The 288358-nt window shown below is 39.4% G+C and overlaps 3 protein-coding genes and 1 long non-coding RNA gene across 14 annotated transcripts; 1 reads left to right on the top strand and 3 right to left on the bottom strand.

Annotated features, from left to right (window-relative positions):
* Positions 1-101190: 101190 nt before the first annotated feature.
* FBXO5 (F-box protein 5) lies at positions 101191-112337 on the bottom strand. Of its 3 annotated transcripts, none has more exons than XM_006080198.4 (5): positions 112206-112337; positions 105684-106401; positions 103751-103841; positions 102802-102984; positions 101191-102101 (listed from the first exon to the last, which is right to left on the bottom strand). In XM_006080198.4, exons 1-5 carry the CDS (start codon positions 112306-112308, stop codon positions 101850-101852), a joined length of 1347 nt encoding a protein of 448 aa, XP_006080260.1. In that variant the 5' UTR covers positions 112309-112337; the 3' UTR covers positions 101191-101849. The 3 variants fall into 3 exon arrangements, with proteins under 3 accessions (XP_006080260.1, XP_006080262.1, XP_044780005.1); XM_044924070.2 differs by having other exon boundaries at positions 102079-102719; positions 102751-102984; XM_006080200.4 differs by lacking the exon at positions 102802-102984.
* Positions 112338-126961: 14624 nt separating this feature from the next.
* Positions 126962-139472, bottom strand: MTRF1L (mitochondrial translation release factor 1 like). Of its 7 annotated transcripts, XM_044924066.2 has the most exons (9): positions 139125-139252; positions 136220-136268; positions 135564-135643; positions 135245-135289; positions 133532-133715; positions 132778-132941; positions 129671-129788; positions 128426-128562; positions 127251-127623 (listed from the first exon to the last, which is right to left on the bottom strand). In XM_044924066.2, exons 4-9 carry the CDS (start codon positions 135269-135271, stop codon positions 127423-127425), a joined length of 831 nt encoding a protein of 276 aa, XP_044780001.2. In that variant the 5' UTR covers positions 135272-135289; positions 135564-135643; positions 136220-136268; positions 139125-139252; the 3' UTR covers positions 127251-127422. The 7 variants fall into 7 exon arrangements, with proteins under 7 accessions (XP_006080259.2, XP_044780001.2, XP_006080257.2 ...); XM_006080197.4 differs by lacking the exons at positions 127251-127623; positions 136220-136268 and adding an exon at positions 126962-127132 and having other exon boundaries at positions 139125-139472; XM_006080195.4 differs by lacking the exon at positions 136220-136268 and having other exon boundaries at positions 139125-139465.
* A 70-nt stretch (positions 139473-139542) lies between these two features.
* LOC123327647 lies at positions 139543-140625 on the top strand. The gene is made up of 2 exons (XR_006542282.2): positions 139543-139653; positions 139759-140625. It is a non-coding gene; the product is annotated as an uncharacterized LOC123327647 (long non-coding RNA).
* Positions 140626-141261: 636 nt separating this feature from the next.
* RGS17 (regulator of G protein signaling 17) lies at positions 141262-249734 on the bottom strand. 3 transcript variants are annotated; one of them, XM_006080193.4, is made up of 5 exons: positions 249577-249734; positions 178498-178641; positions 160105-160194; positions 157736-157970; positions 141262-148090 (listed from the first exon to the last, which is right to left on the bottom strand). In XM_006080193.4, exons 2-5 carry the CDS (start codon positions 178614-178616, stop codon positions 147902-147904), a joined length of 633 nt encoding a protein of 210 aa, XP_006080255.1. In that variant the 5' UTR covers positions 178617-178641; positions 249577-249734; the 3' UTR covers positions 141262-147901. The 3 variants fall into 3 exon arrangements, with proteins under 3 accessions (XP_006080255.1, XP_044780004.1, XP_044780003.1); XM_044924069.2 differs by lacking the exon at positions 249577-249734 and adding an exon at positions 192401-192816 and having other exon boundaries at positions 160105-160182; XM_044924068.2 differs by lacking the exon at positions 249577-249734 and adding an exon at positions 192401-192737.
* Positions 249735-288358: the final 38624 nt, after the last annotated feature.

Below are 288358 nucleotides of genomic sequence, written 5' to 3'. Positions count from 1 at the left end.
ATACAATTAAATAATTCTGATGAAACCAATCACAGAGATCTGGGCTATGACATTTACTTCATCATTTAATTATATACAGAAAGAAACATTAATAGAATAAGTTAAGATTTTAATCAAACAAATATGCAAATATGGAAAACATTGCTCACATTCCCCAGCATGCTCCATCTTTATTTTTGCCTCTGTCTTTGCTTTTGTCATTTCTCTACTGATAACCTGGAAATATTTTCCCATATCTGTTCCATTATACAAATTACAAAATCTTACTTTCTAACATAATTTTAAAAAATTTTCTGAAGTCAGTAACCTGAGACACTTGACTTTTAAAAAATTTTTTAATTTATTTTAATTGGAAGATAATTAGTTTACAATATTGTGATGTTTTTTGCCATACATCAACATGAATCCGCCATAGGTAGACATGTGTCTCCCCCATCCTGAATTGCTCCTCCCACTTCTGTCTCCACCCTATCCCTCTGGGTTGTTCCAGAGCATTGGCTTTGGGTGTCCCACTTCATACAACTTGCATTGGTCATCTGTTTTACATATGGTAATGTACATGTTTCAGTGCTATTTTCCCAAATCACTTGACTTTTGACTTTATCTTTTTTTTCTCTAGTAGTTTCATTCACATGTCTTCTATTTCTAAATAGTTGCTAAGCATCTGAAGGGTAAGAACCATGAAGGAATAGTCCACAATCCTTTCTCTTTATTATACATACAAAGAAACTGGAGCCCAGAAAACTTAAATTCATTCAATTTACTTATTCAGTAAATGTTTGAGCATTCGTGCTGTGCCTGACACTTTGCTAAGTGCTAGATATACAATGCAGAGTGATAACTAACAGCAGTCCTGTTGCCATGGCTTCAGTCAAGTGGAGGGATTCAGCCACTCATCAAATGATCACTTAAAAGGTGAAATTTATGGGGGAGAATGGATACATGTATATGAATGGCTGGGTCACTTTGCTATGCACCTGAAACTATCATAACATTGTTAATTGGCTATATTTCAATATAAAATAAAAAGTTTACATAAAGAAGTGAAATTATAGATATGATAAGCCTCCTGAGGAGAGGTGTGTGAAAGCGTGGCTGTCACTCAGTCGTGTCCAAATCTTTGTAACCCCATGGACTATATACTCTGTGGAATTCTCCAGGCCAGAATACTGGAGTGGGTACACTTTCCCTTCTCCAAAGGATCTTCCCAATCCAGGGATTGAACCCAGGTCTCCCACATTGCAGGTGGATTCTTTACCAGCTGAGCCACAAGGGAAGCCCAAGAATACTGGAGTGGGTAGCCTATCCCTTCTGTGGATCTTCCCAACCTGAATCAAACTGGGGTCTCGTGCACTGCAGGCAGATTCTTTACCAACTGAGCTATCAGGGAAGCCTGAGGAGAGGTGTAAGGTTATATGAAAAGATATAACCAGGGCAATGATCATTTCATAGGTTCTATCATCAGTTAGAGCATAAATCATAGCACAGATCTACTTCATAGAACCATTCCCTAGATTGTCCACTGTATTGTGTGTGTTAGAGAAATTTCTCCTAACCAGTTGATTGATCTGCTGTCCAGGTGATCTAGTGTTGAAAATATCAGCTGTATATAAATCTGAAGACTGAGGCCAGTTGTCACTCTAGCCATGGTTTCATATGACTGCTTTTCTGCACTCTTGAAACCAGTTCTGAGCAAACCTGTAGAAGCTGTCATTTACACTGAATTTTGCCAGCATGGCACAGGTCAGTTAATCAGACCCCTAGCTGCTGTGTTCTGTGACTAAGCTTTTAACACTGGGACTTCAGAGTCAGCCAAAACATGCTTAACTGTCACCTTTTGCTTGAAATTGCAATTGAACATCACAGCTACATGGATTTTTAGGGTACACAGGAATATTTCAAGTGTTGAGAAGATCCCTCTTAAGGCAGCATGTCCCATGTTTAGTGAGTTCTTTAGAATGGTAAAGATTTTTTACTGGGGTGGGGAGAATACTGGTTTAAGGTATACGTACATCCTGAGAATTAAAACTCGGTACCATTTGCTAATTGGTATTGAATACCCACTCCAGTATTCTTGCCTGGAGAATCCCACGGTCAGAGAAGCCTGGGGGGCTGTAGTGCATGGGTTCGCAGAGAGTCGAACATGACTGAGTGACTAACACCTATTCTACTACACTGAGATACATGACCACAATAATGGAAATGTGATGCAAAATACATGCATACACATGTATATGATAGTCCAGGTTTCCATCTTGTCAGTGATGGTGTACTTGACAATGTCAATTCACAGGAAAAAATATCCAAAGTTTGCTCTGTGTATTAAAATATCTATTTAAAAATAGTTAGAAACAGCCACCAAACACCTGTAAGCATATGTGCTTATGCAAGCAGTTCTCTTTGGTCTGGAAAATATTCAAGCTACTGCTCTGTTTCATAAGTAACAGCAATTTGTGACAATCATGGAACGCTGGGTATCATCAACTTGCATTGTTATCTGCAGCACAATTTAATGAGCAAGCCTTAGTTTGATTACGGGCCAGTGCCTGCTACCTTAACTGCTCTCTTCCAGTTTGAGGACTAAATTTTATCTCATCATGTTAATATATTTGAGAAAATACCTAAACATTCTCAAGTGTTTTGCTTGCCATATTATACCTTCCCATCAAGAAAATCATATTACAGTGCTTGACGTCAGCTTAAAAATGTTCTCAAATGAGTTAAATAACAATTTCTGGACATAATAATACCTTGACTTCATTTTGGATATGATTTCTAATCTACAGTGTTGTTTATATCAAGTGAATATGAGACTGTATTGATGACTATGATTTCAAAATACTTTGTAGGTTTTTCTGCGGTGTGTGTATGTATACATGTATGTGTGAGCGATGTTTCAGAAGAGCGGTTATACTTAGAAATTAAGCTTTTATCAGATATATCAGTTCAGTTCAGTTCAATTGCTCAGTCCTATCTGATACTGTGACCTCATGGACAGCAGCAACACAGGCCTCCCTGTCCATCACCAACTCCCAGAGTTCATTCAAACTCATGTCCACTGAGTTGGTGATGCCATCCAACCATCTCACCCTCTGTCATCCCCTTCTCCTCCTGCCCTCAATCTTTCCCAGCATCAGGGTCTTTTCAAACGAGTCAGCTCTTCCCATCAGGTGGCCAAAGTATTGGAGTTTCAGCTTCAGCATCTGCCCTTCCAAGGAATATTTAGGACTGATTTCCTGTAGGATGGACTACTTGAATCTCCTTGCAGTCCAAGGAACTCTCAAGAGTCTTCTCCAACACCAAGTTCAAAGGCATCAATTCTTCAGTGCTCAGCTTTCTTTATAGTCCAACTCCATACATGACTACTGGAAAAACCATAGCTTTGACTAGATGGACTTTTGTTGGCAAAGTAATGTTTCTGCTTTTTAATATTCTGTCTAGGTTGAAGGCAGGAGGAAAAAGGGATAACAGATGGTTGGATGGCATCACTGACTCAATGGACTTGAGTTTGAGTAAACTCTGGGAGTTGGTGATGGACAGGGGCCTGGCGTGCTGCAGTCCATGGGGTTGCAAAGAGTCGGACCCAACTGAGCAACTGAGGTTGGTCAAAACTTTTCTTCCAAGGAGCAAGTGTCTTTTAATTTCATGGCTGCAGTCACCATCTGCAGTGATTTTGGAACCTCAAAACATAAAGTCTCCCACTATTTCCACTGTTTCCCCATCTATTTGCCATGAAGTGATGGGATTGGATGCCATGATCTTAGTTTTTTGAATGTTGAGTTTTAAGCCAACTTTTTCACTCTCCTCTTTCACTTTCATCAAGAGGCTCTTCAGTTCCTCTTCACTTTCTGCCATAAGGGTGGTGTCATCTGTATATCTGAGGTGATTGATATTTCTCCCGGCAATCTTGATTCCAGCTTGTGCTTCTTCCAGCCCAGCGTTTCTCATGATGTACTCTGCATATAAGTTAAATAAGCAGGGTGACAATATACAGCTTGACGTACTCCTTTCCCAATTTGGAACCAGTCTGTTGTTCCCTGTACAGTTCTAACTGTTGCTTCCTGACCTACATATAGATTTCTCAACAGGCAGGTCAGGTGGTCTGGTATTCCCATCTCTTTCAGAATTTTCCAGTTTGTTGTGGTCCACACAGTCAAAGGCTTTAGCATAGTCAATAAAGCAGAAATAGAGGTTTTTCTGGAACTCTTGTTTTTTTGATGATCCGGCAGATGTTGGCAATTTGATATCTGGTTCCTTTGCCTTTTCTAAATCCAGCTTGAACATCTGGAAGTTCACAGTTCATGTATTGTTGAAGCCTGGCTTGGAGAATTTTGAGCATTACTTTACTAGCAAGTAGGATGAGTGCAATTGTGCGATAGTTTGAGCATTCTTTGGCATTGCCTTTCTTTGGGATTGGAATGAAAACTGACCTTTTCCAGTCCCATGGCCACTGCTGAGTTTTCCAAATTTGCTGGCGTATTGCATGCAACACTTTCACAACATCATCTGTTAGGATTTGAAATAGCTCAAATGGAATTCCATCACCTCCACTAGCTTTGTTTATAGTGATGCTTCGTAAGGCCCACTTGGCTTCACATTCCAGGATGTCTGGCTCTAGGAGAGTGATCACACCATCGTGATTATCTGCCACCTCTTCTTAATATCTTCTGCTTCCATTAGGTGCATCCCATTCCTGTCCTTCCTTGTGGCCATCTTTGCATGAAATGTTCCCTTGGTATCTTTAATTTTCTTGAAGAGATCTCTAGTCTTTCCCATTCTATTGGTTTGGTTTAGTCACTAAGTCGTGTCCGACTCTTGTGACCCCATGGACTATAGCCTTCCAGGCTCCTCTGTCCATGGGATTCTCCAGGCAAGAATACTGAAGTGGGTTGCCATTTCCTTCTCCAGTTCCCATTCTATTGATTTCCTCTATTTCTTTGCATTGATCCCTGAGGAAGGCTTTCTTATCTCTCCTTGCTATTCTTTGGAACTCTGCATTCAAATGGGTATATCTTTCCTTTTCTCCTTTGCCCTTCACTTCTCTTCTATTCACAGCTATTTGTAAGTCCTCCTCAGACAACCATTTTGCCTTTTTGCATTTCTTTTCTTTGGGGATGGTCCTGATCCCTGTCTCCTGTACAATGTCACAAACCTCATTCCATAGCTCTTCAGGCAGTCTGTCTATCAGATCTAATCCCTTGAATCTATTTCTCACTTTCACTGTATAATTGTAAGGGATTTGATTTAGGTCATACCTAAATGGTCTAGTGGTTTTCCCTTCTTTCTTCAATTTAAGTCTGAATTTGGCAATAAGGAGGTCATGGTCTGTACCACAGTCAGCTCCTGGTCTTTTCTTTTTTGCTGACTGTATAGACCTTTTCCATCTTCGGCTGCAAAGAATATAATCAATCTGATTCTGGTATTGACCATCTGGTGATGTCCATGTGTAGAGTCTTCTCCTGTGTTGTTGGAGAAGAGGGTGTTTGCTATGACCAGTGCATTCTCTTGGCAGGACTCTATTAGCCTTTGCCCTGCTTCATTCTGTACCCCAAGGCCAAATTTGCCTGTTACTCCAGGTATCTCTTGACTCCCTACTTTTGATTCCAGTCCCCTATTATGAAAAGGACATCTCTTTTGGGTGTTAGTTCTAGAAGGTCTTGTAGGTCTTCATAGAACCATTCAACTTCAGCTTCTTCAGCATTACTGGTCAACGCATAGACTTGGATTACTGTGATATTGAATGGTTTGCCTTGGAAACAAACAGAGATCATTCTGTCATTTTTGAGATTGCATCCAAGTACTGCATTTCAGACTTTTTTGTTGACTATGATGGCTACTCCATTTCTTCTAAGGGATTCTTGCCCACGGTAGTAGCTATAATGGTCATCTGAGTTAAATTCACCCATTCCAGTCCATTTTAGTTTGCTGATCCCTAAAATGTCGATGTTCACTCTTGCCATCTCCTGTTTGACCACTTCCAATTTGCCTTGATTCATGGACCTAACATTCCAGATTCCTATGCAATATTGCTCTTTACAGCATCAGACTTTACTTCCACCACCAGTCACATCCACAACTGGGTGTTGTTTGGTTCCATCTCTTCATTCTTTCTGGAGTTATTTCTCCACTGATCTCCAGTAGCATGTTGGGCACCTATTGACTTAAGGAGTTCATCTTTCATTCAGTGTCCTACCTTTTGCCCTTTCATACTTTCATGGGGTTCTTATGTGTATGATGTACACACACACAAAAAAGGGGTCCGTCTTTCTTCCTTCCTCCCTTCCCTCTTTCCTTCCCCTTTTTCCTTCCCCTTGTTGGTTGGATATTCAACCAACACTGGTTGTTGAAGAGACTGCTCTGTGTGCGTGTTCTTTTCTCCTTTGTCAATGACTAGTTAACTGTGTTTGTGGGTTTATATCTAGGATCATTATTGCATTCCATTGGCGCATATAATCTATCTTTATGCTGGTACCACGGAGAAGGCAATGGCACTCCACTCCAGTACTCCTGCCTGGAAAATCCCATGGATGGAGAGACCTGGTAGGCTGCAGTCCATGGGGTCGCTGAGGGTCAAACATGACTTGAGCGACTTCACTTTCACTTTTCACTTTCATGCATTGGAGAAGGAAATGGCAACCCACTCCAGTGTTCTTGCCTGGAGAATCCCAGGGACGGGCGAGCCTGGTGGGCTGCCGTCTATGGGGTCACACAGAGTTGGACATGACTGAAGTGACTTAGCAGCAGCAGCATGCTGGTATCATACTGCAGCTTTGTAATTTATTTTGAAGTCAGGAAGTACGATGCCTCTAGTTAGGTTCTTTCAGAAGATCATTTTGGCTATTGTGGGTCTTTTGAGTTTCTATATGTATTGTGGACTTCTTTTTCTATTCATGTAAAATACTGAACTTCTGCAACTCAGTAGCAGAAAAGCAAATAATTCAGTTTTTAAAATAAACAAAGGATGTTGTGATATTTTTCATCTATATCCTTTGTCATATCCTTTATAATAAACTAGTAAATCAGTAAATGTAGGTATGTTTCTCTGAATTCTGTGAGTTGCTCTAGCAAATTAATTGAACCAGAAGAGGGCGTTATGGGAAGCTCTGATTTGTAGCCAAATCAGACAAAAGTTGTGGGTAACCTTGGAACTCTATTATGTACAAATGCATTTAAATGGGGTGGGAGCAGTTTTGTGGGACTAAAAACTTAACCTGTAGAATCTAACACTATCTCCAAGTCACAGTATTGAAATTGAGTCAAATTGTAGGACACCAGGCAGGTGCCACAGAGTTGCCTGGAGTGGGGGGAAAACCACCTCAGATTTGATAACTAGAAGTGTCAGAAGTGAAGTGTCCTGTGTGAGTGTGTCAGTAAGTAAAAATAGAGATGTACAGGAAAGAATGACACAGAAGGGAAGAACTGGATTTTTGCCCTACACAGATGGAAAACTGGGTAGGATTTTTGCTAGTTAAACTTGAATGACATGTCTCCAAAGAAGACATATACATGGTACAAGAGTATATGAAAAATACTCAGTGTCATTCATTACCAGAAAAATGTCAATCAAAACCACAGTGCAATATTACATCACACTTATAGGACAGCCATTCTTAGAAAAACAAAACAAAGCAAACAATAGACAAAATAACAAGTGTTGGTCAGATTGTTGTAAAAATCAAGAGATTTTTACACTGTTGTTGTTCAGTCACTGAATCATGTCTGACTCTTTACGACCCCATGGCCTGTGGTGTGCCTGGCTTCCCTGTCCTTCACTCTCTGGTATAATACTTAAGGGAAACAGTGCAGAGATTCATCAAAAATTAAAAGCAGAACTACCATGTGACCCAGTAATCCTGTTTCCGGTTGTGTCTCCAGAAGTCAGGATCTGTAAGAGATGTATGCATGCATTACAGTTATATTCGCAATAGCCAAAATATAGAAACAACCCAAGTATCTGTTGGCAGAATGGATAAAGAAAATGGTTTATGTATATACAAATAAAATGTTGTATACACACACACAGCCTTAAAAAGGAAGGAAATCCTGCCATCTGTGGCAACATGGATGGATGTTGAGGGTGTTAAGTGAAACAAGCCAGTCATGAAAGAACAAGCTGCATGATTTCCACTGATATAACTCAAACAGTCAAATGCATAGAAGCAGAAAACAATAGTGGCTGCCAGGGTCTGTGGACTGAGTATTACAGAGTTGTTCAATAGGTATAAAGTTTCAGTTATGCTAGGTAAGTAACGTCTAGAAATCTGCTGCACAGCATAGAGCCTATAGAGAATAATATAGTATTGTGTGCTTCAAAATTTAAGAGAGGAGATCTCTTGTCTTCTCACCGTGTGTGTGTGTGTGTGTGTGTGTGTGTGTTAGTTGCTCAGTCATGTCTGACTCTTTGCAACCCCATGGACTACAGCCTGCCAGGCTTCCCTGTCCATGGGATTCTCCATACAAGAGATAAATCAGTCAATCCTAAAGGAAATCAACACTGAATATTCATTGGAAGGACTAACGTTGAAGCTAATGCTCCACTACTTTGGCCATCTGATGTGAAAGACCAACTCTTTGGGAAAGACCCTGATGCTTGGAAAGATTGAGGGCAGAAGCAGGCGACAAGGATGAGATGGTTGGATGGCATCGTCGACTCAATGGACATGAGTTTGAGCAAACTCCTGGAGACAATGGAGTTCAGGGAAGCCTGGTGTGCTGCAGTTCATGGGGTTGCAAAGAATCGGACATGACTTAGCAACTGAACAACAATAAAAATTCTTTGTATATCAATTATACCTTTATAAGGTTGTTAAAAAATCAATAAGTTCTTATACATGGTCCCCGCCAAGAAGGAGTGAAGCCTAGAAACTTAATCAAGTAAGGCTGAGTAGACACTATTTCTGGCTTCAGACAAGACAAGACGTCTAGGTTGATTGGGAGAGAGCATAGTAACTATAAAGACATATGAAAGGTGGTAAGAGGTTGTCTGGGTAAAGCATCAGAATCAAGGAAATCCAGGACAAGGCTAATAGGGCATCTTCTGGAGAAAAAGACAATGAAAGCAGATAGTCACATCAGCGAGGATTGATCAGAATAGTTTTTGTCTCAAGTTTAAATTCTAGAAACAATAAACAGGAGGATTTTGACCTTTTCAGTTTGGCTCTTGATAGAAAAATTTTCTATTTGAAGAGGCTGTCAAATACTGATTGTTTTCACTGGTATTCTGTTCACTCTCACGTTATTAATAGGGATAACTAGAAGGGTATCAGGAGAAGGCAATGGCACCCCACTCCAGTACTCTTGCCTGGAAAGTCCCATGGACGGAGGAGCCTGGTAGGCTGCAGTCCATGGCGTCACTGAGGGTCAGACATGACTGAGTGACTTCACTTTCACTTTTCACTTTCATGCATTGGAGAAGGAATGGCAAGCCACTCCAGGGTTCTTGCCTGGAGAATCCCAGGGACAGGGGAGCCTGGTGGTTTGCTGTCTATGGAGTTGCACAGAGTCGGACACGACTGAAGTGACTTAGCAGAAGGGTATCACCAGACCTGACACACAAAAAAAATGGACTCAAAAGAGAATTATAAGAGGTAGCTGAGGGGGGAGGAGCCAAGATGGCGGAGGAGTAGGACAGGGAGAACACTTTCTCTCCCACAAATTCATCAAAAGAGCATTTAAACGTCGAGTAAATTCCACAAAACAACTTCTGAATGCTGGCAGAGGACATCAGGCACCCAGAAAAGCAGCCCAACTCTTCGAAAGGAGAGAGAAGAAATACAGCTCCATCCACCAGAACATCGACACAAGCTTCCCTAACCAGGAAACCTTGACAAGCCACCTGTACAAACCCACACAGAGCGAGGAAACGCCACAATAAAGAGAACTCCACAAACTGCCAGAATACAGAAAGGACACCCCAAACTCAGCAATTTAAACAAGATGAAGAGACAGAGGAATACCCAGCAGATAAAGGAACAGGATAAATGCCCACCAAACCAAACAAAAGAGGAAGAGATAGGGAATCTACCTGATAAAGAATTCTGAATAATGATAGTGAAATTGATCCAAAATCTTGAAATTAAAATGGAATCACAGATAAATAGCCTAGAGGCAAGGATTGAGAAGATGCAAGAAAGGTTTAACAAGGACTTAGAAGAAATAAAAAAGAGTCAATATATAATGAATAATGCAATAAGTGAAATTAAAAACACTCTGGAGGCAACAGATAGTAGAATAACAGAGGCAGAAGATAGGATTAGTGAATTAGAAGATAGAATGGTAGAAATAAATGAATCAGAGAGGATAAAAGAAAAACGAATTAAAAGAAATGAGGACAATCTCAGAGACCTCCAGGACAATATTAAACGCTACAACATTCGAATCATAGGGGTCCCAGAAGAAGAAGACAAAAAGAAAGACCATGAGAAAATACTTGAGGAGATAATAGTTGAAAACTTCCCTAAAATGGGGAAGGAAATAATCACCCAAGTCCAAGAAACCCAGAGAGTCCCAAACAGGATAAACCCAAGGCCAAACACCCCAAGACACATAGTAATCAAATTAACAAAGATCAAACACAAAGAACAAATATTAAAAGCAGCAAGGGAAAAACAACAAATAACACATAAGGGAATTCCCATAAGGATAACAGCTGATCTTTCAATAGAAACTCTTCAAGCCAGGAGGGAATGGCAAGACATACTTAAAATGATGAAAGAAAATAACCTACAGCCCAGATTATTGTACCCAGCAAGGATCTCATTCAAGTATGAAGGAGAAATCAAAAGCTTTTCAGACAAGCAAAAGCTGAGAGAATTCTGCACCACCAAACCAGCTCTCCAACAAATACTAAAGGATATTCTCTAGACAGGAAACACAAAAATTGTGTATAAATTCGAACCCAAAACAATAAAGTAAATGGCAACGGGGTCATACTTATCAGTAATTACCTTAAACGTAAATGGGTTGAATGCTCCAACCAAAAGACAAAGACTGGCTGAATGGATACAAAAACAAGACCCCTGCATATGTTGTCTACAAGAGACCCACCTCAAAACAGGGGACACATACAGACTGAAAGTGAAGGGCTGGAAAAAGATTTTCCATGCGAATAGGGACCAAAAGAAAGCAGGAGTAGCAATACTCATATCAGATAAAATAGACTTTAAAACAAAGACTGTGAAAAGAGACAAAGATGGTCACTACATAATGATCAAAGGATCAATCCAAGAAGAAGATATAACAATTATAAATATATATGCACCCAACACGGGAGCACTGCAGTATGTAAGACAAATGCTAACAAGTATGAAAGAAGAAATTAACAATAACACAATAATAGTGGGAGACTTTAATACCCCACTCACACCTAGGGATAGATCAACTAAACAGAAAATTAACAAGGAAACACAAACTTTAAACGATACAATAGACCAGTTAGACCTAATTGATATCTATAGGACATTTCATCCCAAAACAATGAATTTCACCTTCTTCTCAAGCGCACATGGAACCTTCTCCAGGATAGATCACATCCTGGGCCATAAAGCTAGCCTTGGTAAATTCAAAAAAATAGAAATCATTCCAAGCATCTTTTCTGACCACAATGCAGTAAGATTAGATCTCAATTACAGGAGAAAAACTATTAAACAATCCAACATATGGAGGCTGAACAACACACTGCTGAATAACCAACAAATCACAGAAGAAATCAAAAAAGAAATCAAAATTTGCATAGAAACGAATGAAAATGAAAACACAACAACCCAAAACCTGTGGGACACAGTAAAAGCAGTCCTAAGGGGAAAGTTCATAGCAATACAGGCACACCTCAAGAAACAAGAAAAAAGTCAAATAAATAACCTAACTCTACACCTAAAGCAACTAGAAAAGGAAGAAATGAAGAACCCCAGGGTTAGTAGAAGGAAAGAAATCTTAAAAATTAGAGCAGAAATAAATGCAAAAGAAACAAAAGAGACCATAGCAAAAATCAACAAAACCAAAAGCTGGTTCTTTGAAAGGATAAATAAAATTGACAAACCATTAGCCAGACTCATCAAGAAACAAAGGGAGAAAAATCAAATCAATAAAATTAGAAATGAAAATGGAGAGATCACAACAGACAACACAGAAATACAAAGGATCATAAGAGACTACTATCAACAATTATATGCCAATAAAATGGACAACGAGGAAGAAATGGACAAATTCTTAGAAAAGTACAACTTTCCAAAACTCGATCAGGAAGAAATAGAAAATCATAACAGACCCATCACAAGCACGGAAATTGAAACTGTAATAAAAAATCTTCCAGCAAACAAAAGCCCAGGTCCAGACGGCTTCACAGCTGAATTCTACCAAAAATTTAGAGAAGAGCTAACACCTATCCTGCTCAAACTCTTCCAGAAAATTGCAGAGGATGGTAAACTTCCAAACTCATTCTATGAGGCCACCATCACCCTAATACCAAAACCTGACAAAGATGCCACAAAAAAAGAAAACTACAGACCAATATCACTGATGAACATAGATGCAAAAATCCTTAACAAAATTCTAGCAATCAGAATCCAACAACACATTAAAAAGATCATACACCATGACCAAGTGGGCTTTATCCCAGGGATGCAAGGATTCTTCAATATCCGCAAATCAATCAACGTAATACACCACATCAACAAATTGAAAAATAAAAACCATATGATTATCTCAATAGATGCAGAGAAAGCCTTTGACAAAATTCAACATCCATTTATGATCAAAACTCTCCAGAAGGCAGGAATAGAAGGAACATACCTCAACATAATCAAAGCTATATATGACAAACCCACAGCAAACATTATCCTCAATGGTGAAAAATTGAAAGCATTTCCTCTAAAGTCAGGAACAAGACAAGGGTGCCCACTTTCACCATTACTATTCAACATAGTTTTGGAAGTTTTGGCCACAGCAATCAGAACAGAAAAAGAAATAAAAGGAATCCAAATTGGAAAAGAAGAAGTAAAGCTCTCACTGTTTGCAGATGACATGATCCTCTACATAGAAAACCCTAAAGACTCCACCAGAAAATTACTAGAACTAATCAATGACTATAGTAAAGTTGCAGGATATAAAATCAACACACAGAAATCCCTTGCATTCCTATACACTAATAATGAGAAAACAGAAAGAGAAATTAAGGAAACAATTCCATTCACCATTGCAACGGAAAGAATAAAATACTTAGGAATATATCTACCTAAAGAATCTAAAGACCTATATATAGAAAACTATAAAACACTGGTGAAAGAAATCAAAGAGGACACTAACAGATGGAGAAATATACCATGTTCATGGATTGGAAGAATCAATGTAGTGAAAATGAGTATACTACCCAAAGCAATCTATAGATTCAATGCAATCCCTATCAAGCTACCAACAGCATTCTTCACAGAGCTAGAACAAATAATTTCACAATTTGTATGGAAAAACAAAAAACCTCGAATAGCCAAAGCGATCTTGAGAAAGAAGAATGGAACTGGAGGAATCAACCTACCTGACTTCAGGCTCTACTACAAAGCCACAGTTATCAAGACAGTATGGTACTGGCACAAAGACAGAAATATAGATCAATGGAACAAAATAGAAAGCCCAGAGATAAATCCACGCACATATGGACACCTTATCTTCGACAAAGGAGGCAAGAATATACAATGGATTAAAGACAATCTCTTTAACAAGTGGTGCTGGGAACTCTGGTCAACCACTTGTAAAAGAATGAAACTAGAACACTTTCTAACACCATACACAAAAATAAACTCAAAATGGATTAAAGATCTAAACGTAAGACCAGAAACTATAAAACTCCTAGAGGAGAACATAGGCAAAACACTCTCTGACATACATCACAGCAGGATCCTCTATGACCCACCTCCCAGAATATTGGAAATAAAAGCAAAAATAAACAAATGGGACCTAATTAACCTTAAAAGCTTCTGCACATCAAAGGAAACTATTAGCAAGGTGAAAAGACAGCCTTCAGAATGGGAGAAGATAATAGCAAATGAAGCAACTGACAAACAACTAATCTCAAGAATATACAAGCAACTCCTACAGCTCAACTCCAGAAAAATAAATGACCCAATCAAAAAATGGGCCAAAGAACTAAATAGACATTTCTCCAAAGAAGACATACAGATGGCTAACAAACACATGAAAAGATGCTCAACATCACTCATTATCAGAGAAATGCAAATCAAAACCACTATGAGGTACCATTTCACACCAGTCAGAATGGCTGCGATCCAAAGTCGACAAGTAATAAATGCTGGAGAGGGTGTGGAGAAAAGGGAACCCTCTTACACTGTTGGTGGGAATGCAAACTAGTACAGCCACTATGGAGAACAGTGTGGAGATTCCTTAAAAAACTGGAAATAGACATGCCTTATGATCCAGCAATCCCACTGCTGGGCATACACACTGAGAAAACCAGAAGGGAAAGAGACACGAGTACCCCAATGTTCATCGCAGCACTGTTTATAATAGCCAGGACATGGAAGCAACCTAGATGTCCATCAGCAGATGAATGGATAAGAAAGCTGTGGTACATATACACAATGGAGTATTATTCAGCCATTAAAAAGAATACATTTGAATCAGTTCTAATGAGGTGGATGAAACTGGAGCCTATTATACAGAGTGAAGTAAGCCAGAAAGAAAAACACCAATACAGTATACTAACACATATATATGGAATTTAGAAAGATGGTAACAATAACCCTGTGTACGAGACAGCAAAAGAGACACTGATGTATAGAACAGTCTTATGGACTCTGTGGGAGAGGGAGAGGGTGGGAAGATTTGGGAGGATGGCGTTGAAACATGTAAAATATCATGTGTGAGATGGGTTGCCAGTCCAAGTTCAATGCACGATGCTGCATGCTTGGGGCTGGTGCACTGGGATGGCCCAGGGGGATGGAGTGGGGAGGGAGGAGGGAGGAGGGTTCGGGATGGGGAGCACATGTATGCCTGTGGCGGAATCATTTTGATATTTGGCAAATCTAATACAGTTATGTAAAGTTTAAAAATAAAATAAAATAAAATTAAAAAAAAAAAAAGAGGTAGCTGAAACAAATATGAGAAATTCATTGAATTTTTCCTAAGGTGACACAAATGTAATATTTGAAAAATTGTTTCATATGAATATTGGCAGAATTTTTATTGTTAACTGACTTCTGTCTGGTTGTATAACTCAAAAAGTGCTTATATATTACCTTGTTGTTGTTGTTCAGTAACTAAGTAGTGTCTGACTCTTTGCGATCCCATGGGCTCCAGTAGACCAGTCTTCCCTGTGCTTCACTATTTCCCTGAGTGTGCTCATTGTGTCCACTGAATTGGTGATGCCAACCAACCATCTCATCCTCTATCACCCCCTTCTCCTCTTGCCCTCAATCTTTCCCAGCATCAGCAGATTGTAAACCTAGCAGGTTGAAAAGAAAGCGATATGCCTTATCTTATATAACTTGTGCCTTCCATCTTACTTAACACTTTGAATTGTATTGCATTGGCTGAATCAATTAAATTTGCTAAATTTAATATTTAGCATATACATCATTAACTAAGATTACCAGTAATATCTAAATGCAGTGTAAAATCATTAAAGGAAGAAAACAGCAAGATTCACACCATGCTACTTGCATCTCATGTGAGTGTACCTGGTTTACTGAGGCAATAGCTCAGTAGGATATAAACATGAACATTTTCTTTTTCACCATTCACTGCCTTTAACAAAATACTGTGTAATAGCCTTTTCCCATCACATCATGGCGTGTCTAAAGTTTCAGTTTCAAACAATTGAAGGCTACTCCCCTTTCCGATCAAGGAGAAAACAGGTGTGAGGATGACACAAAGTCTGATCTTTCTTCCCATCCGTCTTTACCAGGGCCTTGAAGTGGATAGCACAGGGGTGGACGAGGGTGGAGGTACTCGCACTTCCATTAGTTACACACCTTCTTCTTTCTCTTGGGGATCTAACTCTTCTGGGGCCATGGTAGAAAGGAGAATGGGGTAACCAAAGAATCTTCACGTTTGTCTAACCTGGCCATGTACTGGTGATGAAGAGGCAACTCTGGCCCCATGTTGGCTGCATCAAGTTACCCAGGTCTCCTTCTGGTGCAAACTATTTTTTCGGCTGCTGGTGGTCTCCACACCTTGTAGCATCCCTACTAATCATACGGATGGTGTTCTTAGAGGATCTGTAGAAACTTCCCCGTGAGACACAAACTCTTCTCCTTATAGCACCACCAATGGCTAGGCCCACTCACATTGAGCCTCTATCTTGCTTGGTGCATAAATGTCCGAGGTGGGACACGTTCTGTCCTCTCCCCTAAGTTCATGTTCCTTCATATAAGAATACAGGAATCCTGAAGTTCTCTTTCACATGTCTGAGGACAGTGGAGACCTGGAAGGCAGTGATGGGGTTGCCTCCATCTTCTCCCCTGGCACAATACAACAGGGCTCTTCTTGCCATCTTCTTATGAATTTTTCAGGTAAGTGCTATTCTCGGAAATCTTCAAATGAAAATCAAACACCTTTGTCTCCTTCATTCTTACCCACAAGCTCCAAAAACAGGTAGTAGACTCCCCCTGCCACCCCCGCTTTCCTGGAGTCAGCATTCCTAAAGGGAGAGTTAATCTTTCTCCTGGAACTCTTGTTTTTGCAAGTCCTCATAGATAATCATGAAAAAGCTAAAAGAAACTTATCATTCTGATTTTTGCACTTTACAGATACTGTTCTTAGAACTGAATAAATTCCTTTTACCTATCTCCATATATTTTTACTCTAAATCCATATTAAATAATAAAGCTATAATTTAAAAAGACAAGCAATAATCTACTTGTAGCAATGAAAAAAATTATTATAACAAGGAATTCTTGGCTTTAGATATCAGAGTGAATTCCTATTTTGAAGTTTACAATCTGACTAAAAGTCATTAAGATTTTTTACATGTAGAAATAGTGAAGAAAATAGTTTTAAAAGTTGTGTATATAAATTAGTTCTAAATGTCTTTTAGAAAAAGGAAAATTTTTGCATTATGGCATAGTTATTAAATGTATGGAAATTTTAGTCAGAAGTATCTGGGTCCAGTTTACTAACTGTGTCCTTGAGCATGTCATGCCACTTTCCTAAGCTATTTCCTCTATAAAATGGGCACAACAATCTCTAACTTGTATGATTATTATAGGAACCAAAGCAGACAATGTGCATAGACATGTAAGAAGCTCTTAATAACAGTAGTTACCTTTGTTATTATGGTGAAAAACTTACCTTCTATGCTTGATTTGTGAAAAGGCAGAATAAAACAAGGATAGAGAGAAGATCTTCTAATAACTCTTCAAAATGTAGATATTTCTTTTTGAGAAAGATAAGATAATTCCTTTGCTTCAAATTAATAACTTTTCTTTTAAGGACTAATGATTTTATTTATTTAGTACAGAATCCCAGGAGTGAAACTTGCTGGGTTGAAGGGCATATACATATTCAATATCTTTTTAACTGGGGTACAGTTGCTTTACAATATCGTGCCAGTTTCTACTGTATGATGATGTGAATCAGCTATATGTATACATATATCCCCTCCCTCTTGGACCTCCCTCCCACCCATCTAGGTCATCACAGAGCAAAGAGCTAAGCTTCCTGTGCTACACAGCAGCCTTCCACTAGCTATCTATTTGCTTCATCCAAAGAGATATCAGGATAAGATAAATATCCTGGAAGATAAGTTTTAGATATGCTAAAACTCACAGTTTTAAGACCAAGGTCTACCCTAAGCGGTATGGGCTTATGTGGATTGGCATTATACCTCAAAACATGATGTAGGTATAAAACTATATATTTTCTAGGATCCTTTCAGGATAGTCAAATTTCTGTGACTATGTGAGTGGAATTCTGCCGTTCCAAATTTAAGTTTCATTTTTGTCCATCATTTTCCTAAAGACAAGATCATCTCATCCAATCTCCAAATCTGAAGAACTATAAAATGTTTTTTCCCAGTCAGAGAAGACCCACTTAGAACTCTAGGATTTTGTGTCCCTGCTCTATCTGAATGAGTATTTTCAGTATCACTTAATTAGCAGTTCCTATCTATTCCTGTCTGGAAAATATAACAAAAAGAACATCCTGACTCTGTATATTCCTTATTTTTACTTTCTAATAAGACAAATCCTTTGTCATATGTAGGACCCTACTACTCTAGAAAATGTGTGTGTGGTTAGTCACTTAGTCATGCTCAACTCTGCTTGCCATATTCCTCTGTCCATGGTATTCTCCAAGCAAGAAGATTGGAGTGGGTTGCCATCCCCTTCTCCAGGGGATCTTCCCCACCCAGGGATTAAACCTGGTCTCCTGCATTGCAGGTGGATTCTTTACTGTTTGAGCCACCAGGGAAGCCCCAATTTACTGGTCTTCAATAACAAAGAGAAAAATTTCTTTGGTAAGTTGTGATACCCCTTTCATTAATTCATTTCACAAAGTGAAAAGATTAATACAGTAATTGAGCTCTGTTTTGAATTCAGAATGACCCAATTTATTCAACGTGAGAAACAATTTAGACAAAAGAAGACGAATGTACTTGCAAGTGGAGAACCCCATGCATATTAATAATGATAAGCATGACGGTTAACTCTTGCTGGTTTGGGCACTTGCTGTGCAATAGGCAGTGTTCTGGGCACTTTGCACATGTCCATTCAGTGGGTCCAGTGGATACTAATCATGTCCTCATTTTATAGTGAGAAAACTAAGAAATAGAAATTTCAGTTGTTTACTCAGATTTGCCCAGCTGGTGAGTAATACAGACAATATATTGAAAGAGGTGACATTAGTGGAAATATTTTGCCTATCACCCTGAGTTGTTAACATTTTTTAATTGCACAATGTACTTTCAAATGTGGTGATAATAATTCATGATAGCAAGTATGCTGTAAAATAAAATGCTTTAAAAATTATAAGAAATTTAAAAGGTTAAATAAATAACACATAATATATGTATTAAAGTGATGGAAGGAAACTAAATATATTTACAATAAACAATGTTTAGGGTGTACATGATTAGGATGTTGTGAGAGTACTCAATCTTCCCCTTTATAGAATCAGGGGAAATTCTGGCTTTACGAGTCTCTGATTTCTACAAGCTCATTTGATTCAAGAGAAACAATGGTGTTTAGAAATAGCCACTTGTATATAATTCTCTACTTCTACTAGATAACCACCCCCACCCTACCCCCAACTCCAGGTTTTAAACTTGACCCTAATCATCCCTCCCCTCCAATTATTTTAGAAAATCGGAAAGTGAGTAGCCAATCTGGACCACTTTTCAAAACAGACTACTATTTGGATTAAATTTGTATAAAAGGTTTATAGCATTAACCGACATCATTTTCACAGCGCTCAAGCACAAGAACTTAAAATGACAGCAGTGCAAATGAGTGAGCAGCAGGCAGCTGCAGAATGTTCCCAAGAGAAGAGGGCACAGGGCTGAGGCAAAGACGCAAGGAAGCTAGAGTCATAGTCATGAAACCGAGCAGGACCCTGCGGGGCCCTCAGGACCCACATTCCCTTACCTTCTCCCATTTCTTATTTGTAGGAAATAAGTTTCATTCAACTTCCTTGACCTTCCCAGAGCTCCAAAGGGCATATTCAAACAGTCGCTTATCCAGGAAGGGAGGGAATGCTTCAAAGGAGAAGCACTTAAGAAATAATAGTGTAGTCTTGGGACAGGATCCCAGTTCTTCCTCCAGGAAGATACAAACATCTTTGAGTTCTCCTGTGGAGACTGAGGTCCTCACCAAGGTGGAGGATGGTCATTTTGAACTGAGCACGGGATTCCGGGAGCACCACTCTGTTACCTCACCACCAAACAATCAGGAGGCAGTCCGCACACAGTGGAAGATAATTAAGACTCTGATTGCTTTGGTTTCCCAGGTAGCACCAGTGGTAAAGAATCCACCTGCAATGAAGGAAACACAAGAGACATGGGTCCCTGACTGGGGAAGATTCCCTACAGAAGAAAATGGCAACACACTCCAGAAAATCCCCATGGATGGAGGAGCTTGGTCTAGAGTCCCTAGCCTCATTAAGAATCGGACTCCACTGAGTGGGTTGCCATTTTCCTCCTCCAGGGGATCTTTCTGACCCAGGGATCAAACCCAAGTCTCCTGTGTCTCCTGCATTGCAAGCAGATTATTTATCTGCTGAGTCATCCGGAAGCCCACCGAGGACTCTGACTCCCCTCCCCAACTGATACGCCCTTTAAAAACTTTCACAGTGGAGCAGAATCTTCGGAGTTGGTTTTTGGACATAAGAATGTCATCTCTCCAGGTTGCCCATCTCCCAAATAAAGTCGTCTTTCCTTTCCAACCAGTGAGCAGCAAGCAACCAAACCTTAGTTTGCTAACATGACTAACAAAATAGTAGGAAAATAGTGGACTGATACATAAATGTATCTATACAACAATATTTATAATTGATGATGACGAATCAACTTCTTTATCATCTCTGTGGTTCTGAAGGGATTATCCTAACTTTTGAATGTGAAATCTAGTTCATTGTAATGTAGCCATTGACCAAGCCAATTCTATTCAAACAAAGGCATTTAATTTAAAATAGCTAAGTGTGAGCTTTGCAGCAATAATGTATTCATCAAATCAAAGTTTGTTTGCAATTATTACAGGAATATTAACTGAGATGACCCAGAATCTCTTCTAGTTAATGTTGTAGTCAAATTATCTTTAAAATGTTTTCATTCTTAAAATTATTTTATCTGTAAATAAAAAATAAATTTCTCACTTTATAATTACATAAGTTATAAACACTGAAATGTCCCTCATAAACCTTATTCAAATTATGGACATATTTATAAACCAAAGTTATAGTTTTAAAAATCATTTGTATTTTTAACCAAGAAATTTTTAAAATATTTTTTTCATAAATACATGACAAACCACGTTCACATATGGGGCACACTTCCTCCTATGCATGCTATTAAGTTTTTATGAAAACCAGTATTTACACAGATATGAAGTACTGCAATGATTCACGCATGCCATATTTATCGATTTATAAATTATAGGTCAATCACAGATTGGAGTACCAGCTGCTGATTGTATGCAATTTCCAGTGCCCTGGCCTCTCAGGAACGTTTACAGAAATACCAGTGTTATCACTAGGGTGGTGCATGCACTCATGCTCAGTTACTAAGTCACATCCCACTCTTAGCCCACCAGGCTCCTCTGTCTGTGGGATTCTCTAGGCAAGAATACTGGAGTGGGTTGCCATTCCTTTCTCCAGAGGGCCTTCTCTACCCAGGAATGGAACCCAGGTCTCCTGCATTGTAGATGGATTCTTTACCGTCTGAGCTCTCAGGGAAGAACTCCCTGGTAACTGTGCTCTAATCTACAGAGAAAAATAATCAAATTAAGTTTTACCTTATCAGTTCAGTTCAGTCACTCAGTCGTGTCCAACTCTTTGCGATCCCATGAACCACAGCCTACCAGGCCTCCCTGTCCATCACTAACTCCTGGAGTCCACCCAAACCCATGTCCATTGAGTTGATGATGCCATCCAACCATCTCATCATCTGTCGTCCCCTTCTCCTCCTGGCCTCAATCTTTCCCAGCATCAGGGTCTTTTCAAATGAGTCAGCTCTTCACATCAGGTGGCCAAAGTATTGGAGTTTCAGCTTCAACACCAGTCCTTCCAATGAACACCCAGGACTGATCTCCTTTAGTATGGACTGGTTGGATCTCCTTGTAGTCCAAGGGACTCTCAAGAGTCTTCTCCAACACCACAGTTCAAAAGCATCAATTCTTTGGTGCTCAGCTTTCTTTAGAGTCCAACTCTCACATCCATACATGACCACTGGAAAAACCATAGCCTTGACTAGACGGACCTTTGTTGGCAAAGTAATGTCTCTGCTTTTTAATATGCTGTCTAGGTTGGTCATAACCTTCCTCCCAAGGAGTAAGCGTCTCTATATTTGTGGAAATAAACTACTTGCAGCACACGGTATTAGTACGTTACCAAACTGAGATTAAGAATTGCTGTTTGAGATTATAGTCATTCTCTATTCAATTTCTTGCCATCAATTTTATTTTTAAAACAAGGCAGGATTCAGCTTATGCTTGCTATGTGAAGTTATTAAGTATGATGAAACAAAAAATGCAGTTATATATATTTGAAACTCAAGGAGATTACTAGTCCATGCTCAGCTAGAATTGGAAACATGGTTTTGCCTATTTCAATTCCTTAACTTTTCTCTAAAATCTGTTGATTAATAAATCTTAGAAATAAAAGCAAAATTTACTGGATTATCTAAGGCTTGAAATTCTTACAAACTCAAAAAACATTCACAGTTGTTAAAAAGTTGAAAAAAATCATAAAATGATTTCTATAATATCTTCACTAAAATTTCTCTAAAAATTAGCATTTTACCATGTTTGCTTTAGGCTCTCTCTGTATATATGTTCTATATTATATGTAAAATGTACATATATAAATTTGTTCTGAACCTTTTAAGAGTGGACAGATTTCCCTTTACACTTCAGTTCTTCAGTTTGTTTTCTCTTAAAGCAAAAACACTATCTTATATAACCACCTAACAATGTTAAAAATCAGGAAATTGATTTTGGATATAATACTATTATATCATGTACAGGGTTTATTCAAATTTCACTAATTTTCTTATTAATGTTCTTTATAAAAAAGATAAAATGTATTTTTGCATGTGTGCAGAATCTAATCCAAGATTCACCTTTAAATTTAATTGTCATAAAAAAATGTAATTGTCATGCATTTTCAGTCTCCTTTGATCTGGGATCTTTTCCTTAGTCTTTCATGACCATTCTATCTTAATAACACAGGCCATTTATTATAAAGCATTTTGCCCACTTCATGATTTTCTAATGTTTCCTTGTGATTAGATTTATGTGTTTTTGAGAAGCAATACCACAAAAGTGAGATTGTATATTTAGTGCATCACATCAGGGTGGAAATTATATCTGTTTTCCACATTACTGTTCCTCTTGATCTCCTGGTTATGGTGGCATCTGTCAGGTTTTTTCACTGTAAGGTCACTATTTTTACTTCGTAATTAAGAAGTATCATAGGGAGGAGACACTTTAAGACCATGTAAGTATCCTGTTTCTTATCAAATATCTTCCAGCTTGGGATTCCACTGAAGTTTCTTGCCTGAAACAGTTACCATCATGGTGGTTGCCAAATAATTGATCTTGCATTTATGTTTCCTTCAACATATATTCAGTTCAGTCACTCAGTCATGTCCGACTGTTTGTGACCCCATGGACTGCAGCACGCCAGGCCTCCCTGTCCATCACCAGTTCCTGGAGCTTGCTCAAACTCATGTCCATCAAGTTGGTGATGCCATCCAACCATCTCATCCTCTGTCATCGCCTATACCTCCTACCTTCAATCTTTCCTAGCATCAGGGTCTTTTCCAAGGAGTCAATTCTTTGCATCATGTGGCCAAAGTATTGGCCTCCCTCAGTTCTTATTAAATAGAAACCACTGCTAACCATAGATGTCTCTGCAGCAGAGATTTTGACAGAATCTTAACTCTTAGTTGTCGGGCAGGTGAGTCGTGCTTCTGATACCTATTAGCATCTGTCCATAGTTTAGTTTCAAATATGCAAAGTTGTTTCAGGGTCACAGTAGACTTAATTGAAGATAATAAGGGATGCTCATAATTAGATAAAAAGCTACTGACTTCATTGGGTACAACCTTTGTTAATCAGCAGTTTCCTGTGTATAAATGGCTTGGAAATTGGAAATTATTCAGGAAATTGCTAAAAAATGACAGAATGGCTTCATAGTTTAATGTCAAGTAGTTTAAGCAATTCTACTGGAGACATACAAAACCCAGAGATCAATGCTAAACTGCACAATTGAGTTATATGCTTCAGTGTCTAAAATCTATTCTAGTAGAGGAGGTTGGGACTTAATCATGAAGTACCTAGGAGGATGGATAAAAATTTATTTTAAAAGAAAAAAAAACCTTATTACAAAAATGATTATATCTGGGAAAGAGAGTAGACACTGTGACAGATATAAAGCCTTAAAATCCTAGATTGAGAATCTATTTCAGTGGCAAAATAGTCAATTAACTATTGAGTGAAGGCAAGGTTATCATAAATTCTAAAATGTTAGTGTCAGCATTTCTGAATTAAGCATGGTAAACCTCAGGTAAATTCTGGACCATGGCAACTAAACCTAAAGTTGGATTTTTTGTCAACTTTTCTTGGATTGCTCAATTATAAAGTGGAGATCTTCTTCATGTTTAGACAGGTCTCACTTATTCATTTTAACAGAGATGCACTTATTGCAAGAGAAAGATATAAATTGTGACATACAAACACAAAATATTTAAAACAAGAAATATCTAGAAGTTCCTGATTCAAGAACTAAAATGAGTCTATGATATAAACTATTAAAGAAATATTTCAGGAAGGACATCCTTACTCTCTTCCCACTATATATGTCTAAGTGAAAGTGAAAGTGTTAGTTGCTCAGTCATGTTTAACTCTGAGACTCTATGGACTGTAGCCTGTCAGGCTCCTCTGTTCCTAAAATTCTCCAGGCAAGAATACTGGAGTGGGTATCCGTTTCCTTCTCCAGGGGATCTTTCCAGCCCAGGGATTGAACCCCGTCTCCTGCATTGCAAGCAGATTATTTATCACTCGGCACTAGGTATGTTTAATTCCCAAACAAATTGGGAACATAGGTCAGAATTACACCTGGTGGTAGGAGATAAATGTTAAGAGATATAAACCTGAGTTTGACTTGGGGTTTATGTACAGTTCCTGTTACACCTTCTTATGGGAGGAGAGTATAGAGTTCTTAGAGAAAAAATAAAGAGGCTAGTTAATTACCTCCAAACATGTGAATTACCCCAAAATTAGTGAATAAAAAAAAAAAAACAGATACGCATATGTAGAGAACAAATTGGTGATTACAAGTCAAAAGAGGGAAGGATAAGGGGCCATAGAGGTAGGTTATTAAGAGGCACAAACTACTATGTATAAAATAAGCTACAAAGATATATAAAACAGGGAATATAGATAGTATTATATAATAACTATAAATGGAGTACAACCTTTAAAAATTTGAATGACTGTATTGTACATCTGTAACTTTTATTGTAAACAAACCATCCTTTGATAAAATTTTTTAAAAAAGAAGAACAGGCAAAATGGGAAAGAGACTCGAGATAAACTTCACACCCTCAGACACAATGTCTTCCTGTCATCATTAAATCTTCAGTTAGGACTGTTAACCTCACAAAAGGCCTTACATGTATTGATTTCCTATGAAAAAATGTAAAAAGATTAAGATCTATGTCTGGGCTTATATGAACAAAACAAGGCAAGCCACGTGCCATCAGGGAGTCTGGTGCAGAAGAGAGGGCTAACTCCGAGAAATTGAGGCTAATAAGAGAATGGCTTTGAACTTCTAAAGACAATCTGAACATGCCTGACTTTGAGAGCAACAAGAGGGCACCAGCTGACATCTAGGTTATAAAAGCTGCTGCTGCTGCTAAGTTGCTTCCGTTGTGTCCAACTCTGTGCGACCCCCTAGAAGGCTGCCCACCAGGCTTCCCCGTCCCTGGGATTGTCCAGGCAAGAACACTGGAGTGGGTTGCCATTTCCTTCTCCAGTGCATGAAAGTGAAAAGTGAAAGGGAAGTCGCTCAGTCGTGTCCGACTCTTCACAACCCCATGGACTGCAGCCCACCAGGCTCCTCCGTCCATGGGATTTTCCAGGCAAGAGTACTGGAGTGGGGTGCCATGGCCTTCTCCGCAGTGCCATTTTAATCATGTGATCCCAATGTCAATCAGTTTGCAATAGGGAAAACTACAATGCTTAGCAAATGAAAACTTCTGAAGGTAGAAAAATAAAAGACATAATATCTTTCTTTTAGATATAGAAAGTATATTTTCCTTCCAGTTGTTTTTAGACAGAGGGCAGAATACGTGAAGGAAACCAGTCAGCCTACCCTCAGCCTATCCTGCAAAACTCTTCACCCTCTCAGCTTTTGTGGTTTTAGAAAATAACTCCATGTCTAAGGCCTTGAGTTCAGCAGATCTTTTTATGTCAATCTTGAAGATTTTCTCTCTAGTTCAATATCATATTTTATTTGCAACACTTCTCAAACTCTAGATCATTCTGTATAAAAAGCAAAGACAAACATTGCCATAGTATACATGCCTTTATTCCATAACCTCTGGTTTTTTTTTTTTTTTTTTTTTTTGGCTTTATCTATTTGTTCTCGTTTCTCTATTAAGTAATACTTTAACAGTTGAGAAAGATTATTCAACTCAGTGGTTTCCTATTTGGTTTGTAAATTTATATTACATGTTATATCTTTATTTGCCAGGACACTTTATATCTCAAACATCTTATATTTAAAGTTTTTCTTTTTCTTCAGGTATTCTGACAAGCAGAATTCCTCTAACATATTATTAATTTAATTTTCTAAAATTATCATTTTCTGCTTTGTCAGATTAGAGATATGTTTTTGAAACCAGAAATATTTTGCATATTCTGGATGGGAGACCGGAGTTTTTATTAAAACATGATCATTTTCTCTCTCTCAAATGTCCGTAGATTTGAAATGTTCCTAAAGAGAGAATGATTTTTTCTATGATTCTTCATTTTTCTATGTGATCAAGAATCAAGTGGTGGGAGCAAAACACAACGTGAGAACATATAGCATTTTATGAGATAAATTCCAAAGCAACATCAAATAAAGGTATCAATGAGTAATGAAATAGAAAGAGAGATATATGGATCTGTAGTTGCTATTCACAGACTCAGAAATCTAATCATCACAATTTAACTGAAACAAATCCAACTTAATGAGTCATTTTGTATCCCCTGGAGATTATAGTACTTAAATATTTAAAAGCAAGTAGCCTCAGCATCTCTACACTCATTTTTTTTTTTTTTTTTTTTTTTTGCTCCCTGGAGTCCTGGAAGAATCAAATATCAATTCTTTTCTTGCCTAAAGTACTGGAAAATTATAGCTCTATAAAGTAATTCCATTTCTTCTACTTCCTCCATGGTAGTTCATTGGCCTACTGAGGAGCTTATAGCATTTTTCAAATGTAAACTCTTAAAGGACAAAAAGAAATCCTTCACAATATCTAGCACATGCAAATCCCAGGAAAGTACACAGTAAATAGATTAACATGAAAACTTCTTAATAAGCTGGTCCTTATTTTCTATGCAGACCACTGTTATGAAAATATTGTATGATTTTTGAAATTATTTATAGCCAGAATATTTTATTTTTACTCATATGTTAGTCATTCAGTCATGTCTGACTATTTGCAACCCCATGGGCTGTAGCCTGCTAGGCTCCTCTGTCCATGGGATTCTCCAGGCAAGAATATTGGATTGGGTTGCCATTTCCTTCTCAGGGTATCTTCCTAACCCGAGGATTGAACCTGGGTCTCCTGCATTATAGGCAGATTCTTTACCACCTGAGCCACCAGGAAAGCCATTTTACTCATGATGTACAGCTAAATCTACATGTAACTAAATCTAATTATTACAAAATAATCTAAATTATTGACTTAAGTAATGAAATTACTAGCTAAATGTGTTTTGAAACTAATTCTAATTTCTTTTACTTGCATATTTAGATCATTTTGGTGGAAAACACATGGCTATATTGGAAGAGGAACATATGGTGAAAGAGGAGAGTGAAAAATGTGGCTTAAAGCTCAACATTCAGAAAACTAAGATCATGGCATCTGGTCCCATCACTTAGTGGGAAATAGATGGGGAAACAGTGGAAACAGTGTCAGACTCTATTTTTGGGGGCTCCAAAATCACTGCAGATGGTGATTGCAGCCATGAAATAAAAAGATGCTTACTCCTTGGAAGGAAAGTTATGACCAACCTAGACAGCATATTAAAAAGCAGAGACATTTACTTTGCCAACAAAGGTCTGTCTAGTCAAGGCTATGGTTTTTCCAGTGGTCATTTATAGATATGAGAGTTGGACTGTGAAGAAAGCTGAGTGCAGAAGAACTGATGCTTTTGAACTGTGGTGTTGGAGAAGACTCTTGGGAGTCCCTTGGACTGCAAGGAGATCCAACCAGTCCATCCTAAAGGAGGTCAGTCCTGGGTGTTTATTGGAAGGACTGATGTTGAAGCTGAAACTCCAATATTTTGGCCACCTGATGGGAAGAGCTGACTCATTGGAAAAGACCCTGATGCTGGGAAAGATTGAGGGAAGGAAGAGAAGGAGATGACAGAGGATGAGATGGTTGTATGGCATCACCGACTCAATGGACATGGGTTTGAGTAGACTCCAGGAGTTGGTGATGAGCAGGGAAGCCTGGCATGCTGCAGTTCGTGGGGTTGCAAAGAGTCGGACACAACTGAGTGACTGAACTGAACTGAACTGATGTTGGAAGAGGAAATTTCTACTGAGATACTAACAGCAATCGGGTTTAGTGATCAGTAGGATTTGGGAAGAAGGTTCGATTTTGCCAGGAAGGAAGCCAGGTAAGAGGGAGAAAGCACAGGAACTGGTGAAACAAAGAACTTGAACAGGTCAAGAATTTAGGCAAAGGGATTAACCTTTGCAAACAGGGTCATCTGCTTCTCTGAGAGGAGAAGATGGGCTCAGATACACTCAGTTTGGAGAAGGAGAGGAGAGGCTTGAGGTTGTTGAGACTGTTTACTGTAAATAACCTTGAACTTCATAAAATCTCAATAAATCACTGGCAAGGAATAAAGGGATAATAGTAGAGTTGAAGGGCTTAAAAAAGAGGAAGGTTGGGAAGAGCTGTGGAGGTAACTCAACAGACAGACTCTTAGAGAAAAAAATGTTCAGCATAGTAAAGGTCCAGCTAAGTTTGCAAGTATTAATCTCACTCAGTTGTGTCTGACTCTTTGTTATCCCATGGACTATAGCCCACCAGGCTCCTGTGTCCATGGAATTCTCCAGGCAAGAATACTGGAGTGGGTTGCCATTTCCTTCTCCAGAGGATCTTCCATATGCAGGGTCCAACATTTTTTTCCTACATTGCAGGCATATTGTTTACCATCTGAGCCACCAGGGCTGACAAGTTTGCAAAGCATGACTTAAATATTCAGTACAGTGTTGTGACTTGAACCATTAGCTCTTATAAATGTACCCAAAAGTAGAAACGGAGGTTCTAACCCAAGACCAGGGATTACCATGTTGTTTGTAATAAAATGGACACATACATAGACTTTCAGTGGTACTCAACTTATGTAGCAACCTGCTGTGGGTACTTGGTCATGGGTGTGGAATGAGTGAATGAAGAAAGAAATGAATAAATTTATGCATTGCATATGTTGCTTTCTGTCTTGGAATTCACTATGAGGATGGCAACAATACCATGTTGCTTTGGGTTTTTTGTTGAAAATGGCTATATAGAAAGATGTGCCAACATTTTGCAGAATTGATGGACATCTGGAAAGAAATGGTGACTATTTATTAATGGAAAAGTTCTAAAAACAAGTATGTGTGGTTGCAATTTTTGGAAATGACTAAAAACTTTCTTGTAGTTAGAACTTCTTCCAAATTTTTTCATCTGGGAATAATAATGATCCCGTGTTCTATTTCTGGGCACTATTCTAAGCATTTTGCATATAAGATTTCATTTAATTTTTCAATAACCCTAAAAGGTAGGTGTGATATTCTCCTCCATTTTATAGGTGAGAAAACTGAAGATTAATTAGGAAACTCAAATTCATGTATCAGGAAAATGAAGGAGCTATGTTTCAAATCTGGATCATCTGACTTTCAAGCCTCCATACCTAGAAACTATGTTAAATATATATTTACATACTTTATTAATTTGGAATTTTGAAATTTAAAAGGTCATTAGGGGACAAGACTATAGATGGTCACCAGAAACAACTTACAAGGTTGTCACAAATATCCTCCAAATTGAGAAAGGCTAGCTTTTCAAGAAGGTGATAGAAAAGGAAAGGAATTTTATTGGGTATATAGAGAGGCAACATGAGTCATGATTCCTTGTAAGGGATCTTTCCCCTTGCTTTCTGCAATGCAGGAGACTCAGGTTTGATTCCTGGGTTGGGAAGATCCCCTGGAGAAGGAAATGGCAACCCACTCCAACATTCTTGCCTGGAGAATTCCATGGATAGAGGACCCTGGCGGGCTACAGTCCATTGAGTCACAAGAGTCAGAAACATGTCCTGATTCCTTGTGAGGGATCTTTCACCTTGCTTTAGAAATCTGGAATGCACAGGGGTCAGGCATATGGGAGGATGTGGCAAGGTCTCCTCAAATTCATGGCATAAATTTCCCACAAGATTTGTACCATCATTTTACCCTCTAGGCAGTAATTTGAGTATTGTGAAGACATGGAAAATTATCTTTTTTTGTTGGAACATAAAGTTAGTATAGTTTTAAGCTAAAATTTGGGATTAAATTGTTTTCAACCTTCCCATGATCTTATGTTGTGTTCTGTCTCCCATAGATGAGTATTTACTTTCTTCTACCATTAAATGTATCTATCAAAAAATGTTAAAAGTGCTCTTTGAAGGCAATGAATACACATAGTAAATTTATCTGGAAATGAAAGGTAAAAAATGCTCTGTTTAGGAAGAAGATTTGGGAAGCCACAAAAATTTCAAAACATATGGAGGCTATAGTTTCTTTATCTCTGCTTCCTGATGGTTAGAATGATCTGTGAATTGGAAGGACTTCAGTGTGCATTATAGGGAAGGGAGTACCCAGTCCAGATCACTGGAATAATGAATTTGCCATCAGTACTCTGTACTGAGAATACAAATGCAGAATAAGAGGCTAAGATGTAATTGCTGACAAATATGCTGTGTGTATTGAAAACCAGAAAATTTGCAGCTGCCACCCAGACTTCCCCATTGTGTGAATTGACAATGAGCCACAAAAGGGACATGAGGTAAATGTAGGGTGTGTGCCGCAAGCCATTTTGATGAAATATTTGGGGGACAATTTAATATGTAATATCAGCTGGTAAAAGAGACCAGCTGCCTCTTTAGAAGGATGACTCAGGCTAAGAACTCTAACTCCTATTTCATAATGAAAGATCACCAATATATAAAGCTTCATTTGAGGGGATAAAAAAGTGCTGGGTTTGAAGGCATAATAGGTATGCCTTGTAAACTTCCAAAGATTCCAAGGAACAGTTCTGAATCTAGTCGAAGTTAAAATTTACTTGGAAATCCAGTACACAGAAACTTTCTTAGGTGACTTATCTTTATTCCTAAGTCTTTTTATGGCTTCCCAGGTGGCTCTAGTGGTAAAATATCTCCCTACCAATGCAGGAGATGCAGGAGATACAGGTTCGATCCCTGGGTTGGGAAGATCCCCTGGAGAAGGAAATGGCAACACAGTTCAGTATTTTTTCTTGGGAACTCTCGTAATACATCTAATCCTTATTGCACATCATGTTGCACAAACACCAACCTTCCATTGGGACTCTTCTTGGGTCTAAAGTATTTCTACCCTACCTAGCATAGGTTACTATGTTAGCAGAAACAGAGTTCACAATCTCCCAAAATATCTCTGATAGAACTGAAGGGTCATTACAGCTATTACCATTTGTAAATCAAGTGTGTTCAAAAGTGGCCATAGTGGCTGAGATTCTTTTCATTTAGTTGTCAAGCGCCCCAAAAGAATTTACCTCTCCTTTCCCTCCATGTCGCTCTCATTAGCTCAGGATTCCTCTGTTACTCTCCTTATTAGTCATGTGTTATATTTCTGTCCAGCCTTTTTCTTAATGCAGAAGTGTAAGTTTCCTTCCTTTCTTCCTCTCTCCCACTTTTAACTTCTGTTCCATTCTATTTATACTTTTTTTTTTTTTCCAGAGTAACCAAATTAATCCTCATGAAAATTTTGGAACTTGAATTCTAGTCTTCCCATGTGGAAAGTGCTCTGTATACGATTGCCTCCTACTTGCCACCAATAATAGAATAAGTAAAACTCTGTATAAGTTGACTAGTACATATCTGTAATTAAATATCTTCCAATTTCATTAAATTTAAAAGAGGAGACAGAGAAAGAACAAGAGAGTCAGTGAGAGTGCCTCAAGGCTGGCAAATATAACTAAAAAAAGATAAATTCTGAGAATCAAAAAGATTATTTAATGCAAAAGTTTATGGGGGAAATAAGGAAATTAATAAGAACTACCAAAGAGTCAGTTAGTAAATAGATTCTGAGATATGCTTGTTTTTTTCCTTAACATACAAATGAAATAATTAGTGGTTCCCTTAATAATATATAGATTTGTAAAAGTCTACTCTAAGAAAAAGTTGGAGAGAAAATTCATTTAGAGAAAGTAATTTAGAGTCAAGTAAAAATTGTGAAATAAACTAGATGTCTCTTAAGCTTGCTCTTGCAGGCAAAATTGGCTTTAATTCAATACCTAGTTGAATCTGTACTACTGAGTAGATAGAGTCCAATGCAACCAGGTCATATGGAAAATCTACCTCACCATCCCCTGAGGCAGATTGTTGTTCTCCGATGACTTTGTTACCCTTTGGAGCAAAGGTTGGCTCCATTGTTATACCCAAATTATATGGCATCCTATAAAGGGATCTTTTAGCTACATCTGTCATGAGAACAATTCAATCTGCTTTTTCTGCCTCTCCTCATTTGATGTCCTGTACTTAAATATGAATCTCAGATCCTAGACAGGACCTCCCACATTCACTCATTCATCAATTAATTCAACAAACACTTGTAATACTTAGTATATACCAGATACTAGACTATTTGTTATAAAAGAAAGATGAAGAGGTGTCTAATAAATGGTTGCCTACATAAATGATTCAAATGTCTTAGATGACCTTATGCCTTTTTGACCTCCTGCCACCAAACCCACTGCGTCCTGCCGAGGTGACACCTCTCCCAAACTTCTACCCCTCCTGCAAAACAAACCCATTCTGTATCTTAAAGCCCTTGGATAATGGATGTCAATAAGCATAGGAGCCAAGTTGAATACATATCCATTTGTTGCTATTTCCTGAGAATATGTAACTTCCAAGAAAGCTCCAGAAAAACATCTGCTTTATTGACTATGCTAAAGCCTTTGACTGTGTGGATCACAATAAACTGTGGAAAATTCTTAAAGAGATGGGAATACCAGACCACCTTACCTGCCTCCTGAAAAGCCTGTATGCAGGTCGAGAAGTAACAGTTAGAACTGGACATGGAACAACAGACTGGTTCCAAATCGGGAAAGCAGTACTTCAAGGCTGTATATTGTCACCCAGCTTATTTAACTTATATGCAGAGTACATCATGTAAAACGTTGGGCTGGATAAAGCACGAGCTGGAACCAAGATTGCTGGGAGAAATATCAATACCCTCAGATATGCAGATGGTACCACCCTTATGGCAGAAAGTGAAGAGAAACTAAAAAGCCTCTTGATGAACATGAAAGAGGAGAGTGAAAAAGTTGGCTTAAAACTCAACATTTAGAAAACTAAGATCACAGCATCCGGTTCCATCACCTCATGGCAAATAGTTGGGGAGACAATGGAAACAGTGAGAGACTTTATTTTCTTGGGCTCCAAAATCACTGCAGATGGTGACTGCAGCCATGAAATTAAAAGACACTTGCTTCTTGGAAGAAAGCTATGACCAACCTAGACAGCATATTAAAAAGCAGAGACATTACTTTGCTGACAAAGGTCTGTCTAGTCAAAGCTATGGTTTGTCCGGTAGTCATGTATAGATGTAAGAGCTGGACTATAAAGAAAGCTGAGCGCTGAAGAACTGATACTTTTGTACTGTGGCATTGGAGAAGACTCTTGAGAGTCACTTGGACTGCAAGGAGATCCAACCAGTCGGTCCTAAAGGAAATCAGCCCTGAATATTCATTGGAAGGATTTCAATATTTGTTGAAGCTGAAACTCCAATATTTTGGCCACCTGATGTGAAGAACTGACTCACTGGAAAAGACCCTGATGCTGGGAAAGATTGAAGGCTGGAGGAGAAGGGGACAACAGAAGGTGAGATGGTTGGATGGGATCATCGACTTGATGGATATGAGTTTGAGCAAGCTCCAGGAGATGGTGAAGGGCAGGGAAGTCTTGTGTGCTGCAGTCCATGGGGTCACAAAGAGTCAGATACAACTAAGTGACTGAACTGAACTGAAAATGCCATGGAAATCTAAAAAAATAATAAGTGGGCAAGACACAAATGTGAAATTTTTTCCCACTCTGCTCCTTTTAATACTTAACAATGATACCATAGGTTATACTCCATTCCACCAATATTTAGTTTTGTCTCTACTTTAAGTTTAATTTATATACTGAGTTTTTTTCTGAGAAATGTATTTCAAGTTCATTGGAAAAAATAAGAAAATTAACAAAATCAGAAAAAATTACCATTTGACTTTATTTTTCTACAGTCATAAATACTATTAACAACTCTCTGCACTTGCTTATAAACATTAAAAAGTGGGATTTTTTAACAAAATAGTGGTTATTTTTGTTATTTGTTGTATCATTTTACATTTATTATAATATTTCCCAAATCATTAAGTAATCTTTTAAGTGCAATTTTAATAGGATAAAATTCAACGTGATAGGCACTGCAAAATTGGCTAATTCCATTTCCTAATTAAATGTTCCATTACAAAGTATTCTGTGGTGAACTTCCTTTAGATATATATTTGCATTAATATAGTACTATCAACTTCGGTTGCCTGCCTGATGCTATCTTATTCTTTAATAAAAGATTCCTGAGCCACAATAGATGCATTGAAAATACCCTAGCCCTGCCTGAAATTCTCTAGCAGCTTGGGATGTCACAGGACCCAGTGCTGGACAAGATATAAGCAGCCTTGTACTGGGTAGGATGGCCAGATAAAAGCAACCCAAATTAGGACGTCACATGCCTTTGGTCCTTCATTTTCTCCTTTCTTTCTTCCTGGAATATGGTTTGATACCTAGAGATGTATCAGCCAGCTTACAAGCCTGAAAGCAGGGTCCACACCATAATGAAAGTGAAGCCCAATCCTTGATGGATGATCTTGCATCAGCTCTCAACAGAGTATTCCTAAACACCTGTTACCTGAGAAACATCAACTTTTTCAAATTTAATTTTGCTGAAAATTCCCCCAAATAACTATGTTTTCATTATCTTCCTTGAATGGGGGCTTAATATAATACAAATATTTTATAGAATTTGCCATTGAAAAGTGTGTTCACTTACAACTTAATTATAAAAGAAGGAAGCCGAAGATGATCAAAAGATTTAAATAGGTTAAAGAAAGAGAAAGGAAGGAAGGAAGGAGGAAGAAAAAAGAAAGAAAAGGAAAAGAAGGTAGGTGAATTGCTCATAACCACATAAGAACAAATCAAGATGGAACATTTCAACCTCATTGTGAAAATGACAGTTGCTCAGTCATGTCTTACTCTTTGTGACTCACGAACTGTATCCCACCAGTCTCTTCTGTCCACGGAATTCTACAGGCAAAAATACTGGAGTGGGTAGTCATTCCTGTCTTTTGGAGATCTTCCCGGTTCAGGGATCAAACCTGGGTCTCAATCGCATTAGGTAAATACAAAATAAAATCACAATATAAAACAACAAATTTCAGTCTTCATCCATTTGAAAGTAATTATACAGTGTTCTTACAGTCTTGTAGGAATAGGTTAAAACTATTAACTATATTTTTTCTTAAGATATATGTTTCTTCTATTCTCAGTTATTAATGTTAATGGGTGTATTTTATAATGTGGGTCCTCCAGAAGTAATTCTATTTTGTTGTTGCCTTTAGATAAAGCAGTGTTCCAAAACTTAGGTCCTGGTTAACTAGTACTCACTTAAGGGATTAACCTTTTGATTTAGAAGTACATAATTATGCCATCTTTCCCAAACTCCAGCTTCCATTTCTCCCTGATTGTTCAGACAGCAGGTCAAATCCTTTCCACCAAATGGTCTTCTCTTCCTCAATTTCTTACTTCCATAAAAGGCAAAACAATTCTCCCTGTCACCCAGACTTAGAAACCTGAGAGCCATACCAAGCAAGAGTCCAACTCCTATCATTTCTAGCACCACAATGTCTCTGAAACTATCTAAATCTGATTCCTGTAAGTAACATTCTCATTCTGTACATAGCATCTCACATCACTTGTTTCCTATTACTGAAGAATTGATCTCTGGTTGTAGATGTATTTTTCATCCTATAGAGAATTTTCCTAAGAGATATTTCTTAATATCTTGTCAACTCCAAGTCAGTTTCTTCTGAACATGGTTGATTATAACTCAAAATGAAGTCAGAATGTAGAGTATGAAACCAATACAGGGCAACCACAAGTCAAATGTCATGTCAAAGAGCTTATATAGCATATGTTGTGTGTCTGATCCTGTTTATTGTTGTTGTTTGTTTGAGTTTTTCCATTTTTGTTAAGGGAGCTTTGGTTAAAGCTGTTAAATTGTGAACTGGTTCTGGATGACAGAAAAAAATGGCAAAGAGCAGTAAGTGTTGGAAAATGAGCTGGAAATACCTGCTTGTGGCATGTTGTAGAAGATGTTGAAAGTCATACTAGAGAATGTGGACTTATTTCTACATATAGATTTAAAACGTAAGTCAGAAGTTATGGAGTCAAACATTTAATAGTAATTGTTTATTTTATACATGGAGAAATATATTTCCATTTGAAAAACGTGTCATTTTACTGCATAGAACTAGGCATCAAGTTATTTAGAAAAATGAAATCTCAGAATTAATATTGAAAGCATAACAATAAACATAATGTTTTTATTTTCAAAAGATTTATCTATTAAAACTATAAAACACTGATGAAAGAAATCAAAGAAGACACTAATAGATGGAGAAATATACCATGTTCATGGATTGGAAGAATCAATATAGTGAAAATGAGTATACTACCCAAAGCAATCTATAGATTCAATTCAATCCCTATCAAGCTACCAATGGTATTTTTCACAGAGCTAGAACAAATAATTTCGCAATTTGTATGGAAATACTAAAAACCTTGAATAGCCAAAGCAATCTTGAGAAAGAAGGATGGAACTGGAGGAATCAACCTGCCTGACTTCAGGCTCTACTACAAAGCCACAGTTATCAAGACAGTATGGTACTGGCACAAAGACAGAAATATAGATCAATGGAACAAAACAGAAAGCCCAGAGATAAACCCACGCACCTATGGACACCTTATCTTTGACAAAGGAGGCAAGAATATACAATGGAGAAAAGACAATCTCTTTAACAAGTGGTGCTGGGAAAACTGGTCAACCACTTGTAAAAGAATGAAACTAGAACACATTCTAACACCATACACAAAAATAAACGCAAAATGGATTAAAGATCTAAATGTAAGACCAGAAACTATACAACTCCTAGAGGAGAACATAGGCAAAACACTCTCTGACATACATCACAGCAGGATCCTCTATGACCCACCTCCCAGAATATTGGAAATAAAAGCAAAAATAAACAAATGAGATCTAATTAAAATTAAAAGCTTCTGCACAACAGAAGAAACTATAAGCAAGGTGAAAAGACAGCCTTCAGAATGGGAGAAAATAATAGCAAATGAAGCAACTGACAAACAACTAATCTCAAAAATATACAAGCAACTCCTGCAGCTCAATTCCAGAAAAATAAATGACCCAATCAAAAAATGGGCCAAAGAACCAAATAGATATTTCTCCAAAGAAGACATACAGATGGCTAACAAACACATGAAAAGATGCTCAACATCACTCATTATCAGAGAAATGCAAATCAAAACCACAATGAGGTACCATTTCATGCCAGTCAGAATGGCTGCGATCCAGAAGTCTACAAGCAATAAATGCTGGAGAGGATATGGAGAAAAGGGAACCCTCTTACACTGTTGGTGGGAATGCAAACTAGTACAGCCACTATGGAGAACAGTGTGGAGACTCCTTAAAAAACTGGAAATAGAACTGCCTTATGACCCAGCAATCCTACAGCTGGGCATACACACCGAGGAAACCAGAATTGAAAGAGACACATGTACCCCAATGTTCATCGTAGCACTGTTTATAATAGCCAGGACATTGAAGCAACCTAGATGTCCATCAGATGAATGGATAAGAAAGCTGTGGTACATATACACAATGGAGTATTACTCAGCCATTAAAAAGAATACATTTGAATCAGTTCTAATGAGGTAGATGAAACTGGAGCCGATTATACAGAGTGAAGTAAGCCAGAAAGAAAAACACCAATACAGTATACTAATGCATATATATGGAATTTAGAAAGATGGTAACGACAACCCTGTATGCGAGACAGCAAAAGAGACACAGATGTATAGAACAGTCTTTTGGACTCTGTGGTGGGGGGGATGATTTGGGAGAATGTCATTGAAACATGTATAATATCATATAAGAAACGAATTGCCAGTCCAGGTTCGATGCAGGATACAGGAAACTTGGGGCTGGTGCACTGGGATGACCCAGAGGGATGGTATGGGGAAGGAGGTGGGAGGGGGGTTCAGGATGGGGAACACGTGTACACCCGTGGCAGATGCATGTTGATGTATGGCAAAAACCAATACAATATTGTAAAGTAAAAAATAATAATAATATAAAAAAATTAAAAAAGATTTATCTATTACAAAATTAATTTGCCAGCTTATTTTTATATGCACACTCCACAGTGGTACTGTCCTATATTCAGAGTTCATGGATAAAATTTGTGTACACAGATCTTTGTGTACCTGAACATAGCTTCCAGATGTCATGTGCATGGGGAAAACCTCAGAATTTCATTTTTGTTGGACTTTTCATGTGAACTTCACATGGAGTTACATAAACTTCTGCCTCTGATTCAATGTATTATTTGCTTGTCAACTGAAGGATGTTTTTAATTCTCTAGGTTTGTGTATGAATTCATTGTTATGGAGTGCATTTATCTTGGTTTCTCTGTCTAGTCTCATCTAAGAATTCTGCATCGCCCTATAGACTGTAAGATATCATTCTTCAAGGATATGAAGGGTGAGGCATTCTACTGCTCAGCTTTCTTCAGCTTTCTAGTAATTTCCCAGGCACACTTAGCACATCAGTTAATTGTTCTACATTCCAGTATCTTCTGTCATTTATTATGACTGCACCAACTTGAGCATACTATTAAAATACTCACTATTGCAAAATCATGATTGTAGTTATGATTTCTAATATCTATGACTGTTATGGTCAAGTTGGCTTTTATCAGAACCCTTTGGCTCATTGCTGAGAGTTTCTGTCATCTGCTAAGAGTTTTTTAATATATTAAACTTAAAAAACATTTACTGAGCACTTACTTTCTGTCAAGAATTTGACTATAGCAAAGAGAATTCAAAAACAAGACACAAACATTTACCTCAGAAAGGATGAAATATAGTAAGACAAAAGGTCTTTTCTTAAATAATTATGTGAAACAAAACAAAAATTGCATGCTTGCATATTCAGTCATGTTCAGCTCTTTGTAACCCTATGGACTGTAGCCTGCCAGGCTCCTCTGTCCATGGAATTTTCCAGGCAATAATACTGGAGTGGATTGTCATTTCCTCCTCCAGGGCGTCTTCTGGACCCAGAGATTGAATCTGCATCTCCTGCTTTGGTTGGCAGATTCTTTACCATTGAGATACCTGGGAAGCCAAACAAAAATTATCACTTGATTACTTGTTTCTTTTTTGCTATAGACTTGGGAAATTATTGGTTGTTTATTTTCTATGGAGAAATACTATAAGAAAACAGAGATCACTATCTGAATTCATTTGTCTTGATGATCTAATGAAATATAAAAAATAGAGTGAATTAAAACTAGAATTTATAATTTTAGAATTTCAAAGTTACTTTTACATGAATTATCTCACTTGTTCTTTACAAATCCTTTAAGTTAAAAAACAAAGCAAAACTCCACAGTTCTTTTCCTACCTAGTTTACTAATGAGACAAAAGTACTCACAGGGGCCAATATTACATGTCTGGAGATGTAGACATGTAGTGTAATCCTCCAAGTCATTTTATTTCTGACTGAGGTTTTTGTTCCAAGAGATTATATAAGAATTGGTAGTTATACATGACAGACATTTAATAAATATATGTTATGTGTATGTTAGTCTTTCAGTTGTGTCCAATCCTTTGTGACCCCACTGACTATAGTCCACCATGAAATTCTCCAGGCAAGAATATTAGAGTGGATAGCCATTCCCTTCTCCAGGGGATCTTCCCAACCCAGGATCGAACTCACATCTCCTTCGTCTCCTGCATTGGCAAATGGGTTCTTTTCCACTAGAGCTACCTGGGAAGCCCCAAGTATATATTGAATGAATAATGTATTTTTGATACTTGATGACACAAATTTGATCCAATCCAAGATGCTTACATGAGGTCTACCTCATTGAAAGGTTTCTCATCTATAATCCATAAAAGTAGGTCAAATTAAGTGCAATAAAGGGTTAAAGTTTCAGGGGGAAAATCTTTAAACTGTATTGTACATTCAGATTGAATTAAAATTTCACTAGAAAATCATAATTAGATTCATCTTACAGTAGCAAAAATACTTAAGTATTTATAGAATGTGCTTATCAGGGTTATTAATATTTTACAACACAATCCTGCCATACTATTGTTTCTTATTTTTCCTTTGCAATCAATAATGAACGGACATTTTATATCATAATGTTAGGCTTTAGAAAATTGGAAATATACTTCCAATATTTATACATTATCCAATGTGTATAAAATATCATCTGGTTTTAAAGTCAATCTCTCCTAGGATTTTTATTTAGCATAGCTTCCATATCTGTTAATTCCATTGGTGACTCAGAATTCTTTCTCCTTCTACCAAATATCAGTTACCAAGTCTTATTTATTTTCCAGTCCTGTCAGCTCTTTTCCTATTAAATTGAAGAATCTGAGAAGCTACGGAAGGAATTACAATTACCACCTTAGAGGATTTGTGTCAAGATGAATGAAATTATAGACTGCAAAGTGCTTTGAACTTTCACAAGAAATGTGCTACAATAAATTTAAAGTTTTATTCATTCCACTAAAGTAGCGCCATTTTATACTTTGTCAGAAATTAGAATGTGGTATAAAATCTTCCAGCCAACTGCCCCTAAAATATGAGTATCACGTTCATTTCTTATGACCGAGATGTATTTGTATTCTGAGTTTTAACAACTGATAATCACTAACTCAATGGACATGAGTTTGGGTAAACTCCAGGAGTTGGTGATGGACAGGGGGGCCTGGCATGCTGCGGTTCATGGGGTCACAAAGAGTTCGACATGACTGAGCGACTGAACTGAACTGAATCTTCACTTGGTCACAAACTGTAATAGCCTGTGTCTTAATAAGGACTTTCTAGGTGTATGTGATGGATGGACTATTATGTACTCAAAAACATTGTGCCTGTGGCTAAAGTTGGTTATGGGACAGACTTTATCAATGACTCATGATGCCCATTTCTACAAGCAGGGGAAGGATAAAGAGCTGCAGTGTGTAGATAAAGATGTAGAAGGTGGCCACTTCTTCTGTCAGTCAGCCTTGGCCATTTAAGGGACACTCCTTGAGAGTTGGAGAGTTCCAAATCTCTTTTTCTTGGCAAAGAAACTTTGTAGAGAATTTTTCAAGTCTAGATGGTATATTTACCAAGATTGTGGATCAGTTTAATATTTCTATAGCCCTCAGGTTACTATGTAAAATACATGAACAATTATAGATTAAGTGTGATATCCTCATATCATAAGTGATATTGCCAAATATGGTTGCCTAATGTTACATATGATTATATTGATGTTTAGTTGCTAAGTCATATCTGTCTCTGCAAGCCAAAGAACTATAGCCTGCCAGGCTGTCTGTCCATGGGACTTCCCAGGCAAGAATACTAGAGAGGGTTACCATTTCCTCCTCCAGGGGATCTTCCCAACCCAGAGACTGAACCTATGTCTCTTTCATTGGCAGGTAGATTCTTTACCATCAAGCCATCAGGGAAACCATTAAGGATGAGGTAAAAGCATGTTCACAAATGCTACAGGCTCATAAGGAAAACTTCACAAAAGAATTGAGATTTTTATGTGGTATTAAGTATTCAAAGGTAGAAATGAACAGTGAAAGGGCATTCTAAGCTGCTAAGTAACAAGCCAAATGAAGCACAGATGGGCGATTATGTAGTGAAACAATGAACATAGGAGAAATCCAGGAAGTTAGACTGATGTCAGGAGCAGAAAATATTCAGGATTCAGAGTGGACTTTACCTAATAAGTAATGTGGAAACTCTAAGAATTATAACAGCAAAAGTTATTATGAAAGGTATATTTTAAGATTCATCTGGCAATTGAGTGTGCAGTGTATCAGTGAAGACAAATTAGAAGAATATCATTGTAATTAAAACTTGGTGATAAGAATCTGAATTATGGCAGTTGGTAAAATCTGTATAAGCAGAATTTGACAATAGATTATCCTTCATACATCCTTGAATAAATGATGCAATTACAAAGGAATTAGTAAGTATACGAACTAAACAAAAATGATTGAGATTTAAGAACTAGTATAAATACATGCACCCTGGAAAAGTAAACATTACCACTAACTACTAAGGAAAAATATGCCAACCATTCATTTCTACATTTTGTATTCTTAATAATATCACATGATCCTAAATAAATAAAGTATAGCAATTAATTTTCCTAATTAACCTATTTGATTTAAAAATTTTTAACTATACTCTTCTCTCTTCTGTAACTATTTAAAGATTCAAATGAGAAGATTGCATCCAATTAAAAAGTGAATTCAGTTTAAAATATTAAAAAAATATAGACATGTAAGTTATTTTACATCTAGTGAAATAAAATATGATATTGTATTATAAATGGAGAAATATAAAGTAATATATACGTGTTTAACTATATATGGGGGCTTTCCAGGTGACTCAGTGGTAAGGAGTCCACCTGCCAAGCAGGAGACTTCAGTTTGAGCCCTGGATTGGGAAGATTCCCTGGAGAAGGAAAAGACAACTCAATCCAAAAGTTAAAAAAAAAAAAAATTATTGGCTGGGAAATCCATGGAGAGAGGAGCCTGGTGGGCCACAGTCCTCAGAGTCTCAAAGAGTCAACCACCACTTAATGACTAAAACAACTGTGATAGAAAGCTACATCAAAATGTCAACACTCTTTGTGTTTAAATTTGTTGGAACCAGAAGGATTTTTTTCATCTTTTTCTTTTTTTTCCAAAATGTCTATAATGACAGTGGTTTTGTTTTGTAACCAAATGGAAACACATGTATTAAAAAGGAAGTTCTAGATAATTTTTATAAAGTTCACATTGCTCCTGATTCTTCTGGGATCAGTTTAAATCAACTTGTCTACTCAATGCCAATTCTCTCACAGTTCTAAGTGCTTTACATGAAATTCAAGAATTGAAGCGCAGGGTTCTAATATATTAACTGAAGTTTGAAATGGCATTTAGATAATTAATTGGCAGAGAAGAACACGGGGAAGAATGTATTGAATTACTTAGATAAGGCAGTAGCATGCATACATAAGAATTGTCAAAAGAATAACACAGGAACCTCGTTTCATTAAATCCACTCTATACGTTGAGTGAAAAAAATCAGTTGTTCTGATGCAATAAACATTGTATTTACATCTCAATAGTTTGAAGCACAAATATCCAATGCATTGTGCAGTTCTTAAGGACTCAACCATATTCTTTAAAGTACTTCCTTCATAAGAGGTATATTATGTAATAGTAGAACACATCCACATTTGCTACGAAAATTCAATAAAACAAGCTAATAATCTTCTAAAATATTTATCTACTTGAGTGAATTAACTAAATACACAATGAAAATTACTTTAGTTCTCCACAGCTATTTACCCATGTGGTGTGTTCTCTGCACAGATTTCACAAATGCTTCCGGGAGATGCAGGCTGAATTCTAGATGCACTGAATGAAGATTGTTGTACTGACCTAAATTTATAGATGAAGACTCCACAAAGTAATAAGCAAGGTAAAGCATAATACTGAAGTACCTTGATTACACGCCTCTTTTAGTCACAGTTGCATATTTTCCTTGGGGAATAACTCTTGAAAGAATTTGAGAGCCAAACTGAAATTTTAAAGTATATGACCAAAAATCACAAACAGCAAGGTCAAAAGACAGATGACAGATTTCAAAAATTAATTTGGCTTCCCAGGTGGTGCTAGTGGTAAAGATACCTCCTGCCAATGCAGGAAATATAAGAGACGTGGGTTCAGTCCCTGGGTCAGGAAGATCCCCTGGAGAAGGAAATGGCAACCCACTCCAACATTCTTACCTGGAGTTTCCCACTGACAGAGGAGCCTGGTGGGCTACAGTCCATGGGTGGCAAAGAGTCAGACACGATTGAAGCAACTTAGCATGCATGCAATATACGTTATAATAAAGGTCTATATTCCTAATACATAAATAACCTAAAATATGAGAAAAAGCATCAAAACTAATGAAATGTCAATCAAAATCCTAGCAGGAATTTTAATGGAAAATATCAATATGATTCTAAATATATATACAAAAGTCCAGGAAATAGCCAAAATCATCCTGAAGAAAATAAAGTTGGAAAATTTGCACTGCCATAAATCAAAATTAGTAGTAATAAATTAACAATATTAAAATAAGATAGTACTGGTGAAAAGCTCTAGACCAATTAAACAAAATAGAAAGACACTCACATATGTATGAAAACTTGATTTTTGTCAAAGGCAGAGTTCCAAAGCAATAGGAAAAGGATGGTGTTTTTCAATAAATAGTGCTGTTCTAAATGTAAACTCAGAGAAGGCAATGGCACCCCACTCCAGTACTTTTGCCTGGAAAATCCCATGGTTGGAGGAGCCTGGTAGGCTGTAGTCCATGGGGTCGCTAAGAGTTGGACATGACTGAGCGACTTCCGTTTCACTTTTCACTTTCATGCATTGGAGAAGGAAATGGCAACCCACTCCAGTGTTCTTGCCTGGAGAATCCCAGGGACGGGGGAGCTTGGTGGACTGCCGTCTATGGGGTCGCACAGAGTCGGACACAACTGAAGCAACTTAGCAAATGTAAACTGAGAAAAAAAGAATCTTGACCACTAAGATGATATTTTACATAAAATACAAAAATAAATTCCATATGTAAAAGAGGAAATAATAAAGCTTCTGGAAAATATTATAAAAGACTGTATATATGACCTTGGGGTTATCAAACATTACTTAATCAGAACACAAAAATCATAAAATAAGATATAGATAAATTAAGATTCATTAAAATTAACTTTTTATGTTCACCAAGTGATAACATTAAGTGAGAAATTATAGCCTGGGAATAGATATATGCAATTTATATATTAAAAAAGCACTGATCTGCATATATAAGAACATTTGCAAACCAATAAGAAAGAAACATAAAATACAATAGGAAAATAGACTAACTGGTTGGACATCCCCCCTCAGAAAAAGGAAGTGGTCTCATCTTTATTTTTCAGTAGGTAAATGAAAATTAAAATCACAATAAAATGCCACTACACTTTCACTTCAGTTCAGTTCAGTTGCTCAGTCGTGTCTGACTCTTTGAGACCCCATGGACTGCAGCACGCCAGGCCTCCCTGTCCATCACCAATTCTGGGAGTTTACTCGAACTCTGTCCATTGAGTCATTGATGCCATCCAACCATCTCATCCTCTTTCGTCCCCTTCTCCTCCTGCCTTCAATCTTTCCCAGCATCAGGGTCTTCTCATATAAGTCAGTTCTTCGCATCAGGTGGCCAAAGTATTGGAGTTTCAGCTTCTGCATCATTCCTTCCAATGAATATTCAGGACTGATCTCCTTTAGGATGGACCGGTTGGATCACCTTGCAGTTCAAGGGACTCTTGCTTTCACTAGAGTGACTAAAATTTAATGACTGATTATAACCATTGTCAGAGAAGGCAATGGCACCCCACTCCAGTACTCTTGCCTGGAAAATCCCATGGATGGAGGAGCCTGGTAGGCTGTAGTCCATGGGGTCGCTAAGAGTCGGACACGACTGAACGACTTCACTTTCACTTTTCACTTTCATGCATTGGAGAAGGAAATGGCAACCCACTCCAGTGTTCTTGCCTGGAGAATCCCAGGGACGGGGGAGCCTAGTGGGCTTCCATCTATGGGGTCGCACAGAGTCGGACACGACTGAAGCAACTTAGCTTAGCATAACCATTGTAAAATAATAGAACTCTCATACATGGCTGGTGGGAGTGTAAATTGGTACAACCTTTAAGAAAGTGTTTACTCATATCTATCAAACCTGAGTATATACAGGAGTATATATTCTATGGACTTCCCTGGTGGCTCAGTGGTAAAAAATCTACCTGCCAAGCAGGAGACACAGGTTTGATCCCTGGGTCAGGAAGATCCCTTGGAAAAGGAAATGGCAACCCACTCCAGTATTCTTGCCTGGAGAACCCCATGGATAAAGGAGCCTGGTGGGCTACAGACCATGGAATCTCAAAAGAGCTGGACAGAACTAAACAACAACATGTCCTATGCCTCAGCAAATCTATAATCCACTCCTGATAGACAACCAGTAGAAATGTGTATGCACATTAAAAGTTATGAACAAGAATATTTACACAGTCTCAAACCTGAAGAAAGTCCAAATATCTATAAATGGTAGAATGGATAAATAAAATATGGTATGTTCATTCAATAGAAAGCTAAACAGCAATGAAAAGAACTGTTTCTATTTGAGACAATGTAAAGAATCTTATAAACCTAATATTTTTTAAAATAAGCCAGATACAAGGGCAAAACAAAACAAAAACAAAAAACAACCATACTACATGGCTCCATTTATTAAAGCCAAAAATAAACAAAAGTAATATATGATATTAGAGGCCATGAGAATGGTCACTGCTGGATTGGCAAGAAGCTGTAGTTGGCATAGAGCACTGGGGCTTGAAATGCTGGTAATTTCAATTCCCGATCTAGGTGTTGGTCACATGAGATTTACTTTATGGTAAGTAATAAATATTAAATTGTTTACAAATTTCTGATTATATTTCCTGTCAATAAAATTTATTTTTTAATATAATTTATTTTAAAGCAATTACTCTCCAGCACCCTCTCCCGTGCCCATGTTCACACACTTTCTTTTTTCTGTATATCCAGTGTCAAAACTGGCACATCTACTCTTGTTCAAATACCTACGCCCAACTGAAAATGTATTATCCTAGTCTTAAAAAAAGACACAAAAAGTCATGTCCAGTTGCTGAAATGTGCTCTGAGTTTAAGATCTCTGGAGGCTGTGAAGTTCTTTTGGTGGTTTTCAAATGTGGCTCCTTAATGGTCCAGCAAGTGATACATTGGTCTAGCTTAGTGATGAAGCTGATCATCCCAACAAGCTCACAAAGCCACAGTAAAGGATAAACAACAGCACCATCACCAAAAAAGCGTCCATGTGAAAGACAGAGAAGTGGAAGGGCCATGGAGAGTGGAGTGGTCTGAGGTGTGTATCCCAGTGGGAGGAAGAGAAGTGATTTCCTGCTCTGTATTAGAATGAAGTCCTCAGGGGACAGCCTGATTTTGAGGACCTTCCTGTCACACCTGAAGGAAACAGAGAGAAGACTCCTTTTCTGAAACTGCATTGCTTTGGCACCTCTCTTCCTGTTGGTATATTTGAAGGGATGATGATTGTCTTTGCTTAGGACCATGTATGGTTCTCTTTTCAGATGCTGGAACTTACTGGTAGTGTTGCTGTTGCTAAGTCACTTCCATCATGTCCTACTCTCTGTGATGCCATGGACTTTAGCCCACCAGGCTAGTCTGTCCATGGGATTCTCCAGGCAAGAACACTGGAGTGTGTTGCCATTTCCTTCTCCAGAAGATCTTCCCAGACCATGGATCAAACCTGCATCTCTTATGTCTCCTGCATTTGTAGGCAGGTTCTTAACCATGAAAGCCACTGGCAATAAACTCCCTTAAAATTCCAACTCAGTGCTAAACCATTATTCATCCCACAAATATTTACTAGCTGTGTATAGTTTTCCAGATAGTATACTAGTTTTCCAGATATTATAATTATACTAGATATTATTATATTATATTATGATAATAGATAATATTATACTATTTTACCAGATATTATGCTTGGGGTACATAAGGGAGCACAACAAACACAAATCCTTAGCTTCAAGGAGATTAAATTCTAGTGGGAGCAGAAGACTGACAACAATGCTTTACCATCTGAGCCACCAGGGAAGCCCCAGCAAGGAACACAATAATTACTAAATGTGCACTTCAGAAAGTAATTAGTGCTGGTAAATAAAGAAGTTGAGCTTGATCTATTAGGGAAAGAAAGACTAGGACCAGAGGACAGAGAAATAACAGAAGGAGAGTTGGCAAAATTTTAATATTTGTATGATCAGGGGAAGCCATTTTGCGAAAGTAAGATTTGAGCAAGGACTTGTGGGAAAGAGACAGTCAGCCAAACAAATACCTAAGGCAAGAGAATTCAAAGGGGTGGAAAATAAAGAAAATTCCCTCAGAGGTCTAAGGAATATAAGTTGAAAGGATTTTTTGGTTGGGTTTTTGTTTTGTTTCTAATTCTGACTCAATGGAATATTCAAATGATTCCTTCTTTTCTGGATTTCAGACTCTATTTTGCAATTGTTTAACATATGTCATATTTTATATTTCACATCCAACTCAGGTTTACTGCTGAAAACATTTGGAATTATAATAGGATCTTATTATAACCACATTCAGTTCAGTTCATGTCTGAACTTCAGTTCACGTCTCAGTCATGTCTGAATCTTTGTGACCCCATGGACTGAAGCACACAGGCTTCCCTGTCCATCACCAACTCCAAGAGTTTACTCAAACCCTGTCCATTGAGTCAGTGATGCCATCCAACCATCTCATCCTCTGTGGTCCCCTTCTCCCCCTGCCTTCAATCTTTCCCAGCATCAGGGTCTTTTCCAATGAGTCAGCTCTTCTCATCAAGTGGCCAAAGTACTGGAGTTTCAGATTCAGCATCAGTCCTTCCAATGAATGTTCAGGACTGATTTCCTTTAGGATGGACTTGTTGGATCTCCTTGCAGTCCAAGGGACTCTCAAGTGTCTTCTCCAACACCACAGTTCAAAAGCATCAGTTCTTCGGTGCTCAGCTTCCTTTATAGTCCAACTCTCACAACCATACATGACTACTGGAAAAACCATAGCTTTAACCAGGTGGACCTTTGTTGGCAAAGTAATATCTCTGCTTTTTAATATGCTGTCTAGGTTGGTCATAACTTTCCTTCCAAGGAGCAAGTGTCTTTTAATTTCATGGCTGCTGTCACCATCTGCAGTGATTTTGGAGCCCCAAAACATAGTCTCTCACTGTTTCCATTGCTTCCCCGTCTATTTGCCATGAAGTCATGAGACTGTATGCCATGATCTTAATTTTCTGAATGTTGAGTTTTAAGCCAGTTTTTTCACTCTCCTCTTTCACTTTCATCGAGGCTCTTTAGTTCTTCTTCACTTTCTGCCATAAAGGTGGTGTCATCTGCATATCTGAGGTGACTGATATTTCTCCCAGCAATCTTGATTCCAGCTTGTGCTTCATCCAGCCCAGTGTTTCTCATGATGTACTCTGTGTATAAGTTAAATAAGCAGGGTTACAGTATACAGCCTTGACATACTCCTTTCCTGATTTGGAACCAGTCTGTTTTTCCATGTCAGTTCTTGCCGGGAGCCGGCGAGAGACATTCCACTCGTGACAAAGGTCATGAGGAAGGAGGCTCGGCATACGCAAAGGCGGGATCGAGCCTCGGGAGTGCCCCCGGATATTCTCGAGCATCTACCCCCAAAAAACCAGAGTCTGCCTACTTTATTGCTTTGTGCTCTCACCTCTGACTTTACTGGGAGCTGTCCCCCACCACCATCTCGCTCTCTCTGTCAAAGAGTTAACTTACAGCTCCAATTAATAAAGTTCCTGGGCAATTAGGAGTGTTTAAATCCAAACCCCTCAGATGGCTCTCTAACTCGCCTGACAAGTTTACCCGGACACCTACAGCTATGCATACGATTGTTTACAGTCTCCCAGCCTCAAGAGGCACAGGAAGCTTAAGATATTCAAATAACTTAGAGCCTCTCAGAGAGTTAGAAACGGTCAGAATAAAATTAGTAAAAGATTTCATTGATGAGCCAATGTTTGTTGCCAAGTTTCCACATCCCCTGAATTGTGTCCTTGAATGTGTATTAATTAATATAGTTGCTATGTAGAAAAAATAAGTAGTGGCCTTGGTGTTAGTAACTTTAGACCCTTAAGGTAATAAATTCTTTCCTTTGTAAACCCATTACACATCCGCCCTATAGGAATGTAATTTTATCTTCGAAAGATGGCGCCAAACCTTAAAATAATTACTCTTAGAGAAAATAAGTCTTTGTTGATAAGTGCTTGCCAAGAGTCATAAAATGTTAATAGGCCTTCTGGCCAGAAGATGATGTAAATCACCTAAACCATTTGTATACGATAAATTTGCAGGAAAGAAACCCTGGTTTTTGATAAGCATCAAAGACTGCTGACTTTGCATCCCCTATTATCCTCTATGTGTAACTTAGGGTATAAAAGCCCCTGTTGAAAATAAAGCTATGGGCCTTGCTCACCAACGCTTGGTCTCCCCATGTCATTCTTCCCTTTAACTTCCAGCTGAGTCTCCTTCTGGAGCGGGAACCCACCATGCTTACTAATTATGCCTGGGCTTCTAAGATCCAACCGGTGTCTCCTCTTCTTCGGGAGAACGGAAGGACGCCTGCGGCCTACGTAAGTGGTGCAAACTTCTTGTCTTGAAGTTTTATTGGTCTCCCCCATAAACCAAGCTACTCAGCTTCTTTTCTCCACTGAATTTTCCTACTGAGCTATCCTCATTCTATTATTCTTTATATCTCTGAATAAATAAATAGGTCGCCTACTCCGTCTCCCTTCGAATACCCTGGATCAGCCGGGGCTGGACCTCGGCAAGTTCTAACTGTTGCTTCCTGACCTGCATACAGATTTCTCAGGAGTCAGGTTAGGTGGTCTGGTATTCCCATCTCTTTAAGAATTTTTCACAGTTTGTGGTGATCCACACAGTCAAAGGCTTTGGCATAGTCAATAAAGCAGAAATATATGTTTTTCTGGAACTCTCTTGCTTTTTTGATGATCCAGTGGATGTTGGCAATTTGATCTCTGGTTCCTCTGCCTAACTGGAAGTTCATGGTTCATGTACTGTTGAAGCCTGGCGTGGAGAATTTTGAGCATTACTTTGCTAACATGTGAGATGAGTGCAATTGTGCGGTAGTTTGAGCATTCTTTGGCATTGCCATTCTTTGGCATAATCATGTTATATTAACTGAAATAATCATAAGGATTTTATCACATTATTTGTCATATAGGAAAGATTCAAAATGGTTAACTATTAAATGTTACTACTATTAATCAAAAGAATTGCTTTGGGGAAGATGAAAATAATTGAAAAAGGACCATAAATATTTTAAGTATAGACTTTATAATTCTTATCTTCTGATGAGTTATTAAACTCCACAAGTAATCTTAGCATCATTTATTTATAGTTTTAAGATGTAAGGAAGAGAAAACCAGAGACATAGTGGCCAATCAGGAGACCAATTGTTGAGAAGAAAGCATATAAATATACTTGATATACAGTATCATTAAAATGTATGTCTGCATTTTAATTATAACAATAGTCAATAAATCTACCAAAACTTTATGAATACCGTGGTGCCAGGCAATGCACTTCATTTTACAAAAGGTCTGGATTAAGGATCCAACTTCCATTCAGTGACGAGAGCACTGTTGCGCATTCTGCTGACCATGAAATATTATGCAATTAGTGTCAAGGACTGTTTGAGTGGAGAGAAGGGTGAGCTGCATAATTAGAAGCTAATTACAGGGAGAGATCCAGGCTGCAGATATTTGTAGAATATTTCTTTTCTGATAAAATGCAGAATATTATGTGACATTATGGTAATAAGCTGATTTCTAGGATGAAATGGGGCAGCAAACGATTGTTATTCTAAATTAAGAGGAAGTGCTCCCTGTGTCCATTATTTCATACTTAAATTTCACGTTCTTTTGTAATCAACCAAAATACAAATGATTTTGCCACCTGTGTATCCAAGAAGAGCTGAGAAGGATCGATAGGAAGCTATTTTCCACCTGAAAGAAGAGGGAATTTGCAGACTCTTTATGAACTGTTTTCTGATTCTTCAGGTTTGTAATAAACAAATTTTTGCCCACTAAATGAAAACGTAGAATCAGAAACTGAGTAACACAGCTTGTATTTTCTTTCCTGTATTCAATGACTCAGTCTCTGCTCAGTGCGTCTAAAATATCTCAAAAGGTATGAAAACAACCATGCTTCCTCTCCAAGAAGGTCAGAGAATCAAGGACAGAATCTCTAGCAGGAAAGTTAGAATAAATGGATCTTGAATACCAAAACAGAGGGGAGGGGGCTCAGAAATGTTTTCATTACTGTTAGTAAGTCTAGGTCCCAGTCAGAAGGTTTAGAAGCTGACTGTGATGCATAGGATTATAGCTGATTACTGCACATTCCAAATCAAAAATCAAATGCCATCATTTAACACAAAGTGTGAAAACAGACATAAAACATGAAGTTCAGGCTGCCCCAGCGTAACTTATTTGAATGGTCATGAAAAATATAAATCTAAAATGTACCAAAATAACAATATTAAAGGGGCTTCCCAGGTGGCTCAGTGGCTAAAGAATCTGCCTGCAATGCCTGAGATGCAGGAGGCTTAGGTTTGATCCCTGGGTCAGGAAGATCCTCTGGAGGAAGACATGGCAACTTATCCCAGTATTCTTGCCTGGAGAATCCCATGAACATAGAAGCCTAGTGGCTACAGTCCATAGGGTCACAAAGAGTCAGAGGTGACTGAGCACACAAACAACCATATTATAAATTCACTTTTATGCAGCACTTTGTAGTTTGCAAGCTGCCTTCATGCACATGATTACTTTCCCCAGTATCTTGTGAGTTATCTCAGGAGCTGAGACTTTAATTCATTCATCTTGTGACCTTCAGGCCTCCCAAGTTCCCTGGGTGCCCAGCTGGTACCAGTTGTAGTCAGGAAGCCCTCTTCTTCCTAAGTGTTGGTCCCAACTCTATAAAGCTCTCCAATTAACTTCTAATTTTTTTCTTTTTTATTGAGGTATAATTGCTTTACTCTATTGTGTTATTTTCTGCAGTACAGCAAAGTGAAGCAGCTATCAGCTATATGTACACATGTATCCCCTTTCTCTTAGATCTCCCTCCCACTGCCTCCACAATCCCACCCCTCTGGGTCATCACAGAGTGCTGAACTGAGCTCTCTGTGCTGTACAGAAGGCTCCCATTAGCTGTCATATGTCAATGCTACTCTTCCAATTCATCCCACCCTCCCCTTCCCCTCCATGTCTACATGTCCATTCTCTCCTTATTTGTCTCTAATCCTGCAATGGAAATAGGTTCATCTGTACCATTTTTCTAGATTCCACATATCTAAATTTAATAATCCCAGTCATTTACTCTTTTATCCCAGCCAAGGATGTGAACATACTTCCTTCAGTTACTCCCTCTGTGAATCCATAATCCTATGCATTTGAGTTTTTCACCCTCTAATATCTGACTGATGATTCTTCATATCAAGTCCTATTAAATTAACTCGTGTGGTTTCTCTTTCTTGACAGAATCCTGGCTGATGAAGGAAAGAGGATTCAGATACGGTCCAGAACTGGAATAGGGCATTGACTGAGTTCATCACTTTGAAATTTTACCACCTGTACCCTTTACATCCAGATCTTTGTACACAAATAATTTTTTAAAACTTTTTTCTTCTTTAAATGGGCATTCCATTGGGATCTTGCTGCAAAGTTGAATCAGCTTCCATATCCCACTCTTACAATTGGTGAATACATTAGAGCTTCTAATAATGATCATTAGAAATTTCCTGATGCTGGCTAATTTTCTTGGAAATAGATGCCTTTGACTTTAGTTTTTACCCCTTCATTTTGAGAGTGACATGCCAGAGCTGATAGAAGAAAGAGAAATAAGTGAAGGAACTAAGACAAATATTTCCTTTAGTCTATTTCCTTGATGAAAAGGAAAAGAAATACATTAAACTGAGAGTCCGAGCCCAGTCATCAACTGCTCTGTGGGAGAAATGTCAGGTGTTATTGGTCTTTTGCTTTTTGAGGTTTTATTAAGCACTCTGAGAAACTTAGGTCTCTTTGTGTTGAAATGGAACAATCACATCAAATGTTGAAGCAGCTCTTTAAAGAAAGTGTTTCAAACATTTTGAAAAAATGTTTCTAAGGAGTCAATTTCTGAAGCTAGCTGATTTAGTTTGTTTTGACCTAAAAACAAGCAACCACTATAGAGACTAAGATACTCTTTTAAAGAACTCTGTTTGGTTGCTAAGTCAAATAATTCCCAAACCTTATCCATCAACAACCTCCTAGTTAAACCTGTGTTCGGTTAGAAAGGCTCAGCTTTGTCACTTTTATAGGTCTTCTTGCCATATTCCTTCTTTTGCTATTACAACCAACAATTCTTTTTAGAAAGATTTTCCTTCTTACATTTTCAAATAAAATCTTGAAAATATTCAAATCACTACTTTCTAAAAAGAAAATAAATTTCTGGAAATCATTTAACTTCCTCATTTTCCAGGTCCAAGTCTGGCACCATCCTTCTCTCATTCAATAAATACTTTTGATCACCACTATGTCCCGAGTCCTGTATTCCTGTGCCAAGCATTGCAAATAGACAACTTGAATCCAGAGCCTGCCCTCAAGGAGCTGTTTCTTCAGGTGAATAAATGTTTATGATATAAGATTTGATATGGTAACTAGCAAAAGAAGGAAACAGAGAGCATGAAAATCCAGGAAAGGCCACACTGATCTCAATTGAAGAGGGTCAGAAATAGAAAACATGACATTTAGATTTGATTCAGTGCTGAAAAATTTCATCACACTGCCGGGTGGGTGGCATGTTAACTATAACAGAATAGACTAGAATTAAATGAATCAAGACTTGAATTAGATATACCCACAAAATAGGAAACAAACTTCAGGAAATGAATTTAGCTATAGCTTCTCATACTTAAAGTATGGTCCAACAGTAACAACTGACAAACAGCAGTGTTGAGTATGATGTTAACTTAAACCAAACAGCATTGGCAGGGTTAAAATATTTGTTTGCTCCATGGCCCCACATCCCATTATGCTATATTTAAAACAAAATTTGCGTTTAATTTCCGTTTTATCTCTATCTGAAACACAAACGGCATTGATAAATCACACAGAAGTTAAGTTTGAGCTAGAAAGACATAACCAAGCTCAGCATTGTAGCAAATGAAACTGCTCTTGAGAAGAAAAGGGCAGTCTTGTCACAGGACAATCTGTTTCAAAAATCAGGACATTTATGCTAAATTGTGTCCAATTCCATGGGGCACCACCCAGCTGAAATTGAGCCAGGCCACCTGATTCCTTCTTCCATTGGTAAAGACCATGTCATATGAACCAGCTGCCATGGATATGGTTCAGAAATCTGTCCCTAAAAAGAACTCTGGGCCATCTGTGCTTATAGTTCTATCAATAGAATGTTCTCCAAATCATAAACCTTCATCCAATAACCTCACATCAAGACCTTCTCCAACATGAGATTTCAAGAGCAGAACTCACTGGCATTCCTGTATTCCATTGAGAAGGTACCTGATTTGAAGAAAAGGGGGGAATTTAACATTGTAAATTCCTTGAGAATAGCAGTGTATCTTTTCACCTTAATTTTCCTAGAGTCAGGCACTGTGCTTAACAAAAAGAATGTATATTGAATTTTACTGAAGCACCTTGTAGGTGCCAAGCATAGTTTAACAAGTTTCACAAGGTTATCCCTTGATGGAAAGAATCGTTTTTACAATCCTAAAGAAAGATAAGGAAATTTAGGCTCATTGGTTTAGTAATTTACCCAAGTTGACGTACATAGTGACAGATCCAAGATTTAGACACAGAATGACTTTATTCTACACCTCTATTTAGCAAATTTCACCATTTCATTTTTTTTCTTTTTTTTTTGGTCTTCTTGTTTTGCTTTAGAACTTCAGCTTTGATTGTGATGTGTTTTTCTTGAGCAAACCTCTGATACAAGTTCTCTATGGCTCATAAGAGAAAGGTAAAATGACTAATTAAGTGAGGCTGAAAGAGCAGTGAGATTTTTAGAAAATTTATATTTAGAAGAGAGAATGTGAAAGCAACTACAGACACAAGAAAGAGTCAAACCAGGCAGGAAATATATATTTGATAAACTTTAGAGAATTGGCAGAATATACTAAAGAAAACAAATAAAAAGAATGTTTATTTTATTTTGATTTAAAAAAAAAATGAAAAGAAAAGCTTTGCCAAAGCCATCATTTTCTCTTCAACATCAGGCAGTTGGTAGATGGAGAAGGAAATGGTAACCCACTCCAGTGTTCTTGCCTGGAGAATCCCAGGGATGGGGGAGCCTGGTGGGCTTCCGTCTATGGAGTCGCACAGAGTTGGACACGACTGAAGTGACTTAACAGCAGCAGCAGCAGCAGATGTCAGAAACTGCAAATATACCTAAAGACACTGATGCAAAAGATGAGACTAGCATTCTCATACTAATGTGCTGGTGAGGAAATACCAGGGCTGACCCCGACCACAGGTCCTTATGGTGTTTGTCCACTGAAGCTCTGCTCTTGAGAACAGCATCAGATAAGAGACATGATTAGTGACGATGACAGAGATATTTTGAAATGCAGTCTGAGTCCAAGCATATATCCTATGACTCTACATACATGTATGTATTAATGGAGACAAGACTTGAAAATCTCCCAGGCAGACAAAACCATTTCAGCCATGTAAGCAAAGCTAAATCCAGCTTATTTTATGGACATAATGGAAAGTTAACTTGAGTTATTAATGCCTCTGATAATCATAAACAAGTCTTCCTGTTCACGATTTGTTCCTCACTCAATGAAATAGTCATATAAAGTAAAGCTATCTGAATTTTCTTTTAAATATATATATATATATATATATATATATTTTGTAGAGTATAAACAGAATACTCTATATATACAGCATATAACATATACTTATATATGAATACTGCATATATACAGCATATAACATATACTTATATATGACATACTCTGTAATGTCCTATATATATTATGTATATAGCTGATAATACAAGGATAAATGTAAGAAAGGAAGCTACTAAAAATATGTTAAAATTTTTTGATATAGGGACTTCCCTGGTGGTCCAATGGTTAAGAATCCACCTGCCAATGCAGGGGACGTGGGTTTAATCCCTGGTCAGGGAACTAAGATCCCACCTGCCCATGGGGCAACTAAGACCCAACACAAACACATAAATAAATACTAAAAAAAATTTTTTTGATATAGAAGTTGGAATACAAGTCAAGTGATCAAATCATCTAAGCAAAATGGTAATATAGGTTTTTTGGGGGTTTTTGTTTTTATAAAAATGTTTGATGAACAGCATACTCACCTTTGGTCTTTGTTTACTGAAATCACCTACATATATTTTTGTAATTGCCAACATTTGTTTTAATTTTTTTCTCAACTGCTGTTTTCTTTCATCCCCTTGGAGAAACTATTGAAGAGAATAGGCAGCTTCTTGTTTAAGTTTTTGCAGGCCCTTTGATAAGTTCTGCTAATGGCAGAACTTGGCCTCAAGTTATCTTCTGAACAGGAGCTTTCCCAAATAGGCACTAACAGAAACCTCAGTGATCTTTGGAATGGTGAAACTGCATGAATCATCATTGTAGGAAAATTGAACTTAGGTATCTGTGCAGTACACTTTTCAGAGGATCAATTCCACCTCAGTGCATACATATGCAATGAAGTCATGTATGTTCAGTCGCCCAGTCGTGTCCAACTCTTTGCAACCCCATAGACTGCAGCATGCTAGGCCTCCCAAGTTCATGTCCATTGAATCGGTAATGCCATCCAGCTGTCTCATCCCCTGACGCCTCTTTTCCTTCTGCTCTCGATCTTTCCCAGCATCAGGGACTTTTCCAATGACTTGGCTGTTCACATCAGATGACCAAAATACTGGGCTTCAGCTTCAATCATGTATAGGTCTAGTTATTAACACTTAATCAAGTCAAGTAAAAATTTCTTATGATTTAGTAGTTAATGGTAACCATATTTATTTGAAACTATGTAGTTTATAAAGATCAAGAGGATGAGTAATTAAAAATTGCCCATATAAAAAATTAGTGTCCAAAATCCATTGCAGTTTTGCACTCAGAATGAAGATTCATATGAAATAGTGCACTCCACACAGAAGACTACTTCAAGGTTGCTTTTCCATAGTTAGTATTTCAACCTCCATTACTAACAATGGATGAATTTCCTAGAGGCCATCTCTCCCTCTGCATGCAAAGACAGAGATTCCCTGAACTTTTATGAGAAATACCTGACTTAATTTGAATCATATTGAAGCTGGTAAAACAGATTGTCCATAAGAAGATGAAGATATTTTCTGAAGAATATATGAAAAAAATGACTCACACTGGGGTGTATTTTATCTCATAATGTAGCAATATAATATTGTTTGTTCATAAGTAGTAGAGTAGTAATCCTGAAGTTTTCCCAAATCGTTGATGTTCTCAACTGAAAAATTATGCAAGATGAATATTTTAAAAGTCAGTTAGAAGTTTTATATAGCTCTCTGCATATAAATCTCATCCTTCACTATTTATATCAAATAAATATGTGGCAACTTTGCAAATTTCAAAGCATCCTTTCAAATTTCAAAATATGTGACAACTTTGCAAATTTCAAAGCATCCTTTGCACCTCCAAGGAGCTCTGTACCCAGAGTCTCTAAACCAAATGTGTGGCATTTAGTTTGTTGAATGGCAGACTTAGGCTCCAGCAGCAAACACCAGAACCCTAAATCCTGGAGGGCGACAGTTGTACCAGACCTATCCCTTTACAGACACTAGCATGGCACCTGGATACGAAAGTCAGTCAGTCATGTCCGACTCTTTGCGACCCAATGGACTGCATAGTCCATGGAATTCTCCAGGCCAGAATACTGGAGTGGGTAGCCTTTCCGTTCTCCAGGGGATCTTCCCAACCCAGGGATTGAACCCAGGTCTCCTGCATTGCAGGCAGGTTCTTTACCAGCCGAGCCACAAGGGAAGCCCAAAAATACTGCAGTGGGTAGCCTATTCCTTCTCCAGCAGATCTTCCCAACCCAGGAATCGAACTGGTGTCTCCTGCATTACAAGCAGATTCTTTACCAACTGAGCTATGAAGGAAAGGCAACTCAAAAGCATCGAACTTTTAAAAGGCTTCTCAATAGCATTTTCCCCAGGCATGTGATTTTTCCCCTACTCGAACACTGATGGAAAACACTATGAAGTTCTCCATAATGCATTCAATAAAGGACCTTTAGAATAAATTTTTAAATGTACGATTTTAAAACTTCAACTTCATTATTAGTGGGTGTCATGTAAAAAGTAAACAATTGTATTTACACTAAGTTGCAAATTTAATACACTTTGATTTATTTTAAAACTATATTGACCACCTACTGTATCCAGGTGCCACATGGCTGAGGAAAATGCTATGGAGAAGCCTTTTAAAAGCTCTGTGTTTTTGAGGGGCCTTTCCTTTAGACTTCCCAGTATCCTCATGCCAATTAAATGTACACTCCACTAGTATCATTAGGGCTAATAAAACATTGTGCAGAAATTGATTTGATGAGTACAATATATTCTAAAGTGCCCTAAGTTTCAGTTAGATCAGGGGAAGAAATGACTTCATAGAACATTATGGACTATGGAGGAAAATTCAGAAGATTACTTCACTCATTGAAATGTGAATTTATGATGTCCCTTTCCTTGGGTTGACCCTTGCTTATGACACGTTATAGCCCCATGATGCTGGTATTCATGAGACTGTCAGCTGGTAACTCTTGCAAGAGTTGTTTGCATCAAATACGATGACAAAAGTGTTTTCGTTGTCTTTTTGCTCAAGAGCTGATGCACAGGCAATAAATCAAGCAAATCATTGCATTATCATCATCAGTCCAAATTGTCCATATGTGGATGGAATAGATTCTCTCATTATTCCAAATATTTTTCAAATATTTAATTCTGGATAGTGGAAAAAATTGAATATTTTTCAACTTATTCTTTTATTTTTATTCTTTCATTTTGACCAGGCTTAAGAAAGCAGAAACGCAATTTTCTAGTCTTACTTCAAATAATCCCTTAGGATTCATTTCTCCAACAAAACCTTCCAAGTCATTGTTAAATCCATAGCTAACAGAAACAAAGACAAAATTAGTGAGCAAAACAATAGACAAGCCTATGATATAGCACAAAAAAGTTCTTAGAGAGTTGTTTTTTAGTCATGATGTCATGTCTGACTCTTTGCAACCCCATGGATTATAGCCCACCAGGCTCATCTGTCCATGGGATTTCCCAGGCAAGAATACTGGAGTGGGTTGCCATTTTCTTCTCCAGGGAATCTTCCCAACCAAGAGATCAAGCTTATGTCTCCTGCATCGGCAGTTGGATTCTTAACCACTGAGCCACCAAGGAAACCCATAAATTCTTAAATACTCCCTTATAAAATGAATTGTTCTGTTTGTGATATATTGGTCTAGAAACTAAATCTACTTAGAAAGAAGCTTTGGAATTTACCTTGATGATTGGACTAATTAGATGTAATTATTATACACAGGGCCTCTGGAGACAATAAATACCCCTTTGTAAGGATTTCCTACTTTGTAAGGGGGTCAAGGAGGCCACAGTTGTAGAATAAACTCCACTCCACACTGTTCTCTATCAGTAAGTATATATGTATTCACAGCAAATAAATACATAAGTATATAAAGACATAAACAGCAAATATATATAAATACATATACAGCAAATATATATGTATGTATAAATATATACATATACTGCAAATATATGTTTATATATATATAGCATATATATCGGAGAAGGCGATGGCACCCCACTCCAGTACTCTTGCCTGGAAAATCCCATGGACGGAGAAGCCTGGTAGGCTGCAGTCCATGGGGTCACGAAGAGTCGGACACGACTGAGCGACTTCGCTTTCACTTTTCACTTTCATGCATTGGATAAGGAAATGGCAACCCACTCCAGTGCTTTTGCCTGGAGAATCCCAGGGACGGAGGAGCCTGGTGGGCTGCTGTCTCTGGGGTCACACAGAGTCGGACACGACTGAAGTGACTTAGCAGCAGCAGCAGCAGCATATATATACAGAAATAATATTAATAAATAATAAATAAACAATAATAAATAATGATATAGAAATAATAAATAATAAAGAAAAATATATATAAAAAGAAATAATGCCAAATAAAAGGAAGGGTTAAATGAAGGAAAGATGCATTCCTTTAGCTTAATGGATTTGCATAGTCTTCTAATAGGGTTAAAACTATTAAATATGTTGCTCCTTAAGAAACTGATTGCATAAACTTGTTTAATTTTAGACTTCCTGTGTAGTACTTTAACACATCTTTTAGAAAAAAGTGACTTTAGATTTGAATTCAACTGTGTTAACAAACATCATATTTGTAAGTCACTACCATGGGAACCGTGAATTGGGCACATCCCATTAAATTTCTCTTTGTTTCTTCTATTACCAAACGGAAAGACAGAATACATGCCAAGGTAATCTAGGCCAAAAAGAAGTTCTCTCTAGGAAACAAAGCTGGAGAGGGGAAAAATAGAGTTCCAATGGAGAATCTGATTAAATGAAAGCAGCCCGTGCAGGCAGAAGCACAGGGGATAACATCATGGCTATTTTGATCCAGGGAGTATTGACCACGGGGAGAAAAGGGATTTACTCTTATTTGACAAAGTCTGAAGTTTTCTAGGTCACCACATATCCAGTTTTAGCAAAGTGACTTTCGGATCTCACACAACTATACAATTTATCTTTTGGCTGAAGTTAATATAATAAACTAGGAGGCCTTTAAGGATCAGGTTGACCCTGACCTGGATGTATTTATTTTCCATATCTTGTTCAATGAGAAAACTATTTCAGGATTAGGCAGCCTTAAAAATAACAGAAGGAACATTTTCACAAGAACCTATACATTAGGTGGGGGGCGGGGAGAAGGGGTAATCATTTTCAAATGTCTTTTCTCTCCAACACTTGATTACACTCATGTTTTGATGTTAGACTTTCACACTGGCCAGCATCTGCAGAGACAAGGAAAGAAAGGCTAGAGAGACAGGTCACAAACACCACTGATTAGATGGGATGAATAATGTATTAAAATATGATGAGGTCAGTGTCTCTAGATTGGGGAATTAGGGATATGCAAATCTGATCTGGAGCATCACAAGAAAAATTGTTCTGAGTTAGTGTCAAAATGTATAGGGAAACCCCTCACCAGACTACAGTAAATGATGACATCTGAAAAAATCACTCTCTGAATTATCTGATTTAAAAAAAAAAATGGTGAATAACTTTAAAAAAATCAAGTTCTTCCTTTTTTTTAGTGTCATTTATACATTATTTGGTGTTGGAGAAGACTCTTGAGAGTTCCTTGGACTGCAAGGAGATCCAACCAGTCCATTCTAAAGGAGATCAGTCCTGAGTGTTCACTGGAAGGACTGATGCTAAAGCTGAAACTCCAATACTTTGGCCACCTCGTGCGAAGAGTTGACTCATTGGAAAAGACCCTGATGCTGGGAGGGATTGGGGGCAGGAGGAGAAGGGGACGACAGAGGATGAGATGGCTGGATGGCATCACTGACTCGCTGGACAAGAGTTTGGGTGAACTCCAGGAGTTGGTGATGGACAGGGAGGCCTGCTGCTGCTACTGCTAAGTCACTTCAGTCGTGTCTGACTCTGTGCGACCCCACAGACAGCAGCCCACCAGGCTTCCCCATCCCTGGGATTCTCCAGGCAAAAACACTGGAGTGGGTTGCCATTTCCCTCTCCAATGCATGAAAGTGAAAAGTGAAAGGGAAGTCGCTCAGTCATATCCGACTCTGTGCTGCAATTCATGGCATGGCAAAGAGTCGGACACGACTGAGCGACTGAACTGAACTGAACTGATGCATTATTTATTGGTGATTCACCCTTAAAGGACTCAGTTTAAGATGAATAGCATTAAGATTACATTATGTGAACTATAGTGTATTCAACTACAATTATATACTCATTTATCTTTGTTTGTGGTTAATCTCCTAAAGCCTTACATTGGCTTGATCAGAAATGTTTAATCATTCATAAATAAGTTATTTGTTTTTTTTCATTTTTAGGTTTTTATTAAAGCTGTACAGGCACATAGTCAAATAGTTTTGTAAAGTTATTCAAGCATATATTTTAATGAGTTAAGTAGTTCTTCATAAATATGTTTGGGGGAAGGTGAACTCAATTAATTAGATCCCCTTTCAAGGAAAACGCTGTTGTTTAGTCGCTAAGTAGTGCCTGACTCTTTTGTGACCCCATGGACTGTAGCCTGCCAGGCCCCTCTGTCCATGGGGATTTCCAGGCAAGAATACTGGAGTGTGGTGCTATTTTCTTTTCCAGGGGATCTTCCTAACACATACCCGCATCTCCTGAGTCTCCTGGATTGGGGGTGGATTCTTTACCATCTGGGCCACCATGGAAGCCCTTCAAGTGGTATACTTTAAGGGATAATACACAATGTGGATGTATGGGAGATGATGGCAAAGACTGCAGGGCTTTAGCTTCTTGGTTAAAATATCCACCATATTTATTTTAAAAGCTCTTATAAACATTCATATTTACATGAGTTGATATGTGGATCATCTGTCTTTATACAACTAAGAAGAATAATGCTTGAGTTAAAATAAGTAAATTTAAATTCTGAACAAATTTTGCCAAGTTTTGATGAACTGCTATATAACCTGCTTTTTATTTTCAAACACAATTTAAATTTCTTCTTATTCATAATCCAACAACTTAATTTTCTTCTGAAACTATTCTTTCTCCTTGGTTTAAAATCTGATTTTTTTCACTTGTTTCAACATTTCACCTGCATTACCTGTCAAAATTCTCAAATGATGAATTAACCTTTTAGTTCTTTATCTGCTCTCTTCCCCCTGCCAACCCAGTGTTTCCACGATGTCTCCCAAAATACCCACGATGTCTCCAAAAATAGGTTTTGAAGACAGTTATTTAGTTCAACACATTCGTAACAAAGTCATTGAGATCTATTTATGAGTTCAAATCAAATACTGAAATGTTCTGTTCTGGCTAAACAAATACATAGTGAGATGGAAGATAAGATATGCATTTATTATAATACTCAAATAGTTTAATGCTAAACTTGTTATATTTGCTATTAATTAATTAGCTTTAATTGAGGTCATTTAATTTCTTTATTTGGTAGATAAAATACAGAATTACTAGATACCAGACCATAATGGAATTCATTCTGTATCTGTTACCACACTCTTCAAGTTTCCACTTGAAAGGTCATTTAGAAGCTGTGATAGATTGCTTTTTAACCCATCTATAGTAAAATTGAAATTCAATGAGTTTTTAAATTGTTCAGTTCAGTTCAGTCACTCAGTCGTGTCTGACTCTGCGACCCCATGGACTGCAGAAACCATAGCCTTGACTAGATGGACTTTTGTTGGCAAAGTAATGTCTCTGCTTTATAACATGCTGTTTAGGTTGATCATAACTTTTCTTCCAAAGAGTAAACGTCTTTTTATTTCATGGCTGCAATCACCATCTGCAGTGATATTGAAGCCCCTCAAAAATAAAGCCTGCTGCTGTTTCCACTGTTTCTCCATCTATTTGCCATGAAGTGATGGGACTGGACTGAACTGATGGGACCAGATGCCACGATCTTAGGTTTCTGAATGCTGAGCTTTAAGCCAACTTTTTCTCTCTCCTCTTTCACTTTCATCAAGAGGCTCTTTAGTTCTTCTTCACTTTCTGCCATAAGAGTAGTGAATTAAATTTAAATTGTAAGTGACTCTTAAGAGGTATCCCAGGTGGTTCAGTGGTAAAGAATCTGCCTGCCAATGCAGGAGATGAAGGAGACTTGGGTTCAATCCCTGGTCAGGAAGGCCCCCTAGGGTAGGAAACCCACTCCAGTATTCTTGCCTGGTGGCCTATAATCCATGGGGTAACAAAGAGTCAAACACCACTTAGTGACTGAGCATGGGCAAGTGACTATTAAACTATGAATTCAGCTCTAGAGAGAGATTTATTTTGGTTTGTCATTATGTATGACTTCTGTTGGGATAATTATCCTTGGGACTAGGGTCTTCACTGAACTTGTTTGCTGTTCTGTACTAAGTGCCTATAGCTATGTCTGTCCCTGATTCATCACTCAATACCTTTGGGAGGAAAAAAACAAAAATCAGAAGGTATTTACTACTTTTTATGCAGATTTTTTTTTTTTTTTCGGAATATGGTAGGCTCTTGCCAATATAGCATTCATCAGTTCAGTTCAGTTCAGTCGTTCAGTCATGTCCGACTCTTTGCAACCCATGAACTGCAGCACACCAGGCCTCCGTGCCATCACCAACTCCTGGAGTCCACCCAAACCCATGTCCATCGAGTCAGTAATTTCATCCAACCATCTCATCCTCTGTGGTCCCCTTCTCCTCCTGCCCTCAATCTTTCCCAGCATCAGGGTCTTTTCCAATGAGTCAGCTCTTCCCATCAGGTGGCCAAAGTATTGGAGTTTCAGCTTCAACATCAGCCCTTCCAATGAACACCCAGGACTCATCTCCTTTAGGATGGACTGGTTGGATCTCCTTGCAGTACAAGGGACTCTCAAGAGTCTTCTCCAACACCACAGTTCAAAAGCATCAATTCTTCGGCGCTCAGCTTTCTTTATAGTCCAACTCTCACATCCATACATGACCACTGGAAAAACCATAGCCTTGACTAGATGGACCTTTGTTGACAAAATAAGGTCTCTGCTTTTTAATATGCTGTCTAGATTGGTCATTACCTTCCTTCCAAGGAGTAAGCGTCTTTTAATTTCATGGCTGCAATCACCATCTGCAGTGATTTTGGAGCCCAGAAAAATAAAGTCAGCCACTGTTTCCACTGTTTCCCCATCTATTTGTGCATTCATAGAGTGCTTTACGGAGAAGGCAATGGCAACCCACTCCAGTACTCTTGCCTGGAGAGTCTCATGGACGGAGGAACCTGGCTGCAGTCAATGGGGTCGCTAAGAGTCAGACACAACTGAGCGACTTCCCTTTCACTTTTCACTTGCATGCATTGGAGAAGGAAATGGCAACCCACTCCAGTGTTCTTACCTGGAGAATCCCAGGGATGGGGGAGCCTGGTGGGCTGCTGTCTATGGGGTCACACAGAGTCGGACACGACTGAAGCGACTTAGCAGCAGCAGCAGCAGAGTGCTTTTAAGTTTATCAGTGTAGGGAGATTGTAATCTGAAGGTGATCAGATAAACCTGGGAAGGGGATCAGGGGTGTGAACTGAATGGTTTTCATTCCAGCTGTCAACCAGCTGGGATAGGAATGCATTTATCTCTACTGAAAGGCGGCTTCTCTGCTAGCTCAGCAGGTAAAGAACCTGCCTGCAATGCAGGAGACCCCAGTTCGATTCCTGGGTTGGGAAGATTCGTGGGAGAAGGGATAGGCTACTCAGACAGTAAAACGTCTGCCTGCAATAAGAGAGACCCGGGTTTGATCCCTGGGTCGGGAAGATCCCCTGGAGAAGGAAATGGCAACCCACTCCAGTACTCTTGCCTGGAAAATTCCACTGACTGAGGAGCCTGGTAGTCCATGGGGTCACAAAGAGTCGGACACGACTGAGCGACTTCCACCTTCACTTCACCCACTCCAGTATTCTTGTACTTCCCCAGTGGCTCAGCCGGTAAAGAATCTGCCTGCAATGCAGGAGACCTGAGTTTGATCCCTGGGTTGGGAAGATCTCCTGAAGAATGGAAAGGCTACCCACTCCAGTACTCTGGACTTGAGAATTCCATGGACTGTATAGTCCATGCAAAGGCTCGGACACATCTGAGCAACTTTCACTTGCCGCTGAAGGGACAGAGCTACTGAGTGAAACATCGGCCTCAGTTCACAGGCACCCTTTCTCCTGGTCTGTGCCTCTATCATGAGTGTGCGAGTGTCCAGTGCTCAGTCGTGTCCTACTCTTAGTGACCTCATGGGCTACTGCCTGCCAGGCTCCTCTGTCCATGGGATTTTTCAAGCAAGAATACCGGAGAGGCTTGCCATTTCCTTCTCCAGAGGATCTTCCTGACCCAAGGATTGAACCCGAGTCTTCTGCTTGGCTGGCAGATTCTTTACCACCGAGCCACCTGGGTTGCCTTTATTACTGTAGCTCAAAATTATGTAAAGGCCCTACTGCTCCTTCTAAGGCCACTTGCATTATACCTAAGAATATCTACATTTAAAATATTTTAAATATATATTTCAACAAAGACTTATATGCCTGGCACTGTGCTGGGCACTTCACATGTATTTTCTCACACCAAAATATGTGCTGTACAATGTACCTTAAGAGCAATAATTAATCCTATATTTATTGAAAGGGGAAGATTTTCAAAATTTTTTATTACGTGAAAAATTTAATTCCATAATAAGGGTTTTTGTCTTTTTTTTAATTTAGTTTTTTCCCTTTATTGAGCTATAGCTGCCATGTAATATTGTAAAAGTTTAAGATATACAAAGTTAAGCCCTATAGCAATCTATACTGCAAAATGATTACCACAATATGACACCACCTTTATGGCAGAAAGTGAAGAAGAACTAAAGAGCCTCTTGATGAAAGTGAAAGAGGAGAGTGAAAAAGTTGGCTTAAAGGTCAACATTCAGAAAACTAAGATCATGGCATCCGGCCCCATCACTTCACGGCAAATAGATGGGGAAACAGTGGAAAGAGTGGCTGACTTTATTTTTCTGGGCTCCAAAATCACTGCAGATGGTGATTGCAGCCATGAAATTAAAAGACATTTACTCCTTGGAAGGAAAGTTATGACAACCTAGACAGCATATTAAAAAGCAGAGACCTTATTTTGTCAACAAAGGTCCATCTAGTCAAGGCTATGGTTTTTCCAGTGGTCGTGTATGGATGTGAGAGTTGGACTGTGAAGAAAGCTGAGCGCCAAAGAATTGATGCTTTTGAACTGTGGTGTTGAAGACTCTTGAGAGTCCCTTGTACTGCAAGGAGATCCAACCAATCCATCCTAAAGGAGATGAGTCCTGGGTGTTCATTGGAAGGACTGATGTTGAAGCTGAAACTCCAATACTTTGGCCACCTGATGGGAAGAGCTGACTCATTGGAAAAGACCCTGATGCTGGGAAAGATTGAGGGCAGGAGGAGAAGGGGACCACAGAGGATGAGATGGTTGGATGGCATCATTGACTCGATGGACATGTGTTTGGGTGGACTCCAGGAATTGGTGATGGACAGGGAGGCCTGGTGTGCTGCAGTTCATGGGGTTGCAAAGAGTTGGACATAGCTGAGCGACTGAATGGAACTGAAGTGAAGAGCTCCATCACTTCATATAATTACCTTTTTTAAACCTACTCTCAACAACTTTTAAGTGTAGAATACAGTATTGTTAACTATAGTCACTTTGCTGTACATTATATCCCCAGAACTTATTCGTCTTATACCTGGAAGTTTATATCCTTAATTAACATTTCCCCATTGCTCCCATGCACACAACTAAGCCCTGTTTGCAGCCCCTGGCAACCACCATTTTATAGTCTGCTTCTTTGAGTTCAGCATTTTTTAGATTCCACACCTAAGTGAGGTCATGCAGTGTTTGTTTTCCTCTGTCTGACTTAGTTCATTAGCATAACGTTCCCAACATCAATCCATGGTGTTACAAATGGCAGGGTTTTCTTTTTATGGCTGAACAATATTCCGTTGCATCTATATCACATTTTCTTTATCTGTCCATCCATCCATGGACACGAAGGTTGTTTCCATGTCTTGGCTATTGTAAATAATGCTTCAGTGAGTGTGGGTGGACAGACATTTCTTTAAGACAGTGATTTTATTTTTTTCAGATGTATGTCCAGTGTGAGATTGCTATATCATACAGTATTGTTAACTATAACAGTTCTATTTTCAATTTATTGAGTGTTCTCCATACTGTTTTCCACTGTGGCCACACCAATTTATATTTCCATCAACAGTGCACAAGGGCTATCTTTTCTCACATCCTCATCAATATTTATCTCATCTTTTTTTGATAATGACTATTCTAGCAGGCACAAGATGATATCTCATTGTGTTTCCAGGAGTCTCTGGACCAACGGTGAGTCTACTTGACTTCCCATGGAGTTTTAGACTATGTGCCTATTCCCAGCAGCTCCCAAATATATTTCCCTGGCATGCCAACTTTTGAGATCCTTCTGGGCTCTTTTAGAAACCAGGTTTTAACCAGTACATCTTGGATACAGATGTACTATTCTGCATCCAAGTTCCTAAAATGCCCTGGGCTAGACACGCCTCATGGCAGAAGTTCAGCACACCCACCACGCGTGCGTGTGTGCTCTGTTGCTTCAGTTGTGTCTGACTCTTTGCAACCCTATGACTGTAGCCTGCAAGGCTCCTCTGTCCATGGGATTCTCCAGGCAGGAATGATAGCTTACAGTGAAAGGTGCTGGATTAGTGATCTCTGAAGAAGAGAGGTTAGCTTCAAGATTAGAGATGAGGCTTCAGGCACTCAGAGCTTTATGTGGCAAAAGTTTAAAAGTTAAAGTGAAAGGCACTCAGTTGTGTCTGACTCTTGCCGACCCCATAGACTACACAGTCCATGGAATTCTCCAGGCCAGAATACTGGAGTGGGTAGCCTTTCTCTTCTCCAGGGGATCTTCCCAACCCAGGGATCGAACCCAGGTCTCCTACATGGCAGGTGGATTCTTTACCAGCCTAGCCACCAGGGTAGCCCATACAGTGAAAAGGGGATGGAGAAAGATTCTGACATAGACATCAGGAGGGGACAGGAGAGTGTCCCACTTGCTAGTCTTACCAAAGCCCTATATACTTTTTCAATTGGTTACTAACAATAGAAAGGTCTTATCAGAACCACTCCCAAAACATAAAACAACAAGATTAGTCCAATAAAATTTTTTTAAATTTTTATTAGTCCAGTCTTAATGTTCCCATTAAGAAGGAGAAACATGTCCTCGAGCAAGATACCTTGTACATTAGTACAGAGTTTAAGGAAAAACATACTCGAGCAAGATGTGTTGTTTTGTTGTGTAATCATTAGTTCTGGGCTTAAAGAAAGTTAGTCTTAGAAAAAATAGATTGTTGTCATAACAACTCAGAGTTTAAGAAGAAAAAAAAAGTCTTATGTGACTAAGATGAAGGAATGTAGGGAAAAAAAGTTTCTCTCTTTCTCCTCCTTGAAGACCCTTGGGCTCCTTATCAACTTACCTAAGAATTAACTCTCTCAGGAATACTGGAGTGGGTTGTCATGCCCTCTTCCAGGGGGGTCTTCCTGACCCAGGAATTGAACCCTCATCTCCTGTGCTTTCTGTACTGCAGGCATATTCTTTACCACTAAGCCACCAGGGAAGCCCACAGCCACAGATACTGCCTTGATAAAGAGGAAATGGTACCTTCAGGAAAGGATGAAACCTGACCTCAGAGGCTTTTTTCAAATTACAGGAGTATGTGGCTTCCTCCATGCTGAGCCCCTTGCCTGAGAACCTTGTGGAGCTGGTAGCAGCACTCCTACTTCTTCTCCTTGGATAACTGGGGAGTCCCTTGGGACCAACTGTCTGAGTTGGACAGGGAGTTGGTGATCTTCATTGATAGCAGAGCCACCGCCATAAGGAATGCAGCTGCCTGGACAGCATGGCACTTTACCCAGCCTCAGTTACCTCTCTATTGAGAAGGGCACTCCTGGCTCAGCCCAGTTGGCAGAACTCACAGTTGTTCACCTATCCCTTAAGGAGGCCTTAAAAAAGGGCCTTTCATAGACCCACATTTTCACTGGCTCCTGGACCTTTGCTAACATTCTTGTGGTTCAGTCTGGCCATTGTATCCATCTTTGGAAATGAATAGTTAAAACACAGACCAGTTACAGAGGCAGATGATATATACCTAGCCTGTGCATCACTATATTCTTCAGGATATTTTTCAAAATGCTATGCTGAAACTTTCATTCCACCCACAATTCATCTAGCTGCATGACACAACAATAAAATCTGTGACTAGCTGAAAAAAAACCCCAAAGTCTTCTTTATTTGAATCCCTGTTAAAATATGTAATTAGAACTCAATGATCTGATACTACAATGCAGCTACATGGGAGATAACAAAATCCAGATGTGTGACACCAAATGCTATCTTGGGAGTAAATAAGGCTGTCTTCAAGATTGTAGAGGAAATTGTGAAGAATAAGTACAACCTCATTAATGACTATTTTGCTGTCTTTGGCAGCGGCTCCTTAGAACTGAATGCTTCTTGTTGCCAAAAGACATGGGCACTAGAGTGGAGATAAACACTCCATATTCTATGGATATTTATTTTTCCCAGAACACAGAATTAGGAAAAAAATGACCCAGAAAATCATGGAATTCACTTTTATTGTCTACTGTTAATAAAAAGTATTATCATAATTATTATACATGTTACAATAGAAAATTTAGAAGACAAGAAAAAATTTTAATTAACCATAATCCCACCAACAACTGACCACCACACTTCCTGTATTTTCTGCTTCTCCTCTATGCATAAATCAAATCATTTTTAAAAAAATACCTGCTTGCACAAGTAATTAAAAGACACTTGCTCCTTGGAAGAAAAGCTATGACAAACCTAGACAGCATGTGAAAAAACAGAGACATCACTTTGCAGACAAAGGTCCATATAGACAAAGCTCTGGTTTTTGCAGTAGTCATTTATAGATGTCAGTTGGACCATAAAGAATGCTGATTGCCAAAGAATTGATGCTTTAGAATTGCAGTGCTGGAGAAGACTCTTGACAGTCCCTTGGACAGCAAAGAGATCAAATCAGTCAATTCTAATGGAAATAAACTCTGAATATTCATTGGAAGGACTGATGCTGAAGCTCCAATCCTTTGGCCACCTGATGCAAAGAGTGGATCTGTTGGAAAAGACCCTAATGGTGGGGAAGATCAAGGACAGGTGGAGAAGCAGGCAACAGAGGATGACATGGTTAGATGGTGTCACCGACTCAATGGACATGAATCTGAGCAAACTCTGGGAGATGGTGAAGGACGGGGAAGTCTGACATGCTGCAGTCCATGGGGTTGCAAAGAGTTGAACACGACTGAGTGACTGAACAACAAAGATTTATATGGGGGCTTCCCTGGTGGCTCAGATGGTGAGGAGTTTGTCTGCAACGCAGGAGACCTGGATTTCATCCCTAGGTCAGGAAGATCCCCTGGAGAAGAGACTGGCTACCCACTTCAGTATTCTTGCCTAGAGAATTCCATGGACAAAGGACCCTGTGGGGCTACAGTCCATGAGGTTGCAAAGATTCAGACACAACCAAGTGACTAAATTTGGCTTCCCTGGTGGCTCAGATGGTAAAGAATCTGCCTGCAATTCAGGAAACCCAGGTTCAATCCCTGGGTGGGGAAGATCCCTGGAGAAAGGAATGGCTACCCACTCCAGTATTCTTGCTTGGAGAAATCCATGGACAAAGGAACCTAGTGGGCTACAGTTCATAGGGTCAGACACAACTGAGCGACGACATGGAACAAAGTGAATATGATCATGTCCTTTGCCCTTTAACAGAGTGTATTTAAACACTAAAAGAAAGCCTTGAAATAAGTGTTATTTGGGTAAATATAGGTGGAGGTGAAATAGAAGCCAAATCTATTTCCTTTAATGTTCCTTTAAAATAAAAACTCATCTTGACAGTAAGAATCCCGTGACAAAAGACAAACTTAAGGGCTGGGTTGTATAGAATGCCTTTGTTTGGGCACCACATTTGACTTCTCCAGAAAGTTGTAGAAAAGTAGTGGAAATTTGGGATTCCAGGACAGTAGTCTGAACTCCCTCTGTGACCTCAGAATAGTCATTTTTTCTTGGTATTTTAGGTGACTGTCTAGTTGGAGTGCAAGTGATGTAGTAAGTCCTAATATTTGCTAACCTCTTTCTTTCTCTACCTTACCAAATATTAAATGATTATTTTCCATCTATGCTTCCCTATATAAGAAATATGGATTCTGCAATATTAAGCTAGTAAACAAATTCACACTGAAAACATAACAAGCACAGTAATTTCAGTAAATGTACTGGCTAGTATCATTCATAAAGTTAAATTTGATGCTAAAATAATATTCTTTCTTATTTTAAAGCAATGAACCATAGACGGGGAATGTATAAAATGTATAAAAATTGATGATCTGAATTTTATTGAGATGCATTCTAAGATTCTTGATGATTTGAAGCTATGTTTTTTTTTTCAATCAGCAAAATGGATTGATCCTATACTTTAGAAAGAATTTTAATGGCAAAAATTGAAATAAATAGATTCAATCATTCAATCAATGATTAAACATCTCTTATTTCCTGCAACTAAGAATAATGATGAAGAGGCTGACAGTCCTCACTTTCACACGGCTCACAGTCTAGATAGCGAATGCCGTCTGGAAATGGTATATAAACGTGAAGAGACTTAAATAGGCTCACAAGATAGCTGGATTCCTGTGGTTTCTTCAGACAAACTTTAGTAGATTAAGATTCACATTGTTTTTATGCTATTGATTTAGTTTATAAACTAAATGATTGTGTGTCCAAATTTGAAATGAGTCCTTTTCTATGAAAGACAACACTTTTTAAAAAACACATTTTGGTTGCTATGGTCAAATCATACGGATGAAGCAAACTGAAAAAGCTACCTATTCTAGCTCTCTGACCTATTTACTACCACCCACTAGCTTCTCACTGGACTCTAACACAATCCAAACTCCTAACTGGAGGCACAACCCTTGCAGGCAGTCAGCCTCAGCACCTCGTGTTCCCATCCTCTCCTGTCCTGTTCTCTGCACACTTGAGTTCAGGCTCAACTGAGGGCCTCTGGGTAAATTTTCCATTTACCCTGTCTCTTATGCTTTTCTCTTAGATTTTGTATAGATGTTTCCTTCTCATCACATAAGTGACAGTATCAATGCAGCCCCCTCCAAAGAGGCTTCTCTTATTTCCAATTAAAAGGATAAATTCCCAGCTTGGCCATTCTTTTTCCCATTGCCTTTAGTATTTAAAATTTCTATCTTTTTAGTTTATTTATGCAGTATTTATTACCCCTCATATAAAAGATCTAAGAGTTCAGGAATCTTGTCTATTTTGTACAGTAGTTGCTATTTAATGAATACTTGTTGAATGAATGAATGAATGAACATGAGTTCATCTTGTTTTAAAATATCTCCAAAGAGGGATCATTGGGATCACATTTTAACTGTCTTAATTTTGAACTAACTGTAAAGAGTTTCTTTCCCTTATATTTATCCAAAAATACTTATATTTTAGCTAGTACAGCTTTTTCTTGTTCTGTTCTTCTTAGAAAAAGATACTACATATTTGAATTTTTTTCCCCAGACAAATGATTTTAGTTCCTTTAAGCTTCTGTCTTGGATCTTATGGATTAGTATTCTAACAACATAGAAGTCTTGTTCTCTTCTGAAACCTATTCAAGTTTTTTATGTTGCTCTAAGTTTTGAAGCTTGGAAAAGTAGCTGTTATATGAATAATGTTCTGATCAGTGTTGAATGCCTATGAATCATCATTTAATACACAAAAGGGGTAAATTAATGTCTAACAGCAATTTGTTTCCTTTATCTTTTCCTAATGAAAATTAAAATCTCATTATTACAGTACACATGCATGTAGAAATATTAAATTAAAGTTATATTCCTTGCAGTAATAATTTCCTATTTTCATCATTTTTGAAAAGAAATAAAGATGGTGTAATGGTTCCAGACTTTTAAAATGTAGCTAAATAACCCTTAGAAATGTGAGTAATCATAAACAAATGTTTTACTCAGATCCTAATTGGTAATTAATCCCCTTTTGTCCTTCCTTCTTTGTCATGAGTTTCAACAATATTATGTTCCATTTGTTGAGTGGCCTCTGACATCTGGGCTGCACAAATCCAATCAGTGGCATTTCACATTACAGAGTTACTCATGATGTGCTAATGTCCACATCACCTTTGAAGCACAGTCTCTTAAGGAATACAAGAAAGATCAGGTCTCACTTAACACATATGCTTAGAAAGTTATTTGTTCTACATGTAGAAAGAGTATGGGCTTCCCTGGTGGCTCAGATGGTAAAGAATCTGTATGCAATGTGGGATACCCAGGTTTGATCCCTGGGTAGGGAAGATCCCCCTGGAGAAGGGAATGGCTACCTACTCCAGTATTCTTGCCTGGAGAATTCCATGGACAGAGGAGCCTGGAGGGCTACAGTCCATGGGGTCACAAAAAGTCTCGTCATGTAGTAGTAAGATCTCTGATGTTAGCCATATTCCTTCTGATCTTAAATAGACTACTTAGGGGGGAAAAAATGAATGTTTTTCAAGAATGTACCTCATTCATTCTGCTATTTGACCAAAAATGAAAATCTGTCTTGCTTTTAATTTTTTATCAAAGTCTTTAATACATGACACTTTTTCAGTGACCAGCATCTGAAGATTTATGAATATAAAATATATAAGGCACCTATCCCTTTGCCATGAGGGAAAAAAAAATCTTTCAAATATGCCAAAAAAATGACAGTCACTGAGGTATCTTAATATCTAAATAGTATTTAATGACATTGCACTGGGTTCATTGCTTTTTTCCTTTTGTTGGCATGGAGAGTGTGTGTACACAGGATCTCTGAGTAGAATCAGATGAGAAAAGAGATTGGTCTCCAAACCTAATCTCCCTGGTTCTATTTATTTGAACTAGCCCTGCCAGATTTACCTTTCTTGCACATAATGATCAACATCTGTCTGTCTCTCAAACCCTCTGTGGCTACCTAAATCATTTGGCTGGTTTCCAGATTCTTTAATAATTTGGCTTTATCCTATACAACTTAATTTTCAAGGAAACTCCCAAGACATTGCTCCAGTGCTGTTCTTCATCCTAAAATCATCATTCCTATGAACACAGCTGACTGCTGCTTGCTCTCTTGTTCTCATTCATATCCTACCCTCTCTTGCCTAGACAGTGTGGCTTTTCCCCATCCATCATAGTGCTCTTCCTTCAAATTCCAGGCCAAATCACAACTTTTCCCATGAAATCTTCCCTAATCTCCATCCTTCTCCCTCCTAACAATGCAATACCATCTACCCAGGTCAAGTCCCCTCTGGTCTTCCTTTTCTTGAAATCTCAGAATAGCTCAAAATTCAGCATTTAAATTCATGCACATCCTTTCTTATGTCATACATATTACTCATATCACTCAGATTTGGCCATAAGATCCTTAAAAATCAAAACACCATGTCTTAAACTTTTTTCTCCCCCAAAGCATATAATGCTGTATGGCTTTGTCCTGGAGTGTGCAGAGGCATTCCAAGCATGTCTCAAGGCTATTAGCATTACACATAGTGGTTGTTCAGTCACTAAGTCAGGTGCAACTCTTTGCGACCCCATGGACTGCAGCATGCCAGGCTTCCTCATCCTTCACTATGTGAAGTTTGCTCAAACTCATGTCCATTTAGTCAATGATGCCATCCAACCATCTCATCCTCTGTTGCTCCCTTCTCCTTCTGCCCTCAATCTTTTCCAGTGTCAGGGTCTTTCCCAATGAATCAGCTCTTAGAACTGGTGGTAAATAAAGGTCCATTCTGAAGGAGATCAGCCCTGGGATTTCTTTGGAAGGAATGATGCTAAAGCTGAAACTCCAGTACTTTGGCCACCTCATGCGAAGAGCTGACTCATTGGAAAAGACTCTGATGCTGGGAGGGATTGGGGGCAGGAGGAGAAGGGGACCACAGAGGATGAGATGGCTGGATGGCATCACTGACTCGATGGACGTGAGTCTGAGTGAACTCCGGGAGTTGGTGATGGACAGGGAGGCCTGGCGTGCTGCGATTCATGGAGTCGCAAAGAGTCGGACACGACTGAGCGACTGAACTAAACTGAACTTAAAGGTATCTATTGACTGATTGATTTGTTACAGGTAAGATGGTGATTGCAGCCATGAAATTAAAAGACGCTTACTCCTTGGAAGGAAAGTTATGACCAACCTAGATAGCATATTGAAAAGCAGAGATATTTCTTTGCCAACAAAGGTCCGTCTAGTCAAGGCTATGGTTTTTCCAGCGGTCATGTATGGATGTGAGAGTTGGACTGTGAAGAAAGCTGAGCGCCAAAGAATTGATGCTTTTGAACGGTGGTGTTAGAGAAGACTCTTGAGAGTCCCTTGGACTGCAAGGAGATCCAACCAGTCCATCCTAAAGGAGATCAGTCCTCGGTGTTCATTGGGAGGACTGATGCTAAAGCTGAAACTCCAATACTTTGGCCACCTCATGCGAAGAGTTGACTCATTGGAAAGGACTTTAATGCTGGGAGGGATTGGGGGCAGGAGGAGAAGGGGACGACAGAGGATGAGATGGCTGGATGGCATCACTGACTCGATGGACATGAGTTTGAGTGAACTCCAGGAGTTGGTGATGGACAGGGAGGCCTGGCGTGCTGGGATTCATGGGGTCGCAAAGAGTCGGACACGACTGAGCCACTGAACTGAACTGATGTTTTAAGTGATGAAAAGAAGTGACAGATGGACAGAAAGGAAGCAGTATTTTGAATAAGACATGGCAAAATACAGAAGCCCAAAACAGCGAGTTCTGGAGCTTAGTAATTTTTGGAAGTATTTGCAAGGCTAATGCATTCTATTTTCTGCTTAGAAACATTCAGTGATTGATATAAATCAGCCCTATTAGCCAGTTGGTAACCTGCAAAGAAATGGTGCAGTTTACCTGGCCATCACAAATGAGATCTCACCAAAGAGATTTTGTTTTTCCTCTAAATATACTGCAGAGTGGCTGGCACATCATAATTGCCCAATAAATACTTGCTGGCTGAATTAATCAATGAATGAATTTCTAAGTAATTAAGCTACGAGCATTGACACTGATTCTGTGCTATTTAAGCTTAATATATACTTTTCAATCATGACCAAATGGAAACCCTCTTGACCCTCTCCTGAACTGTAGTAGGTATCTATCTTAGACTGTTAGGACTGCTATATACAAGATACCATGGACTAAGTGGTTCATAAACCACAGAAACTGATTTCTCATAGCTCTGGAGGTTGGGAAGTCCAAGATCAAGGCATTGGCAGATTCAGTATCTGGTGAAGACTCCCTCATTCATGAGGGGTCCACCCTCACAACCTAATTATCTCCCAAAGACCTTATCTCAAAATATTAATATCAACTTTGGGGATTATGCTAGAAGCCAGTATATGAATTTGGTGTGGGGAGGGCACAGATTTTATCATAGCTTAGTCGGTAAAGAATCTGCCTGCAGTGCAGACTTGGGTTTGATTCCTGGGTTGGGAAGATTCCCTGGAGAAAGAAAACCTGCTCCAGTATTCTCAACTGGAGAATCCCATTGACAGAAGAGCCTGGCAGGATACAGTCCACTGGGTCACAAGAGTCAGGCATCAGTTCAGTTCAGTTCAGTCGCTCAGTTGTGACTCTTTGCAACCCCATGAATAGCAGCATGCCAGGCCTGCCTGTCCATCACCAACTCCCGGAGTTCACTCAGACTCACGTCCATCGAGTCAGTGATGCCATCCAGCCATCTCATCCTCTGTGGTCCCCTTCTCCTCCTGCCCCCAATCCCTCCCAGCATCAGAGTCTTTTCCAATGAGTCAGCTCTTTGCATGAGGTAGCCAAAGTACTGGAGTTTCAGCTTTAGCATCATTCCTTCCAAAGAAATCCCAGGGCTGATCTCCTTCAGAATGGACTGGTTGGATCTCCTTGCAGTCCAAGGGACTCTCAAGAGTCTTCTCCAACACCACACTTCAAAAGCATCAATTCTTCAGCGTTCAGCTTTCTTCACAGTCCAACTCTCACATCCATACATGACCACTGGTAAAACCATAGCCTTGACTAGATGGACCTTTGTTGGCAAAGTAATGTCTCTGCTTTTGAATATGCTATCTAGGTTGGTCATAACTTTTCTTCCAAGGAGTAAGCGTCTTTCAATTTCATGGCTGCAGTCACCATCTGCAGTGATTTGGGAGCCCAAAAAAATAAAGTCTGACACTGTTTCCACTGTTTTCCCATCTATTTCCCATGAAGTGATAGGACCAGATGCCATGATCTTCAGCATGACAGCAACTAAATCATCACCAAATATTAAGTCTATAGCAGTCTCCCAGATATATTTACTCATGGTCAGATATGGCCAAGGATTTTGTTGTTGTTTAGTCACTCAGTCATGTCTGACTCTTTGCAACTGCATGGACTGTAGCCCACCAGGATCCTTTGTCTGAAGTATTTTCTAGGCAAGAATACTGGAGTGGGTTGCCATTTTCTACTTCTGTGCATGCTAAGGCACTTCAATTATGTCTGACTCTGTGACACTGTGGACTGTAGCCTGCTGGGATCCTCTATCCATGGGATTCTCGAGGCAAGAACACTGGAGTGAGTTGCCATGCCCTCCTCCAGGGGATCTTCCCAACCCAGGGGTGGAACCCATGTCTCTTATGTCTCCTGCATTGGTAGGCGGGCTCTTTACCACTAGTTCCACCTGAGAAGCCCATTCCCTAATTAATTATCTGTTTTCTCCTCTAGAATCGGTGCTATAAGTGCTGTGAGCTCAAAGACCATAACTGTCTTCTTCACAGGTAAATCCCCTGTGCCTAACAGAATCTGCCACCCTGTATAAAACAAGCATTTGAAGGAAGAAATGATTAACTTTCAACATCACTGAGGCTGCATTTTTCCAGCCTCCACTCTGTCTACATTTTCCACAGCCCTCTGCATTTTAAAGTCAGATATTTTGTGAAGGTTAACTTGTATCAGTTGATAATTATCCTGATAACCATCTAACCCATACTCTCTAGTGCTCATAAATAAAAGAATGTCTCATGATCTTTATTTTTAAACTCATTTTATACCATAAAATATTCTTAAACAAAAATATATATAGTAGCTTTTAATAATTGGAAATAAAGATTTTTAAAATAAATGTATACTCAAATTCATAAAGAAAGAACATATTTTGGCAGACTGTTAGATATTCCCATTTGTTTTGCACAATGGTTGCAGATAATATTTGGTCTATTTACCTAGTTATTATTTTCCAGTTCTGATTTTTGTTATTAATTATATGGTCTTAGCACATTAAAAATAATAAATAAAATAACAATGTATTTTGCTGTTACATTATAATCTAAAAAGAAAAATTAGGCTAATTAAGAGTATTCTAGGACTTTAAAATAATTTCATTTCTCTTACTCCGATGATAGCTAAGAAATGAATTACTCATAGCTGCACTACCTCATAATAATATAGACAGATTTTATTCATGCTTGCATTATTCAATCTGCCTGAAGAAATCTGTCACTTTTAATAAAATGCTCAATATTTCAACATCCTCAATTATTTCCACCTAGTAGTGTTTTGCCATGCAAAAACAATTAAGTCAATAGCGTCACAACAAAAGATTAGACTAAACACATTTTGAGTGAATTTAAATAACTTAAAAATATAAGCTAAACACTTACAAATATGAGATGAACTTGGTATAGAATGCATACTACAGAAAAAAATGAAAAATAGACATAAATTCTCCTAAATTGACATAGTGCTTATATGTAAATATGCAAAAGAGAATCATCTATATGAAAGCAATTGTGCTGTGCTGTGCTTAGTCGCTCAGTCGTGTCTGATTCTTTGTGACCCTGTGGGCTGTAGCCCACCAGCCTCCTCTGTCCAGGGAGATTCTCCAGGCAAGAATACTGGAGTGGATTGCCATGCCTCCTCCAGGGATGAAAGCCAGTTACCTGATGCTAAATTTGAAAGTATCATTTTATTCATCTGATGTATCTGTTTTTCTTATAGTTTTATTCAAAAGTTATTGTAAAACTTCTAAGTATTATGAAAAAAGCAAGAATAATAGCTCTGTCCACACCCTGTATTTGATGAAAGGTAGATTAGACCAAAAATAATTGTCATTTGAGAATAGCTACATTGTCATTTTCTTCCTATGACTCATATCTGTGTCATTTATAGTCTTAGTTGTTTTTTTTTTTTTTTTTTTCCTCTTTTCTTTTATCATCTAAGATGGCAGTCCTAGCTCCAGGACTAAAGAGGGAAAAAAACCAATAGTCCCTATAAAGGTCAGTCTTAGTCATAAAGGAGATGCACATCTGTGGGGTATAATTTCAAAGGTATCAAGCAAGTCTCCTGTTCCCAAAATGTTTTCTAGTGAATTCCAAAATTTATTCTGCAAGAGGAACTTTTTACTTTGATTAGGATAAAAACTAAAAGTATGAGTTCTTCAAAGACATGACACTTTGACCTAAAAGTATAGTGAGGTTCATTATCAAACAAAGCCCTTCTAGATAGAAGAGTTCTGTAGACAGAAGGCAGAGAAGAGAGTAAGATGCAAAGACCCTGGTTACCCAGTGTGGGTGGAGTTGGTGTTGCCAACATCCACTGTATCATGAAAAAAGCAAGGGAGTTCCAGAAAAACATCTACTTCTGCTTCATTAACTATGCTAAAGCCCTTAACTGTGTGGATCACAACAAACTGGAAAATTCTGAAAGAGATGGGAATACCAGATCACCTTACCTGCCTCTTGAGAAACTTGGATGCAGGTCAAGAAGCAACAGTTAGAAGTGGACATGGAAAAACAGACTGGCTCCAAATTGGGAAAGGAGTATGTCAAGGCTATATATTGTCACCATGCTTATTTAACTTCTATGCAGAGTACATCATGAGAAACGCTGGGCTGGAAGAAGCACAAGCTGGAATCAAGATTGTCGGGAGAAATACCAATAACATCAGATATGCAAATGATACCACCCTTAAGGCTGAAAGTGAAGAGGAACTAAAAAGCCTCTTGATGAAAGTGAAAGAGGAGAGTGAAAAAGTTGGCTTAAAACTCAACATTCAAAAAGCTAAGATCATGGCATTGAGTCCCATCACTTCATGGCAAACAGATGGGGAAACAGTGGATACAGTAAGACACTTTATTTTCTTGGGCTCCAAAATCACTGCAGAAGGTAATTGCAGCCATGAAATTAAAAGACGCTTACTCCTTGGAAGGAAAGTTATAACCAACCTAGATAGCATATTCAAAAGCAGAGACATTACTTTGCCAACAAAGGTCCGTCTAGTCAAGGCTATGGTTTTGCCAGTGGTCATGTATGGATGTGAGAGTTGGACTGTGAAGAAAGCTGAGTGCCAAAGAATTGATGCTTTTGAAGTGTGGTGTTGGAGAAGACTCTTGAGAGTCCCCTGGACTGCAAGGAGATCCAACCAGTCCATCCTAAAGAAGATCAGTCCTGGGTGTTCATTGAAAGGACTGATCTCCTTTAGTTTCTGCTAAAGCTGAAACTCCAATACTTTGGGCACCTCATGCGAAGAGTTGACTCATTGGAAAAGACTCTGATGCTGGAAGGGATTGGGGGCAGGAGGAGAAGGGGACCACAGAGGATGACATGGCTGGATGGCATCACCGACTTGATGGATGTGAGTCTGAGTGAACTCCGGGAGTTAGTGATGGACAGGGAGGCCTGGTGTGCTGCGATTCATGGGGTGGCAAAGAGTCGGACACGACTGAATGACTGAACTGAATTGAACTGATCTGATGGTCCAACTCTGACATCCATACTGGAAAAAAACCATAGCTTTGACTATATGGACTTTTGTTGGCAAAGTGATATCTCTGCTTTTTAATATGCTGTCTAGGTTTGTCATAGCTTTTCTTCCAAGTAGCAAGCATCTTTTAATTTCATGGCTGCAGTCACCATTCACAGTTATTTTGGAGCCCATGAAAATAAAACCTGTCACTGCCTCTATATCAATATATCTCCTCAACTAAGGTGCAGAAAACACCTTTAATCTGTTTAAAGAAATAACAAGGCAGAGTGTCCCATTAGACCTCATTTGCAAAAGATAAATTACTTTAAAAGATAAAATTACAAGGATTTCGGGAGGGTAACAGTAGAGCAGTAAGCTCGTCAGGACTCCTGAGTACAGAGTTCAGTGTGAATGTACAGATCAGCAGTCATGAAACTGGCCCTGACTCCAGGGTCTCTCCTAAGGCCATCAATGTATTGAAACCTCCTTGAGGACAGGACCATTTTGCTTTTCTAACACTTTTGTTCCTCTGAGCATCTAGGACATAATCTGATTTACTTTTTGTAAATATCACTTTTACATTGGGTGGAAATTTGCTAGGAATGGAAGGAGGGAATTCATTTAAGAAGCTCTTGAGCGATCTTGATGTTGGTGAAAATACTCGCTCTACTCTTCTATTTCATTTGGGCATCATGAAATATCTGTCATTAGAAACCCCTTGAAAATCTTTTGCTAATCAGTCCTCATAGATCAAATTCCTGTAGAATATACTTAACTAGCACAAAATTAACAGTGTATTCTTTTCCTTATATTTGATGTTCCCTTTTCTTACACATATTGAATCGTAAGGTTGGAAACTTGACTATGAATTCCATAATATACTGTAACCATTTCCAATTAAAATAAAAAAGCAATATAATAAAATGTAACCAAAATTATGTTTCATAAATACTTTTGCATTCCTAATGATCTAAACTCTTGCTATTGAGGAAATTCTTCACTTGGACTACATTCCTACATAGCTTCAGTCAATCAGTAAAACACTGTGAAAGCTCCCTTTTAGTTTCTACAGACTCATCATCTACAACAGTGTTCAAGAGAGAAAGAGGAAGACAGCTGTCCTCACAAACAAGGACATACTATTTTCAGCAGAATAAAGCTCCTGCTTCATAGAGGTGAATATAAAATGGAAAGTTGGTATTTTTCCAGGTAAACGCACTGCAGCAGCCAATGATGCCAACTTGTTTCCTTTCCTTTATGTCTACTGGAAGGACAGGCCTCAAATGCACAGTGAGCTTACGAACGCTGCTGTTTTATTCAATTAGATTCTGGAGTAAGGCAAAACACTATAGACAGAAAAATCTATGACCGTGTAATTTCATCATATTAAAAGGGAAAGAAACACTGCCGTTTTTTGGTTCTGAACTTGTAATTTCAGAGGTAACTGAATCAAATAGTTACTATTGTTACTGCTGCTGCTGCTAAGTCACTTCAGTCGTGTCTGACTCTGTGTGGCCCCATAGACGGCAGCCCACCAGGCTCCCCCGTCCCTGGGATTCTCCAGGCAAGAACACTGGAGTGGGTTGCCATTTCCTTCTCCAAGGCAGAAAAGTGAAAAGTGAAAGTGAAGTTGCTCAGTCATGTCTGACTCTTATCGACCCCATGGACCACAGCCTACCATACTCCTCCATCCATGGGATTTTCTTACTATTATGGATGAGTTAATTTCAAGTCAGAGAGGCACAGGTGACTTACTCAAGGATAGTAATCAAGATCCTATTTTTAAAAGACAGAGTTTGATTTTGTAGAAAGAAAAATATATGTGTGGCTAATCTAATGAAAAAAACTTTGTGAAGCATGGCCTTATTACTATATTATTCCTAGCTTATTAACAATTTTTAGTTGTGGACTATATATAGAGATGGTTGAATAATAAAAAGAAAAAGATATCTACCAAAATATTCCAGTGCTAGAATATAAGTCTGGGTTATAATTTTTAAAGTAATTATAGAGATATGCTTTTACGATAACAAATTATTATATTTTGGTGTCTATCAATTGTTTTAAAGACTTTTTTTGATGTGGACCTATTTTAAAGTCTTTATTGAATTTGTTACAATATTATTTCTGTTTTCTGTTTTCTAAGATCCCAAGACATGTGGCCAACCAGGAATCAAATCCGTACCCACTACATCAGAAGGTGAAGTCTTACCCCCTGGACCTCCAGGGAAGTCCTGGTGCCTATAAACTTTTGAAAAAAGATCTGAGAAGATGCTACAACTTTTATAGAAGTTATGCACATTTACATATAAAATACGTATAAATAATATATCATTAAAATAATATATATAGATGTATACACATATTTTATGTGTCTATACATATGCATATATGATATACAGTATATTAGGCAGAAGTGTGTTTAATGTGTATTTTAATAACTGAAATTTATGTATATCACTGCAGATTTCCTTGTCTTTTCATAGACAGAAAACTTTTATAACCTAACACGAGACATCTGTCACAGGGAATGACAGTTCCATAAATTTTAGCTTGACTGTTCACCTCCACTCTGGATTTAGGAAACACATTTTGATGATTCATATATATAGCATAAAAGTATTATTGACAATAAAATGACATTAGGCTATATAGACCCATAAATAAAGAGAACTCAAGACTTTCATATAAGTAATCCATGTGAGAATTCACTGTGTAAATTTGTAAATCATGGTGTAAATTTAGAGACACCTATCCTATATTGGCATGATGGGCACAAGTCCTTAAAAAAGAAAAATAAGTGTGTCGTTTCCATTTTTTAAACACATTCAGAGTTCTTCTTCCCTTCCTTCCAAAACACATATTTTGGAATTTTATGGTTCCCAGCGTTAACTTTCTTCCAGTTGCTTGCTTTTTGAAACATACTTCATAAGAAATGATTAATTAATTAGTTAGTGGAATCAATCATTTGTTTTCTGCAGTTAACCATATTGAGTAGAACAGTGATTCTGAATCTTTAATGTGCATATAAATCACCTGGTTGTTGTTGCTCAGTCACTAAGTCATGTCTGACTCTGGAACCCAGTGGACTGCAGCACATCAGGCTTCCTTTTCCTTCACTATCTCCCAGAGTTTGCTCAAACTCATGTCCATTGAGTCAGTGATGCCATCCAACCATCTCATCCTCTGTTGCCCTCTTCTCCTACTGCCCTCAATCTTTCCCAGCATCAGGGTCTTTTCCAATGAATTGACTCTTTGCGTCAGGTGGCCAAAGGATTGGAGCTTCAGCTTCAGCATCAGTCTTTCCAATGAATATTCAGAGTCAATTTCCTTTAGGATGGACTGGTTGGATCTCCTTGGAGCCCAAGGGACTCTCAGGAGTCTTCTCCAACACCACAGTTTGAAGGCATCTGTTCTTCGGCACTCAGCCTTCTTTATGGTCTAACTCTCACATCCATACATAACTACTGGAAAAACCATAGCTTTGATGGACCATAGCTATATGGATCTTTGTCGGCAAAGTTATGTCTTTACTTTTTAATATGCTGTCTAGGTTTGCTTCCCTGGTGGCTCAGAGGTAAAGCATCTGCCCGCAATGCGGGAGACCTGGGTTCGATCCCTGGGTCGGGAAGATCCCCTGGAAAAGGAAATGGTAAGCCATTCTGGTACTCTTGCCTGGAAAATCCCATGGACAGAGAAGCCTGGTGGACCACAGTCCATGGGGTCACAAAGAGTTGGACATGACTGAGCGACTTCACTTTCACTTTCTTTCACTAGGTTTGTCATAGCTTTTCTTCCAAATCACCTGGGGATCTTACCAAACTGTAGAATCAGACTCAGTAGGTCTAGCGTTGCTAGCAATTTTTCAGATGCTGTTGCAGTTGGGCAGCCGACCCACATGGTCTATCAAGGCACTAGAATCCTTAACCCAGTTATTTGTTTCTGTTCCCTCTCACCCTCAGGAATTCAACGAACACATATCGAACATGAACTCTGAACCAGCCACTGTGCCCTCCAAAAAGCATATCTAAGTGCAAGCAAGTTTTCAAATTTCTTTTTTCTTTATATTTTGCTGATTCCCTTTCCATTATGGGAAATAGGGTGCAAAATGCCCCAGGGAAAGTGTGAATGGAGAATATAGGCTACACTTGCTTGAGAGTAAGTAATTCCTTCATTCAGGTTAATTTTTTGCTAAGCACTGTTTAAATCCTGGGGCTAACTATCCTCATAAGTGTTACTAAAGGGAAAGTCTCATTCTCCCCCAACAGCTATAAAAATGTAGCCTGATATTTCAGTTATGAGAATCAACCAGAAGCTCATTTTCTCCATCCCTTCAAAATTTTTTCTAAGTAGGAAAATTTTATGGAAAGATGTTTTTTGAAATCAGACACATTTGGGTTTAGACATAACATATTCCACTTACTTGTGTGATCCTAGGTAACTTACATCAATTCCTCAAGCCTCTGTTTTCTTACCTGAAAACACGGTTCATACCAATTACCTTACATTCATTTACAACATATATCTTGAACACCTTCAGTGTACTGGCCACTGGTCTAGCTTTGGATGGATCAGTGAATAAACTGACACAGACATCTTCCTCCTATGACTGTTGGGCTTCAGTGTCCAACTCTTGGCGATCCTACAGACTGTAGCCCACCAGGCTCCTCTGTCCATGGCATTCTCCAAGCAAGAATACTGGAGTAGGTTGCCATGTCCTCCTCCAGGGGAATCTTCCTGACCCAAGAGGAAAGTCTCATGTCTCCTGCATTGGCAGGTGAATTCTTTAGTACTAGCCCCACCTGGGAAGCCCTGCGTGGAAATAATGCTATCACTAGGGCCCGGCACATTACTGATGCTCAAAAATGGTAGTAATTAGCAGTTTGTATTAGCTTTCAACTTTCAGGTGTTTTCCAGGTAACTCACAGGTAAGTAAAATTGCCATATTCATAAATTTTCATAGCAGTTCTCACTTTTTCATGCTTACTCTAAGCCAGGCATGATTCTAAGTGCTTTATGTATGTATCCACAGTCATTTAATCCTATGAGGTAGGTTGTTATTCTCATTTGATGAGGATAAGAACAGTGATGCTTAGAAAGAAAATTAAGAAATTTACCAAGATCACAAGCTGGTAAATAGTAGAACTGGGATCTGAACTCACAAAGTTTAGCTTCAGAGATTCTGCTCTTAACCACAACACCCTGTAGTAATAAAATTAGAACCATTCTAGGTAATTCCAAAAAGCTTCACTTCACATATTAAAAGTGCCCATGCGTGCTTGCTAAGTCACTTCAGAAGTGACTCTTTGGACCGTAGCCCACCTGGCTCCCCTGTCCATGGGATTCTCGAGGCAAGAATATCAGATTGGGTTGCCGTACCCTCCTCCAGGGAATCTTCCCAACCCAGGAACCAAACCCGCATTTCTTCTGTGTCCTGCATTGGCAGGTGGGTTCTTTACCACTAACACCACTTGGGAAGCCCCAAAAGTGCCCTTACCAAACTGTAAGTTAGCTAAGCGTAGTGTGCCTTACCTACTCCAGTACTCCTGCCTGGAAAATCCCATGGACGGAGGAGCCTGGTAGGCTGTAGTCCATGGGGTCGCTAAGAGTCGGACACAACTGAGCAACTTCACTTTCACTTTTCACTTTCCTGCATCGGAGAAGGAAATGGCAACCCACTCCAGTGTTCTTGCCTGGAGAATCCCAGGGACGGGGAGCCTGGTGGGCTGCCTTCTATGGGGTCGAAGAGTCGGACACGACTGAAGCGACTTAGTAGTAGCAGTATGCCCTCTGGTGGAAAACCAAAGAAAGAAACACAAGGAAACATTAAGGGCAACAGGAAGAGACAGCAATAAGTTCCCTGACATTCTGGGCTCTAGAAAAGTTTGCAAGTTCATGAGAATGGCTGGAAAACCTTCCAGGAACCAGATATAAGAATCCTGAGTAAGACTAAACAGAAAACATGATGTAGCTCTCTCACACTGGCTACATATGACAGAGTCTTTACAGGGACAACTCTGCGATGGAATCTTATAGCATCTCCAAAATGAATATTAGAACCATAATTTTTACAAGAAATCATTTTAATTTAAAAAAGTGTTTGTCAGAATGTCAAAAAAAAAAAAAAAAAAAAAAAACATGATCATGAAGCTACTGTGCATCGCCTGCTCAGGAAGGAATTGCTAGCAGATGTGACTTTCCCCTCCTCCTGGTGCTCAAAGTATTAGTTCCTGGGATATACCCTCCTAAGGCCCTAAGGGCTAATTCTGTGCTCCCTACTCTCATCTCCCAAGCAAAAGCTGCTTTAAAATAAAGTACTATTTCTTCACTTCTCAGACTATGCACTCCAGTGGTTAGAGGCAGTCGGTCTTAAATGTGAACTGACTGGTAGAACTTGCCTGCACAGTGTCTGGTGAGAAGTCAACACACTGAAATTTTCCTGTTCAGGCAGCTGAGGTGGGGAGGGAAGTACTTCCCCCTCTTATGCTTCTCTTCACTCTCCTCTCATTCCCAGCAAGATAAGCATTCGTTTTTCAGTCTCTCAGTCGTGTCTGAGTCTTTATGACCTCATGAACTGTAGCCCACCAGTCTCCTCTGTCCATGGGATTTCCCAGGCAAGAGTACTGGAGTGGATTGCCATTTCCTTTTCTGGTGGATCCTCACCCAGGGATTGAACCCACGTCTCCTGCATCGGCAGGCGGATTCTTTACTGCTAAGCCACCAGGGAAGCCCTCTTTTATCTTCATACAATCCATCCTCCGCTCATTTTAGTGCTAGTTCATCCTCGATTGAAAAAACTCATCCTTAAAAATATGGGTTGGCTTAAAGCTCAACATTCAGAAAACTAAGATCATGGCATCCTGTCCCATCACTTCATGGCAAATAGATGGGGAAACAGTGGCTGACTTTATTTTTCTGGGCTCCAAAATCACTGCAGATGGTGATTGCAGCCATGAAATAAAAAGATGCTTACTCCTTGGAAGGAAAGTTATGACCAACCCAGACAGTGTATTAAAAAGCAGAGATATTACTTTGCCAACAAAGGTCCGTCTAGTCAAGGCTATGGTTTTTCCAGTGGTCATGTATGGATGTGAGAGTTGGACTATAAAGAAAGCTGAGCGCCAAAGAATTGATGCTTTTGAAGTGTGGTGTTGGAGAAGACTCTTGAGAGTCCCCTGGACTGCCAGGAGATCCAACCAGTCCATCCTAAAGGAGATCAGTCCTGGATGTTCATTGGAAGGACTGATGTTGAAGCTGAAACTCCAATACTTTGGCCACCTGATGTGAAGAGCTGATTTGAAAAGACCCTGATGTTGGGAAAGATTGAGGGCAGGAGGAGAAGGGGATGACAGAGGATGAGATACTTGGATGGCATCATCGACTCAATGGGCATGGCTTTGGGTGGACTCTGGGAGTTGGTAATGGACAGGAAGGCCTGGTGTGCTGCAGTTCATGGGGTCGCAAAGAGTTGGACATGACTGAGTGACTGAACTTAACTGACTGAAAAATATGGGAGTATTTTTATAATTTTTACTTAAAAATCTAAAAAATATATTTACTTTAAAAAAATAGTGCATGCATGCTAAGTCGCTTCAGTTGTGTTTGACTCTTTGCAACCCTGTGAACTGGAGCCCACCAGGCTCTTCCATCCATGGGATTCTTCAGGCAAGAATATTGGAGTGGGTTGCCATCCCCTCCTCCAAGGGATCTACGAGATCCAGGAATCAAACTTATATCTCCTGCAACTCCTGCACTGCAGGCAGATTCTTTACTGCTGAGCCACCGGGGAAGCCCTAAAAATAATAGTGCTAGTCCTTAGAAATAAATTAAACTGGGTTCTGAAGTTAGGTCAACAATAATACATGTTGGCTTAGGGGGTCATGAACTCTAGCACCACTTCAGAGTTTCCTTTCCTGCCACCCTACTCTGAATTCTTTAAAAAATGATTTCTTATGGCGTTTGCCTAGCTCTTGACATGATATAGAAGTTGTTTTTTCCTGTCATGTAAAGAAAACAGGTGATGAGAATTAGTTTTCTTCACAGTAGTAAAGGAACTCCTGGAATATTGGCAGCATAAAATTACATTTTGGAGAAGGAAATGGCAACCCACTCCAGTATTCTTGCCTGGAAAATTCCAAGGACAGAGGAGCCTGGCAGGCTACAGCCCATGGGATTGCAAAGAGTTGGACATGACTTAAGGACTGAGTAGAATTACATGAATGAAATGCAGTGGATGTTTAATCATGTTTTTAAAAGAAGGGAGGGGGTGGTTCCTTCTTCTTCCCTTTAATATTAATGATCCATCACTTCTTTTCACAGACTTTGTCCATTTTATCATCTTTTTGAAACCAAATGACAAAGTGTAGCTGGACATGCTCATCTATGTCCACTATGTAAAATGACTTTGACCAAAAAATAAACCCTCATAACCAAAACAAGGCATTAGCAAAACAGTATTTTTGCAAACCTCAAACTATAGGATCCCTATGGCCCTCAAAGCTCTGGAAGAAAGGAAAAGCTTATTCCTGGGGAAAGGGTCACAGAAGGTTCCAGCAGTGATGTGGAGGCAAAGCCCAAGTTCAGTTGTACTCATTGACTTCCAGAGATGCCAGCCTGAATCCACAGTCATTCTTTTTATTCATTTCTTCCACAAATATTTAATAAACACTTTCTGTGTGATGGGGAGATAGGACCTGGCCTTCATTGGTATGAGAGGTGACCTGTTAGTTTGAGAGTGAGGAAAGGGCAGAGGTCAGATGAGGAGCAAGTTGCTGCCAAACCATGAGTGTTGGGGGCTCTGGAGAAAAGTATCCAAGTCTTTTTAAATGACCTTTAGTCCCTCATTTTCCAGCAAATACCCTCTTCTCTCTCCACCTGAAAGTTAAAGTGGAAGCCACTCAGTCGTGTCCGACTCTGTGACTCCATAGACTGTATAGTTGATGGAATTCTCCAGGCCAGAATACTGGAGTGGGTAGCCTTTCCCTTCTCCAGGGGAGCTTCCCAACCCAGGGATCGAACCCGGATCTCCACCATTGCAGGTGGATTCTTTACCAGCTGAGCCCAGAGGGATGCCCTATCTTTATACCTAGAATAAACTTATTTTTAGAGTATGGTAGATCTAGATACTAGGGTACTAGAGTGTGATCTGTTTGGGCTATGGAGCCAGAAAAGATTCTTCAGCTATGTGTTTGTTGTGTGATCTTAGACCAGTGCTGTCCAACAGAAACATAATGTGAGCCGCATATGTAATTTAACATTTTCTAGTTGCCACACTAACAATTATTAAAAGAAATAGGGAAAATTTATTTTACAGTATTTTATTTAACCTAGTATATCATTATTTCAACAAGTAGTCAGTATAAAACTTATTCATGAGATTTTGTTTTTCTTCTTATCAAGTCTTTGATACCTGGGGTGTATTTTACATTTGCAGCTCATCTCCTTTTGGATTTGAATGAGTCGCATTTCAAGTGTTTGCCAGCTTCCTGTGGCTACTGCATTGGCCAGTGGCAGATCTCAGCTTTGAATATAAATAGTGGACGTAATTATTGAAAATAAGGAAGTCTTTTATTCTTAATACCTGAGACCAAAAGGCAAATAATTTATAGCTACCTATCACAAGCTGGAATCAGGATTGCCAGGAGAAATATCAATAACCTTAGGTATGCAGATGACACCACCCTTATGGCCGAAAATGAAGAGGAACTAAAAAGCCTCTTGATGAAAGTGAAAGAGGAGAGTGAAAAAGTTGGCTTAAAGCTCAACATTCAGAAAACTAAGATCATGGCATCTGGTCCCATCACTTCATGGCAAATAGATGGGGAAACAGTGGAAACAGTGACAGACTTTATTTCTCCAAAATCACTGCAGATATTGATTGTAGCCATGAAATTAAAAGACACTTACTCCTTGGAAGGAAAGTTATGACCAACCTAGATAGCATATTCAAAAGCAGAGACATTGCCAACAAAGGTCCATCTAGTCAAGGCTATGGTTTTTCCAGTGGTCATGTATGGATGTGAGTTGGACTGTGAAGAAAGCTGCCACCAAAGAATTGATGCTTTTGAACTGTGGTGTTGGAGAAGACTCTTGAGAGTCCCTTGGACTGCAAGGAGATCCAACCAGTCCATTTTAAAGGAAATCAGTCCTGGGTGTTCATTGGAAGGACTGATGGTGAAGCTGAAATTCCAGTACTTTGGCCACCTCATGCGAAGAGTTGACTCATTGGAAAAGACCCTGATGCTTGGAGGGACTGGGGGCAGGAGGAGAAGGGGGCAGGAGAAGGAGGTGGCTGGATGGCATCACCGACTCGATGGACATGAGTCTGAGTAAACTCCAGGAGTTGGTGATGGACAGGAAGGCCTGGCGTGCGATTCATGGGGTGGCAAAGAGTGGGACACGACTGAGCGACTGAACTGAACTGAACGGATCCTAGATAAACACTATTTTGTGGGCTCTATGCTATAATCTGATAGTACAGATCGAACAGAAAAGCAGTAACATTGTTTCATCCATTTTTACATTAAACTTCACAGGAATGAACAAATTGGTGTGTGATGTTGTAAGAGCGCCATCTAGTGGCATAGTGCTATTTACAATGTTGAAGCCGAATTTGAGAAAAAGGGGACAGACAACTCCAAGCAATCAAGGTACAATTATGATTTCAAGAAAGTAGCTTAAATTTCTTAAATTTTAAGTAATGATGAAGGAACTATCATTGTTGCTCTCATATGCAATCTTTCAGGCAGACCCTTGAGTTGTATGAACCGGGCTTGACAAACTTCTCAGCCAGGTAGAGGATATGGAAATACCAAACTCTGGGTGTCAGATAACATTTTAACACGAACCCTGGTGAAAGGCAGGCAAGGCTTTAGTGCTAATATATGAGTACGGCATTTGCTCCAGTGGAATATGACAAAGCGAACACTCACACAAGGCCAGTGCCTATGAACACATTGAGATTTTAGCAGAAATCCAAGAATATAATCTCTACCATTTAAATGATGACAGAACTACTGCAGAGCTGCCGACAACTTTCTTTGTTAGAATAAAAGCCTCAATGAAGCAGCATTTGCCACTAGATGGTCGCTTTAACTAATCAGAAATACCAACGGCCCCAGCACTGTGTTAGAGTCGCCAAGAGTGACTCTGAGAGTACAGACTGCTCACTCGCTCGACCAGAGAAGCCATGTGAAGGCGGTCATTTAGGAGACTAGCTCCCAGGAGAGACCGCATTCGACCAGGGTCAGCTCAAGGGCCCTTCTGAATGTAGTTATGGATTCTTGCCACAACATGAACCACCTAAGAAATCTTTTTTTTTTTTAAGTATTTATTCATTTTTATTTGTTTGGCTGTTCCGTGTCTTAGTTGTCACATGCAGGATTTTTGATCTCCATTGCAGCATGCAGGATCTTTTTAATTGCAGAGGTATGTAGGATCTAGTTCCCTAAACAGAAATTGAAAGGGGCCCACAGAATTGGGAGTAGAGTCTTAGCCACTGGGCCACCAGGGGAATCCCAAGAAATCTTTTGACATAACATTTATTTAGATTCAATCCATAAAACATATAGGGTTTCCCTGGATACCAGAACACAAAGACATTTTAGGAAGCTTAAAGCCAGTAGTGTGACTTTCTGTTAAAAAAAAAAAAAAGGAATCATTAAAAAAAATACCCCATGTATCAGTCACCATGAAAGCACTAACATCTGTAAGTTATTCATTCTCCCTTCTGTAGCAGACTTACAATAGTCCATTTTGGTGATCTATTTTGGTGCTGGAGTATGTGTTCTTTATTCAGGGACATTCTACACAGCTGCAAGATGGCTTAGCCTCCTGTAGTCATATTAATGTTGATTTCAGGTCAGGTAATTACACATCTCAGAGCCCTGGGGAGGACTTGACATTCTTAAAAATGATTAGTGCAGCTAATTGAACGGTGTAAGGAAAGACTTCTACTCCCTTTTCTCTAGTCCAGGGTTCCTAGAAAGCGGTGCCCACTTTGCATTTGGTGTATATAATTGCATAACAAATCATTCTCAAACTATGGGACTTAAAATGATAAACATTTATTATCTCAGGAGTTCAGGAATTTGGGATCAGTTTAGTTGGGTGACTCAGTTTGTACTCAGGATGTCAACAGGGACTAAAATTTGAAGTCTGAATTGGAACTGGAAGACCTACTTTCAAGAAGACTCACAGACTCAATTCTTTCAAAGACCTTAGTTCCTCACAGTGTGGGCCTCTCTAGGCTGCTGACAACGGACCTTCCCCCAGTGGCTGATGAGAGAAATAAAGGGAGGTAGAAATTACCATGTCTTTTACAACATAGACTTGAAAGTGACATGCCATCACTTCTGCTGGTCTGTTAGGCATGTAGACCAAACTTGAGGGAGTGTAGAAGGAGATTACACTAAGTTGTAAACACCAAGAGGCTGGGTTCACAAGGGATATTTTAAAGGCTCTTCTATTCACATTTTACTGAAGATTTAAGACATTATAATATGGCAAGAAAAAGAAATAAATGCATATAGACTGTAATGGCAGAAATAAAGCTGTCCTAATTTTGAGAAAACATTGATCATCTACATAGAAAATCCTGTAACTGAGTTTAGCAAGGTTGCAGACCACAAGTTCAGTCAATTACAGTTCAATATATTAACAATGAATGATTGAAAACTGAAATTAAAGACACCATTTACAATAGCATTAATATATAAAACAGGAATAAATCTGACATAGGATGTGCAAGACATGACAATTAAAAGACAAAACTGCTAATAAACATTTTAAAAAATGTAAATGGAAGAACGACTATGTACACAAGTGGGAAAACTCAGTGCTGTCAAAATGACAATTCTCTCCTTCTCATCTAATCCAATAGATGAATAGGTTCATTGCGAGCTCAATCAAAATCGCAATTTGTATGTTTGTAGAAATTGACAAGCTAATTATAAAATTTATGTAGAAATAAAAAGGATCTATGATAGACAACTTTGAAAAACATTTTTAAATAGAAAAGGACTGCCACTACTTCATTCCAAGACTTATTAGTGATCAAGGCAGTGTGGTTTTGGAGTTCAAGAGACAAATAGGTCAATTAAACAGTATAGAGTCCTGAAATAGTCCCTCATGTTTATGTAAAATTGATTTCTGACCAAGATGCAAAGACATTTCAGTTGACAAGAAATGAGTCTTGTCAACAAATGATGCTGGAGCAAGTGGACACTCATTTCAAATGATACGTCCCACTACATTCCAAATGTAAACTGCAGATGGACCACAGACCTAAATATGAACTTTAAAACTATAAAGCTTCTAGAAGAAAACAAAGGAGAAAGATACGTATGCTCTTAAGTTAGGCAAATTAGTTTTTTTTTAATTAAGTTATTTAATTGGAGGCTAATTACTTTACAATATTGTAGTGGTTTTTGTTATACACTGACATGAATCAGCCATGGGTGTACATGTGTCCCCCATCCCAAAGCCCCTTCCCACTTCCCTCCCCACCCCATCCCTTAGGGTTGTCCCAGTGCACCTGCCCTGAGCGGCCTGACTCATGCATCGAACCTGGACTGGCGATCTATTTCACATATGGTAATATACATGCTTCAATGGTATTCTCTCAAATCATCCCACCCTTGCCTTCTCCCAGAGTGCAAAAGTCTGTTTTTTACATCTGTGTCTTTTTTGCTGTCTCGCATGTAGAATCATTGTTACCATCTTTCTAAATTCCATATGTATGTGTTAATATACTGTATTAGTGTTTTTCTTTCTGGCTTACTTCACTCTGTATAATAGACTCCAGTTTCATCCACCTCATAAGAACTGATTCAAATGCATTCTTTTTAATAGCTGAGTAATATTCCATTGTGTATATGTACCACAGCTTTCTTATCCATTCATCTGCTGATGGACCTCTAGCTTGCTTCCATGTCCTAGCTATTGTAAACAGTGCTGTGATGAACATTGGGGTACACGTGTCTCTTTCAATTCTGGTTCCCTCAGTGTGTATGCCCAGCAGTGGGATTGCTGGGTCATACGGCAGTTCTATTTAGTTTTTTAAGGAATCTCCACACTGTTCTCCAGAGTGGCTGTACTAGTTTGCATTCCCACCAACAGTGTAAGAGGGTTCCCTTTTCTCCACACCCTCTCCAGCATTTATTGTTTGTAGTCTTTTTGATAGCAGCCATTCTGACTGGCATGAGATGGTACCTCATTGCTGTTTTGATTTGCAGTTCTGTGATAGAGTGATGTTGAGCATCTTTTCATGTGTTTGTTAGCCATTTGCATGTCTTCTTTGGAGAAATGTCTGTCTAGTTCTTTGGCCCATTTTTTGATTGGGCTGTTTTTCTGGTATTGGGCTACTTGAGCTGCTTGTATATTTTTGAGATTAATTGTCAGTTGCTTTGTTATTATTTTCTCCCATTCTGGAGGCTGTCTTTTCACCTTATTTATAGTTTCCTTCACTGTGCAAAAGCTTTTAAGTTTAATTAGGTCCAATTTGTTTATTTTTGCTTTTATTTCCATTACCCTGAGAGGTGGTTCATAGAGAATCCTGCTTTGATTTATGTCAGGGTTTTGAGGTTAGGCAAAGTTCTGAGATGTAACACTCAAAGCATGATGAATTAAAGACAAATGTTAATAATTTATATATGATCAAAAATAAAAACTCTTCTAAAGACACTAGGAAAATGAAAGATAAGACAAACTCTGATAAAACATTTGTACCGACTGTATACTCTCAAATACCAATAATAACACACAAATGATTTGATAGACACTTGACCAAAGAAAATGTACGATGGCAAATAACAATGGCAAACATCATCAGGGAGATGTAAATTAAAACCACAATGAGATACTGCTACAAACACATTCGAAGGCTAAAATTAAAGACAGACTATACCGTGTGCTGATGAGCACATGACGTAAATGGGACTCTCATACACTCCTTGTGAGAATATGAAATAGTACTCATTGACTTCCCTGGTGGCCCAATGGTTAAGAATTCACCTGCCAATGCAGGGGACAAGTTTGATTCCTGATCAGGGAAGATTCCACATGCTGAGGAGCAACTAAGTGCATGAGCCACAACTGCTGAGCCTGTGTGCCACAGAGATCCTGCTCTGCAATAAGACACACCACTGAAATGAGAAGTCTGGGCACAGCAAAGAAAGTGTAGCCCCTGCTAACCGCAACGAGAGAAAGAACAAGCACAGAAATGAAGATCCAGTGCAGCCGAAAATAAATAAAATAGTAGTCACTTTGGAAACATTTTGGTATTTTCTTAAAAAAGTTAAACATATAATGACTATATAGCCCAAACATTCTACTACTAGATACTGGAAAGCAAAAGTGAGAGTTGCTCAGTCGTGTCCAACTCTTTGTGACCCCGTGGACTATATACCGTCCATGGAATTCTCCAGGCCAGGCCAGAATACTGGAGTGAGTTAGCCTTTCCCTTCTCCAGGGAATCTTCCCAACCCAGGGATCAAAGCCAGGTCTCCTGCATTGCAGGTGGATTCTTTACCAGGTAAGCCACAAGGGAAGCACAAGCATACTGGAGTGGGTAGCCTATCCCTTCTCGAGTGGATCTTCCCAACCCAGGAATTGAACTGGGGTCTCCTGCATTGCATGGACATGGAACAACAGACTGGTTCGAAATAGGAAAAGGAGTATGTCAAGGCTGTATATTGTCACCCTGCTTATTTAACTTATATGCAGAGTACATCATGAGAAATGCTGGGCTGGAAGAAGCACAAGCTGGAATCAAGATTGCCAGGAGAAATATCAATCACCTCAAATATGCAGATGACACCACCCTTATGGCAGAAAATGAAGAGGAACTAAAAAGCCTCTTGATGAAAGTGAAAGAGGAGAGTGAAAAAGTTGGCTTAAAGCTCAACATTCAGAAAACTAAGATCATGGCATCTGGTCCCATCACTTCATGGCAAATAGATGGGGAAACAGTGGAAACAGTGTCAGACTTTATTTTTCTGGGCTCCAAAATCACTGCAGATGATGATTGCAGGCATGAAATTAAAAGACGCTTACTCCTTGGAAGGAAAGTTATGACCAACATAGACATTATACTAAAAAGCAGACATTACTTTGCCAACAAAGGTCCGTCTAGTCAAGGCTATGGTTTTTCCAGTGGTCACGTATGGATGTGAATTGGACTGTGAAGAAGGCTGAGTGCCGAAGAATTGATGCTTTTTAAGTGTGGTGTTGGAGAAGACTCTTGAGAGTCCCTTGGACTGCAAGGAGATCCAACCAGTCCATTCTAAAGGAGATCAGTCCTGGGTGTTCTTTGGAAGGACTGATGCTAAAGCTGAAACTTCAATTCTTTGGCCACCTCATGCGAAGAGTTGACTCATTGGAAGACTCTGATGCTGGGAGGGATTGGGGGAAGGAGAAGGGGATGACAGAGGATGAGATGGCTGGATGGCATCACCAACTTGATGGACTTGAGTTTGAGTGAACTCTGGGAGTTGGTGATGGACAGGGAGGCCTGGCGTGCTGCAATTCATGGGGTCGCCAAGAGTCGGACACGACTGAGCGACTGAGCTGAACTGAACTCCTGCATTGCAGCCAGATTCTTTACCAGCTGAGCTACCAGGGAAGCCCCTCTAGATATTTGCCAAGAGAAATTAAAGAATACAACTTGCAAAGACTTGTATATAAATGATTTTAACACCTTCATTTCTGGTAGCAAAAAAATGGGTGAAAAATCCAAACATCCAACTACCAGGGTGAACATACATATAAACAAACTGGCATATCCAACAGTGTATTTCTTATTAAGAGAAAGGATGAATTACTGTGCACATAAAATGGATGAAACTCAAAAGTAACATTCATTGAAAGTAGTCACATAGTACAAAGTGATTTCATTTATAGAAAATTCTAGAAAAGACAAAGGAATCTACAGTGACAGATCACTGATTGCCTGGGGACTAACAGGAAGGATTACAAATGGGCAGGAAAAAATGATAATATTCATTACCTTCATCTGTCAAGTGATGGCTTCATGCATGTGTGTCAAATTACATACTTTAATGCTTTTGTTTGTTGAAAGTTCCTTTAAGAAAACCATTGTTAATTTCATTGGAGATTTTATTCCATTAGAAAGACACACCCATTTAAGATAATCCATTTAAGATAAATCCTCTATCTTGGTTTCCTGCTGAGATCAAGGGCAAAGCCCTTAAGCCTCTAAGAAGCCCATCGATTGAGATGAATCAAGGTAATCTGAATCAAAAACACTGGTCATAGCAAACACCACCCTCCTCCAACAACACAAGAGACAAACTAAACATGGACATCACCAGACGGTCAATACCAAATTACATTCTTTGCAGCAGATGGAGCTCTACACACTAGGCAAAAATAATAGCTGGAGCTGACTGTGGCTCAGATCATGAGTTTCTTACTGCAAAATTCAGACTTCAATTAGGGAAAACCACTAGACCTGCCTCCTGTGAAACCTGTATGCAGGTCAAGAACAATTAGAACCCGACATTGGAACAACAGACTGGTTCCACATTGCTAAGGTAGTCCGTCAAGGCTGCCTATTGTCACCCTGCTTATTTAACTCATATGCAGAGTACATCATGAGAAATGCCAGGCTGGAGGAAGCACAAGCTGGAATCAAGATTGCCGGGAGAAATATCAGTAACCTCAGATGTGCAGATGACACCATCCTTATGGCAGAAAGAAAACAAAAACTAAAGAGCCTCTTGGTAGTGAAAAAGCAATGAATGAATGAATACACCAGAATTTCCCAAAGTGTGTTTTATGATCTTGCTTTGATCCATCTTGAAATGCTTATTTCAAGACCCAATTCCACTACTAAGATACTCGGTGGCAAGAAAATTGAAATTGGAATATGTAATTCTACAAGTTTGAGTAAACTCCAGGAGACAGTAGAGGGCAAAGGATCCTTGCGTGCTGCAGTCCATGGGGTTGGAGTTGGACAGGACTTAGTGACTGATTAGATGATCTTCCCTGGTGGCTCAGACGGTAAAGCATCTGCCTACAGTGCAGGACACCTGGGTTTGACCCCTGATGGGAAGATCCCCTGGAGAAGGAAATGGCAAACCACTCCAGAACTCTTGCCTGGAAAACCCCATGGACAGAGGAGCCTGGTAGGCTACAGTCCATGAGGTCGCAGAGTCGGACACGACTGAGTAACTTCACTTTCACTTTAGTGACTGAACAACAATCTCACAAGGTTCCCATAAGGAGACAAAGACCCACTCAATGCCTTTCCACACGTCAGTCTCCTACAGCTTCTTCAGCTGTTTCTAAGATTTAAATGTTTACCTACATAAAAGACTCATATTCTTTATCAAGCTTGTAACAATTTTATTCATAATAGGAAAAAAATTACATATATATACAAAAGACATGTATTTTCTTACTGACATAAAAAACACAGAAATATTTACATATGTACAAAATATTAAAACATTCAAACTTTGCATATAAGGAAAACAAGCAAAATTTTACAAAGGATACTTTTTTGGGAAATACACTCTAAAAAAGAGGTAAAACAAAGGTGACAAAACATTTACATGGAGACACCAGAAGCTGATATTTCAATAGATATTATTAATTTGGTAAAGCAAATAAAATAATCTGTTAATAGATGGTAAAGAAGATTTACTTTTAAGACTGTTTAGGTAAAATGACATGGTCTTCCTTTACCATAAAATGGAATGAATTTTATTTTACCTCTGAATCACAATCATCAGTTTCCCTTTTTTCCTTAAAATATTTATATTTTCTGATTTACATTGAGAATTTTAAATTTTTCACTATTAAATTATAAAATATTTTAATAAGTTGTGTACCCTCTTTTTTCACTGAAGGGAAAAATCCCATGTATTACACTGATTTCAACATAAAATTGAACATCACAATACATTTTTTATTTTAGTTAAAACCTAACATTTTTCTAACTAGCCTTCATAATCAATCTCAATTGATGTAATAAGCAATCATAATCGTCGTAAATTCTTCTTGCTTTTCTTAGTACCAGGCACAGGACCCATTTTATAACTGGCTTTTAGGGGCTTGCCATTTGAACAGTCTTCGGTGGTATGATAAGTACACAAACACTTCGTACAATAATCAAATCCACAGCTTTCTCGTTTACAGGTTGCCCGTTGTAAATAGCAATCATATTTTGCAGGTGATTGACAGCGAATACAGGCTTTAAGGCTTTCATTCTTTTTCAAAGTTTTGGCGACCTAGAAAGAAGAAAATCCATACACATATTTTACTAAGAACTGAATGTAATTTAGCTAGTCAAAACAAGGGCACTTCCCCAATACACGTATTAAAGCACCAACACAACTCCTGCCTTTCAGGATCTTACTGCTCAACGTGGGAACAGATCACTGTCAACTGACCCAGTGGTTATTGTAGCATTAAGCTACAAATATGCTCTAGTTCATAAACGCTACTCCCACATCAGTGCCACCTTTTCTGTGAAACCAGGAGTTGGTTGCTCTTTTACCTCTAGCTTTTCTTTAAAAAAAAACCTTTCACATTATATGGCATTTACCTTTATATAGCTATGAAGGTTACCATGTTTCCCTACCTATGCCTGATAAAATTGACTTTTTGCTTAGCTCTCTCTTCCTCAGTTATCAAAGGCAATAATTGTGAAATGTAGTATTTAAGTTTTAGAAGAAACTTCAAGGTTTCTCCTTATTCTCTTAAGTGTTTCTAAATTAGAGCTCAACACCACTGAACTATCATAAACAATGCCAAATAATATCTATTATTTTTGGCATAGAAAGACACCTCTGTGTACTTTCCTAATTTGATTACTTGAGTCATAAACGGTTTTCTTACTCTAAATCCTTTTATTTATTTATTTTTTTTCTCTAAAACCTTTTAACAATAAATACCTCGTTTCCAATTTATTGATAAACAAAAAATTACCTCAGAGAATTCACTGTGTCGACTGTAAGTAGAATGTTTCTGATCACCTGGATCAGGTAACTTAGTTCGAGCATCTTTTTTGGGGAGAGTCTGGGTTGCTGATTTTTGCACAGATGCTAAAGGGGTTCTGAATAAAACATACTCTCTGGTCGAAGCGTGTGGTGAAAACTTAATGTTTTTTTCCTAATTAAAAAAAAGTTTGAATAGGATTAAAAATTATCCTATATTCTCAATAATCAGAAATTTTTATCATGTTTGTACATGTAAAAAAGGGCAAATGAGAATATAAAGGATTTATTCCTGTATTCAATTTACCTGCATGTGTGTAAGCACAGCCACCCACAACTATTCAAACATTTAAAGCCTAACAACTAAGTTACTGAGAGAAACTACGAATCAGAAACTGTGAGAAAGCAACTTTACATGCTTAATACCCAGCATTTAATACACGATTTATAAAGCACTACCCCCAGAACAAAAGGTCATTCTTCCTACCCACCAGTAGATGGCAATAGTCACATTCAAGTGTCACATCAGTGCTGTGAAGGGATTCAAAACAATCTATTGAGGTAGAAAATTTTTCATTAACACCAGCTTATGGATAAAGAAACTGAACCTGGAGAATTTAAGCAACACTCGACCTTAGTCTGCCAACTCCTAAGTCTGAAATTTTAATCGTGTGTTGATCTTTATTCTCAGAAACATCTCCAAAGTTACTAAGTATTTTGCAAAGTGAGTGAATTCCCTTCCTACACTAAAAATTTTCTATATGTAGATAATTTTACTACTTTGTAACAGATAAAATCCCAGACCCTTTATCTTTGTATTTTCTTTTAATGAGTTATGAATGTAAAGGATTTCCAGATCTGTTATGTTTACTATTTCCCTCTCCCATTTCAAAGGTAGAGAGCACTAGCTGTTATATCTTAAAACAACTGCATAGACTTACAGTAATTCTTTGTATTGCTTTATTATACAATTGCAATGCCACCTTGTCATCTTCCAGAATCTTCTTCCAAGTTGTGCTCACTTTAGACACACTGGAAAAATAAATGATCATAAAGGGAACAATTAAGCACCATGAAGGCTAAGATGAATATATTACAGAAACACAACCAGTGCAAAAAAGAAATTTCTATTAGCAGTGCTTCGTAAACCTGACTATACTTAGAACTGCCTGTGGCATGCGCTTAAGATTTAAGAATGGCCCATGCCTAGTCACTTGGGTTTGGTTGGTCTAAAATGGGGGCCAGGGCTCGAGCTCCCCCCCGCCCCCCACCTTTTAAAAAGTTCACCATCAAGTAATTCTAAGTAGATCTAGGCTTAGGAACCCCAACACTTCATTTTTTCACAATATCCACAAATATCAAATCGGAAACTCCATTGTATATATATAGCTATTTATTAACATTAGACAAATTTCAAACATGTGACACATTGCTACTAGTAGAAATCAATTTAAAAAATCCATTTTGTTAACAAAAATGTTGTGATGTTGATTATCCCTCAAGAAGCTAGTCAATAATAAAAATAAATACTTGTGCCTGTTTTGGTTCAGTTATATTTCATGGGCCAGTGTAAAGTAACAAAGAGTACTCCTGAAATTTTTTCAAAAAGCCAAAAATGAACCAAGGTGGAGGCAATCTAATCCAATACTCTGGATAATCATTTTCTCCATTGTAGTTTAGTTGCCAAGTTGTGTCAACTCTTGCGATCCCATGGACACAACCTGCCAGGTTCCTCTGTCCATGGGATTTCCCAGTCAAGAATACTGGAGTGGGATGGGGAGGGGGGTTCAGGATGGGGGACACATGTATACCCATGGCTAATTCATGTCAATGTATCACAAAAACCACTACAATACTGTAAAGTTAGTAGCCTCCAATTAAAAAAAAAAAAAAAAAAAAAAGAATACTGGAGTGGGCTACCATTTCCTTCTCCAAATCTTCCCGACCCAGGGACTAAACCTAAGTCTTCTGCATTGGCAGGCGGATTCTTTACCACTGAGCCACTACTGCTGCTGCTGCTAAGTTACTTCGTGTCCGACTCTGTGCAACCCCATAGATGACAGCCCACCAGGCTCCCCCGTCCCTGGGATTCTCCAGGCAAGAACACTGGAGTGGGTTGCCATTTCCTTCTCCAGTGCATGAAAGTGAAAAGTGAAAGTGAAGTTGTGCCCGACTCCTAGTGACCCCATGGACTGCAGCCTACCAGGCTCCTCCGTCCACTAGGGAAGCCCTAATTCTCTGTTGCTGCTAAGATGCTTCAGTCGTGCCCGACTCTATGCAACCCCATAGATGGCAGCCCATCAGGCTCCCCGGTCCATGGGATTTTCCAGGCAAGAGTACTGGAGTGGGTTGCCATTGCCTTCTCCAATGGCAATTCTCTGTTACCTCATCCTAAAAGGTTTTCTCTGGTTGGATAAGGAAGAAAGGGCAGTCAGTAAAAGGTTTCTAAGAAATAGTCATAATCAGACCCATTTGTATGTTTCTCCATTTTTATCACTTTTAAACTTGAAAATGGTCTAAAAAGAACAGAAATAATTACTTCATACTTTCAAGCGCGACAAAAATCAAATTCCCATTGGACCTGTACAGCAGACCCCTAGGCTGTTGTTTTTATGGTTATGACCAGAAGATGTAGCTTAGATATGAACAATTTCAGAACCAAAAGAAACAAAGATCCTAACCTAACAGAAATAGCTTTCACTAGCATAATATGAAATTTGAAGTAGCTGGATTAAAAGCATACTTTCATCACCTCAATTAAAACTACAGTGCAAGACTACACTACTATCTTTGCATGAGCTGGTAGCGCTGAGCTACCTAACAAAAATATTTATGGATTATACTAATACATACACTCAGAGCAACAATACTTACTTGATTAAGTCCATCTCACTGAGTTGTGTTAAAATATTTGCTAAGAGATGTTTGAGTCCTCTTCGAAAGAGTTCACTAAGAATATCTACACATTCGAGGCCCATTTTCCTACCAATTATATTCTGTAGTCTAAAATTTCCACTGGATATAAATTCCTTCAGCTTCTCCCAATCTATTTTAGGATTTCGTTTACAATTTTTTTTTAAGGTTGAACAAACCACTTTTTCAAAATGAAGAGCTGGCAGTAAGTTTTTGTTGGGATACTGGTCTGGGCTTTGTGTCCGTAGCAGGCAGCACTGTGGACTGTCATTGCAACTTTCCACCAGGGCAAGGCTACTGTCTTCATGTTCACTGAGGCCACTTCGTTGGGAAAATGAAGAGTAGCCACTGTCTTCATAATACCCGCTGTTCTCTAGTTCTTGTATGTTATTGGAACTATCAAGTGTTTGTTGTATGTGTTGATTTTCCTTGTTATGCAATGGCTTGCTTTCAGGTTCAAGTTCTACAATCCTGGGGCTCACAACGGGGGACCCAACAACCGATACCCTGTCATAGTCTTTAATGCAGTCTTTATAAGAACCTTCCAAATATGCAGTAGTGTAGGAACCTTTTCTTCTACTGTCATCAGGCTTTACTGGTTTAATTCCAGAATGAACATGGTTATAGTTAAAATCACACTTCATTTTGACAGAGAGAGTGGAACTTTCTTCTTTACAACCTACAAAAAGAACATAACATTATGCCCGATGGCAAAATTTCCATATATCACTACTTCTTTAACTTTGGGATACAGATTTAATCACTTTGCATCCTTTCAGAACTGTGTACTTACCATGAAATTAGCTATGAAATTATCCAAGTATAATGTGAGAAAATATTACTAAAACCTAATAAGTACATATATCTTATTCTTGAGGGAGTACTTCAGTACAGTCTGCTTTTAAATCTGGTGTAACTATACCATTTGGCTTTTAGAGTCGTATCTGAATAGAAAATAGTGACAAAAGGGACTATTTAACCAATAGTCTGTACTTACAGAATAAGGAAATATGATGCATCAAGAGTAGGGCCTTAGGTAAGAGACATCCCTAGAGAAATCAAATACTTCTAGAAATATGGTTAAGATAATGGAAGACGGAATATATAAGGGTTAAAACAGTTTTGATAAAAGTTGCAAAAAACTTATATATTTAAATGTTAGTAATTATTATAACTGACTCATTGGAAAAGACCCTGATGCTGGGAAAGACTGAAGGCAAAAGGAGAAGGGGGCGGCAGAGGATGAGATGGTTACATAGCATCACCAACTCAATGGACAAGAATTTGAGCAGACTCTGGGAATACCTAAGAACAGGGGAGCCTGGTGTGCTACAATCCATGGGGTTGCAAAGAGCTGGACACAACTTAGCGACTAAACAACAATTTTAAGTCTTATAATAATTAATCACAAAATCTATGGGAAGTTTAGAGAAAGGACTAAAGAGCCAATAAATTTAATCATTTGTAAGTTAACCACTGGGAGTTTCCCAGGGGGCATCATGGTAGTGTTTAGAATCCGCCTAAGCGACTAAGCACACAGGCACAAATTAACCACACTAGTGACTTCTGGGGCAGGATGATTTTGCTGGGGGTTGTCCTGTCTGTTGCAGGATGTTTAGTAACTTTTAGCTATCTGATGCCATTAGCAGCCGCTATTCCTCTAGCAGGACAATAAAAAATGTCTCCAGCAACCATTTATTGCCAAATGTTGGGAGTAGGGGGAAGTTGTGGGTGTGTGTGTTAGTCGCTCAGTCGTATCCGACTCTTTGCAACCCCATGGACTGTAGCCCACCAGGCTCCTTTGTCCATGGGATTCTCCAGGCAAGAATACTGGAGTGGGGGAAGTTAGCAGAGGCAAATCTCCCCCATTCTCAGTTAAGAACTGCTGTTTTAAAAGATGATTAGGATTTCTGGCAGGCAATAGTGGCTGGGAAGGAATATAGTAGATGGGTTTAAGAAAACTGTTTAGCATTTTTTAAGGCAGAGTGTATGTGCTTCTAATGTACTCCCCCCCATCTACTGTACTATACCTCCTGCAAACCAATCACAGGTAGGTAACAATTTATCCTGTAAGTAAATATACCTAAGTACAGTCAGTATGTTTAGTCTGTACTAAACATGGTAATCTGTTCATATGGAATTTACTGTTTTTACTTAGAACAGAACTGCTAAGCACTAAAGGACACCTTGTAGATAGAAACTTTCTTTTAATTAAGTTTAAATTAAAAGTTTAGGGACATAAATATTCCCCCAATTAACCCTAACTCTAGAACAAATTATTCTGAGTTGTTCCCTTGTACTCAGAAAAGAGTAAAAAATTCTGATATTTTCATTTTTGCCTCAAGTAAGGAATTAAGTATGATTTAGCTAAGACCACCCAAGTTATCTGAAGATAAAGAAACCACCAACAAAGACATGTTTTATTTTGTCTAGTTCCCTAAAGGGAATGGGCATGTTCAGTCGTGTCACACTTTGTGACCTTATGGACTATATAGCTCACCAGACTCCTCTGTCCATGGAATTCTCCAGGCAAGAATACTGGAGTGGGTTGCCATGCCCTTCTCCTGGGGATCTTCTATGACCCAGGGATAGAATCCCGTCTTTTTTGTTTCCTGCAAATGGCAGGTAGGCTCTTTACCACTAGTACCACCTGGGAAATCCTAAAGGGAAGAGGCCTGAAACTATATTTCAGAAACTCAATTCTTTTCAAAGGTATTCTTCCTCTGCTGCCTTTACAACTCAGTTACTGAAAGACTATCCTACAGAACCCTGTTCATTCAACATTGTTCTCAAGACTATGGACAGTTCCTTAAGTTCAGAGCTAATAATGATTCAGCTACTTTATAATTGTTTAGAAGTCAACAATTTCCAACATTTCCAAACATATGTTCAAAACTCTGAGGTAGAATGTGAAGTGAAAGACACTCAGCCAACGCTCAGTCATGTCCAACTCTTGGTGACCCCATGGACTTCTCCAGGCCAGAATGCTGGAGTGGTAGCCTTTCCCTTCTCCAGGGGATCTCCCCAAACCAGGGATCAAACGCAGGTCTCCCGCATTGCAGGTGGATCCTTTACCAGCTGAGTCATAAGGATCATTAAAAAAGTATATATATATATATAAATCTCACGGTTCGGAGACCTCTTGAATCAGAAAGATGAGGGCTAAGAGTCAATCCTAAAGGAAATCAACCTTGAATATTCATTACAAGGACTGAAGCTGAAGCTCAAATACTTTGGCCACCTGATGTGAACAACAGACTCAAAAGACCCCGATGCTGTGAAAGACTGAAGGCAGAAGAAGGGGACGAAAGAGGATGAAATGGTTGGATGGCATCACTGATTCAGTGGACATGTATTTGAGCAAACTCCAGGAGACAGTGAAGGACAGGGAAGCCTGGCATGCTGCAGTCTATGGGGTCGCAAAAAGCTGGACACAACTGAGCGAATGAGCAATAGAGAGTCTAGCTCTGCCACTTCATTTACCCAATGCCTACTTAGTGACAGAGTCTTGAGAAGGAAAGAAACTAGCCATAGATCTTTTGAAGGTGAAATCCTGGTATCTTGAAAGCCTTGTGAAAATCCAGACAGAGGTGGACCCTGGAAGGAAAAGTGTTGAACTTTCAAGGAAGAGGAAGGCCTGCAGGGCTGTGATTCAGTATATGATAGGGGGATAAGGATTGAAATTAATGTTGAAGAGGTATAGAATGCTACAGGATTTTTAGGGTAGACTGGTTTTATTCATCATGTAATAAAGAGCCTCTGAGGGGTTCTAAGTGAGACATCTGGTTAACACTAGGATTTCCCTGTAGCTCAAACAGTAAAGAATCTGCCTGTAATGCAGGAGACTAGGGATCGATTTCTGGGTCGAGAAGATCTCTGGAGAAGGGAATGGCAATCCACTCCAGTATTCTTGCCTGGAGAATTCCATGGTCCCATGGACAGAGGAGCCTGGCAGAATAGTCTGTGAGGTCGCAAAGAGTCAAACATGGCTGTGCAACTAACACACAAACACACAAATAAACAAACAAATGATTGCCAGCTATGGAAAATACTGGATTATCTGAATAGGAAGGTATAGGGTTGGCCAAGAAGTTCATTGGGTTTTTTCAAAAGACACTGTGGAAAAACTTGAAAACTTCTCCTGTGAAAAAATTTGAACAAACTTCTTGGCTAATCCAATACAAGTGAAAGCAGGGAGGGTAGTTGGAAATGCTTATCACAGGAGTCTAGAGTTGGGTACACAACTGCAGGGCAAATAAGGATAACTGAATAGATCTGAGATCTTTTCAGAAAGGTAAAGTCAACAGAGGTTGGTGATACACTGTATTAGATGTGAATACCCTGGGTTTAAATCATGAGCATCTCAGGTGAAAAACAAAAAACTGAGCAAGTTAACTCTTAAAGCTTGTTTCCTCATGTATAAAATGCAGGTAAGAAAACCAAACTGGACTAAATGCATGGTAGAGTTTCCATCACATATAGTTTAATAAACAGAATCTATTTTCACTGTGTTATTTTTGTAAGCCAAACCCTTCATATTCTTTATATTTAAATCACGAACATGTTCAAAGTGGCAAAATACATTCTACACAGACTTATGCATTTCAGATTATATTTTTCCCTAGGAATCAAATCCAACTTCAAATGAAAGTCCTGGCTCAGCCTTTTGCCATTTTGTGATCTAGAACATTGAATTGGTCTTTCAATTTCTTTAAAATGGAGATACTATATCCATAATATCTACCTCATGGAGTTGGTAAAGATTCACCATTGCATTTTTAAAACCTCTTATTTACCAACTCAATAGTCCAATCATGAAAAAGTGGTATTAGGTAGTTAACTGTACAAAGTTAACTTCTCTTTAACTTCCCAATGTAGATTTAACATTTCATAGTAAAATATAATACTTATAAAGACTATAGTGCTTAAAGTTAAAAAATCTTTACAGCTATCCCAATGCTAAATAATTAAGTACTACAACCTCCAGTACCTACAAGATAACCAGCATGTGCCCAGTACCAATGAGGCATGGCTAGTCCTTTAAAAGAGCCTCAAGACCTGCTGCCATAAACTGCAAAAATCAGTCATAATCCCCAAGAGAATATTTTAGAAAAGCCTATTTCAGAAATATTTGAACGCAACAGATTTTTACATTTCATTTTCTCAAATTTTCAAATATAGAAAAAAATCTAGGGGACAGCAAATACTCTCGTGAGGGGCAAGGTAGTAGACAACTGGAGTTAAGCAACCAAAAAAATCTCTTCTTAAAGCCACCAATCTCCAGAATTTCAGAGGGTTTTGAGTCAGGGATTTCTAGACTAAGACTTAACCTGTTCAATTATTTTTTGAGTCTTCTAGATTCCTTTTCTAAAGAAAGGAGCGTCTTTCAGTGATTACCAAATATACACCATCAAGTTGTTAACTTCTAAAATTTTTCACAATTTCTAAAGTAAAATGAATGCAGCTGGGTCTTTTTAAGAGACAGCAACAAAGAGGATAAAAGTTAAGCATTCATTTGGGTGCCTTCCATTCCACCCAAGAGCTGGAATAAAAGATTGGGTCTCCAGAAGCACAGGGGGGAAAAAAAAAAAAAACTAATTCTTCACTTCTCAGATCGTCTTCCCAAATTCTTCAAAATCAGCTACATTTGGACAAATTCGGGGTTTCTGCATTAAAAATGCCCTTTTCCCTCCTTCCATTTCAGTCCAGGCCTTGAGACTGAGTCACTCACTGGGTTCAAGGGGGGGAAAAAGGAGAAATTAAACGTTTTTGTTCGGACATCCCCAACAGAGTCTTGGCCCGATGAGAGGGGTCCCTTCATTTGGCGGGGATTGGAGAAGGGGAGACCCTGGAAATCCCGAGGGGTCGAAGGGGTGGCCCTCAGGGCGCGGACCGGCGGAGGAGGCGGGAGATAACAGCGAGCACGATCTCCCGCGCCCGCCAGGAAGACTGAGGTGGCGAAAACCTGGGAGGACTGACTTCCGACCTGAATGCGGGGCAGGAGTGGAGAAGGGGCGCTGAAGTGAGGGGTCGGGCACCCGGCTGGACCCCGAGGGCCGCTGGCTCGCGGGCCCTGTCAGCGCCGAGACTCAGGGGTGGGGGAGGGGCGGCAGGGGGCATTTGGCGCCCGGGCCCGCGGGGTGGAGGTAGGCAGCCCTGCCCAGGGTGAGGAGGCCCCGACCCGCACCTCCCAGGGGGGCTGGCGCCCCGGCTCGCCGGCACAGCCGGACCCAGGCGCGCCGGCCATCCTGCCCCGGGACCTCTGCTTCCCCTCTCCGGCCTCCCCCTTGCCTTCTTCCTCCAGGTCCCGGGGGAACAGCCGTCCGCCCTCCCGAGACCCAGCAAGGGGCCGCACGGCTGGACTCGGGAGGGTGTCGGGTCCAGGTCGTTGTCCACCGCCCCCCACATCCCGCCACCGTCATTCCCCCGCCGGGCACCCCTTCTGGAAGGCGCGCCCCGCTCGCACCCTCTCCTCTCACCCACCGTCCGAGGGGCAAGGGCGCCCGGCGGCTGTCAGGGCGCCGTAGCTGCAGCGGCAGGAACCGGAGAGCGGCCGTAGGGAGCAGCTGCAGGGCCGCCGGCTCATGCCAGGGGTAAGAGAGGGGTCGGTCTCAGGTGAGAGAGCTGCGGCCGCAGGAGGAGTGCGATCGGCCAGCTTCTCAGAGCTCTTATCTTCCAAAAGGCGCCAGCTGGTACTTTTAAAATCTTTGAATTTGGTGCCCAAATCCGCACGGCCCAATGGGGCGCGCAGTTCGCACGCGCGATCCAATGGGAGGGCGGCGGGAGGGCGTCCCCTCACTCGCGCCCAATGGGAGGCTGCCGAGGCGGGGCCGAGCCGCCAGGCCCAGCCTCCTTCCTCCCTCTCCAGCTCCGCTCGTCCGGAAAGATGCGGAGGCCGGGGGCGGAGCCGGGGCGGGGCCTCGGAGCGCGGGGAGGCCTCTCCTCGGCCGCACGTGGAGGGCTCCTACCACGCACGCGCGTTCCCGCCACGCTTTCCTGCAGTCTGAGGGACCGGTCTCCGGCGGGTCCTAATTTCATCCTGAAGGCGGCTCCGGCTTGTGTCTGAGCAACTCCGATGGGTGCAGAGCACGGCCGACTTCCTCCGGTCATCTCTCCAGCGGGAGTTTGATGAGCGGCGACTCCTGACTGTTCGAGAATGCAGACTTTCCGGAAGATGAACCCTCCCCCCAGCTCGGCTTAGCCCGCCTCTCTAGGATTTAGGCGCGCTCCTCTCTCCTTCTAGTTTCGCCCCTCCCCCTGCTCAGCGCTTTCGCGCAAGCGCTGGTGGCGGGCGGCCGCCTTGGAGTTGGCGGGTTGGCGCTTGCGCGCTGGGGTCCCCCGCGTTTCTCTCAGGAGGCGGGGGAGGCGGAGAGCCCTGGGCAGCGGTGGGTGGGGCCGCGTCCCTCAGGCGCGCGGAGCTGGTCCTGCCTCCTCAGTGGCGGGAGACCCCGACTGACTTGAATCTCCTTGGGCCCTTGCTGAAGGGATGAGACGGGGACAGTCGCTTCTTTTTTGTAAGCGTGTTTGTTTTTTTACTTTAGACCATTGTTCCTCAGCCACCTTGCTTTAATCACGGACGTTTAAGCTTATTAAATATATATCTACTGTACTCTCCGGGGTTTCCTTTCAAGTGCCAAGCACACACTGTAATCCTATTCCAGAATCAATGAGTGAATGAATCAGTCATCCTGTCCTGGGAGTTCCAAACCTGACTCCCTGAGTCTGAAGGCCCTTGGCCATGATTTTCTAGTGATGGAGGAAAGGGTGGAAGTATTCATTGCTAAGTCTTCTATAGCAAGTTGTACCGTACGTGTCATACTGAAGTTTTAACTCTGTGCATTTAAGTGGTGACATTGCATTCCCCAGTTTCGATTTTGGTCAGAACGCAGTGAAGCCAAAGGATGTAAGCTCCCGAATGTCCGAATTCCTGTCTTTTGCAGTTTTCCCACTTTTGCCTTTCTGCAGCCTCCAGGAGAGTTTATAGTTGGCGGTGTGGTAAGCAAATGCAGAAGACAAGAGGTTCGATCCCTGGATCGGGAAGATTTCCGCCCCCCGCCCGCCCCCCGCCCCCAGGAGCAAATGGCAACCTACTCTTGGTGGCCTATGGTCTGTGGTGTCGCAAAGTCAGACTTAGCATGCAACACACAGGTGCTCAGTTAAGTTGTTATCAAGTCCTTTGTGAAGCAGGGCGGGGATCAAGGTGGATCCTGCAAATGCTGAATAACTAACATTTACAAAGTGCCTATCAGATCAAAAAGCTACCATAGTTTTAATATTCTTTTAACAAATCACTCCCTTGCAAACATCCCTCGAACAGTTAACCACGATCTATAGGATCTGGCTTCTACCTGACCTCCACTCCTACAGTCTTTTGCTCTGTTGGCTCTAGAATTCCGTCAAGTCCTGGAATAAGTATTTGTGTAAAATTTTTTATAGTTCATCATGGTTTTCTGCGTTTATTTTTATTTTTTAGAATATTGCCTTAAATTAATATTTTTCTTGGTTGCTGAAATTTTGGGCATCCTCTTAAATTTTGCACCTGAGTCCTGTCTCTCACCCCACCCTGGCCCTGGTGCTAAGTCCTGGAGACACATGGTTGAAAAGACAGAAGTCTTGACCTTCAGGGAGTTTACATTCTGATGGGAAAGAAATTGGCAGTTGACAGTTTCAGTGAATGAAAGAGGAATATAAAACAACATAATAATTTAAAACATCTTCCCAACCCAGGTATTGAACCAGAGTCTCTTACATCTCCTGCATTGGCAGGCAGATTCTGTAGCACTAGCCCACCTGGGAAGCCCTATAAAACAACATAAGAGGGTAGAGAATGGGCTGACTGGAAGGGCATGGCTAAGGACTTTGGGTGCTCAAGAAGGTTTCTGAGGCTTTGGACAAAGTTTGGAATGTTGAGGTGGCAATGCAAAGATCTGCATAATAAGCAGAGGAAGGAGGCCGAAGGTGCATGGCTTATTCCAGGATTTGATGGAATTCTAGAGCCAACAGAGCAAAAGACTGTAGGAGTGGAGGTCAGGTAGAAGCCAGATCCTATAGATCGTGGTTAACTGTTTGAGGGATGTTTGCAAGGGAGTGATTTGTTAAAAGAATATTAAAACTATGGTAGCTTTTTGATCTGATAGGCACTTTGTAAATGTTAGTCTTTAATTCTCACAATAACCTTAGCATTTTCATTTTCTGATTGTGCTTCAAAGTGTAAGTTCATTGTCATAGAATGACACAGCTAGTAAGCAAAAATTCCAGCCTGAGTCTTTGGGAATAGAGCATGTACTTTCCTCTGTGTTACACTGGGGAGTAATATTTGTGGGAGTCCTGATTGTTTATATGTACATTTTCATGTTACTTTTGACAGGGGTGAAGTGAAGGGACAAAATAGGTGATGATAGTTAATCCAACTAGGGGATTTAAGTAAAAAATATGGGAGACCCCTGTAAGTTAATAATTTCTCAAGAAATTATTAATAATTACTCAAGAAAGAATAATTATTCAAGAAAGCAGGTTTGCTTAGCAGCAAAACCATGTAAGAGAAGCTCGTGACATGCCCCAGGACAATAAAACAATGGTGGCATGACACCCCCATCCTGCCCAGTGAACTCAGTAAGTTAATGATCCATAGGACATGCTCTCTGCATAAAAACATAAAACATAAAAACAATAATTTGTGGACCTCGCGTGACCATGTAAGGACAAGAAAACTCCCTGCTTAACCTGGAGGAGGAACTAATGGTGGAAGCATGAAATCTACTCAAGAAAGACGCAGAAGCTCTTCTCCCCACTTTTCCTTTGATTATGAAACTATTGCCCAGTAAGTTCATGCGACACCCGCTTTCCCACCCACTTGTTAACCTCACAAGCATCCTGTTCTAGTGTGTGTGTGTTAGTCACTCAGTTGTGCCTGATTCTTTTCAACCCTATAGTCTGTAGCCCGCCAGGCTGCTTTATCCATGGAATTCTCCAGGCAAGAATACTGGAGTGGGCTGCCATTTCCTTCGCAGGGGATCTTCTCCACCCAGGGATTGAACCCGGAACTGCCACACTACCATCTGTCACCTGGGAAGCCCAGGTGATTCTAGTAAATCACTTCTTATGTATCACTTTGCCTCTTGCTGAATTCTTTCTGCACTGAGACATAAAGGTCTATGGTGCGGAAGCTCTTCAGAGCCCCCGAAACAACACCCCAGTTTCACTTCCCATTTGACCTTAGAGATCTTTATTCATCTCTATTTTTAGATGAAGACATATATATGAAATTTGAGGGGAGGGGGTTCTCCGGTTATTTTTAAAGTTTATTTTCAGAAAAAGACTAAGATATTGGGAAAATTAAAATTACTATTGTAATGTAAGGTAAGATAAAGATTGAAGCATGTTTTATTGCATGCTGGAATAGTCTTTTTCTCTAGGTTTAAGTTACTTTATATTGATTTTAACTATTAGAGCTTTATATTGAAATGCTATTTTCTATACTTATTTTTGATTGATGATTGCTTTACAAAATTTGTTTGATTTTTGCCATACAGCAGCATGAATTAGTCATAGATGTACATATGTCCCTTCCCTCTTGAACCTTCCGCCCAACCTTTCCCACCCCTTCCCACCCCTCTAGGTATTACAGAGCCCTGGTTTGAGTTACTCTGAGTCATACAGTGTATTTCCATAAGCTATCTATTTTATATATGGTAGTGTATATGCTTCCATGCTACTGTCTCCATCTCACTCTCTCCTTCCTCTCCCCAGCCCTTGTCCATAAATCTCTGTCTACATCTCTATTGCTGCCTTGAAAATAGGTTCATCAGTACCATCTTTCTAGATTCTGTATATATGCATTAATATACAATATTTTTTTTCTCTTTCTGACTTACTTTACTCTGTATAATAGGCTCTAGGTTGATCTGCCTCACATTAGAACTGACTCAAATGCATTCCTTTTTATGGTTGAGTAGTATTCCATTGTGTATATGTACCACTGCTTCTTTATAACCATGCATCTGTTGATGGACATCTAGGTTGCTTCCATGTTCTAGCTATTATAAAGTGTTGCAATGAACATTGGTGTGAAGAGTGAAAATGTGAAAGTGTTAGTTGCTCAGTTGTGTCTGACTCTTTGTGACCCTATAGACTATAGCCTGCCAGCCTCCTCTGTCCATGAAATTCTCCAGTCAGAAATACTGGAGTGGGGTGCTATTCCCTTCTCCAGGGGATCTTCCCAGCCCAGGGATTGAACCCAGGTCTCCTGCATTGCAGGCAGATTCTTTACCATCTAAGCCACTAGGGGAGTCATTGAGGTACATATGTCTTTTTCAGTTTTGGTGAATATTATTCTTAACTGACAATTAACTTTCAATAGGCTCATGAGCACCTGTTAGTTTCATTCTTAGTGGGAAGTTTAGGCAGGACCTTTCTGAATTGTACTAGATGTCAACAGATGTATATACCTCTTTCTTTTTGCAAATCTGTATCAGAATTGTTGTTTTTAGGTGGAAAATGAAGTGCAGAGAGAACTGTCTTTATTCTCACCAAATCCTTATTGTATACGTGGGGTGTCTGGAAATAACTCAGATGTGGTGCCTGCCCCCTTTGCTTACTGTCTGGGCCTGCAACCTAATAGATGTAGATTCTCGGTAAATAATCTTTGAATAAAAGCATTATGAGTACAGGGGGTAGAGGATAAGGTGTACATAATATAGCTGTGAACACTGGATGAGTCAAATGCATCTAGTTACAGTGGAATTTTTATAGATTAGAGTGACTATATTATAGAATAGAGGAGTGACTTCTGTACCCCAGGGTACGAGTATAGGACAAGGTTTGTCAACCTCAGCATTCCTGACATTTTGGACAGATGACAATTCTTTGTTGTGGAGGCTGTGCTGTGCACTGTAGGGTATGACAAGATCAGAACCTTGCGTTTTAGGAAGATGAACCTGGTGGTTATGTATGCATGATCTGAATTAGAGAGGATGCAGGGGACTATGCAAGTAGTCCAGGAGATGTAATTTTGGACCAGATTTGAATGGAATCTGTGAAGATGAGGGTGTTTAGTAAGAGACTAGGTGTGAGAAACAAACTGCCTATGAGGAAGAGGAGCGGAGAAGCCCCAGCAAGATGGTAGGCGCTGGAGCAGCGGCTGTGCAGTGCTGGAGAGGCTCTGAGGAGATATCCCAGATCCAAGAACAAAGGAGAAGCCCCAGCAAGATGATAGGAGGGGCAAAATCGTATTCAAGAATGAAACCCCATACCCTCCAGAGACCCTCATAGGGCTCAAACAAACCTTGTACACACCAGGACCCAGAGACCCCTCAGAGACAGAGACAGAACTGTGAGCATCTCCTGTGGAGCACGGGTCAGCGGTGGACTGCCGCAGGTGCAGGGGCTCTGGGTGCAGCAGACTTGGGTATAGCATAAGCCCTCTTGGAGGAGGTCGTCATTAACCCCACCATAGAGGTGCCAGAACTTACACAGTCTGGGAAACAAACTCTTGGTGGGCACAAACAGAACCTTGTGTGCTCCAGGACCCAGGAGAAAAGAGCAGTGACTCCACAAGAGACTGACCCAGACTTGCCCGTGAGTGTCCAGGAGTCTCTGGCGGAGGCGTGGGTCAGTGGTGGCCTGCTGCAGGGCACTGAGTGTAGCAGTACATGCATGGGACCTTTTGAAGGAGGTCACCATTACCTTCATTACCTCCACCATAGTTTCCGTTCAGTTCACTTCAGTTCAGTCACTCAGTAGTCTCTGATTCTTTGCGACCCCATGAATCGCAGCACGCCAGGCCTCCATGTCCATCACCAACTCCTGGAGATCACTCAAACTCACGTCCATCGAGTCGGTGATGCCATCCAGCCATCTCATCCTCTGTCATCCCCTTCTCCTCCTGCCCCCATTCCCTCCCAGCATCAGAGTCTTTTCCAATGAGTCAACACTTTGCATGAGGTGGCCAAAGTATTGGAGTTTCAGCTTTAGCATCAGTCCTTCCAGTGAACACCCAGGACTGATCTCCTTTAGGATGGACTGGTTGCATCTCCTTGGAGTCCAAGGGAGTCTCAAGAGTCTTCTCCAACACCACAGTTCAAAAGCACCAATTCTTTGGCACCCAGCTTTCGTCACAGTCCAACTCTCACATCCATAAATGACCACTAAGAAAACCATAGCCTTGACTAGATGGACCTTTGTTGGCAGAGTAATATCTCTGCTTTTCAATATGCTATCTAAGTTAGTCATAACTTTCCTTCCAAGGAGTAAGCGTCTTTTAATTTCATGGCTGCAGTCACCATCTGCAGTGATTTTGGAGCCCGAAAAAATAAAGTCTGACACTGTTTCCACTGTTTCCCCACCTATCTGCCATGAAGTGATGGGTCCAGATGCCATGATCTTAGTTTTCTGAATGTTGAGCTTTAAGCCAACTTTTTCACTCTCCTCTTTCACTTTCATCAAGAGGCTTTTTAGTTCCTCTTCACTTTCTCCATAAGGGTGGTGTCATCTGCATGTCTGAGGTTATTGATATTTCTTCCAGCAATCTTGATTCCAGCTTGTGCTTCTTCCAGCCCAGCGTTTCTCATGATGTACTCTGCATAGAAGTTAAATAAGCATGGTGACAATATACAGCCTTGACATACTCCTTTTCCTATTTGGAACCAGTCTGTTGTTCCATGTTCAGTTCTAACTGTTGCTTCCTGACCTGCACATAGATTTCTCAAGAGGCAGGTCAGGTGGTCTGGTATTCCCATCTCTTTCAGAATTTTCCACAGTTTATTGTGATCCACACAGTCAAAGGCTTTGGCATAGTCAAACCCACCATAGTTTCAGTCAGTTCAGTCACTCAGTTGTGTCCGACTGTTTGCGACACCATGAATTGCAGCACAGCAGGCCTCCCTGTCCATAACAACTCCCGGAGTTCACTCAAACTCATGTCCATCGAGGCAGTGATGCCATCCCGCCATCTCATCCTCTGTCATCCCCTTCTCCTCCTGCCCCCAATCCCTCCCAGCATCAGAGTCTTTTCCAATGAGTCAACTCTTCGCATGAGGTGGCCAAAGTATTGGAGTTTCAGCTTTAGCATCAGTCCTTCCAAAGAAATCCCGGGGCTGATCTCCTTTAGAATGGACTGGTTGGATCTCCTTGCAGTCCAAGGGACTCTCAAGAGTCTTCTCCAACACCACAGTTCAAAATCATCAATTCTTTGGCGCTCAGCTTTCTTCACAGTCCAACTTTCACATCCATAAATGACCACTGGAAAAACCATAGCCTTGACTAGATGGACCTTTGTTGGCAAAGTAATGTCTCTGCTTTTCAATTTACTATCTAGATTGTTCATAACTTTCCAAGGAGTAAGCATCTTTTAATTTCATGGCTGCAGTCACCATCTGCAGTGATTTTGGAGCCCGAAAAAATAAAGTCTGTCACTGTTTCCACTGTTTCCCCATCTATTTGTCATGAAGTGATGGGACCAGATGCCATGATCTTAGTTTTCAGAATGTTGAGCTTTAAGCCAACTTTTTCACTCTCCTCTTTCACTTTCATCAAGAGGCTTTTTAATTCCTCTTCACTTTCTACCATAAGGGTGGTGTCATCTGCACCATAGTTTGGCCCCAGGTAAATAACAAGGAGGGAAAACAGTCCCACCCATCAACAGAAAACTGGATTAAAGATTTACTGTACATGGCCCCTCCCATCAGAGCAAGACCCAGTTTCCTCGTAGTCAGTCTCTCCCTTCAGGAAGCTTCCAAAAGCCTCTTACCCTTCTTCATCAGAGGGCAGACAGACTGAAAACCACAATCACAGGAAACTAACCAATCTGAAAACATGGACCACAGCCTTGTCTAGCTCAATGAAACTATGAGCCATGCCTTGCAGGGCCACCCAAGATGGACAGGTCATGATGGACAGTTCTGACAAAACGTGGTCCACTTCAATATTCTTACCTTGAGAACCCCATGAAAAGTATGAACAGGCAAAAAGATAGGACACTGAAAGATGAACTCGCCAGGTCAGTAGGTGCCCAATATGCTACTGGAGCTCAGTGGAGAAATAACTCCAGGAAGAATGAAGAGATGAGCCAAAGCAAAAACAACAACCAGTTGTGGATGTGACTGGTGATGGAAGTAAAGAACAATGCTGTAAAGAGCAATACTGCATAGGAACCTGGAATGTTAGGTCCAGTAATCAAGGCAAATTGGAAGTGGTCAAACAGCAGATGACAATAGTGAAGATCGACATTTTAGGAATCAGTAAACTAAAATGGACTGGAATGGGTGAATTTAACTCAGATGACCATTATATCTACTACTGTAGGCAAGAATCCCTTAGAAGAAATGGAGTAGCCATCATGGTCAACACAAGAGTCCGAAATGCAGTACCTGGATGCAATCTCAAAAACGACAGAATGATCTCTGTTTGTTTCCAAGGCAAAGCATTCAATATCACAGCACAGTAATCCAAGTCTGTGCCCCGAAAAGTAATGCTGAAGAAGCTGAAGTTGAACGGTTCTATGAAGACCTACATGACATTCTAGAACTAAAACCCCCAAAAGATGTCCTTTTCATTAGAGGGGTCTGGAATGCAAAAGTAGGGAGTCAAGAAATATCTGGTATAACAGGCAAATTTGGCCTTGGAGTACAAAATGAGGTAGGGCAAAGGCTAATAGAGTTTTGCCAAAAGAACACACTGGTCATAGCAAACACCCTCTTCCAACAACACAAGAGAAGACTCTACACATGGACATTCACCAGATGGTCAATACCAAAATCAAATTGATTATATTCTTTGCAGCCAAAGATGGAGAAGTTCTATACAGTCAGCAAAAAGAAGACCAGGAGCTGACTGTGGCTCAGATCATGAACTCTTTATTGCCAAATTCAGACTTAAATTGAAGACAGTGGGGAAAACCACTAGACCATTCAGTTATGACCTAAATCAAATCCCTTACGATTATACAGTGGAAGTGACAAACAGATTCAAGGGATTAGATCTGATACAGTGCCTGAAGAACTATGGACAGAGGTTCCTGACATTGTACAAGAGGCAGGGATTAAGACCATCTCCAAGGAAAAGAAATGCAAAAAGGTAAAATGGTTGTCTGAGGAGGCCTTACAAATAGCTGTGAATAGAAGAGAAGCTAAAGGCAAAGGAGAAAAGGAAAGATACACCCATTTTAATGCAGATTTCCAAATAGCAAGGAGAGATAAGAAAGTCCTCCTCAGCAATCAGTGCAAAGAAATGAGGAAAACAATAGAAGGGGAAAGTCTAGAGATCCCTTCAAGAAAATTAGAGATACCATGGGAACATTTCATGTAAAGATGGGCACAATAAAGGACAGAAATGGTATGGACCTAACAGAAGCAGAAGATGTTAAGAAGAGGTGGCAAGAATACATGGAGGAGCTATACAAAAAAGATCTTCATGACCCAGATAATCACGATGGTGTGATCACCAACCTGCAGCCAGACATCCTGGAATGCGAAGTCAAGTGGGCCTTAGAAAGCATCACTACGAACAAAGCTAGTGGAGGTGATGGAATTCCAGTTGAGCTATTTCAAATCCTGAAAGATGATGCTGTGAAAGTGCTGCACTCAATATGTCAGCAAATTTGGAAAACTCAGCTGTGGCCACAGGACTGGAAAAGATCAGTTTTCATTCCAATCCCAAAGAAAGGCAATGCCAAAGAATGCTCAAACTACCGCACAATTGCACTCATCTCACACGCTAGTAAAGTCATGCTCAAAATTCTCCAAGACAGGCTTCAACAGTATGTGAACCGTGAACTTCCAGATGTTCAAGCTGGATTTAGAAGATGCAAAGGAACCAGAGATCAAATTGCCAACATCTGTTGGATCCTAAAAAAAGTGAGAGTTCCAGAAAAACATCTATTTCTGCTTTATTGACTATGCCAGAGCCTTTGACTGTGTGGATCACAACAAATTCTGGCAAATTCTGAAAGAGATGGGAATACCAGACCATCTGACCTGCCTCCTGAGAAATCTGTATGCAGGTCAGGAAGCAACAGTTAGAACTGGACATGGAACAACAGACTAGTTCCAAATAGGGAAAGGTGTATGTCAAGGCTGTATATTGTCACCGTGCTTATTTAACTTATATGCAGAGTACATCATGAGAAACACTGGGCTGGATGAAGCACAAATGGAATCAAGATTGCCGGGAGGAATATCAATAACCTCACATATGCAGATGACACCACCATTATGACAGAAAGCCAAGAACTATAGAGCCTCTTGAGGAAAGTGAAAGAGGAGTGAAAAAGTTGGCTTAAAACTCAACATTCAGAAAACGAAGATCATGGCATCTGGTCCCATCACATTATGGCAAATAGATGGGGAAATAGTGGAGACAGTTGACAGACTTGCCAAGAAATTAAAAGACACTCCTTGGAAGAAAAGTTGACCAACCTAGACAGCATGTTAAAAAGCAGATACATTACTTTGCCAACAAAGGTCCGTCTAGTCAAAACTATGGTTTCTCCAGTAGTCATGTATGGTTGTGAGAGTTGGACTATAAAGAAAGCTGAGTGCCGAAGAATTGATGCTTTTGAACTGTGGTGTTGGAGGAGACTCTTGAGAGTCCCTTGGACTGCAAGGAGATCCAACCAGTCCATCCTAACGGAAATCAGTCCTGAATATTCATTGGAAGGACTGATGGTGAAGCTGAAATTCCAATACTTTGGCCATCTGATGTGAAGAGCTGACTCATTTGAAAAGACCCTGATGCTGGGAAAGGTTGAAGGTGGGAGAAGGGGAAGACAGAGGGTGAGATGGTTGGATGGCATCGACTTAATGGAAATGAGTTTGAGTATACTCCAGCAGTTGGCGATGGACAGGGAGGCCTGGTGACCATGGGGTCGCAGAGTCAGACATGACTGAATGACTGAACTGAGGAAGAGGAATTGAAGAGTATAATTTAAATTTGAGAGGGACGATGATCATGCCAGGAAAGAAACTGAGATCACAGCACAAGAAACAGGTTGTAGAAGAATAGGACAAGTTTCATTTTAGACAGTTGATTATCTATTTATACTGGCTTCCCAGGTGCTTCAACCCTAAAGAATCTGCCTGCAGCGCAGGATAGGAGGGTTCAGTCTCTGGGTGGGAACAATCCCCTAGAGGGGAAATTGACGCCAGTATTCTTGCCTGGACAGAAGAGCCTGGCAGGGCTACAGTCCATGGGGTCACAAAGAGTAGGACACAACCTAGAGACTAAACAATAACAAATCTGTTTATAAATCTTCAAAATTGCCATTCTGACTGAATGAGTTTTGATTAACTGATGTTGTAGGCCATTTTGTAATGAAGTTCAGTTTTGGTTCTGAACAATACACCAGATTTCTAAATAAATCATTTTAGATCTAACTGCCTTTTAGGTGGAGAAGGCAATGTCACCCCACTCCAGTACTCTTGCCTGGAATATCCCATGGACGGAGGAGCCTGGTAGACTGCAGTCCATGGGGTCGCTAGGAGTCGGACACGACTGTGTAACTTTCAAGTAGACAACCTGAGCGACTTCACTTTCACTTTCATGCATTTGAGAAGGAAATGGCAAGCCACTCCAGGGTTCTTGCCTGGAGAATCCCAGGGATGGGGGAGCCTGGTGGGCTGCCGTCTCTGGGGTCGCACAGTCGGACACGACTGAAGCGACTTAGCAGCAGCCTTTTAGGTATCTTAGCACCATAAGACGAATTTCACTCCCTGACCCACCCTTTCCCATCCTTGTTAAGCATACATACCTGAGATAGAAGTATACCAGGGAATTTATTGCCTTACCATCCATGTTGTCATACTGTGTGGAAAGTACTGTGGAATACTTAACAATATAAACTTAAGATATATACCATTATCACCCTGTATTATGAACACATATATGAAGTAACTGACAAATTCTGGTCTGAATTGGCATTGGCTCCCACTTTACTCACTAATCTAAATTAGTTAATTCCTTCATGAGCAAAAGTAATTTTTGGAACCCAGACAAAGATAAGAGTAGAGCAACATAATTTTTGCAGGAAGCCTACTGGAACAATACACCTAATACTTTTAAGGATCTTAGAATTAATCATTTTAGATCAAACTGCCTTTTAGATCTTAGTGGAATACTAATGCAGAGTAGTGAATTCGGCCTAGGGCTAAGATGCCCTTTAGGTGGACCTTGAAGTCTGTCTGTGGAGTGTGTTTTAGGCAGAGAGGGCAGGGAGAGCAAAGGCAGGAGTGATGACAACGCATACTGTGTAACTCAGGTAGCTGTGTGGATGCAAAGTTTGTACAAATACCTACAAAATCTAAGACCCTTAAAGGTCTTATTAACCCTCTCACATTGTCTCTTTGTAAAAAAAATGGTTTTCTTCATTCTCGTCTCTTCAAGACCTAATGGCACTAAGATCTAAAAGGCAGTTTGATCTAAAATGGTTAATTCTAAGATCCTTAAAAGTATTAGGTGTATTGTTCCAGTAGGCTTCCTGCAAAAATTATGTTGCTCTACTCTTATCTTTGTCTGGGTTCCAAAAATTACTTTTGCTCATGAAGGAATTAACTAATTTAGATTAGTGAGTAAAGTGGGAGCCAATGCCAATTCAGACCAGAATTTGTCAGTTACTTCATATATGTGTTCATAATACAGGGTGATAATGGTATATATTTTAAGTTTATATTGTTAAAATTACCAAAGTATTAAGATTTCTTCTAACCAATAAGGTGTTCTAATGGGAAGGTTTGAAAATTCACGGAAGGTCTTTTCCCAACTTCATCAGTACAGTTCTCACGCTTTTTCTCCTGGGAGCAGAGAGGGAGGGGGCAGAGAATACTAGAAAATATTGTTTGACTAGAGAGTAAGAAACTTACTGGCTGTCCCCTGTTCCCAGAGTAAAATCTAATATTCAAGACCCTTCACAATTTCAATCCAACTTCTTTTTTCTTTTGGCTGAGCCATGAGGCATATGGGATCTTATTTCCCCAGAGGGACAGAACCTGCACCCTCTGTATCAGAAGCATGGAGTCTTAACCACTGAACCACCAGGAAGTCCCTCAATCCAACTTTTCTCATTTTCCCCTATAACTAATAAAACAAGAGAAATTAAGTCTATTATATACTGTATATTATATAGTATATTTAATAACCTGCAGCCATGTCCTTTTGATTCTAAAAGGAAACCTAAGACGCCAAGTGGAAACTGATAAATCTGGGAGAGCCAGGCTTGCAATGTGGACAGTGAATATTGTTGAAGGAACATGTCTTGCTGTAATCTTGGTTGCCTAGGTCACTAAAAGGGGCATTCATCAGCCGTTCTTGTGAAGGCAGAACAGAATGCCTCTCATGAGCAGAACATTCCAGGGGAGAGGGATACTCTTCAAAATAAAATTCTCTGATGTATTTGATAACCTTTGGCTAGCTTAAATTCTTAACTGTCTTTAATGGTTTTTCTGGAGAAGGCAGTGGCACCCCACTCCAGTACTCCTGCCTGGAAAATCCCATGGACGGAGGAGCCTGGAAGGCTGCAGTCCATGGGGTCACGAAGAGTCGGACATGACTAAACGACTTCACTTCCACTTTTCACTTTCATGCATTGGAGAAGGAAATGGCAATCCACTCCAGTGTTCTTGGAGAATCCCAGGGACAGGGCAGCCTGGTGGGCTGCCGTCTATGGGGTCGCACAGAGTCGGACACGACTGAAGTGACTTAGCAGCAGCAGCACACCTCCCTTTTACAGCAGAAAGAAGCTACCAACATAAAATTACTCTGAAATTTAGCACATGCTGGAACTCGAAAGGACATCTGGCTAACAAATGTTGACTTAAGAGGAAACAGTTACCTGACAATAATGTAGGTTTGAATAAATGTCATATGTATGACAAAGTGTCATACGTATGTCCATAAAAATTCAGACAACTATTGATTTTAACAAATACGGGAAAATGTGCAATTCTGAGAGTTAACTAAATGTCTCCTAGTTCTCTAACCTATAAATCATATAACCTTAATAGTGAAATTGCTTTTCCTCCTCTGGAAATCCCAACTTGTTCTAACTACCATAAATTTAACATTTATTCATTATCTACTAGGTAGAGCTCTTCCTAATTGTCATCCTGGAGTTTATGGTTTCAGAATATTCTTGAGCAAGCATTTCCAGCTTCTCTCACTTTTTTACAGGCTAACTGACATGTCCTATTTCTTTTCTGTAGTTACAGGTTGGATTTATTAATACTTCTTGAAGTGAAGGAGCACACACACCATGGCAGAACAGTGAGGGTCTGTTTATCAAGCACATGATTTACTGGTGTTGCTCTAAACACCAAGAGGTCTTTGACAGCTGTGCAGCCTCAAGCAGATGTTCCTGGGCTTTCCTTCCTTTTCAGGCCTCCATCCTCTGAAGTCAGTCTTATCATTTCATGTTTGAAGTTTCCCTTGAGAGTCAAACCAAATTTCTGATCATTCATTAAATACTTTACATAAAACAAAGGACTATTCTCTTTTGTCTACTTTTTGTAAGGAAGAGTTCAAAATATCCAGCCAGAGTCATGATTATGTTTTTTCACTTAATACGTTCAGAGACGTATATAAATTAGCTGTTTATTAAAAATGTTACTCTCAACTGTGTTAACTCATGTGTTTCAAGAGAATACTGTATATACACAACCTGATTTGCTGTAACAGAATTTTCACAAGCTATACAAGTCTTTAATAACAAATCAACTTAAACTTTTTTGGAAATAATTTCTGCTAAAGATTCATAATTAGCATAGTCTTTCAATGACTGTACAAGTTCATCCAGTAGGTACTCTCCTTGCATAAAAGTTTCAAGATCATGAAGTGACTTATTTATTCTGTGATCTGTGACTCGGTTCTGTGGAAAATTATATGTTCTTATTTTCTCTGACCTTCCTTTTGTGCCAATCTACATATTAAAAGAAAAAAAAAAGAATACAAGATAGTTAAACTTAGGGCAACTAAACCTACAAAGTTAATTTACCTGGAGATTAAGCTCTTGGTTTATAATTTGAAACACAATGTTAAAAACCAAATTTTAAACATTTTGAATTCTCAAATTTAACATGGGCACTTGATACAGAAAAAAGAACATAGGCTTGAAAAGTCAGACAGCTTAGTACTTGAATTTTGAATCCTCTCTGCCATTTTTTTTTACTTTATAACTTCAAGTAATTTATTTCAACTTTAAACTTTAGTTTCCCCATTTATAAAATACAGATAATACCTACCTCACAGTGATAGTGTATACATACAGCCTGGCACAGAGTTGATATCCAAAAATGGTAGCTAAATATATATAATCTCTGTGAATTAATCTGGTTATCATCAGTGATGACAAAGTGATCAACTCTCCATAATAAAGGAGTTAATAGAAGGGCTCTGTAATTATAAAATCAACTGCCAAACAGGAAGAAGGTAAGTTCAATTTCCTTTCCAACTTTCTTCCATAATTTTAAAAGGATTCAAAATGAACGGGAATTCGTATATCTTTTTAAGATAACTTTGCTGAAAAGTCTGAGAAAGACACTTTTGAATACAAAAACAGTGTAAATGTGTAATAAGATTACTATAAAACAAGCCCTTGGTTGAATGACATGAATTATACTTTAACTTTGACAAATACAATGAAATAATTTTAACACATATTAAAACTGGGTAATCTAAAACTAGTTTTATCTTTTCAAAGCATTTAAAAAATTCAGTTTTACCTGAATCTTTCTAGCATTGTATCGTTTGCTTGTTTCTTCTTCTAGCTGCAGGCTGTACAGTTTTGCACGTAACTTTTTCATAGCCATTTCTTTATTTTTCAGTTGAGATCTTTCTTGTTGGCATTCAGAAACAATACCTGAATAGTGTTATGAGAATTAAAGGAGTTTTAATAGAAACATCTTCTTCATGTATTATCAAGGAATACTCCTTTTCCTTCTTCCTTTATGAAGGGAAAAAATAAGACTCTAATGTTAAAAAAGGAATACTATACACATAACAGATAACTTTACAGTTATTAGAAAATTGGACTTATAGCTCAAAATATTTACATACTGAAAGCATACATACTGAAGAGTAAGCATTAGTCATTTAATATGGATTATTTTCTGGTACTTTTACCTAGTCACCACAATTTTTTTCAAAAAGTAGTAACTACTCATTATACAAACTGAACTATAAAAGTTAATGTATTACCAGAGATAATCACTATTAATATTTTTATTCCTGTTTATATACTATGTGTTACATAAAACATCATCTTAAAGTTTAACATGAGAATTTTCTTATTAAAAAAAAAGAAAAAATGCTCCAAGCACTCCCAGCAAGCACTACCAACCCTGGGAATTACGCCTATCTGAGATCGTTTATAGGAAGATTGAGGTTTCCTATCCCTGTGCTCTTTTTCACATGTAAGTCACCGGAGCAACACTTGTAAAAACATGTGTAGTTCTATCTAACACAATTCTAAAGACTTAAGAAAAATTACAGCTCCACTGCCTAACACTATAATCAGGACAGAACCCCCAGATGTCTGCAGATGGACTTAATGGAAAGAAGCCCCTGAAATTACATGCCAAACTTTGCATATAAGCATGTTTCTGGGTAGAAGGTCCAAGTTTTCATTTTCTCAAAGGAATTCATTTCCTCCTCCCTCCAAAAAACACTAAAAACTGGTGATTTAGAGCATTTTCTTATAAAGAATATACCCATGATATTACTTCACTGTGGGATTTTTTTTAAAAATTAGTGATATAATCACTAATGTGGAAATTTCCTGGGCATGGATCTCTCCCTCTTCCTGGCTTTGTAATTATCCTACAGAGTTTCACCTAAGGGATCTAGATAAATCAAGTGTTGAAAATAAACAGTTCCTAGTAGCCTGTATGTCGCTGGTAACTGAAGATCTGTTTCAGAGGAAAAGTCATTCAGATTTTGATTTTTATGTTGAAGAAGGAACCACGCACCCGTTGGGAGATGAACGATCCGGACAGCGCTGTCTGTGGTGTTCACATGCTGACCCCCGGCTCCACTGGCTCGCTTAGTATCAATCCTCAAATCCTTAGGATTAATCACCAGGTTAATCTATACGTAAGAGAAATGTTGGGAGTTTTGAAAATTACATGTGTGATCTGTTCAAAGAGAATTATTTATAAAAATGCATTTCATAGATAATATCTATGTAAGATTTGGAATGTTTAATTTTAAAAATAGAAAGTAATTGGAAGGATACCATTTTTTTAAAGACTTTTCTTATTGGAAGAGTGGGGCTTACCAGGTGGCACTAGTGGTAAAGCTGCCTGCCAGTGCAGGAGACGTAAGAGACGCAGGTTCAATCCCTGGGACAGGAAGATCCCCTGGAGAAGGAAGTGGTAACACAGTCCAGTATTCTTGCCTGGAGAATCCCATGGACAGAGGAGCCTGATGGGCTACAGTCCACAGGGTCACAAAGCAACTCAAGTGTCTTAGCATGTACACAGTGGGTAAGTATCAAAATATAATGCAAAATAAAAACAAACCCTCCCTAATCCTCAAAAACTAGACTTCTCTGTAAATTACCCTCTTCTTACCAACGGCAGATCTCAGCTATTAATAGAAATGTGAATATAATCACTAAAATGATTTCTGAGTTCAAAAAGACTTTAGCGGAGGAAAAAAAATGATGCTAAAACACTATAGGAAGGTTTTATTACAGGTGGACTTAAATATACTTAGAGGCAGAGCAGAGATGAATGGAAATGGCCAATACCAAGAAGTCAAGGATACAGACTCAATTCACAAATACACTGGATCTGATGTCAGCATAATGCTCTGTCCTGGCAGTCACCATCCAAAGCACTGCATTTAAAAAGCTCTTGCATGAACTATACCCATTCTGTGAGATGTCCACAACTCTAGCAGCAGGCATCTTATCATTCACAAGCCTTCTAGGTCTCCCTATGTAGCTCTTTACTGTTGCTAGGAAGAATTAAATGAGATGATATACGGACCTCCATCTCCAAGATGCTTAAGCCAAAGTGACTAGTATCAAGGTTGGATTAACAGAAGCAGACGATATTAAGACTTAAGACGAGGAGGCAAGAATACACAGGAGAACTATACAAAAAAGATGTTCATGACCCAGATAACCATGATGGTGTGATCACTCACCTAGAGCCAGACATCCTGGAATGTGAAGTCAAGTGGGCCTTAGGAAGCATCATTATGAACAAAGCTAGTGGAGATGATGGAATTCCAGTTGAGCTATTTGAAATCCTGAAAGATGATGCTGTGACAGTGCTGCACTCAATATGCCAGCAAATTTGGAAAACTCAGCAGTGGCCACAGGACTGGAAAAGGTCAGGTTTCATTCCAATTCCAAAGAAAGGCAATGCCAAAGAATATTCAAATGACCGCACAACTGCACTCATCTCACATGCTAGCAAAGTAATGCTCAAAATTCTCCAAGTTAGGCTTCAACAGTACGTGAACCGTGAACTTCCAGATGTTCAAGCTGCATTTAGAAAGGCAGAGCAACCAGAGATCAAATTGCCAACATCCACTGGATCATCAAAAAAGCAAGAGTTTCAGAAAGACATCTACTTCTGCTTTATTGACTACGCCAAAGCCTTTAGCTGTGTGGATCACAATAAACTGGAAAATTCTTAAATAGATAGGAACACCAGACCACCTGACTTGCCTCCTGAGAAATCTATATGTAGGTCAAGAAGAAATAGTTAGAACTGGACATGGAAAAACAGACTGGTTCCAAATAGGGAAAGGAGTATATCAAGGCTCTATATTGTCACCCTGTGTATTTAACTTCTATGCAAAGTACATCATGAGAAACGCTGCGCTGGATGAAACACAAGCTGGAATCAAGAATTGCTGGGAGAAATATCAGTAACCTCAGATATGCAGATGACAGCACCCTTATGGCAGAAAGTGAAGAAGAACTAAAGAGCCTCTTGATGAAAGTGAAACAGGAAAGTGAAAAAGTTGACTTAAAACTCAATATTCAAAAACTAACATCATGGCATTCGGTCCCATTACTTCATAGCAAATTAGATGGGGAAACAATGGAAACAGTGACAGACTTTATTTTTTTGGGCTCCCAAATCACTGCAGATGGCGACTGCAGCCATGAAATTAAAAGACGCTTGCTCCTTGGTAGAAAAGCTATGACCAACCTAGACAGTATATTAAAAAGCAGAGATGTTACCTGGCCAACAAAGGTCCATCTAGTCAAAGCTATGGTTTTTCCAATAGTTCTGTATGGATGTGAGAGTTGGACTATAAAGAAAGCTGAGCGCTGAAGAATTGATGTTTTTTTTGAACTATGGTGTTGGAGAAGACTCTTGAGAGTCCCTTGGACTGCAAAGAGATCCAACCAGTCAATCCTAAAGGAAATCAGTCCTGAATATTCATTGGAAGGACTGATGCTGAAGCTGAAGCTCCAATCCTTTGGCCACCTGATGCAAAGAACTGACTCATTTGAAAAGACTCTGATTCTGGGAAAGATGGAAGGCAGGAGGAGAAGGGGACGACAGAGGATGAGATGGTTGGATGGCATCATCAACTCAATGGACATGAGTTTGAGTAAGCTCCGGGAGTTGGTGATGGACAGGGAAAACTGGCATGCTGCAGTCCATGGGGTCGCAAAGAGTTGGACACGACTGAGCAACTGAACTGAACCGAACATGTTCAACTTGCAACCCCATGGACTGCAGCCCTCCAGGCTCCTCTGTCCATGGGATTTCCCAGGCAAGAATACAGGAGTGGGTTGCCATTTCTTTCTCCAGGGGATCTTTCCAACCCAGGAACTGAACCCACATCTCCAGCACTGGCAGGTGGGTTCTTTACCACTGAACCACTAGGGAAGCCCTTAAGTTCATTTATATATTCTTAATTCTTAGCATTTATTGTTAAAATCATACCTATTGGACTGTGACAATATATTTGAAAAATCAATTCAAATACAAGATGAAAGTCAAATAAGAAAAGGAGATACTCAGTTCAGTGAGGTGAGTGTTACTTGGGGGCAAGGCGCTGTGCTGGGCTAGGACTCCCAGGAGCGGGGGCTATGGTGTCTCACCTCGGTGGGCTGGGGTAGGATGGCTACAGTCATGGTGCTGGTGTGGACGCGGCCTTGCTTCTCTGTCTTGGGCACTCTCTGGACTCTGTGCACACCTCCTTCAAACTTCATGTGCTTATAGGCTTCTGAACCCCCAATGCTGGCAGATGCATGTCTAAGGCCACCTTGAAAACATTGGTGAAAGAGGGTTTGTTAATCCTGCCAGTTATACATAACTGACCATCACTTCTACCATCTTGAAATATAATTAAAGAAGCTACAAACTTATATAAACATAACTGTGAAACACTGAAAGCCTTTGGCAAGTCTATGATATTCAGCGTTTTAATATCTTTATTGCTTATAATTATTGAACATAAAGCATTTATGGTGTCAATAAACTGACTCAGTAACACCCTGAAGGACCACTTTTAAAAGACCATTAGCCATTGAATGACAAGTATTTTATAGGCCATTTCAAAACTGGTAATATTTCTGCATTCAACATTATTAAGTTTGAGCAAACTCTGGGAGATAGTGAAGGTCAGGGACGACTGGCATGCTTCAGTTCATGGGGTCGCAAAGAGTTGGACATGACTTAGCAACTGAACAGCAACAATTATTAAGTAAATGATAAGCATAAAACTACTTAATCCTCCTTATACAAAAATTATAAAGCTTAATCATGGTCTTTCCAACCCTCTTCCCTAAAATACACATAGATAAATAAATAAAATCTATGCTTTTCTCAAAACAAACCAAACAGTTTACTGACCTATTTCACTTGGAAAATATTCCAGGGTTTCAAAATGCCATCTTTTAAATGCAGCATACTGCTGATACATATCAAATATCTCTGAGGTAAACAACATTGCCTCCTGACCCCCAACTCCTGCAGTTACCTCCAGGATCAAATCATTTTTATCTGCTTCTTCTGAGGGAACCAAAAGTAAGATAATCTGCAAATAAAAAATATCACCCCTCCTATAATTAAGATTTAAAATATTTTAAAAAGAGCTCAGTGATTAGATATAGAATTTTAAATATTTAATTTACTTAAAAAAGTTTCTCTAAGCAAATACCTTAATACTGCTGATTACTATTCAACCATCTTGCCAATTAGACCATACAATGCACAACTTCTAAAAATATTAATGTTATAACTACATTACGAATGCTATAAGGTTCAGCTAAAACTTACAAGTTTGTTTCTTTTCGGTGTTCATGTATATTAGTTCTCTATTCAGTTAATGATTAAGTCCTTGCTGTGAGCAGGACACTGTACTGTGTGTAGCAAGCAGAAGAAGCAATCCTTGGAGATTTATAGCCTACTATGGCAGGAAAGGAACACTCAGACTGCATTTGTATTTTTTCTAAGCTTCTTTATTATGGAAGAGACACTTGAAATTTTGGAACTGGAGAGGCTCTTAGAGATGATCTGGTCCAATTCCCTCATTTTACAAGTCAAAGAAAATGAGATTAACAGAGTGCAATGATGACTTAAAAAGCCAAGTGTCAGTTACTGGAACTCAGATCCTTGTGCCTAAGTCAGTCTTCCTTCCATTAAAATTTTATGTTTCACACTTCAGTGTGTATTAGTCACAGACACAATAAAGACTTCTCAGATGAGGTGGATTAAGAAAGAAAAGCTGCCAACATTTATAAAAATGGTTCTTTATAATATAATAGAGAGGTACTCTGCTAAGAACTTCATGTATTTTAATTCTTAATACATCTTGGGCAGGTACTATTAACAGCTCCACCTTAAGATGTGAAAACTAAGTTTCTCTAAGTTTAACTTAACTAAGTTTAACCCTAGTTGGCCAATACCCTACAACTAGAAAGTGGAAGGGCTAGAATTTGAACCCAAGGCTCCCTGAGTTCTGATGCATCGCCACGGTGTGTTGGTCAGGAGCTGGCCTTGTCCTCCTGCCTTCCCGTCACTCTAGCCTGTGCCAACAGAATGTGACCATTCACATCCTGAACTAGCACGACGCAATTTACACCTGTGAATTACTAGCCAACAGAAACCGTTAATTCACGCATTCTTCTACCTCACAAAAAGTTTACAGAGTAGAAGGCAAGTTACCTGGGACTTTTCAGTCTATTGTAGAACTTTTCTTCTAGAGTAGGTGGTGGGGAAATTAATTTTTGGTAAGTTCCACACGTAGGTAGAGAGAGAGAATTTCTAAGTTAAGCATCCCAGTTCCAAGCTCCATCCTCACTTTATCATGTTCTTTTACTTATATTTCCAGAGATAACTGCTGTACACCTTAAAGCTCTGCTTTACAGAATTAACAATGGATCTAATTTCATGATTTTTCATCTAACTTAATATGTTCTTCTGCAGTTCTCCTAGATATAAAGCCAATACTCTTAGATATAAATGCAATTCTGTTTTCAAAATCCTGAGGGGCCTAGTCTAGGCTGGCACTCTATAAGAGTGTCAAAGACAAAAAGATAAAGAAATATTCCTGCTTCCACCTACCATTGCTCCACAGTCTCTTCTACTCATGTCTACCCCCACCCTTACCTCAAAACAAAAGAGAGAAAACATATTATCAACATTTTATTGCCTTCTTGGAAAATTCTACTAATGTGACATTCATCTTTCTTTCAGACTTCTACAATCCTTTTAGTATGATAAAAACAGAGCTACAGGGAGTATGCTTTTTCTGCTTTAAAAACCAGGTTTATAATTGTAAATGCTAGCACGCTGATTAGTTCTTGACTTGCTTTTATAAAGTTCTAATAAAATATAATGGAAGTAATAGCAGAATGCTTTATTCTTTGCACAAATGCCATACCTGATGCTTTAATTGAGCTATTTCTTTTTCACATGAAGTTATTTCATTTTCGGCAAGTTTCCTTAAGTCCTCATTTTCATCTAAGAAAAAAAGGCAGCAGGTTGAGTTTTCCTTAATTAGTATTAAATAGCTGACAGAGTTCAAGGTAAAAGTTTTGTCATTGCTGAAGGGAAACATAACAATTATCCTTTTTTAATAACTGTCATTAATTTATAGCACTTTATGCACTAGTTTTTACGAGCATGCAGTTAAAAAACAAAAACTTTTTTCCTGATGAGAAGGGTAGAAGTTAAAAATAAAAATCATCTCTATGGGAAAATACAAAGAAGCTACTAAACTTTTCTATAATTCTTCCTCCCCCAACTATTCATATTAACAAATATGCTTTTAGTTTTCAGACTTAGACTCTACAATAACGAATGAATGCACTGAGTGAGTTAGATCAGAGGGGAATATAAGGTACCATCAGTAAAGCCAAAACTGAGTTAAAAAGTAGAAAGTTCTTTATTGTCTTATTAGGAAATGCTTCATTAATATAAAAGTATCCACCTAAACATTTAGACCCTGCCTGATATTCACAGAGTATCTACACGAAGTACTCTTCTTCTCTTTCAGGCTTTACTCTAGTTCTTATTTCATCTAGTTTTCACTTTTACCTTACAAAATATACCTCCTCTTTCCTCTATCTGATGGACAACATGCAACCTATAAAACGGAGAGAAGGGGAAATTGTATTAGCTATTACAGTTTGTTATCTCTGTTGAAAGATCAAACTCTGTACTGGCTGGAATGTCTTATTCATTTACTAAGAAGATATGCAGATGACACCACCCTTATGGCAGAAAGTGAAGAGGAACTGAAAAGCCTCTTAATGAAAGTGAAAGTGGAGAGTGAAAAAGTTGGCTTAAAGCTCAACATTCAGAAAACTAACATCATGGCATCCGGTCCCATCACTTCATGGGAAATAGATGGGAAACAGTGGAAACAGTGTCAGACTTTATTTTTCTGGGCTCCAAAATCACTGCAGATGGTGACTGCAGCCATGAAATTAAAAGACGCTTGCTCCTTGGAAGGAAAGTTGTGACCAACCTAGATAGCATATTCAAAAACAGAGACACTACCTTGCCAACAAAGGTCCGTCTAGTCAAGGCTATGCTTTTTCCAGAGGTCATGTATGGATGTGAGAGTTGGACTGTGAAGGCTGAGCGCCGAAGAATTGATGCTTTTGAACTGTGGTGTTGGAGAAGACTCTTGAGAGTCCCTTGGACTGCAAGGAGATCCAACCAGTCCATTCTGAAGGAGATCAGCCCTGGGATTTCTTTGGAGGGAATGATGCTGAAGCTGAAACTCCAGTACTTTGGCCACTTCATGCGAAGAGCTGACTCATTGGAAAAGACTCTGATGCTGGGAGGGATTGGGGGCAGGAGGAGAAGGGGACCACAGAGGATGAGATGGCTGGATGGCATCACTGACTCGATGGACTTGAGTCTGAGTGAACTCCAGGAGTTTGTGATGGACAGGGAGGCCTGGCGTGCTGCGATTCATGGGGTAGCAAAGAGTCGGACACGACTAAGCGACTGAGCTGAACTGAACTGAATTATGTTGGGAACTGGGAATAACATGTAAGACTTGCCCTCAAGGCAGGATTTTAGATCATTTTAGTTTCTTTATATTATTCTAAGGGAGAAAAGCTCACAAAAAATAACAGCCTAAAACATTATGTGGTTAAATATTAAAATAACAGCATGCAGAAGGAATTTCTTGCTTGTTTTAGAGGTGGGCAGAATAAAGGAAAAAAGGATTAACTCAATGAGAGATAACAACAGCAAATTGAGATAAACAAATACAGGGAGTGTTGGTGACATGACAGGAAATTATTTTGGTAAGAATGGGTTATGAGATTTGGTGAAATGGAAAAATGTGTTTCATTAAAAAAAGCAAAAATGAATTAGAGCCCCAGTTCAACCACTAAGGTTCTCTTAGAACATCTCTCCTAACGTCTCTGAATGTCAGTAATCTTAAGAGTAAAGTGAAAGATCTGAGTTGGATGACTTTTAAGGGGCCTTATTAGTTCTGAAATGTAGTGTTGCGATTAAGATGAAGAAGACTGGAACTAGAGTGTAGACGTAATCTAACTTAAATACTACATTTTATTTAATTCAGGTCCCCCAAACACTATCAATTTCAACATGTAATGAATATAATTTTTTTTTTTTTATATTAAGGCTTTGTGGCTGCTACGTGGACTTGAAGCTTGGCTTATGAAACTGATTTAATTTTCCCCTAAAAAATATTACTTCTAATTTTTTTTTTCCTTTAACACTCTGGGCAGCTTCTTCTCTTAAATCACTTAATTTAGACTCTCCTTAAGTCTCAACTATACAGTTGCATTAGCCTTCTGTCTTCCATGGCATCTTTAGTCCTGTTCCAGATTGCTTCTCAACTGCCTCCCATCAAAGTTCCTAAGCAACAAAGCTATTCCTATTATTCATTCCCAACCCAAAAGCTTCTGCTGGCCTCCTTCTGCCAAAAGGATGAAACCAAACTTTGCAGGTTAGTATTTGAGCCCTCTTACAAAATGGTTAACCCCACCCCTCACCTCCCCAAACCTACCCCCTTCCTCAGTTAACACAGAATGCAGTGATTAAGAGCATGAGATTTGGAGTCAGTCCTATTCAAGCTCTATTCCTTAAGAGCAGTTTAACCTGGGCAGAGCTATATTCTCTTTGTATCTCAGGTTCCTCTTCTGTTGCATGAAGCTAATAGAACCCACTTCATAGTTTAAAATTACGTGAACTGGATGAGTTAATAGATAAAGAAAAGCAAAGACTAGAGTAGGCAAAGGATCGATAAAAGTTAAACTATTATTATATTATCTAAGGTTGGGCCTTTATCCCTGTACAAGCCTTTCTCCTTCCAAGTTCTCCTTGCTCTCCCAGGTCTTTACTGATCTATGTTCTCACTTATCAGCTGTATCAGAATTAATTTTCTTGCTTCAGTAGACTGTGACCCTCTCTAGAACCTTTCTTCTGTGTGGGCCACAGGCCAGCCACTAGGCATCCCCCGGAATTTGTGCAAATTAAGTAACTTGAGCCCCATCAAGAGATTCGAATGGGCATGAATCACTTGGCAAGCTTGTTAAAACCGCCGCATGTTTCTAAGTCTCAGAGTTCCAGTCTGGGTTTACTTAGCACGCATTTTTTTCTGTCACTTTTGCGGGTGGCCGCTCTACCACACTCAGAAACACTCCTCTCGATTCCTTAACAGGAATTGGGCCTTGTCTTCAGTGAGCTCATCTCCTGCCATTAAATACGCAACCAATTAAAGTCAACTTAAGTTTTGTAAAAGGGCGTACAGCACTGTCAAGCGAGCACAAGGAGAGGATGGGACCAGAACTAATATAATGATGTCTTGACCTCTGGTGTAAACCATAAAGAGCTGCAACTGAGTAAAAACTTCAAAATCAGAGTGTGTGGAGACGTGAGCGGCGGCTTGGTGCAAAGGGCAAATGAAAAGTCAAGACTCGGCTCTGAATCTCGCTGCCCTAGACCAGGCCCTTACCATGCAGCAGGTGCTGGGTCTCCTGCAGCTCCTGCTCCTTGTCGCTCAGAAGTTTGGCCACCGCCACCAGCTCAGGCCGCCTGACCTGTAACTGGGCTTCAGAGCCTACCTGGCGCTCGAGGAAGGTCCGCAGAGGTCCGCCGCGGGCGAACAGCTCCTCCAGGGGCAGGTTACTGCAGCTTAGGTGTCGGCGGGCCGGGACAACATCCCGGCGGGCCCAAAAGCCCCGGAAAACATTCCAAACTAACCTGGAGCGCATAACTACAGCCAGTCGACGATGGCAAACAAGACCCGGAAGTTCCGGACAGAGCAAATCTCGCGATACCGCGCGGCTCGGACACAGGGGCGAGGCCTACCCGAGCTCCGCCCAACTCACGCTCCGGTTTAAAGGGGCCTCCAGGAAGCCTGGTTGGGAACTTCCGGTCATGCATTATTAAACGCCGTAGTATTCGCGGAGGCCGGAAGTTGAGGAGCAGAGCCAAAAGTGATAGGGGCGGGTCTGAGAGTCCTCGGGCTCCTCCTCTAAAGGGTAGGTCAGAAACGCCTCCTGTAACGAGCCGGGGCGGAGTATTGGGCCGGAAGGGGAAAGGCATAGATTGTTATTACGCTTTCTGACGTCAAGATTGCTTCTCAGGTACTCAGTGAAGCTTTCAAGTACCGCGATGGAGGGCCGTCCACTGTCAGCTAAAGGAGCTGAGATCACAGCATAGATGTCAGTCTGGACTGTTGTCCCCAAAGGCGAATTGTAGAATGGCCATCAGTGTGTGTATGTGTGTTTACTCCTCTTCCATTTCTCCTGTTTCTCCTTTCGACGGTGGTTAAGGCTCGTATTAATGGGGACGTGAGAAGTGGACTCGAAGACCGGTTACCGAGTGATTTAGCAAAATCTACTTTCCTGCCCTTTATCTGCCACTTAATTTACATAGCCTTTAAACGACTTGCTTCCACACCGATTCTCCTGCCTAGTCTCACTTATCCCTTGTTAGTCGGCTACTTTTTAAAGACGTTGAGCCATTCGTTTCCTGTTTGCTGCTAACCACTGCCAAGCAAAGCCTTGAGAGCCCCGCCTCGGGGGGCCCAGCCCGCCAATTTGACATGGTGGATTAGTGCCCAGAATAGTGAAGTGTATTGGTGTAATGCTTTTGAATTTTTAAAGACCTCTTCATAGACCACCAGAAGAATGTATGAAGTGAAGGGAAGTCGCTCAGTCGTGTCCGACTCTGCGACTCCATGGATTGTAGCCTATCAGGCTCCTCCGTCCATGGGATTCCAGGCAAGAGTGCTGGAGTGGATTGCCATTTCCTTCTCCAAGAAGAATGTATAGGAGAGTATAATACAACCCAGAGAGGCCTGGGGATGCTACAGCTGAACTCGCAGTTGGGGAACTCTTACCACCTAACTGGTTTGAGCAGGGCTTACTTACTGTACAGAGACCTGACATACTGAAAAAGTTTCTCATTTATTTATTTTTTAAATATAAAAATATAGGAGTCCTCTGCAAGGTTCAGTCATCCTTAAGTCATCTAATCAAAATTGTTAAGTATAAAATTCTTATAAAATGCGCTTGCATTGCCTCTGCTGTATTCATTTCTGTACTCTACATACAAATGCAAAGTGAAGTAGAAGAATGAGATCACTCTCCAAACAATATAAAACAGAAATATGTATGGCTACTTAGAAGCTTCCACTAGCTCAAATCTTCTTTCATTTTGTATGTGAATTAAAGCCACACTACTTTTACAAAATTGTCTTGCTTTAAAGTAGTGATCGAAATCGAATCTTAAATTCGAATCCGAGTATAGAACAGGACTGATGAGGTTATCTACATCTCTTTTAGGAACAGGTATTTCTCAAGTCTAAACTCAACTTTGAATATTGTTTTAAGCACAGAACTGGGGGGAGCTACTTGACTCCAAACTTTCAGCTGAATTTTCAAAACAAGTCATTTCATGAACATACTTCATTACTTATAAAAGGTGCAAAGGTGCAAAAATGTAATAAGCAATAACCTTGTAAAATAATGTAAAGAATCCAGCCAGAAATTATTTTCCCTCAGATGTGTAAGCAGTTTAAGTAATATAAATAAGTGCACCTTTACTCCTGTAATGTGACACCAATGAGGAAACAGTGACTTGTCTAAGGATACATAGGTGAATTCTTTATTAATTCAAAACATTTAAAAAAAAGTCAGTGTGTAATGCATGTGTGTTTTACAGTAATATCCATGGGTGTCCACAGTGTAGTCAAATGAAAACAGCTGTAGTTTGATTTACTTTGAAAAGTCAAAGATATATACTGTTTGAGATTTCTGAATTTTCTTACATTATTCTCATGCTCAACTTCTATTATATGTTGAAAATTCTAGCATTTTCAGGAAGTCTTATTGTACATAGGTAAAAATAATAAAATAGATTCAAGGAAGGAGGAATAAAAACCCAAAACAACTTAATTTAGAGGAAAAATAATCTGGATTATCTATTCAATTTATAAGTACCTACAGTTATTTTGGCATTTCAAAATAACCAAGCATGGTATCTCAAGTTATATTCATGCATTCAAAACTTCTTTATGGTCCACTAATAAATATTGATCAACTCCAAAATACGGATATAGATTATTAAGTACAATGAACATAGTAGCAAAAATTTACACATGTTCAATATGATAAATTTTACAAGAATCGAACACATTGAAATTATTTTTAATATTTAGCAAACATCTTAAAATCATATACAAGAAACATTGTATTTATGACAAATAGGTTAAAGCAAGACAGAAAAAATCAAGTCTTACATTATTCCAGTATTCGGTGTTCATTGTTCAGTGAAAGGCAATATAGAAAAGAACTCACCAAAATGACCATCAATTGAGATTACCTTTTAAGACAGTAGGACTAAAATCTTCACTACCCAAGAGACGTAGAGGATTAAGGTAATTATACATGTAATTCAAGAGAAGAAATTCACTTTCACCCCCATTAAGTGCATATTCAAGTTAACACTATTTTGGAGTTTTACTTTCCTATATCAATTTCCAGTTCATTATATTTTCTTCATAGTGTTTGTCAGCAGTCATTTAGTGGAAACTGATAGCAGTGCTGAGGAATCTGCTCTGAGTATTATCTCAGTGTAAATGTCCAGTAAATCTACCTCCAAAATACCCTCGTAAAAAATGTATCACTTTACAGTGGAAAAATCTAACAGACACTACCTCAGTCAGACGATGAAGTTCAACATCAACAATAAGTCATGTTGATGATGGTATGTACCTTTGATATGATGTGATAATGAATGGCACTTCTGTGGTCTTTCCTCCAAAATCTGATAACACCTGTCTATTCATGGGAAAATGATCAGAAAAATTCCAGTTGAGGGACATCTTACAAAATACTAGGCCTGTAACTCCTCAATACTGCCAAGGTTATCAAAAACAAGAGAAGTTTGAGAAAACATCATAGCTAAGAGGGTAACATGATGACTAAATTAATACCATATCTTGAACAGAATCCTGGAACAGGAAAAAAAAAAATTATGAAAAGCAAAGAAGGGCAGGGAAGCCTGGCATGCTGCAGTCCATGGTGTCTCAAAGAGTCGGACATGACTGAGCAACCGAACAACAATAAAGGAATCTGAATAAAGTGTGGACTTAATAATGCATTGATATTGGTTCACTGGAGAAGGAAATGGCAACCTACTCCAATAGTCTTGCCTGAAAAAAATCCCATGGACAGAGGAGTGGTGGGTTACAGTCTCTGGGGTTGCAAAGAGTTGGACGGGACTTTGCGACTGAACATGCATGTATCGGTTCATTTATTGTGACAAATATTTCATGGGTGTGACATGTATGGATCCTATCTGTACTATCTTTTCAATTTTTATGTAAATCTAAAACTATTCTAAAATAAAAAGTTTAATAAAAAATTTTATGAACACACAACTACCTTTTATTCTCTTACTTTCGTGATAAACTTATTTTAAAAATCATACTACCTTAATAGTAAAAAGCATGCTTTCTATTCCATGGCAGTGTCAATGTTTTCTACTGGCTATCTTTTTTAACTTGGGTTTTAGCTCTAACTCCTACATATATACTTGGCAGATTAACTGAAAAATTCTTCCTGTGCTTGGGAATGTTTATTTCCTGTGGAATTTAAATTTTCAAATGATTTCTCTTAAACTTTGATTTAAACCTACAATATTATACACACACTCACACATCTGCATATACACATCTAAATATATCTGTGTGTGTGTCATTGAAAGAAACATTTCTTGTTTGTAGATTGAGTGTGATGTTGGTGAACTGAGAACAGTGATTTTGAATCACATTATTGAACAAAGCAATAACATATTCATATATTCTTCTGTCTTAAAATGAGCTTGATTGTATTTTTTGAATGAACAATTCAATCAGATTTTTAAAGTACAGTTTCAAAAAAATCTTGGCAAGTGCATTGAAGGCAGTTAATGCATACATTCTTGAAATGGGAATTACTGAGCTAGAGAACTTTGATATAATAATATGTAACACTTCATTCTTTCTATGTTTAATTCATTCTCATGGCAATCCTGTAAATTTTTATATTCTTCATTTGAAGAGAAAGAAACAGGTTCAGAGAGGATAAATGATTTGCCCAAAGTCACATGAGACAGAAGTATAACTGGAAGACAAATTTATAATTAAAGCCTGGTATTTGGAAAGAAAATGTATCCCTCTGTGGATTGTTGTGTGTTACAAGGATACTACTAAGACTGCTGCAAGGAAGATCTGAAACAAGTTTTTTATATCAGTTTCATTGGTAAATATTTGCAGTTGTAATAACTAAACTTTTTATGGATTGTTTTCTCAGAAGAACAAACATTTTATATTGGTCAGAGATTTAAAAAAAAAAACTGAAAAGGGCATACAAAGTGTTTGCAAGTTATATTTTGAAAACTAAGGTCATAAAGTGTCAGTATAAATACAGGTACAAAAACAATTCTAGAAATATCTTTCCCACTTTTAAAAATAATTTGCCATCTAATGCAAAGTTTTCAAAGCTTGTGTTTGATAGGGCCCTATCCATAGACTTTTTAGGTGGCTTATTTTGTATTTTCTGACTGTATTTTAAATTTCTTCCTTGCATACTTCTTCCTCAAAGCATCTGGTATATTGCCATTTTGTAAATGTAGTTTGTTACAACTATAATATGACATATTTCTTCAGTATAAGTTAAAAGTGTATAGAAAAAAAAGGATACATTCAAAAATAAGAATCAGGTATTATTTTAAATCAGCTTAATGGGGTGAAAGTGTATTTTTGCCCCTAATAAATAAATACTATTTACCTATTTCTATAGTCCTTTTGCAAAACTGAACTCTCAGGTAAATACATGATACACATTTCATTCCACACTAACAACCTAGGCAGCATGAAAGGATACTAATAAACACCCCATGCATATGACCAAATATCAACTGGTCATCTTATGTACATATTTTAAGATTAAAAAAAGTGACATTACGGTCTTAACTTTTGCACTTCATAGTGTTGATATCAAAATTGTGTTTTGCTATTGTTCTTTTGCCTGTGCACCTACTGAGCTTAGAGCTGCCCTATAACACTGCTGGGATATCTGTACTACCTTTGGGTAACGTAATAACAATTATTCAAAGTAAAGAAGCATCACCCATTCATTTTTAATGTGATCTAAGTTCAAAATGCATCTCTGAACAAATGTCTCCAATTTATATAAATATATATGTATATTTATATATGACCTATATCCTCTACTTTTCTTTCCATTATAGACACATCTGAACTTAGGCATTATTTAAAGAGCATTAACCTCTTTCTGTGTACATTAGCAGATTCTAACAGTATACAAAGATATCTTGGTAATGTAAAACATAAAGTGTACCTTCTAAAGTGCTAATTTTTCCTCAGGGAGGAACTTACTCTCTAGAAAAAAATCAAACTCTACCAAAACAAATATTGTGCTCTTGGAATGGTAGCATAGACACCAGTTGAGGGCTTTTTTGTTTGTTTATTATAGCTCTGTAATTAAAACAGAAAGAATTACACCATACTTTAAAAATTGGTAGAGTTGCAGATACATAGACATACTGTTAGATACACTTAAAACATTTTGAAATTAAAAGAGTTGCTCTCCCCTCCCCTGAAAATAGGAATTTAGCACAGAGGTCCTCACATAGTGTGGTATCGATATTTGATGTGTAAATCTACCCTAGACTCATTCTCAACACATTTCTAATCAGGTTTCAAAAGGGTATATCAGCTTCAAAATCTGTATTCTACAAATGCCCCGGGTTAGAGATTAGGACTCTTTATAAGGGCCCTATCTTTTACATTTGGTAAAATATTAAAAGTATTGTCAAACAGACAATTCATCTAATAGTCCAAAGTATCTTATAAAGATAACTTATGACTAGCAGGTCACCATCATATATAGTAACAACAAGAATATAAAGTCTACACTTAAAAAATTTGATTCATGCGGTGTATCGTATATTACATATTTTCTAGTCATGTATACCATACATTGTGCCTCAAACACAGGAACAAATGTGATATTACAACATATATGTGTATACATCATTGTAGCATAACAAACTCAACTCTAATCAAGAAAAAAATAATTTAGGAACAATAAACTTCACGATAGAAGTGATGATTCTTTTAGGTTTTTCTTCACTCGTTAGGAAAAAAATATGACTTTTTGTAAACATCTTCATAGCTCTCTTTTCCCACTATGTTACTGAAAACTATTATTCAAACAGTAAATATTTAATTGACATGGATAAAGCATGTCTTAACACTAACACTTTCAGACAAAAACAGGCATTTGTTAAAAGAAATGTTTATTATAAATATTTTCTATCTTATATTTTAACTACATTTTCATAAAGAATGTATTTAAAAGTGCTGAATACGGTAGGATAGTCAGCAACGCCAGTGTAAACAGAATGCTTTGTTTTCTACTCTGCAAACTTTTTTTTTTTTAATCCCATTTTGTCAAACACTGCAACAGTTAAAATATTTGCATAGGGAAGATTATAGCCCTTTTAATCATATCTCCTGAATGCTATACAAATTAGAAAATCAAATTCACATAAAAAAATTCTTGAAATGTTTAACTTTATGGAAAAAGAAAATTACGATGCCAACCTTTCAAGTAAAGTAAATTTTAAAAAGAAAACCCCAAACTTGTTTTTCTTAAAAAAAGTTTAATAAATTAAAAAAATGAGAGGTAGTTAAAAAATGACAAAGGAAACTTATAATTTTAATATCATCCTTAATATAAGGCCAGTATTCTTAGTGGATATAAATATTTCTAAAACTTTCATTTTAGGTTACTCAATATTATACTTATTAAGTTTAAGATTAAAAAAATAGCCTCCAGGGGATATTAATATTCAAATGTAACACTTTGATATAAATATGACACTGTTGTTTGTGTGTGCACGACAGGATACTGTTTCCTTGAATGTCAAAAGTACATGCCAAGGTCAGGCAAGTATTTTTTGTCTTAAAAGATTTAGTGGTACTTATAAAAAAATAATATGGCAGCTAAAACATTTGAGCACTGTTCTGCCTTTCAATTAGGGATGAGAATTAATAGTTTGGTTTTAACATATTTTAAATAAGTTATTTTTAAGATACTACGTGAAAACAGTTAAGGTCTGAAGTAGAGAATTATCTTCTAAAGAACCCCTATAAAACTTTTCTTCGTTAAAAACCTTAGCTTTTACTGGATTTCACTTTCAACGAAAATATGCCACAGTCCAGATGCTATTCATCCAAAGTTTTAAGATGCTACATATAGGCATTCCTTTATTAAATCTTTTCTTTATATTCCAAAACTAAGTTATCAAGCTTTTTTTTTTCTTGCTAAAGTACATACTTTATGCAACCATTTTAGAACTGGAGAGCCAGTTTAATTTAATAAATTAATTACAGTATTGGACATCTGGTATATACATAGATTCATTTTCTTCTATTACAACTAAAAACAATATCACTCTTTGATTTGTCATTGAGATAGAACATCTTCAAATTGTTTTGTGCTTTTTTCTTTTTTCCTCATATATATATGTATATATTATTTTTTACATAGCAAACTCTTCTGTAATGAAAATGCCACAGTTTTGGCAGTGAACAACCAGAGGAATTCCCCATGGGGATTTTCCAACAAACAGAGATAAATAGCTCTTTTTTCATGTACAGAAATATTGGCTTCAAAGTTAGTGTACTGAACACAGTATATAGCATGTTGACTATCAGAGTTACAATTTTAAAATTGGCTTTTTCTGTCTTAGAGTATATTTAAAAATGCAAACCACAGCCAACTTTTGGGCAATTATTTCTATAAGACCATATTGCACAAAAGTCCTTAAATACAGATATAAGTTATGCCATTTGGATTTAAGTGTTGCAACAACTAAATGGCAAATGAAGCGGGTTTACTTGGCACATGCAGTCTCTGGGCACACTAGGAGACTGTTCATAGGACTACAAATACAGTTTGCTTGCAAGTAGAATGAATGCGTGTTCAACGAAATAAACTTAATTTGGCAATTCATTGTTTTATGTGGTATTTTCTCCAAAGTAACCACGGATAAACCTTGATAAAAATGGAGACAAAGACCATATGGTTGTATTTTCACAGTAGCCTGAGGATTGCTAAACTGTAGTTCTCCAGGAACTCAGTTTCAGGTGTTACGTAACTACTTTTATTTCTCATCGCAGCCCTCCAAAATGATTTTCTTTAATAAAAATTAAGATTCAGAAGTAGAGCTGGCAGTACTTTCAACAAATGACTTATAAATTTGAGAGTTCAAAAACCTGGGGAAAGAATCTCTGTGCATTAAGGTATATATCTGGAGTTGGGCATCTTCATACATGTGAGGATTAGGATCCAACAGATTTCTATTGATCACCTCTCTAACTCGAGAATCGAGACTGACCTAAAAAGAAATAAGAGCAGATTCATTAAATAATATTTTTTCAAAAGATCTCAATCAAGTAACTATATGCTCATGACATTTCAGAGAAACCTTAAAGAGTAAATCATGAGGTTATGTTTTCAAAGCTCTCATAACCCTGCATACTTTTTTCCTTCAAAAACTGAATTAAACAAAAACCAACTGTAAACCAAAATTTGAGTTCAGATATCTTGGCTTACTTGGATGTACCTCTTCTATGCATTCATTCAGGAGTTTTTGACAATTTCTCTCATTGTTGCAGTGCTAGAGAGTCCCCTAGCTAGAATACAAAGTTGTGTGTGTGTGTGTGTGTGTGTGTGTGTGTGTGTGTGTTAGTCGCTTGGTTGTGCCTGACTCTTTGTGACCCCACGGACTGTAGTCCACCAGGCTCCTCTGTCCATAGAATTCTCCAGACAAGAATACTGGAGTGGGTTGCTATTCCCTTCTCCAGGGGACCTTCCTGATCTTCTCCAGGGTTTTCTGAACTGCAGGCAGATTCTTTACGGTCTGAGCCACCTAGGAAGCCCCTAACCAGAATACAAAGTTACCTCCTCCTATTACGTGACTGCTGGGCTGACTCTCTTCATTGAACAAGATAAAAATCTAGCAGAGAGTAGTTCTCTGTCAAAACAACATGTAAATTACATACTGATACCTGACAGTTTCACGTCCCAACAAGTCCTACTGTGTCAGGATGACACCAGGAACGTGGAAGGGCTGAGCAGAGCAGAACCAGAGCACATACTCTTCAGGTCTTACAACTATAGACCTGTTCACATAGAACACGCTATAGTCCTTCCCTAGGAATATGTCCAAATGACTCTGTACTAAAGATTAGAAGAACAATTTCTTGAAATGCAGTCTTTGAAAGAAGAAATATCAGTAGGAACTCAGAGCACCCATTAAAGTAGCCATACAGTGTTTTTGAAAAGTGTCAAGTAATTTTAAGAAATTAAATTCTGCAAGTGATTCCGTTTTTTGTTTTTGTTTTTTTCTCCCTGAATGCTAAACCTGTTGGAACTGGTAGGGTAAGTTGGAAAAGGAATGGGGAGGATTAAATAGCAATAAAGGCATGCTATGGGGAGCAGAACTAAGCTCTTTCCTGAAACGAAAGAAAAAAACTCTCCAAGAGGCAAAACACCTCTGAGTCTGATTGGTGTCTGACATTCTCACTGTTGAACAAAGACTAAGGTATGGTGATCCACAGTTACCCGTTTCATGATGTACTTCTATACAAAGCCTTCATATGTATAGATAAGGTTTTGTTACAAGCATCTTGCAAAAGCTTTTTTGGTTCTGGCTTCATTTTCCACCCATTCTTTGGATAAGCTTGGGATCTGAGATGGTCCCAATGAGAGAAGCCACTCATATTCTCTGGTGTTCCCAGATTCCTAAACTTTATAGCCCATGTGAAGTTGAGTTCATAGAAACACCCCAGGATGACAGCTAGGGGGGGAAGATATATCAGGAAGTGGTGATCCAGATTAAATTTCTGTGGTTTTGCTAGACTAAGTTATACAAAGACAAAATTAAACATTTCTTGGCTGAATTATGCGTTATTCTCTCTAGATTCTAAAGAAAAAAAATGTTCTGGAAATGGGTCAAGTTTTATTCTCTGTGTTATTGCCACAAGGATCATCATCAAGTACAAATTTAAAAAGCAGAGAATTTTAAGCTAAACTTCTTATTAAAAAATATTTGTGTCTCTTGCTCAACAGGAAAATGTTGATACTGAAGTTTAAACTGATAGGTCTTGTTCTGAAATGTAGTATTATGATAAAGTGAATCTTAACAAACATATTCTACTATTTTTTTTGCAGATGGTGCTTTTACTTTCAAACTTGTGTACTTTTTGTTTCATTGGTGAAAGGAACACTAGATTAGTGATAAAGAGATAAAAGAGGTCTTTATTTCGTAAATAATAGCATATTGAATATACGCTATTTAACACATACATTCCCTAACATATATATTTAACATATGATAAACTGATAACAGTTTATCAGTTGCTAGAATGATATTCGTTATCTTAAGACAGAAAGCAAAATAATTTGAATTATTAAATGTGTTGAGTCTTCATTGTATGATTTAAATTTTATTTTCAAACTAAAAACAGTCGTGAAATATCATAGAGAAAGTAGTACCATTCAACATTTAGTAATCTGTAACAAAAACACATTTGCTATTTCCATTTAAAAAATAAAATATTTACCTTAATATCTGGTGGTTTGTTTGAAAAGGCTGTCTGTTAGTCAAAAGACGTGTAGAGAGGTCAAATAACAAGGATAAACCCCATGAGTATGACAATCTATGGTTTCATCTTGTGGCCTCTTTGTGCTTTGATTGTGGAACATCTATAATACAAATTAGTGCGGGTGGATCCCAGCATGGGGCTGAGCCTAGGCCCCCCAGGATTCACCCCTGAGTAGTGCCATCTCATCTGGGGTCTAGTGCCTAAGGCACCAGGGAATTTCCTGTACAGACTTAACTTAAGGGAAAAGAAAGTTGAGTAGCACTAAGACAACAGCTATTCTAGGTAATGCAAATTCTTTTCTTACTCAGTCTTCCCAGACTCCCGTTTAGGGGGGTAAAGGAAACAATGTGTGCTCAGTCGAGCCTCACTCTGTGCGACCCTTTGGACTGTAGGATTTTTCAGGCAAGAATACTGGAGTGGGTTGCCATTTCCTGCTCCAGGGAATCTTCCCAACTTAGGGATCAAACCCATGTCTCCTGCATCTCCTGAATTGCAGACAGATTCTTTACCACTGAGCAACAGGGAAAGGGAGCAAAGCAGTGCTGCAATACTAGAGTAAAAAGACAATCTACTCCCGTGGGGCTGGGTACAAGTCAGCACTGATAGACCTGGCAGCCCTGACCCAGCAGTCTTAGCAGTGCTGGAAAAGTGGGCATGTTGAGAGGTGGTAAGTGAAACTAATGAACTCGGAACCATCCATTGCCACAGGGAGGAGACAGGGAAGAAAAGCACGTGGCTTACAAACATAAAAATATCCACCAGCAACTCCACACGGAGAAGGCAATGGCAACCCACTCCAGTACTCTTGCCTGGAAAATCCCATGGACGGAGGAGCCTGGTAGGCTGCAGTCCATGGAGTCGCTAAGAGTCGGACAAGACTAAGCGATTTCCCTTTCACTTTTCACTTTCATGCATTGGAGCAGGAAATGGCAACCCACTCCAGTGCTCTTGCCTGGAGAATCCCAGGGATGGGGGAGCCTGGTGGGCTTCCGTCTATGGGGTCGCACAGAGTTGGACATGACTGAAGCGACTTAGCAGCAGCAGCAACTCCACAAACTAGTTGGGAGGAAAATGAAATGAAAGCTAAAGGTTCAACAAGAGTGTGGGGGTAAAATGGGGAGAATGAAAGAAACAGAAATCTTGTTTGTGTGACTGGGGGAAACCTGGGTCAAACTGAATTATATACTATGCATGGAGCTAATTCACGTGAAGTAGGTGGATATGGCCAAAAGGCAGCACACCAAGTTTTGAGCCTGACTTCCCCTTCTGGTCATAGAAATGCAATGAAAATTTTGATTCTTTGGACATTGTTTTGGTGGAATTATACTGAAAATGAATTACCACAGAAAGTCTTTTATCCTCATAAAGACCCTCCTAAGTTAACTTAATTCCTTGAACATTTTCTTTTTTACATACCATGATTTAATTTTCCCCCATCTTTTTAATTTTATTTTTAGTTTTACTGAAGCTGCTTTATTTACGATTTTTTTTTCTAAGTAAAATATTGATTTTTTTTTTCCTTTGTAAGTCCATGTTAAATTTTTACCAACTATAGCTTCTGCTACTGGAGATGTTCTCTATAATTTTAACTAACTTTGGTCTTCTCATGTAAAATTTTGTAAATTTGAAGGCTATCTGATTCTCCTATCTGTTTTAGTACACTTTTTACCACATGCATTTTTAGCCATATTACTTTGTGTCGGTTACTTCTATGGAAAATAATTCTATATTGCAAATAAGACTGACTATTGGAATGCATTTCTTGAAGCAAAGATCATCGGTACAGTAAGGTGGAGTAACCATACTCCTTGTGGCGAATAATGATTGGAAAGTTTATCTTGCTTCTGAAGGACAGTTCAGACATGTGATGAAGGTTGCTAGTTCTCACTGTGTCTCAAGTTCTAAGTTTGGGTTCACAGAAGTCCAGAGTTGTGTCATGAATAGAATACTAGACAATGGAATAACAACGAGCATATTGTAGTTGGAAGAGCTGCACTTGGAATCAGAAGATCTTGGGCTTCTGTTTGCTCTCTACCAGATATAATTCTACTGTCCCTGCTTTACTTCTTTGAGAATCAACTGGTTTTGCTATAAAATGATGCCATCTGTCCTAGAGGCTAAAGGGTTATTGTGAGATTTATACTGTAATAGTATCCATAAGAGCATTTTATCAACAACAAACTTTAAGGCCAACGTAAGGTAATAATAGTACTGCTAAGTCGCTTCAGTCGTGTCCGACTCTGTGCGACCCCACAGACGGCAGCCCACCAGGCTCCCCCATCCCTGGGATTCTCCAGGCAAGAACACTGGAGTGGGTTGCCATTTCCTTCTCCAATGCATGAAAGTGAAGTTGCTCAGTGGTGTCCGACCCTCAGCGACCCCATGGACTGCAGCATACCAGGCTCCTCTGTCCATGGATTTTCCAGGCAAGAGTACTGGAGTGGGGTGCCATTGATTGATCATATGTATAACAATACTTTTTTCATCAAACCCAATGCCTTTAGACTTCGTATCAGCTTGAATTTTACCTTCTCAGAGTGACCTTACCAGACTAACCTTATTCTAATGACATCACTTGACCTCCACGCCATCATAATGCTTACCACGATTTTTAATTACTTGTCTTTGACATGATTTGTCTGTCTTCCTAAAATGAAAGCTCCATAAGGTTCATCATTATATCCCTAATACCTAGGCCAGTACCCGGCTCACAGGAAGTACTCAATGCATATTTTTGGATGATAATATGCACGCACAAAGAAAACTAGAAAGATGCAATCAAATGAGTCTTGTTAGGAAAAACTGATTTAAATCATCAAAACTGTTAAATTCACATAATTTTGCATGAAGAGACATCTGTCTGTGTGCACACACGGGACCACATGTCTATCACATATACGATATTTTTAGATAATTCTGGTTTTTAAATAGGCTTTTTGCTTTCTCCTCCTAGACATCAACTATGAATAGAAGGAGTTTAGGGTGAAATCAGAAGAAAATGGTACCTACTACTATAAAAACTGTCATTCAGCAGAACCTGAAAGTCATAGATTTAGTGGGTTTTAGAGCTTAACCCAGGCCATTATTCTATAAAATGAGGAAGCTGAGGCCACAGAACACTGAAGTGAGTTGCTTAGTGTTCAACAGTTAAGTGGCAGGCCTAGATTACAGTCATGGTTAAGGACAACACCATCACCAGATATCCGAACACACATGCTGCTGCTGCTGCTGCTAAGTCGCCTCAGTCGTGTCCGACTCTGTGTGACCCCATAGACTGCAGCCCACCAGCCTCCGCCGTCCCTGGGATTCTCCAGGCAAGAGCACTGGAGTGGGTTGCCATTTCCTGCTCCAATGCATGAAAGTGAAAAGTGAAAAGTGAAAGTGAAGTTGCTCAGTCGTGCCCGACTCTTTGTGACCCCATGGACTGCAGCCTACCAGGCTCCTCTGTCCATGGGATTTTCCAGGCCAGAGTACTGGAGTAAGGTGCCATTGCCTTTTCCCCTGAACACACATAGTTTTCTGTAATTCTGATAAGTCTTACAGTTGTTGCAAGATTTACAATTATCTCTTTGTTCAATAGCTCAATGTTGCTTAAGTTGGTTACAACTTTTAATCAGACTGTTTGATTAAAGTTATTTTGCTGAGCTGATCTTTTCAATACATATGAGAGGCCACTGGCAACTGCAATGCATGGCAAGGCTACTATTCGTCTTAAATTCCTCTCTATTACTTCCATGTGAGGTACCTTTGAGGACCTCACATAAAAAGAAAACTTACTTTTGAAAGAAATGACATTTTTTGTTTTTAGATTTTTTAAAATTTAAAATGTGGTCATTTCCCCTCTTGAAATGGGTGCTACACCAAGAATGAGAGATATAGTGAGTCCCGATTGTCAACATCTATCTTATAACATAATGTCTAAGTTGTTAAAAATGCATATAACATAATCTTAAAACAACAAAATGTAATTTTCAGCACACTGGCTTCATGAAGGAAATATGCTATGTTGATAACATTTTAAGAATGGGGACCTCCTCTACATTTAATAGGCTTCCCTGAAGACTCTTGAGAGTCCCTTGGACTGCAAGGAGATCCAACCAGTTCATCCTAAAGGAGGTCAGTCCTGAGTGATCATTGGAAGGACTGATGTTGAAGCTGAAACCAATACTTTGGCCACCTGATGCGAAGAACTGACTCACTGGAAAAGACCATGATGCTGGGAAAGATTGAAGGCGGGAGGAGAAGGGGACGACAGAGGATGAGATGGTTGGATGGCATCACCAACTCAATGGAGATGAGTTTGGTTAAACTCCAGGAGTTGGTGATGGACAGGGAGGCCTGGTATGCTGCAGTCCATGGGGTCGCAAACAGTCGGACACAACTGAGCGACTGGACTGAACTGGTGGCTCAGTTGGTAAGAAATGTCGGCAATGCAGGAGACCCAGGTCCTGTCCCTGGGTTGAGAAGATCCCCTGGAGAAGGAAATGGCAATCCACTCCAATAATCCTGCCTGAAAAATTCCATCAACAGAAAAGCCTGGCAGGTTACTGTCCATGGGGTTGCAAAGAGTTGGATATGACTGAACAGCTAACACTTGCATATATTTAACAAAGGAGAACATGATGACCCAATCAAATTATGGTAAAATGAAAGTCTGGTGAAGAAAACTGAGGTTCTGGTTAAGAATAAAGTCCTGACACCTTGCAGCTATTTAGTTATTACCATTTTACAAATGATTCAAATGTTCACGTTCTTTAAAAAATATTTTAAGTAGAAACCGTTTTAGAGTTTCAGAGGTAGAGCCTGATTATCTAGCCCCAAAGTAGGAAACAGATTCCCAACTCCATTTGGTTTGCAGTGGCTGCTGTGCAGACTGTGTTAAGAGAGATTCTGAGGTTGACTCTGGGTGCAAAAGGCAGGGTCATGGTGTGTATGCGTTAGTCTCACAGTTGTGTCCGACTCTTTGTGACCCCATGAACTGTAGTCCACCAGGCTCCTCTGTCCATGGGATTTCCCAGGCAAGAATACTGGAGTGGGCTGCCATTTCCTTCTCCAGGGGATCTTCTTGATCCAGAGATCGAACCTGAGTCTCCTGGATTGCAGGCAGATTCATTACCACCTGAGCCACCAGGGACACCCAAGATGATGAGTAAACTGACCATGTCATTTGCTGGGACACAGGGGCCTTAACAGCTGTCATTCTGGATTTGGTTCACTATCCTCTGTGCCCCTTTATACTTTCAGTTTTGCAAACAAATCAGCTGAATACAGAGGCCCAGATAAAAGTGAATTAATTTATCCCAGGCCACACAATTAAGTTGGAGCTGAGTCAGGACTAGAATCCTATGCATCTGAGTGTTAATTTAGTGTTCTTACTACTATATAGTCAGGGATCTCTGAAGTTGAAATTAATAAGCTAGTAAAATTCAAGTAGAACTGATGAGATGCTGAGGTTCTAAAGAGACCAGAAACCTGGAGAGTGTATTTTTAGGATGCAGAATTTTAATGGTGTTAGAAATACAAAGTGGTATCAGTAATACATGTATGGAGGCTATAGAAAAAAATCATCCCCACCTGGTTTCTATGACTACCTTTTTTTTACCTTAATGCAGGAAATAAAAAAATAAGACAATCTTTTGTGTATCCAATCCAAGCTTTCTCATTTTGCAGAGACTACTGGGGTACTCTGGAATACCAACGGCACTTATAGAATGGCTGATACACTAAAAAAAAAATTACTTAGGAATACTTGATGGGAAGTGAAATGGCTTATATAGCATTCCAAATACAGTCAATAGACACAGTGAAAGTCGCGCACTCATGTCCGACTCTTTGTGACCCCATGGACTATACAGTCCATGGAATTCTCCAGGCCAGAATACTGGAGTGGGTAGCCTTTCCCTTCTCCAGGGGATCTTCCCAACCCAGGGACTGAACCGGGGTCTCTTGCATTGCAGGCAGATTCTTTACCAACTGAGCTATGAGGGAAGCCCAGAGTAGACACAAACTCATCTTACGGATTTCAAGGTAAGGAGTGTAAGACAGGTTGGGGTCACATCAAGTGTGGTAACACGGCCTGTTTCCAGGGAACATAATAAATGTCTGTGCGCAGGAGAGGGGAGTGAAGGATAGAGTCTGGGGGCAGAAAGTACCAGGTCAGAACGTTTACATGGACAGGTGAAATCACAGTGGATTAAGAGAGACAGAAAAGACAAGAAGAGGGTGACATGCAGAAGAGAAGGCATTCCAGGAAACTCTAAATTCGCATTCCTAAAAGCCCTGGTGGAACTCACTTACTCAGCACTTCAGAGGCTGGGCAACTACGAGCCGCTCCCCCTCCAAGTGCTTGTAACTCTGGGAGCTGGACCCTTTCTCAGGAGCAAATTCATTTTTTAAAAATTAATGGAAAGGTATTAAACTGATTGTTTGAAATGTTCCTTATTTATTAGGAACATTCTAGCAATGGGAAGAACAGCTTGCACTTAACAGTAACAGGAAAACTAGAACAAGTAAAATGATTACCATTACACATCTCTCCCCCAAGAAGAGTAATGGGGTGATGCATGCAGGCTTAGTCACTCAGTCGTGTCCGACTCTTTTCAACCCCATGGACTATAGCCCGCCAGGCTCCTCTGTCCATGGGATTTCCCAGGCAAGAATACTGGAGTGGGTTGCCATTTCCTCCTCCAGGGGATCTTCTTGACCCAGTGACCAACCCTGCGTCTCCTGTGTCTCTTGAATTGCAGGAGGATTCTTTACTGCTGAGCCACCAGGGAAGCCCAGTGGGTCATAAATGGTCATTTTTCAGTTCTATAAAAATTCTAATACAAGCATGAACATCAACATGCTTTTTTGAAGCATCAACATTCCCACCCCTCCCCAGACCAGAGGTTTTCAAACAGTAGGTATGTGGGAAACTGATTAAAGGTACAGATTTCTGGGTTCTATTTTCCAAAATTCAGGTTCAGAAGTTCTGACTCGGCCTCGAGAACTTGCTTTTCAAACAAATGCTCTAGGAGATTCTCAGACAGGTGATCTGAGGATCACACTTTGAGAAACATTGCCCCAATGTAAGTTCTTTTCCATTTTAGTTGAATTCTTGGCCAATTGTATTTACCAGGCTTCCCAAGGTTAGTTCTGAAAAGCAAGTCACTATCACAGGAGCCAGCCAGCGATAAACGATCAAAGCACAGTGGGGAAGCCTAACCTTGAAACACCTGCTCAGGTAGATTCTTAGAATGGAATCTAGATTATCTACCCAGATAAATCTTCTAGCCTCTCCACACCCAATGCATTACTCAATTTGGACAGAGATCCTTTTAAGTTCATCCTTGGTCTTAAGAAGCCCACATCAATCCTTTATAGATTTTTACCTCTTTTGGTGAGAGTATAGAAATGTAATCGTCATATATCATCCTGGCCTTTTCTTCAATTACTTTTTTGTTCTGCTCTTTCTTTAAGTCTTCACAGGCAAGCCAGAAAAGTAGGTTCTCCTCACTGTATTCCGTTCGCAGGAACTCCCTGAAGAGGTTTCTTCCTGCCGGGGCCTTCATCATCTTGTCAAAATTTTGAGACCAGGACAAGACTTCATCTGAAGTGGGGTTTTGGCTGCAGAGACAGAAGCGGGGCATTTTCAAAAGCAACTTTGGTGCAGGGATGAGAAGTAGATAGAAATGCTGCCATCTAGTGGTCATATAGACTCAGTCCAGCCTGACCTGGCAAAACATCTGCCAGGACTGGGCTAGTTATTTCTGGGTCTTGACAAAAATTATTGTAGGTATAAGCTATGTGTTTGGGAGCCAAGAATTCAAATAGCAAGGATCGATACACACTGAGCACATGGTCATCATCAGTTCAGTTCAGTTCAGTTGCTGAGTAGTGTCCGACTTTCTGACCCCATGGGCTGCAGCACGCCAAGATTCCCTGACCATCACCAACTCCTGGAGCTTGCTCAAACTCACGTCCATTGAGTCGGTGATGCCATCCAACCTTCTCGTCCTCTGTCGTACCCTTCTCCTCCTGCCTTCAATCCTTCCCAGCATCAGGGTTTTTTCCTATGAGTCAGTTCTTCCCATCAGGTGGCCCAAGTATTGGAGCTTCAGCTTCAGCATCAGTCGTTCCAATGAATATTTGGGACTGATTTCCTTTAGAATGGTCATCCAAGATTCCTAATGAAGCTTGGACATTTTTGAACTGTAACAATCTACTTCAAATCTATTACATTACTTTGAAAGGCAAACTGAACTTTTTGTTTGCATCTGATGTAGATCTTAGTTTCCAGGCCATAAGATACAGTTTCTCTTTTCATCTCTGGTCCCTGTATTTTCACTTTTCACTGAATCAAAAATAAGAATACATTGTGTGCCCTTTCACATATTTACCTAAACTTTAAGAATTATTCTGGTAAATACTATGAGTGACTTGTTACCACTGAATGGAGTTACCACAGCTTTTGAACTGTGGTGTTGGAGAAGACTCTTGAGAGTCCCTTGGACAACAAGGAGATCAAACCAGTCAATGCTAAAGGAAATCAGTCCTGAATATTCACTGGAAGGACTGATGCTGAAGCTGAAGCTGAAGCTCCAATACTTTGGCCACCTGATGTGAAGAGCTGACTCATTAGAGAAGACCCTGATGCTGGGAAACACTGAAGGCAAGAGAAGACGGGGACGACAGAGGATGAGATGGTTGGATGGCATTACCAATTCAATGGACATGAGTTTGATCAAGCTCCAGGAAATGGTGAGGGACAGGGAGGCCTGGCATGCTGCAGCCCAGGGGGTCCGCAAAGAGTCACACATGACTGAGCGACTGAACAACAGCAATGATAATTAAAAAGCATAGACCATTTACAATGACATCAGGGACTTTTTAGATATCTGTATTCAGGTTTTTTAGCAACTATTTCCCTGCAAAACCTCCTTTGCCTATATATCAAAGAAGTAAAGGAGAGAACCAAAGATAATTTTATGGCTAAATTGATCCTGATTTTGCTTTTCTATGCCTTGGTATGTTTAATAATTTTCCAACCTAAAATACATTTGGTCAGAAAAGTAGTCATATTTATTTTTTCCTTACCTTTTGGACCAAATATTTTAAGTTGATTTGCTATCATTCCAAGATGTCTGAACTTCCTCATTTGTTTAAAAAAATTTAAAAGACAGAAAAATCACTATGAAGCCTCAACATTAAAACCTTCTCCTGAGCAGCAGAAAAAGAAAGCACCTGTCATTATACAAATAATCTACTTGTGTTTCAATTCTGTTCTGTAGATGCTGCATTTCAACTTCTCATTTTGGAGAAGATACTTGGTTAGAGTCTGTTCCAATGGAAATGGGACCAAGGACCAGCTAGGTGCCTTTTCTGACTTAGGTAATTTCATATATCATTTTTGTTTTAGACTCTACACCTATAAAGAGAATGACTTAAAAAATTCTTAAAAAAGGGAAGTAAAGAATTAGGGCAATTTGAGGGGGGGGGCATAGTTAATTCATGTAGCAATCATTATTTTTGCAAAGAGAAGGATAAACTTGAGCAATGTTTTAGCCAATAGTTGAACAGATCTAACAGAAAGAGTGATAAAAAGGAGTTGCAATCGCAAAACAAGATCTGCCAGACGGAGTGGGCATTCATTTCCCAAAACCGTTTTGAGAAGTACCAGGAAGCAAGAGATGCTGTTTAAGCCCTGGGAAGAGGTAAACAGCACAGACACGCAGACATAATTCCAGCACAAGTCACTCACCATTCCTCTAGGACCTGGATACTCTCCATCTTCGTGGTATGCGTGGGTCTTCCTGCATTTTCCCCTCTTTCTTCATTCCTAACAGTGAGGCTGTAATGTAGTATAACACTTTATTTTGTCAAGGGAAAACCAATTATTTAAAGAAAAGAAAAAAAAAGTTCTAGGACAACACTTCATGGAAGAATTTTATTGTTAACTACGTGAGCGTATTCAGAGTACAAAAGGAGCAGCACCATTTTTAAATGACAGGTAAGCCCACGTCAACGAAGGGAGAGAGAATTACCACTTAATTAAGCAAGCCATAATCTCAAGAATGGGTGCTGTCACACCTTCTGACTTCATCCTTGAAAAATTTGAATTACTTAAAATCTTTGCGACACCTTATGTGATTATATTGGAGAAGGAAATGGCAACCCACTCCAGCAGTCTTGCCTGGAGAATCTCAGGGACAGAGGAGCCTAGTGGGCTGCCGTCTATGGGGTTGCATAGAGTTGGACAGGATTGAAGCGACTTAGCAGCAGCACAGCATGTGATTATATGCCTCAAAATTCGATTTATATCATTATATTACTCTTTGGAGTAATGCTATTTTGACTTGTGGTTAGTTCTATTCTTAGTTTGATTTCAGCTGATTCTCCCCCCTTGATAGCTCTGCAGACCAGGCTTTCTGTGACTCTTCCCATCATTCCTCCACCCACTCAAGTTTGAGCAACAGCATTTGTATTTGACAATTTTTCTTTGCCCTTTCATCTCTTCAAGCAAACCTACAATAATCCTAGAGGGAAAGCCAGTCACTGAGGGTCTGAATAGGAGAGTGTTGGGTGGGAGGCCTTTCTGTGTCTCTGGGACATAAATTTGGGAATTCTATAGGATTATAGGAACTAGGTTATTGATATTTCTCCCAGCAATCTTGATTCCAGCTTGTGCTTCATCCAGCTTGGCATTTTGCATGATGTACTCTCTGCATATAAGTTAAATAAGCAGGGTGACAATATACAGCCTTGACGTACTCCTTTCCCAATTTGGAACCAGTCCGTTTTTCCATGTCTGGTTCTAACTGTTGCTTATTGACCTGCATACAGGTTTCTCAGGAGGCAGGTCAGGTAGTCTGGTATTCCCATCTCTTTAAGAATTTTCCAGAGTTTGTTATGATCCACACAGTCAACTGAGGGACTGAACTGAACTGATAGGAACCAGGATAATCCCAGGGGCTTTAGTAACCCAGAACAAGAAGAAGAAGTCTCTGATTCAGGTAAACTAGCCAAGCAGCATCGTGGTTCTAGGTGTAGACAATGTGATGGGGAGGTTATGGGCAAACAGGAAGAAGCAGGGTGGACAGAATAACTCAGTGGCCTTGGAAAAGTCAGGCTATTGAATCAGCCAATTGATCCCCTCTGTCTAGAAGCCAAGAAGCTTCACAAGAGCCTATCAGAGAGCAAAGGAAGTTGGGATGACATCTCATTCAGTCATTATTTATTCAATAAGGGGAAATAGAAACCATTATTTTCTAGTTCCTATTATGTGCCAGACACTGTTGTTTTGCCTTTAATTTTACTGTCCCCATTTTATAGATGAGCAACGAGAGGCACAGGGCTGTCTGTCAGTCACTCCGTTGTCTCTGATTCTTTGTGACCCCGTGGACTGTAGCCTGCCAGGCTCCTCTGTCCATGGAATTCTCCAGGCAAGAATACTGGAGTGGGTTGCCATTCCCTTCTCTAGCGGATCTTCCTGACTCAGGGAACGAACCTGGTCTCCTGCATCGCAGGCAAGCTCTTAGCCACCAGTGAAGTCCAGTTGGCCCAAAGGCAGGCACTAAATATGCAGTATGATTGGAATTGGAACCCAATTCTCCTGAACAACCCTGTAACTGTTATTGAGTGCCTGTATCTGTTATTATGAACCATGCTCTCTGATAGACACTACAGCAATAGACTCCTTATGTGAATGCAGAAAAGTGTCACTAAATACGGTGGTAGCTTAGTGCATGAAGGCTTCCAGTAATTAGCTGTTGTTAATCTGGAACATTTGCGGAAGGAAACTGAGACAATATCTCATTAATTCATTCTCAGGTGCCAGGGTGAGGATGGGAGAATGTAGCAAAGATTTTAAGGCAAAGGAGTCAATCTACAACTGAAAGTGAGACTAGAGGGAAAATTCAGTCAGAGAGAACTTTCAATACTCTGAGATAAACGATATGGAAAAGAATACTAAAAAGAATGTATCTGTACGTGTTTGTGTGCATGATCAGCTGCTCAGTCATATCCAGCTCTTTGCGACCTCATGGACTATAGCCTGCCAGGCTCCTCTGTCCATGGAATTCTCCAGGCAAGAATACTGGAATGGGTTGCCATTTCCTTCTCCAGGGGATCTTTCTGACCTAGGGATCGAATCCATGTCTCCTGCATCTGTGTGTGTATATGTATATATATAAATCACTTTGCTGCAGAGCAGAAATTAGCACAACATTGTGGATCAAATACAATTGAAAAATGTAATCCTCAAAAAAAAAAAAAAAGTGGACGATCTAGAGAAAAGAGAAACCTATAGGAATTAGAAAGAATTCTTCAGTCAGAAAAAGGACACCTCAATGAAAACAGTCATAATGAAATATATTCAGTTCTTCTCTATCAACTTCTAGGGAAAGTGGCAGATTTTACTGGTGTAGAAAATCTCTCACAAAGGTGGTGTGGCCCAGGGAATTCTAGCTAACTATCACTCAAACATCCAGAAAACTGAGGCATGCCCTGCGGGGAGGCAGCAATTCCTGACAGCTCTCAGCCTTCAATGTAGGGGAACCCAAGGAAGTGGTGAAGTGGGATTCAGAGAGGCCCCCAGTTGGTTGGGGGGCTGCCTGTGGGCACTGTGAACTGGCTTCAGCTCAGGAATGTGTTGGAAGAGAGACTCATTAACTTCTCCAAGTGTCTTTGAGGACGAGTGCCTCTCTGGAATTTGACATATTTCCAGCAATGATGGGAAAGTGGGTGGGGAGGTAGGAATACACCACTGATAATATTACGTGAAATTTCCTGGAAGAAGCTAATGATAGGAAACGTATAAAATATGTAATTTAGGGTGAAAGTGAAAGCCGCTTAGTTGTGTCCGACTCTGCCACCCCATGGACTATACAGTTCATGGAATTCTCCAGGCTGGAATACCGGAGTGGGTAGCCTTTCCCTTCTCCAGGGGATCTTCTCAACCCAGGGATTGAACCCAGGTCTCCAAGCCCCATTGCAGGCGGTTTCTTTACCAGCTGAGCCACAAGGGAAGCCTGCAATTTAGGAGGTAAATTCTAAATAGAAAGATCACATTTAAATAGAAAATTAGTACTCATCCTGCCCAGCTTCACTGAGCTCTTATGTATGTGTGCACACATAGGGGGGACTATAAAAATATTAGGACATGAGGCTGCTTTGCTGATTAAATAAGAAACCCCTTAAGAATTTATTTTGGTTACATTTCCATACCGTGTCCTATGGAGTGTGCTACACCAATGCAGATATCCTTAATTCCCACAACATCTGTGAAAAAAATGTATTCTCCATTGTGTCTTCACTGTAGAGCAACAAATCTGGACTCCATACACATGATTCACAAGTTTCTGAACATGAATCCTGGCTCCTGTATCTGTTTCTGTGATATTTACAAACATCCCAAATGCCAGCATATTAAAGTGATCATTATGAAATATTGGGTTGTGTGTGTATCTTTTATTTCTACAGATGGTAAAATATGGACACATATTTGTACTAAAACTACTTATAACAGACATTCATTCAGTAAGTGCCTAACTGTTCACTGTTTGCTCCATTTCTTTTTTTCATTTTTATTTTAGTTTTGGCTGTGTCGGGCCTTGGTTGCAGCAAGTGAGATTTTTGGTTGTGGCACTTGGGTTTAGATCCCCGGCACGTGGGATCCTAGTTCCCCGACCAGGGATCAAACTTGTGTCCTCTGCATTGCAAGGCATATTTCTATCCCTGGACCACCAGGGAAGCCCCTTGCTCCATTTCTTGATCCGGTATTGGACACAACATAGTCCTGCAGAAAGAAATTGACTTTTAGCAATCAATGTGTCCTTTTTAATCAACTGCCCTTTAGGACCATTCTCTAAAAATTGGTTTCAAAGTTCCAATTATCAAGAACCACGGATAATGCCATTTTAAAAGATGAAGAGAAATGGAGACAATGGTAGAAGACTTGATACTAGACTATTTTCCATCTATGTCTTAGACACGTCTGTCCCAAATTTCACTAGGTCTTGCTCTAAGTAATACAGTGTTTTTGTTTTTTTTTAAGGTAATAAAATACAGGACATATTTGCTGTGAATCAACATATACATATAATACGTGCTTAAAAAAGCTCTAAAAGGAAAAAAAAACAAACAGTCATGAGGGGTCACGTGGAGACATGTTCTTTTCCACTTTTACACTGCTCGTAACATTTTAAACTAACATTTCCACTTTTTAAACAACTAAAGCCATTGAAGAGAACAGAATGCATAAACAATGCTCACTGTGGGAGTCTTGATCAAAGCTTAAATATTTTATGGGAGAAAATGCCGATTGTCTATGCTAATATTAAAATAAGCATATAATCCCGTTAGAGATTTCTTCAAATAGTGACTTTAGAAAGAGAAATACATTTGGTGTATTTTAGAAAATAAGGACGTATGTCCTTTTTATGTGTGGGTGGGTTTTTTGTTTGTTTACCGAGGAGTTTGGATAGTGGGGTGGGGAAAACATTACATACTGCCCTTGATCCAGTTTACCTCCTGGTTCTTCATCATGGCTATATATGGGACCTATTTTGGAAGAAGGTCTACTTTTTAAAGAAAAACTGGTTCTTAGGAAAAATCCTTGAAATGGTTGTAAACAAGATGAAAACTTTATAGCAGCCCTGTTAACTCTGAGATAAAGGCTGAGGACAAAATCACATGTGTCTTTACACAAACCACATCAACTGAGGAACTGATTAGGTGTTTCAACTTAAAACAGTATGACATCAAGGCTCAAGAAAGAATCAGTCATTGGTAAAAGGAACTCATTATTTTGACATTCTCACATTGTATTATCAGCTTTTCCTTTATATGTGACAGTTCTACCTCAAATTTCCTAGTGCAAAAATGGAATCAAGTTCCTTCAGGTTCTGGAAAAAAATTGGTAAGTTATTCTTTAAATGTTTCATTTTTCTCAGTCAAAACATCATGGTAAATCAATACTACAGCTTTACTTAAGAGTCAAAGACAATTTACAAATGTGTATGAGACACCTGATTTATGCAAGAGCGTCTGAGTTGGAAAGTCAAGATGAGCAAGACAGAGGCTCTGAAACTGAGGCGTTCTGATAGGTAAATAGGCATCATAGAACACTGCACTGGGAGCTGAGTTAGATGTGTTTGCCAGATGGAGACCGAGGGAAAGGGAATTCCAAGCAGAGGGGGAAGAGTTGTGTAGAATTGTGAAAAGGCATGATATCAACATAGAACAAAGTGGGCAGATCAGATGTTTCAAGGTGGGAGTGATAAATTAGAACAGGCAGTGAGGCGTGATTAGGTGCTGAGCCAGGAAAACAATGAGGTGGAATCTGAATCTCAGATAGATCTCCTTTAAGATGATTTTGGCTTTCCAAGCTTTATTTTCCCTACTTACAATGGGAACAAAGACTAAACACTTGTAGCAAAAAGGCAAATTATTACACATGCTTAATTCAGTTCAGTTCAGTTCAGTCGCTCAGTCGCATCTGACTCTGCGTTTCCAAGGATTGCAGCATGCCAGGATTCCCTGTCCATCAATGGAAAGGCAAATTGACTGCATATTTAAATGACAATTTAAATGACTGCATATTTAAATGACAAGTTTATCCGAGTTTTCCCTTTCAACTTGAGAGAATAAACCCTTACACCTTGCTGTCATTATACAACCCTTTCTCACCCAACACCTTACCATTTCTTCTTCACAACAGTCCTGGAAAGTAAGCAGGATTTTTTTTTATTAATCATTCCCATGAGTCAAGAGGAAGTACTCGCCAAGGTTGACTTACTGATTGCCCACAACTAAAACATATCAAGCCTAGCACTGGAACTCATGCCTTCCGCCTGGTTTCACACTCATTTTTGCTGTGCAGAGTTTCTTCTCTTGATATAGAGGAATGAATCGTGGTATTTTACCTTTTCAGGTATTTACAAAATGGGTTGCTCTTCAACGTTTGGAAAGGGTAAAACCTCGTATTGCAAACCCTCTCGTCACAGCGCTCAGTCTCTAGGAAGCATTGCCAGGACGACTGAATATGCAATAGATATTGGCAAGGAACAACTTCTCAGCTCCCTGGGACTTGAGACTGCCAGGGAGAAAGGAGCTGTTCTAGAAGCTCTGACAACAAAGCCTGACAAGGGAAAGAGGTGACGCCACTCGTGACTACAGAACCGGGGTCGCTACCGCAAGGAGCCTCCTTGGGAGGCTTTGCTTCCACAAGCGAAGACCACTTTGGGGAGAAGCGGATTGGGAAAGGGGAGAAGCACCGATGCATTGCTTAGGAAAGATTATATAAAGGAAGAAAAACGGGAGCCGAAGGGGCATAACCATATACCCTCTACCATTTCAGACAAATACAAATCCAGTGATAATCAAACCTATGACTTGAACCTCATCTCCTTCCTTTCTATACTCCGGGGAAACGACCTGGTTTTGAATGGGGTGTGTGAGGATGGGAACGGTGGTTAGAAATGTGTCTGGAAAGGTTATACAAGACTTGTCTCCAAAAAACATTGCTCCTAGAATTACTCCTCCTATTTTTCATAATGAGGTATCAAATATTATAAAATAAATGTTTCATCTGGCTTAAGCTTTTATTTCATGGAGTTAAAAACCTGTCCAAGTAAAATAATCTGCTACTAACACTCTGTCCGCTAGAGGGCAGTGTTGCCTTTATAAAAAATGTGTTCATCACAAAAAAAAAAATGAAGTTTCTGCGTTTATCCTTATTTGGGGAAAAAAAAATCTATCCTTATATGTATGGGGCTTTCATAATTACATCTTTCTAAGGACTTTGAAAAGAGTCATCAAATTTTCTGTGAGTGAAATAAACTCAAAAGCGATAAATTTAATCTTGGGCTAAGTCGCTTCAGTTGTGCCCGACTCTGTGTGACCCCATAGACGGCAGCCCACCAGGCTCCCCCGTCCCCGGAATTCTCCAGGCAAGAACACTGGAGTGGGTTGCCATTTCCTTCTCCAATGCATGAAAGTGAAAAGTCAAAGTGAAGTCGCTCAGTCGTGTCCAACTCTATGCGACCCGACCCCATGGACTGCAGCCCACTAGGCTCCTCTGTCCATGGGATTTTCCAGGCAAGAGTACTGGAGTGGGGTGCCATTGAGGTGTGTATAATTATACCTAGTTTTCCTTTTTGCTACTTACCCTAAGTCATTTAACTTAGGAGTATTTTAGTCTTTAAAAAGGGTCAGGCATAATCCTTTTAACACTGTAGTTCTTCTTCCCAATGATAAGCTGTTTGAACTCTTAATATGTCTCTTGCTGGGGTAATATGGCCTGAAGATACATTCTTAGAATAAATTAATTAGAAAAGATTTTAAACTACCAACAGGCAGGAAATATTTTTTTTCCTTAAAATGTGTTCAAAGAGCCATGGTGAAAGTGGATCCCAAAGGATTTCAATGCCAGTTTGTGCTGTATGTTAATCACTTCTTTTGCTGCGAGGTAAAGACAAAATCACTGCATCTTCTCACATGTGGTCTCTTTGTTACCAATTTCTCTCTACACCTGCTTCTCTTTGAAAAGATAGGTTTCCAAAACTCTCTTTTTCTATTGGTATTAAATTTTTGTTTCTATCGGTATTAAATATTTATATTAGTATTAAATTTTTATTTTACTTATTTCTATTGGTATTACATTTTTATTTTTATTTCCATGTATTTTAGGTTTATGGACATTCACTTGGTTTGGGATGCCAACTGCATTTAACAAGTTATTACCTGGTTAAAATCTGGATCTACTATGTTAGCTTATGTTTAGTTAAATAACTGAAGCCTCCTATTTGGCATGTAGATAGTTTCTCCCCCCCCCCTAAAATTAAGAGAATTACAGGATTGAATATTTAGATGTATTTTATATAATATATGCCAATCATTAGAATCCTCGACTTCAGTTCCCAAGTTGACTGAAGCCCTATTTTAAGCTCTTCCTTCAGCCCACTGTAATTTTTGCTGTAAGTCATAATTAAGTTAGTGGATGCTTCTGTGGGAAAGCAAGTATCTAGGATGTGAAAAGACCAACTGGACTTTTATTGAGTTAGTAGACACTGTTATTAAAACGGCATGTAATCACCCATGTCCTTAAATGCTTCAGTTAAGTTGGAATCAGGCTTCTCACTTTAGTTAACATGTGTGTCTATTATAAAAAGCAGAATGAAAAGGCTAGAACAGCAGCAGCTGATACTCAGAAAAACATCTGCTAGCTGTCACTTACCCATCCATGGCATTCATGCCTTCCCAGGGATTCTCCAGTTACTGTGTGTGTGACTATGTGTGGGGTTAACAACTACGATTGAAGGTGATAATCCTGATCTTTGGGGAGACTTACTTAATCTCAGGATATGATGAATTTAGAACACTCTGGGTATCAATGAGTGTGTGGTCCCTGCTCCATAGAACTCAGGGAATACTGAGTTCTATCTGTACTCCTTTATATGAGAGTTGGAGAGAAAGGACCAGGGAAACTCAATGTAGAAAATAGGTTCTGTTGCATTAACTGAGATACAAATAGAACATGCTAAGCACACAGTGGCCAAATTCTATGAAATCTGAAAATTTCCCGTCAGCCTGAGACTTGCAACTCATATCTATCAATAAACGATTATTTAGGGATTCCTTAGAAAGTACTGAACCCTAAAGTAACAGGTATAGGTATGTTGTGAATCTTGTCTTAACAGATGAAGAAACTGAAGCTCAGAGAGACTGAAGTGAAAGTCACTCAGTCATGTCCGACTCTTTGCGATGTTATGGACTGTACAGTCCATGGAATTCTCCAGGCCAGAATACTGGAGTGGGTAGCCTTTCCTTTCTCCAGGGGATCTTCCCAACCCAGGGATCGAATCCAGGTCTCCTGAATTGCAGGTGGATTCTTTACCAGCTGAGCCACAAGGGAAGCCCCCGAGAGACTGAGAAACTTGCCAAATATTTCATAGCCATATGTTATAAAACCAGGATTCATCCAGGTCTAATTCCAGTGTGGTTTTCTTCCCTCTCCCATGCTGCTTCTTGAAAGTAGGCTTTATATGAGGAAGGCATGTTATTAGAATTTCTGTGTTATCTTTAAATACGGCCAGGCCACATCTATTTTGAATGAAGCACATGGAGTTATTATTTGACTATTATTTATTAAATTGGTTAATTAAAAGTTTCTGTGCTTTTTTGCTTTATACAAAAAAGTAGCAATGAAATATACTTTCTGCTTAGGAGCACATGTTCCCTGGCATGAAAGTGAAAGTGTTAGTTGCTCAGTTCTGTCAGACTCTTTGCGACCCCATGGACTGTAGCCTGCCAGGCTCCTCTGTCCATGGGAATTCTCCAGGCCAGAATACTGGAGTGGGTAGCCATTCCCTTCTCCAGGGGATCTTCCCGACACAGGGATCAAACCCAGGTCTCCCACACTGCAGGAGGATTTCTTTTACCATCCAAGTCACCAGGGAAGCCCCCCAGGCATGAGATGTATATTAATAAAGACAGGAATTTTGTGGCATCGAAAATGATCATATTTATGAAACCCAATGAAGCAGAATTATTACACAATCAACTTCCTATGTGCAAGAAGTGGATTTTATTGTCTTATCTGGCAAGTACTTAGGAATTCTTCTTTTTCTTAGATTATTTTTCATGTGGACCATTTTAAAAATCTTTATTGAATTTGTTACAATATTGTTCTGTTTTATGTTTTGGTTTCTTGGCCTTGAGGTGTGTGGGTGGGATCCTAGCTCCCTGACCAGGGATCAAACCTGTGTCTCTTGCATTGGAAGGCAAAGTCTTAACCACTGGACTGCCAGGGAAGTCCCAATTAGTCATTCTTGAGTGATGTCCTAAGACAGCAGGCAGATTTTAATAGGTTTACCAGGCCTAGACCTAAAGAAGCTAAACCTAAAAGGAATATAAAGAGTTCCATTGAGAGAGACGAAAATAATATTAATTTCAATCAGATGTAGGGAAACTGACATTTTCCAGATAAGCAAGGGGCAGCAAAAATGTTGTGACTAGTTTTCATATTATTATTGATTTGAAGAGACTGGGGTGGGGTGGAGGAGACAATTCTTAAATATTGTCCAGGTGGCTAATATATTTGGCTAGGATTTACAGAGGCTGGATTTCATCTTGTTTTAGAAACTGAATAATTTGATTAAATCAGAAAGGGAACCCCGGCTTCCCTCACCTTGAGTCTTCACTCCAAAGGATCAGGGTGTCTCAGAGCCTTTGGAAAGGGGTGCACTCGGCAGTGTTTCTCTCCAAGTTTTTCCTCCTCGTGCACCTTAAGGAGAAGTTTGATTCTCCGAGTTCACTGACCACCTCCCGGTCGACCAGACGACAAGATGTTTTACGATCCTTATCCCTTTGGACCTCCCTGGTGTGTTTGCAACATCCGTCTTTCCCCTGTGTGTGAATCTCTCCATTCTCTGGGCTGCTGTGCCGGCCCCATGGTGTGTGTTGTGTGTTACCTCCCAGACCATCTCTTCTGTCTTCTGCATTTGCAGAGCTGTACCGCTCTTCCCTGAAAGCCTGGTTGGTATTTCCCGAGGTTTCAGCCTGTAGTTCATCGCTCTACATGCTAGGTCATCTTATCTCCTGTCTACTGTGTGCTGATGACTCCCTGCTTGTTCTACCCAATCAAGATCTGCCCTGCAAGCTTCAGCATCATTTCCACAACTAATCCTCGGGTACCACCAATGGAGCGAGTCCAACTGGGCCTAACCACCTTCTCTTCCAACACTCTCCCCCATCTCTGAAGGCTCCTTCTCTCTACACCAGCTAAGGCAGCTCCTCGACACCACCACCACGGGGCCAGGTCAGGGTTGGCAGCCCCCACCACAAGCTCTGAGGCTTCTACCCTCTGACCTTTCCCTCCCCAACCCCCCTTCATCCTCACTCCCCTCTGTGATTCCTCACCAGGCTCCTCACACTTGGACTCTCCCCTCTCTGACTTCCCTTCCACGTCATGGGAACCATGACCCAGGTGGCCCTGCAGGCATCCCCAAGACACCCAGCAGGATGCGCGTGTCGCTGGTTCCTCCCTGAGCTCAGGCTGTGAGCGCCTGACCTTCCTGCTGGCTCTTGCTTTCTTCTAGCTGGACTTAACTTAATCTTCTTTCTCCATTCTTTTCTGGTTCATTCTTTCTACTCTTTTCAACAAGACTGGCTATAATGTTTTCATTGAGTATTTTATTTTCTCCATACCCATCTTTCCACTGACGGTCTAAGCGCTGCAAATGTGACTCAGAAAAAAAAAATATACATTTACAGTAAACAAAGAGTTGAAAAGGAATGGATAAAGAAGATGTGGTTCATATATACAATGGAATATTACTCGGCTGCAGAAAAGAACAAAAGAATGCCATTTGCGGCCACATGGATGAACCTAGAGATTATCATGCTACGTAAAGTCAGACAGAGAAAGACAAATATTGTATGATACCACTCATTTGTAGAAACTAATTTTAAAAAATGATATAAATGAATTTATTTATAAAATAGAAATAAACTCACAGAGTTTGAAAACAAACTTACCAAAGGGGGAATGTTGGGGGGAGGGAAAAATTAGGAGTTTTGGGATTAACATACACACAGCTATTATTAATATATATAAAATAGATAATCAACAAGGCACATACCATATAGCACAGGGAGCTCTATTCAATATTCCCTAATAACCTATATGGAAAAAGAATCTGAAAAAGAATGAATAAATGCATATGTATAAATGAATCACTAAGCTGTACACCTGAAACTAACACAATATTGTAAATTAACTATGTTCCAGTACAAAAAAAAAAAAAAAAAAACCAGAATGGAATGCCTTCAACGGCAAAGGATCAAGGAACCCTGATTCTGGCAGTTTTCCAATAGACAGCACTCAGAGGTAACACAGGCTGGGCAGAGGCAGCCTCAATACTAAATTTTTCTGGAGGGTGACCTGGGGAGTAAAACCAAATATTCACATCTAGATTCAACTGCTTATTGAGAGTCTGTTCCCTGTCACACCGAGGCAGGGAAAATCCTGTGAAAGCTAATGACGTCAACAGTACCAGGCAATAATCAGCCTTCAACTTTAAATGAGTGAATGAACAAGGGCATGACTTAGAGAAGGTCCCTAACCCCAGTGCCCACTTTTTGGTTTTGTGTATATGGCCGGGAAACCTGGGTTCATTCTGGTACAAGTTTTTTGACTGTGTGTGTTTAAACATTATGATAAGTTGTAGAAACTTACTGATAAAATTTACCTGTGACATGGTGAGACAGAGTTTTAAAACTAGAATTCTTTGTAAGCGATGTTTTTGATGGTCTGATTACAAGTCCTTTGGAAGTCCTATGTAGCAAACCTGTGCTCCCATGTGAGATGAATCAGGTCTCTGAGGGTGACAGGCAGAGAAAAGACTGCTTTTCTCTGAAATGACTCAACTGGCATGTGTGAGCGGATTTACTTCCAGGGGGATGGTTTCTTTACCATGGAGCAGACATGGATTTTGTTTTTCCTTTCAAAAAATATCCTTTGGCTTTTAAAGCATGCCTTTTAGTATTTCCACTGGCAAAGAGCTAACGTGTGACAGCATCAGAGGATAAAATAGGACATTATTTTTGCACTGTTTTGAATTATACAGGCTGTGGTACTTGTTAAAAATGGAGGGAGGGGTGACCAAAAGTATGCTGATGAAGTGTTTAAGGCTCACTTAGTCAGATCTGCTCCATGGTCTGGAAACCAGTGTGTCAAATGGGATATAATTTTAACTTGCACAAGGCTATTTAACTCATTCATATCTTGACCAGTTTCTCCTGAGAAGGATGGAGACCATCCAGTGCAGTTGACCAAATACTGTAGGCAGTACCCAGGAGTGCATGGGACTGTGAACTTCATTTGAAAAGTTTTAGGTAATATAGTTCTCGAAGAGTTTACAAAGTAAAAAGCTTTGGAAACGGTTCATATCCAGCCTGTAAATGAAAAGTATGGAAGTGTCATCTTATAGCGGACAAAACAATGGATTGGGATACTAAGAGACTTGCATTTTAGTCCCCCTACTGTCCTTAAGGAGCTTAATAACAGCAGGCAAGTCCTCAGTTGCCTCATCTGTCAAATCAGACATGGAATGTTCCAAATACTAGCTTTTAGCAAGGCCATTTTTCTTTCAAATGAGCTTAATAACAGCAGGCAAGTCCTCAGTTGCCTCATCTGTCAAATCAGACATGGAATGTTCCAAATACTAGCTTTTAGCAAGGCCATTTTTCTTTCAAACAAAATCCTGTATCTTAATCTGATGAGTGAAAAAGCTAAATAGAGAACCATTCCCTTGGATACTGCCAGTGGGGAGCTTGGGGCCATAGAGAGTGACACTCCCCATCCAAACCCCCCAGAATCATCATCTCACCATCACACAGCAGCAGGAGGAGTCAATGGAACATTCTGGACACATGGTATCTGAAATCTGTGGAGTTCTCATCTTTTATGAGTAAACACAGAAATCAGTGTTGCTTGCTAGGACACCCCCAGGAGTAATGGAGAATTAAAACAGAAGTGGATTAGCACCTAGAGACTTCCTTGAAAAAAAACAAAAACAAAAACAAAACACCAGTCTGGGTTATTTTAGTGTAGCCTCTGAAGTTAGGGGAGAGTTCATGGAACAATTTGGAAATTAGGTTTAAGCTCGCAGTGCATTCTGAAATCTCTCCCTTTCTACCTCCTTTTTGAGGCACCTTGTTAGCACAATGCAACACACTTTCACAGGCGTCTGAATGATCTCAGGGATTCACACTGTGAGTGGTTTCGTAATGAGTCCACATCTTTAAAAGCATTCTTTCTCATAAAGAAAAGGGAAGGGGGTTAACTACCTGAAGAGGCAGGTCGCTCTTTTTGAATCCTGATATAAGGGGAAACATTATTGTGACAAACCTGAACCTCTAGACGTGCGGTCTTGACAACACTGTCCTGGTTGGGAACAGCTTGGTCCCCTGTGCAGAAGGGCCTGCACGTCTATAGGCTGTCTGCTTGATGGCCAAGACTCGGACACCCGTGACTTACTTGTGTAACAAAGCTTAAAGGGGCTAAACTCCGTTCTTTTGCTTTCTCTTCTTGAAATGAAGGGCACTGGGGAGAAGAGAGAGATAGATGGATTTGGGAAAGGAACTGAAGTGGTTCTTTGACAAGGACAGAGGACATTGTGAAGAAGTCCTAACTGTTGAGATTTTTGAAGGAAAATATGGGAATATTCAGTAGTTATGTATTTATTCTCTTTATCATTGCCCCAAACAAAACATAGTGGTAATTTATAAGGACAGAAATAAATTTAAGCACAAGAGAGGAGCTGACGATGAAACGTGAAAGAGAAATGCAAATCTGAGGAAAATACTAAGGTGTTTCAAAAAGCTATAACATGGGAGGCTCCAGTGAGGTATTTATATTTATTACTAGACAGAGAAATTGATTTTCTTGGCACTCTATTTCCTTAAAAGGAGGTAAAATCAGCTACATGACAACTGTTCCTACTTAAGAATGACGGTTACGTCAGACTTTGATTTCTAACTTTTTTGTACCTAAATTACATTTTTTAGTGTTTCTTTTTGTTCTACTCCTTTGACCTAGCCTGGAAAATTTGAAGAACACTTCATTCTTTTTATTTTCCGTCTCTAATAAGCTTTGACAATTTCTTGCCCTAAACTCAAAGTATAAAAGTTATGATATTTAAAGAATGGATGGGTAAAGGACATCTCCATTTATAAAGAGATAACAGTTCCAATTAGCATCCAACTTAAGTATCATTTTTTTTTTGTTTTTAAATAGTTGCTTACATTAGAAACTACCTGTGTGAGCTCAGTCGCTCAGTCGTAACTGACTCTTTGTGACCCCATGGACTGTAGCCCACCAGGCTCCTCTGTCCGTGGAATATTTTAGGCAAGAGTACTGGAGTGGGTTGGCATTTGCTGTTGGAGTGGGTTGCCATTTCCTACTCCAGGGGATCTTCCTGACATAGAGCATTAACCTGCATCTCTTGCATTGGCAGGTAAATTCTTTACCACTGTGTCACCTGGGAAGCCTCCATACTACCTTGATCTTAGCCAAAAGGCTGAGAAGTGATTACATACTATTTATCAAAAAAAGACTTGTATGCTTATGGATTGTGCATTTTATGACCTAGACTTGGGTATCCATGACTCACTGATAGCAAATACAGTTCTTGACAATAATGCTCTCGTCTAAAACTAATACAACGCTCATCCAAGGCACCATTTGTTTAGGGTCCAAATAGCAGGTTGGCCAAAAGATCACTCCAGTTATCTGTAAAAACCCAAAAGAACTTTTTGGCCAACCCAATACTTGTCACCCTAGAGGTGTGGAGAGTTATTGCAGCTTCCAAAAGCTCATTTGTTCTCCATCCACTGCGTTCTGAGACAATCTGATGCTCACAAGCTCTCATTGACTATTGTGCTTAATGTGCACCTGAAGAATCAATAAAAGCAAGTCTTGCTAAATATCTGAAGGACAGATAAAGGCAAACTGCACGAAACATCTGTTTGACAACAAAGATTACACAACAAAACTTCAGTGTTTGGTATTTTAATCCTGAAGCAATTCAGAAATGAGTTCCTGCAGGCAAATACACTCATATCCTAATTACTGGAACATGGCATAGAGCAAGTGAGAAATAGAAGTCTAATTCTTAACAGGATGTAACAAAATATTTGCAATGTTTTATACAGACTTTAAAGTAAAACAGTCTTCCTTTCCAAAATAATTTTTTTTATTATATCCACAAGCTGACATTTAAAAAAAAATATGCATTATTTGAAGCTGCTACTGCTAAGTCGCTTCAGTCGTGTCCGACTCTGTGTGACCCCATAGACGGCAGCCCACCAGGCTCCCCCGTCCCTGGGATTCTCAAGGCAAGAACACTGGAGTGGGTTTCCATTTCCTTCTCCATATTTGAAGCCAGGTCTTCTTTAAAGAGTTTTTATTTTTCCCATGTGAAATGTTCCATAGCCCAGTAACCAACTCTTATTAAATGCACACTATGGGTCAGGCACTGTTCTCAGCTAGTATGTGTTTTATCTCATTGAATGTTTAAAACGACCTTATTACATAGGGCTTCTTATCACTGTCATCTGATAGATGAGAAATCTGAAGACACTGAGCAACTTGTTGAAGGTCAAACAGACAGTGACAGATGAAGAGTTTGAACCCAGGCAGTCTGACTTGATGCTTTTGAACTGTGGTGCTGAAGAAGACTCTTGAGAGTCCCTTGGACAGCAAAAAGGTCAAACTAGTCAATCCTAAAGGAAATCAATCTTGAATATTCATTGGAAGGACTGATGCTGAAGCGGAAGCTCTAATACTTAGGTCACCTGATACAATGAGCTGACTCATTGGAAAAGACCCTGATGATGGGGAAGATTGAGAGAAGGAGGAGAAGGGGACGATAGAGGATGAGATGGTTGGATGGCATCACCGATTCAATGGACATGAATTTGAGCACACTAGGAGACAGTGAAGGACAGGGAAGTCTGGCGTGCTGCAGTCCATGGGGTCACAAAGAGTTGGACATGACTGAGCGACTGAACAACAACAAGCCTGACTTCAGAACCACCATATAAAGTTGTTCCCCTATAATTCATGGATTAAGTCCAGAGCTAGATGATCTCCTGAAGAATGAGACAGAAAAAAAATTTACACAATTGCACTGAAATACTTCCCTCTTCTAGAACTCTCTTTCTTCCATCTGAAATACTTAATTTATGGCTTACAGTTGAAAGAAAAAGGAATTGTAGCATGACTTTTCCCAACAAGGAACCATCATCTGGGAAGCAATTTTGACCTTTATAAAAACTATTTTAAACCTTCTAGATTGCTGCAGTATTGGATAGTTTTCTGGAAATGAAGTCTCCTAGAGAGTTGAGAGTGTGTTCAACACCAAGGCTGCCACTGGAGCATCACATTTCATCTTCTGTTTTGGCCACTGTGATAATGCCACTAGATCACAGGACCAACCTCCAAGGATGTTGGGAAACTGTAGCGGTCATGCACAGGAAGATGACTCCAGCAGCTGGGCATTGCTTTATGTTTTTTAAAAAAATTTATTTATTTTAATTGGAGGCTAATTAATTTACAATATTGTAGTGGGTTTTGCCATACATTGACATGAATCAGCCATGGGTGTACATGGGGACACATGTGCTTTATGGTTTTGAAACAGGTTGGGGACATCCAATGGACCACTGCTAACCCAGAAGATCCACCTATGAATTGGATCTTACAGGACCCTGAAACGTGCAGTTCTACGGAAATTTCATTAAGTTTAGTTTGGCCCCTCTAACTTCCCAAGGGATCTCATCTTTGTAAATCTCAGAATTCTGGGTCCCACTGATTTTCTTATTTGAAGGCACTTTGTGGATTTGGAATGGAAACAGGTTTTCTGAAGTGCCCGAATCATGGACATTTAGCACTAGCCAGTGTCTTGAGAATCAACTTTAACTCTTCATCACTTTTCTAGTGAGGAAACCACAAACCGGAGATTACAACTTTAATGTCAAAGAAGCTGTCAGTGAAAACACTGCATCGGTAGCAGGTTCTCTGGCTCTAAGTTCAGAGTTTTTAACAAACTGGCTTGACCTTCATACCCATCATAACCCCTGGCCTTTTAGATTTGTGGGCGTGAGTCTGTGGCACTTCTTTATCCTTTTTAGGAGTCTGTGCCTGAGGCTGCCACTCAAATCTGCAACAGAACAGTCAATCTCTCATGAAAGAACATAGAACTAAAACACTACATGGAATTCAATACTGCTAGAGATTACTTTAGTGTTCTTGCACCTTCTATTATGGGAGAATGCTGTTTACTGTTCAACAAATACATAGCCGCAAATCTTATTTTTACTCATACCTTTAAGAAGCATGGGTGGAAAAAGTCATGATACAAAACAATTTTTCATTCTTTACTACCAATTTCAGTGTAGATTCTGAGGAAGTATTATATTTTGCTTAGGGAAAGGTGTGCATTAAACCAATGAACACCTCCAATAACTGCTGCTTGTAAAGGGAATAAAAAGACAGATTGAGAAGTTTCTATGGTTCCAAGAGCTGACACGCACGTTCACGCCAGTTATGACGCAGCTCAGGTGTAGCATCACAGATAAGAGGACGTACCAGGAGCAGCTGCAGCAGCAGCACCAACAAAAGCAACACGTGTTGTTGGGCCTCTGGTTTCCAGGTGCCTGAGACACAGCAGGTGTTTCTTCATTCTGTGACTGCTGCCTTTTTCGCATTTCAGCTACTGCAGTGCCCAGTTGGCTGAAAGAAGAGAGAAAACATGAGATTGGAAAAAATTACGAGGGTCAATTGCCTCTGCGGAAGGAAGCATACTTTAGTTAAGGGGTTGGGGAGAAGACAATTTGAGAAAAGGTAAACACGAATAAGCTTTAGCAGTCAAGTTGCCAATTCTCCAGAAGTTTTTTTAGGCAAAATTCTCAAAACTTTGGGGACAGACTACCACCACTATCGGCTGCATACAATCACAGTAAGTGTTGCCACGTAATCAGAATCAGTTGGGAAGGTAAATATGATAAGGTTTGAAAATGTATTTTCACTTCCTTCTTTACTCAAGGATGACTACACCTGCTTTCCTTTATGGACACCTTTACATGGTTATAGTGGGTGTGAGTAACTGTTTTCTTCACTGACGTTTACAGTAAGGTTATAGAAGTTTACGAATCATTGCTGTACGGTTTCTAACTCTATAACATAGTGAAGAAGAACAGTTTGATTTTGGCCCTCTCTGACCTTTTATTTTTTTCTCATCTCTTTTTAAAACATACAAACTCCTTTGTGGCACTTCTGGCTTACAGTCCCAGGACTTGATAACATTGGCAAAATTCCTTACTCTGGTAGGTGTCCCTGTTGCAAATGCATCAGCTCCCTTTCCTCCAGCACTCAAAATTTATTTTCATTTAGTAGATACTTGTGGAAAAATAAAAAGTTATCAAACCCACAAGAATCATTTTAGTGGAATTTATATATCATGGCAGATAAGAAAAATGCTGGGGTACAGACTGTCCTACCAGTGACCTTACTGGTAGAGTGAGTGGCCACATATTTATAAGCCAAGTGAGTTGCCACATATTTATAAGACCAACTGTAATCCAAAAGTTATTTATGATAAAAAATAAAGTTTTATTTTATTAGACTAAAATAAAAGATAGCATAAACTTCTAGAAAAGGGAATGATTCTACTGAATAATACTTTCACAAATATGTAATGTATGTAAACCACACATATGTATGACTGTAAGCAATATTTGTTAATAACATAAAGTACTTTGCAATTTTCAGCATTGTGATCTCATGCTTTAAAAAATATTTTCAGCTCTGAATACAATGATACTTAAAAAAATACCATATTCTTTTTTTATTTTATTATGTTTTACTGGAGGATAATTGTTTTGCAATGTTCTGATAGTCTTTGTCATACATCAATATGAATAAGTTATATCGATATATAGATACAGATATCCCTTCCCTCTGGAGTCTCCCCCTCCCCACCCCACCCCCTCTAGGTTATCTCAGAGCACCAGGCTGGGCTCCCTGTATTACAGTAGCTTCCTGCTAGTTATCTATTTTAAACATGATAGTGTATATATGCCAGTGCTACTTTCTCAAGAGCAACCCTCTCCTTAGACCAGAAACAGACCAGAAAACCACAGTGGTAGATAAACAGGGGTAAAGTCACAGTAATTCTGTAATTCAACTATGGGAACAGAAAGCAGCAAAGGTTCCATATTCTACTGGGGTAAAAAATGCTCCACTGTGAGTGGTGGAAAACCAGAGTTCAGGTCACCTGAATAAAATCAGGGGGTGGTGGTTCTGTTACTCATAAAAAGATGCTAAAAAAACGATCTGTACTATCAAGGGTAGCTAGTGCCAGGAGTGAGAGGATGCACAGAGAGCCCCCCTGACCTGACCCAGGCCAAGCAGCCCACAGGTTCTGTGATCGGGTTAAGGATATCTCCAAAACTATTCGTGGATGAGAGAAAATCCTGAGATGCCAATGAAAGAGCTACTTTGGAACTGAAGGTCTTGAGGGAGTATAGGAGATAACTGAGAAGCATTATAAAGAGTGAGAGTGAGGAATACACCTCTTAGTGAAAGCAAAAAATCCAATTAACACTAAAACCAGAAAGTCACTCAACAATCATGAGATGACTACACTCCTGATCAAATGCGAATAATAGAATCATCTAAAATTAGTTTAATGAGCATATATTTAACATAAACAATATGACAAAGGAAAAAACTGTTCATGTAAGAGAACAAGAAATTATAAAAACAAATATAGGCAAAAATGAAACAAGAACAGATAAAATAGAAAATGTAGAAACAAACAACATAGCCATTAAAAAGATTCAAATGAAATAATCTCTTCCCATAGAAACCCCCAGAAGAATAAGTATCAAGGACTGGTTCAGAATTCAACAAAGAGAAAAGTTGAAACATATAAAAGGGAATTGAGACAACTATAGCAGTAACACTGAAAGATTCCTGTATGTGTCCAACAAGATTTTTATCATAAGGAAAGAATTAACAGACTGTCAGGGAAGTATTTTCCAGGAAGCTTTATTGGAAGAAAAAACAAAAAACAAAACCAAAAAGACTCATGATGAAAGAGCATACCACATGCTTTAGCAGGATTAATAAAATCCATACATATATGCATTAAAATATAATCACAGAACTCTAAGATAAAGGTATCAGCTGAATTACCCACAGAGGAGTAACAAGGACTGACAGAAGAATAGCCACAGCGATCAGACAAGAAAAATAAAAGACCAAAATCGGGGACTGACCTGGTGGTCCAGGGGTTAAGAATTTGCCTGCCAACGCAGGGAACATGGATTTGATCCCTGGTCTGGGAAGATTCCGATGACATGGAGCCCATGGGCTGCAACTACTGAGTCTGTGCTCCACAATTATTGAGCCTGTGCTCTCAAGTCTGAGCCACAACTTCTGAGTCCCTGTGCTGCAATTACTGAAGTGTGTCTAGAGCCCGTGCATTGCAACAAAGAGAAGCCCTCACTCACCACAACTGGTGAGACAGCCTGGGCAGCAACGAACACCCACGGCAACCAAAAAATGAAATCCAAATTGGAAGGGAAGAGGTAAAATTGACTACACATGAAAACTACCAGAACTAATAAGCAAATTCAGCAAGGTAAGAATCTGCCTGGAGTGCGGGAGACCTGGGTTTGATTCCTGGGATGGGAAGATCCTCTGGAGGGCATGGCAGCCCACTCCAGTATTCTTGTATGGAGAATCCCCATGGACAGAGGAGCCTGGCGGACTACAGTCCATAGTGCTGCAAAGAGTCGGACACGACCGTGCAACTAAGCACAACACAGCACACAGCAGGATACAAGGTTAACATGCAGAAATCTATTGCATTTCTTTACGCTAACAATGAAATATCAGAAAAAAAAAACGCTTAGTTGCATTTGCTTCCTGTGTGCCATGATAAACAGTGATGCTAAAGGTAATTCACTGTGGTTTACCTATAAATAAAGAAAGAAAAATTTGTATGTCTGTTATATTTTTCTTTGAGTTCACCAATCAAGTTTTAAGCAAAATAAGTCTTCTTAATGTTATACAAGTGAAGAAAGAAAAAAAAAGGTTTTGCAAAATGATCATATCTATGGACTGAAACTGTCAAATACTTTTGAATATGTGGAGGTCAATCCTTCTTCCTTCTCTTCGACCCCATAGGGAGAAAGACTGTCAAGAGATCACTTACTTTCAAAGATAGAGGAGAATGAAATAGGAGAAATTCTCCTTTACAAGAACGCACCTGTGCACCAAACTGGGACTTCAGGCTTTGTGAAATGTGCAGCCCCAGGAGGACGCAGGATCCAGGGGCAGAGCAGGGCTGGGAGCAGATGTGGTGGCATTTCAGATTGCTCCCCTCACACTGGCCGACTTGAAAACATTTCATTTAGGGCTTTCCTGGTAGCTCAGTGGTAAAGAATCTGCCTGACAATGCAGAAGACATGGGTTTCATCCCTGGTCTGGGACGATAATACATGCAGAGCAACTGAGCCTGTGTGCCACAACTACTGAGCTTGTGCTCTAGAGCCCAGGAGCCACAAATATTCAAGCCCTCGGGCCCTTAAGCTCAGCAGCAAGAGAAGCCACTGCAATGAGAAGCCCGCGTACAACTACAGAGCAGCCCCTGCTCTCTGCAATAAGAGAAAGCCCATGCAGCAACAAAAACCCAGCACGGCCAAAAGTAAATAAACAAATTAAAAAACAGAAATACTTCATTTAGTTCTCACTGAGGTTCTGCAAATGCTGTTATGGAATAAGATTAATGGCTCCAGCATCTTCATTTCCCCCTCCACGGCTTAGGAAAATTTATTAACAAGGAAAACCCATAAATCTATATTGCGATCAGAGAGGGCTTTCCTTCTGTTGTGAATTAATTGTATCTTCCAAGAAATGAAGAGAAAATTCTGATCTCACTCCAGTTGTATACAATTTTATCCCATGTAGCTCCTTCCATTTTTTCTGGATGAGATGCAATGATCAAAACCATCTTTATGCAAAAAAAGTCAAAATTCAACATGCAGAACTACAGCAAAACAAAAAGCTCTGCACATCAAAATGAAAGTCAATCTACAGAATGAGGGAAGTACTTGGGGACAACAAGTCTGATATGGTCCCCAAATATTTCCCCTATCCTTTAGATTGACTCAGTGATAAAGACCCCACCAGCAAGGCAGGAGTCATAGGAGTTGTGGGTTCGATCCCTGGGTCAAGATCCCTGGAGGAGGAAATGGCAATGCACTCCAGTGTTCTTGCCAGGAAAATCCCATGGGCAGAGGAGCCTGGTGGGCTGGTCCATAGGGTGGCAAAGAGTCAGACATGACTGAGCGACTGAGAACATATGTTTGATAAAAGGTTAATTTGTAAAATAAACAAAGAATTCCTACCATTCAATAACAAAAAGACAAAAAAATATGATTTGAAAATGGGCAGAGGAATTGAACAGACATTTTTCCAAAGGAGGCATACAAATGGCCAAACAGATGGCAAGATGCTCAGCATCACTAATCATCAGGGGAGTGCAAATCTCAGCCATAACGAGATTATCACCAGACACTTGTTAGAAGAGTTATCATCAAAAAGACGAGAGAGAACAAGTATTGTCCAAAAATGTAGAGGGAAGGGAACCCTTGTGCAATATTGGTGGGAATGTAAATTGGTTCAGCCACTAAGGAAAACAGTATGGAGGTTCCTAAAAAAATTAAAAGATAACCATATGATACAGCAATCCCACTTCTGAATATATGTCCAAAGGAAATGAAAACTGGATATCAAAAAGATACTTGCATTCCCATGTTTACTGAAGCATTATTCACAAAAGCCAGGATATGGAGACAACCTAAGTGTCCATCGATGGATGAATGAATAAAGATGTGATATACATATACACATACAAACAATGGAATATTATTCATGGATAGTTCTTGAGGGCATTATGTTAACAGTGATAAAGCAGACAGAGAACAAATATTGTATGGGATCACTTATACATAGGCTTCCCAGGTGGTTCAGTGGTAACAGAATCTGTCTGCCAGTGCAGGAGAGGCAGGAGACACGAGTTCGATCCCCAGGTCGGGAAGATACCCTGGAGGAGGAAACGGCAACCCACTCCAGTACTCTTGTTGGAAACTTTTATGGACGGAGGAGCCTGGTGGGGTACAGTCCATGGGGTCACAAAGAGTTGGACAGGGCTGAGCAACTGAGCAGGCATGCATTACTTATATGTAGAATTAAAAAAAGTTGAATTCATAAAAACCGAGAATAAAATCATAAGTACCAGAAACTAGGGTGTGGGGGAACTGGGAAGATGTGGATCACAGGGTACAAACTTGAAGTTAGAAGATGAATCAGTTCTTCTTCTTATTCATAGAAGATGAAGAGCTAATGCATGGCACTGTGATTATAGTTAACACTACTATATTGCCTATTTTGAAGTTGTTAAGAGACCTGAGGATGAGATGTTTGGATGGCGTCACTGACTCACTGGACATGAGGTTTGATCAAACTGCAGGAGATGGTGAAGGACAGGAAACCCGGTGTGCTGCAGTCCATGGGGTCACAAAGAGTCAGACACCACTGAGCGACTGACGATGACGAAGAGACTTGATCTTAAATATTCTCACCATAAAAAAAATGACAATTATGTGAAGGTGTCAGCTAATACTACTGAGGTAGTCATATTGCAATATATAAATGGATCTGATCAACACATTTTACACCTTAAATTAACATTGTTATATGTCAATTATATCTCAGTTTAAAGAACATCTTTACAGTTTGAATAAGGAGTCAAATAAAACAACATAAAATTTAAAAGGATAAATACAAGCATCTAAAAAGCTGCATATGACAAGGATGGGAGAAACATGGCTTAATAGGACCATAACAAGGTAATTTATTGGACAATAAATTCATTATTAATCAACAGTATGATATAAACAAAATCATTTAGAATGCATTAATAAGAATATGGTTTGTAATACAAACTGGTGATAGGTCTTCTCTGGGCTGGTTAAATGATTATGTTCAATTTTGGCCCCCACAACTTAAGGAAAGTGGAATTTGCTCAGAAAATCAGGAAAGTTAAAAAAAAAAAACTTAAAAAAAATCTCATGAGAATATTACACTTAGAACATAAGTGTTTAAAGAAGATTCAGATAATCAGAATCAAAATTACCTAGTATTTAAAGTAACATCCAGTAGAAGAAAATGTCCATCTGCTTGTAAGATCCCTAATGTTAGAAGATGGATTGATAAATAGAAGCAACCGAAAGAGACTTGCTTTCATAAATAGAAAGTCTGTCTGATATTCAGGTAAGACCTTAATTTACCTGTGAGGTTAGTATCAAGTCAAGCTTTCTTGAACTTATTCAAACTAAGGCTGGACATTCTGAAAGAGGTTGATGTACAGGGGCCTTAAGTTTACATGGATGGTTAGACTGAGAAAAATGTTCTTAGTTCTAAAGTTGTTATTCTTAAAATGGGCTGCCCAAGCTGAGAACTGTCTTTGAAAATACAGTTGGGAGGGAGAAGAAGAACTGTTTTTTTTTAAAATTTGTTCTCTTGTAGATAGCAATGTCAATTCTTGAGTACGTCCTGATATTATTCTTTATCATTTTTGCTTATATATTGTTTCCCAATTGAATTATAAAACTCTTATGGGGAAGGAGAGAAAAATATATTTAATATATATTGGTTTTCCCGGAATTTAGCAGTGTTTTCTGTCAACAGCAGATGCTCATGATACTGTATCAGCTATATCTCAATAAAAAACAGTGGATTTTTTACAATAAAAATACAACACAATAAAGTAAAATAAAATAAAAATGTGTATTTTATCCTCTTAGAAACATTCATATCTTATCTTAGGAACACGACTCAGGAATTGAAGCTGGGTCTCCTGCCTTGCAGGTGGGTTTACTGTCTGACCCACCAGGGAAGCCCATATAAAACTTCAGTTCAGTTCAGTTCAGTTGCTCAGTCGTGTCCAACTCTTTGTGACCCCATGAACCGCAGCATGCCAGGCCTCCCTGTCCATCACCAACTCCCGTCCACCCAAACTTAGAAATATACAAATGACAATATCCTCTATCCCTCCTGCTAAGTTGCAGTACAATATGGTGATTAAACCATCTTTGGATTTGGCCTGTGTCCAGATCTTCCCTCTTGTCATCAACTGTATGCCCTTTGGATAGTTATTTAATCTCCTTGTGTCCGATGTCCATATCTGAAGATATTTATTGATAATTACAGAACATATCAGTATATCATTACTACTATAAGGGTTAAGTGGATTGAAAATTTAAAATACTTGGAAAAAAATCATCATACATACAGTAAGTACTTAAGTCCTTACTTAAGTATGTTGTACTCAAGTACAATGCTTGAGAGCATTGTACATAATGTCACCAACAAGCTGGTGTGGTAAATATTTTCAGGCTACAGATGCTTAAGATTTCTATCACTTCCTTCCTACTGACAGATCACTCCACTTGATACAGGGCGGATTGTACTGTTCTTGTGTCCACTGGTTAGACTCTTCCTAGATCAGAGATCTACACAAAGGCTTACTCAGTGAAGAAAGAAAAATAATGGTTTGAATTTTCACTTCACCACGAACACTGTAATTTTTATCACATGTAAATGAACTAAGTCTGAAGTGACTCATAGTATCCACAATCAACTCCTTACCCCTCAATCACACTTCATTATAATTGAAGCCGTCTTGTCATGTTTAGTGAAAGCATTCTGTTTTGTCATATAGTTGTTGATTCAGTGTTGAGCCCCCAAAAGGTATTTGCTAAATAAGCCAAATTTGTGAGGCCCTTTTTAGCATGAGGGCGGACAAGGAAGCAATTCACCATATTTATTCCTAGCCGTGATGTATTTTCCCTGTGAAGGAAAACAACCCACTCCTCAGTTTAAAACTTCTGATAACTACCCTGCTTCAGCTAAGCCGGCATATATTTATGTAATGGAGCAAGCTTTCAGTGACACCTCCTGTTTCACGACTTATTCTTCTAAAAAGGGTGGTATCCAGAACAGCTTTTCCCCCTTTTTTGAGGAGGGGAGTGTTTTGGGTATGCTTTTTTCAAAACTCACCATTTGGAAAAATCACCATTTTATGATTACATTAAATGAAACATTCAAGAGGTAAACTCTTCGTGCATTCAGAGCGAATAATCACTAGGAACAGGATTCAGTCCACTCTTGGCAGTTAGAATCTGGTTCCATCAGTGAATCCATCCATTCAATTCCTTTTCCTTAGTGATACATGAAGCTTGCTAAATGCCACATTATGTTGAATCAGCAATTCTCTCGTGTTCATATTTTCATACATATTTATAAATACATAAATATGTATCATAACATATAAATCTATAAAAAGACTAGAAAATTTTTCCTCCTGGGCTTTCCTCTACCGTTAAAGTAGAGACCCAGAACCTTGTTAGTCCTCTTCCTCTTTCGGCTCATGAGCATTTTTCAAACACATTGAAAAGCATTAGTTGATGGAGCTATCCAAAACAGTACCTTGTGCAGCTCAGCTGCTAATTTTTGTCCCCCAGAAGATTCAGTCATTTCCATCTGACAGAACATCACAATTTCTACTCGTGTGATTCTGCACTTCTAGGAACTTTCTATTTTCTTCTTTTGACTATGATTTTTGGAGTATAGTGTCTTTGGAGTAAAAGAGATCTGGACTGGAATCACAAAGAGCTGCCTGTGCTGGCTACATGGCATTAAGGTACTTAATCTCTGCCTCTGTTTGTAAAATGGAGCATACCTGCTTCACAGGTGCTGCAGTGGCAAAAAATCTGCCTGCAACACAGGAGATGCAGATTCAGTCCCTAGGTGGGGACGACCCCCTGGAGGAGGAAATGAGAACTCACTCTAGTATTCTTGCCTGGAAAATTCCATGGACAGAGGAGCCTAGTGGGCTACAGTCCATGGGGTCGCAAAGAGTCAGACATGACTGAGCACCCACAGAGACACACACACATATCTGTAATTACAATAATAATAATTGCTCCTACTTTTATTACCTTTAGACAAATTACTGTCTTCATATTTGTTTACAAACATACTCCTGATGATTTCCTTCAAAATTGTATGATGGGTTTTTAAAATATAACTGCAAGGATGACAGATTTACTTAGCAGTTGCCAAGGTTTTCATGCAAAGAGTTAAAACTTGGGTGCTTGCCATTCGAAGTGTAGTCTATGGACCAGAAGCATCACATCCCCTGGGAGGTTTTTAGGAAAGAGGATTTCAAGTCCCACAGCAGATGGGCTGGATCTGATTTTGCATTTTAACAATACAAAACAATATGGAGATACAAATGATGGGTGTACTTAGAGCCTGGGAAACACTGGTTCAGGCCACACTAAGCTGTGAACTTGAAGCATCGTGGTTGTCGTGTAGAGGAAGTGTATTCACAAGAGTCGGGAAGACATCATGCGTTTGAGTGAAGCACCAACTGGAAGGAAGGATCACCAAAGACTCGTTCAACTGCTCCCTGTCAGGCTCATTCACATGTTTTCCTCTCTCTAGGGCTTTCTTCCCAAAAGACCCTGATGCTGGCAAAGACTGAAGGCAGGAGGAGAAGGGGAAGCCAGAGGATGAGATGGCTGGACGGTATCACTGACTCAACGGACATGAGTTTGAGCAAGCTCTGGGAGATAGTGAAGGACAGAGAAGCATGGTGTGCTGCAGTCCATGGGGTCACAGAGAGTCAGACGTGACTGAGCGACTGAACAACAGGTACTTTCTGCTCAGTGTCACAAAGAACTGTGTGCCTTCCTCTTTGAGCTATGACTTGTCTACAAGCCTGTTTATATGAGAACCGGACTCTGACACCCTAAAGGGTCTCACTTCTTTTGGTATCTCCAGCACCTGGTGGAGCTACTTCCTCCAGGAACCTCTGCAGAACTTCCCAGCCTGTGGGAAGGTGTTGGGCACTGCTACACTTCTCTGACCTGTAATTCCATATTGTTTTAGAGCTTTGCCATTTGAGAGCTTTTCTTACAAGACTGTGAGTTCTTTTAGGGCACAGTCTAGACCATTCACCTTGGTACTTTTGATACACATGAAATAACACTCATGTGCCTTAAGCTTCCACTAAGGACTGGTATTCTGCGAGCTGATGGAGGTCATAGAACTAACACTCTGTTTTACTCTCAGCGAAAGAGTTAACTTCATGGGGAAAAATTTCTCTCATAAACTTTATCCCTTTTTTTCCTTCTTCACATGTTGATACCTGCTCATGTTTGTGTATTTTGGAATCTAATCTAAGTGAAAGTCACTCAGTTGTGTCTGACTCTTTGGGACCCTGTAGACTGTAGCCCACCAGGCTCCTCTGTCCATGGGATTCTCCAGGGAAGAATACTGGAGTGGGTTGCCATTTCCTTCTCCAGGGGATCCTCCTGAACCCAGGGATAGAACCCTGTTCTCCTGCATTGCAAGTAGGTTCTTTACTGTCTGAGCCACCAGGGAAGCCCATGCAAAAGTTAGTTATTTGGATGCTAATATCATCAAAATGATATGTGGTAAAAGCACCATGTTTTCCAGGAATTTCACCACACACAAAAGCTTGAGAACCAGTGAGGTCGTCAGTGTTTGTTAAATGAGTGAAACAGAGAAAAAAAAGGCTCTTCTAGTGCAAGTGAGTAGGCAGATGCTCTAACAGAGGCCAGAGTTGCAGAGTCAAAATGAATGGAAAGGTTATTCAATTACTGGGTAATTTCAGAAAGTCTAGAAGACCAATACAGACAAAGCAGCACTTTTAAAGGCCCAATTTTTACCTGACTCATTCAGGCTTTGCTTTAGTTTAAAACAGCAGCATTAGCTTAGGGTGAATGTTTTCGAAATGGGACCAAAACTACATTACAGTAAGAGCAATCCTGTCATAAACACTGCCTGGTGACGATGAGACTCCTTAGCACAGCCTGTTACTGTCATTGTGCCATTCGAGAAAATACCAGTGATTAATATGGAGTTGTAATGTGTTTACTTAGGAAAGAACTGATAGCACTTTCATCTTTGTGACATATTCATTTTGAGATTCATCAAACTGCTTTTCAAAGAGCAGACATGCTCATTATTTCAATCCACATAAAGAAGATAAGCAAGTTAACATGAGGAAAGGGAAAGAAGACTGAAAATGTGAAAAGGAAAAAGAACGCAGTAGAGAAAACAAAATCACAACATTTGGGAAAAGGGTGTGCCAGAGACAGTGTCTCCGAGCAGAAATTATTCATATAATTATTTAAGATGCTTACACAAGCAGGGATAATTACTATGGAAATTCAACATAGGGCACTGTTTATATAAACACGTTAAATGAGAATAGAGATTAATACCGTGTGGAAGCATTCCCAAAAGGATCTAAAACATACAGAATATATCCCACTTATGTTTGTGTTTCATGTCATATCTCTGCATGATATTCAAGTTCTTTTCCACAACTAAGCTGACAGAGGTTCCCTCTGATTCTCTCTTGCATTTCATAACACACCCATATGGAACAATAGTCAACTCACACATACTCAGCATATGAGGTAGTATACTATCTGTTCTTCCAGAAGCTACATTCTGTATATTTTGCTTTATACTCATAAACACCTAAAAAAGAACTTTAAAATATATAATCAGGTAACCAGTAAACTTGCTCAAAAGTCTGTGTTCTACTCAAGGTGAAAATTTGTCAAAGAGAATGATTTGTGGTCATCATTCCCTTCAGTACATTTGCTCAGTCGCTAAATCATGTCTGACTCTTTGTGATCCCACAGGCTACAGCATTCCAGGCTTTCCTGTCCTTCACTATCTCCCAGAGTTTGTTCAAACCCATGTCCATTGAGTTGGTGATGCCATTCAACCATCTCATCCTCTGTCGCTCCCTTCTCCTCCTGCCCTCAATCTTTCTGAGCATCCGGGAATCTTCCAGTGAGTCAGCTCTTTGCATCAGGTGGCCAAAGGAATGGAGCTTCAGCATCAATCCTTTCAATGAATATTCAGGGTTGATTTTCCTTTAGGATTGACTGGTTTGATCTCCTTGCTGTCCAAGGGACTCTCAGCACATTGCATCTATTTAATCAAAATAATGACTTCCCTTTACTGTCTTTAATATAAGTAATTTCAGCAAACGGATGCCTATTATAAAGTTCATTTCAGTTCAGTCTTTCTTTTTTTCAATAAGAACGCTGACCTCCAGGAAGTACACAAGTGATGGAATCAATTCAATCAGCTCTCTTCAGTTACACAGCAAAACATTTTTACTCATTGCAGGAAGAGTGGGCAGCTGCTATTAGAAAGGCTGAGTACAAGGATGACGCTCTACTCAGGAGCCCCTGACTTGGCTACTCCCAGTCACCCACCAAGGACCCTCTGAGATACAGAAAAGAGACAGGAAATAACAGGTTTTATTTTGGCAGGGGGTGGGGAGGTGAGGAACCATAATTATTCTTCACCCTCATATATCCATGGAAGAGCACTGGTAATGAGAGAAACTGTTAATTTAATTTTTAACAAAGACTAAATCTGGGGCAAAAAGTGAACACTGGCAGTAATATCCAGAACAAATCAGAGTCAGATCTAAATGGATATTGACTAATGATAAATGATAGATGATATTGATAAATGATATTTGATAAATGATATTGACGTCAAAGTTCTAGGGTTATTATAAAGATATTTAATATTCTCTATACACAGATATATACATAGATGTATATATACATAGATGGCATATATATACATATGTATATAATATGTATTTTAATATGTACATCAAGATATATATGCATATAAGTATATAACATTGGTTGTTCAGTCACTAAGTCATGTCTGATTCTTTGCAACACCCATGGACTACAGCATGCCATGTTTCCTTCACTATCTCCCCAAGTTTGCTCAAACTCATGTCCATTGAGTCAGTGATACCATCCAATCATCTCATCCTCTGTTGCCCACTTCTCCTCCTGCCCTCAATATTTCCCAGTATCAGGGTCTTTTCCATGAGTCGGCTCTTCACATCAGACGGCCAAAGTATTGGAGCTTCAGCTTCAGCATCAGTCCTTCCAGTGAATATTCAGGGTTGATTTCCTGTAGGATTGACTGGTTTGATCTCCTTGCAGTCCAAGGGACTCTCAAGAGTCTTCTCCAGCACCACAATTTGAAAGCCTCAATTCTTAGGCACTCAGTCTTCTTTATGGTCCAACTCTCATATCTGTACATGACTACTGAAAAAACCATAGCTTTTACTACATGGATCTTTGTCAGCAAAGTGATATCTTTGCTTCTTAATATGCTCTCTATGTTTGTCATAGCTTTTCTTCATGTATACTCACACACACACACACACACACACACACACATATACAGAGAGAGAGAATCAAAGGAGAAACATAGATACAGTAGTAAGCAGTCAATTATCATCAGCTAGTTACGCTGCCATCATAATTACCACTTCATTGGTGACACTTTCCCAGCTTGCTAATCCTCTGGTTTAGAAGAGGGACTCTCGGGACTTCCCTGGTGGTCCAGTGGTAAAGAATCTGCCTTGCAATGCAGGGGACATGGGTTCCATCCTGGTTGGGGAACTGTGATCCCACACGCGGTGGAGCAACTAAGCCTGCATACCACAACTAAGACCTGACGTAATCAAAGAAAAATATATTAAAAAAAAAAGAAAAAGAGTGACTCTTACATTGTTGAAGGTAAAAAACCAGGGTGTTTTTTGTTGTTGTCATTTTGTTACTCTGTTTTTAAATTTTCAAATCAGTCTTATAGCAATATTTTCATCAAATAAAATAAAAAATAAATAATAAAATGAAAAAAAATGTACAAGCCCCAATTAGTCTTTGCTATTAGATTTGTGTATGTGTTAGTTTCTCAGTCGTGTCTGACTCTTTGTGACCCCTATGGACTGTAGCCCACCAAGCTCCTCTGTCCTTGGGATTTTTCAGGCAAGAATACTGGGGTGGGTTGCCATTTCCTTCTCCAGGGGATCTTCCCAACCCAGGGATTGAACCTGGGTTTTGTGCTTTGCAGGCAGATTCTTTACCATCTGAGCCACCAGGGAAGCCCTACTATTAGATTTAATAGATATAAACTCACTCTGTTAAATTGCTGTAAACATTTCTAAATGCTTCCTTTCCATTCCATTAGTTACTTTGTTGGGAACCAATAAGAAATGTTTTGCAAATTAGCACATGGATCGCATGTGGCCACACACTGGGTAGCAAAGTTCTAACACTTGCTGTCTGGACCAAATGTCAAAACTAGCTTTGTTGCAGGAAGATATTGGGCAAATGATGGCTATCGTCCGGCAAGGGTTGCTGTGTTGGTTCATGTGTGTCCTGTGTACTGACTGACTGATGAGAAAATGTACTGAAGTAGTTCACGTATCTTCGCTAAGGATGATACCCAGATCTTGCTGGGAAAGACTGAGGGCAGGAGGAGAAGTGGGTGACAGAGGATGAGATGGTTGGATTGCATCACCAACTCAATGGACAGGAGTTTGAGCAAACTCTGGGAGATGGTGAAAGACAGGGAAGCCTGGCCTGCTGCAGACCATGGGGTTGCTAAGAGTCGGGCACGACTTAGTGAATGAACAATACAACAAGGTAAGATAGAAGTGAAACTCGGATAAACCTTAAGAGGTATGTTAGAATTCAGATGTATTTTGTGATAAGTGTATTAATGTAAGTGTTTCATGTCATTCTTGAGATATACAAAGAAGGAATTTTTTTTCAGGATTTAGAACATTTTTGAGGAGGAAATGAACTCTGCTATTTTCAAGAAAAGAGCTGCCTCTATGTATAAGGTAAATTGACACAATTTTTTATATTTCCAAAACTGATAGTGTTTTCTGTATAACTGTTACTGTGTAACAGTTTACTCCTGTCTGTTCAATGACACACAGCTAGTACAGCCAAAAGTCAGCAGAGTTATGCTGCTTGCAAGTCAGCATTTCTGAGTTTTAACACACAGACCAAATTAATTCAACATGAGTGGCATTTCTACTAATAATACATCCCTTTCATTGTGTTTGGCTCTGTGCCCTTTTTTTCAACTAGTCACATAAAATGTGTTAAAAACACTATTCACTTTCAACAGCTTCTGCACAACAAAACTCCCTGTTAAAGCAGAATGGATGTCAGAAATACTTGAAGCTCTCTAGTAACCATATTGAATCGACTGTGGAGTAGAATGAAAAAAAAAAAAAGTCTCCTTAGTTCTGTAACTGGGAGGAAAAAGGCTGCCTTCCTGGTTGCCAGGTATATAGATGTTATAAACAGGATGTACTTTATTAGAAACTTCTCCTGTGGCTTAGTTAATTGGATGTTGTGATCAATCTTTGGTCTCCTCATTAATTGCATTGGCAGAACTTTAAAAAGGATTTCTGTACAGACAGTCATCTATGGTTTATATCAAAGATAGATTTTATTGATTGCCTTTCATATGGAAACCTCAGGTTGGGAAAGGAACTAAGATCCATTCTTTGAACTTTTCTTTTGAAGTATACTATTAAGAGAGAAAGGGCTTCCCAGGTGGCAGTAGTGGTAAAGAACCCACCTGCCACTGCAGGAGACATAAGAGACATGGGCTTGATCCCTGGCTTGGGAAGATCACCTGCAGGAGGGCACGACAACCCATTTCAGTATTCTTACCAGCAGAATCCCATGGATAGAGAAGCCTGGTGCGCTACAGTCCACAGGGTTGCCAAGAGTCAGACATGACTGAAGTGACTTGGCACACAGGCACGTTAAGAGAAAAAGGCTTGGAAAGGCAGAGATCATCATCTGTTCCCCTGTTAGTGCAATTCAGCATGAAACCACGAGCTGCCCTCCCTGGATGCCGATCAGAATAAAGAACGAAACCGGGCTTATTATTTCAACTAGATGAATTTACAAAATGATGAATAAGTAACAATATAAAGAAACAAATCTGTACATTTCATTCTGTGCTGTATTTGAAATGACTTACACAGATCAAGTTAGGCGACCTAGCTTTAAATAAGCTGAAAATAATTTGATTTGTTATTTTGTAAAGTCCATTCTTATTTGTCATTCACAGGTAAACCTAGTTCAACACTGATCCCATGTACAGAGGGGAAAAAAGTAGAAATTTAGTATAAAGCAAAAATTGAAAGGATGCTTTTAAATTGTATTAGAAGAAATTAATTGCCATTTGGAAAGAGATAAAATTAATTAAGAGGTTTACATGAAGTGAAAGTGAAGTCGCTCAGTTGTGTCCGACTCTTTGCAACCCCATGGACTGTAGCCTACCACACTCCTCCATCCATGGGATTTTCCAGGCAAGAGTACTGGAGTGGGTTGCCATTTCCTTCTCCAGAGGATCTTCCCAATCCAGGGATTGGACCTGGGTCTCCTGCATTGTAGGCAGAAGCTTTACCATCTGAGCCATCAGGGAAGGCCAAGAGGTTTACATGCTGCTGCTGCTAGTCGCTTCAGCTGTGTCCGACTCTGTGCGACCCCACAGACGGCAGCCCACCAGGCTCCCCCGTCCCTGGGATTCTCCAGTACATATGTGGTCTCAAAAGAGTAGGACACGACTCAGTGACTAACAATTATATAGCCGACTGTGTTAGCTGGGTACCCAGGCTAACTTTGTTGGACTTACAAACAAATGGGAGTTACAAACCTGCTCTTGGAATGAAATTTGTTTGTATGTAGGGAAATTAGTGTATATAGTCAAAGTGTTAGTTGCTCAGTCGTGTCTGACTTTTGTGACCCCATGGACTGTAGCCCACCAGGCTCTTCTGTCCATGAAATTCACCAGGCAAGAATACTGGGGTGAGTTGCCATTTCCCACTCCAGGGGATCTTCCCAACCCAGGGATCAAACCTGCCTTCTGTAATTTTGAGTTGAGATGTTTCAAACAGGAGTAATGAAAGCTGTTACATTTCACTTATACATGGCTTTAGTTGCGTTGTAAAAATTATGCTTTTATTTTCATTTAGCTCCAAACATTTCCTACTTGTGTTTTTTTGACCCATAGTTTGTTTAGAAGTATGTTAATTACTAAATATTTGAATATTTTTCAGATATTTTTCTTTTGTTAATTTCTAATTTAATTCCATTTTGTACTGAGAACGTTTTGTATATATTTTAAAATTTTACTTTAATTTTTAAATTTAATAACTACTTATGGTTCAGCAAATGCTCTATCGTAAAGATTTCATGTGTACTTTAAAAGAATATGCATTGTGCCACACTTGAATGCAGTGCTTGTAAATTTCAACTGGTTGACAGTGCCATAGAGTCCTTTATGTCCTTTCCAATTTTCTATTTGTTCCACCAATTACTTACAGAAGACTGATGAAACCTCCAATTATTATTGCCAATTTTTTCTTTCTCCTGTCAGTTCTATTAGTTTCCGTTTGGTATTGTGAAGTTTTCTTATTGTGGCTATACACATTTATCATTGTTATTTCTTCTTGACGAAATGTCCCTTTTTATTTCCAATTATACTCTTTATTCTGAAGTCTAGGTCTCTGATAGTAACATAGATTTCTTATAGTTACTTATTTGACAGTGTATCTTTGTCTCTTCATCTACACGTACCTTTAAAGTGAGAGTTTTGCGGTAATATATATAGCCGAGTCTTGCTTTTTTATGCAACCTGAGGTTATCTTCTAAGTGGAATATTTAGACCATTAAAATTTAAAATAATTATTGACATGGTTAGTTTTAAATCTATCATATTTATCTGTTTTCTGTCTCATCTCTTCTTTCTCCTTTTTCCCCCTTCAGTATACATCCCTTTCATATGCCTCCATTCTTTGTGTTATTATTGTTATACCTTTTATTTTTACATGTTTTAAACCCCATAATAAATATTTAAAGGAAGTGAAAAATAAGAAAAAAGTATTTCATATCTACACACATATTCACCATGTCTGGCCAGCTTCACTTCTTTATTCTGGCTGAATGGCTGTCTTTAACACTTCATGTAGCCATGGCACTTCATGCCACACTTTTGTATGCCACACATTTTCTTAGTTATTGATTATCAGATTGAATTTTAATTTAGATGTCAATCTTGGAAGATAGTTGGGGAGTGTAAAAATTCTAGGTTGACTTTCAGTATTTTAAAATGTCATTCTATTATCTTCTGACTTGAATAAGGTTTGAAAAAAGTTTGAAGTCATATTCATCTTTGTTTCTCTGTATATGGTGTGTGTGTATGTGTGTGTATCCTGGCTGCTGTTGTGTGTGTGTGCTAAGTCACTTCAGTTGTGTCCGACTCTTTGGGACCCTAAGGGCTCTAGCCCAACAGGCTCCTCTGCCCATGGGGCTTCTCCAGGCAAGAATAGTGGAGTGGGTTGCCGGGCTCTCCTCCACGTGATCTTCCCAACCCAGGGATCAAAAACATATCTCTTATGTCTCCTGTATTGGCAAGTGGGTTCTTTATCACTAGCACCACCTGGGAAGCCAGTGTTAGGACATCTATTTATTACTAGCTTCCATATTGTTATGTCTGTTAGTGTGATTTATTTGGCTTGATGTTCACTGAATTTTTTTCTGTGAATTTATACAAATTCATCAAATTTGGAAACTTTTAGTTATTATTTCTTCAAATATCTTTTGTGCACTGTCTCTTCCAAACTCTGGAATTCCAGTTACATATACATATATATATATATATATATATATATATATATATATATATCACATAGCTTGGCATGGAGGTCTGTTCCTTTTTATTTACTGTATGGAAGGCACTGTAGTTTTCATCTGTGTGTTCCATTTTGTTATTTTTTTCTATCTCCACTTCTCCTCATTATGTTCATGTTTTAACTCTGAATACAGCAAAATAGCAATCTTAACATTTTTTACTAGTTCCATCATCTATGCCCTTTTAAAATTCCGATTCTGATACTTCTGATATTTCTCTGGGTTATGAGTCATGTTTCATTGTGTCTTTGTACATCTAGTAAGTTTCTCCTGGATGCTGAACACCATAATTTTATACTGTTTGGTGCCTACATTTTGTTTTCCTTCTTTAATGGGAGCTGGACTTTGTTCTGGCAGGCTATTAAGCTACTTGCAGATCATCATAATCCTTTCAAGGCCCCTTTTAAAGCTGTGCTAGCATGGGTTTATCATTCCAGGAGCAGTTTAGTGCTGCTCCTAACGCCTGATACAACTGGGGTCCCCACTGAATGTTCCACGTGACTGCTGTGAACTATCCATCTACTCTGGCTGGTTCAAGCTTGAGCGGCTTCCTGCCTAGTTGTGAGCTCTGGGAACTGTTTACAATTCTTCCCTCCTTTGTTTGACTGTGGAGTGTCACCTTAAACATATATGGCTTAGTACCCAGCAAAGACCTAAGAAGTCTCTGCAGGTTTCTGAAGTTCTTCATCTGAAAAGTTACTTCCTCTATGAAACTCACAAATTCCAGTCTCTCTCTCCTCCAAGATAAGATCGTATCTCTTACTGGATGTTTATATACATTCTGTGTCTCATTTCCAAGGAATACTTTATGAGACTGAGAAAGTTAGCTTCTGTCACTAGTTTTTAAGGAAAAAATAGATGAAGAAATAGTTATTAGAGCTGTCAGCAGAGCTGGATTTAAAAAAATCCTCTTTCGGGAAAATGCTGAAACAGATTAAGGTCTATGCCATGGCCAGCTTTATAGGAGGCAAACGTTTTCTAATTTCTTTTAATTTTTAAACAAATGGATCATTTCCTACAGGCAAGCTTGCAAAAGGAAAAGCTGGCAAAGTGTGAGTCTATTTTTATGGAAATAAGGTCATTAGTACTAATATTTGATTTTTAAAAAATTTTTATTTTATTTTTAAACTTTACATAATTGTATTAGTTTTGCCAAATATCAAAATGAATCCGCCACAGGTATACATGTGTTCCCCATCCTGAACCCTCCTCCCTCCTCCCTCCCCATTCCATCCCTCTGGGTCGTCCCAGTGCACCAGCCCCAAGCATCCTGCACACAATTCATTAATTCTTGGACAATCTTGATGGAGGACGAGAGAAAAGAGAAACAAGCAAGAAACAGAACCAGTAAATATTACTCCATGGTTAGAGTTTGGAACTGAAATATAAAAACTGCTACACAATGAATAAAGTTTAAACCCATAGCGCCACTCTTGAACAATGAAAAATCTGAATCACAAGCTAAAGTCACTTGAATATGTTGATACCGGAACCTATAAAATGGCACGTTCATTTTGAGAGGACAGTATCAGTTTTACCATATTAAAAACTGTAATATTTATTTCCAGATAAAGGGTTTATATTTTTAAACATGTACACACGCATATTAAAAATATCGTGTTAAACCTTGTTATCATGAACTAGGAACGTTGACAGTATTCATGCATAACATTCAGGTATGATGTGTGATCTTGGGTTGTGAGAATTAATGATAAATAAACCACTGAACATGCGTGAATGACTAATCTATTTATTTAGCAGAGGGAAGAGATGACTGCATTGAAAAGACTTGGTCTTCTGGCATGAAGGTGGTAGGAGGGTCTGGCAATTCCCAGATGGGAGGAGCAGAGTTTCTACCATCAGCTGGAAGTTATGCCGCTGTTGCCTCAGCTGGGCCTTCCTCCAGGATATTTAGCTAGAGTCTGTCTCACTGGCCCTCTTAGAAATCTGTGTGCTACTTAAACTCCCTTAACAAATTTGCTTTCTCTTTTATTGTAGAGTGAATCCTATACCTGAAACCAAGAAAATTTACTGAATTTAGCTACATGTTGTGGGGGGTGGTCAATGACAATCAGATGACAGGCTGTTTGAGTATAGTCCTAGGATGTTGGATTAATTCAGTTCAGGTCAGTTCAGTCGCTCAGTCGTGTCTGACTCTTTGCGACCCCATGAACCGCAGCACGCCAGGCCTCCCTGTCCATCACCAACTCCTGGAGTCCACCCAAACCCATGTCCATTGAGTTGGTGATGCCATCCAACCATATCATCCTCTGTCATCCCCTTCTCCTCCTGCCTTCAATCTTTCCCAGCATCAGGGTCTTTTCTAATGAGTCAGTTCATCACATCAGGTTGGAGGAGTGTAAATCGCTGTCATGTCTGACTCTTTTGTGACCCTATGGACTGTAGCCCATGTGTCCATGGAATTCTCCAGCAAGAATCCTGGAGTGGATAGCCATTCCTTTCTCCAGGAGATCTTCTTGACTCCTGAAGGGATTGAACCCAGGTCTCCCACATTGTGGGCAGATTCTTTACCACCTGAGCCACCAGGGTGAGGTACAAACTTGAGGTAAGGAAAGGAAGGCAGTCAGTTTAAACAACTCTTTCAAAAGTTTGGTTGCATTAATCCCGTATTCCTAACTTGTCCTGCCTTGGCTCTCCCCTTTGGTAACAAGTTTGTCTTCTATGTCTGTGAGTCTGTTTCTGTTTGGCATATACATTCATTGTATTATTTTTCAGATCCCACATATAAGTGATACATACAGTATTTGTTTTTTCCTGATATATTTCACTATGCATTACATTCTCAAGTCCATCCATTTTGCTGCAAATTGTAAATCAACTATACTTCAATTTTAGAAGTTTGGTTGTGCAGAGGAGAGGAATGGGAGAGAATAGTTGGAAAAGGATAGAGTCCTTTTCCAGAGGACTCCAAAGAGTCAAGGGAGGGAATTGTAATTTCTAAAGATGGAAATGATTAAGTCTCCTGAGAAGGTTGGAATGTAATATAAAGAACAGTTGGAGGTAGTCTTAGCTAGAAGAAGCTGGTCCTCCTTTAATACAATAGAAGGCTGGGAAGATTGAAGGTAGGAGGAGAAGGGGACGACAGAGGATGAGATGGTTCGATGGCATCCTTGACTCACCAGACATGAATTTGAGCAAACTCTAGGTCAGAGAAGTCTGGCATGCTGCAGTCCATGGGGTTGCAAAGAGTTGGACACGACTTGGAGACTGAACAATAACATAGGTACTATCCAGGGAAAAGCTTCTTTGACTCCAGAGTGGCTGGAAGTATACAAATATTTGCTCTGGAAGAGCCTCAGCTAGTACAGGAAGAAGGAACTGAGAAGCGCCATAGGAACATTCATTAAAAGACATCAGTCCTGAATACTCATTGCAAGAACTGATGCTGAAGCTGAAACTCCAGCATTTTGGGCACCTGATGTGAAGAACTGACTCATTGGAAAAGACCCTGATGCTGGGGAAGATTGAGGGCAGGAGGAGAAGGGGATGACAGAGGATGAGATGGTTGGATGGCATCACTGACTTGATGGACATGAGTTTGAGCAAACTCCGGGAGTTGGTGAAGGACAGGGCAGCCTGACGTGCTGCAGTCCATGGGGTTGCAAAGTCAGACACGACCGAACGACTGAACTGAACTGATATGGAGAAAAACTCAAAATTTTGTAGCTGTATAACATTTAATTGACTGCATTTGCATGCTATTCGTCATTTATATTTGTGAACAATATAACCACACTATAAAAATTTAGGTACCAGAGGGGAAAAAAAGTCAATGTACAGGCCTCATAGTTTCACGATGCTTTTAAAATTGTGTTTTAAAAAATTTACACTTGGTCTTTTGCTTGTTTCCATCTTATGTAGTATTCAGTTATTATTCTAATACTATACTATTTAATTGCTATAATTTATTTAGCCTTTTCTCTATTGCTGCTGCTGCTGCTAAGTTGCTTCAGTCATGTCCGACTCTGTGCGACCCCATAGACGGCAGCCCACCAGGCTAGCCATGACTGTATCTAAACTTAATCAATGCATAAATGTAAATTATAGCTCTAAGAAGGAGCTCAGGGATTATCAGATGCCACATCCTTTTCACATAGAGGAGAAAACGAAGATACAAAGTCACTGAATATATTCCATCAGAATCACACAGCAAATGAGCAGCCAAATCAGGACCAGACCCCTGAACCATAACACAGACAGAAGGCAGGCTGGCAGAACTGATTGGACCTGCTATACTCTTGCTCAGTGTTTTTCAAAATTCTAGTCTGGAAAATGTTCACTACTGGTCACCCTGAGATAAGGGGCTTATGGAAGAATATGGAGAGAAAAGCATTGACTTATATTTTGTCACTGGTCAGTTACCATCAGCTCCCATATAAGCATCAATCTGTATATCAGCCTTTGAGTAGGACAGTGCTAACTGAAAAATCACTCACAAAAACTCTGGTTCTTTCTATATCTATCACTAGCATTAGTAAATATTATGTTGGAGTTTCATAGCCACATTTAACTTATATCTTTCCTTACAAAATCCAAACAAATGCCCAAAGACTGATGTTTTGAAAATAAAGCACTCATACTTGGTCTGTAAGTATGAGCATGAAGTGTTTACCATGCAGTTTACATGACCTTAGCTGAAGAGATGCACATATGAACAAGGAGTGTACAGGAGATGGGCTGTCCTTTTAATCTGGTCCATTTTCTTGTTTGATAATTCAGCAGAGTTCTTGGGATTCATCTTCTCCTGTGTTCTGAGAGAAGAATATGTGTATTCCTGATAACTATAGGCTTCACTCATCCCTGACCACTACAGAAATAAATAGTTCAAGAAATGTTTTATGTATTTAAACACCAAATGCACATGATAACTATAACCTTCCCCCACCTCCAACAGCAGAAAATGACAATACTAAGAACAAACAAACAAAAACCAAAATAAACAAAAAACTCAGGATGGCATGATGCCATGATTCATCAAACACGATGTCAACTGGTTTTCAGAACTAATGATGAATTTGGATACAGTGCTTTAAAAAGTAACATATAGGTTATACCTTATAGGTATAACCAGTGCTTTTAATGTTATAATTTATAGGTTATCTGGAAGTTAATTCTAAACCTGAGAATAATTACTACCAAATTACCAGGGTAACAGAACTCCAGTGGTCATCAATTTCACTTCTCACTTTATAACTCAGTATGCACATCAATTATGTGAAAAGAAATTACGAATTTTCTTTCTAAAGATCTCTAAAGTGATGCCACTCTGGTTGTGGTAGATAACATACTTATAGCTACCCTGATTCCTACAGCTCCTTCCAAACTAGGTTATCTGTTTTCAGTTCAGAATGCTTAAGCATCATTATTACTACCGTTAAAGGCAGAGCACTGAATATTCTAAATCATTTAATTGTCACAAACATCCTAAGAGGTAGGCATTATTCTTTAACTCTATCATATAAAGGAGCAATCACTGCAGAAGTGACTGCAGCCATGAAATTAAAAGACACTTGCTCCTTGGAAGAAAAGCTATGACAAACCTAGATAGCATATTAAAAAGCAAAGACATCACTTTGCCAACAAAGGTCTATATAGTCAGAACTCCAGTAGTCATGTATTGATGTGAGAGCTGGACCATAAAAAAGGCTGAGCACTGAAGAATTGAGGCTTTCAAATTGTGGTGCTGGAGAAGATGCTTGAGAGTCCCTTGGATTGCAAGGAGATCAAACCAGTCAATCCTAAAGGAAATCAACCCTGAATATTCATTGGAAGGCCTGATGCTGCAGCTGAAGCTCCAATACTTTGGGCACCTGATGCAAAGAGCAGACTCATTGGAAAAGACCCTGATGCTGGGAAAGATTAAGGGCAGGAGAAGAAGGGGACGACAGGATGAGATGGTTGGATGGCATCACCAACTTAATAGACATGAGTTTGGACAAACTCCAGGAGACAGTGAAGAATAGGGAAGCCTACCGTTCTGTAGTCCATGGGGTCACAAAGAGTCAGACATGACTCAGTGAATGAATAACAATAAAGGAGGAAACTAAATAAGAGAGGTTTGTAACATAACTTGCTCTAGACCAGCCATACAGATGTCAGATGTGAACCCAGGTATCTGGCCTGAGAGCCTGCGCTCTTAACTACTAACTAATTGTTTCTCAATGATTTAGGATGAGTTAATTCATGACAGTACCTGGAAGTGCAACTGAGCAAGTTCCATGGTTCTTTTGATCTTGATAGTCTTCTGAGCTGTGCAAAATGGTAGCTACAAGCCACATGCGACTACTTAAAATTAAATTAATTAAAATCAAATACTATTAAAAATTGACTTCTGCAGTCACACAGTTAGTAGTTACTGGGACAGCACACTTCCATCACAAAGAGTTCCACTGGATGGCACTGGTCTATAGTAAGGCCAAAATTCTCAACAATGGACCACCTACTTTGCTTTTATATATCTTTCTCTTGTAATGCCCTCTGCAAATAAAGATGGTAGGTAGAAGTGGCAAGGTTTATAGAGGAATAAAAGTCTACCAATGTCTAAGTGACTTAAATCTTTAAACGGTAATTTAGGAAGTGCAACCAAAAAATATATTTTTTTTAATTTTTTTTTAAATTTTATTTTATTTTTAAACTTTACAAAACTGTATTAGTTTTGCCAAATATCAAAATGAATCCGCCACAGGTATACATGTGTTCCCCACCCTGAACCCTCCTCCCTCCTCCCTCCCCATTCCATCCCTCTGGGTCGTCCCAGTGCACCAGCCCCAAGCATCCAGTATCGGGCATCGAACCTGGACTGGCAACTCGTTTCATACATGATATTTTACATGTTTCAATGCCATTCTCCCCAATCTTCCCACCCTCTCCCTCTCTCACAGAGTCCATAAGACTGTTCTATACATCAGTGTCTCTTTTGCTGTCTCGTACACAGGGTTATTGTTACCATCTTTCTAAATTCCATATATATGCGTTAGTATACTGTATTGGTGTTTTTCTTTCTGGCTTACTTCACTCTGTATAATAGGCTCCAGTTTCATCTACCTCATTAGAACTGATTCAAATGTATTCTTTTTAATGGCTGAATAATACTCCATTGTGTATATGTACCACTGCTTTCTTATCCATTCATCTGCTGATGGACATCTAGGTTGCTTCCATGTCCTGGCTATTATAAACAGTGCTGCGATGAACATTGGGGTACACGTGTCTCTTTCCCTTCTGGTTGCCTCAGTGTGTATGCCCAGCAGTGGGATTGCTGGATCATAAGGCAGGTCTATTTCCAGTTTTTTAAGGAATCTCCACACTGTTCTCCATAGTGGCTGTACTAGTTTGCATTCCCACCAACAGTGTAAGAGGGTTCCCTTTTCTCCACACCTTCTCCAGCATTTATTACTTGTAGACTTTTGGATCGCAGCCATTCTGACTGGTGTGAAATGGTACCTCATAGTGGTTTTGATTTGCATTTCTCTGATAATGAGTGATGTTGAGCATCTTTTCATGTGTTTGTTAGCCATCTGTATGTCTTCTTTGGAGAAATGTCTATTTAGTTCTTTGGCCCATTTTTTGATTGGGTCATTTATTTTTCTGGAGTTGAGCTGTAGGAGTTGCTTGTATATGCTCGAGATTAGTTGTTTGTCAGTTGCTTCATTTGCTATTATCTTCTCCCATTCTGAAGGCTGTCTTTTCACCTTGCTAATAGTTTCCTTTGATGTGCAGAAGCTTTTAAGGTTAATTAGGTCCCATTTGTTTATTTTTGCTTTTATTTCCAATATTCTGGGAGGTGGGTCATAGAGGATCCTGCTGTGGTGTATGTCGGAGAGTGTTTTGCCTATGTTCCCCTCTAGGAGTTTTATAGTTTCTGGTCTTACGTTTAGATCGTTAATCCATTTTGAGTTTATTTTTGTGTATGGTGTTAGAAAGTGTTCTAGTTTCATTCTTTTACAAGTGGTTGACCAGAGTTCCCAGCACCACTTGTTAAAGAGATTGTCTTTAATCCACTGTATATTCTTGCCTCCTTTGTCAAAGATAAGTTGTCCATATGTGCGTGGATTTATCTCTGGGCTTTCTATTTTGTTCCATTGATCTATATTTCTGTCTTTGTGCCAGTACCATACTGTCTTGATAACTGTGGCTTTGTAGTAGAGCCTGAAGTCAGGTAGGTTGATTCCTCCAGTTCCATTCTTCTTTCTCAAGATCGCTTTGGCTATTCGAGGTTTTTTGTTTTTCCATACAAATTGTGAAATTATTTGTTCTAGCTCTGTGAAGAATGCTATTGGTAGCTTGATAGGGATTGCATTGAATCTATAGATTGCTTTGGGTAGTATACTCATTTTCACTATATTGATTCTTCCAATCCATGAACATGGTATATTTCTCCATCTGTTAGTGTCCTCTTTGATTTCTTTCACCAGTGTTTTATAGTTTTCTATATATAGGTCTTTAGATTCTTTAGGTAGATATATTCCTAAGTATTTTATTCTTTCCGTTGCAATGGTGAATGGAATTGTTTCCTTAATTTCTCTTTCTGTTTTCTCATTATTAGTGTATAGGAATGCAAGGGATTTCTGGGTGTTGATTTTATATCCTGCAACTTTACTATAGTCATTGATTAGTTCTAGTAATTTTCTGGTGGAGTCTTTAGGGTTTTCTATGTAGAGGATCATGTCATCTGCAAACAGTGAGAGCTTTACTTCTTCTTTTCCAATTTGGATTCCTTTTATTTCTTTTTCTGTTCTGATTGCTGTGGCCAAAACTTCCAAAACTATGTTGAATAGTAATGGTGAAAGTGGGCACCCTTGTCTTGTTCCTGACTTTAGAGGAAATGCTTTCAATTTTTCACCATTGAGGATAATGTTTGCTGTGGGTTTGTCATATATAGCTTTCATTATGTTGAGGTATGTTCCTTCTATTCCTGCTTTCTGGAGAGTTTTTATCATAAATGGATGTTGAATTTTGTCAAAGGCTTTCTCTGCATCTATTGAGATAATCATATGGTTTTTATTTTTCAATTTGTTAATGTGGTGTATTACATTGATTGATTTGCAGATATTGAAGAATCCTTGCATCCCTGGGATAAAGCCCACTTGGTCATGGTGTATGATCTTTTTAATGTGTTGTTGGATTCTGATTGCTAGAATTTTGTTAAGGATTTTTGCATCTATGTTCATCAGTGATATTGGCCTGTAGTTTTCTTTTTTTGTGGGATCTTTGTCAGGTTTTGGTATTAGGGTGATGGTGGCCTCATAGAATGAGTTTGGAAGTTTACCATCCTCTGCAATTTTCTGGAAGAGTTTGAGCAGGATAGGTGTTAGCTCTTCTCTAAATTTTTGGTAGAATTCAGCTGTGAAACCGTCTGGACCTGGGCTTTTGTTTGCCGGAAGATTTTTTATTACAGTTTCAATTTCCGTGCTTGTGATGGGTCTGTTAAGATTTTCTATTTCTTCCTGGTCGAGTTTTGGAAAGTTGTACTTTTCTAAGAATTTGTCCATTTTTTCCTCATTGTCCATTTTATTGGCATATAATTGTTGATAGTAGTCTCTTATGATCCTTTGTATTTCTGTGTTGTCTGTTGTGATCTCTCCATTTTCATTTCTAATTTTATTGATTTGATTTTTCTCCCTTTGTTTCTTGATGAGTCTGGCTAATGGTTTGTCAATTTTATTTATCCTTTCAAAGAACCAGCTTTTGGTTTTGTTGATTTTTGCTATGGTCTCTTTTGTTTCTTTTGCCAAAATATTTTTAATAGGTACATGATAGGTAACAATAAAGTAACTCAGAACTCAGAGTAAAATTAGTGAAAATATAAACATAAAAGTATTCATTGTTTTCAAGAATGAAACCCCATTTTTTATAAACATGGGGACAGAGTGGTTTAGGAGACAATACAAATGCAATTGCATTTTTAAAAAATGTTTATGTATTTGGCTGCACTGCGTGGCTTGTGGGGTCTTAGTTCCCCAATCAGGGATCAAACCTGTGCCCCTTGCAGTGGAAGTGTGGAGTCTTCACCACTGGACCACCAGCGAATCCCTGAAATAGTATTTTAAAGGACTATAATATAAACTACGGAATTTCATTCTGTGAGAAAAACTGTAATAACAATCAGGAGATGGTTTCTTTACCCAGGAAAAGTATATTTGAAAGGAAAAATCAGCCCAGTTCAAGTAAATGTATGGCTTGATAAACTGACTCAAAATAATAAAACTTTCCACAGCAGAAAGATTTATCAACTTAGCATGAGGACAAGAGTCACTTATCCTATCTCTTTTTCTAATTCAGTGCTCACCAAGCAGTTATCATGGACTTTCCTGGTGGCTCAGACTGTAAAGCATCTGTATACAATGTGGGAGACCTGGGTTCGATCCCTGGGTCGGCAAGATCCCCTGGAGAAGGAAATGGCAACCCACTCCAGTACTCTTGCCTGGAAAATCCCATAGACAGAGGAGCGTGGTAGGCTACGGTCCATGGGGTTGCAAAGAGTCAGACATGACTGAGCGACTTCACTTTCTTTCTTTCTTTTCTAAAGCAGTTATCATAATCAAGAGTGCTTATTTCTACAACATGTAGAGGAAAAAAGTTCACATTTCACTCCTGTTTTTTAACACCTACAATAAGACCATTTAATAGTTAATAAAATAATAAATAATTTAAGCAGTAATTTAAGCAAAATGTAAGTATTTATAGACTAAATAATTTAAATATTTTAAAGAAGAATTTAGTATTTAAAATGATCTAATTCTACTTAGTATGATAATCTCTAGGTCAATCAATCATTCTTTTTTATGGCTGAGTAACATTCCATTATGGAGAAGGCAATGGCACCCCACTCCAGTACTCTTGCCTGGAAAATCCCATGGATGGAGGAGCCTGGTGGGCTGCAGTCCATGGGGTCGCAAAGAGTTGGAAATGACTGAGCAACTTCACTTTCACTTTTCACTTTCATGCATTAGAGAAGGAAATGGCAACCCACTCCAGCGTTCTTGCCTGGAGAGTCCCAGGGACAGGGGAGCCTGGTGGGCTGCCGTCTATGGGGTCGCACAGAGTGGGACACGACTGAAGCGACTTAGCAGTAGCAGCAACATTCCATTATACACATACACAAACTCACACACACACACATACATATATGTTTTGTGTGTGTGTGCATGCATGCTCAGTTTCTCAGTCTCGTCCAACTCTTTGCAATCCCATGGATTATAGCCTGCCAGGCTCCTCTGCCCACAGAATTTTCCAGGCAACAATACTGGAGTCGGTTGCCATTTCCTTCTCCAGGAGATCTTTCTGACCCAGGGATGGGACCTGCGTCTCCTGCATTGGCAGACAGATTCTTTACCACTGAGCCACCTGGGAAGCTGTGTGTGTGTGTGTGTGTGTGTGTGTGTATGACATCTTCTTTATCTATTCATATGGTACTGGCACAACAACAGAACTATAGATCAATGTAACAGAATAGAAAGCCCAGAAATAAACCCATGCACCTATGGTGAATTAATCTACAATAAAAGAGGCAAGAATACACAATGGAGAAAAGACAGTCTCTTGAATAAGTGCTGCTAGGAAAACTATATATAAAAGAATGAAATCAGAGCATTCTCTAACACCATATACAAAAATAAATTCAAAATGGATTAAAGACCTAAATGTAAAACCAGATACTATAAAACTTCTAGAGGAAAATATAGGCAGAACACTCTAACATAAATTGCAATAATATCTTTTTGAATCTCTGTCTTACAGTAATGGAAATAAAAACAAAAATAAACAAAGGGGACCCCAAATTAAAGGCTTTTGCATAGCAAAGGAAACCATAAGGACAACCTACAGAATGGGAAAAAATATTTGCAAACGATGCAGCTGACAAGGGATTAGTCTTCAAAACAAACAGCTCATATAGTTCAAAACAAACAAACAACCCAATCAAAAAATGGGCAGAAGGTCTACATAGATATTTCTGTAAAGACATACAGATGGCCAAAAAGCACATGAACTTGCTAATTATCATAAAAATGCAAAGCCAAACTACAGTGAGGTACCACCTCCCACTGGTCAAAATGGCCATTATCAAAGGTGTACAAATAATGTTGGAAAGGGAATGGAAAAAAGGTATCCTCCTACACTGTTGATTGGAATGTAAACTGGTACAGCCACTATGAGAGCAGTATGGAAGTTCCTTAAAAAACTAAAAGGAGAACCACCATATGATCCAGCAAACCCAGTCCTGGTCATATATCTAGACAAAAACATAGCTCGAAAGCATACATGTACTCCAACGTTCATTACAGCACTATTTACAATAGCTAAGACACGGAAGCAACATAACAGATTATCATACCAAATGAAATAGGCCAGAAAGAGAAAGACAAATATCATATGAAATAACTTATATGTGGAATCTAAAAAAAAAATACAAATGAGCTTATTTCCCAAAAGAAAGAGACTCAAGGTATAGAAAACACAATTATGGTTACCAAATGGGATGAGATAAATTAGGAGGTTGGGATTAACACATACGTGTGTGTGTGTGTGTGTGTGTGTGTGTGTTAGTCACTCAGTCATGTCTAACTCTTTGAGACCCCATGGACTGTAGCCCACCAGGCTCCTGTGTCCATGGGATTCTTCAGCCAAGAATACTGGAGTGGGTAGCCATTCCCTCTCCAGGTGATCTTCCTGACCCAAGGATCAAACCCCCAGGTCTCCTGCATTGCAGGCAGATTCTTTACCATCTGAGCCACCAGAGAAGTGCAACATATACATACTATCACTTATGAGACAGATAAAAAACAAGGGCCTGCTGTAGAGCACATATTATTACTCAATATTTTGTAATACTCTATAAGGGAAAAGAATCTGAAATATATATATATATATATATATATATATATATATATATATATATGTAACTGAATTGCTATGCTGCATACCTGAAATTAACACGATACTGTAAATCAACTATATTGCAATAAAACAATAAAAAAAGAAAGTTATCTGATTTTATAGGTCAAAAAGTCTTTAGGAAAAGAGTTTGGTTTAGAAATAGCATGAATCTGGGATAGATTTCTACTAATTAATCTCACTGTAAAATAATAGTCTCATGGTGCTGCCTAGCAATACAATCCAAAGCACAACTGATTATAAGTGTGTTCCACTGGCTTATTGAGACACTGTATTCTACTCTTGAACATGAAAAAAAATGGCTGTTTTGGAGGACTGTCATATGGTTTTGTCAAGTGCAAATCCATAAATATTTTTGAGGAAACATCTTCATTAACAGTCATGGTGCTCTCAGAGCCCCATAATGACATATTAAGCAAAGACACAACTCTGGAAAAACCCAGACTTCAAGTATAATTATTCTAATGCAAACATTTGACTTCAAAATACTGTTTCCATTGAATCTGGTCAATTTGGGGGAACCAAAAAATGAAAATCAGTTTTAAATCAGTGTTTGACAAGACATATATTTTTAGATCAAGCTAGGAGAGTTTTAGACAAAAAAAAAAAAAAAGAGTGGTTTAGGGAAACTGGTTGAAATACAATGCCCGATTCAACTGGAAGTGTCCTAAATGGATGGTCACTACTACAGTATGTAAAAATCTTAACTTGAGCCGATCATTAAAAAATTTCCCCCAAATTACTGGATTTACTTTCTGCACATTTTTATTTTAAAAAGTCCAGACACAATTTATCTTCTTTTAACCCACAGTATATATTATCCACTCTGGACAATTCTTGGCTTGAAGAAAATGTTCTCTTTTTGATACAGCTAAACATTAAAGTGTAATTTTAACTTTCTGGTTTTCATGGCACTAGTTAAGTAAGACAGGCAACATTTCTATAGGAGGGCCAAAAGGGTCTTGCTGTTCATTTTTCGACACTGAAGCATTTATCAATATCTGTTTTATTAAGATCTCTCCAAGAAACTACAGAATTTTGGTATCAGCATTCTAAAGTAATGCCCCTTTAGTTTGGTTGTTTTGTCATGGTCTTCACTCACCTTCAACCCCATCTTTACTTATTCTGCCTTTCGAATAAAAAATGCACAATTATACATTGTGCCTGGAGCACATGGCCTGGAGCAAAATGGGCTTGGGATATCAATTATTAAAGCGACACAGTCCCCTTAAAAAAATACCTCTCAGCTAGAAAGTCAAGTGAGACTTGGAAATGCTAGAGGTCAGAACATTGCTCACAAATTAGCCCAGTACAATTTAGCTTCTCAATGTTTTAGAATTAGACAAACAGCATCTGATGACTCATATAACTTGTACCTTAAATGTGTTTTGCTGGTGTGCATTCCTTTCAGTCCAAGTACCCCCTGAGGAACAGAGTGTAACAGAAGCAGTTACGGTTTCAATTTCCCCTGTATGATTTGCTTTCATTTGAAAACCAGTAAAAAGTGGGGAGGAGGTTAGGGGAAATGGACTGGTTAACTCTTGACATTATCAGGGCTTCAGAGTACCAAGTTTCCACTTTCTTTTTATCAGGGGAGAGAGCCCTTCCAATGACAATAAATAACATGGGGAAACCAAGAAATATGACAATGTTACTTAGGAAAAGTTATTATCAACAGTAATTAATTAGTCTTCAGTTCAGTTCAGTTCAGTCGCTCAGTCATGTCCGACTCTTTTCGACCCCATGAATCACAGCACGCCAGGCCTCCCTGTCCATCACCAGCTCCCAGAGTTCACTTAGACTCACATCCATCGAGTCAGTGATGCCATCCAGCCATCTCATCCTCTGTGGTCCCCTTCTCTTCCTGGCCCCAATCCCTCCTAGCATCAGAGTCTTTTCCAATGAGTCAACTCTTCGCATGAGGTGGCCAAAGTACTGGAGTTTCAGCTTCAGCATCATTCCCTCCAAAGAAATCCCAGGGCTGATTTCCTTCAGAATGGACTGGTTGGATCTCCTTGCAGTCCAAGGGACTCTCAAGAGTCTTTTCCAACACCACAGTTCAAAAGCATCAATTCTTCGGCACTCAGCTTTCTTCATAGTCCAACTCTCACATCCATACATGACCACAGGAAAAACCATAGCCTTGACTAGATGGACCTTTGCTGGCAAAGTAATGTCTGCTTTTGAATATGCTATCTAGGTTGGTCATAACTTTCCTTCCGAGGAGTAAGCATCTTTTAATTTCATGGCTGCAGTCACCATCTGCAGTGATTTTGGAGCCCCAAAAAATAAAGTCTGACACTGTTTCCACTGTTTCCCCATCTATTTCCCATGAAGTGATGGGACCAGATGCCATGATCTTCAGGTTCTATGTACTTGCGACATTATTTTTTAGTTTTAAAACTATTGCACATCTAGTGTTTCATTTGATTCCAGATTTGGGTTGGTGTCCTTCAACTTGGATATTTTTATGGTATGCTCAAACTATCTACAGGCAGATGAACTGCATTTTAGATTATCAGGGTAATCTGATCCGATTCCTTCTGTATCTCTGAAACTTACTGTTCTACAGGGAGATCTTCCACTGATATCCACTATGGTGATGCCTTTGCTAAGTTAATAAAGCATGTGTGACTCAAGTGCTGGTTTGGTTCTTCTTTCTTTTTTCTACCAGGAGAAAGTTTATCTTTCACAAACTCCTTAACTAACAACTCCTAATTATGATCATTCCTCAGCTTTCTCCAAGGATGAGGAGTAAACAAGGGGACAAGTGGTAGGGACACTGAGACACATTTGGAGAAGGTAATTAAAGGGTAGGATACACGGTGTGTATACTTTACAGAGTCTACAGAGACGGGGAGAGCAGAGAGGTACCCAGAGGGCACCTACCCTCTACAGTCTTGACTTAGAAGGTAAGGGGATGAACATGCAACAAATTTCCATTTATAGCTTTCTGGGGACTCAAAGTGATCTAGAAAAAGATCATTGGTCTTGGAACCAGAAGACTTGCGCTTCAGCCCTTGGCATACTAAATCACTGGGTAACATTTGACAAGTCTCTTAATGTTACCGTGCCTTGGTTTCTCCATCTGTGAAATAAGGACAAAATCCTCTAGTACCTACAGAGTTGTTCTCAGGTTCAGATGTCACAGTGTGTATGAAAATGCATTATGTAAATATGATTATATCTGGTTTCATCAAGGGATGAGATTTCCTGTGTGTGTGTGTGTGTGTGTGTGTGTGTGTGTGCACGTGTGCTCAGTTGTGTCTGACTCTTTGCCACCCCCATGGATTGTAGCCCGCCAGGCTTCTCTGTCCATGGGACTTCTAAGGCAAGAATACTGGAGTGTGGGTTGCCGTTTCCTTCTCCAGGTAAATCTTTCTGACCCAGGGATTGAATCAGCATCTTTCATTTCCTGCATTGGCAGGTGGATTCTTTATCACTGTGCCACCTGGGAGGCCTTGACTTTACTGTATGTACTCATCTACAATGTTATACACATCTATGAATTGGAAGGTACGTTGAACTATCTATTTGATACCCATTTATAATTAACGATTAGAGGAAAAAAAAAAAAAAAAAACCCCGTTGTACTAAGGACAACTCCTAGTTCTCTGCGTTTCTGTACCTAATTTCTATGTTTTCATCGTGATACTTATTCTGAAAATGAAATAAAGAAAATTCAGAGCGCTGAACACAATTAAGGAGGCTGGCTTCTTGTTACTAGAATATAGATGAGCTTCAGTTTAATTACTTTAATTCTTTGTCACATATTTTTTTGTAGCTCTTTGAGATGTTTTCAATATATTGGTAACTTGAAGATTATATAAACAATCAATGGCAGAAGGGAAGATGTCTCAAAATAACTTTCCAGCCTTCTTTCTTCTTTTCCATTCTTTATCTACTCACAGCTGTGTATTTTTAGTGAGGGCTCTTATACCTCTCCCAAATAAAAATATACAATTTTGTTATCAATTAAAGATCTGTTAAAATTTTTGAATTAGGATGCTCAATTAAAAAAAATTAGCCTTTTTAATAATTATCACATTGACATATGAATATAGTATTTTCTTTTTTAAAATTTATTTTTAACTTGAGGACAACTGCTTTACAATATCGTGTAGGTTTCTGCCATACATCAACGTGAATCAGCCACAGGTATACATATGTCCGCTCCTTCTTAAACCTCCCTCTCACCTCCCACCCCATCCCACCCTTCTGGGTTATCACAGGGCACTGGGTTGAGCTCCCTGTGTCACACAGCAAGTTCCCACGGGCTACCTGTTTTATACCTGGTAATGTATATGTATCAGTGCTAGTATTTGTCCCACTCTCTCTTTCCCCCGCTGTGTCCCCAAGACTGTTTTCTCTGTCTGCATCTGAATTGCTGCCCTACAAATAGATTCATCAGTACCATTTTTCTAGATATTATGTATATGCATTAATACACTATATTTATTTTTCTCTTTCTGACTTACTTCACTCTGTATAACAGGCTCTAGGTTCATCCACCTCAGTAGAACTGACTCAAATTAGTTTCTTTTCATGGTTGAGTAATACACATATGAGTGAGCTTCCGGGGTAGCTCAACTGGGAAAGAATCCCCCTGCAATGCAGGATACCCTGGTTCGATTCCCGGGTTGGAAAGTTCCCCTGGAGAAGGGATAGGCTTCCCACTCCAGTATTCTTGGACTTCCCTGGTGGCTCAGATGGTAAAGAATCTGCCTGCAATGCAGGAGACCTGGGTTCAATTCCTGGGTTGGGAAGATCCCCTGCAGCCTCCTTCAGGCTTCATGGCAACCCACCCCAGTATTCTTGCCTGGAGAATCCCATGAACAAAGGAGCCTGGAAGGCTATGGGCTTGCAAAGAGTTGGGACACGACTGAGTGACTAAACACACAATACACATATGAATATAACTTTGTGGTTAACATAGTCTTTATAAATAAAAAACTCAGTATCTCCAAAAATAGCAATAATAACATAATGTCTAAGATATGTCCAATAATAGTTTGATATTTGTTTGGTATGCTTTTGTGGAAATTAGAGAGTCATCCTACTTTTTAAAGTATGCCTATCATTTTTATCAGTCCATCATGGATATGCTATTTATTTTTGCATAAGGATTCCTATGAGGAGGGCATGGCAATCCACTCCAGTATTCTTGCCTGGAGAATCCCCATGGACAGAGGAGCCTGGCGGGCTACAGACCATGGGGTTGCAAAGAGTGGACATGACTGAGAGCACATGGATTCCTCTGTTCTCAGCAGCATGTCTGTTGTGGAGTGTGAAATCAACAATTCAATTAACATGCTTTTTTGATTAAACTATCATCTAAGAGCTAAGCAGAAAGCTGGACATAAAGTGAGCAATCAATAAATAAACTGAATTAATGACAGAGTTGAAATTAGAGCACCATATTTTTGAACTGTTTTCAATAAGTTCTGACAAAAATTTGGAGAAATACTGAGCAACTCTGACTTCATGTTAAACTTTTCCCCAAGGTGAACAAACTTTCAGGTGACTCTTACAACTTGAGTTTTTCCTAATTTTTTTTTTATTGTGGTCAAGTACACAAACATAAAATTTACCATCTTAACTATTTTCAACATCAGTTCAATGGCATTAAATAACATTCATAATGTGCTACCCTTACAGCCATTCTCCTCCAGAACTCTTCCATCTTGAAAAACTGCAACTCCATGCTCTTAAAAAATTATTCTCCATTCTGCCCTCCTCCCTAACCCCTGGCAACTACCATTCTACTTACTGCCTTTATTATTTTGACTACTAGTAATTATTGTATTTTTTCAGAAAAACAAAACAGTTTGGGGAAAATAGAGACTTAATTGACTTGTTCTCTGAGGGAACATAATATTTATGAAATTCAGTCTTGTTCAATTACTGCCAAATTATTCAGAGATCCCGAGTAGCAGAGAAAGAAAATCATCATGTTTGATAATGAAATATATTTTGATATTAAAGAGAGTCTATTAAAAGGAATTTAAGGGGCCATATCTTAGCCATTCTGTGATAAGTATTTAAAAAACAACAATAACAACCAAATAGAATAGTGAAAAGGACATGAATAAAATAGGAGAAATATTTCACATTTCTGAAATAGCATTGTTATATTAATAATTTTAAATATTTCTATTTTGTGTTCTGGAAAAATGTTACAATTTAATAAATAATTTTGAAACGGAATACCAGATATATTTACTCTAGAAAAATCTATTTCAATATTTAATAACTGAATCTGTAGAACAGCAGGCTTTCAAATTATATACACTATTCTATAGAAATACAGAAATAACATTCTAAAACTATTCCAAATGATTCTCTGAAATAAGCATTTCAAGAGAGAGGATCTCAAAGTGTTTTTTATTTACCAGAAAGCCATTTCTTCCATTTTATTGGAGGATTATGAAAAATAATCTAATTATATTATATATTACTCGTATTTCCTGAGTCATAAAAGGAGATGCGTAACTCTCCAAATGGAAAGGCACTTGATTATTTAGTCTATGAGAAAGACTTGTAGCTTGGTGTGCAAATAATTACAAATAATACTTAAGGTACAAATTGTTTCAAGCCCCTGAAAATCCGCATGTATCAGCTCAGGTCTTTAAAACACATAGTTTGTCTTAGAATTTAGTTATCTAACTGACAACTGTTAGACATCTTCTACGTCTTAGATAGCTGTTAAATCCAAGAAATATAAATAAGGCAGAGTCTTTAGGAAGCTAATAGTTTTGTGAGAAGAAAGACACATGAAAAGATAATTTATAATATTACAAAATAAGAGTTTTGATAGAAATGTGAACAAAGTATTACTAGAATCCAGAAGAGATGGTTGGAATGGCTTGTGAAAAGTACTGACATTTCAGTTTTTTTTTTTTTTAATCTTAAAAAATGTATTTATTTATTTTAATTGAAGGCTAATTACTTTACAGTACTGTAGTGGTTTTTGCCATACATTGACATGAATCAGCCATGGATGTACACGTGTTCCCCATTCTGAACCCCTCTCCCACCTCCCTCCCCATCCCATCCCTCAGGGTCATCCCAGTGCACAGCCCTGAACACCCTGTCTCATGCATCGAACCTAGACTGGCGATCTGTTTCACATATGGTAACATACATGTTTCAACTTAAGGATGGGGGAAGAGACCTACACCAACAGGATTTCCAGGCAGAAGGAACATGAGCAAAGGCACAGGGATGGGAAAGGCATAAGGTGCTGGGGAAAGGAGAGCTCAGTGTGGCTGAACCTCACTTGCTGTGTAATAGTAAAACGTTATTTAGCCTCTCTGAACTGTTTCCTCATTTGAAAAACAAATAGGGCTGATGGTAATAAGACTTACCTCACTACCTTGTTGTGAGGATTTTGTGATGCATGTAAAACGCTTGGCAAAGTGTTTGCTCCCCACTTACATGCTCAATAAGCATTAGTGGCTGTAAACAGGAGATCCTGGGTGTCAACCTGGGTTCATTTCCTTATCACATTAAGCTGCCCATTTAATCTCATTGGGTTGCTCCTTCCTTTCTTTAACAGCAGAAGGATCAAACTAGATGATAGACATTGACCTCTAGTTTTTTCCACGTCACGGACGACTACAGTTATATGGCCACTGCCCCATAAATAATAGTTCACTTAACATCTAAAACTTAAGATTCTGTTTCTATAAGGAAAATTTTCCTTTATAAAAATTTGACAAGTAAATGGATGCAGAATTGGCTTTCAAGTCTTCAGGTTGAATTGATTAAAACTGAAAACCTCTGATTTTCATGTTTATTGCAGATAAATTTAATTTAATTTCAAAATTTATATTATAGTTGATTAACAATCTTGTGTTAGTTTCAGGTGTACAGCAAAGTGATTCAGTTATATATACATGCATCTAATCTATTTTTTTTTCTAATTCTTTTCCCATTAACTTTTTCTTGAAGGATTTGAGAAAGATGATAGAAAGCATCTGAAAAATGTGGCCAAAGATATCGACTGTCCCTTTATAATACGGTCTCTTTCTCTATATATAACACTGATGACAGGGGAACAATCTAGAATCTGTTTGTTTTATGGCTGTTTCAACTTAGTACCTTGTCAGATTTTAACTTAAGAATGAAGTGTAACTGTTTAACGGGCACTCTGACTTATTTGTTCCTTGACAAATCATGGAAAAAGCAGTGAACAAGTCAACTGTAATTTGTGGCTTCAGATAAAACATGCATTGTAATTGTATGAGAGAATGGTCAAATGTTTCTTTTTTCTTCATGGAAAATGGTTTTTATTACTCTTGGTCAAAGAAGGATAATACCTGACGGGTTTGTTTATAACATTAAGAACAAAAATAGCTTTAGTATCAAACAATATACTGTTGCAAAACTAAATTTTGGTTTTCTCTCTCTTAAAATGACATTTTTGGATTATTGGTCTGTTATATTATGTATTTATTTATTTTTTAAATTAATTTTTATTGAAGTATAGCTTCTTTACAATGTTGTTAGCTTCTACTGCATAGCAAAATTAATCACAAATGTTTCTTAAAAGCAAAAGCAGAAGAGGTGGTATGAATACACAGAAGAACTATACAAAAAAGGTCTCAGTTACCCGGAAAACCACAATGGTGTGGTCACTCACCTAGAGACAGACATCTTGGAGTGTGAAGTCAAGTGCGCCTTAGGAAGCATTACTACAAAACCAAAGCTAGCGAAGGTGATGGAATTCAGCTGAGTTATTTCAAATCCTAAAAGATGATGCTGTTAAAGTGCTATACTCAACATGCCCACAAATTTGGAAAACTCAGCAGTGGCCATAGGACTGGGAAAGCTCAGTTTTCATTCCAATCCCAATGAAGGGCAATGCCAAAGAATGTTTAAACTCCTGTACAATTGTGCTCCTTTCACATGCTGGCAAGGTAATGCTCAAAATCCTTCAAGCTAGGCTTCAGCAGTGTGTGAACAGAGAACTTCCAGATGTACATGCTGGGTTTAGAAAAGGCAGAGGAACCAGAGATCAAATTGCCAACATTTGGGTCACAACAAACTGTGGAAAATTCTTCAAGTGATGGGAGCACCAGACCACCTTACTGTCTCCTGAGAAACCTGTGTGTGGGTCAAGAAGCACCAATTAGAAGCAGACATGGAACTGGCTGATTCAAAACTGGGAAATAAGTTATGATAAGACTCTATGCTGTTATCCTGTTTATTTAACTTATATGCAGAGTACATCATGCAAATGTTGGGCTGGATGAAGCACAAGCTGGAATCAAGATTGCTGGGAGAAATATCAACAATGTCAGACAAGCAGATGATACCCCTCTAATGGCAGAAAGTGAAGAGGAACTAAAAAGCCTCCTGATGAAAGTGAAAGAGAAGAGAGAAAACCTGGCTTGAAACTCAATATTGTAAAAACTAAGATCATGGCTTTGGGTCCCATCACTTCATGGTACAAAAAGGGGAAAACATGGAAGCAGTGACAGATTTTATTTTCTTGGGTTCCAAAATCACTGCAGATGGTGACTGCAGCCATGAAATTAAAAGATGCTTGCTCCTTGGAAGAACAGCTATGACCAACCTAGACAGCATATGAAAAAGCAGGGACGATACTTTGCCAACAAAGGTCCATCTAGTCAAAGCTATGGTTTTTCCAGTGGTCATGTATGGATGTGAGAGTTGGACTATAAACAAAGCTGAGTGCCGAAGAATTGATGCTTTTGAACTGTGGTGTTGGAGAAGACTCTTGAGAGTCCCTTGGACTGCAAGGAGATCCAACCAGTCCATTCTAAAGGAAATCAGTCCTTGGTGTTCACCGGAAGGACTGATGTTGAAGCTGAAACTCCAATCCTTTGGCCACCTGATGAGACGAACTGGCTCATTTGAAAAGACCCTGATGCTGGGGAAGACTGAAGGTGGGAGGAGAAGGGGATGACAGAGGATGAGGTGGTTGGATGGTGTCACTGACTTGATGGACGTGAGTTTGAGCAAGCTCCGAAGCTGGTGATGGTCAGGGAGGCCTGGTGTTCTGCAGTCCATGGGGTCACAAAGAGTCGGACACGACTGAGCAGCTGAACTGAATTTTACTGAATCCAGTGATGATTTTCTTTTTTTAAAGCTTCAGCAGCCAGGAGTGAGCGGACATGAAGGGTATGAAGGACAGTGAATCGACCAAGTTGTAGCCCCCATGTGGTCAAAAGGTTGCTGAAATCTGGGAGAAGAATGAACACACGATGCAGGAAATGCAGTCAGAGAAGATGATGTCCAATATTGAGATTATGGAGGAGGTGCAGAAATTTGCCACGTGTCAGTTTAAGGAGGAATGACATGAAAGTGAGTGTCTAGCACAGGATGGAAAACAAGATCACTGGGACAAAGGAGGGCAAGGAACTCAAGGAGGAATCTTTAAAATTATTAAGAACAGAAGGAAGGCTGTGAGAGGGACAGTACATCAAGAGTGACCCTGGGTGAGAAATGAGGGGGAGTGATCCAGGAGTTAAGTGGATGAGAGCACTGAGTGGTAGAGGGTTATGTTATCTGATTCCCTTCTCCAGGGGATCTTCCCAACCCAGGGATCGAACCCACGTCTCCCACATTGCAGGTGAATTCTTTACCAGCTGAGCCACAAGGGAGGCCCATGTTATCTGATTACATGAGGTTTAAATGTGGAGATTTTTAGGGAGGAGGGGGAGAGACTGGTCTGGAAGGCGAAATGGTGAGCAAGAAGGATGACCCAGGTATAATGTTCCTAGGAATAATTATAAGGAAGTGCATCAAGGGAGTGAGAGAAAGGGCCAAAAATACCAGAGTGGGAGATTGTTAGGGGACCCATTCATTCTGATTTGCATGGAACTAATCATATTCACATCTTAGTTCAAGGTGAAAGCCTTTCTAAAATGAAACTAACTTGGATGATAAATTTTATGATTTGATCTAGACATAGTAGATTGCAGAATGAAGGTGAACCCACACACATCCATGTGGCATTTAGTTGAAATAAAAATTTAATTCACTCACTCCCTTGAACACACTTTTCAAATGAAACCATGATTTTTGGAACTTTCCTTCTCCTTCTAGCAGAGTTTAATGAAAAGTGACTTTGTCTTTATTTTTAATATTTAATGTTTATTGATTTACATTTAGGTACTTGCAGAACTTTTAATTAATCTATTTTTTAACATTGAATGGAGAAGATTTGGACTAAATTTTAAATAGCTCTTGGCAGGGGATGAAGTTAAAATAAGTATAATCTGACTTAATTTGAATTATGTTTCTTCCCTCTTATTAGAGAAGCATGTTATAAGGAAACTCTTCTAAAATAGCTGTATCTGTCTTTGGGGAAAGTGTGCCATTTTGTCCACATCAAATTTCTCTCTCATTTGAATCTAAGTTACTTTGGGGACGGCAGAGGATGAGATGGCTGGATGGCATCACTGACTTGATGGACAAGAGTTTGGGTGAACTCCAGGAGCTGGTGATGGACAGGGAGGCCTGGCATGCTGCAATTCATGGGGTCACAAAGAGTCGGACACGACTGAGCAACTGAACTGAACTGAACTGAACTGAAGTTACTTTGTATTTTATAAGTCTCTTTATAAATAAAAATAAATATGAGATTGGGTGGGAAAAAAAAAGGTTAGGCTTTTGAACCAGAAGCCTAATCTTCTTTTCCCCCCCTGGATTCAAATTCTACTTACACCATATATTACTTCAATACCTGTAAGCAGATTACCTAAATTCTCTACACGTTCATTTCCTCATCTGTCCAATTATTACTCCACAAGGGGAATATGCATGAAAGGACCCATCATAGCACTTGGCACTCAGTTCCTCAAATGTTATTGGGCTCCAGGTGGCTCAGTGGTAAAGAATCCACCTGCTAAGGCAGGAGATGCAGGAGACTCAGGTTCAATTCTTGGATCATGAAGATCCCATGGAGTGGGAAATGGCAACCCACTCCAGTATTCTTTCCTGGGAAATCCCACGGACAGAGGAGCCTGCCGGGCTACAGTCCATAGGGTCACAAATAGTCGGACACGACTGAATGACTGAACACTCTACCTTCAGCTTCTTCTGTTTAAATCTATAACCCTTTAAGCAAGAACAAGTTTTAATAATATTTTTGAGATGCTACCAGTCACCATTTATATTCAGGACATTCTTCTTGAGAGGGCAGAAAAGCGAATGAATACATTTTCAATTTGACAGGATTTTTCCCCAAGAAATTAAAGTAAACTTGTTGAGCCTTAATTAACCTAGCAGATCATTTACCTAGAGGCTTCTTTCCCTTGAGTGTTCTGATTAATCAAATCTTTATGTAAAAGTAGTATCAGATAATTTGTGTATTTAAAGACAAAATACTTTTGTGTTTCACATACTGCCTTGCTCAGTTGTTCAGTTCTGTCCAAATCTTTTTGATCCCCTGGACTGTTACACCCTGCCCCCAGGCTCCTCTCCATGGGATTCTCCAGGAAGAATAATGGAGTGGGTTGCCATTTCCTATTCCAGGGGATCTTCCCGACCAAGGGATTGAACCCACATCTCCCGTCTCCTGCATTGGTAGGCAGATTCTTTACTATATACTGCCACAGTGTATGTATTTTATTTTTTTTCCTGTAAGAGGCAATAATAGGCTCCTATTTGTCATAGTTTATCTGTTCTGTCTTGTTTATGAAAGTGAAAGTCTCTCAGTTGTGTCCGACTCTTTGTGACCCCATGGACTATACAGTTCATGGAATTGACTAGGCAAGAATAATGGAGAGGGTAGCCTTTCCCTTCTCAGGGGATCTTCCCAATCCAGGGATCAAACCCAGGTCTCCTGCATTGCAGGCAGATTCTTTACCAGCTGAGCCACAGGGAAGCCCAAGAATACCAGAATGGGTAGCCTATCCCTTCTCCAGCAAATCTTCCTGACCCAGGAATCGAACCCGGGTCTCCTGAATTGCAGGTGAATTCTTCACCAACTGAGCTATCAGGGAAGCTGTCTTGTTTATATTCCAATGTAATTCTCCATATCAACTTTTCTCTAGAATCAAATGTTATAACTGGGGTTAGAATTCAGAGAGCAAAAAGAAATGGAAATAATAGTTTAAGTACTAATACATATGGGACATTATTGCCTGATGCTTTAATTGACCTAATATATTCCTTTTAATTCTATCACATAAATAGTCTCTCTACTTTATATGTGAAAACTTGAGCTTCAAAAAATCTAAGTAATTTGCCCATATTCTAAATACTGGAATTAATATTCAAACATAGTCTTGTAGGCTTCAAAGTTCATGCTTTATTCTACTCTGTATGTGACTATATTGTACACTATTGCTTTAAAAGTAATGGCAGATATTATTTCTATTTACAGCAGAATCTGTTTATAAAATAGAAATGGAGACTATAGGATTGACCTTACCAGTTAATAGTATATGCCACCCTTGGTGATTACTTATGTTGAATGGTTGTGAAGTGGTAACTACCAGTGGAATACAAAATTCATTGTCTGGCTTCCATCAATACAGTGACCTGCCTTTATACTTGAAGACATTTTGCTTCTTTGCAGTTTTCTATCAAGGGGAGTGATAACACTTATCACCTAAGTCCTCCAGTAAGTCCTAACAGTGGACAGTAGATGATGCTGTGAAATGTCCAATGGGACAGCAGTAGGGAGGACAGGAAATATAATAATGCCAGAGACACACTCTGTCATCTTCTAGAAGGGTAGAGCTGGCAAAACTCAGACCTCTCCCAAGTTAAGCAGAATTATAAATACGACGTGTGTGTACAAACATATGTGAACAAACAGGAAGACTAGTTCTAGAGTTACTACATTCCTAGAGATATGATTTGGGCTACTAAGAAGTATTATAATGAACTACACTGGAATTTTTTACTGGGTACAAATCTGTAGCCTTTTCTAGTCAAAGAAAAAAATGTCTTTAGCTTCCTCACTGAAGTCATATCCACATCATTCTGTAATCTATTTTCATTTTTATTTAGGGAAGAAGCATACCCAAATGGAAGCTAATACTCTCATTTTTAACATACAGATCAAAGGGGGAAAAGAATGGAAGAATCAGTTGGCATGGGCTCATGATTTAGAAGGGCTTTCTACATGTTGATCTGGTTAATCATTTCTTCATAGAAAAGAAAAATGAAAGTAGCTGAATTATAAAGGCTTTGCAACTAGATGAATGGAATCAGATGTCCCTGAGTCTAAAAATGTAGATATAGAATCTAATACACATACACTTGAGTTTGGACTTTGTCCATAACCTATTAAGCACACAGTGAAACCATTAGGATAGACAAATATTCGAGTCCCCTTGAAATGATTCAGGGATAGTTCATTGACATTTTTTTAGTCCATCTCATTCCTGTGGCTATAACACAATGCCACAGACAACAGTGCCCCTTAGGGTCCCTCCAGACACTCTGTGCCTGTGGAGGAATCTAATCACAGTTGCTACCCGAGGGCTGGCTAATGTAGATGGATGCCCAAATATTTATCTTTCTGAATATTAACTTTCTTTCAAATGCTAATAAGGGCTAAACCCAAAACATTTTGGTGCTCTCCTCACATAAAGGAAAAGTGCAATGCAAACATTAAGCATTCTATTTTCATTGTGTATGTGTCTTGTTTCATGTGTTCTAAAATATTTAATTTTAGCCGCAGCCCTGACACTTACTGGCTAGTACTTGGTAGAATTTCAACCATAATGGCTGAATGAATACAATGAATTGTGCAATGAGTTTTTCTCAATTGAAAGTCATTATGGACATTTACTACATCCATTTCAGAATTTTTATGGCTTGGTGAGCAAAGAACATGGCTAATGTGTGCAGAATTTCTTGCAATAACCCATATAGCACTCCTCTTTTCCAATTCTGTTCACTGGAAACAAGGACACTACACAAGCCCCAAGATATATAGGAGGATATAATATTTGAGGAATGACCTACTGCTAGACAAGAAACCTGGATTATTTGTTTTCAGTTTAAGAAAAGTGTATGAGGAATAATGGGCTGAAATGTTGCCTATCTTTTGATGACATCTTTAGCAGTAACTTTTTCATTCCCTTTGTGTTTATATTTTATTTAAAGTAAAGTATAAAATATTACTTCCATTGATGGAGGGCAGTTATGATAAAAGTGTTCTATTTCCATGCCCTTCCACAGAAGGCGTGGTGGAGAATGCTGCTTCGATCTGTGGGTTTCTGCCACAGCCCACTGGCTCCTCTGGGATGACAGAGCCACGTGTACTTTTCAAGTGCAGCTACTACCCTTTTCTCCTAGCAACCATATTATGTTAAAGTGTGGTTGCCGGGGTTGCTAGGATATTCTTCTATTCTTGTCCTCCATGACCAAACCAAAGGGAAGAGAAAGTGTAAACCAAACCAGAATTGAAGATATAGGGAGAGAGACTCAGGAAAACAAAGTGCCCTCCTCTTATTTCGAAGAAAAAAAAAACGAGCAAATTACTTTGTGGTTAATGCCTTAAGTAAATTAATAATTCCTTTTCTTTGGGTAAAATCAGAAAAAGTTTAAAGACAACTTACAAAATAATGGCTATTAAATATTTTAAGGTGATATGACTACTTTAACATTATTTATTGAAGGCCACTTTTTCCCAAATAGAGGAAGAGAGGAAAGTATCTGTTTTTTAAAAACTTTTTGTTTGTTTGGGGAAGGCTAAGCATTGAAGAATTGATGGTTTTGAACTATGGTGCTGGAGAAGACTTTTGAGAGTCTCTTAGACAGCAAGGAGATCAAATCAGTCAATCTTAAGGGAAATCAACCCTGATTACTCTTTGGAAGGACTGATGCTAAAGCTGAAGCTCCAATACTTTGGTCACCTGATGTGAAGAGCCAATTCATTGGAAAAGACCTTGATGCTGGGAAAGATTGAGGGCATGAGGAAAAGGGGCTGACAGAATATGAGATGGTTGGATGGTATCATCGACTCAATGGACATGAATTTGAGTGAACTCTGGGAGATGGTGAAGAACGGGGAAGTCTGGCGTGCAGCAGTCCTAAGGTTGCAAAGAGTCAGACACGAATGAGTGACCAACAACAAATAGCCAATTAGGCCTTACCTGCTAGCTCAGTTGGTGAAGAATCTGCCTTGAGTGCAGGAGATCACCTGCAGTACAGGAGACCCAGGTTCAATCCCTGGGTTGGGAAGATCTCCTGGAGAAGAAAATGGCAACCCAACTCCGGTATTCTTCCCTGGGAAATCCCATGGACAGAGGAGCCTAGAAGGCTACAGTCCATGGGGTTGCAAAGAGTTAGATATGACTTAGCAACCAAACCACCACCATTGCAGATTAACAATGGTATGATCATTTCAGGTGAACAGAGAAGGAACTCAGCCATACATAAACATAAAGAGAGGAAAATATCTTAAAATTGTCAGAGTGATCTGAAAGATTCTGAACTATAATTATCATCACGTTTCACATATGAAAGGTTTGAAATACACACCATGCATCACTGAACTGAAGACATCATCAGCTATATAGTGCATACTGATTTCTGAAATGTTAAAATGTGAAAAAGTGTGCATCTTAGAATTGTTGAAACGGCATACTATGCTACTTCATTTGATATTCCAATCTATTCTGATAAACATCTTCCTTATTTATGGAAAAGGAGGCAAATTTTCTCAAGAGTCATATGCTAATAAGTGCTAGAGTCAGAACTCAAATCCCTATCTGTTTAATTATGTTCAAACTCTTCATTATGCCATGCTGCCTCTTTGGCTTTTCACACAGATAATAAATAAAAATAGTTACCAACTAGCATGCTTACAGAAGTTTATAGTTTGTCATATTCCCAGTAATTCATTAGGTATTATTAGCCCTGCTTTTTAAAAAATGAGACAAATTGGACCCAGCAAGATGCAATGACTTGTTCAATGTCACATAATTAGAAAGTGACAGAGCCAGGAGTGAAACCCAAGCTAAATCCCTCTAATCCAAACCATGTTTGACTAAGGTCAGACATTAACTAACCACTAGGCCTGAAACTGGATCATGGACATAAAGTTTATTCAAAGAGAAATATATTTGTTGGATATACAAGAAGAGCTGTTGCACATATCAAATGGCTTCATTGGTTTATTCAATGAATATTTATTGAACAGCTACTTTGAGATCGGCTCTGATAGCTGGTATACAGTAGTGAATAGATGACATAAAAATCACACAGACTTCTGAGTACTATTTAGAGAAACAAGGTGAAAGAGAGGAGGAGCCTGCCATTTTAAACAGTGGCATAAGAAGGTGTCCCTGAAATGTGACATTTGAACAAAGAAAGATAAAGGAGGTAAGGGAGTAAGCCACATGGATATCTGTGGGAAAAACATTCCAGGTAAGAGGAACACAGGGTCTGAGTTGGGAATAGTCTGGCCCACTGCATGAACAGACAAAAAGCTGTTTATGGTTGGGCCAGGGCTTTCCTGGTGGCTCAGTGGTAAAGAATCCACCTGCCAGTGCGGGAGACTTGGGTTCGATCCCTGGGTTGAGAAGATCCCCTGGAGAAGGAAATGGCAACCCACTCCAGTATTCTTGCCAGGAGAATTCCATGAACAGAGGAGCCTGGCACAAAAGAGTCAGATGTGACTTAGTGACTAAACAACGGCAAAAACAACATGGCTGGGGCAAGCAGCAAGGGTGGACAGCGGAAGGTGACGGACTCTGAGAAATGGGGGGGTTGGTGCGGGAGATGTGGACAGATCACACAGGGCCTTGTGGGCCAATGTAAGGATCCAGGGATTTGCTCAAAACAAGAAAATAAAACTTAGGCAGAGGAGCATCATGGAATTTGGAATCTGATCAACTTCAACAGATTGATCCTAGGCATCCCAAGTATGTCTACTTCATCAGGCCGTATAATCTTGGGGTACCTGGCAAACAGATGTTACTCTATATCTACCTTGCTACTGGATTACAAGGCATGGCTTATTTCAAAGAGGGTCGACAGATAAGCTTCCAGTTTCATGGACAGTTAATACATAAATACTTATTGGAGACCTTGGGTGGGACATTTATTATTATTATTTGTGTGGGACATTTAAAGAAAAGCTTCTGCACCCCTCTAAAAAATTGATCCCTGTTTTCAATAAGCTTATAACCTGGTTGTGGGATCATAAAAGTCTCTACCAAATTTTCATTTGTGGAGGAGTAAGCACCGAATTATGCTTGGGGGTAGCTATAAACAGTTCTATTGAAAGCAATGTGTGAGATTTTCCAAGTAGATAAAGGCAGGTAAAACATTCCATCTAGAGGTAATACTATAAGCAAAACCCAGGAGACTTATAATAGCATGGCCTGTCTTTTAAAGATAGATTCACTCATTGATTCAATGTGACTGGGGTATTAGGTGCCTGAGAAGAAAAAAGCAATCAGGGACAGACAGGCAGGCAGGGAGGAATCAGGGAGAGAGACATGCAAAGTATTTGAATTTTATCTGTAGGTGATAGGAGACAGTGCATGCTTCCTAAGTCTACGGCAGCATCAGGAGTAATATGCTTGCTCATTCTGGCACTGGCGTGGAGGACAGGTGGCCAGAGAATGCTGCCAAGGAGTCCAGGCAAGCTGCAGACAGTGAACTGGAAGAGCAGAAATGGGGAATGGGGCAGAGGTAAGAAGTTCCCAAGAGGCAGAGTAAGCCTTGGTTGAGGATAGTTAGATATGAGCAAGGGTGTGATGGCTGTAGTGGGGAGGATCAGTCAAGGCTGACTGCGGGAATTCCAGTGTGGGTGACTCTGTAGATGCCACCCTTGGATAAGAACGTGGAAATGGAAAGGGTTTGCTCATGAAGAAAATACAAGTGTCTAAATTAAAAAAAATAAACTATGGAGAAAGAACATGTGTCATTGTTATGATACAGGCAGTTTCCAAAGACAGAGGGGCCACTTGGAGGAGGCCAGATAAGGGTTCATGAAGGTCTTCAGACTTGGGCTTAGACCTTCAAAGATGGTCAGGATTTAGGAATGCAAAGGGACATATGTATAGTGATCCAGGCAGAAAAATGTCGAGCAAAGGCACAGATGTGGCAGAGCAGAAATCACTTTCTGGAAGTAAGCATAGATATTGGTCTTTGCAGGTAGAAGAGTCGGGGAAGAAAGAAAACGAAGACATTCATCCTCAAACAGTGCAGAGTCTGCCTCTGAAATCTTCCTTTAGGAGGAAAGCATTCACTACATTGTAAAGCATCCAGATCCACGGTCGATCAGCAATCCCAGATGACTAGTAGGAACCAACATAAATATCGTGATGACATGACAGTGATCTCATCTGAATATTACAGTTCTTAGGCATGCTAGGATTCAGGAGTTCACGAATTAGCTTTACGGCCATAGCTAGGATTCAGTTCTCCAAAATCCCATCTCAAGATTAAACACACATTTTAGCAGTATAGTATTATATACTGTGGAGAAGGAAATGGCAACCCACTCCAGTTTTCTTGCCTGAAGAATCCCATGGACAGAGGAGCCTGGAGATCTACAGTCCATGGGGTTGCAAAGAGTCGGACATGACTGAGCAACTAACACACACACACACACACACACACACACACACACTATATACTATAACCACTGGCATGCCAAGTTTTTTGCAAACACCTCTTAACAGTATTACAGTTATATTTAATGTGTCAAAAAACAAGTTTAACACAAATATAATAATTTATTTAAATCGATTTCATTTTACTATGAAGTCTTTAATTGTTCTTTTAAGTTAAACTAGATAAATTATATAATCCAATTTTCACATTGTACAAAACAATTACTGGTAAAAATAAACTTCTTAAAGTCTGTATCATATTTTCTATCACATCAGGTACTATGATAATTACATTTTAATTCCTTCCCCAAACACATAACTTTAAAACTTATTATTTTAAAGTCTCAGCTGTAAAAATATCCCTTCTTCTGTTGTTGTCCAGTCACTCAGTCATGTCCCACTCTTGTGACCCCATGGACTGCGGCATACCAGGCTTCTCTGTCCTTCACTATCTTGCAAGTGGATATGGAATACTCATACATTTGTAAAGTCCATCATTGCAAAACAAATAAAACCAACCAAAGCATTAGCTATAGTTACTTATTTTCTTGGAATACATTCAGATTTCTTTGTTTCATTTCCCCTTGGTAACAATCAAATCCCTAACAGATCTTGATAAGTCTTCATTTCTTGCTTCAATGCTATCCTTGAAAACAAAGGCATTCTATGATTCTGTATATGTCATTATGAACCAAAATAAATCACAGATACAAGAGGAGGTCAGATTGCTCCACTTTAGGAAATATTGTTTCTCCTATAATTGGAAACTTTGCATACATGTCAGTTACAGGGAGATCTGCTAAACATCTGTCAAAAAAAAAAAAAAAAAAAAAAGAGTACCATATCCTTCCTTGTAATTTTAAGCTGCCTTTGCTTCTTCTCTGTTACAGCTTTATTCATTTTTATTCACTTTACTTCCATTCTGGCTCCACACACTAAACAGTTACCATATATAATTTTTCCAGGAGCTTAGACACAGTAAAACTGCATTCCTATCTTATTACCTAAATACGCATTTCAGGAACGTATTTCTTTTAGTTTTCTACCTCTGTTAAATATGATCTAAATTTTCTGATGCTCCTCAAAATTCTCTATCAGTTCATTATGCTCTGAATTCTCTGAAATGTACCTCAGAGCCCAGAACACAGGGAAGCATGAGCAAATGTGAGAAAGAGCTAAGGGATGAATATAAAACAGGCGGCTCATTCCTGGGAAATTCCTGGAGGGAAGTCAGATTTCTTGCCTAAGAAAAATAAGCTCACTTCTCCCCCTGGTGCCCGGAACCTGGGATGCTATCAGCTCGATTTCCTTGAATGAGGGAAGGCAGGAGCATGGACTCTTCTTCCTCTGACCTTTCATTCCAGGGTTTTCTGAACTGCAACTAACGTATTTGGAGTAGTACAATACATTGGTTTGAAATGGACTGATGTCATGTCAGTTTACAAAGAATTAAATGTAGAAAATTCCTTTCATACTTCAGTCTGATATGGCCATTATGCCTTTCAGTTCAGTTCAGTTCAGTTCAGTCGCTCCATCATGTCCGACTGTTTGTGACACCATGAATCGCAGCACGCCAGGCCTCCCTGTCCATCACCAACTCCCGGAGTTCACCCAAACTCATGTGCATCAAGTCGGTGATGCCATCCAACCATCTCATCCTCTGTTGTCCCCTTCTCTTCCTGCCCCCAATCCCTCCCAGCATCAGGGTCTTTTCCAATGAGTCAACTCTTCGCATGAGGTGGCCAAAGTACTGGAGCTTCAGCCTCAGCATCAGTCCTTCTAACGAACACCTAGGACTGACCTCCTTTAGGATGGACTGGTTGGATCTCCTTGCAGTCCAAGGGACTCTCAAGGGTCTTCTCCAACACAACAGTTCAAAAGCATCAATTCTTCGGTGCTCAGCCTTCTTTACAGTCCAACTCTCACATCCATACATGACCACAGGAAAAACCATAGCCTTGACTAGATGCACCTTTGTTGGTAAAGTAATGTCTCTGCTTTTTAATATGCTATCTAGGTTGGTCATAACTTTCCTTCCAAGGAGTAAGCGTCTTTTAATTTCATGGCTGCAGTCACCATCTGCAGTGAGCCCCAAAAAATAAAGTCTGACAATGTTTCCACTGTTTCCCCATCTATTTTCCATGAAGTGATGGGACCAGATACCATGATCTTTAGCCTTATTTATTTGCAATTAGTGGAGGAGTAAAATAAAATATTAATATACATAAACATGTATATACTATATTTTATTAGCATCACACACACACACACACATACATATACACAGGTATCTATTTGATAGCCCAGCTTTACCAAGGACCCTGAATGCCTTACAAAGGATTCCCTTTATGAGTCAATTTAAAAAATCAAAGATCAAACATATATGCCTCCTAGAAACAGGCATTTTTGTCTGTTTTGTTCTTTAACAAATCTGAATCTCCCAGAACAGAGCCTGTCACTTAATAGATACTCAATAAGTTTGGCCACCTGATGCAAAGAGCTGATTCACTGGAAAACACCCTGATGCTAGGAAAAATTGAGGGCAGGAGAAGCAGGCAACAGAGAATGAGATGGTTGGATGCCATTACTGACTCAATGGACGTGTTTGAGCAAACTCTGGGAGGCAGTGAAGGACAGGGAAGCCTGGCGTGCTGCAGTTCATGGGGCTGCAAAGAGTCAGACATGACTGAGTGACTGAACAACATCGACAAAGTATTTATTAAAAGAGAAACTTTACTGGGTGAGTCATACACAAAAAGTCTGCTTCTCATTCAGCATCAATCCTCTTCTACTTCACAACTTTTTTTCCAAAATCACTTGTTCTCCATCCCCAGATTATTCCTATAGAAGCCAAATGCAGTGGGACATTAGAAACAACCAACCCCAAGACGTTACACAAAGTGAATTTGATTTCTGCTTTGTGGTTTGAAAGACCTGCAGTTAAACACTGATTTCTTCCTTTTGTTTTTATGATCTGAACTTTAGTTTTCTGTTTATCTCTCTACTTTTGAATGACAGCTCACTACTGTGCCTTCAAATAAGAGAATGAACATAAACGAAAATTAACCTTATTTCATATCACATTCAAAAGACTGCTTTTCCAGTGAATTTGTGACTTTAAGCACTCATTTTCATTTTGAAATTTGTATTCATAGCTGGTCAAAACTATGGTAATTTACTTTTGCTCATTACACAAGGCAACACTTACTAGACTGACAGCCCCTTGTGGAACAAGTTAACAAAACATTAAGTAGAAAATTCTTTGTTCACGTGTTTACGAACTTTTTTAACAGCCAAACATTTGGTCAGTTGACTAAATAATACATTTAATATTATGATCAAATCCTCATTCAGCATGCAAAGAAAACTAGATTATTATTTTTATTCTGTCTTCTAAGCTGAAAAAACTTTTTGTCATTTTGGATGTTTCCAGTAAAACCATTAGGAAAAAAAAGCAATTTCTAACATTTGTTTCAGGACATCTTTCTTCTATCTCTGAGCTAAAATATTAGAGTTGAGGAGATGGTAGAAAAAAGAACCCATTATTTTTGTGGACTCAGTTTCAAGGTACCTTTTGAGCTTATTATGCTCTGTGATTTTAAACTTCCTTGTCTGTCTATAACCTTGGGGAAATTCCACTACTTCTAAAATGCTATACTTGTACCCTAGAGTCTGGAAGCAAAGCCCAAAACGGGGGTCAAATAATCACAATTTCTTTCAAGGATTAGGTCTAACCTTGAATGAATGAATGATGAATAATATATGCTATTTCTCAATATCTGCTTTTGTTTTCATATAGAAACATTTTACATTTCTCAGGGATGAATAAAAGCGATGCTCCAGGAAATTTCATAGCATTCCCCAGGAACTTTCTCCATTGATGATTTTGCTTCTCACAACCAGCAAACCTAGTCCTCTCTAAACCTAAAATAAATGTTGAAAAACACTTTTCCTGGGTTCTGCTACCCACCTCAGGCTGCCATGCCCTCCTCTCTATTTAGTCCTCCCCTCGCCATAGTTCATTTAAACAACTAGTCTACATTCCTTGGGTCTCAGGTTCACCTTTTGTTGGCTTCAGTCTTAACATCAGTTAGGTTCATTTTCTTCTCCAATACACAGGTGCTTGCTTCTTTCAAAGGGCACCTCTGCTTTTCTATTTGGATGTCAGTGAACTGATTAATACCTGAGGCAATTATTATGCATTTCTTGGACCACCCACAGACACCTCCCCCAACAGTGACACTTCCCAGCACAATAGGGGTTTTATTGTTAACTGTCTGGAGGGACCATAAAAGGAGGTATAACTAATAGCAAAGTACTTTTAAGAGTCCTGCGACATTATTTATGCCAAAATAGCACACAATATTTTTGAAAGATATTCTTTAAAAGTTAAGTGGGTAAAGTTAAACAGTCTCATCTCAAAGGAGAAAAAAAGAGAATTTGCCACAAAGAGTCGGACACAACTGAGCAACTTCATTTTCACTTTTCACTTTCATGCATTGGAGAAGGAAATGGCAACCCACTCCAGTGTTCTTGCCTGCAGAATCCCAGGGACGGGGAAGCCTGGTGGGCTGCCATCTATGGGGTCGCACAGAGTCGGACACGACTGAAGAGACTTAGCAGCAGCAGCAGCAGCAGCAGGGCCCTTTGTGGGCTTCCCAGGTGGTACAGTGGTAAAGTATCACCCGCTAATGCAGGAGACGCAAGAGACATGGGTTCAATCTCTGGGTCAGGAAGATCTCCTGGAGAAGGAAATGGCAATCCTCCAACATACTTTCCTGGAAAATTCCATGGACAGAAGAACCTGGCAGGCTATAGTCCATGGGGTTGCAGAGAATCAGACATGAATGAGTACGTGTGTGCATGCCCACACACACACACACACACACACACACACAGGGCCCTTTGTGCTCTTCCTACTTAAGCTCCTCCCCTTAGAACCTTGATCAATGAATGAATATTCGTGAACATAACATTCATATTAGGAACCCTGCTTCTTATAAGTGGAAAGGCAAGTGTACAGAGAATCTGTGCTCTTCTTCCAAGTCCGAGTGTTCTTAAAATTCCCAGAACAAAATCTGTCATGATGATAATCATCCTTCTCAGCTAGCACTTTAGGGAGAATTTATTCCATTCCCAGAACCACCATTCGTTTAGTTTATCCCATCAATACTGAGCTGAGTTCCTCCCCATCCACAAATCATTCATTCCTTCCACACATGGTGCACCTGCTCTGTTCCTGGCATTTCCCAGTGTACTAATTTGCATTCTCTTTGGCAGAAGGAGGGAGACATGATAAATAAAATAACAGTACAGTAAATGCTGTGGGTTAAATAAAGTAGGCTATTATTAAAGAATGACAGACCAAGGGAGGAATAAGGATGGGCCAACATTAGAGAGTACAGAAAAGGTCTTTAAAGAGGTGACATTTGAACTGAAGTGTGGGTGATGAGAAAGATCAAGAGGAGAGTTGCTTAGGTCGAGGGAGTGGATGTGCAGAGGACCTGAGGCTTCAGGGCATGTAGTGTTTTCTCTCCCCTGTGTTCCTGGAACTACCCTCGAGTCTCCTAGTGAGAATGCCCTTCCTTCTAATGCTACCTCACATGCTGATTTTTTAGACTCAGGAGTAACCAGACGCCTGGCTCATCTAAAATTATCACTGCCTTACTGGCTTTTACAGACTTCATCTTAATACTACATACTTGACCTTCAAGGGCTTAGAAAAGAAACTAATTCAAAGCAAGCCAGCATCTGATTCAGCAGCACCATGGTAGTGTAATATGCTACCGTTCCTTAACTGAGAATCCATAGGATATACAATTCACAGAAATTCATGCTAGGGAAAAAAAAAGACTTCTGAAAGACTGTTTTCTTCATTTACCAGTGGGTTCCAGGTAACCCGTCCAGTTAAACCCTATTACTTTGGTGGCTGGAACTTGAGAGATGAAACTGAGCACTTCTGTTATGACAACATGCCCATCCATGTTCTGGGGCATGCTTACTGCCCACCCCCATTTATTTCTCGCTGTGGCTTCTTACCTATATATTGTTTACTTTTCATTGCCCTCTGTGAACGTGCTTTTGTTTAAGCTGCCCCAAACCTTTTGGAAACAGAAAGTGTATAAATCATTAATCAAAAGTGCTTTCTAGACAATCCCAAGGAATTTCCTGATCTTACCCTCTCTGCCACATGACATAACCAGCTGCTCTTCCTTCCCTGTCTCTTTTACAATCTTTTTTGGGAGAGAACTATAAATATGAATGAAACTGGCTAAGAGTAATTCCACTTTCTTGATTTCATGGTATACTACAGTGCCTTCACTCTCTTTTTTAAATTAATTTTTACTGGAGTATATTGTTGCTTTACAATGTCATGCTAGTTTCTACTGTACAGCAAAGTGAATCAGCCATATGTGTACATATATCCCCTCTTTTTTGGATATCCTTCTCATTTAGGTCACCACAAAGTCCTGAGTCGGGTTCCTTGAGCTACACAGTAGGTTCTCATTCATTATCTAGTTTATATTCAGCCATAAAAAGAAATGAAGTTGGGTCATTTGTAAAGACATGGATAGACCCAGAGTCTGTCATATAGAGTAAAGTAAGTCAGAAAGAGAAAAACGAATATCATTTTCTTTTTAACACCTTTTTTCCCCATTCTGATCATTTTACGAATGAATGTATTGATATATATGCGTGTGTATTTTAGTTTCCTTCTTTTCCCACATGTCCATTCAACACAAATACTCTACAGGATTCTATTCCAGGTTGCTGCTGCTCCCTAAACATTCTTCTTTAGTAATCACTTACTACCACCACCTGTAATAAAAGATTTTCAAGGTTTATCTCTAGCTGAAACCTCTCTCCTGAGTCTATATTCCAGATTCCCTGGAGCCATTTGAACTGAGGAGTCAGAATGAGGCCTTGCCATTCTTTTACCCTCCAAACCCTTAACTCATCTCCATAACATCTCTGCCAACTGTTTATCCACTGAGCATTTGGCAGTAAACTCATCACTTTTCAAGGCAGCCCATCTACCAAGCTGGCTTTGACTGTTAAACAGTTATTCTCAATAGGATAGCAAAATCTATCTCAATGACACATGCCCACTGGTTCTAATGCTATTTTTAAGACAGTGGTAAAGACAGTTGGTAATGGAAGACTGGCATGCTGCAGTCCATGGGGTCGCAAAGGCTCAGACATGACTGAGCAACTGAACTGAACTGAAAGACAGTGATTCAGTGGTAAAGAATCTGCCTGCAGTGCAGGAGATGTGGGTTCGATCCCTGCGTCAGGAAGATCCCCTGGAGAAGGAAATGGCAACCCACTCCAGTATTCTTGCCTGGAGAATCCCACGGACAGAGGAGCCTGGCAGGCTATGGTCCGTGGGGTTGCAAACAGTCAGACACAACTGAACAACTAAACAACAACAACTAACAGCTAAGTTACTTAAATGCCAAATTTACATTTGATACAGGGCAACGTCTGTATTATCTCCTTACTACTCTGCCATGTGGTTTTGTTATTCCCACTATGTCACTGGGGCAATTTAAAATGAGTCAAATCACTTTGCATGGCTCTTCTCCAAATGGAGAAACACACATATTCTCTAGGGAAACCACTCTACTCCAGGTTAAAAAAGTACAAATGCCTCCAATAATCACTTCTCCCATGAATGACTGGTTTCTGTTCATTAACTATTTGTATCACAAAACTGTAACCAGGGTGTCCAGAAGGAAAGAAATTCAAAACAGCATTCTAGTTGTGGTTTGAAAGATGCAGAACAATACAGAAGTGTCCTCAACTTCCTTCTAGACACTCTGTGCCTCTACTGACATAGCTAAGAGCAGACTTGTTGCTTCCTACTGAATCAACCGGGCTTTTAATCAACAACCCTGATAGATCTGGCAAAGCCTTCCCCAAGCTGAATTCAGCCTCTTCACCAGTTTGGTTTCTCCAGGTCTTAATGGCATCTGCATTACCTAGATATACAGGCTCAAATCTATGTTGGGTTTCAGGGTCTTTTCACATCTTCTAAATCTCAAAGGTGACCAAGTCTTGAAAGCTCTGAGTGGAATAGGTTTTCATGATATCATCTTCCCAACTGCCTTCAGTTAGCCTTTAGATATTTTCCCAATTCAGGCCTCATCTTCTCTCACCTGAAGAGCTGAAATCGTGTTCCTGCTGCCTTCTCCTTCCCTCTGCCCAGACCTGACATGTACAGTCTGCCTCCTGTAATGTCCTATTTATTCGACACCCATGGCACTCTGCCCCTATCAAGGACGATGCTAGCTTCTCACTTGGATATTAACACCCGCCAGTATCTGTCTCCTTCTCAACTTTATCCTGTGATTTCCTGCCCGTGCTTTGTACTTCTGGAAAACTGTGCCACAAAGTATTTTTCGACTTTCCCTAGTTCTGCGCCTTTCTTTCTTTACATTGTCTCTGAGCCTGGAAGGCCATTCTTTGTTAAATTTCCATCTTTCAGTACTTAGAAAAAATATTGCCGCCTCCAAGAAATGTTTACCAGATTCTGACCACCTAAAATGAATCGAAAGTTCCTCACAGCATTTTATTTCTCTCCTAGAACAGAATAGTAATAGCAATTTACATACCCATTTTCTTTCTTCAACTAGTCTTTAGGTTCCTTCAGCCTCGGCTATGATTCATTTAATGATACTAAATCCCAATTCTCAGTGGTAAAGAATCTGCCTGCCAATGCAGAAGACGCAGGAGACTTAGGTTTGATCCCTGGGCCAGGAAGATCCCCTGGAGGAGGACAAGGCAACAAACTCCAGTATTCTTGCCTGAAAAGTCCCATGAGCAGAGGAACTTGGCAGGAGGGTACCGTCCACGGGGTCACAAAGAGTCGATCACGACTTAGCGACTGAGCACTGCTGCTGCTGCTGCTAAGTCGTTTCAGTCGTGTCCAACTCTGTGCGATCCCATAGACAGCAGCCCACCAGGCTCCCCTGTCCCTGGGATTCTCCAGGCAAGAACACTGGAGTGGGTTGCCATTTCCTTCTCCAATGCATGAAAGTGAAAAGGGAAAGTGAAGTCGCTCAGTCGTGTCCGACTCTGTGCGACCCCATGGACTGCTGCCTACCAGGCTCTTCCGTCCATGGGATTTTCCAGGCAAGAGTACTGGAGTGGGGTGCCATTGCCTTCTCCGCGACTGAGCACACATATTCCCAATTACAGAGTAAGGCTCCAGTGAGTTGCATTAATTGTGAATAAGGAGGCAGGAAACGAAAACGGTGAGAGGGATGAGTAGCTGAATCTGAAGGCTAGTTGGGAACAGAATGCAAACACTTGGAAAACCAGACCCACGCGGGCCATTAACAGGTGCACCAAAAGACCACTCTTTTTCCATCATTTCTGCCTGTTCATAATTTAATTTTTTAGATTGTAGGGTTCAATGTCAAGCACAGTTCCAGTTCTTCCTTCTTTTTCTGTGAGATCTAACCAGACTTGACCAGACTTGGACTTTCCTGGGGCTAGTGGTCAGGGGCCAGAACACTCAGTGCAACATAGATTTTGGTTGTAATCAGCAGCTTCACTGTAATTACTTTCAGTGTTTCTGCTAAGCCATAAATCCACATTCCCTTAAAAATAATCTCCTCCAAACACACTTGTCACTCCCTCAAAGTCTTAATAAATAGTTTGGACGTTAAGTCATTGTGCTGTCCACTGCTCAATAAAACAATGTGCATTTATTCATTGCTGGTATTTTAAAGCAAAATGTAAAGAACTCTTTGTCACACAAAAAAAGTTAATTTTATGCAAGATGGACTTAGGAGTAGTGACATTTAAAAAGAAAATTTGGAGCAGATTTTCTATCAATGCAGTTGAATTTGAGTATCACCTACAAGAATTTTTAACTATTCAACATAACCTATGTCAAGTCAAGAAAAGTGCTCTACATTTTTTTCCATCCCGGAATTTACACTTATTTGATGAAATTCTACCTCACGAAACACCACTTGTATTACTCCGATGTTCAGTCAATGAAAAAACTGAATTAAGGGGAAAAAAATTACCTTCTTAAGATTAGATCGCATGAATTTACAAAACTGGAGGTGGTTACATAATACAGCAGAGTTACATAATAATGTCCTGAATGACATTATACCTTAAGAAGTACTAAGTTTGTAGCTAATAGTCTCGTTTTCTGAGCCCAGTCTTTCTGTTTTTTACTTGAGTTTCATTCTTACCTCAGTGTACCTCCCCTTGGATTTTCAAGCTACACAAGCATCAGGTCAGTTATTTCCTGCTCTCAACTCATAAACAAAAAGGAAAACCATACCCATATACTCAGACACTGACACTCAAAATCATCTTTTTAAAATATTAAACTTTGGTGACAATTCCAATGTACAAGAATTTCTGTAACACTTGCTTTTCAGCATAAAAAAATACACAGAAATATATAGCATAGCTATGCCTTGCTGCTGCTGCTGCTGCTAAGTCGCTTCAGTCGTGTCCGACTCTGTGCGACCCCATAGATGGCAGCCCACCAGGCTCCCCCGTCCCTGGGATTCTCCAGGCAAGAACACTGGAGTGGGTTGCCATTTAGTGCTTTCAAAAAAGATACTCATTTTCCTCTGGTTTTATCTGGTGAGTCTTGCCCACACGAAACTCATAGGTCACCAGCAAAATGCTATATAGTAGCTCCGAGTGAAATAAATTGAGAAATAGGTTCGAACCCCAAATTACTACAAATGGTTACTTATTAACGGCCCAATTAAAGCTTTGAAGATAAGTAAGTTAAATCTGCTGGCTGAAATGAGCTTATTTTCAAGTTAATTCATTCAATGAATTATGCCAATTCTTTCATTACTATATATAGCTAAATTAACTGTACATTCACAGCATTTTGCTAGGAAGGACTTGAAGCCTTCACCCTGGTTTTACAAATGATATCAAATCATCCTAGATTAGGTAAAATCTAGTTGCTAGACTTAGAAATCACGTAGGTGATTTCAACAAGTAGGTGCTGAAGATGGTTTTCTTTAAAAACAAATTTCTTTTTTTTTCATGAAAAGAGTATTCTGGATTTCTGGTCAATTGTGTTGTTTTAGTTGCTAAGTCATGTCCAACTCTTTTGTGACCCCCATGGGCTGCAGCCCACCAGGTTCCTCTGTCCATGGGATTTCCAAGGCGAGAATACTGGAGTGGGTTGCCATTCCCTTCTCCAGGGGATCTTCCCAAGCCAGGGATTGAACCCAAGTATCTGTCATTGGCAGGCAGATTTTTTACCACTGAACCACCAGGAAGCCCCTCTGGTCAATTTACTATATTACAAAAAGATTGTTATCAGTGAAAGAACTGCAATCATATTGGGGAAAAAAATGACAATATATTTATTGTATGGGAAATGTGGGTCCTCAGGAGGGGTGGGGTTATCACTTTCTCTGTCTCCCTTTGCTTACCCCCTCCCCCAACATACCCGAAATAATATCCCAATTATATATACCCAGGGTAGCCTTAAGTGGGGGGAGAGGGGTAGGCACAGTGCGCCTGTATGCAGACAAATGTGGTCACTTTAAAGAGGGAGATTTGGGAGTTGGGGTGGGCCCACAAAGACGGCTGAGCCTCAGGTCTTCTATGGTTTGGACTTGGTGGCTGGTAAATCATCCACCGAGCTCCAGCGAACCACTTCCTATTTTCCCTTCCCCTTATCTGAGCCTCTGCTTAGAGCTTTCTTTAGGAGCAGAAATTTCTACACTTGGAAGTCAATGAGCCTAAAATTCCTAAATCCTCAGGAGATCCTTTCTCATTACTTCCACATCATCTCGTTATGACTTGTAAACTAAGAACACCCAGGGCTCAACTGATGCAAACAAAATAATACTAAGTTGAAGAAGCTTCTATGTGAACTTGCAGAAAGAGGCCATGTTTAATCTTTTTTTTTTTTTGTATCCAAAATCATATCGCAGGGCCTGGCACATAATATATGCTTGAGAATGTTTATAAATGAATGAATGTTCACTTAACAGGTTGGTTAAACAAGCTGCTCAGGAAAGAATAACACGACAACATGGCAGATACTAGGGGAACAGCTTTCATATTAATTAAGGACCCATTAGTCAAGACAAATACTGACAAGAAACAAAAATGCCTTTAAGCACTTACCATCTACTGGATGCTTCTTGGGTTTATCTTAATTATTGTAATTATTCTTGGGTTTATTTTTCATTGTTTAACTCTAGTACAGTATTGGAGAAGGCAATGGCACCCCACTCCAGTGCTCTTGCCTGGAAAATCCCATGGACGGAGGAGCCTGGTAGGCTGCAGTCCATGAGGTCGCTAAGAGTCAGACACAACTGAGCAACTTCACTTTGACTTTTCACTTTCATGCAGTGGAGAAGGAAATGGCAACCCACTCCAGTATACTTGCCTGGAGAATCCCAGGGACAGGGGAGCCTGGTGGGCTGCCGTCTATGGGGTCGCACAGAGTCGGACACGACTGAAGCGACTTAGCAGCAGCAGCAGCAGTAGTACAGTATATAACAGTTGCATGTGCGTCCTAAGTCACTTCAGTCATGTACTCTTTGTGACCTTATGGTTGTGACCTTATGGACTGCAGCCCACCAAGCCCCTCTGTCCATGGGATTCTTCAGGCAAGAATACTGGAGTGGTCTGCCATGCCCTCCTCCAGGGATCTTCTCAACCAAGGGGTCAAACCCGTGTCAAAAAAAAAAAAAAAAATTAAGTCTCCTGAATTGGCAGGCAGGTTCTTTACCGCTAGTGCTGCCTGGGAAGTCCCATAACAGTTCCACAGTGATTGTCAATACATGACAAATTATGGACATCATTTCATTTAATCACTCAACATTTCTAAGATACATACAATCAGTCTTCAGTTTACAGATAATGATACTAAGACTCAATAATGTTAAGGCTAAATCTCTGGCTGTTTGCATCCAAAGTGAACTCTTTCTACCAAATTGCATTCCCTGCTTCTACAGTCTCTTTCAAGGGGAATTTTCCGTATGCTTTTTCACACCCTTTAAATTAAATCACACAGTTGCCACTCTTGTTACAGCAGACTTTCAAATCTTTGTTGATTTTGATTAACTGAAGCCTGAAAAAGGAAAAGAGTTGAGGGAAAAAGGGTGGAGATTTGAGGTAGTTTTCTTAGAACCAAAATGGATTCATAAAATCTCTAGATTAGACAGCCTGTCATAATATGCCAAAAAACATAAAAACTAAGCCCCTACCATTTATTGAAATACAGACTGTTGTCAACTTTCACAAAAGAATTTTCCTTGAATTTAACTCATGATGCCACTGGGAAGCCCCAAGATAATTAAAGAAATGAAATAAACACTTACCTGCTCATTCATTTATGTCATAATTTCCCCTGGGTTGTGTCTGTTTATGTAATGCCATGGCTCTTGAATTATAACCTTTGTATTTCAACAGCCAATCAGAAGTTCCTTGAAAAGCCTGTGACTTAATCCAAGGAAGTAAATATTTGCTTTGTGAACCACATTCATTGTCTATAATAAAATTATATTTATTGACACAGTTTTTTTTTTTAATCTCAAACACAAAGTTTAAGGAATTCAGAGAGATTTTAGATGTTTATTACTCATGCTAGAATTTCAAGTATAAAGCACTTACAGAGTTTAGCAAAAAAAAGCCTGCACATCTAGTAAACAGTAGAGCAAGAATGCAAATCCAGTTCTATTTGAAACTTTGAAGCTTTTCTGATCCACCAGACCTCACTGTTCCTCCTACAGGGGCCTCTTGTTCATTATAAATTCCAGGTTCACACATTCTGTATTACTGAGGCTTTACAATATTTGATAAACTGCAACCAGTAATAATTATAAAAAATTTTACACTTTCTAGGTAGTTTAACAGCTAAGGGGCTTTATAGATTTTCCAAGCTAAATATTTAAGTTTTTGCCAATTGTCTATGCTGCTGCTAAGTCGCTTCAGTCGTGTCCGACTCTGTGCGACCCCATAGACGGCAGCCCACCAGGCTCCCCCGTCCCTGGGATTCTCCAGGCAAGAACACCGGAGTGGGTTGCCATTTCCTTCTCCAATTGTCTATAGACACAGAATTAAAAAATTAAAAACCAGGAACTTATCAGAGCACTCAATCACATGAAACACTACAGCACAGACTCATTAAGGTACCAGATTAGTCTCAACTTTTAAATATTTAAGTTTCACCTCCAGTTAAAAAAATGAGGTAAGTTAGGATTCCAATATGACATGGCCTTATAATGAAACTTACTTGATTTCATTCTGGTGAGAAACTTCAATTAATGCTCTGGAGGCCCTCCATCGACTTGCCTATTTCCTTTCAATCTCACTTATCTAGGGAAATCTCAAAAGTTTACACTGGCAACTGGCAGAAACTGTCAATGAAAATCTGAGAACTTGTCATGTTGTGTGTTGGGTTGGCCAGAAAGTTCAAGTTCTTCTGTAAGATACATCCTTCTTGTTAGTAAGGTGTGAGTGTACATGCATAGTACACAAAAATGATAGACCTCAACGAGCAAGAGGAAATATGTGCTTTGGAAGGACCAAGCATGGTGGCAGGTGGCAGTAAGTTATGGACACCATAGCAGCCCTAATTGCATGGCTGATCCTTCTCCAGCCTTTGGTGACGTTTACTTCACTCCGCGTGAGAGGGAGTCAGTTCAACTACAATAATCCCAGTAGTCTGCCACTTGTCTTCTTTGTCACTAAGCACTTGCTTTCTTTGTTTGCTTGTGCCTTGTCTCTTAAAATTAACATTAGCATTTCAAATAAATAAAATCATTCAGAATACAGTGGACAAGGTGGCAGAAGACTTGAACAAGTGATCCTCAAGACAAAAAAAAAAAAGCTGCTGTAAGCATGTCGAATAAAATTATAAGCATTCTTAGTAACCAAAGAAATAAAAGTTTGAAAATATCATTTTCACACATCAAATTAGTAATGATTTTTTAAAAGATGATATTACTTCAGAAAGATCTAGATACCCTAAGTATCAAGCCTAAAGGAAAAAAATGCCATAAAAACCTATGCCTAAGAATGCACATCACTTAAAACAGTAAAATATTGGAAATAACATAAACATTGAAAGATTAACTAATAAACTGAAATGCATAAGGTGAACTATTTTGCAGTCACTAAATTATATTAAAAATACTGATTTCAGTTTCTTGGAAAATGCCAAAAAAGTAATGTCTGTTGTTTGTAAAAGCAAGTATGAAACTCTATAATGTGATTCTAATTCTTTAAAAAAAAATGCCTGTTGACTCATAGGAAATGAATTGGTCATAAACTGCCCCATATATTCAGTAGCAGTTTTTTAGGCTTTGGAAGACATGCTAGGCACATACCCAGCACTTTATATACACTGTACTATATTTATGCTTGCAAACATCTCAGGAAGTGAGTGTTTATCCCTATTGTTATATCTGAAGAAACTGAGGCTCAAAGCAGGTAAGTGATTTGACCATGGTGACAAAGCTATTAAACAGAGGAGCCAGGACAAAAACTAAAGTCAACTTGCCCCAAAGCTTGTGTTCATCATGCCCATGCCTGCCCACAGGTAATTTAAACTCTAATCAAAGTTTGGAACAGATCAACAATAGCAGTATTATGGCAAAAACACGAATATTCACAAAGTGACAATTCTAAAAATGGCTTCCTCCAAAGATGCAGGACTATGAACATGATCCTTAGACTCTCAGACTAGTATATTTGGTAATGAACATGAGCACTCTTCTAAACAAATGTAAAAATCAAGGAAATCTTTTGTGATCTTTGCCAACTCTGCAAAATTCATTCATTGAATAAGCTCTTATTTAATATTTGCCTGTTGCCAGATATTATGCTAGGTATTGGCACAGCAGCAGGAATAAAAAGAGAAAGGAATTTTTTTGGGATATTAGGGAAGTCTCTGGGGGGAAAGTGGAGATGGGAAGAGATGGTGAGGGTAAATATAATATAACATTAAAAGACCTGGCTACCTAAATCTAAGGAGTGTTTCATTTCTTTAACACTTCCATAAACATTTATAGTATTTCTGAGGATCCAGGTCACTCCCTGGAAATAACACATAATTTTAAACCTCTATAATGAATTCACATTTATACTCTACCTGTAATAATCAAGTGAAATAAAATACTTTTTACTATCATGTTACCTGATGGTTCAGTGGGTAAAGAATCCACCTGCAATGCACGAGACACAGGAGATGATGTGGTTTTGATCCCTAGGTCAGGAAGATCCCCCTGGAGGAGGAAATGGCAACCCACTCCAGTATTCTTGCCTGAAAAATCCCACAGATAGAGGAGCCTGGTGGGCTACAATCCGAAGGGCTGCAGAGAGTTGGACACAACTAAGCACAGCACATAAGCAACTTTATTCTCATCCACGGTGTGTACAGTGGCCCTTGTATTTGCCCTTCTGGGTGGTGCAATATATTTTCATTGTTAAGTAAGCAGAGTTGGGCTATCCGAAAAAGAATTCTCAGCAGAAATGCAGTTGGATAGGTTCCCATCTCTCTTGGCTCCATATTTCCTTATCCATGCCCATCTTTCACTTTTCCAGAAAAGCCCATGTCTTTTAGCAAATGGGTTTCTAATATGAAAGCCACTATCTCTACAACTGCAAATTAACAGGTAAATGCTTTCTTACTTTTAATCCTCAAGTCAACCAGAATTTTTATCAATTTACTTTTGGATTTGGCTGTTATAATAAGGTCAAATGGGTGAGGATATAAACATTTCTCCTTTTCTTCAAAGGCCCTGGCCCTAGTGGTAAGAAATGTTAAGGAATTTTTGAAAATTATTGCTATTATTTTAAAAAGCCTAAGATGTTTAGGACAACTCTTCATGAGCCCATGGACTGTAGCCCACCAGGCTCCTCTGTCCTTGGAATTCTCCATGCAAGAATACTGGAGTGGACAGCCATTCCTTTCTCCAGGGGATCGTCAGGATCCAGGGATTGAACCTGGGTCTCCTACATTGCAGGCAGATTCTTTACCATCTGAGCCAACAAGGAAGCCCAGATCTCTGTAGAAAGATCCCTAAAGGCAGAGAGATATCTATTTGAGCAGGGAAAGCTGGATGCCTTATTAATGAACAGGAATAGCAAATTAACTCTTTTTGTTAATTCTCTTTCGTAGGGATTAAAAACCAAGGAATAGTTGAGAAGCCAGAGCAAGAGGGTAGAATTTGGCACAACAAACACCTTCTGTTGCTTGTTTTGTAAATTAGATGGGTCTCTTGAAATGGCAACCCACTCCAGTGTTCTTGCCTGGAGAATCCCAGGGACGGGAGAGCCTGGTGGGCTGCCATCTATGGGGTCACACAGAGTCGGACACGACTGAAGCGATTTAGCAGCTTAATCTTTCAGACTACAAATTCAGGAAGAAGGATAAGGTGCCCATGGCTCTGAGATCAGGTGGCATTGTCATGGAGATTCATCTCATTTAATAAATGATACCATCCAATCCTTTGTAAACAAACACTTTTCTCATCTCCAAAAACTGTAAATAAACTACCCTACCATGACTTCTTTAAATACAGTTTTTTAGATTATTAAAATAGTGAATGTCTACTCTCCCATGAGTGTGATAATTATTGTTTTAGTTAATGCTAACAGAAAAAACAGCTTAATAATAGTAACTTAGTTGGAGGAGGTCAAACGGCTCATTCATTTGAATTAATGAATACAAATCAGCTTTTCATTAGGTATTAGTGCAAAATGTATGTTTCACAGATAACTGCTATTGTTGTCATAAGAAACAATACAATTTACCCAAAGTGTTTCACAGTTTCGAAAGTATTTAATACACATAAAGTCTAGCAGCTATGAAACCAAGACAGAAAGATTATTTCTCATTACAAGAGTGAAAACTGTTTCTCATTTCTCCAATTAAATGATTTTCAGAGGGTTCACCACCCGGAAAACCAGTGTATGTGAATGCCGGAAATGCAGACGACAGTCTCAGAAACGCTTATTTTAAACGGGAATCAAATACAAGATTGCTCCTCATTATTATTTGTGACAACCATCCCATGATGGAAAGAGTCTGGCTGTATAACAATTTTTAAAAAGAAAAAGAAACAACTGTGGGAAGACTGCAAAGTTCTCTAGACAAACCTTCGAGTGCCTCTTTTTAGAGAAGAAAACGTTTATGTAAAGGTCAGACTGGCTAGGAAAACTACTATGCCAGGAGCCAGGGTCAGTCTTGCCAGAGCGACCGAGATTGTCCCAGGTGAGTGAGTGTCCTTTCAGGGGTTCCGGACGGAGGTGGGGGGCGCAGGGCGTGTCTCCCGCACACTGGGCATCTTTTTTGGCCAAGGCGACCCCTGCTCTGTCTCCAGGAGCCCAGGGACTCCCGAGGCTGGCGCGGGCTGCCGGGGAAGCCCTGCCAGCAGCCTCCCGCTCGCCAGGAGCATCTCCCCATCCGTGGTTTCCGAGACCAGCTCTGTCTCTCCGCCATCCTCAAGTCCTCCGACATTTTTCAGAGACAGGGAGGCAGGGAGTAGAGGAAACGGCCGAGTGTCTGCACCCAGCCTCTGCCGCAGCACAAGAAGAGGCAGAGGAGGAGGAAGGCTGGCGAGTCAGCCGCTATTAAACTGGAATTCTAGCGATAATGGAAAGAATCAGCATCACCTATAGCAAAAGTCCCGGATACACCCACCCCGGCAGCGGCTAGGGGTTTGGTGGGCGTTCCACCTCCTCGCCCCTGGATGGCTGTGAAATCTACCCCAAGCAGTGCACACTGGAACTCCCTTTCCTCTGACCAAAAGGAGGGCAAAGAACAAAAGAGAGGCCCCCATCCCCTACACACACACACACACACACACACACCTCAGCTATTTTACCGACGCTCAAGGTATGCATTTTTGCACTGACCCCACCCCCCTCCCCTTACACCTTCCCCACCTGCATTTTCCCAAAGGTAAAGAAAGAAGAATATACCACCCCGAGGTGCTCGTTCGATTGGACACTGTTAATTTCACATTCGGTTTGCTAACAAGCAGCCGACCGAATCTACTGGACCTTGCGCCCCCGCGGGGTCTCCCGCCGCCGCCGCCGCCCCCCGGCCCTCGCTCGGATCCCCAAGGCGCCGGGCTCTCCGCTGGGGGAACCCGGCTCGAGGTTCCCGGGGCGGACAGAACACTCGCCCAACGGGTCCGCAGCAGCCGGAGGGCGACGAGCGCACCTCTCCTAGGCTGCAACGCGGGATTCAACTTCCCAAACCCGCGGCGCGGCCCCCGCTTCCTCCCGCGGGGCCCCCGGGCGGCCGAGAGATCCCCCGCGCCGGCCGACTCCCCCGCCGGCGCACCGACAGTTGCACTCTCCGCCCCCTCTTTCCTTCCCCTCCGCACCCACCCCCTATTACCTTAAAAAAAAAAAAATGCACCCATCGGTGCAAAGCAGACATTTTGATGCCATTGACTTAGCACCGCTCAGGATCGGAAGCAACATCTTACCCAGTCGCCTGGAGGTGTGGGCAGCGCAGCGATGGGTCCGGGGGCGCGGGGCTGAGCGGCTCGGTCCTCTAGCGGAGCCGGTTTGCTGCCATCCGCCCAACTTCAGCACCCGGCGGGCGAGGAGAGAGGGAGCCAGGCGGTGATGAAGGGGCGGGGGGGCGGGGGAGGAGGGAGAGGTGGGCGGGGAGGGAGCGGGCGCCGCTAGGCAGCGCGCATGCGCCCCGCGGGCGGGCGCAGCCCCTCGCCCGGCTCGGCCGGAGGTGCCGCCGCGGCCCCCGGCCGCGTGAGTCACCGCCCCGCCCCTCCCGGGCCTCCGGCCCCCGCGCGCCCGCCTCGCCTCGGCACCCGCTGCGCTCGGGGACTCGGTGTGGAGCTCCGGGTCGCCGCCCCTGGGGTCCGCGGCTTCGCGGGCACCTTGGGAGACCTGGGAGCCTCCCTGGATGAGACAGGCTCTCGCGCCTAGACGCCTTCCAACTTCAGGTTCCCCCGCAGCCCGCGTTCATTTTGCGGTTTAGGAGATGATGTGAAAACAGAAGCCTGTCTTTTAAGAAACAAAACAGGTGCAAGAAGGGTGGGGGGGCGGGGGGAGTATCCCATTGGAAGCCGCCCCTGGGGGTTCAAAGAAGTATGAGGTTAAATTAAGCAAGTGTTGCTTCCCAGGGGACTCTACTTTTATCACGGGTTCTTATTGTACTGAAGTCCTCAGCCCCGAATCTGACCCTCTTCCCTAAGAATGATCGCAGGTGCTCTCTTTCAAGGGCCTGGGCATATGTCTTGTCTCGGACATCAGGACCCCTGGAGCCAGAATTTTGAGTGAGAGAAGCTGATGTCAGGGCAAGAGTCCTGGATTACTAGCTGAGGTGTTGATGTTCAGGCTGGAAGCAGCCTTCCAGGTCAGTTCCTTAGCGATCAGGTCTGATAATTGTGCAGTTCGCAAGCGGAGCCCAGCTTGATAGTGAAGGAGCTTTGGGTACTTACTGCATCCTGAGCGTTAGATTGCATCTCCGATGATTAGGTTGAAGTGTTTGTGAGGGTGAATTAGGGAAGCGGGTGTCTCTCTCTTCAGATGTGACATCTGTGGGAAGAGAAATGAGTTCCTGGCAGGAATGATTAGGCTTCCCCCCCCCTCCATTCTTATTTAAAACGGATTGCCTGTAAATATGGGCTTCCCAGGTAAATCAGCCCGTAAAGAATCCGCCTGCCAATGCAGGAGATAGGAGACCCGGGTTCGTCCCTGGGTGGGGAAGATCCCTGGGAGTAGGACATGGCAACCCACTCCAGTATTCTTGCTTGAAAAAGTCCATGGATAGAGAAGCCTGGCGGATTACAGTCCATGAGGTCGTAGAGTTAGACTGGACTGAGCACCCTGCACACTTGTAAATCTATATGGTTTCCCATTGCTGTGTGTTCATACATTCAAACACTGTTATCATTATTTCAGGCTCCTTTACTGAACACCCACCTAGACTCCCCCATCTACCCCCTTCTCCACTGAATTGTGTCTCTGCTTGCTCCAGGGCCTTCCTCTCTAGCTAACCCTGACTTTGAGTACTAGTGCTCTTCACAGGGTATTCCCTGGGCTTGTGCTGGTCTGCAGATTGTTCCATATTCATCTGTGGTGAGAGCTACCTATAGAAATTGAGAGGAAGAGAAGAAATTGAGAAGAAAATGATAGCAATTTGGTATTGCCTTGGCATCCAAGCACATTAGTTAGTTGGACTTTGTTTTATTTGTAAAGGTTTTTGTTGAATTTTACTAGAATATTGGTCCACACGGTGAATCGAAAATAAAAAAGTCCTCTTCCAAAAACTGGTTTGAGCAGCACTACATTCTATATAACTTGCAGATTTATATCTCCATCTGACCTCTCACAGAGCTCTTTTACATCCTCAACTACTTTTACATCACTGTGTTTGTGCTTAGTCACTCAGTTGTGTCCAATTCTTTGCAACCCCATGAACTATAGGCCTCCAGGCTCCTCTGTCCTTGGGGATTCTCCAGGCAAGAATCCTGGAGAGGGTTGCCATGCCCTCCTCCTTTTACATCTTTGCTAAGTCACTTCAGTCGTGTCCGACTCTGTGCGACCCTATAGATGGCAGCCCACTAGGCTCCCTCGTCCCTGGGATTCTCCAGGCAAGAACACTGGAGTGGGTTACCATTTCCTTCTTCAATGCATGAAAAGTGAAAAGGGCAAGTGAAGTCGCTCAGTCGTGTCCGACCCTCAGCGACCCCATGGACTGCAGCCTTCCAGGCTCCTCCGTCCATGGGATTTTCCAGGCAAGAGTACTGGAATGGGGTGCCATTGCCTTCTCCTTTTTACTCCTAGATCCAATTAATTAACAAGTCCTGTCATCTCTAAAAGGTGTCCCCAATTCATCTACTTCTCTCCCGTCCCATTGCTGTAGCCTCGGTCTAAGCCTCTGTCAACCCATTCTCCAAACAGTAGCCGGGTAATTTTTAAAAAATATAACCAGGTCACATCACGCTTCTCTTTAAACTCTCCAGTGAGATTTTGTTGCACTTTAAATACAAACCCTAATCCTTACCACAGCAGAGAAGTTTCTATTTAATCTTGCCCCAGCCTTATACCATGCTCGAATAGGCCATAGCTTTGAGTGCTAGAGCCACATTGCCTTGTGACTTTTACTTTCCTGAATAAGTCTACTTGCTGTTCCTTTTGTCTGGATGCCTCTGCACCCCCGCTACCCCTTTACATAGTAGGCTCCTAAATATCCCACAGGTCTCTGCTGAGATATCACCTACTCCAATAGGCTTTATCTAACCAACTACCCAGTGTAATGTACCCCGGCATTCTTCTCTGTTGGATGCCCTTGCTTTATTGTCTTCCACACATTATTCACTCTCTGAATCAGCTTGTATTTGTTTACTTGTATATTATCTCCTCATTCCCTTCTAGAAGAGAGTCTTTCATTGTTTTAACAAGATTTGACACATCCTACATACTCAGTATTTAGTGAATGAGTGCATGATTGAATGAATAAGTAACACACTGAGGAAGAATATTCTGTTTTTCCTGACACTTCATCTTGGGTCCTCCTTGCTGCTGGTCAGAATCTCTTGGGTCCCAGAAGTGCACAGATAGACCGTTTTGTTTCCCCTGTTCCCTCATCAAAGACAGCTCCATGGAATGACACGCGTTTTGACTCGATGCCCGAGTAGCATTCCTAGAACCAACTATAAAGCAAATATACTTGGTAAAAAAGAGATCCTTGCTTCTGTGAACTTCCCTAAATTGTAATCATGGCTGTTTGGGCAGTCGCTTGCAACTGGAACAACTTGACTCTTCTCCTGATCATTTACTTGCTGAATCCTAATGTTACCGCTTGGTGACTTCCTTTCCTAGTTGTCGGGTGTTATGCCATCCTTTATATGTTAGCCAGAAGCTTCAATGACAGCACTCTAGGAATTGGATGAGTTGCCACATTCTAAGCGTTAGAGAAATGAGTGGAACCAGCCACTTCTTAATGACTTTCATCACTTGCAGCCTCTTGTGTGTATATCTGGGTCTTAAGAACCATCCAGAGTGCCAGTGATAGCAAATGATGGCCAAGTCAATATTTCAATTCAATAAACTTTATTAAGGCTTATCATAGTCTGCAATTATGTTTTCAAGTTTATTTCACAAAATGTTGTGTAAAATGATTATAAATGACTCAGAAATGGATTTCAGTTCATTTTGGACATAGAGAAGCCTTCTCTTCTTTTTATATGGAATTTCAGAGCTCCCTTGGCTTAGCATCATTAAACAGCTGTGTGGTAAATATGAAAAGCAGCATTTGATCATGAATATTTCCATGACATTCTGCACGTGTTTTTCAGTGAATCTGGATACAGCAGCAGATTTTGGTATGGGAGGCACACAGGAGATTTGAACACAAGGTATTTGCAGACAGGAGGAATTGGAAAAGTACAGAGCATCAGACTATTTACAGTTCATTTACTCACAATTAGGAATCTATCTCAGTTAATTTGGTATCCTTCAAGGGTTATTTCAGAAGGAAATTATGCAGCATCTTTACATTTTATTCTCTCTTTTATCCCATGCTTGTTTATTTAATGATTGCTTTTCTTTTGAAAATGGAGGGAGGAGGGAGATGTTTTGCTTGAATCTAGGAAACCCTGATTGTTCCATTCAGACAAACTTCTCCAGAGTGGATTGTTTCATCCAGACAAAATTCTCCAGAGTGGAATGTGGAAGGATAGTTTGACTGTTTAAATACATTTTTTCTTTATTTCTAGTAAATGGGGCTCATTATGTTTCTTCAACTGGTTTTGATCAAACTTCAGAGACAGGCTCTTCTTAGGGAACTTATTTAGGATGGAAACCGAGGCACTGTGCTATACACCTGAAACTAACACACCATTGTAAATCTACTATACTTCAGTTGAAAAAAAGTGAAGTCATAAAGTTAAAAAAAAAAAGTGTTTAGGATGAATCAGAGAAGACAAAAAAATACTTGTATTTCTTTGTTAATATTTGGAGATGAGAAAAAGGGAAGAAGACAGTCTGCCTCCCAAATATATAAATGAGATGTGGAGTTACACATTTCATATATATTTTATTTTTTAAATAAATCATTGGTTGTTATTATCCCTTTAATTGTTTAACTGACCATTATTGAACTTAGAAGGCTCAATAATATTCTTTCAGAGTAGCATGAGTGAATTTGTATTTCAGTGCCATTGAATGAGTCCACAGAAGTAGATATTAACACCTTCATGTGGTTTTTGTCAGTTATGCCCAACTGTGCACACCATACATTCCCACAATGGCTTGGCAATATAGAGTTGTTTTTGAGTCATAGTATCAATACCCTCAGATGTGCAGATGATACCACTTTTATGGCAGAAAGTGAAGAGGAACTAAAAAGCCTCTTGCTGAAAGTGAAAGAGGAGAATGAAAAAGGTGGCTTAAAGCTCAACATTCAGAAAACGAAGATCATGGCATCTGGTCCCATCACTTCATGGGAAACAGATGGGGGAACAGTGGAAACAGTGTCAGACTTTATTTTTTGGGGCTCCAAAATCACTGCAGATGGTGATTGCCGCCATGAAATTAAAAGACACTTATTCTTTGGAGGGAAAGTTATGACCAACCTAGATAGCATATTCAAAAGCAGAGACATTACTTTGCAAACAAAGGTCCATCTAGTCAAGGCTATGGTTTTTCCAGTGGTCATGTATGGATGTGAGAGTTGGACTGTGAAGAAAGCTGAGCACCGAAGACTTGATGCTTTTGAACTGTGGTGTTGGAGAAGACTCTTGAGAGTCCCTTGGACTGCAAGGAGATCCAACCAGTCCATCCTAAAGGAGACCAGTCCTGGGTGTTCATTGGAAGGACTGATGCTGAAGCTGAAACTCCAATACTTTGGCCAGCTCATGCAAAGAGTTGACTCATTGGAAAAGACCCTAATGCTGCAAGGGATTGGGGGCAGGAGGAGAAGGGTATGACAGAGGATGAGATGGTAGGATGGCATCACCAACTTGATGCACATGAGTCTGGGTGAACTCCAGGAGTTGGTGATGAACAGGGAGGCCTGGCATGCTGCGATTCATGGGGTTGCAAAGAGTCGGACACAACTGAGCGACTGAACTGAACTGACTGAAGTACTTTATAGAAGTTCTCAGTAGATGAAGCCTGCATACTCACATTCTGTTTGGTACAACAGATCTCTCGTGTAACGTTGGACAACAGTCCTCTGCTCCACCATGGAAAAATAGTCAAGTGTTTATCTCACTTAGAGCACATGATAGTCATCAATTATTACAGTTAGATTCTTTGCAGATGGAGAAAAGTTCCAGAACTTAATGGTCTATGTTGTATTATTGTGAGATTTTTAAAAGTCTCTAGATAATGATTGCCTGATTGGGGAATAGGCTTCTGCTTTGTCAGACCTACTTCCAGAGCTTGATGAAGGAAGAGGGGAGAGAGGCAGTGATTTAATTTCTCACCATCTTTTCTAGGTTTGGCTCATGGCAGGGCAAGATCAGAGATGCAGAAAGTCAACACAGATCTTTCTATTTATGTGTATGGAGAGGACTAGTTTTCTAAAGGTGTCAAGTATTCAAAAGGGTCCAAGTGATTAATTTTTGAGTCCCATATTGAAATATACTTAAGTTGAAGATCAGAAAATCTATGCTCACATTGCCAAAGGCTTCTTAAAGTCTCCATGATTTTTTGATTTTCTTTGAACTAGTTTTATAGTGTGGATATGTTGCTATAGTAGTGAAAATCCTGTACAGTCTCACCTGTCTTCACATTTGAATATTAGTATCATTTACCTAATGCTAAATGATTGCCTATTCAAGTTTCTTCCATCTAATCATTCATTCATTCATTCACCCATTCACTTAAAATCCTCTTAGAAAGCATCTGTACTGGCATCATGGGGAATAAAAATACAGTAGGAAATATTGTAGTGCTCAATGAGAATTTATAATCTAAGCGAGATAGGCTTTACTTCCATGAAGTTACCAGAAGAAATCAATGAAAACACTTCATTTCTTTTTATCTTTTTTCCAGGAGGGAGACAAGAGAACGATGAAAAAGGAAATTGTATGTTTTACAATCAGAACTCTCAACTGCACAGCATAGAAATGACACAGGATCAAAGTAGCCCATTGAAATGCACCTGGAGAACTTTCTTTGTATTGCCCAGGACTGGTTTTGAATGGTTTTCATATTTACAGTAAGAATCCAAAGGAAAGATTGAGAATATAACATATTTAAATAGAAAGTTACTTGATATACTTTTGGTTGACAGCCACTTAGAAAATATTAAGCACCTTCAATACGTGAGGCCCTGTGCAAGGCTCTGTGAAGGTTGTATAGATGAATCAGAACATAAGAAATGAAGCGGTGATCATGCTAGAGAGCTGAAGGGTGACTGTGGCCCTTTAAATAACTAGGAAAAATCAGAGACCATTGGTAATATATGCTGAGATGTGAAGAAGGGTATTTGGGTTAGAAATCACGGTATGGTGAGAGAGGGGTTAAAATCTCAGATGTGGCAAATTCATTTTATCTCTACACCAACTCTAATTAACATCTCCTAGTATTGTATTGTACGGAGAAGGCAGTGGCACCCCACTCCAGTACTCTTGCCTGGAAAATCCCATGAAGCCTGGTAGGCTGCAGTCCATGAGGTCGCTAAGAGTCGGACATGACTGAGCGACTTCACTTTCACTTTTCACTTTCATGCATTGGAGAAGGAAATGGCAACCCGCTCCAGTGTTCTTGCCTGGAGAGTCCCAGGGGTGGTGGAGACTGGTGGGCTCCTGTCTATGGGGTCGCACAGAGTTGGACATGACTGAAGCGACTTAGCAGCAGCAGCAGCAGTATTGTGTTGAGTAGAATTCTGAGGTCACACCTAAGATTAAGGAAGAAATATGATGGCAATTGTTAGCAATATCTGGTATGTTTCTAATATGTTACATCTGTCTGGTGTTTGAAATCCCTGTTCTAGTCAATAGGGAGTCCAATGAATCTGAAAAAGGGGCAGCTGTCTATATTCAGGATAATAGGTCTTGAAACTCTGAAACTGTTGTTTTCCTTTTAACATTGGTACTTGGGAAACAATGAATTCACTTGATAAATAAACTAGGATAATGGAAATTGATCTCTAAATTTCTTTCTTGGGATTTGGCAAATACATATTAAAGGCTTTGAAAAGTTCCTTATCAAGGAAAATAAAAAATAGAAATCCCTAACCATGGAGCTTGGAGAAGGCAATGACACCCCACTCCAGTACTTTTGCCTGGAAAATCCCATGGACGGAGGAGCCTGGTAGGCTGTAGTCCATGGGGTCGCTAGAGTCAGACACGACTGAGCAACTTCCCTTCCACTTTTCACTTCCATGCATTGGAGAAGGAAATGGCAACCCACTCCAGTGTTCTTGCTTGGAGAATCCCAGGGATGGGGAAGCCTGGTGGGCTGCCATCTATGGGGTCGCACAGAGTCGGACACGACTGAAGCGACTTAGCAGCAGCAGCAGCAGCAGCAGCAACCATGGAGCTTATATTCATAATGATGGAGACAAGCAAAAATCAAGGTTAATAAAAAAAATGTATGGTAAGTTAGACAACTGTAAGGGGAAAGCTTAAGAGGACCTGTGATTGTGTGAGGACATCTGAGTTGAAAAGGATTCTGAAATTGTACACAGGGTAAAAAAAAGGCCTCACTAAGGAAGTGATATTTGAGTAAAGACATGAAGGGAGCAAGAAATTGAGTTAGTGGATCCCTGGAGAAAGAACATTCCAACAGAGCTATCAACCAGCACAAAGACCCTGAGGTGAGAGTGTGTGTGCCAAAGTCACAACAGCAGGGAACACCCGGGGGAGGGCGGGCTGGGGGTTGTGAGAGATAAGGTTAGAGAGAGAAAGAGAAGGTAATCGTGTCCTGCCTTGTAGCTCAGGATGTCGGCTTATACTTTTGGAGAATTGAAGAGCCATCAAAGGATTTTGAATAGTGGAGTGCTGTGAAAGAAGATTGTTTGCAGTGTGTATATAATACAACATCCTAAAAGATTGTTGTTGTTCAGTCACTAAGTCATGCCCGACTCCTTGAGACCCCATGGGCTGCAGCATGCGAGGCTTCCCTGTCCTTCACTCTCTCCCAGAGTTTGCTCAAACTCCTGTCCATTGAGTCGGTGATGTCATCCAACCATCTTACCCTCTGTCTCCCTCTTCTCCTCCTGCCCTCAATCTTTCCCAGCATCAAAGGATTGCTAATTATCAGTAAGAAAATGATAACAACCAAAAAAAAGAAAAAGAAAAGGACAACAGTCAAATAGAAAATGGGGTGAAATGAGAATAGGACCACTCTGGCTATGACCTGGGGAGCGAGGACAAAAGCAGAAGCCAGGAGTGGTTAGGGAACAATTGTATTTAACTCCATGAGGGATGATGGTGACGTGGACCAGAGTCACCATGAAAGTCTTTAGGAGTAGTCTGATGCTTGATACATTTTCAAAGCAGCGCTTATGGGATTTGCTGACTGCTTGGATGTGTGGTATAAAAGAATTTGAGGAATCAAAGATGACTCCACTGGTTTTGGCCCCATCACAGAAACTTTCCGTTAATAATAATGTGCCCAACTTCCTGCTTTCACAGCCCGCCTATCCCCACAGCTGAGACCAATAAATTGCTATAAACAGGCTTAACCAACAGTTCCTGCAGGGCCTCTTGGTCCAAAGAGCAGAAGGAATTCCAGAAAGAGGCAATCCAGAGAGACCTGTAGGCACAGCCCGTGGGCTCTGCACCTATCAGAGCTCCCCAAGGTGCAGTTCTGACCTTGGATCCTGGCCTCAGATCACCTCCTTTTGTTTTGCTCCTATTGCCTCTGAATGCCTGCTTTGATTGTCTGGAATAGAAGGGCCACTCTATTATCCAAGTGCTTAAAAGCAATGAGGTCCCACTTTAGTGCTGCATGACCGGCTACCTGCTTCCAAAGCCCTTGCTGCCAACCACCTGCCTGCCTGCTTGTCCATCCGTTTCCCATTGCCAGATCCTTGACACCAAGATCTGCCTAGCTGCCAGGACATCTGCCTGTTGCCTACTGTTGGACCTCTCTGGCACCGGCAACTTGCCATTCTGGCCTGGACCTTTGCCTGCTCCCCACTGTCCCCAACTCCTAAAGCTCTGTGGCTTTTCCCATGTGTTCACTTCTTTCCGGTTCTTATGAGAATTCATTCATATAAGGATTCGTTCATTCATATCTGCATTCATGCATTCAAATTAACATTTAATCGGTGCTAACTCTGAGTCATCTATCTGTTGGAGACTGTAGGTAATAAGTGAATAATACATAAGCTCTATTTCCTATGGCATAGAGAATCTCCCTCAGAGAAGGCAATGGCACCCCACTCCAGTACTCTTGCCTGGAAAATCCTATGGACGGAGGAGCCTGGTGGGCTGCAGTCCATGGGGTCGCTAAGAGTCGGACACGACTGAGTGACTTCACTTTCACTTTTTGCTTTCATGCATTGGAGAAGGAAATGGCAACCCACTCCAGTGTTCTTGCCTGGAGAATCCCAGGGATGACAGAGCCTGGTGGGCTGCCGTCTATGGGGTCACACAGAGTCGGACACGACTGAAGTGACTTAGCAGCAGAGAATCTCCCAGAGTCTAGGAGGATGTGGACTGATGAGGGAGAGAGTTATGTAAACTATATTTATAGAAAATTGTGATAATTGCCCTCCATCTACCATCATCTTTTTAAAAATGGGATCATTTTGCTGCTATCCAAGAGTGTCATGGAGCTTCCCCTGGCTCAGTTAGTAAAGAATCCGCTTGCAATGCGGGAAACCTGGGTTTGATCCCTGGATTGGGAAGATACCCTGGAGAAGGGATTGGCTCCAGTATTCTGGCCTGGAGAATTCCATGGACTGTACAGTCCATGGGGTTGCAAAGAGTCAGACATGACTAAGCGACTTTCACTTTCACTTTCAAGAGCATCTTGCAGTGTTTTACAGCCTGGGGTACAAGTTCATATGATGGAGACTGGGGTTTTTGCTCTCCCCATCGTTAGCTGGGTGACACCGGCCAATTTACCTCTGTTACTTGAGTTTTTTCATCTTTGAAACGGGAATAATAACTCGATGTTCTACAAGGTTGTTGTGAGGATTATGTAAGACCTTCTTGGAAAGTGCTTTATCATAACTTTTGACACAGACTAAAGCACAGTCAGTTTTATCATGTCTTCCTTTTTTTCTCTTCCTTCTCTTGCCTCTCCTAGGAATCTAAGTGGGAGTGACAGGAACCAGGAAGAGAATCCTTGGCTTGAGGGAAACATTCTCTGATCCCACGGGTTTAGATTAGAAGTCTAGGACTCTCAGGGCGCCCTGTACCGATCTGAGTTCTAATACTGTTTAGTCATTACCTATTTATTTGGCCATCTCCCTCGAAGACTTTCACTCTTGTGGGCAAGGACTTTGCTTCCTCGGCATCTTGCTCAGTGCCATGTATGAAGAAGGACCAGTAAATATTTGTTGACCTTAAACAAAAGGATGCCAAGTCTTCCCAGTGGTGGTGCCAATTGCATTAAATTTGAAAGAAGGCGTTTATCACATGAAAGAGGAATAAGACTGTTTCAAGCATTAAGAATAATGTGAGCACAGCTCTGTGACAGGGCACCTCTAATGTATTCGGGAAATCTCAGGTCATGCTGGAGTCATCTATCTATCTGTCTGTGCATGGCATATGCTTTTGAATTTTGAAAAGTGGGCAGAAGCCAGGTCTAAAAGGACCTTGTATGCATAATAACTGAAAAGTTTGGACCTTTTACTGGGATGCAGAGCATGGAAGGATATAAAGAAGGACCCTTGAGGCTTTTTGTGATCTACTCCTCATCTGTCTTTTTCAGACTTGTCTCTTTGACTGACAGCTTAAACACGAAAATGTTTGTACACCATCCCTTCCCCATCCCTGAAACATCACAATGCTTCTGTTTCCTGCTTTCTTTGCTTATACTGTTCTCAGTGCCTGGAATCTCCCTCTCCTCTTGTTCATCAAGGCTTCCAGGGGCCCCTCTCTGCAGGCTAAGCATTATTCATCCTATAGCCCAGAAGTCACCATTTCCAGAAAGTCTTGCCAAGTTCTGAGTTCCATAACTCTCAGGCAGTTACTAAAGTTCACATTCAATGAGCACACACTACATGTCAAGCACCCTGGTGTTTACTTGGTGTCTATAATTTGATTTAATCCTACTGCCTGCTGCCAAGCCGCTTCAGTCATGTCCGACTCTGTGCGACCCCATGGACTGCAGCCTACCAGGCTTCTCCATCCATGGGATTCTCCAGGCAATAACACTGGAGTGGGTTGCCATTTCCTTCTCCAAATCCTTACTAGTCCCACCCTAAATACTACAAAATAGATGCTATTCCCTTTTGTTAGAAAACTGAGCAAAATGATATACTTTTGGGTGGATTTAGTCTACATTTTTAGATGAGTAAAAAAAAAAAGCTTAGGTAAATTATCTAGGGTTCAAGAGTGGCTGAGTCACAACACTAGATGTAAGGGCTATACTCCCCACTGTCTTTGAACTTGAACATGACATTTGGCTACCTATGTATTTTTTTTAAGCAGTATCAAGTTGGTGGAATATTCAGTTGACACAACTTTCTTTTTTCAGTTACAGTCTTAAAACTTTCTGTGTCAAATCCCTTCTCCCTATTCCTTGATGATATTTTGGGCAGGTTCTATAATTATCTGGTCACTTTCCATTATTAAACTGACCTCCGCCCAGTTTTAGTTTTCCATTTATCTTTTCCAAAATCTTTTTCTTCCCACTGCAGGACAGGCTCTTGGCACAAAGGACCTGGAATGAAGACTGGGCACTGTCTGCTCAGTCACTCTCTCCCCACTTCCTCTATCTAAGACCCAACTTCACTGGGTTGGATGGAGTCAGAGAGGAGAAGGGTAGAGAAAAGGGCTCACGTCTCTTGACTACTGGTCTTGGCTCTCCTTGTTGACTGGATGTGCTTTGGAGACAGACTCTAATGGGCTGGCATTTTCATTTGTATGGCACACATCCAGTCACTGGTTGTCTGTGAGCACACACGTAGGTTCTTAGGAGGTCCATGCAGGGGCACCCACATACAATTCCTTTATATTTGCTCCAACACTTCCACAAGTCCTCTAACACCAAATCCTGCTACTCATGGTCTCCCCACAGGCTCGTGTGGATGGAATGTTCTCACTGAGTGGGCAGTCCTCTTAGCTTGGATGCCAGCAAGTTGGCTCAAACACAGGTAAGTTTCACAATGTCCACATGATCATGAGAAATTCCCATGACCTTGTTATCCTCAAGGGCAGAACATGCAGAAAGGTATCCTGGCAATAACTCAGATTCTTATCCATCTAGTCATGGGGTTGATGAACAAATCTACCACCTTAGCAGGTGTCTCTCAGGGTGTGAAGTGATGCCCTGCCTATAGCATCACCCCTTGCCTATGACTTTGCCTTTAAAAACATTCTTACATATAAAATATATCATTCATAATAAGGTGTCTGCACAATTTAGTGAACAATAGTAAAAATAATGACTGCCTTGCATTTACCATTTTGAGAATTAAAACATGGCCTAGTACCTCAGTTGTCCCCGAGTATCCACTCTGATTGTGGGGTTTTGTTAATTCATTCTTACACATAAAAAAAAAAAATCTTAGCACAGGCATATTGTATTCATTTTGTTTTGCTGACATAGTAAACTAGCACAAACTCACTCGTGGCTTAAAAAATGTAATCTGTAGGTTTGGAGTCTGACATGGGTCTCGCTGGCTGTAAAATCAAAGTGTTGATAAGGCTGCTTTTCTTTCCAGAGGCTCAAGGGGAGCGCCTATTTCATGCCTTTTCCAGTTTCTAGAGACCACTCACATTCCTTGGCTCATGATCATCTTCCATCTTTAGAGTCAGTGATGTTGCATCTCTGACTTTGTTCCTTAGTCACACTCAGTCTCCCCCCAAGTGACTCAATCGCTTTGTCTCCTTCTGACCACAGCGAGAAGAACTCTCTGTCTTTAAGGATCCATGTAATTATTGGCTGGGTCAAAAATTTCATTTGGGTTTTTCTGTAAAATGTTGTAGGAAAATCTGAATAAACTATTCTGTTCAACCCAATAGCTGAATCTACCTGAATGATCCACCCATCTCAAGGTCCTTAATCACATCCTCAAATCTCTTTTCCCAAGTAAGATACATATTACCAGGTTTTGAGGATTACAATGTGGACATCTTTGGAGGGAGCATTATTCTATGTACCACATAAATATATTGCTGAAAAACATTTTGTATAGTTTTACCTGTTTTCACAGTTTATATAAACAAAATTAAACAGTATGTATTCTTTTATGAGGCTTCCCTGGTAGCTCAGCTGGTAAAGAATCTGCCTGCAATGCAGGAGACCCTGGTTCGATTCCTGGGTTGGGAAGGTCCCCCTGGAGAAGGGATAGGGTACCCACTCCAGTATTCGTGGGCTTCCCTGGTGGCTTAAATGGTAAGGAATCTGCCTGCAATGCCGGAGACCTAAGTTTGATCCCTGGGTTGGGAAGATCCCCTAGAGGAGGGCATAGCAACCCACTCCAGTATTTTTGCCTGGAGAATCCCCTTGGACAGAGGAGCCTGGTGGGCTTCAGTCCATGGAATCAAAAGAGTCGGACATGAGTGAGTGGCTAAGCAGAGCATATTCTTTTATGACTTGCTTTGTGTCTTAATATTAGGTTTTGGGTTTACCCACATTGATTCAGGATATATAGAACGTTTATTTTTGTTACTATATAGTATTCTATTGTAAGAATATACTGTGCCATGATATAATATACCATTTATGTATCAGTTCTACTGCTAATAGATGTTTTAGTACAGTTGTCCCTCAGTGTCCGTGGGGGATTGATTCCAGAATCTCCATAGATACCATAATCCATAGGTGTGCAAGTTCCCTATGTACAAGTATATCTCGTTTCTCATTTTGTAGTGCTTTGTTTTATTGCACTTCTCAGATACTGCATTTTTTTTTTTTTTTTTACAAACTGAAGGTTTGTGGCAACCCTGCATTAACCAGATCTGTTGATGTCATTTTCCCAAACAGCATTTGCTCACTTCCTGTCTCTGTGTCATGCTTTGGTTTGGTAATTCTTGCAATATTTCAAACATTTTTGTTTTTTACTGTGCTTGTTATGGTGATCTGCAATCAGTAATTTTTGATGTTACTATCATAATTGTTTGGGGGCACCACGAACGGTGTGCATACAAACTGGGAAACTTGTTTCGTGGGTGTTATGACTGACCCATTCACCAGCCGTCTCCCATCTCCTTCTCCACAGCTCCCCCTATTGCCTAAGACAAATCAGTATTAACATTAGGCCAATTAATAATCCTATTGTGGCCCCTAAGTGTTTAAGTGAAAGTTGCACGTCTCTCACTTTAAATCAAAAGCTAGAAATAATTACGTTTAGAGAGGCAGGCATTTTGAAAGGTGAAATAGGCTGAGAGCTAGTCCTCTTGAGCCAAACAGCCAAGTTGTGAATGCAAAGGAAAAGTTCTTGGAGGAAATTAAAAGTGCTACTCCAGTGAACACATAAGTGATAAGAAAGTGAAACAGCCTTATTGCTGATTCGGAGAAGGTTTTAGTGGTGTGGATAGAAGATTAAACCAGCCACCGCATTCCCTTAAGCTAAAGCCGATTCCAGAGCAAGTCCCTAACTCTCTTCAATTATCTGAAGGCTGAGAGATGAAGCAAAGTATGAAGCTGCCAGAGGTGATTCCTGAGATTTAAGGAAAGACGCCATCTCCATAATGTGAAAGTGCAGAGTGAAGCAGCAAGTGTTGATGTAGAAGCTGCAGCAAGTTATGCAGAAGATTTGCTAAGATCATTAATGAAGGTGCCTGTATGGAACAACAGATTTTTTAATGTGGGTAAAATAGCCTTTTGTCAGAAGATGTCATCTAGGACTTCCGTAAACAAGAAATCAATGCACAGCTTCAAAGGACAAGGTGACTCTCTTCTTAGGGGCTAATGTAGCTGGTGACATCAAGTTGAAGCCAATGCCCATTCACCATTCCCAAAATCCTAGGGCCCTTAAAAATTATGCTGAATCTGCTCTGTGCTAAGTCATGTCTGACTCATTGCAACCCTATGGACTGTAGCCTGCCAGGCTCCTCTGTCCATGGAATTATCCAGGCAAGAATACTGGAGTGGGTTGCCATTTCCTCCTCCAGGGGATTTTCCTGATGCAGGGATTGAACCTGCGTCTCCTACATGGGAGCCCAAATCTGCTCTACCTGTGTTCTAGAAATGGAACAATAAAACCTGATGACAACAATCTGTTTACAACATGGCTTACTGAATATTTTAAGCCCACTGATGAGACCTACTGCTCAGAAAAATAGATCACATTCAAAATATTACTGCTCATTGACAAAGAACCTGGTCACCCAAGAGTTTTGATTTAGATGTACAGTGAGGTCAATGTTGCTCTTATCCCTGTTAACAGCCATTTTGCAGCCCATGGATCAGAGAGTAATGTTGACTTTCAAGTCTTCTTATATAAGAAACACATTTTGTAAGGATACAGCTGCCATAGGGTTCCTCTGGTAGATTTGTTGTTGTTCAGTTGTTAAGTCATGGCCTACTCTTTGTGACCCCATGGACTGAAGCATGCCAGGCTTCCCTGTCCTTCACAATCTCCCAGAGTTTGCTCAAACTGGTGCCATTGGGTCAGTGATGCCATCCAATCATCTCATCCTCTGTTGTCCCCTTCTCCCCCTGCCTTCAATCTTTCCCAATAGATGTAGACAGAGTAAATCGAAAACTTCTGGAAAGAACTCACCATTCTAGATGCATTAAGAACATTTTTGATTCATAGAAAGAAGTCAAATACCAACATTAACAGTGGTTTGGAAGAAGATGAGTCCAACTCTGCTGGATAACTTTGGGGGATTCAAGACTTTGGTGCAGGAAATAACTGTGGATGTGGTAGAAACAGCAAAGAACTATAATTAAAAATGGAGCCTGAAGATATGACTGAATTGCTGCAATTTTATGATAAAACTGTAATGGATGAGGAGTTTCTTCTTATGGATAAGCAAAGAAAGTGGTTTCTTGAGATGGAAGCTACTCCTGGTGAAGGTGTTATGAAGACTGTTGAAATGGCAACAAAGACTTTGGAAGATGATGTAAAACTTAGTTTATAAAATAGTGGCAGGGGTAAGAAGATTGACTTCAGTTTTGAAAGAAGCTTTGAAAGAATTAAAAAGCTATCAGACAGCTTTGAGTGCTACAGAAAAATTGTTCATGATAGAATCAATTGATGTGGCAAGCTTCATTGTTGCCTTATTTTAAGAAATTGTTATAGCCACCCCAACCCTCAACAATCACCACCTTGATCAGTCAGCAGCCATAAACAATGAGATAAGACCCTTTACCAGCAAAAAAGATTGCAACTTGCTGAAGGCTCAAATGATGGTTAAAGTTTTTTAGCAATAAAGTATTTTTAAAGTATGTACAGTAATTTTTAGATATATGTGCACTGGGAAGCCAAAAAATTCATGTGACTTGGTTTATTTCTATACTCGCTTTATCATAGTAATCTAGAACCAATACACAATATCTCTGAGATATGCCTGTAAAATGGTGTAATGGTTGGCCCTTTATATCAATGTGTTTTGCATCCACAGATTCAATCAGCTGTGGATCTATAACTGTGGATGCAGAGGGCCAACCATATTTTTAAGTTTTGGGCTATCATATACATTACTGATATGAATATTCTTATGAATATATCCTGATTTATGTGAACACATAGGTCTTTAGGGTTTTCTTTATGTGTGAAATTGAAGAAATTTCAAATATTTCTGTTTCATATTTGCTCCTGAGACGTCAATCATCATCAGTCTATTAGTCATTTTTCTTTTATGTTATCCAATTTTTTTTCTGGAGTCTTTTAAGAATGTCTCTTGTCATTATTTTCCTGCAATTTTACTACAATCTTGCTGTGATTTTTTTTTTTAATTTACATGTTTGAAATTCATCAGATTTTTGGAGCTGAGAAAGGCTGAAAACAAGTATGTTAATTTTCTCCTTCAAAATGTTATGAAAAAGAACAACATAATCTGAAGAAAAGCAGAGGAAGAAATTACTAAAGAAGTAAGCAGAAATAATTAAGCCAGAACAAATAAAAAGTAAAACAAATTAAAAAACTGATAAAAATCATTAAAAAAATCAGAAGTAAAATTAATGACTAGAAATAATGTGCAAATACTAAAAATAAGGAATGACAGGGAGAAAATAACCATCAAAACAAAACGAAGTTTTATAGATCACAAAAGATGTCTTTGTACAAGTTTATGCAAATAAATTTCAAAATCTAGCCAACTGAAAAATGATTAGACAGTTTTTGGCAAAATTATAGATGAGGCACAGTGAATTTATTAAACTGTGCATTTAAGCATTTTTTAAAATTTGTGATAAATGAAACAATAGCATATATATGTGTGCTTTGACAGCGTAAACACATCTGAATTGACAAAAAATGTAGGGCTGAATGGGAAGAGAAGTTGGAAAAGGAGTGAACACGCAAACTTCTTCCTAAATAATAATAGAGAACAAAAGACCATCATTTAAAATGACAAATCAAATAGCAAAGATCTGACCATATTTAAGTATAGTGCTGAGCACTAAAAAAGACAAAGAGTACATTTAGATGGTGAAGGAAAGGAGGGAAAGACTAGAAAAGAATTTTATTATTTCTAGTTGTATAAATGTCCACACACACATCAATATACTCAATAAGAAACTAAATTGTATAGCACATTTGAGACTCAAAAGGGCTTTCATATTAATACATGTAAATAGAATTATCATTCTTATTACAAGAAAAGATTTCAGGTTAGATCATGCAGCTGCTGCTGCTGCTGCTGCTAAGTCACTTCAGTCGTGTCCGACTCTGTGCGACCCCATGGACGGCAGCCCACCAGGCTCCCCTGTCCCTGGGATTCTCCAGGCAAGAACATTGGAGTGGGTTGCCATTTCCTTTTCCAATGCATGAAAGTGAAAAGTGAAAGTGAAGTCGCTCAGTCGTGTCCGACTCCTAGCGACCCCATGGACTGCAGCCTACCAGGCTCCTCCAATCCATGGGATTTTCCAGGCAAGAGTACTGGAGTGGGGTGCCATTGCCTTCTCTGGGTTAGATCATAGTAAACCCCAAATCTGAGATATATGCTAACAACATGACTAAAACCGAGATATTAAAAAGATAAGGAACATATAAAGTAAACTTATTAAAATGAAAGGGGGTGTCTCAAACTTGGCGTTGGACAAAATAGAACTGAAACTGAAATGCACTGACTGAGACAAAGAAGGGTACTGTATAAAGCTAAAGAACAAACTCAAAATCAGTTCAAATAGCACAGTAGTATTTTTAATGCTACAGAAATTATAGAAAATGCAAGAAAAATATTTTGAAAAAGACATTAAGAATAATAAATTGTAACTAAACTTAGATCAAGATAGCATTCAAAAAGTAAGCAATCAAAAAGCAATCAAAAAATAAAGATTTATTTTTATTATAAATATTTGAGCTCATAAATTTTATATTAAAGATTGCTGAAGTGATGTCCCCAACATTAGAGCAATTTTTATTCTATTTTTTCTATTATAGCAATTATAATTTAAATTTCTATTTCCCCTTTGAAAAAAAAGAATTTGTAGGTGAAAAAGCCTTTTTGTACACTAATTTTGTTATTGATAGCATCACTAACTCAATGGACATGAGCTTGAGCAAATTCTGGGAGACAGTGAAGGACAAAGAAGCCTGGTGTGTTGCAGTCCGTGGAGTCACAAAGTCTGACATGACTTAGCAACTGAACATCTGTTATCAATTGTGTCTTACTGCCTTATGATAAAAGAATGTTTTCTATATTATTCATTTTCAATATATTTTTCACTTTTTTCAGTTCTTAAAAATAATGTCTGATTTATATTATCCGAGCTACTGTGTTGATTATGTCATTATAAAACGTCTTTCATTGTCTCTCGTAACAGTTTCTTCAAGTCTATTTTTCTCATGTTACAGCCACACAGGTGGGTTTTTTTTTTTTTTGGTTCTTCTTTGCATGGTATATATTTTTTCCATTCTTTTACTTTCAAACTATTTATGTTTATAAATCTGAAGTTTGTTTCTTATAGACAGCATATAGTTGGATTATTTTTGAAAATTTATTTTGCCATCTTCTGCTGTTTAATTGAAGAGTTTAATGCATTTACATTTAAAGTAATTACAGATATGGTAGTGTTTACATCTTCCATTTTGCTATTTCTTTTCACAATGTCTTACATCTTTTTCGTTCCTTACTTCCTCCATTACTGTCTTCATTTAGTGTCAAATAGATACTTACTAATTAAAATTTCCATTGGTTTTAAATTTCTTTTACTATTTATTTTTGAGTTATTAGTGATTGTCCTGCAGATTACCATTAATATCTTAATTTACAGCAATCTAGTTCAGATTAGTATCAATTTCAATAACATTTCTAAAGTATGTTGTTGTTGTTGAGTTGCTAAGCTGTGTCTGGTTCTTTGTGACCCCATGGTCTGCAGCTTCCCAGGCTCTTCTGTACTCCACTGTCTCCTGGAGTTTGTTCAAACTCTTGTCCATTGAGTCAGTGATGCCATCTAACCAACTCATCCTCTGCCACTCTCTTCTCTTTTTTGCCTTCAATCTTTCCCAGCATCAGGGTCTTTTTGAATGAATTGGCTCTTCACATCAGGTGGTCAAATATTGGAGCTTCAGCTTCAGCATCAGTCCTTCCAATTCAGGGTTGATTTTCTTTCGGATTGACTGTTCAGATCTCCTTGCTGTTCAAAGAACTGTCAAGAGTCTTCTCCAACACCACAATTCAAAAGCATTAATTTTTTAGCACTCGGCCTTCTTTATGGTCCAACTCTCACATCTGCACATGACTACTGGAAAAATCATAGCTTTGACTATACAGACCTTTGTTGGAAAATTGATGTCTCTGCTTTTTAACATGCTATAGGTTGGTCATAGCTTTTCTTCCAAGAAGCAAGTGTCTTTTAATTTCATAGCTGTAGTCATTATCCACAGTGATTTTGGAGTGCAAGAAAATAAAATTTGTCACTATTTCCACATTTTCCCCATCTATTTGCCATGAAATGATGGGACTGGATGCCATGATCTTAACTTTTTGAATGCTAAATTTTAAGCTAGCTTTTTCACTCTCCTCTTTCACCCTCATCCAGAGGCTCTTTAGTTCCTCTTCACTTTCTGTCTTTAGAACGGTATCATCTGCATGTCTCAGGTTGTCAATATTTCTTCCGGCAGTCCTGATTCCAGCTTGTGCTTCATCCAGCCTGGCATTTCACATGATTACTCTGCATATAAGTTAAATAAGCCAGGGAACAATATACAGCCTTGACCTACTCCTTTCCCAGTTTTGAACTAGTCTGTTGTTCCTTGTCTGGTTCTAACTGTTGCTTCTTGACCTGCATACATATTTCTCAGGGGACAAGTAAGGTGGTCTGGTATTCCCATCTCTTTAAGAATTTTCCACAGTTTGTTGTGATCCATGAAGTCAAAGGCTTTCATGTAGTCAACGAAACAGAAGTTGATGTTTTTCTGGAATTCTCTTGCTTTTTCTCTGACCCAACAGATGTTGACAATTTGAACTCTGGTTCCTCTGCCTTTTCTTTTTTCTTTTTCTTTCTTTTTTTTTTTTTTTTTTTAACTTTACAATATTGTATTGGTTTTGCCATACATCAACATGCATCCGCCATGGGTGTACATGTGTTTCTCATCCTCAACCCCCTTCCTACCTCCCTCCCCATCCTCTGCCTTTTCTAAATTCAGCTTGTACATCTGGAATTTCTCAGTATCTGTTCTGCTGAACCCTAGCTTGAAGGATTTTGAGTGTTACCTTGGTAGCATGTGAAATGAGCACAGTTGTATTGTAGATTGAACATTCTTTGGCATTGCTTTTCTTTGGGATTGGAATGAAAACTGACCTTTTCCAGTCCTGTGGCCACTGCTGAGTTTTCCAGATTTGCTGGCATATTGAGTGCAGCATTATAACAGCATCTTTTTTTGTTTTTGTTTTTAGGATTTGAAATAGCTCAACTAGAATTCCATCATCTCCACTAGCTTTGTTAGTGGTAATGCTTCCCAAGGCCCACTTGACTTCACATTCCAGAATGTCTGACTGTGGATGAGCAGCTACATCCCTGTGGCTCTCTGGGTCATTAAGTCCATTTTTGTGTAGTTCTGTGTATCCTTGTCACCTCTTCTTAATCTCTTTTGCTTCTATTAGGTCCTTACCATTTCTGTCCTTTATTGTTGAGACAGGAAACCGATTTTAATAGCATTGGAATTATCTCCTATTAGCCCAACCTCTAGCTTTCACTGAGTGGTTGATCTCCCTGACCTTGCAGTCGTTTGGCCACGTTTCACCTTTTGCTTGCAGTACTTAAGGTTTTAGGCGTTGTGAGAATGTCCCAAATTGCATGTGTTCCTTCTGCATTTGAATCCTAACTTCTCTTTTCTCCAGGGAATTAATAGTTATGGTCAGGAAACATTATTGGCCCAAGAATAGTTATAAAAACAGTGAAATAATCTTCTACTTTAAAAATCTAGAAAAACAAGAGTAAAATAAATAAAAAGTTACAAGGAAAGAAATAATAAAGTTTAGAGAGAAAATCTAGAGAAGAGAAAACAATAGAGAAGACCCACAAAAGCAAGAACAAGAATTTTGAATTCATCAATAATATTGATAAGCTTCTTATTTCATGTCTTAGCAATGAAAAATGAGAGAAAACACAGTTATAAAAATTAAAATGGAAAGCCCAGATAATTTTTCAGATGCACAGCAGTTAAAAGGATAATGAAGGAATGTAACACGATTTTTTCCCAACAAATTTGATAGCTCAGATGAAATGGACAATATCCTTGAAAGACACAAAATACCTAATCATACATAAGAAGAAATTAAAAATCAGGACCTTCCTATAATTTATGAAACAATTTAATATGTAATTAGAATTTTCCCCCCAAATAAAAATCTTTGCCCAAATGGCTTCACCAATGAATTTTACAAAATCTTAAGAAACAAACAATTCTAAATGTTTATCAATGCTTTCAGAAAATAAAGGAAGATTTTCCTCTATTTCAAACTGATTTAAACCTACTGATTTTCCAACTAAAGTAAGCCTACTTTGATACAAAACCATGATTTTGTTTAAGAAAAAATACAATTACATGCCAATAACACTCATTAAATGTAAAGAAAATATTGTCAGTAACATTATTAATATATCAAATTACCAACAAATAAAAGGGATACATAAATCCAAAAGTTTATTTTAGGAAGGTAAAGTTGTTTTAACATTAGAAAAATCAATATAATGTACCATATTAACAGAATAAAAAAGAACAAACAATCATCTAAATAAGTTGAGATAAAGTGTTTGAAAAAAATGCAACACATGTTTATGATTAAAAACTCTTAGCCAACAAGACAAAATGAAGAACTTCCTCAGTTTTACAGGAGATTCTGTGACTATTATGGCGAAACTGTAAATGCTTTCCTCCTAAGATTAGGCTTCTCCTTTTCCTCTCCTCTTCTTCAATCTTGTTTTCTTCCTCCTCTTCTTTCTTCTCCTACCCCATTTCATTTTTTCCTTTTCCAGAACCACAAGTGGCAGCCATTGCTTCCGTCCACGTCCATGTGTTACATGGACCCAATCTAAATGCACACGAGCTGAAAAATTCACCTGCTGCACATTTGAGCTTTTTTTTTTTCAGTGAAATTCTCTTTGAACACTTACTACTTTTTCAATTTTTATGTGTAGAAATTCTTTATATACTCAATGGACATGAGTTTGAGCCAACTCCAGGAGATGGTGAAGGACAGGGAAGTCTGGCATCCTGCAGTCCATGGGATCACAAAGAGTCGGACACGACTGAGTGACTGAACAGCAATATACTCTCATAAATACATTATTGCATATTATACATATTTCAAACATTCCCTGGTCTATTGTTTGTTTTTTAATTTGTTTAGAATTACTTTTGTCATATGGATATGGTAATTTTGTACTGGATTTTTCTTTGTAATTTGCGCTTCCTATGTCTTAAGAAATTTCTTCTTGTCTTGATGTCATGAAGATATTCTGCTATATTTTCTTCAAAGAGTTCTAAATTATTTAGTTTGTTTTTGCACTTGCTTATTTAAATCCATTAGGGATGATATATTATTTTTTCCTGTGACCTAGTTTGTGATGCCACTTCTGCCATATGTCAAGTTTCCATGTTATGAGCAGCTTCAGTTTTTGTTTCTAGTGTTTTCGAAGTTACTTCCATTGATATATTTGTCTATATCTATGGAATAAAATGTTTAGTTACCATAGTTTCAAAATAAGTCTGATTCCTCATTTTGCTGTTTATTTTTTAAACTTCTTGGCTATTTTCCTACATTTACTTTCTCATGTACATTTTAAAATCTATTTGTCAGTTTTTAGCAAAAATTCTATTAGTATGTTGATTTCAATTACAATGATCTCTACATAAATTTATAGAGAAGTTAAACACACATCATATTGCATCCTCTCTTTTAGGATATTTTTATATCTATTTATATTTTTATGTCTTTAATGATATTTACCAATTTTCTCCATGTAGGTGTTATTTATTATTTGTTTGGTTGATCCTAGGCTATTCATGGACTTCCCAGGTGATGCTAGTGATAAAGAGCCTGCCTGCTAATGCAAGAGATACAGGAGACGTGGGTTTGATCCCTGGGTTGGGAAGATCCCTGGAGGAGGGCATGGCAACCCACTCCAGTATTCTTGCCTAGAGTCCCATGGACAGAGGAGCCTGGGGGTTATAGTCCATAGCGTCACAAAGAGTCAAAGAAGACTGAAGTGACTTAGCAGACACACACGCACGTGAGCTATTTATACGTTCATATCTGGGATGCGACTTTTAAATTCCATATTTTCTTTATGGATTTCAATATTTGCAGGCCCCTTATTTTATTGTATATGTTATTCATGTATCCTATTGTTTCCTGGACTTTTAAAAATTATAATATTTTATCCCCAAAATTATTTTTTGGTAAAGGATATGTTTGTTAGTAATCTCTTTTATTAAGATACTGTAGATAAACAGCTTAGAAAAGTGCCTGATATAAAAGGGGCTTAATAAATGTTGCTGCTGCTGCTAAGTCGCTTCAGTCGTGTCTGACTCTGTACGACCCCATAGACGGCAGCCCATCAGGCTCCACCGTCCCTGGGATTCTCCAGGCAAGAACACTGGAGTGGGTTGCCATTTCCTTCTCCAATGCATGAAAGTGAAGTCGCTCAGTCGTGTCCGACTCTTAGCGACCCCATGGACTACAGCCTACCAGGCTCCTCCATCCATGGGGTTTTCCAGGCAAGAGTACTGCAGTGGGGTGCCATTGCCTTCTCGCTGTTAGATAGTATTATAATTGTTTTCATTACTACTGTTTTTTTGGAACATGAACTTTTCACCTGAAAATAATGACATATTTTTCTGTAACATTTTGTAGTTACATCCTGTTTCTTTTTCCTGTTATATTGTGTTAGTTTGGAGTATCCTGAGTGATAGTAGGAATTCACCTATATTTCAATCTGAGATGATTTTTGCTGTGGTGGTTGGTAGATTGTTTTATCAGGTTAAGGAGGTCAACTTCTATTTCTTGTTGGCTAAGATCTTTGAAACAATCATGAATACTGGTTGATTTTTGCAGACATTTTTGCATCTATTGAAATGATTTCTCCTTTGGTATGGTAATATACAAATTCCACTGCCAATCACTGCAATACAGGAAGATAAGCTTGAGGGAGACTGCAGTGGGTGTTGAGTGAACGTCATTCTCTGCGTGGTGCACCTCTTTGGTTTTCAATATTCAACTTCTACCCATCTTCTAATATTTAAAATTGCAAATAGCCTCACAGTAACTCCTAAGTGCTACTGTCTAACATAATATATTCATTCCTGTACTAACAAAAACAAATCTCTCTGAAAGCGATGGCACAAAGTCTCATCAGTTCCTGCATTAATTTCTGCTTTATGTTCATTCTTCTTTTAGTTCACAACTTAGCAGCATCTTTATATCCTGTAATCTCTGCACTGAGGAACCATTACTCACACATCCTGTATAGTATCATAGGTAAAAGTGAGAGTGGAAAAGAAAAAAATCATATGCAAATATGAACATACCAGAACAAAGGAAAAATATGGGTAATCACTATGGACTTCATTTACAAAGCTGTGCAAAAGGTCATATTTGATACATAATATTTATTTCCCAGGTTACCCTAGTGGTAAAGAGCTGCCTGCCAATGTAGGAGACATCAGAAACTTGAGTTTGATCCCTGGGTCCAGAAGATGCCATGGAGGAGGATATGGCAACCCACTCCAGTATTCTTGCCTGGAGAAACCCATGGACAGAGGAGCTTGGCGGGCTGCAGTCCATAGGGTAGTTAACAGTTGGACGTGATTGAAGTGACTTAGCACACATTTATTTTCTGAACTACTCCGTTTTTTCCTTTGCTTTTAGCCATTATCTTACTGGGAAGTTTCTGTAGCTAACAGGTGATTTAATTTGTTTTCCTTAGAGATTTGAACTCTTGACAATCCCCCCTGTTATTAGGGTGCTGGATTATTTCTGTCTCTTGTACAACTGCACGTGGGTGCATTGTGGGTGGTGGCAGGCCCAGCAGAATTCCCTGAATAATGAACATATCCCTCCTTATGGTATCTTTAAAAACCCAAAATACATTTAGTTACACTCCTCTTCAGGTTATCTATGTCCATTTATCAAGCAAAGATTAAAGTGTTTATATTGATTGATGCTTAGAAACACCTTTATTTTGATTTTCTTTATTTGTGGTAAATGAGAAACTCCAAGTGATGTACAATAATTGACCAAAAAAATCCTGAGCACCACTCTTTGTTAGAGAATGGCTTGAATATTTACAAGTGAGCTAGTGACTTATCACAGCCATTTTCTTTCAGATAAGCTTTTGAAGGACTCTGTGTGTGTGTGTGTGTGGTGTGTGTGTGTGTGCACACATGCATATATTCCTCAGAGTTTCTCAGATATCTCCCACACTTAGCTGAGAGCAGAACCCCTTATCACTTAGATGTTTTCTTTGCAACCAAGAGGCTTGGGAGTTTCCTGCTTTTGTTCCATAGGGCTTGTGGTCAAGCTCAAGAGAAGAACTGAGATGGAGCTTTTTGAGTATAGTGAATCAGGTGTTGCATTTTTCTTGGACATGGTTAGGGGCAGTCTAAGTACATCACTCACTTAGATCCTAAAAGAAACCCAAAGGAGAGGTTGTAGGGTAGTCTTGCATTCCATCATTCCATTTTCTGGGGTCAGTCTTTCAGATTCAGACATGGCTTAAGCATTTCTTGTAGTATCAAAGACAAATATGACTCTAAGGTTACATTTTTGTTGCTTATTTTGTTGTTGTTAATAAGACTACACATGCTATCAAGGAACTGAAATGCCTATATACTGTCCAGAAAATAATAAATCTCTTCATTGGTAGCAAGTCTAACTGAGAGAAGAGTACAATGCTTGTCAGTTTTTAAGATCAGCTATTTCTACCTATTTTCTGTCCTCGTAGTAAATGTTCTGTTAATTACTTCCACTATTATTTAAAAAATTATTAAGAAGAGGCATTATTAGGGTTTTCTGGACAATAAATATTCCCAACTTTAATTAACAGCTAGCACACTTAGCTATTTATTAAAAACTATTAATTAAAACTTCCCCTCACCTTATTCAAAGTTAGAGCTGTTCAAGAATCCCTCCCCATATTACTAAAATGACTCATGTGTGAGTGTATATTTTGAGAGAGGAGATTTTTTTCTGTGTGTTTTTCAGGATTAGTATCAGTTTAATCCTCCAGAAGGAGATGGAAGTGAAGCAACCCACTCCTGTTTTCATATCACAGGGCATATATCCTTTTCACATTCTCAGCATGTCTATTTCCACGCTTTTGAGTGGGAGAGATTTGTTGGTGAGCATGGCTTCTTGGAAACAGACAAGAGAGAAAAACTTAAAGATAAATTGACAATCCTTTTCCTAAATGACTCCATTAAAAAAAGAGAAAATTGAAAAACTCCCGTTACTCCTTATTTTAGAACTTTTTATGGAATGCTATTTAGAAATGAGAAATGTTTAAGAGTCATTGGACTATTGAATATAATTTAGTCATAGTACATACATGGATCCATTATTCATTTTTTCCTCTACACTAATGTGAGTTAGGAAATAAGAACAGGAAATAGCAAATTAATATATACTTTTATGGTGAATATATTGTGAAAATAAAATAAAGTATTTGGAAAGAACTTAGGAATAATCTACAAGTCTTATTTGCAGCTTACACAGTACAGAATTTAATGCTTCAGAACCACTGGATATCTAAATTGTAGGTTAATTACCAATATCATCTTTAAAATCACTTTGCTTATGTTTAAAATATGATAATTAATTCTTGTGTTGCCATATCCAACTGCTCTTAGAAAATAGATTTCAATTTTTACACTGTGAGAAAAAATAACAATATAAAAACAGGAATGAATTAAAAAGAGGATTAAGTAAGAAGACAGGCAAATATTTTTATTTACGTCTTACAAAGTCATGTAGATCAGGTAACATTCTGAAGTTATTTTAAAACAAAGTTATGTTTTTAAAAGACATGGCATATAGTTTGATAAACAGGACTTCCCTGGTAGCTCAGATGGTAAAAAATCTGCCTGCAATGCAGGAGACCCGGGTTCAGTCTCTAGGTCGGGAACATCCCCTGGAGAAGGAAATGGATACCCACTCCAGTACTTTTGCCTGGATAATTCCATGGACAGAGGAGCCTGGTGGGCTACAGTCCATGGGGTCACAAAGAGTCAGACATGGCCGATAAACTTCGATAAACAGATAATTCAAGGAAAAGTTTCTTTACAAAATATTTTAAAGAATCTCTCACAGAACTAGAACAGTTTTTACATATTATTTAAATCAAATGAATAAGAACCTTTAATTAAAGAGTTTAAAAATATATGGACATTGAATATGTTCTCTGCTGCTGTCAGTTTTGTTTGAAATGCTCCATGTTGTTGAGAATACTGTGAAATCAGAACCTTCATACATTGCTGGTAGGAATGTAAAATAATGTAGTCACAGTGGAAAAATTTGATATTTCCTCAGAAAGTTAAACATAGAATTATCAAATGATCCAGAAATTCCACTCCACTTTTGAACAATTGACAAGGACTCGGATACATGAATAGCAATATTCTTTGCAGCATTATTCAAAGTAGTCTAAAGGTGGAAACAAGCCAACTGTTCGTCAGCAGATGGATGGATAAATAAAACATTATATACATATATAAGGAATATTATTTAGCCATAAAAATGAATTAAACCTTGATATATGCCACAACATGGATTAACCTTGGAAATAATATTATGTTAAGTGAAAAAAAAAGATACAAGATGGCAAAACATTGTATAATTCCATTCATATGAAATCTTTAGGCAAATTCATAGAGACAGAAAGCAGACTAGAGGTTATCAGGGGATGGAGAAGGGAGGAGTGGAGAGTTATCATTTAAAGAATACTATTTGGGGTGATAGGCTTCCCAGGTGGTGCTAGTGGTAAAGAACATGCCTGCCAACGCAGGAGATGTAACAGATGTGGGTTTGATCCCTGGATTGGGAAGATCCCTTGGAGGAGGGCATGGCAACCCACTCCAGTATTCTTGCCTGGAAAATCCCATGGACAGAGAAGCCTGGAGGGCTATAGTCCATAGAGTCGCACAGGGGTGATGGGAAAGTTTTGAAAATATTGGTAGTGGTTGTATAACACTCGCAGTGTAATTAATGCCACTGAATTATGCATTTTAATATGGCAAATATTGTGTTATGTTTTACCATAATAAAAGTATTTAAAAATAAATTTGCTACACCTAGGTTTAAATGAGAATATTGTTTTTGTAAATGTTCGTTCTCAAAGAAGGAAACAGTATGAGAATGTAAGGATGAAAAATAAGAGTTGACCCCAGGTTGGGGTTTAATTTCTATAAAGATACTGTTCTTCCTTACATATGACAATATTTTCCTATGCTATTCTTACATGTAGCATGAAAATTTCCTTGAGACATTTAACTGGATTCTATCTGAAAATATTCTATACAGGAAATTAAAATATGTACCTCTAAAAGTATATATCTCTAAAGCTATGCTTATGGTGTTCTTGATCCCCATCCCTTCCAAACTGTTATTACAGCATAAGGCAGAATTCATAAAGAGAACTTGCATCAACAAACTCTGGTTTTAGTAACTTTAAAAGTAAAGAATATTTATGTGGTCATGAAATACTAAGCATCTGATACCGTGTGAGTCCTTGAAAATTTACGAAATGTAATAACAGGGAAGAGTTGAAAGAAAAAAGTTTAGTCTGTTTCAAATTATCTGCATAGTTGGAGCAGGTAACAGAACAGATAATCTTAAATGGATGAAAATACACAAATCGATTATCTTTGGTATGGTGTTTCTGAATTTCCCTTTGAATATGAGTGGATCTGGCAGTCTGGATGTAAATACATAATGGAGCCAAGTAAAAGTATGGCACCCAGCTTTCCCATCCCACGCTCTGTAATAAACAGTACATCAGTTATCCAAATTTGCATTGATTTGCAATGATTCTTTCAGCCCGCATCATTGCTTGTCTGTACTGTTGCTTTCTAAGTTCTCTTCTCTAAGTCTTCTCTTCTGAGATCTTCGTCTTCCACAGCTGAAGTCAGGATATTCTCATGGCCTTGATAAAAAGTGCTCACTACTAAGGTCTAGAGTGTTGGAAGAGTAAGGAGTGGTGGTGGGTTAGTACACAATGAAACAGCTGGTTCTCTTGTCTTAGGCTCCTATTTGCCTGAGTTCATTGAAACAAGCTTTTAAATGATTTTGTGCTCTTTACTCTTGAAGCCACATTCAAATCCCTCTTACCCCTGAAAGGACTTTTCAAAATACCTACATGATAATGCCATTTGTTTAAACTTATTTTCATAAATTTCTGTAATGCTATATTGTTATGCATTCTATTTAAGATAATAGGAAAATAATGGAGGGATAAAAATTATCTCTGATGTGTCTGCCATTCTAAACAGAGCCACTTTCTTTCCAAAATTAAGCGTAATGCACTTCAAGATATATTGAAAAATCAGGTAGACATGCTGGTTACTATGAAACTACCACTAGGATCACTATGCTAGACATATGTTAATTTTTATCTTGCACCACCTCTACTTATTGGATGATCAATGTAAATAGAGCAGGGCAAAAAGAGGAAGTTCTGAAATTTTAGGAGAATCTCATGTGATGATGTCAAAGACTCAATTTTGGTAAAATAAGTCAGTTTGCATACCCCCATGTGCCTTTGAGAGAAGAATCTTCAGCACGGTTCCTGAAATTTATACCAGTCTTCTTGCAACATGATTTCTGAGATGACCCACTTGATTTCCATGTCTGTTGTTTTTCATTTCTCCTTCCAGAGTTTCAGCAGTTTCTTCACCAATTGTGAAATCTGTAGAGAGACTGGGGCTAGGGTTTTCCCAGTGTACATTTCAGAAAAGAGGCAGCGCTCTTTTGGTTGTAATAGTCCTTCCAAAAATATGTGGCCTACACTTGCTAATATTTCAGACTCCACAATTATATAGCAATGACTGTGTTTCCTCTCCTAAAGCCTCCGTCCTCCCCAAAAGCCTCCGTCCTCCCCAAAAGACTCCGTTACCTCAGTTTATAGTTCTTTTCACATCACCCCAAGGAAATAAGGCTAATGTCTGTTTTCAAGCAATGTTTTACTTATAAAAATGTGTATTTATAATAGCACTGTGACTTTTACAGACATAGATTATAATTTGAGGATTATTTTTCAAATTAATGCACCATCTCTTGGTTTCATTGGTTAGAACACATGAAAAAATACTCATGATCATGACCCAAGCCTTGAACAAGTTGCCTTTAATGGGAAACCATGCAGCCTAATATGAAAACAATTCTTTATTGTACATTCACACTCTCTCTAAGCATGCAGCCAAGGTGAAAAGTCCTTTTTGTCTCCTGTTTTGTGAAATGAAGGGGGAAAAAAATCTACATGGTCCTAAATGGATCAGGGAAAATGGTAAAAAAGACCCCAGTGACTGGTATTATGAAATTGTCCTTTTAAGCTCTTGGTGACTTAGAGTCCCTGCTGGAAGTCAGAGAGGGAGAGTCTTTAATCACTAGTACTCAAAAATGTTGATGGCCACAGTCATTTTGTGGAGCAAATCTGTACATATTTATAGAAAATGGTTTATAAATTATAGTAATTTGATGTTGATTTTTATCAACATTATAAATTAATATAAATATCTTGTGCTATATGTTTGTTTTGCTGGAAGGCACTTGTTGGAAATTAAGCGCTGAGTCATAGAAACATCTGGGCAAGAGTGTGGATGACTCAGGACAAACTCATCACCATTATTGAAATTTAAAAAGCATGGCTTCCTGACAATGAGTCATGAGCATCAAATTTTCATACAGAGGGCAGGGGTCTCAATTACTTCTTTACACCCCCCTCACCCACTCTTTGCATCCCATCCCTCCTTGAATTATTAGAATTGATTTGTGGACTTAACTTGTAGAAGGAAAACATGCCATTTTTATACTTTTTTTCTTGCATTTCTTGCATTGATATTTGATGACTTTATACAGCAGGAATCACAGAAATCATATCACACAAATGATACTGATAAAAAACATAAAATAGAAGAACCATGAATAATAACACGGAATAGTCACTTTGGATTATTGCTTACCTTAGAAGTTCAAGAAGGAACTGAAAAATGATGAGCCATTTCATTTCAATGAAATTCTAATTTATGAACCTTGCTAGTCTCAACAAAAATTAATGAAAATCTGTCTTTTCTATAGCTAAGCCATAGTTTTTGTGATGATGGTTACACCTGAAGTTAATGAATACTGAAGTTAATATAATATTGTATATCAACTATATACTTATATAGTATATCACATATACATATCATATGTACATACACACATACATATGCACATACACATAGCATATCATACATATATATCAACTACATACATGTAGTGTATCAACTATACTTCAACAAAATTAAGAAATAAAATAATATTACCTACATTCTTTTCAAATTAAGTAAGATGGAAAATTACATTAATATATCTTTCAGAGACTCTTGCCTTGAATATGTTTTTAATTATATACTACTCCCGGGCCTGCAGCGGTCAAACCACATGTTTAAATCAAAGAGTTTCTAGTGAAGGATTAGAGCCACTTATATTCCATAGAGTGCTGGCTTTTTTCTTTCTTTTCCTTTTAGAGCTTGTCACTATTTGGCACAGGCTGAACCTTTGATGTACATATAAGGTTTGGTTTTTACTTTAATGTTTTGGCTTGTGATCTATTCTGTAGATTGAAGATGACATACTGGAGTCAGAAAAATGGTTAAGACTTTTCTAGAAAAAACAAAATTCTCCAGCCTGGTGCAGCCATTTGGAAATTATTTAGTTGCTTTAAGAATAACCTTAAAAACATTAGGTCATTTGTCAGATGGTTTTCCCAGAGGTGAACAGCCAATTTCCCAGTAAGAACCACCTCATCTAGGATTGACATTGCCTCAGTATCAGAAACGCAGAGTAGTACTGAGCCATGACAGTTCCTATTAACCAATAGTTTGGAGAAATCGGAGTAGTTTTCCATGTGATGCCTGACACTGGGAAGGTTGGTTGCTATATGACCAGATTGAAGTTTAAAATGAATTTAGCCAATTTAATACTGTCAAGGAATTCTAATCAAACAATGTACTATTAATTCCTTTAAAACGTGAGAAAAATAACAATAAAAATATAAGAAAATGTAGACACTTTGACAAGTCTGCTATTAAAAGTAGAGAAAAAATTGTTCAGAACTGTAAAAATAGTACTATATTTAAAAACACAAAAACACTGCAACTGAATTTTGTGTGTGATCATACTTCATCAGCAAACAAAGTATTACACATCTATAGTTGCAGTAATTCTCTAGCATTTAATGAGGACTTACTATATGATCACTGTTGTAGTGATTTTGCTGGTATAATTTCCCTGCCATTTAGTATTGGGAGGTGGATCCTGTCCGTGGGTCTGCATATTTTTGTCTTCCTGTTCTTTATTTTTTTTAAACTAGTGGACTTCTCCAAGTGCTTCCTGGTTCTAACCCGAGGATGTTCAGGGAGCAGCATTGCTGCGACCTGGGACACATGGATCACAGGCTTCAAACTTTAAATCTTATTTGTATTTGGGATTTCAGTGTCAACTTTTCAAGTTGTCATTATGGTCTTTGACCAACTAACCCAAATATGGATGATCACTGGCATATTCAATGAGAGCAATGGCCAGACTGACCAAGAGAAAAGCTACTGTTGAACACCAGGATTTTTATTTAGTAGCTATTATTTTTATGATCATAACACATATAATTTATAACTTATTTATTCACTAAACTTTATTTTAATGAATAAATATTTATACTATGTGAAGAAATATTTATTAATTATTTAATAAATGAATATATGAATAAATATTTACACTTATTTTATATTATGTGTCCAACACTGTGTTAGACAATTAGAATACAAAAATGAGTATTAACAGACATGGTCTTGGCAATCGCAGAACATGCTGAGGGGTGAGGAAGGTAAAGAGCACAGAGAAGGACAAAACCTAAAAAAAAACGAATATAAAAGTGCACCTCTGACAAATATCAGAAAATGTTATCCACAATACTAGGACAGTCTTAACTCTGGGAAGTAACCTAGTGAGCAAGGACAGGAAAGACTATTTTGAGATAATGAGATCTGAAGGAAGATTAGGAGTTAAGTAGGCAAAATGTGGGACAAATTCAGGGAGAAGAACATGCGCAAAGGCCCTTTGGCATGGGGAGCATATGGTGGAATGTACTGAAAGAAGGCTGAGTAAATACCTACAGAAGAGAGCCTGGAATAAAGGATGTTATGTGGAATCTGGGTATCGCAAGTCTTCATAGTTCAAGCTAAAGCATTTTGTCTTGGTCTTAAAAATAATAAGTATTAAAAGGGAATGTTTTTTGCTAGATGTGAGAGGGTAATGTGGTTAGACACACTTTTTTTCCCTCCACAAGATCACATTTGAGGGAGACCAGAATGGATGCAGGTAGGCTTGTCAGTAATTGAAAATAGTGGTCTAATTGAATTTTGTTGGTAGCATTTACATCTAGTTTATGAAAAGGTCTATGCTTCATTAAGCATAAATGTGAAATATAACAGTTTTGTTTTCTCCTCTTATTTTCTTTAAATAAACCCTGTCGGATGTTGATTTTCCATCCTTTAGTGACATCTGAACAGAGGCAAACCTTTTGGACACATTTCAGTCATTTGGTCCAGTTCACACCGGCCTCATTTAAAGCTTCAATCTGTTGTCAGCCTCTCCTCCCGCTTTGCTCTCAGCATTATCCACGCTTTGGTCAGAAGAACTTCCAGTGATGAGGGGGTATTGCCTGTGCTTTCACACTGTTCTCTCCCCTTTCTGTTAGCGATTCGCCTATTGGTATGTTGAGAATCTGGAGACGAGATTAAGAGAAAAGGGACCAAATGCCTTTTCTTTCACCTGATGATGGTGCCATCCTCCCTTGACCATCATTGATTCTCCAGTGAATTCAAATGGACTGAAGACATTCCCTTTGGAGCAGACTTCTAAATGCCATTCTCGTTGATGAAATACACGTATCAGTTCTTTACAGAGCATTTTTAGATCCTCCTCACTACCTAGCTGCTTCACTGCTCCTTCTCCCCATCTGGTGTCCCATTCACATCTTTCTGCTGCTGGCTTTGTCTTGCCCAACAGCAAGTCCTCCTGCATAAGGTTCTGGCTAGATGACTCACACCCACGTCACTTCCGTGGTGTTTACTGGACCCTGGGACACTTACTCATCTTTACTCTAACAAATGCGGAAATTCAAAACAAATGTGGCTGCACCTCTGAAATGACATCCCTTTCTGGTTCTTTTTTCTCTTCACTCAAACAGTCACAAGTATTATATAAGTCAGAAAGAAAACAACAAACACTGTATATTAACACATATATGTGGAATCTAGAAAAATGGCACAGATGAACTTATTTGCAGGGCAGGAATAGAGATAAAAACGTAGAGATGGACATGTGGACATGGGGTGGGGGATGAATTGAGAGACTGAGGTTGAGATATATATCTTATATGATATATATATATATAAGGTATATGTATAATCTGTTTACTGGTGGGGACCTGCTGTAGAGCACAGGGAACTCAACTCGGTGCTCTGTGATGACCTAGATGAGTGATATGAGGTGGGGTGGGAGGGATGACCAAGAAGGAGGGGATATATGTATACACATGGCTGATTCACTGTGTTGTACAGCAGAAACTAACACAGCATTGTAGAGCAGCTATACCCTGATTAAAATGAAAGAGAAGCATATAAACAAGTCTACCAGTAGAAGGGAAGCCAATGAGAAACCATCGTCCGATCTAGTCACCTGACTTGTCGGAGGTGGTGATGGTGTTGGTGGGGCCATCAGTGGTTCACAAAATTACAGAATTCTCCCTTGCCCTCCTCGTAGCCATCTCCTTTGTAGACTGGAGGGAGACAGTTAAGTTCATGGCTGTAAGTTCCAACAGGTCTGGATTCTTCTTAATAAACCCCAAAGAGGTATCTGGATACCATATGTTTTCTAGTGTCTTTAGAATATGGAATAATCTTTACTTTGTATTCCCAATTTTAGCTCCTGCTTTGATCTATTCCAACGAGAACCATCTTATTTGGACTCCCAAATGGTTTCAGTTATAGGGCCTCTCCAGATATTCAGTGGTAAAGAATCTGCCTGCAATGCAGGAGACACGGGTTTGATCCCTGGGTCGGGAAGATCCCCCGGAGAAGGGCATACAACCCACTCCAGTATTCCTGCCTGGATAATCCCATTGACAGAGGAGTCTAGGGGGCTACAGTCCCCGGGAGTTGCAAAGAGTTGGACGTGACTGAAGCAGCTTAGTGGCAACAGCAGCATGGTTTCAGCTATAATGGAGTTAAAGGAAATGGAGATGATGGTTAACCAGAAAAAGACATGATAAATTACCCAGCACTTCATGACAGATTGGGTATTGAGGATGAAGGGGAAGGAAGAAGAAAAGGTGACTCAGATTTGTCTTTATACTTCTCAGTATGTGGTGGTACGAGAGAAACACTTGAAGAAGACCAAGGTTCCCCTTAATTTCAGCTTGCCCCAAGGGAAGAGGAAGAAAGATGAAAAACTATGTGTTCAGCTTGAGAAGATATCAAACAGACAAGCCCAGAACTCAGAGGAGATGTCAGGGCTAGAGATGTACACCTGTGAGCCACCTTTTGTAGGTAATAAAGGAGGACAAGTAGGGATGATGTTGCCAGAGAGAGAATTTAGGGTGAGAAGAGTCCATTAAGGTATCCATGTATACACATGTATGTACAGATGCGCATATACACATACACAGAGGAGGTATGAGAACACAGACATCTACAGGAACTCACGGAAGTTAGGATGACTTTTGATGAAGTTTATAAATTGTTGTCATTATGTCATAGTCACATATACCATTGCTCTCTTTCTCTCCATATCAAACGGGACATGGTTTATCCTATGAATGAAAGTGTAGTCACTCAATCTTGTCTGACTCTTTGTGATCCCATGGACTGTAGCCTCCTGGTTCATCCCATAAACTCATGTAGACTGTTGAGAGGCCCACTTGGTTCCCATAGAAACAAAAGATGCATAAGTTCATTTGACAAGCAATGACTTCAACTAGATTATTTGCTCCTGAATATAGTGTTCAGAGAGTTGAAGAGGAATGGGAAATATAACTAATTGTCTTGAAAAATATGGCTGGATCATAAATCTAGCTTTTCTAGGAGGTTACGCTGCATACATCGGGGTTGGGGAGGCATTCACACCCACCTCAGGACAGAGGTCCTGGTAGGAGCAGTATTGTGCCTGGCTTGGCATGTGGATGGGAATATTAAGGCCCAGTGGTCACTCTAGAAGGGAGAAGTCCCATGGAAGAGACAGTGAGAGGGTGAAGCAGAGGCTATGGCTGCAGCAGGTGAGATTTCAAACACAATGACCTTGCTGGTGAACTTGGGGTAGAAGATTCAGGGGTTTTGATAGAGACCATCCAAAAAACAAAGAGTATTCTGAGAATTGAAATTTTTTTTTTGTCATTGCTAATACACCTTTTCTTCCTGAAATAATTATTTTTTATCAAGGTAGAATCACTGCAAGCACGTTTAAAAGTTTAAGAATATGTGCACAATGAATAATAATGAAAATAATGCACAAAATTAATATTCCTTATTACTAAGTGAAAGTTTTGCCCTCTTAGCAACTGTGGTATGGTAAGGTGGCCTGGTGGCTCAGATGGTAAAGAATCTGCCTGCAATGTAGGGGACACAGGTTTGAATCTCTGGGTCAGGAAGATCCCCTGGAGGAGGGCATGGCTACTCACTCCAGTATTCTTTCCTGGAGAATCCCACGGACAGAGGAACCTGGTGGGCTACAGTCCATAGGATCGCAAAGAGTCAGCCACGACTGAGAGACTGACAGAGGATGGATTTCCCTCACAAGTGGCTGTGCCTGTCACATTGTAGTCCACATAAGGAATTGTCTGTGATGGCAGGTGAGTGATTCTGGACAACCTCAGCAGAGTAGCCACACCTGTGATCTCTTGGGAGCTCTGGTGCTAAAGTGTAAATCCCAAGTGCTCCAAAAACAGCCAAGAAATGACAGCTTTGTCTTGAAAACTCAGGCTGTCCAGAGAACATTTCCTAATGCTTTATTAATAATCCTCTCTTACTCTAGGAAAGAAACATCTTACTTTAATCAGCCCTGGGTTTGAGTCATTTGAGGCACTCAAAAAGCAGTGTGTGTGTGGCTGAGGAGTGCATCTGTGCTCTGCTTTGCATGTTTAAGGGGTTTTCACACTCTTAGGGCCTGGCTGACTCCCTGTTAAAGATCTGTCTTTTCTCCCCCTTAGCATTCAAAAGCACTTGAGATTGGAAAATAATTACTTGCTCTAGTGGTTTTCACACCGTTTTTCAAGAATAGAAGAGTCTAAAAG

Source organism: Bubalus bubalis, chromosome 10, assembly GCF_019923935.1.
Source record: "Bubalus bubalis isolate 160015118507 breed Murrah chromosome 10, NDDB_SH_1, whole genome shotgun sequence".
In the NCBI taxonomy this organism is placed as follows: domain Eukaryota; kingdom Metazoa; phylum Chordata; class Mammalia; order Artiodactyla; family Bovidae; genus Bubalus; species Bubalus bubalis.
This window is presented reverse-complemented; position numbering and strand designations above follow the sequence as displayed.

Bases quoted from the DNA above. Each gene is read 5' to 3' on its own strand.
- FBXO5 (XM_006080198.4), bottom strand. From the start codon at position 112,308: ATGAGCCGGCGGCCCTGCAGCTGCTCCCTACGGCCGCTCTCCGGTTCC. The intron at 103,842-105,683 runs GTAAGTATTGTT...TTATTTTTCCAG, and splicing joins AGTGAGATGGACTTAATCAA to TGTGTCTAAAGTGAGCACAA. The intron at 102,985-103,750 runs GTAAGTCTATGC...TTTTTTAATTAG, and splicing joins AAGCAATACAAAGAATTACT to GAAAAAAACATTAAGTTTTC.
- MTRF1L (XM_006080195.4), bottom strand. From the start codon at position 139,383: ATGCGCTCCAGGTTAGTTTGGAATGTTTTCCGGGGCTTTTGGGCCCGC. The intron at 135,644-139,124 runs GTAAGGGCCTGG...TTTTTTTCTTAG, and splicing joins GACCCAGCACCTGCTGCATG to ATGAAAATGAGGACTTAAGG. The intron at 132,942-133,531 runs GTCAGTAAACTG...AATGTTTTCAAG, and splicing joins ATATTTTCCAAGTGAAATAG to GTGGCCTTAGACATGCATCT.
- RGS17 (XM_044924068.2), bottom strand. The intron at 160,195-178,497 runs GTACGTCCTCTT...ACTACATTACAG, and splicing joins TGCTGCTGCAGCTGCTCCTG to CCTCACTGTTAGGAATGAAG. The intron at 148,091-157,735 runs GTAAAAATCTAT...ATTTCTTTTTAG, and splicing joins CTATACTCTCACCAAAAGAG to GTCAGTCTCGATTCTCGAGT.